This window comes from Lepus europaeus, chromosome 9 (genome assembly GCF_033115175.1).
Source record: "Lepus europaeus isolate LE1 chromosome 9, mLepTim1.pri, whole genome shotgun sequence".
Taxonomy (NCBI): Eukaryota; Metazoa; Chordata; class Mammalia; order Lagomorpha; family Leporidae; genus Lepus; species Lepus europaeus.
In genome coordinates, this window is record NC_084835.1 from 11,453,473 (window position 1) to 11,741,830 (window position 288,358).

General features: G+C 42.6%; 12 protein-coding genes, 1 long non-coding RNA gene and 1 pseudogene across 13 annotated transcripts; 5 read left to right on the plus strand and 9 right to left on the minus strand.

The window, feature by feature from the left end:
• Positions 1-1,288: 1,288 nt before the first annotated feature.
• On the minus strand, positions 1,289-6,035 carry LOC133766190 (vomeronasal type-1 receptor 48-like; annotated as a pseudogene).
• Positions 6,036-45,327: 39,292 nt separating this feature from the next.
• LOC133766191 (vomeronasal type-1 receptor 94-like) lies at positions 45,328-46,143 on the minus strand. The gene has a single exon (XM_062199910.1). The coding sequence runs from the start codon at positions 46,141-46,143 to the stop codon at positions 45,328-45,330; it is 816 nt and encodes a 271-aa protein (XP_062055894.1).
• Positions 46,144-66,104: 19,961 nt separating this feature from the next.
• LOC133766192 (vomeronasal type-1 receptor 90-like) lies at positions 66,105-79,302 on the minus strand. Its single transcript, XM_062199911.1, has 3 exons — positions 79,227-79,302; positions 77,493-77,703; positions 66,105-67,080 (listed from the first exon to the last, which is right to left on the minus strand). Exons 1-3 carry the CDS (start codon positions 79,300-79,302, stop codon positions 66,105-66,107), a joined length of 1,263 nt encoding a protein of 420 aa, XP_062055895.1.
• A 9,610-nt stretch (positions 79,303-88,912) lies between these two features.
• On the minus strand, positions 88,913-89,827 carry LOC133766193 (vomeronasal type-1 receptor 48-like). Its single transcript, XM_062199912.1, has one exon. The coding sequence runs from the start codon at positions 89,825-89,827 to the stop codon at positions 88,913-88,915; it is 915 nt and encodes a 304-aa protein (XP_062055896.1).
• An 11,046-nt stretch (positions 89,828-100,873) lies between these two features.
• On the plus strand, positions 100,874-217,520 carry LOC133766425 (uncharacterized). Its single transcript, XR_009866706.1, has 3 exons — positions 100,874-100,986; positions 212,794-212,967; positions 217,374-217,520. It is a non-coding gene; the product is annotated as an uncharacterized LOC133766425 (long non-coding RNA).
• LOC133766398 (vomeronasal type-1 receptor 90-like) lies at positions 101,179-111,156 on the minus strand. The gene is made up of 3 exons (XM_062200048.1): positions 111,073-111,156; positions 106,586-107,506; positions 101,179-101,346 (listed from the first exon to the last, which is right to left on the minus strand). The coding sequence occupies exons 1-3, from the start codon at positions 111,154-111,156 to the stop codon at positions 101,179-101,181; spliced, it is 1,173 nt and encodes a 390-aa protein (XP_062056032.1).
• LOC133766663 (vomeronasal type-1 receptor 90-like) lies at positions 132,133-133,083 on the minus strand. The gene has a single exon (XM_062200322.1). It carries the CDS (start codon positions 133,081-133,083, stop codon positions 132,133-132,135), a length of 951 nt encoding a protein of 316 aa, XP_062056306.1.
• LOC133766664 (vomeronasal type-1 receptor 90-like) lies at positions 156,772-157,722 on the minus strand. The gene has a single exon (XM_062200323.1). The coding sequence runs from the start codon at positions 157,720-157,722 to the stop codon at positions 156,772-156,774; it is 951 nt and encodes a 316-aa protein (XP_062056307.1).
• LOC133766665 (vomeronasal type-1 receptor 90-like) lies at positions 157,861-185,126 on the minus strand. Its single transcript, XM_062200325.1, has 4 exons — positions 184,202-185,126; positions 160,653-160,754; positions 160,433-160,566; positions 157,861-157,974 (listed from the first exon to the last, which is right to left on the minus strand). Exons 1-4 carry the CDS (start codon positions 185,124-185,126, stop codon positions 157,861-157,863), a joined length of 1,275 nt encoding a protein of 424 aa, XP_062056309.1.
• LOC133766666 (vomeronasal type-1 receptor 90-like) lies at positions 185,265-197,013 on the minus strand. Its single transcript, XM_062200326.1, has 6 exons — positions 196,089-197,013; positions 192,179-192,237; positions 190,984-191,135; positions 188,050-188,150; positions 187,830-187,963; positions 185,265-185,378 (listed from the first exon to the last, which is right to left on the minus strand). The coding sequence occupies exons 1-6, from the start codon at positions 197,011-197,013 to the stop codon at positions 185,265-185,267; spliced, it is 1,485 nt and encodes a 494-aa protein (XP_062056310.1).
• A 92-nt stretch (positions 217,521-217,612) lies between the features above and the next one.
• LOC133766194 (vomeronasal type-1 receptor 90-like) lies at positions 217,613-218,560 on the plus strand. Its single transcript, XM_062199913.1, has one exon. It carries the CDS (start codon positions 217,613-217,615, stop codon positions 218,558-218,560), a length of 948 nt encoding a protein of 315 aa, XP_062055897.1.
• Positions 218,561-241,619: 23,059 nt separating this feature from the next.
• On the plus strand, positions 241,620-242,552 carry LOC133766195 (vomeronasal type-1 receptor 90-like). The gene has a single exon (XM_062199914.1). It carries the CDS (start codon positions 241,620-241,622, stop codon positions 242,550-242,552), a length of 933 nt encoding a protein of 310 aa, XP_062055898.1.
• Positions 242,553-260,869: 18,317 nt separating this feature from the next.
• LOC133766196 (vomeronasal type-1 receptor 90-like) lies at positions 260,870-267,720 on the plus strand. Its single transcript, XM_062199915.1, has 2 exons — positions 260,870-261,794; positions 267,500-267,720. Exons 1-2 carry the CDS (start codon positions 260,870-260,872, stop codon positions 267,718-267,720), a joined length of 1,146 nt encoding a protein of 381 aa, XP_062055899.1.
• Positions 267,721-285,212: 17,492 nt separating this feature from the next.
• LOC133766198 (vomeronasal type-1 receptor 90-like) lies at positions 285,213-286,130 on the plus strand. Its single transcript, XM_062199916.1, has one exon. The coding sequence runs from the start codon at positions 285,213-285,215 to the stop codon at positions 286,128-286,130; it is 918 nt and encodes a 305-aa protein (XP_062055900.1).
• Positions 286,131-288,358: the final 2,228 nt, after the last annotated feature.

The window sequence follows — 288,358 nt, forward strand, 5'->3', positions numbered from 1 at the left end:
GTGAGATCCCAGTGGAAAGAACGGGGCCATCAAAGAAGGAGGTGCCTTTCTCCGAAGGGAGGAGAGAACTTCTACTTTGACTATGACCCTATCGGAATAAGATCAAAGTCAGCGAACTCTAAATGCTTCCATAGCCCTGGCAACTCATGACTAGAGCCTAGGGAGATTACTGACGCCATGAACAGGAGTGTCAAATTGTTATGTCAGCAACAGGAGTCACTGTGTACTTACACCCCATGTGGGATCTGCCCCTAATGTGTTGTCTAATGTGAAGTGATGCTATAACTAGTACTGAAACAGTATTTTTATACTTTGTGTTTCTGTGTGGGTACAAATTGATGAGGTCTTTACTAATTATATACTGAATTGATCTTCTGTATATAAAGAGAATTGGAAATGAAAAAAAAAACCTGGTGTTAAATTGGAAATGGCATAGAAAATTAATTTAAAAAAATATTATGTAGGATCTCTGTCTTTAATGTGCTGTACATTGTTATTTAATGCTATAACTAGTACTCCAATGGTAGTTTTTTCACTTTATGTTGCTATATGGGGCAAACTGTTGAAATCTTTACCTAATATATACTAAACTGATCTTCTGTACATAAAGAGAATTTAAAATGAATCATGATGTGAATGGAAGGGGAGAGGGAGCGGGAAAGGGGAGGGTTGCGGGCAGGAGGGAAGTTATAGGAGGGGGGAAGGCATTATAACCCATAAGCTGTACTTTGGAAATTTATATTCATTAAATAAAAGTTTAATAAATGAAAAAAAAACAAGTACACAGTCCTATTATCTATTATGACTTTGCCATGCGCATGCATTAAAGTAAATAAATCCAAGGAAAAAGTATAACTCCATATTATACTTTATCCGACAGCTTGTACTGGCTGCTGTAATAATTTTTTTTTATTTGACAGATAGAGTTAGACAGTGAGAGAGAGAGAGAGACAGAGAGAAAGGTCTTCCTTCCATTGGTTCACCCCCAAATGGCTGCTATGGCCGGAGCTACACCTATCCGAAGTCAGGAGCCAGGTGCCTCACCCCGCTTTCCCATGTGGGCGCCCAAGCACTTGGGCCATCCTCCACTGCCTTCCCGATCCACAGCAGAGAGAGAAGAGCAACTGGGACCAGAAACCGATGCCCATAAGGGATGCCAGTGCCATAGGCGGAGGATTAACCAAGTGAGCCACAGCGCTGGGCCCAATAAAACATTTTGAAGCCAGGGCAGTGGCTCATTTAGAGAACTTATCTGTCACTGAAGAATTAAACATTTACCCTCCTCCCCCTAGATGGATTTCAAGAAGGTAATTATTCGTTTTTCAGTACAGAGGAACACGAAAGGACTGATTGCAGCGTAGCTGTGGGCCACAATAATATGGAGACAGTAAAGAATTGGGTCATCCATCATTCAACGTGACTCTTGAGGCAGAGAAAATGCAGTCCAAAATGGACATGACCATGAAGAAGCTCATGAGTAGCAGAACGGTCTGGGTGGCCCTTTGCTCAGGTGAAGTTCTTGGAGAAAGCTTAGTGCCATGCAGGTACTGGGACTTCCTCCTGTGCCTGCACAGGAGCATCACCATGTATCCACTGGAGAGGGCCATGAGCCCTATAAAGAAGACATCTCTCAAGGTCACCAATGTGGAAAATGTTTGTGTTAGGAAATAGCTCATGGGCCAAACAGAGCAGGATTCAGTGACATACATTAGACCGTGTGAGGTCCTATTGGGAGTGGCAATGATGGTGATAATGAGGTGACTGCTAATGGACATATAGAAGATGCATAAGACAAGAAGGGACACAAGCTGTGATGTAAGGGTGTCTGCTTGAACTTTGCCAGCTAAGAGCTCCTGGGGCTAAGGGTGATGGCCTGGAGGACACTCAGCAGGCAGGTGGTGCACAGGGAGAGACCCCGCAGCACCCGGTAGGAGTAGTTAACTGCTTTACATGTGACATCATCCCAGAAACCCCGCGATCCAAACATGTCCACAGCCTTGCCCGACACAATTAGCAGAGTCAGTAGGTGGATGAGGGCCAAGAGACCAATCATTACAATGTCAGTGGGCTTGGGTCTGTGCTGGAGGAAAAATGTGAGGACGTGGAAGAAAAGAAGGAAGGCATTGGCCAAGACCCCAATGGCAATTTCAGTGTAATAGGTGAATCCTATGTCACTGCTTTGGTACTCTTTGGAATTTTTATTCATGTTATAGGTGGAAAAGGTGGTTATTTTTCTAAGGAGCAAAAGAAGAATTTTTCATCACAAATGTTAGTATATTCATCTGTTTCCCTTCAACACTCTTGTCATCCACAAAATATGGGGGTGAACCACAACGCGTCTTCCCCCCCTTGAAATGCAGTTCACCTTGAAATTACCCCCCACCCCTCGAGGCCACCTCTGCTTTCTTATGGTTTGATCATTTGTATCATTGCTGGCGGCCAAAGCATATAAGCTTTGCTCTACGCTACACATTCCCATGGGGCCAGGTGTTGGAGTAGCTGTTAAGGTAATACTTGGGATCCTGCATCCCATATCACAATGCCTAGGTTTGAACTCTACTCTGCCATCCACCATTCTAAAACTCATCATCTCCCTGGGAGGTAGTAAGTGATGGATCACATGCCTCGGTCACAGCCACTGATATCAGAGAACCAGATTGAGTCCCTGATTTCTAGAAATGTCCTGGATCATTCCAGCCTTTGCAGGCATTTTGACAAGGAGTCAGTGAATGAGGGAGTACATGCTCGCTTCCCTAACCCACTGTTCCACCTTTCAAGGAAAGCATCATTTTTAAAACTGCCATATAGCGTGTGAATTTCCTCATGGCAGCTTCATTGTTAAATTTTTCAGGAGCACAAACAATTGTTTTATTTCATCTGCATCATCTTGATAAAGTATCAGGAACAAAATTAGAGTTCTACAGTGTTTGCTACAATGGGGGGAAGAAGGCTGCATAAAAATATAAACAGTATGCACATACATAGAGTCTCAGCAACTTAGACCTGCACAGAGCTAGTTTATTTCTATGCTATTTTATTCTTGTTCATTTATTGCCATACCTTGTATTCTATGTAATGTATCCATGGAGCAAATGTTGTTCAGAGTGCACTCTGAACTCTGCCTGCTGGGATTTATGGCCCTGGGCTGCCCTTGCCTACAAGTGTGACCTTCAGCAGTCTGTGAGGCTGAGATCTGGTCATGTCATCCACCCAATACCCTCAGTCTTTGGAGTGACTTGGATCTTTGCACTACCACGTGTGAAAAAAGATGAAGTGTACCTACCAAATGTGGAAGCGGATCTGGAATGTAATGAAATCCTAGAGATGTTTATCTCAGAGACATTTCTTGTTATGCAGGTCCTCATAAATGTGACCTAGGGGCTTCCTGCAGTTCTTCATTGATTGATCAACTCTGCCTCTGCCTAGAAGAGAGAAAATAAAATACAAGAAAAGCAGAATATTTTCACAATATTTGGTTAGAGAATTCTGGTGTAATTTTAATTCTTTTCTCTGAATTCCCCAAGATAGCAACACTTCTAACCTAGTTGTTATGATTTTGTCAGAAGCACTGAGCAGAGTTCAGTTATCAAGTCTTAGGAAGATCTCATTATTACTCATGCATGGAGAGTATGAGTAGTCATAGGAGCACAACTGGGCTAGTGTCAGGGTCATTCTATTTTAACAGATGCCATTAAACTAGAAGTACAATTGCCAGAGCTGCAGCTATCTGGCAACTGGGGGTATATCCAAAGACATGAAAATGTTACATCAAAGAGATACCTGCACCCCCATGTTTGTTGTAGCACACGTTACAATCTCCAATACATAGAATCTATTAAGATGTCTGTTATCAGATGAATGGACAAATAAAGGGTAGTATATGCACACAATGAAATATCTTCAACAGAAAACAACAAATCCTGTCAAAACGCTTGAACTGGAGGACATTGTGTGAAGTGAGTTAAGCCCGGTGCAGAAAGATGAACACCCTCATACGTGGAAGCAGAATGGCTTAATCTCAACACAGAATCGTGATGCCTGGAGGCTGGAGGGGTGGAGGAAACAGAGGGAGTTTGGAGACGAGGTGCCAAGTCAGAGTCAGGAGGAAGGAGTAAGCCCCTGGTGTCACACAGCAGACTGGGCTGCTGTAGCTCACTGTGCCCTGCTGCATATGTCCTGAGCAAATAGAAGGAGATGCTCCACGGTTCAATCAGAACATAATGTCAGATCTTGGGCAAACACCTGTCACCATGACTGGACCCATCAGTGCTTTGAGAAGTCATCTGTAGCCCAAATAGGTACAATTACTCATAAATTCTTACAATAAAAATATTTAAGTTAAAACATAGTAGATAGTCAAAAAGAAAAATGTTTAACACAAACAAACATCTGTTCCCAAACTTTATGGGTCATATATGATCCCTAGCAAATTGCCCTAAACAGAATTCTTCTCTCCTGTGTATTACAGATGGGATATGCCTAGTTTTGTACACTTATCTCCTCTGATAAAATATAAACTGATACTGCTTTAAAAGAATAATTTTAAGTAGATGAACATTAGCAGTTCATAAATAATAATTTACAACAATTCTGAAATTACCTTTCTGTGAAATACAGCTTTTATTTAATTCAGTTTAATTAGGGCTTTAAGACTTGCACACAAAGTGAGCTAAATCTCACTGGGTAGCTAGCTCTAAACATCTGGGAATCAAGGGTGTTTGACTCTAATTCCAGTTTGCTTAAGACAGAGCAGTGCCACAGATGTCAGTGTTTTAGGAGGAGCAGGAGTGTACCCAGCCCAGAGTGCAAAATAATGTTTAGGAAATTAGAGCTACACTGGATCAGTTTAAGAGCACAGAAACCTTCCTCTGCCTATGGTGAAAATCTACACAAGGACCCGAGGATGTGAATCTCCTTCTGCAGGGTGTGGAGCACGGACAGTGACACAGTTGATGGCATCACAAGCGACAACTGTGCTTTGCTCCATGCGGTTCCAGGACAGACATGGAAAACACTTCTCAACCATGGTGCCCACATAATGGACTACACACCCTCTAGCAGTGAAACACACATCAAATACAAGTGGAACAGATAAATATATAAATATCAAGATGGTTTGGAGTCATTTCAGCCCTGATGCATCACTCTTGTGAATAGGAATCATTCAAATAGAAAAAAATACCCCAAAGCCATGCTCTTGGCGAGTTCTCTCCTCATCACACACACAGGTGAACAGCACAGCGGGGTGTAAGAGATGAGGGCATGGGACAGGAGCTCTCTGCCATCAGCAGGGTAATCTAGGAGATTCTCCCCACACATGGCTCCTGGGATGTTGGTGTGGAGACAGAACCTGGCTTGTGTAACCAGTCCACACAAAAAAATTGCATTTTCCACATTGGAGAAGACAGGAGGCCCTGAGAGAGTCGTGACTTCAGTGACAAGTGACATAAATCACAGGGAGAACCACGTGGAGCTCCTGAGATACACTGGGGTAGAAGAGGGTAAAGCAAAGTGACCAGATTCCAAAAATGAAATGTACATGGAGAAAGAAACATCACAAAGCCCTGAGCCCTCATTGTTAGAGCTGGCAGTGAAGTTAGGGCAGCGTCACATTAAAGTTAGTGCACTGAACTCTCCATACATGGAGCAAGGTTGCAGTCATCTTAGACACCATGACTCCCCATGTGTACCCGACAGTGGACAATCCTGTGAGCCCCGGATCATCCAATTGGCCCCGACTAATGACCGATGCCTAGGTCAGTGCATCCAAGGCCATGGACAACAGAGACAGGAGGGGAAACCCCTCAGCAGAGCCCAGCACGATCTAGGGTGCTGTGACCTTGTGAGTGGACAGACACAGGATGAGGGAAAGGGCTGAGAGCCCACCTGCTATCTTAGCAGCAGCCTGAGCACCACGGATGGAGACGCTGTGACACAGTGTGATGTCTGTCCAGCACTGGTCAGTACCTGCCCTACCTCACGTGCATGAACTGGCACACTGCAGTCATCATTCCCACAGAGCTCAGCTCCACCATCGTGACACTGTGTCCTCGCTGTGGGCACCTTCTATGTCACAGTGAAATTGGACAAGAGGGGACTGGGAGCTGAGATGGTCATGCAATGTGCATGTGTGTTAGGGATTGGGAAACAGCACAAGCTGCTCACCCTCACAGAGGAGTTCCAGCTGGGACACTCTGAGGAGCCCTGGGGGAAGCAGCTGTCACAGCCAGGAAGGCGACATCATCTCCACGCAGAGCTCAGTGCTGTGTGCAGAGAGACTGTGCATACAGGAGCCAGGGACCTGAGGAAGAAACACCTAGATAATCTTTGGGCAAATGAAAGGCAGCTATTACTGTAATAACTAGAGGTGAGAATTTACCGTGGTTTTTGTAGCTGCAATGCTTGTGTAGCACAGCTCAGAGTTGATGCTTGTAGGCAGAATATTGACAGCACCCATGTTTTTAAGTCAATCTTGAGAGAAATCAGGAGAAGGGAAAGGGTTTGAAAGTGGAGCTCAGCGCAGAGGCTGCCCGGTGCTTATCAGACCCCAGGCCCTGTAGCCGCCGTGCTCCGTGCTGCACCTAAGATGGCATGAGAGCCCCGAGGGGCTTTCTGGCTGGACAGCAGTGGCTCTCCCTCATCTGCACTTTCTCTTCGTCTTCATGACAAGAACAGGACTCTGGGTCACGTTTCCTGTTCATGGGAAGTGCGTAAAAAGATGTCACTTGGGAACAATCTGAAACCAAGACCTGGGCATGATTGGGTTCAAGTCCCCTGCACGTTTGTGCTCACAGAATGACTTCAGTCTGGTCCATAGCTAAAGGATTGGGGGGGGGGCGCTGTGAAAACCAGACTGCAGAGAGAGACTGATGGATGCCGATCCCGCTCCTCTGCAGCTCTTTGCAATTGCACTCCTCAGTGTTTTGTGCTGAGTTGTGGAAGCTTCCATCACCGTCCCTGGCTTTTAGTGTTGGCTGGAAATGCAGCGAATCAGCACTGCTGCAGGGTTTCCTCACTCACAATTTCTGTGATTACAACTGGACAAAGAAAGTTTCCTGACAGGCCAGCACCGCAGCTCACTAGGCTAATCCTCCGCCTGCAGTGCTGGCACCCCGGGTTCTAGTCCTGGCTGGGGCACTGGATTCTGTCCTGGTTGCTTCTCTTCCAGTCCAGCTCTCTGCTGTGGCCCAGGAGTGCAGTGGAGAATGGCCCAGGTCCTTGGACCCTGCACCCACATGGGAGACCAGGAGGAGGTTCCTGGCTCCTGGCTTCAGATTGGCGTAGCAGCCACTTGGTGGGTGAACCAACGGAAAAAGGAAGACCTTTCTCTCTGTCTCTCTCTCTCTCTCTCACTGTCTAATTCTGCCTGTCCAAAAAAAAAATTCCTGACAAACTGCTGTATTTCTCAAAGGGACATGAAGCTATGCTCATTTTCCCCTCAGGATACAAAAGCTGTTTTTTAATCCTCAAAAACTGCCCCATCACATAGAAGTACAGTTACACTTGATTCATGAAGTTGAGGAAGGCACAACTGATTATATAGTAAATAAAAACAGTTGTTAACATTTCCTAGTTCTGCACTCAGGAGTTGGTGCCTAAGTAACACTTCAGTTTAAACTCATAAGAAAAAGTAAATTGGAGCATGAGTATGATACAGCAAGCCTTCAAAAATCATTTTAGTGACACAAACAAATAGAATTGTAAAACCATTTTATGTGAAAAATAATGTAAGTTCCTGGAAATTAAAGGACTGAATGACCTGAGAAGCAAACGTCCCACTGTGTCAGATAGAGACCCTCCTCTGAACTGAGCAGGGAGAGTGAGGCTCATGGCCCCTCTGGAGCTCCTACAACCCTAGCACTTCCCAGTTCCCCTACCGGTCCCTATACGGAGGCCCCACCACCCCTGGCTCCCACGTGTGTAGTAAAGAGCCACTCACCAGGCAGATGTGTGCAGGGGACTCTGTGCACCTGAGAGGAACCTGCAGTTTTAAAGGAAGGAGGTCTGAGCTCATCTCTCTGCAGGCTGTCATTTTAGTGTCTGCCCAGAGGTGACAGATCCCGGTGGGGAGCTCAGAGCATGGAGTCCGCAGTGGAAAACATCACCTGTGTCCTCACGTCCTTTATTCCCTGCTGCACAAGAGGAGTCTGGGGAGAGCTGAGCTCCAAACTCCTTAGTCCGTGACACTGCCATGTGAGGTCAGAAGATGACACCCTGTAGAGGACATCGAGTTCTTTCCTCGTGATCCTGAGAGCAGCTTGGTCCCCAGCCACACTGCACTGCAGCACCCTGGTCTCCTGCCAGCCCCTGGTGACACCAAGGTCCTCACCCCACAGTGTGTGATGGGCACCCTCTCCCCCAGGGCCGCCCTCACCTTGTGCACCTGGCTCCTGGCTGTTACTGGCCCTGTACTCTCATATCCCATGCTGTCCGCTTCAAGGTTCAATCTGTGTCTCAAATGTGTGTTTAATTAAAATAAAATGATGAAAAGATTATTTTATAAAGAAATGGAAATATAAAGGGAACTAATGAGAGCTCTAGAATTAAAAACTGTAATGGATCCAAAATGTGGAGTTTGGGATTGATGGCCTGTGGAGCACAGGACGCCAGAGCAGAAAGCTTGGGGACCTGCAGCTCCTTCTCCCTTCTGCTCTCTCCTTTGGAGGCAAGACCCCGGCAGAGCCCACCCTCAAGGGGGAGGGTGTTATGCGCCCCCTCCTGGTGGGGTTCTGTCTGCACACGTTATTTTTTTTTTTTTTTTTGGTTTTGATGGATTTTTCAATTTATTTTTTCTTTTCAACTTTTATTTAATAAATATAAACTTCCAAAGTACAACTTTTGAATTATAGCCGCTTTTCCCCCCATAACCTCCCTCCCACCCACAACCATCCCATCTCCCACTCCCTCTCCCATCCCATTCTTCATCACAATTCATTTTCAATTATCTTTATATACAGAAGATCAACTCAGTATATACTAAGTAAAGATTTCAAAAGACTGCACCCACACAGACACACAAAGTATAGAGTACTGTTGGAGTAGTAGTTTTACCATTAATTCTTATAGTACAACACATTAAAGGACAGAGGTCCTACATGGGGAACAGGTGCACAGTGACTCCCATTGTTGATCTAACAGTTGACACTCTTATTTAGGATGTCAGTAATCACCCGAGGCTCCTGTCATGAGCTGCCAAGGCTATGGAAGCCTCTTGAGTTCACCAACTCCAATCTTGTTTAGACAATGTCATAGTCAAAGTGGAAGTTCTCTCCTCCCATCAGAGAAAGGTACCTCCTTCTTTGATGGCCCATTCTTTCCACTCGGATCTCACTCACAGAGATCTTTCATTTAGGTCATTTTATTTTATTTTATTTTATTTTGCCACAGTGTCTTGGCTTTCCATGCTTGCTAAACTCTCGTGGGATTTTTATCCAGATCTGAATGCCTTATGGACTGATTCTGAGGCCAGAGTGCTTTTTAGAGTTTTTGCAATTCTATGAGTCTGCTGTGTATCCTGCTTCCCATGTTGGATCATTCTCTCCCTTTTTTATTCTATCAATTATTTGCAGACACTGGCTCTATTTATGTAATCCCTTTGACACTTAATACTTTTTGATCAATTATGAACTTAAACTGATCACTGTAAAAGTAAGATGAAATTGGTACATGCCACCTTGATGGGATTGAATTGGAATCCCCTGGCATGTTTCTAACTCTACTGTTTGGCGCAAGTCCGAGTGAGCATGTGCCAAAATGTACATCTCCTCCCACTCTTATTCCCACTCTTATATTTAACAGGGATCACTTTTCAGTTAAATTTAAACACCTAAGAATATTTGTGTGTTAATTACAGAGTTCAACCAATGGTATTAAGTAGAACAAGAAAATACTGAAAAGAATAAAATAGTAAGTTTTTCCTCAACTGTCAGGACAAGGGCTAATCAAGACATTGTTTTTCATAGTGTCAGTTTCATTTCTACAGGTTTCCTTTTAGGTGCTCAGTTAGTTGTCACATTTCTTGGAGAACATATGATATTTGTCCCTTTGGGACTGGCTTATTTCACTCAGCATGATGTTTTTCAGATTCTTCCATTTTGTTGCAAATGACCAGATTTCACTTTTTTTACTGCTGTATAGTATTCTATAGAGTACATATCCCATAATTTCTTTATCCAGTATACTGTTAATGGGCATTTAGGTTGATTCCATATCTTAGCTATTGTGAATTGAGCTGAAATAAACATTGAGATTCAGACAGCATTTTTGTTTGTCAATTCGATTTCCTTTGGGTTAACTCCAAGGAGTGGGATGGCTGGGTTGTATGGTAGGGTTATATTCAAGTTTCTGAGGAATCTCCAGACTGACTTCCATAGTGGCTTTCTCAGTCTGCATTCCCACCAACAGTGGGTTAGTGTCCCTTTTCCCCACATCCTTGCCAGCATCTGTTGTTGGTGGATTTCTGAATGTGAGCCATTATACCGGGGTGAGGTGAAACCTCATTGTGGTTTTGATTTGCATTTCCCTGATTGCTAGTGATCCTGGACACTTTTTCATGTGCCTGTTGGCCATTTGGATTTCCTCTTTTGAAAAATGTCTATTAAGGTCCTTGGACCATCTCTTAAGTGGGTTGTTTGTTTTGTTGTTGTGGAGCTTCTTGATCTCTTTGTAGATTCTGGTTATCAACCCTTTATCGGTTGCATAGTTTGCAGATATTTTTTCTGATTCTGATGGTTTCCTCTTCACTTTCCTGTTCCTTTTGAAGTACAGAAACTTCTCAATTTGATGTAATCCCAATTGTTAATTTTGGCTTTGTCTGCCTGTGCCTCCGGGGCCATTTCCAAGAAGTCTTTGCCTGGTCCTATAACTCCGATGTTCTCTAATAATTTGATGGTGTCGGGTCATAGATTTAAGTCTTTAATCCATGTTGAGTGGATTTTTATGCAAGGTGTTTTGTAGGGGTCCTGCTTCATGCTTCTGCATGTGGATATCCAGTTTTCCTAGCACCATTTGTTGAATAGACTGTCCTTGCTCCAGGAACTGGTAGTGTATTCTTTAAGTGTAGGATGAAAAGTTCTGTAGATATCTGTTAGATGCATTTGGACTATAGTGTTGATTAAGTCTGCTATTTCCTTTTTTTTTATTTTTATTTTTTATTAAACTTTTATTTAATGAATATAAATTTCCAAAGTATAGCTTATGGGTTACAATGGCTTCTCCCCTCCCACAACCTCCCTCCCGCCCGCAACCCTCCCCCCTCCCGCTCCCTTTCCCCTTCCATTCATGTAAAGATTCATTTTCAATTCTCTCTGTACACAGAAGATCAATTTAGTATATATCAGGTAAAGATTTCAACATTTTGCCCATATAGCAATATCAAGTGAAAAAACTACCATTGGATTACTAATTATAGCATTAAATAGCAATGTACAGCACATTAAAGACAGAGATCCTACATAATTTTTTTTCAAAATAATTAATTTTCTATGCCATTTCCATTTTAACACCAGGTTGTTTTTTTTTTTTCATTTCCAATTCTCTTTATATACAGAAGATCACTTCAGTATATAATTAGCAAAGACCTCATCAGTCTGCGCCCACACAGAAACGCAAAGTATAAAAATACTGTTTCAGTACCAGTCATAGCATCACTTGGCTTTAGACGACACATTAGGGACAGATCCCGCATGGGGTGTAAGTACACAGTGACTCCTGTTGTTGACTCAACAATTTGACACTCCTGTTCATGGCGTCAGCAATCTCCCTAGGCTCCAGTCATGAGCTGCCAGGGCTATGGAAGCCTTTAGAGTTCGCTGACTTTGGTCTTATTCTGATAGGGTCATAGTCAAAGTGGAGGTTCTCTCCTCCCTTCGGAGAAGGGCACCTCCTTCCTTGATGGCCCCGTTCTTTCCACTGGGATCTCACTCACAGAGATCCTTCATTTAGGTCTTTCTTTTCTTTCCATGATATCTTGGCTTTCCATGCCTGCTACACTCTCATGGGCTCTTCAGCCAGATCCGAATGCCCCGAGGGCTGATTCTGAGGCCGGAGTGTTGTTTAGGACATCTGCCATCCTATGAGTCTGCCGTGCATCCCACCTCCCATGTTGGATCTTTCTCTCCCTCTTTGATTCTATCAGTTAGTATCAGCAGACACTTGTCCTGTTTGTGTGATCTCTTTGACTCTTAGACCTATCAGAGCTATCAATTGTGAGCTGAAATTGATCACTTGGACTAGTGCGATGGCATTGGTACATGCCATCTTGATGGAATTGTATTGTAATCCCCTGCACATTTCTAACTCCACCATTTGCGGCCAGTCCGATTGAGCATGTTCCAAATTGTTCATCTCCTCCCTCTCTTTTTCCACTCTTAGATTTAACAGGGATCACTTTTCAGTTAAAATTTAAACACCTGAGAATAATTGTGTGTTAATTACTGAGTTCAACCAATAGTACTAGAACAACAACAACAACAACAAATACTAAAAAGGATAAAGTATTACATTGTACATCTAAAGTCAGGACAGGAGCTGATCAGTTCATTGTTGCTTATAGTGTCCATTTCACCTAACAGGTTTCCTCTTTGGTGCTCAGTTGTCATCGATCAGGGAAAACAAATGATATTTTTCTCTTTGGGACTGGCTTAATTCACTCAGCATGATGTTTTCCAGATTGCTCCATCTTGTTGCAAATGACTGGGTTTCATTGTTCCTTACTGCTGTATAGTATTCTATGGAGTACATGTCCCATAATTTCTTTATCCAGTCTACTGTTGATGGGCATTTGGGTTGGTTCCAGGTCTTAGCTATTGTGAATTGAGCTGCAATAAACATTAATGTGCAGATGGCTTTTTTATTTGTCAAATTAAATTCCTTTGGGTAAATTCCAAGGAGTGGGATGGCTGGGTTGTATGGTAGGGTTATGTTCAGGTTTCTGAGGAATCTCCAGACAGACTTCCATAGTGGCTTAACCAGTTTGCATTCCCACCAACAGTGGGTTAGTGTCCCTTTTTCCCCACATCCTCTCCAGCATCTGTTGTTGGTAGATTTCTGAATGTGAGCTATTCTCACCGGGGTGAGATGGAACCTCATTGTGGTTTTGATTTGCATTTCTCTGATTGCTAGTGATCTTGAACATTTTTTCATGTGTCTGTTGGCCATTTGGATTTCCTCTTTCAAAAAATGTCTATTGAGGTCCTTGGCCCATCTCTTAAGTGGGTTGTTTGTTTTGTTGTTGTGAATTTTCTTGATTTCTTTGTAGATTCTGGTTATCAATCCTTTATCTGTAGTATAGTTTGCGAATATTTTTTCCCATTCTGTTGGTTGCCTCTTCACTTTCCTGACTGTTTCTTTTGAAGTACAGAAACTTCTCAATTTGATGCAATCCCAAATGTTAATTTTGGTTTTGACTGCCTGTGCTGTTGGAGTATTTTCCAGGAAGTCTTTGCCTGTGCCTATATCTTGCAGGGTTTCTCCAATGCTCTCTAGTAATTTGATGGTTTCGGGTCGTAGATTTAAGTCTTTAATCCATGTTGAGTGAATTTTTGTGTAAGGTGATAGGTATGGGTCTTGCTTCAAGCTTCTGCACGTGGAAATCCAATTTTCCCAGCACCATTTATTGAATAGACTGTCCTTATTCCAGGGATTAGATTTGGATCTTTGGTCAAATATAAGTTGGCTGTAGATGTTTGGATTGATTTCTGGTGTTTCTATTCTGTTCCATTGGTCTATCCATCTGTTTCTGTACCAGTACCATGCTGTTTTGATAACAACTGCCCTGTAGTATGTCCTAAAATCAGGTATTGTGATGCCTCCGGCTTCGTTTTTGTTGTACAAGATTGCGTTGGCTATTCGAGGTCTTCTGTGTCTCCATATGAATTTCAGCATCATTTTTTCTAGATCTGAGAAGAAGGTCTTCGGGATCTTGATGGGTATTGCATTGAATGTATAAATTGCTTTTGGGAGGATAGACATTTTGAAGATATTGATTCTTCCAATCCATGAGCATGGAAGATTTCTCCATTTTTTGGTATCCTCTTCTATTTCTTTCTGTAAGGTTTTGTAGTTTTCATTGTAGAGATCTTTAACATCCTTGGTTAAGTTTATTCCAAGGTATTTGATTGTTTTTGTAGCTATTGTGAATGGGATTGACCTTAGAAGTTCTTCCTCAGCCGTGGCATTGCCTGTGTATACAAAGGCTGTTGATTTTTGTGGATTGATTTTATATCCTGCTACTTTGCCAAACTCTTCGATGAGTTCCAGCAGTCTCTTAGTAGAGTTCTTTGGGTCCCCTAAATAAAGAATCATATCATCTGCAAAGAGGGATAGTTTGAGTTCGTCCTTCCCGATTTGTATCCCTTTAATTTCTTTTTCTTGCCTAATAGCTCTGGCCAAAACTTCCAGAACTATATTGAATAGCAGTGGTGAGAGAGGGCATCCCTGTCTGGTACCAGATTTCAGTGGAAATGCTTCCAACTTTTCCCCATTCAATAGGATGTTGGCCGTGGGTTTTTCATATATTGCTTTGATTGTATTAAGGAATGTTCCTTCCATACCCAGTTTGCTTAGAGTTTTCATCATGAAAGAGTGTTGTATTTTATCAAATGCTTTCTCTGCGTCTATTGAGAGAATCATATGGTTTTTCTTCTGCCGTCTGTTAATGTAGTGTATTACGTTGATTGTTTTGTGAATGTTGAACCATCCCTGCATACCAGGGATAAATCCCACTTGGACTGGGTGGATGATCTTTCTGATGTGTTGTTGCATTCTATTGGCCAGAACTTTATTGAGTATTTTTGCATCTATGTTCATCAGGGATATTGGTCTGTAATTCTCTTTCAATGTTGCGTCTCTTTCTGGCTTAGGAATTAAGGTGATGCTGGCTTCATAGAAAGAATTTGGGAGGATTCCCTCTTTTTCGATTGCTCTGAATAGTTTGAGAAGAATTGGAGTTAGTTCTTCTCTAAATGTCTGGTAGAACTCAGCAGTGAATCCATCTGGCCCTGGGCTTTTCTTTGTTGGGAGGGCCTTTATTACTGTTTCAATTTCTGTGTCAGTTATTGGTCTGTTTAGGTTTTCTATGTCTTCCTGGCTCAATTTAGGGAGGTTGTATGTGTCTAAGAATCTGTCCATTTCTGCTAGATTTCCCTGTTTGCTGGCATACAAGTCCTTGTAGTAATTTCTGATGATTCTTTTTATTTCTGTGGCGTCTGTTGTTACGTTTCCCATTTCATCTCTGATCCTATTGATTTGGGTCTTTTCTCTTCTTTTTTTAGTTAGTTGGGCCAATGGGGTGTCAATTTTGTTTATTTTTTCAAAAAACCAGCTCCTCGTTTGGCTGATTTTTTGTAATGTTTTTTTGGATTCAATCCTGTTGATTTCTTCTCTGATTTTAATTATTTCTCTTCTCCTACTGGGTTTGGGTTTGGTTTGCTGCAGATTTTCTAGATCCTTGAGATGACTTGAAAGCTCATCTATTTGGTGCCTTTCCAATTTCTTGATGTAGGCACCTATTGATATAAACTTTCCTCTTAACACTGCTTTTGTTGTATCCCATAGGTTTTGGTATGTTGTGCTGTTATCCTCATTTACTTCCAGAAAATTTTTGATTTCTCTTTTAATTTCTTCTATGACCCGTTGTTCATTCAGGAGCATGTTGTTCAATCTCCATGTGTTTACACGTGCTCTAGGGATTCCTGAGTTGCCAATTTCCAATTTCATTCCTTTGTGGTCTGAGAAGCTGCATGGTATGATTCTAATTCTTTTGAATTTGCTGAGACTTGCTTTATGGCCTAGTATGTGGTCAATCCTAGAGAGGGTTCCATGTACTGCTGAGAAGAATGTGAAGTCCTTAGATGTAGGATGAAATGTTCTGTAGATGTCTGTTAGATCCATTTGGGCTATAGTGTCATTTAAATCTACTGTCTCCTTGTTGATCTTCTGTCCTGTTGATCTGTCTATCTCTGAGAGTGGAGTATTGAAGTCCCCCAGTACTATTGTATTGGGGTCTAAGTCTCCCTTTAAGTCCCTTAACAAGTCTTTTAAATAAGCTGGTGCCCTGTAATTAGGTGCATATACGTTGATAATCGTTATATCTTCCTGTTGAATGGATCCCTTAATCATTATATAGTGCCCCTCTTTGTCTCTCCTAACAGTTTTTGTGGTAAAGTTTATGTTGTCCGATATTAAGATGGCTACGCCCGCTCTCTTTTCATTTCTGTTGGCGTGGTAATCTTTTTCCAGCCTTTCACTCTCAGCTTGTATGGATCATTGTTGGATAGATGGGTTTCTTGTAAGCAGCAAAAGGATGGGTTTTGTTCCTTAATCCAATCAGCCAATCGGTGTCTTTTAACTGGACAGTTCAAGCCATTAACATTCAATGTGACTATTGAGAAGGAGTAACTTTGCCCTGCCATTTGCCAAAGATATTTTCTAATATCTGGTTTGAGATTCCTGTGATCTTTTGCTGTGAGGTTTCCTTCCTTTACCTTCTTTCATATTGGTGACCGTGTTTCTGTGTTTCTGTATGTAACACATCTTTAAGCATCTTTTGCAGGGCTGGACGAGTGGCGACAAATTCTTTCAATTTCTGTTTGCTGTGAAAGGTCTTAATTTCACCTTCATTCACAAATGAGAGCTTTGCAGGATATAATATTCTGGGCTGGCAGTTTTTCTCTCTTAGTACCTGGGCTATATCTCGCCATTCTCTCCTGGCTTGTAGGGTTTCTGATGAGAAATCAGCTGTAAGTCTAATTGGAGATCCTCTGAGAGTAATCTGGCGTTTCTCTCTTGCACATTTTAGGATCTTTTCTTTGTGTTTCACTGTGGTGAGTTTGATTACGACGTGTCGTGGTGAGGATCTCTTTTGATCATGTTTATTAGGGGTTCTCTGAGCTTCCTGTACTAGGATGTCTCTGTCCTTCTCCAAACTTGGGAAATTTTCTGCTAGTATCTCACTAAAAAGGCCTTCTAATAATTTCTCCCTTTCCATGCCTTCAGGAACTCCTAGAACCCGAATGTTGGGTTTTTTAATAGTATCCTGTAGATTCCTGACAGTATTTTTTAGATTTCTGATTTCTTCTTCTTTTCTTTGATTTGACTGTTTCCTTTCCTGTTCTCTGTCTTCTAATTCCGATATTCTCTCTTCTGCTTCATCCATTCTGTTTTTAAGGCTCTCTAATGTGTTTGCCATTTGATCTATTGAGTTCTTCATTTCATTGAGGTTTTTTTTCATTATCGCAGTTTCCTGTTCCACTAGTTGTTTCATTTCATTTTGATTCCTCCTTAATATTTCATTTTCACGGGAGATATTTTCTATCTTGTCCATTAAGGATTTCTGTAGTTCAAGAATTTGTTTTTGAGAACTTCTTAATGTTCTTATGAATTTTTTGAAATCTGCTTCTTGCATTTGCTCTATCTCTTCATCTTCATAATCTTGCATTGGCGTGTCTTGTTCACTTGGGGGCGTCATAGTGCCTTCCTTGTTCTTGGTACCTCCGCTTCTATGTTTCTTGCTTGGCATGTTAGAGATAATTTGTGGTGTTTTTGTTTTTGTTTTTTTTTTCTCTCGTTATACTATGCCTCTAAGTGAGCTGTCTGTTTTGTTGGAGCCTTAGGGGCTGTGATGGGTGTGGCCAGAGAGCTATGCTTGTTTCTTGAGGTTTAAGGCTGTGTAAAGAGCGACTCTCCAAGATTATTTGCTCCTTGCTGGGACGCTCTCTCTCTTTTTTTTTTTGACTCAGTTGGGAGTGGAGTTGAGGGTAGTTGAAATCTGGCCTCTGTGAGTATTCGTTTGATCTACCCCTAGGACCATACACAGAGTTTATGCAGCCCTCAATGTGTTCTCCAGTTTCGCTAAAGATACTGAGTTTGGCTGAGCTTTACATATGTAAAGTCGCGGTGCTCTTTGTTTTGCTTGGTGAGTGAAGGGAGAGGCCTCTGTTCCCCCTTCCCCCAATGTCTCGGACTTCTCAGGTCTTTGTCTTTCTTACCCTCCTCCGTTCCCGCTTGGCAAGTTAGAGATAATTTGTGGTGTTTTTGTTTTTGTTTTTTTTCTCTCGTTATACTATGCCTCTAAGTGAGCTGTCTGTTTTGTTGGAGCCTTAGGGGCTGTGATGGGTGTGGCCAGAGAGCTATGCTTGTTTCTTGAGGTTTAAGGCTGTGTAAAGAGCGACTCTCCCAGATTATTTGCTCCTTGCTGGGACGCTCTCTCTCTCTCTCTCTCGTTTTTTTTTGACTCAGTTGGGAGTGGAGTTGAGGGTAGTTGAAATCTAGCCTCTGTGAGTATTCGTTTGATCTACCCCTGGGACCATACACAGAGTTTATGCAGCCCTCAATGTGTTCTCCAGTTTCGCTAAAGATACTGAGTTTGGCTGAGCTTTACATATGTAAAGTCGCGGTGCTCTTTGTTTTGCTTGGTGAGTGAAGGGAGAGGCCTCTGTTCCCCCTCCCCCCAATGTCTCGGACTTCTCAGGTCTTTGTCTTTCTTACCCTCCTCCGTTCCCGCGCTGGCGAGATTCTGTGGCTCTGGCTCGCCGCTCGGCTCGTCTCGGTTGGTTTTCCACGCGGTGGGTTCCCTGTAAGTCCTCTGTGTCTCCTCCACAAGGTCCGGAAGCGATTCCTCTGCAGTTTTTTTCTTGAGTCTTTTCCTGAGGCTACAGTAATTCCACTTTTATGAAAGTTTATTTTCCCAAACTAAGGCACACGTCCTCACTATCCGCCATCTTGGCTCCGCCCCGCTATTTCCTTTTTGATCTTCTTTCTGGTTGATCTGTCTATTGCTGAAAGTGGAGTACTGAAGTCCCCTGATACTATTGTATTGGAGTCTAAGTCTCCCTTTAAGTTCCTTAACATATATTTTAAATATATGTTAATATACATATATATTATATATATAAATATAAATTAGGTGCACATACATTTATAATAGTTACATCTTGTTGAATTGATCTCTTAATCATTATATAGTGCCCCTCTTTTTCTCTCCTAACAGTTTTTGTGTTAAAGTTTATTTTGTCTGTTATTAAGATGACTATGCCAGCTGTTTTTGGTTTCAGTTGACATGGAATATCTTTTTCCAACCTTTCTCTTTCAGTCTGCACCCATCTTTGCTGGAAAGATGTGTTTCTTGTAAGCAGCAAATAGATGGGTTTTGTTCCTTAATCCATTCAGCCAATCTATGTCTTTTACTGGAGAGCTGAGGCCATTAACATTCAATGTGACTATTGATAGGTAGTGACTTAGCCCTGCCATTTTACCAAAGATATTTCTTTTTTTTTTCTTTTTTAAATTTATTTATTTTTATTTTTATTTTGACAGGCAGAGTGGACAGTGAGATAGAGACAGAGAGAAAGGTCTTCCTTTTGCTGTTGGTTCACCCTCCAGGGCTGCCGCGGTAGCGCGCTGCGGCCGGCGCACCGTGCTGATCCGATGGCAGGAGCCAGGTGCTTCTCCTGGTCTCCCATGGGGTGCAGGGCCCAAGGACTTGGGCCATCCTCCACTGCACTCCCTGGCCACAGCAGAGAGCTGGCCTGGAAGGGGGGCAACTGGGACAGGATTGGTGCCCCGACCGGGACTAGAACCCGGTGTGCTGGCGCGGAGGATTAGCCTAGTGAGCCACGTCGCCGGCTCAAAGATATTTCTTTTTTAAAAATGTTTTTTATTTAGTAAATATAAATTTCCAAAGTATAGTTATGGATTACAATGGCTTCCCCCCCATAATTTCCCTCCAACTCACACCCCCCCATCTCCCACTCCCTCTCCCATTCCATTCACATCGATTCATTTTCAATTATCTTTATATACAGAAGATCGATTTAGCATATATTAAGTAAAGATTTCATCATTTTGCACCCACACAGAAACACAAAGTGTAAAATACTGTTTCAGTACTAGTTATAGCATTACTTCACATTGGACAATACATTAAGGACAGATCCCACCTGAGATCCTGGCTGTTACTGGTCCTGTTAATTCTAGCATCTCATGCTCTATGCTCAAAGTTCAACCGTTGGCTCTAATTTTAAATGCCTATTTAATAAAAATAAAATAGAAGATTATTTTCATAAAAATGTAAATGCCATGGGAACCAAATGAAAGTACAAGAACTAAAGACGTCACGGGTTCAATGTCTGAAGTTTGGACATGGTGGCCTGTGGAGTTCAGGACGCCAGAGCAGAAAGCTTATAGGAACTGCAGCTCCTCCTTCTCCCTTGTGTTCTGTCCTTTGGAAACAAGACCCCGGCAGAGCCCACCCTCAAGGGGGAGCGTGTTATGCACCCCCTCTGGCAGGGGCTCTGACTGCACACCTTATTTTGAATCCTTCTGTTTGATGTTTCCTTCTCCCTAACTTATATGTGTGTAGTCTTTTTCTTGTTATGTCAGTGTGTGCTCATATATTCACCTTACTACATCTTCACCTTTATGGTCACACAGTTCCAGCTTTGGCTGTCATGAAGTCTTTCAGCTGAGTTCCTGGGCCACTGTTACACATCCATATTTTTTGTTTTGATATCACTTTGTTTCTAATGTAAGATGTCCAGGCTCCTGTTTTGTTTACCTTGTTAGTCTAAGTCAGCTATTTCTCCAACGAGTTCCATAGTGATTAGCAGGGTTTACATAACTTGTGTGGCTTGAGTAATATAAAAACTGCAAGTCCTTATTCAAGCAGAGAACAAGTGCCATTGTTGTTCTAAAACACAAGATGCTGAGTTACAGTGGTGCTTTTTATTTGCTTTTTTGAAGGTTTTTAGTGAGTGAATACAAGTTTTCATATGTACAGCTTTTAGGGATATAGTGTTTATTCCCCCTGTTCCCTTTCTCCCATCCCCATTCCCATCCCACCTCCCACTCCCTCTCCCATTCCATTTTCCATTAAGGTTCATTTTAATTGACTTTTTATAAGAATACCTACTCTACACTAAGAAGAAATTTCAACTATTTGTACCCACACAGACACACAAAGTATAAAGTACTGTTTGAAAACAAGTTTTACAGTTAATTCTCATAGTACAACTTATTAAGGACAGAGGTCCTACATGGGAGCAAGTGCACAGTGACTCCTATTGTTTATTTAACAACTGACACTCTTATTTATGATATCAATGATAACCCGAGGCTCTTGACATGAGTTGCCATGGCTATGGGAGCCTTTTGAGTTCACAGACTCTGTTGGTTTTTAGAATGGGCCGTATACAAAGTAGGAGTTCTCTCTTCTCTTCAGAGAAAAGTACATCTTTCTTTGATGACCCCTTCTCTCCACTGGGGTCGCCCTCACGGAGATCCTTTCTGCAGAACCATTTTTTGCCACTAAGTCTTGGCTTTCCATGCCTGAAATGCTCTCATGGTGTTTTCAGTCAGGCCTTAGCAGCTGATTCTGGGGTCAGAGTGCTGTTTAGGTTGTTTCTCATTCTGTGATTCTGCTGTCTGGACTGCTTCCCGTGTTAGAACTTTCTTTCCTTTGTAATTCTATCTATTGTTATTACCAGGCACTGGGTCTAATATATGATTAATCCCATACTTAATATGATCACTTTATCACATAAGATGGGATTAGTGCCACCTGCTATTAGGATTTGGAGTCCCATGGCAAGTTTTTAGCTTCACTCTTATGGGAAGTCTAGGAATGTGTGCTGATCTGTACAGCTCCACCCTTTCTCATTGAGCTCTTATTTTTAACTGGAATCTATTTTCAGTTGACTTAATACATCTATATCAATTCTGTGTTAGGTAAGAAGTTAAACCAATGGTATTAAGTAGAGAAGAAAAAAGAATAAAAAATTAAATAAAAACTGTTCCTTGACAGTCAAGACAAGGGCTGTTCAAGTGATTTCTTCTCATAGTGTCTGTTTCACTTCTACAGGTTTCCTTTTAGGTGTTCTGTTAGTTGTCACAGATCAGGGAGAACATATGGTTTTTGTCCCTTTGGGACGGGCTTATTTCACTAAGTATGATATTTTCCAGATTCATCCATTTAGCTGTAAATGATCGCATTTAGTTTTTTTAAATGCTGAGTAGTAGTTAATAGAGTACACATCCTATAGTTTCTTTTGCCAGTCATCTGTTGATGGGCATTTATGTTGAGTCCATGTCTTGGCTATTGTGAATTGAGCTGCAATAAACATGGAGGTGCAGATGACACTTTTATTTGCTAATTTCATTTCCTTTGGCTAAATTCTGTGGAGTACGATGGCTGAGTCTGATGGAAGGGCTATATTCAGATTTCTGAGGTATCTCCAAACTGTCTTACATAGTGGCTTTCCCAGTTTGCGTTCCCACCAACAGTGGAATAGGGTACCTTTTCCCCAAGATCCTCGCCAGCATTTGATGTTTATTTATTTCTGCATGAAAGCCATTCTAACTGGGGTGAGGTGAAACCTCATTGTGGTTTTGATTTGCATCTCCCTGATGGCTAGTGATCCTAAGCTTTCTGTCATGTGTCTATAGGCCATTTGGATTTCTTTTTTTGAGAAATGTCTATTTAAGTCCTTTGCCCACTTCTTGACTGGGTTGTTTGTATTGTAGAGTTTTTTTTTATCACTTTATATATTCTTGTTTTTAATTCTTTGTCAGTTACATGGTTTGTAAGTGATTTCTCCCATTCTGTTGGTTGCGTCTTTACTTTCCTGACTGTTTCTTTTGCTGTATAGAAGCTTCTCAATTTGATGTAATCCCATTTGTTAATCTTGGTTTTTATTGCCTGGGCCTGAGGGGTCTTTTCCAGGAACTCTATGCCTAGGCTGATGTCTTTCAGCGTTTCCCCAATGCTCTCTAGTAAATTGATGGAATTCAGTTTTAGATTAAATCTTTAATCCTGTAGATTAAATCTTTAATCAATTTTGAATGGATTTTTGTGTACGGTGTAAGGTAGGGGTCTTACTTCATATTTCTGCACATGGAAATCCAGTTTTCCCAGCACTATATGTTGAGGAGATTGTCCTTGCTCCAGGGAATGGTTTTAGCTTCTTGGTCGGATATAAGTTGGATGTAATTCATTAGTTTGATTCCTCGTGTTTCTATTCTGTTCCATTGGTCTATCCATCTGTTTTTGTACCAATACTAAGATGTTTTGATTATACCTTTTTGTAGTATGTCTTGAAGTCTGGTATTTTTTTTTTGACAGAGTTTGTGAGAGAGTGAGAGACACACACACACAAAGAAAGGTCTTCCTTTTTCCGTTGGTTTACCCCCAAAGTGGCTGCTGCGGGCAGCACGTTGTGGGTGGTGCGCTGGGCTGATTCGAAGCCAGGAGCCAGGTGCTTCCTCCTGGTCTCTCATGCGGGTGCAGGGACCAAACACTTGGGCCATCCTCCACTGCACTCCTGGGCCACAGCAGAGAGCTGGACTGGAAGAGGAGCAACCGGGACAGAACTGGCGCACCAACCAGGACTAGAACTTGGGGTGCCAGTGCCACAGGTGGAGAATTAGCCTAGTAAGCCGCGGCGCTGGACTTGAAGTCTGATATTGTTTACCTGCAGCTTTGTTTTTGTGTATAAGATTGCTTAACCATCTGAGGCCTCTTGTGTTTCCAAATGAATTTCAGCATTATTTTTTTCTAGATTTGAGAAGAATGTCTTTGGTATTTTGCTTGTTATTGCATTGAATCTGTAAATCATTTTCTGAAGAATGGACATTTTCTGATCTTGATTCTTCTGATACAGGAACATGGAAGTTTTTACCATTTTTAAAATTCTTCTTGTATTTCCTCCTTTAGAGTTTTGTAATTCTTGTGGACATCTTGACCTCCTTGGTTAAATTTATTCCAAGGTATTTACTTTTTGGGTAGCTATTGTGAATGGGATTGATCTTAGAAGTTCTTTCTCAGCCATGGAATTGTCTGTGTATACAAAGATTGTTGTTTTTGTGTGTTGATTTTATATCTTGCAATTTTACCAAACTCTTTATTGAAGTCCAGTAGTCTCCTAGTGGAGTCTTTTAGTTCCCATATATATACATACAATCATATCATCTGCAAATAAGGATAATTTACTTCATCCTTACCAATCTGAATCCTTATTATTTTCTTTCTCTTGCCTAATGGCTCTGGCTAAACTTCCAGGACTATATTGAATAGCAGTGGAGAGTGGGCATCTTTGTCTGGTTCCTGATCTCAGTGGGAATACTTCCAGTTTTTCCCTATTTACTAGGATGCTGGCCATGGGTTTGTTGTGAATTGCCTGATTATGTTGAGGAATGTCCCTTCTAGACCGAATTTGCTAAGAGTTTTCATCATGAAAGGGTGTTGTATTTTATCAAATGCTTTCTCTATTGACATAATCATGGTTTTTGTTCTTCAATTTGTTAACGTGATGTATCACATTAATTGATTTGTGAATGTTGAACCATGCTTGCCTACCAGGGATAAATTCCACTTGGTCTGGGTGAATGATCTTCCTGATGTGTTGTTGAATTTGATTGGCCAGGGTTTTGTTGAGGATTTTCTCATCAGTGTTCATCAAGGAAACTGGTCTGTAGTTTTCTTTCTCTGTTGCATCTTTTCCAGATTCAGGGATTAAGGTGATGCTGGCTTCATAGAAGGAATTTGGGAGGATTCAATCCCTTTCAATTGTTTTAAATAGCTTGAGAAGAACTAGAGTTAGTTCCTCTTTAAAAGTCTGGTCAATTCAGCAGTGAAACCTTCTGGTCCTGAGCTTTTCTTTGTTGGGAGGGTCTTTCTTACTGACTCAATTTTTGTTTCAGTTATAGGTCTATTTAGGTTTTCCATGTCTTTGTGGCTCAGTTTAGTTAGGTTCCATGTGTCCAGGAATCCATCCATTTCGTCTAGGTTTCCCAGTTGGGAAACAGCCCTTTGTAGTAATTTCTGATGATTCTTTTCATTTCTGTGGTGTCTGTTGTTATAATTTCTTTTTCATCTCTAATTTTATTGATTGATGTATTCTTTCTCCTTTTTTGGTTAGTTGGGCCAATGGTGTGTCAATTTTGTTTATTTTTTTCAGAAAACCAGCTCTTCATTTTGCTGACATTTTGCATTTTTTGGTTTCAATTTTGTTGATTTCTTCTCTAATTTTCATTATTGCCTTCCTTCTACTGGTTTTGTATAGTTTGCAGTTTTTTTTCTAGGTCCTTGAGGTGCATAGATAGTTCATTTATTTGGTGTCTTTCCAGTTTCTTGATGTAGGCACTAACTGCTATATCCTTTCCTCTTAAAGCTGCTTTTGCTGTGTCCTTCAAATTTTGGTATGTTGTACTGTTATCTTCATATGTTTCCAGAAATTTTTTGATTTCTCTTTTGACTTCTTCCATTATCCACTGTTCATTCATGAGCATGTTGTTCAGTCTCCATCTGTTTGAGTATTTTCTAGGGATTCCTGATTTGTTGATTTCCATCTTCATTGCATTGTGGTCTTAGAAGATGCATGGTATAGCTTTGATTTTTTGAATTTGCTGAAACTTGCTCTATGGCCTAGTATTGCTCAGTCCTAGAGAAAGCTCCATGCACTGCTGAGAAGAATGTGTATTCTGCCCTTGTAGGATGAAACGTTCTGTAACTATCTAATAGTTCTATTTAGTCTGTGGTGTCAGTTAATCTGATGTTTGCTTATTGATTTTCTGTTTTGTTGTTCTGTCTATTGCTGAGTGTAGGATATTGAAGTCCCTCATCTCTATTGTATTTGGATCTATATCTCCCTCTAAATCCTTTAACATTTCTTTTAAATAGCCAGTCATACTGTGTTTGGGTCCATATACATTTATAATGGGCACATCTTCCTGTTGAATTGATATTTGATCTTTATATAGTGTCCTTCTTTGTCTCTCTTGATTTTTTTTTGGACGGGCACAGTTAGACAGTGAAAGAGAGGGATAGAGAGAAAGGTCTTCCTTCCGTTGGTTCACCCCCCAAATGGCCACTACAGCTGGCATGCTGCACTGATCCGAAGCCAGGAGCCAGGTGCTTCTCCTGGTCTCCCATGTGGGTGCAGGGCCGAAGCACTTGGGCCATCCTCCACTGCACTCCCAGGCCACCGCAGAGAGCTAGACTGGAAGAGGAGCAACCGGGACAGAACTGGTACCCCAATAGGGACAGGAACCTGGAGTGCTGGTGCCGCAGGCGGAGGATTAGCCTAGTGAGTCACAGTGCCGGCCATCTCTTTTTTGGTTTCTGTTGGCATGGATTTTCTTTTTCTATCCTTTCACTTTGCATCTGTGATCATATTTTTTTTTTGGTAAGATGTGTTTCTTGTGGCAGCAAATAGATGGATTTTCTTTTTTAATCATTCAGCCTGTCTGTGTCTTTTAACTGGGGAGTCTAGACCATTTACATTCAGTGTTACTACTGTTAAGTACTGACTTTGCCCTGCCATGTTTCTGTAAATAATCCTGTTTATGTATTTGGATTTCATTTATTCTTCTGCTGGGTGGTTATCTACTTTTCCAATGATATTCCTGTCTCTGTGTTTGTGTATAGTACGTGTTTGAGCATGTTTCCTAGGGCTGGGTGAGTTTTACAAATTCTTTGAATTTTTCTTTGCTGTGGAAGATCCTTATTTCTCCTTCATTCATAAATGAGAGTTTTGCAGGGTACAGTAATCTGGGTAGATGGTTTTTATCTCTTAGGATTTGGGGTATGTCTCTCCATTCTCTCCTTGCCTGTAGGTTTTGTTTTGTGAATTCTGGGGTGAGTTTAATCGAGTTTGCTCTGAATGTGATGTGGCGTTTCTCTTGTGCACATTTTAGGATCTTTTCTTTATGTGTTACTGAGGAGAGCTTTGCCACTATGTGTCTAGGTGAGGATCTGTTCTGGTCCTGTCTGTTGGGAGTTCTGTGTAATTAATGAACTTCTACGTCAGTTTCTCCAGAAGGGGGGATTCTTTGCTCTTATTTCATTAAGAAGGCATTCTAATCCTTTTCTGTTTTGATGCCTTCTGGAATTCTAGGATCCATATGCTGTATCGTTTGATAGAATCTTGCGGATCTCCAACCATGTTTTTCAATTTCCTGATTTCTTCTTGTGTTTGTTCTGACTGTGTTTTTTTCCAGAAATTTGTCTTCTAGGTCTGATATTCTTCTTCTGTCTCATTTCTTCTATTTTTTTAGACTATCCATTGTATTTTCTATTTGCTGTATTGAATTCTTCATGTCTAGAATTTCGTTCTCTTCAACATCTCAATTTCTTGAGAACCTTTCATTTAGATTGTGAATGGTTCCCAATTGCTTCTAAGCAATCTGATGATTAATTTTCTGAATTCTGTTGCTGGAATACCTTCAATCCCTTGTTCTTCTGCTTCCATTATTGAAGAGCTGATGTCATGTTGCATTCTGGGGCTAATGCTATCTTCCTTGGTCTTATTAAAAATATTACCCTTGTTTTTCAGCATTTCCAATTCCTTTTATCTTTAATAATATGTATCTTCGTGCTTGTGGCGGTATTTCCCACTGCTATGAGCTGCTATGTGTCTGTGCTTTGCCAGTGGAAATACTTAGCCCCACCCCCTGAAAGTCCTGCTCCCTTTTGGATGGTGATGGGGGAAGATAGGAGAGCCCTGGTGCACTAAGCCCCACCCAGTTGGGCCAGGCTCTGGTGTGTGAAAGGAGTTGTCTGACCCATCTACTGACAATATGTCCTTTTCCTACTGTGTGTTTGTGGTATAATTCTCAAGAACCAGTTGCTTTGAAAACATGGATTCATGGGCTGGCACCTCTGCTCACTAGGCTAATCCTCCGCCTGCGGCGCCAGTACTCCAGGTTCTAGTTCTGGTTGGGGTGCCGGTTCTGTCCCAGTTGCTCCTCTTCCAGTACAGCTCTCTGCTGTGGCCCGGGAGGGCAGTGGAGGATGGCCCAAGTGCTTCAGTCCTGCACCTGCATGAGAGACCAGAAGGAAGCACCTGGCTCCTGGCTTTGGATTGGCACAGTGTGCCAGTGGCAGCAGCCATTTGTGGGGTGAACCAACAATAGGAAGTCCTCTCTGTCTCTCTCTCTCTCACTGTCTAACTCTGCCTGTCAAAAAAAAAAAAAAAAAAGAAAGAAAGAAAAAAAGAAACATGGATTCATTTCTGAGGAGCTATTTTGTTGCATTTTTCTGTTTCTATTTTTATCCCAGTGCCATTCTTTTTTGGTTAGCTCTACAGTCTACCTTTATTTTTTTCCAGGGAAACCTTGCATTTAATGAGTAAAAATGTCATAAGTACAACTTTAAAAATATAGAAATTCTTCCCACCATATCTGCTCCTGCACCTCCACTTCCACCTCACCTCCTCATCCCTCTATCATTTCCAGTCCAATTCCCCATTTACTTTTTTTTTTTTAACTTTTTTTTTTTTTAGTAAATATAAATTTCCAAAGTACGGCTTATGGATTACAATGGACTCATACTGTTCCACGAGTATGGACGTCTCCTGTCAGGCTAGATATATCCCCCGGGGGCCATCTTGGATTGTTGGAAACGCTGAGTCACTAAATGCGGAAGTGCAGCAAACTCGAGCAAAGGCTTAGAGGCCTTGTCAAGCGAAGGCTTAGCAACTTTGTTTCGTTTTCAATTGGAACCCCCGGCATTCTTTCTTTACAGTTTTGTAATTCTCATCTTAAAGAACTGTAACGTACTTGGTTAAGTTTATTCCAAGGTATTTGGTTGTTTTTTGGCTATTGTGAATGGGATTGACCTTAGAAGTTCTTCCTCAGCCATGGCATTGCCTGTGTATACAAAGGCTGTTGATTTTTGTGCATTGATTTTATATCCTGCTACTTTGCCAAACTCTTCGATGAGTTCCAGCAGTCTCTTAGTAGAGTTCTTTGGGTCCCCTAAATAAAGAATCATATCATCTGCAAAGAGGGATAGTTTGAGTTCTTCCTTCCCAATTTGTATCCCTTTAATTTCTTTTTCTTGCCTAATAGCTCTGGCTAAAACTTCCAGAACTATATTGAATAGCAGTGGTGAGAGTGGGCATCCCTGTCTGGTACCAGATCTCAGCGGAAATGCTACCAACTTTTCCCCATTCAATAGGATGTTGGCCATGGGTTTTTCATAAATTGCTTTGATTGTATTGAGGAATGTTCCATCTATACCCAGTTTGCTTAGGGTTTTCATCATGAAAGGGTGTTGAATTTTATCGAATGCTTTCTCTGCATTTATTGAGAGAGTCATATGGTTTTTCTTCTGCCGTCTGTTAATGTAGTGTATTACGTTGATTGTTTTGCGAATGTTGAAGCATCCCTACATACCAGGGATAAACCCCACTTGGTGTGGGTGCATGATCTTTCTGATGTGTTGTTGTATTCTATTGGTGAGAATTTTATTGAGGATTTTTGCATCTATGTTCATCAGGGATATTGGTCTGTAATTCTCTTTCAATGCTGCATCTGTCTTTGGCTTAAGGATCAAAATGATACTGGCTTCATAGAAAGAATTTGGGAGGATTCTCTCTTTTTTGATTGTTCTGAATAGTTTGAGAAGAATTGGAGTTAGTTCTTCTTTAAATGTCTGGTAGAATTCAGTAGTGAATCCATCTGGTCCTGGGCTTTTTTTGTTGGGAGGGCCTTTATTACTGTTTCAATTTCTGTTTCAGTTATGGGTCTGTTTATGTTTTCTATGTCCTCCTGGTTGAATTTAGGTAGGTTGCATGTGTCCAGGTATCTATCCATTTCTGATAGTTTTCCCAGTTTTTTGGCATACAGCTCTTTGTAGTAATTTCTGATGATTCTTTTTATTTCTGTGGTGTCTGTTGTTACGTTTCCTTTTTCATCTCTAATTATATTGATTTGGATCTTCTCTCTCCCTTTTTTGGGTAGTTGGGCCAGTGGTGTGTCAATTTTGTTTATTTTTTCAGATGTGGCCAGAAAGGACTGTTCAGTTCTTCAGGGTTAAGGGTGTGCCTAAGGTGACACACCCTCGTTTGGTGTGGAAAATCTTCTTGCTCTCTTTTTTTAAATCATAAGGGAAGTAATTCCACTCAACAGAGCTCTTCTCCTTGATGGAAATCAGTGCTTGAGCACTAGCCCCAGTGGGTATAATATTCATCTGCTTTATCCCAAGGACTACACAAAGGATCTGTGCAGTCCTCAGGGTAAGTTCAGATTCTCCTGCCGTGTCTCTCACTGGGAAGCCAGGGCCACCTGAGCTAGTGGCGTCTCTTACCAAGACTGCTCAACATCTGAGCCACACCATGAGTTCTCCCATTCACCCTCAGTTTTTTTTCTTTTTTTCCTCACAGTCCCGGTTCAGAAGCTACACACATTAACTGTTCTTAGTGTCCTGTTAGTACTCCCCACCAGAGTCTGGTTTCTCCACTCGGCAGATTGCCATGCATAGACACGAGCTGGCACAGGTTAATGTGTTTTTGCTGCTGATGTCAAGGTGTGCCATATGTATTGGATTTAGAAATATTCTCTCCTTTTCCATAGGTTAACTCTTTACTCTGAAGATGGATTATTTACCATACACAGTTTTTTATTTTGACATAATCAGTCCCTTAGTGTATTTTTGTTTTGTGATTTTTCTGTAATATCCAAGAAGTTATTGGCCATTATAATCAGCATCATGAGGCTTTCCATCTATGTTTTCTTCTAGAAGTTTAAGATGTAAACCTCCAGTCCATTCATAGTTGATTTTTCATTGTAGTCCATTTTAAGTGTCTAATTTCCTTATTTTGCTTGTGAATATCCCATTCCCAGCACCACCTGTTTACGAGACTATCCTTTCTCCTCTGTTGTATGTTTCTGGTCCTGTGGCCTTCGTTGTGTTGGTTTATATCTGGGGCCCCTGTTTTGTTCCCATTCTGCCTGGACTGTGGTGCTTTAATTACTGTATCTGTGTGGCATTTTAAAATTTATTCATTTATTTTAAAATATGTATTTGTTTTTACTTTTAATAAGAATTCATATAATTCTGAGACACAGGTCTCAGAATATAATGATAGTCTCATCCTCTATCTCCTTCTCTCCCTCCCACCCTACCTCCCTCTCCATTTCTTTTTTCTTTATTTATAATTTTAAGATAACATGTTTTAAATTTACATCATAACTTAAGTGCTTAATGCTCCACTACATAGAATGTAAAAGCAAGAAGACCTTCTTTATTGGGTATATAGGGAAGTGGTAATAATAATTAAAACTGTGCTAATATGACATTCTTAACCGTTGGTTTCACAAAGCCATACCGGGAGGATTGACAAAGCTGTATTTGTAGAAATGCTGATGCACATAGGCTTTTCTTCCTTTTCAGAATGATTTTCTTTTCAAATTTTAGCTTCCTCTTGTAAGAGAGAACATGTGGTATTTCCATTTTTGTGTCTGGCTTATTTCACTCAGTATGTCTTCCAGTTGCATCCATTTTGTTTTATGTGGTGATTTAATTCTTTTTAAGAGCTGAGTGGTATTCCATTATACATATAAATCACATTTTCTTTATCCATTCATCTCATGGTGGACAGTTTGGCTACTGTGACCCAATGCTGTTATTAACACGATAGGGCAGGTATCTCTTTGATACAGTATGTTCTAGTCTTGCAGGTGTATACCCAGAAGTGGGATTGTTGTATCAGTAGAAAAGGCTTTCTAGTTTTCTAAGCACTCTCTGTTTTTGTTTTTCAGGGTGGCTAATTTAGATTCCCATCAACAGTGTATAAGTGTTCCCCTTTGTCCACATCCTTGTCAGCATTTGTTATTCTCTTTGAATTTTAGTCATTCTGACATGGGTGAGGTAATACCTCATTGCTGTCTGGTTTACATTCCCTGATAGCTCATGATGGTGAGCATTTTTCTCATATATTTCTTGTCCATTTGTATTTCTTTTTTTTTTGAATACCGTATTTAGGTCCTTTTCCATTTCTTAACTGGATTGGATGTGTTTTGCTGTTGAGTGTTTTAAGTTATTTATATCAGTTACTTATATATAAGTTATTATATCAATCTTTTGTTATAAATGATTAAAAACTAAATATAATGAATTTAATTTAAAAGGGAGAGATAACTCGAAGGAGAGGGGGATGAGGAGGGAGATGGCAAAATATGGGGAGGGAGAGAGAGGGAGAGGAAGAGAGAAGGAGGGAGGGAGAGAGGAACGGATGTAGAGAGAGAGAGTGGAAGGGAAAGAGAGAGGGAGGGAGAGAGGTAGGAAGAAGGAGATAAGAAAGAGAGAGATACTCTGTTCCATCCACTTGTTCACTCCAGCTGGGGCTGAACCAGATAAAATCCAGGATCCTGGAAATGAATCCGGATTTCTAACACATGTTGCAGGGACACAAATAATTGAGCCATTGCCTGCTGTTTCCAGAGTGTGCGTTAGTAGGAAGCTGGGTTTGGGAGCAGAGTTGGGACTTGAACCCAGATAGTCTATTATGGAATGTGGCATTGTGGCATCTTAGCTACTGTCCCCAATGTGTGCTCCATATAGCAGATTTTGATGTAAGTAAGTGTAACGCTTTCTAATTTTTTTATAGGATTGTATTGGCGTCTCAAGATCTTCTAGGTTTCTGTATAATTTTAGGATTTTTTATTGTATCTATGAATACGCCATTGAGATTTTTATAGGGATTGCTTTTAATCTGTTGATTCACTTTATTGGACATTACCTAACTCCTCCATTACAACATGGCACCTGGTGGTTGTTTGAGGGGTGTGTTTGCAGCTGCTGCAATTAAGCCACATAAGATCGGACCACCTGCAGCGATAGGTCTGCTTTAGTTCTGGACATGTGGACAGTGCATGATCTTTATACTTTTCTTAAGATGCCTCTGTACGTGGTCCACCCACGCCTTCCTGACCTTTTTGCTGATTTGCTCCCCTACCGTGCAACGTGTCTTTTGTAAGCCTTATAAGCCTGTACACTTCCTCAATAAAACAGTTCCTGCTTCGACAGGACTCATGGGTGCTTGCTGTGTTCTTGACCTGTCGACCTTACCTTTCCCTTTCGCCTAGTCGAGGAGTGCTTGTACTGATCCTTGCTGGTCAGGGCCAGCCTCAGGCTTAAGACCCCAACATCACTGAGGTAGTATTCACATATTTTTGTAAAGATTTATTTATTTTTATTTGAAAGTCAGTGTTACACAGAGAGTGGAGAGGCAGAGAGAGAGAGAGAGAGAGAGAGAGAGAGAGTTCTTCCACCTGATAGTTCACTCCCTTATTGACCGCAATGGCAGGAGCTCTGCTGATCCGAACCCAGGATCCAGGAGCTTCTTCCAGGCTCTAGGGTTCTGTAAATGCTGTTCCATAATGTTTCATGTGAAAAGCTGTGCATGGATTTGAGTCATTTTGGCACCAAAATAACCTTGCAATTCCATTTCCCATGAAGTTCTGATAAATTCCATTATTTTATCACCTATGTTAAAGCACACTTGTGATTTTATATTTTGATTTGTTTTTCTAGTAAAAATGAATATTATGTCTCCATAACTTTCAGAGCATGAATTTCTATCAAGGTTAGCTAATTTTCAATGGATGATTCAATATTTAAATTCTGTGTCCCCCTTCATACAAAGTGCTTCATCCAGGATGTTATGAGACTGGAGATACTTAATGCAATGTAGAAAGTGTGAGTAGCACAGAGTGGTGTTTATCCACACCAAATAGTTGGATAAATTCCTCAGAATAGTAAACTTTAAACAAAATATACACATTTAGGAAACAAACTTTAAATTATTATTTGTCACAAAATTGATACATTGTCCCAAGATTTATTTCTCTCTCTCTCAATACACACACACACACACTAATATATATTGTTATTTTATTATTTTAATAATATTATTTTTATTGTTTTTTTTTTGGACAAGCAGAGTTAGTGAGAGAGAGAGAGAGACAGAGACAAAGGTCTTCCTTCCGTTGGTTCACCCCCACAAAATGGCCACTTCGGCTGGCATGCTGTGCCGATTCGAAGCCAGGATCCAGGTGCTTCCTCCTGGTCTCCCATGCAGGTGCAGGACCCAAGCACTTGGGCCATCCTCCACTGCCTTCTCGGGCTACAGCAGAGAGCTGGACTGGAAGAGGAGCAACCAGGACAGAATCCGGTGCCCTAACTGGGACTAGAACCCGGGGTGCTGGTGCCGTAGGGAGAGCATTAGCCTAGTGAGCTGTGGCGCTGGCCTATTATTTTATTTTTAAAATAATACTATTATTTATTAATATCATAAATGTATATGTGAGCATATGAAATAAAGAGAGCAAGAGTGAGAGAGAATGATTCTTCTGTTCGCTGGCTCACTGTCTCAATGCCTGCAGAAGCCACTGCTAGACAAGGTCAGATCCAACAGCTAGGAACTACTTCCAGGCATCCAACTTGGATGGAGAGACCCAGTTACTGGAACCCTTACCTACCATATCCGAGGGTGCAATTTAGCCAGATGTTGGAATCAGGAGCGGAGTAAGACACCAAACCAGGCACTCAGGTACAGAGCGCTAGAGCGCTAACCACTACACCAGATGCCTAGCCCCAGTTGCTGTTGTAGATAAGATAAGGGTGCAGTTTACTCTGTGTAAATATTCTCTTCTCCAGCAAATTTGGTGAAGAGACTTCTTCCCATACCGTGTGTCCTGGGCACTCTTGTCAAACTCACTGTCAGTGTACGTGTGAGGTGATCTCCTGGCTCTCCTTTTCCATTGCTGTCCGTGTTTGCTGCTGTTTCCCTGCCATACGTGTGCATATGCCTGTACATTTCAGGTTTCCATTTGCACACAATCCAGTTTTTCCATCCTCTCACCTTTTTCTTAAGTGCATCTTTAAGTCTGAAGTGAGGCTCTCCTAGGCAGCCTTTTAACCATTCCATCACCTTATATTGTTTGGTTAGGTGGTTATATCCATTCATGTTTTACTTAGTGATAGAAGAAGAGTTAAAATGGCTATTGCTTTCTGTTTTAAAATTTTTGCTCCATTTTCCTTCTATTAGAGTATTTCTTTCTGATGTATCTTTGCCATCATATGCTTTGATTCACTGATGTCTCTCTTTCATGTTTTATCTATGAGTATTTTCATTGTGATGTTCATGAAGCCTGCAGAATCTGGTTATGTTAGGTAGGAAGTCAGATATGAGCTTAAGTGTGTGTGACATAAAGGCCTAAAGAGAAGATGTCTATGTCCAGCATATGCATCTGCATCTCAAAGTCATGCCGAAGCCCGGTGTTCGCACCCTGCCCTGCCCCCTCCTACCCGATAACCTGCCAGGTCAGGGTCCTCTCCCCTTCTGCCCAATAACCTGCCAGGTGGGGGTCCTCACCCCTTCTGCCCGATAACCTTCCAGGTGCAGCCCAGTATCTGCACTTCAAACGCCCTCCCTGCTCTTCCTTAACACGGCCCGGCCCCAGCCAGACTTCCCCCTGTCTGATAACTGCTGGGAGAAAAATCAGATAGAAGTTTTTCTATTTACATCCAGAAAGCTCTTTGTTCCAAGAGGAGCAGAGGTGGGGAAGCAAGACCCATCTCCTTAAAAACCCCCGACCTCAACAGGACTGTGCGCTCAGCCCTGTGCCTCTCTGCTGAGCTGCCCCCCTTACCTGGTCAGGTGTAATCTCTCTACTCAACCATGTAACCTTGCTCCTTCCCCCTCCTCCCCTGAGTCAGAGCTACTGGGAACTCTCTCAGGTCCTGTCTTGAGGGGTGCCCATCCGTTCTTACAGATGTTCCTTCCCTAATAAACCTTGCTATTTTACCTCCCACTACTCTCTGTCTCATGCCTGAATTCTTTCTTGAGTGAAGACAGGAACCCTGCCATTCACCGGTAACAGTTATAACCATTTACTTCAGCTGACGGTAGCAACTTGAGTCACAGTCTGCACTTTGGGTTCTCCCTCATCTACCCTGTGCTATGGATGTCACAATTTTTGTATTCTGTGTCTTTATTTATTTATTTATTTATTTATTTTGACAGGCAGAGTGGACAGTGAGAGAGAGACAGAGAGAAAGGTCTTCCTTTTGCCGTTGGTTCACCCTCCAATGGCCGCCGTGGCTGGCATACTGTGGCCGGCGCACTGCGCTGGTCGAAGGCAGGAGCCAGGTGCTTCTCCTGGTCTCCCATGCGGGTGCAGGGCCCAAGCACTTGGGCCATCCTCCACTGCACTCCCGGGCCATAGCAGAGAGCTGGCCTGGAAGAGGGGCAACCGGGACAGAATCTGGCGCCCCGACCGGGACTAGAACCCGGTGTACCAGTGCCACTAGGCGGAGGATTAGCTTGTTGAGCCATGGCACCGGCCTGTATGCTGTGTCTTTAACAAATGTTTGTAGTTATTACATTGTCATTTATCTTTCATAGAGGATTGAAAGTGATTTGCATGTCACACAGTAGTGCAGTGCCTACTATTTCTTTGTGTTTAGCTTTGCTCCTGTCCTGTGAGTTTAGACACGTCATATGGAAGGGTTTCTGTACTGATTCACTGGTCTGTTTATGGAGCTAAGTATGAATCCCTGTGGAGGTCTCTTTCCACAATGCAGCACCACAGGGATCACTCAAGACCCCCCTTCTTGTCTGTCTGTGTATCTTCCCTTTCCAGAAGTGAGCAGCCTGGCACTCATCCGCTGCCTGCTACCTCCCTGTCTGTTCAACTCTAGAGTCAGTTTTAGAATTGTAAGCCATTCTTCTTCAAGAAACAAATAATGTATAAATCCATGTTGCATATAATGTGAATTTTTACATGCTTTTTGACTACTCCTCATATGCATATATTGGAATATTTTTGAACCAAAACATACATACCTTTCGATTTTTTAGATTTATTTTATTTGAAAGGCAGCGTTACAGAGATGCAGAGGCAGAAAGAGGAAGAGTGAGACCCTCCATACATTAGTTCACTCCCCAAATAGCCATGATAGCTGGAACTGAGAAGATCTGAAGCCAAGTGCTGGAGCCTCTTCTAGTTCTCCCATGCAGGTGCAGGTTCCCAAGGAACGGGGTCAGTTTCTACTGCTTTCCCAGGCCATAGTAGAGAGATGGATCAGGAGTGGAGCAGCTGAGACTTGATCTGGTGTTCATATGAGATGCCATCACTGCACACAGTGGTTTTACCCACTATGCCAGAGCACCAGACACTGAATTCAAATTTAATGAAGCTTTTTCTAGTACCCTTGTATTCCTAGGTGATAGAATACATGTAATTTTGGTTTTGTAACTGTTCTCTGGATTGGTTTTTGAAACACTGAATTTTAGATGATATTAGCTAGGAAGAAGTAAACTTCTTGTATGATTTTATAGATTTTTTTTCTTTTTCTAACTTAGAGATAATATACATCTGCAATGTTCATCTTATGAATTGTTTCTGGTCCTAGATAATTTTCCATGTATTGACTTATTACCTAAATTCTGTGTTTAACCTCATATTCAACATTTTTTCTGGAAAGTTCCAAGCTGGAACTGCCCAAGGCAATGCTGAATGTCTCCAGTGACAACATAGAATGGTTCATATATGAATCCACACTGCGAAAGTCTCTACAATCTTTGGGGAGACTTCAAGTATGATTTACACCAGTGGAATATAATTTTCAAATTATTATTGGTATGTTTACCAAAATATTTAATAATTGTTGAAGAATGGCAATTTGATACTTTTAAAATCTTGTCACTTTATGTTTCTGAGAAAAAATTTCATCATTGACTAGAACATAACTGCAAACATCTTTATTATGGTAAAAAACTCATAATATAAAAATTGCTCCTTTAACCTTATTTAACTGCACAATCCAGTGGCACTAAGTACATCCCACTGTTGTACAACCACACCCACCACCCATTTCCTGAATGTTTTCTTCTTCCTCCATTGAATTCTGTGTCCATTAAACAAGAACTGCACTTTCCTCCCCTCCATCAGCCTCTGACCACCTTCTGAGAGGAGATTCTTAGAATACCTGTTCTTTGGTGGCTAAATGATTTCACTTAGCATAATATATTCAAGGTTCATGACAGAATTCCCTTCTTCTTTGGGACCACAAGCTAATTCATCTAATTCATCGTTTGTGCAGCCCACACTTTCTTTATACACTCATGCGGTTGTTGGTTTGTTGCAGTTGATTTCTCCACAATGATGCAGTGGGTTTGTTTCTGAGAGGAGGAGCGTGGTGGGAGCAAGAGGCACAGAGTCACCAGACAGACCCCTGGAGTCAGGTGAAAGCAGGCCTGAGGCAAGCAGCCTGCAGACTCGTTTATTTCAGTTAGTACAACAGCTTATATAGCCAAGACCAGCCAATCCGGTCAAGGGGCGGTCCATACCCCAACCAGTCACAGCCTGTTGCCAGGCAGGCTCCATTGCCAGGTGGGATTCAAAGCCATCCAATCACAGCCTGTTGCCAGGCAGGCTCCGTTGCCTGGTGGGTTTCAAAGCCATTCCTGAGTAACTGATGCTCGCTTGCCAGTGGCCACCTTGGCATGGCCTTCTCATCTCACCACATTTCCCCCTTTTCGTTTAGTTTTGAGCAACGGGAGGCATGATTCTTGGCCATATCATTGTTGACCCCATTTCCATGTGGTCTCCGTATGCAGCTGTGCCTGTCTTAGGTTGTCCCCCAGGGGATCTTACCCGTCATTGACTAACCAGCGCTCAAATTGAGAGACCACAGGATTGCTTGCTCAGATAGGAGTAGGAATGAGGAACAATGGTAATCAGGAATGGCATGATCGCACATAGGCTATGGGCCGTTTGAGTGGCTGACCAGAGATAGTGGGGTATAAAACAGTAATGGATGTGGCTATGGGCAGTTTCTCAGGGTAGGATGATAGGGCAGGTGCGTCTGCTAACAAGGCAGACTCTCAGTCTTGTTCAGCTGGTTCTGGTTGGCTGTCAGTTGCAGGCTTGATGTTTCTGGCTGGTACCCAAATGGGCTGTCCCACATTCTCTGGAAAGACACAAGCATATCCTTGACCTTTGGTTAGCAGAGGCTGTGGTCCTTTCCATTCTCCTGTTGGGGGGTCTTTCCACCTAACCCTAGGGGCTGGAGTCTGAGATGGAAAGGATCCCCAGTGTTTATAAGCTGGACTGATCCCTTGGGAATCAAAAGTAAGAAAATTGATAGTGAAAAGGACTTCAGTCAAAGCAAGCTGTGGGTCTGAGGGCATATGATTTTTTTTGTCTTTGTAAGAGATCTTATTCGTCCTATGAGTTCTTTCAATGATTGCCTGTCCCTGTGGGTTGTATGGGATACCTGTGCCAGACTGTACATTCCAAGATTTCAGGAAAGAATTAAATTCCTGTGATGTATATGCTGGCCCGTTATCAGCCTTTATGGTCCAGGGGACACCAAGGACCAGCATGGCTGATTTAATCGCCTTCATCACATCACTAGCCTTTTCTCCGGATTGGGCTATTGCAAATACAGCCTTTGAATAAGTATCTACCACCACATGGACAAGCTTAAGTTTACCAAAGGAGTTAATGTGGGTGATGTCCACTTGCCATAGCTTATTAGGAGCAAGGCCTCTCAGGTTCACTCCTGCTTGTTGCAGTGGGCCTAACAGGGTGAGGGGTCCACAATTCTTGCAAGAGTGCACTAGGTGTTTACATTGGCTCATTGTTAGCTCCTGGAAAAGCAATTTTATGTTGCTTTTTTTTTTGACAGGCAGAGTGGACAGTGAGAGAAAGACAGAGAGAAAGGTCTTCCTTTTGCCGTTGGTTCACCCTCCAATGGCCGCCGCAGTAGGCACGCTGCGGCCAGCACACCACGCTGATCCAAAGCTAGGAGCTTATCCTGGTCTCCCATGGGGTGCAGGGCCCAAGGATTTGGGCCATCCTCCACTGCATTCCCTGGCCACAGCAGAGAGCTGGCCTGGAAGAGGGGCAACCGGGACAGGATCGGTGCCCCGACCGGGACTAGAACCCGGTGTGCTGGTGCCACAAGGCGGAGGATTAGCCTAGTGAGCTGTGGCGCTGGCCTTATGTTGCTTTCTGACATATGAAATTTTTGCTGTTAAAATATGGGCTTGTGAACTCTAAAGGCTTCCATAGCCCTGGCAACTCATGACTAGAGCCTAGGGAGATTACTGACACCATGAACAGGAGTGTCAAATTGTTAAGTCAGCAACAGAAGTCACTGTGTACTTACATCCCATGTGGGATCTGTCCTTAATGTGTTGTCTAATGTGCAGTGATGCTATAACTAGTACTGAAACAGTATTTTTACACTTTGTGTTTCTGCGTGGGTACAAACGGATGAGATCTTTACTAATTATATACTGAATCGATCTTCTGTATATAAAGATAATTGGAAATGAAAAAAAACAACCTGGTGTTAAATTGGAAATGGCATAGAAAATTAATTAATTTTTTAAAAAAATATTATGTAGGATCTCTGTCTTTAATGTGCTGTACACTCTTATTTAATGCTGTAACTAGTACTCCAACAGTACTTTTTTTCACTTTGTGTTGCTATATGGGGGCAAACTGTTGAAATCTTTACCTAATATATACTAAACTGATCTTCTGTATATAAAGAGAATTGAAAATGAATCATGATGTGATTGGAAGGGGAGAGGGAGCGGGAAAGGGGAGGGTTGTGGGTGGGAGGGAAGTTTTGGGAGGGGGAAGCCATTGTAACCCATAAGCTGTACTTTGGAAATTTATATTCATTAAATAAAAGTTTAATTAAAAAAATGGGCTTGTTCTAAGTGTCCAATGGAAGCTGTGTTGCAGGAGATAAGACGATCAACCTTTCTGTTGCCTTGGGAAATAAAGCCAGGTAACCCAGTATGTGCTCTTACGTGTGATATATACCATGGGTATTTTCTGTTCTCAGCTCTTTAAGTGTTGTGAACATCTGGTCAGTTGGCTTATTGATCGGGTTAAATACTGCAAAAGGGATCATCTTTGCTACCTGTACTGAGTATTTGCTGTCCGAAAATATATTTACTGGTCCATCTTGGCTAAGGAGTAGAACCTTGACTATTGCTCTTATTTCTCCCAACTGTACTGATCCCCTGTGGAGTTCTACATGGATCTTATCTTTGTCTGTTAAAGATTTGATAGCTATTCCGAACAGTGACTTGTTGACATCCATAAACGCACATGGTGCCATGGGTATAGATTGATTAGCAGGGAAAGCATGTTTTGGATAGTCTATTTCTAAGGTTTGTAGTGTCTGGAGTAGCCTATCTGCTGGCAGGTGATTGTCAACCTGTCCTAGGAAATTTATCATTAAAGTTTGAAAGAGCGTGCTATTTTGCATCAATGTCAACCACTATGTCTGGCTCTGTGTTAAATATCTTATTGGTATAATATCTTAATTTAAGTCCCATCATAAGGATGGCATCTACTTTGTTTACTATTTTACGCCAATTGCTCCAGGCTATGTGCACCCAAAAAAGTGGTCCGTGTTGTTGCCAAATAACTCCTAAGGGGACCTTGAGGGTAGATATGGTTATGGCAAATAGAGGCACCTGAGAGTCATATCGAAAGGTTTTTAAATTTGATAATTGGGTGTTAATCTTTTCTATAGTGGATTTGGCTGCTGGTGTCAATGTGATTTTTGAGGAAGGGCTGTTTCCCTTAGTCAGTAAATCCTATAGCAGTCTAAGTTCTGCAGGTGTTAAGGGGAAGAAAGGGCTTCAGCCAATTGATTTGGCTACATAGTTGCTGAAGTTCATTGAGTATTTATGCTTGACTTTTAGGTTTGGGCCCATTGGAGATATATGGGAGATTTCATAACCCAGGAATTGGAAGGGAAGAAAATGTTGTACCTTTCTGTGGCAATAGACAAACACAGGAATTGTAAATTTCTCACTGTCCCACTTAGACAGGCATTCAGAGTTGCTGCATTCTTGTGAGCAAGTAAGATATCATCCACATAATGTATGACCAAGCACTGATCTTTAAGTGTGCTGGTTGCATGAGAAAGGTATCTTTGGCAAATGGCTGGGCTATTTTTCATGCCTTGTGGGAGTACTGTCCACTGGAATCTTTTTGCAGGGAGCTGGAAATTGGGCTCCCATTTTGTAAAGGCAAAGTAAGCCTTATCCTGCTCCGCAATGGGAATGGAAAAGAAGCAATCTTTGATATCAATGGTAACTATGTGGTATCTGTTAGAAATGGTCCCTGGATGGGGAATGCCAGCCTGGAATGTTTCCATTTTTTTTAATATTTTTGTTAATAGCTCTCAAATCCTGTAGAAGCCTATATTTTCCCTGTTTCTTTGGTATCACAAAAATGGGCGTGTTATGAGGGCTAGTGGAGGGTTCTATGTGCCTCTTTTCCAATTGTTCCTGTACCAATTCTTTAAGGATGCTAAGTTTGGGTTGTATTATTGGCCACTGCTCTACTCAGATGTTTCCTGTTTTTTTCCCATTCAATGGGGATTGGGGTTGGCTTTTGCATGAGGTGAGCAGTGGCCCCTAGAATTGGAGGTGAATCTTACTTGTAGGTTCTCCATTAAAGCTGTTGGCTTGTGGAGATTTGTGATCTGTAGTAAGGACCGCTTGCATTTGTGAGAGCACATCTCTCCCCCATAAGGTCATGGAAACCTCAGCAATTAGTGGAAAGATGGTTCCTGTATCTCCATTGTTATCTCACCAAGTTACGGGCGTGATGACTTGATCAGCCAATTTTAATCCTCCAACACCTTGGAGGTGAGGTCCAGGTGCTGTCTTCCAATGTTGCATTTTTCTTGCGTCCCTACTTTTAAGACAGTAACATCTGCTCCCATATCAATTAAACCCACAAAGGCGATGTCATCTAAATATAGGGTCAATTTCGGCCTCAGATTGAAGATGGGCATCGACCAGTTAATGGTGGTGGGACTCCCTCTTACGTGCTGGGCTGAGGGCCGCCCTCCTGGGAGTTTAAAGGCTTGGTCTTGCAGTCTTTTGCCCAATGAAAGCCTTTTTTACATCTGGGATACAGCGTTTTGGGTTTGCCCCGTCTTTCAGCATTTGGGCAGTTTCGCTGTAGGTGTCCTATTTCCTGGCATCCCCAACAAACTGGAGGGTCATTAGGGTTCTTTGTGTTCAATTTGTTAATGACTGCAGTTAGGGCCTGTATGGGTGTATCAGCAGGGTTTACCTCCTTTGTGGCTACTATTCATTTAGAAATGTCTTCATTACGGACTGGGGTGATTGCTGCTTTTGCCTCTTGGGTAGCACCTTCCCAAGCTAATTGTTTGACCAAATTGTTTTGATCGGGGCCAGGCAATAATCTTTTCTCTACTGCCTCCAAGACTCTGGCAAGGAAATTGGGGAACCATTCGCCTGGGCCTTGAACTGGATTTCTAAAGAGCTGACTATAATTAGGATTTATATTTTTTAAGACTTTAATTGCCAAATCTCTGACCTGATCAAAATAGGCAACTACTCCAATGCGGGCCTGTTCTTGAGGATATATGTAGGTGCCATGGCTTGTAAGCATATCAAAGGTTACTGCTATTCCATAGGCAGCATTATTCCTTGCCACAGTTTCAGCCTCTTCCTGATAGGAGGCTTTCCACTGTAAAGACTGTGGTCTTGACAAACATGCTTTGAGCAGTGCAACCCAGTCAAAATGAGTTTGAAGGTTTGCTGTCCATTGTTTAAGCACTTGTTCAAAGTAGGAAGAGTCAGGACCTGACTCTTGAGAAGCCTTTTTTAGCATAGTAAGGTCATTTATGGGTGTTGGATTCCAGGGCCTGAATTCTGCATCTGCTCCTACATTAACAGCAAATGTGCAGGTGGGATGGGGTCCAGCTGCTGCCCTAAGAGCATGGGGTGTCCGAGTACTGCCACAAATGTGGGGATCCTCACTGGGTGTGGATGGGATGACCTTGCATGAGTTATTGTCTAGAGGTCCTCTAAGTTCATCCCACGGGTATGTGGGGGGTGGCTGACTAGGCATTGCTACCTTGTTTGCTACCTTGTTTGCTACCTTATATGCTACATTGTCATTTTCACTGTTGCAGTTCTCTCTCTCTAACTCATCAACTGTTGTCTGTGAGACAGATGCCTGGAGTGACAGGCTTTTATCACTGACAGATTCACTATATTTGGTAATCGGTGTGTGCTTCTGAGAGGGGGGTATCTTTCCCATGTCTGAGCGCTTAAGAGAAGCATGGCATGCCAACTCTAGCCAAAGGAAAGACACGCACAGCACTGCTGCCTTAACAAAGCAAATTCCTAGCACCTCAGCTGTGGATGGCATTTTGCAGGAGGTTTCCCTACGTTAGACAAACAGATAGTGGTGTATCAGATTGTACGTATGTCCTGTGCTTAGTGGGGGACTTCCTTGACTCGTTAGGTCAAGGCCGTATGCCCACACGGTGTCTCCGGAGCGTCACCTCTCTCAAGTGAGGGAAGATGACTTGGTTCCAAATTCTGGGATGATCAGTCCCTGATGTGAATTCGCTGGGTGAACCGAAAGTAAAAGGAGGAGCCGAGAAGCGACGTACACTTCTGGGCGGTGTGTGCCTAACCTGGGGTCACTTAGACCGAGGACAAGGACAAGGAAAGGGGAGTAGGAGGGGGTTCTGTGCTCACCCTCACAGAACCGAACAGCACACAAAACACCGAGGGGCTTTCTTGCCAAAATCCAGGGGGGACCTCACCGAGTCCGATATGCTGTCTCTTTCTCAGTCACATTGGCGTGCCAGATGTTGCCGTTGATTTCTCCACAATGTTGTAGTGGATTCATTTCTGAGAGGAGGAGCGTGATGGGGACAAGAGGCGCGGAGTCACCACACAGACCCCGAGAAAGCAGGCTTGAGGCGAGCAGCCCGCAGACTCGTTTATTTCAGTTGGTATAATAGCTTATATAGCCAAGACCAGCCAGTCTGGTTAAGGGGCGGTCTATGCCCCAACCAATCACAGCTTGTTGCCAGGCAGTTTTCAAAGCCATCCAATCACAGCCTGTTGCCAGCAGGCTCCATTTGCCAGGTGGGTTTCAAATTCATCCAATCACTGCCAGTTGCCAGGTGGGTTTCAAAGCCATTCCAGAGTAACTGACGCTCGCTTGCCAGTGGCCACCTTGGCATGGCCTTCTCATTCCATCACATTGGGTTGCTTCTGCTTTTTGACTGTTGTAATAATGCTCTTATGGGTTTTTGTGTGGAAATTACTGTGTGAGTTCCTGTAGTCAATACTTTTTGGCATTTGTAGGAGTAGAGTAGCTGGATCATAGGAAATTTATGGTAAAGTCTGATTGCATACATAGTTAGGCAATGTGCAGATCACTGTGGATTTGTTAGAAAGAGCTTTGATCTCATGAATCAGTACTTTCTGGATCATACGAGGCAGTGGCAAATGGGATCTATCTCACACTTCATCTTGAAGAGCCACTCACTCATAAAGCACATTTGTATCAGCTCATACCAATACACTGTCTCATTATGTATTATGATTTTGCCATGTATGCATGAAAGTAAATAAACCCAAGGATATGTCATAAATCCATATAATACTTTACCCAGACAGCATATACTGGCTACTGCAATAAAAATGTGGCAACCAGTGCAATAGCTCATTTAGAGAACTGCTTTTCATTGAATAATTTAACATCTATTGTTCTCCCCCTAATGGATTTCACGAAGGTAATTATACGCTTTTCATTACAGAGGAACACGCAAGGACTGACTGTGGCATAGTTGTTGGACACAATAATATGAATACAGTAAATAATTGGGTTACCTTTGAACATGAGTCTTGAAGCAGAGAAAATGCAGTCCAGAAAGGATATGACCATGAAAAAGCTCATGAGCACCAGAATGGTCTGGGTGGCCCTTTGCTCAGGGGAGGCTCTTGGAGAAAGGCTGGTGCCACGTAGCTGCTGGGACTTCCTCCTGTGCCTGAACAGTAGGATCACCATGTATCCACTTGAGAGGGCCATGATCCCTATTTGAACGACTTCTCTCAAGATTGCCAATGTGGAAAATGTTTGCATTAGGAAATAGCTCATGGGCAAAACAGAGCAGGATTTCATGGCATACATTAGACCGTGTGAGGTCCCATTGGGAGTGGCCGTGATGGAGATGATGAGGTGACTGCTGATGGACATAGAGAAGAAGCACAGGACAAGCAGGGAGCACAGGATGCGTTGTGAAAATGCCTGCTTGTACTTGGCCAACCAGGAGCTCCTGGGGCTGAGGGTGATGGCCTGGAGGACACAGAGCAGGCAGGACGTGTACAGGGAGAGGGCCCGCAGCACCCGGTAGGAGAAGAAGACAGCTTTACATGTGATGTCATCCCAGGAACCCTGAGATCCAAACATGTCCATAGCCTGGCTCACCACAATCATCAGCATCACTAAGTGGATGAGGGCCAAGAGACCAATCGTCATGTCGACGGGCTTGGGTCTGTGCTGGAGAAAGTAATTGAGGACGTGGAAGAGAAGAAGGAAGGCATTGGCCAAGACCCCAATGGAAATTTCAGTGTAATAAATGAATCTCATCTCATTGCTTTCATAAATTTTATTATATTTATTCATATTATTTTTGGAAAAAGCTTATAGTGTCTGAGGAGAAAAAGAAGAAGAATATTTCATCAAATTTATTAGCATGTTTATCTGTTTCCTCCAATAATCTTGTCATCCTCAAAATATGGAGATCAACCCCATGCATCTTTCTGCTCTTTAAACTGAAGTCCACCTCACAGCCACACACCTGCCCCCAGGCCACCTCTCCTTTCTTAGGCTTAGATTATGTGTGTCATCACTTGGCTCCAAAGTGTGTAAGCTGTGCTCTTCATGAAATATTACCATAGGGCCATGTGTATGGAGCGGCTGTTAAGTCAATACTTGGGATGCCTGCACCCCATATCACAGTGCCGAGGTTTGAGCTCCACTCTCTATTCCTCCTTCCTAGAAATGTGCTCCCTAGGAGGGTTAAGCGATGGCTCACATGGCTGGGTCACCTCCACCCATGTCAGAGATGCAGAATGAGCCCCTGATTCCTACCATGTCCTGGCTTGCTCCCGGCCACTGTGGACAAGTGAATGCAGGAGTACAAGCTCTCTTCCCTACCACAGCCACTCTGCCTCTCATACAAACAAAATCATTTTTTTTAAAAAGCCAAATATAATGTAAATATCCTTATTATAGCTTTTTCGGGAGAATAAGCAATGTCTGATTTGATTTGATCTGCATCATCTTGATAGAGTGTCAGGAACAAAGTAGAGTTCCACAACATTTGTTGAAATGGAATGAAAAAGACTGCGTAAAAATAACCATAACACATACATAGAGAGTCTCACCAGCTTAGAATGCAAAGAATTGGTTAATTTACAGGATTTTTTTGGTGTATTTATGCCGTACCATGTATTCCTATCTAATGTATCCATGGAGCACAGTTGTTCAGAGTGCACTCTGGCGTCTGCCTGCTGGGTTCATGTCCCTGGGCTGCCCTTCCCTCAAGTGTGACCTTCAGCCATCTGCGAGGCTGAGATTGCTCAGGTCCTCCACCGAGTATGCTCAGTCTGAGGTGTGCCCTGGATCTTTGTGCTACCTCGTGTGAAGAAAGATGAAGTGTACGTACTAAACGTGGAAGTGGATCTGGAACGCAATGACATCCTAGAGATGCTTATCTCAGAAATGTTTCTTGTTATGCAGGTCCTCATAAATGTGATCTAGGGGCTTCCTGCAGTTCTTTAATGAATGATCAACTCTGTCTCTGCCTAGAAGAGAGAAGACAAAATAGAAGAATAGCAGAATATTTTAACAATATTGGTTAGAGAACTGTGATGCAATTTTGAGTCTTTTCTCTGAATCCCCAAGATAGAGACACTTCTTAACAAGTTGTTGTTATCTTGTCAAAGCCCTGAGCAGAGTCCAGTTATCAACTCTTAGGACGATCTTCTCATCATTACTCACACATGTAGAAATTGGGTATTGAATGGGACCCCGGCTGGAGCAGTTGCAGAGTTGTTGCATTTTAAGAGAGTCCATTAAAACTAGAAATACAACTTCCATATGCTCCAGCTTTCTGGCAACTGGTGGTAAATCTAAGAGACACGAAAACATTCTATTAGAGTTACTTAACCCCCATGTGTGTTGTAGCACTGGTCACAATGTCCAACAGATGGAATCTTTCAAGATGTGCGTTATCAAATGAATGGATAAACAAAATGTAGTATACTCACACAATGATATACTTTCGACAGAAAACAACGAAATAATGTTAATTTAAAAAATGCATGGAACTGGAAGACATCGTGTTAAGTGACATAAAGCCTGGTAGAGAATGAAGGACACCCTTTATGGGTCATGTATGATCCCTAGCAAATTGCTGTCAATGGAATTCTTCTCTTTACAGATGGCATATGCCCAGATTTTGTACTTATCTAATATGAGTAAAATATAAACAAATAACATTTTAAAAGTATAATTTTAAATAGATGCACATTAGTAGTTCATAAACTTTTTCAATGGCCCTGTGGGGCAGCACCATGGTGCACTAGGTTAACCCTCTGCATGCGGTGCCAGCATCGCATATGGGCACCGGTTCTGTCCGGTTGCTCTTCTTACAGTCCAGTTCTCTGCTGTGTCCTGGGGAGGCAGTGCAGGATGGACCCTGCACCTGCATGGGAGACTGGAAGGAAGAACCTGACTCCTGGCTTCAGAAAAGCATAGCTCTGGCTGTTGCATCCATCTGGGGAGTGAACCTGCGGAAGGAAGACATTTCTGTCTCCCTCTCTAGCTGTAACTCTCTTAAATTAAATAAATAGAAATCATTAAAAACGGCCCTGAAATTACATTTCTGTGAAATATAGCTTTAACATAATTCAGTTTAATTAGACCTTTATGACTTGTGCACATAGTGAGCTCAATCTCACTGGGGCGCTTGCTCTAAACATCTGGGGATCAAGAGTGTTTGACTCTAATTCCAGTGTTGCTTAAGACAGAGAGAGCAGTGCCACAGTCGTCAGTGTTTCAGGAGGAGCAGGAGTGTACACAGCCCAGCAGTGTGAAGGAATAGGTAGAAACACAGCTTCAGGGAGTCCTTGGTTAAGACCACTGATGCTCTTTGCTGATGGTGAAAGTCCACAGCAGGACAAGAGAAAATGGAACTCCTTCTGCCGGTGTGGAGCAGGGACAGTGGCACAGTTGATGGCATCACAAGTGACAGCTGTGCCTTCCTCCAGGAGTGCCGGCACAGACGTGGAAAACGTTTCTCACCAGAGTGTCCACATGATGGACCACACACTCTCTACCAGCGAACCCCACGTCTAATACATATGGCTGAACTGTATGTAAATGTTATGTGGGGATTGTAGTAATAACAACACTGAAACATCATTATGGTGAATAGGAACCTTCAAAAAATAGCTAATTTCAGTGCTCATAGTGAGTCCTCTCCCAGCTCTGCCTCATCACATGCACACCTGAACAGCTCTAGGGAATCAGGACACAGGACAGCGTTCTCTGCCACCAGCAGGGTAATCTAGGATACACCCCCCCAGCATGGCTCCTAGGGATGTTGGTGCAGAGACAGGACCTGGGTGGAGATGCTGGGACGTGGTGTGATGCCTGTCCATCACACGTCAGTACTGCACAGCCTCCCATGCATGGAGTGGCAGCCTTCAGTGTGTGCTTCCCACAGAGCTCCAGTCCACCATCAATACTGGTGTTCCTCACTACGGTCACCTCCTGTGTGTTACAGTGAGACTGGCCGAGAGGGGACAGGGAGGTGAGACTGGCCATGCTCCGTGCAGGGGGGTGTGGGACTGGGTGGCAGCACAGCCCACTGTCTCTCACAGGGCATTTCCAACTGGGAAACTCTGAGGAGCCCTGGGGGGAGTGGCTGGCAGAGCCAGGAGGATGACCTCATCCCCACATAGTCCTCGGTGCTGTCTACAGAGAGGCTGGGAAATGCAGGAGCCCTGGGATGTGAGGAAAACACATGGAGGACACTTGGGCAGGAAAGGCAGCTATTTAAAATAAATGGAGGTGAGAATTAACCACTGTTCTTGTGGCTGAAAGGGTTGTGCAGCACAGCTCAGGGTTGGCACATATAGGCAGAATATTTACAATGCTCATATTATTAATCTATCTGGAGAAAGGTTAGGCAAAGGAAAGGATCATGTGAAAGTGCAGAGAAAGCACCCAAGAGCTCAGCACAGACGCTGTGCTGTCCTTACCAGAACCAGAGCCCTGCAGCCGCCTGCACCTGCTACACCTGAGATGGAGCGAGAACCCTGAGCACCTTTCTGGCTGGACAGCAGTGGCTCTCCTTCATCTGCACTCACCCTCTGTCTGTGTGACAAGAGTAGGACACGGGATCAGGTTTTCCCCATCATGGGCAGTGCATGAAAAGCTGTCCTTTGGGAGAAATCTGAAACCTAAGCCAAGCGCTGGGCAGGATCAGGTTCAAGTCCCCAGCATGTTTGTGCTTTTGGATGAATCAGTCTCCTCCATTGGTAAAGAATTGGGAGGGGCTGTAAAACCAGACCGCAGAGGGAGACTGATGGACGCGGATCCCAAATCCTCTGCAGCTCTGTGAATTTGCCCAGTTTTGTGCTTTGAGCTGAGAGGTGGAAGCATCCATCACCTTCCCTTGCTTTTAATATTTTCTGGAATTGCAGTGCCTCGTCCATCACTGTCCTCACACTGGGAGAGCACAGGCTGCAGGTTGTCATCCTGCACTCATTCAATCTGTAATTAGAACTGGACAAAAAGCTTTCCTGACAAGATACTGGTGTATATCTCACAGGGACGTGAGGGTACACTCACTCCCTCCTCAGGATTCAAAAGTTGCTTTTTAATCATCAGAAACTGCAGCAATCACTTAGGAATAAGAGTTCCACTTGATTCTTGAAGTTGAGAAGGGCACACCTGATTACATTAAATAAAAACAGTTGTGAACACCAGTTCCCAGTTCACGTGTGTGAGCCTTAGTTACACTTCCGTTTAAGCTGACCAGGTGCATAGTATGTAGCATGAGTACTGCTACAGCAAGTGCAAAAAAGTGATCGTAGTAAGAAACATGAACAGATACCTAAAACTAACTATGTTCTGTGAAAAATAATTTATTTGTAGGTACCTGGACATCCAAGGGCTGAATGACCTGAGAAGCAGACATCCCAAGTGCATTGCACAGGGACTCTCCTCTAGGCCGAATAGAGATGATGGCCCCAATAAAGTTCCCACACCCCTCACCACTGCCCAATTCCCCCATCAGTCCCTGTTCAGAGGCCCCACCACCCCTGGTTTGAACATGTGCAATAAAGAGCCACTCACCAGGCAGACGTGTGCAGGGGACTCTGCACCTGAGAGGAACATGTAGTTTTAAGGGAAGGACGTCTGAGCTCATCTCTCTGCAGGTTGTCATTTTCGCATCTGCCCAGAGGTGACAGATCCCGGTAGGGAGCTGAGAACATGGAGTCCCCAGTGGAACACGTCACCCGTGTCCTCATGTCCTTTATTCCCTGCTGCACAAGAGGAGTCTGGGGAGAGCTGAGCTCAGAACTTCTTCTGAGTCCTGACAACGGGAGTGTGAGGGTCAGAAGGGGCCAACCCTGTAGATGACATCAGGTTCTCCCTTGTGATCCTGAGAGCAGCTTAGTCCCTACCCCCTCCACACTGCAGCACCCTGGCCTTCTGTGAGACCACAGTGGCACCGAGGTCCTCTGTACCCATTGTGTGATGGGCACCCTGTCCCCAGGACCACCCTCACCTTGTACACCTGGCTCCTGGCCATTTTTGGGCCTTTAATTCTAGTATTCTAGTTTCACAGGCTCTCTGCTTCAAAATTAAAACTGTGACTCTAATTTTGAACATATATTTAATTTAATACAGTTGACAGACTGCTATTTTCATAAAGAAATGGAAATGCAAAGGGAACTGAATTAACGTTCAAGAACTGAACACTATAACAGGTCCAAAATCTGAAACTTGGGATGGTGGTCCTAAGAGGACAGGACAACAGAAAGGTTCGAGCACCTGCAGTTTCTATTTTTCCTTTCTGCTCTCTGCTTTGGAAGTAACACCCAGGTCTGGCCCACACTCAAGGGGGAAGCTGTTAAATGCCCCCTCCTTACTGGGGCTCTGTCTGCATGCATGATTTTGTCTTCTTCCCCCTAACTTATTTGTGTGCAAACTTTTCTTCTTCTTGTTACATCTTATGTGCGCATATATTCACCTTACCATGTCATTACCTTTATTGCTCCGATGGTTTCCTGCCTTGGCTGTCGTGAGTTCTTTCACCTACATTCCTGGGCCATTGTCAGACATCCATATATTTTGTCCGGAGATCACTTTCTTCCTAATGGAAGACGTCCAGGCTCCTGTTTCGTTTACCTTGTTAGTCTGAGTCCGCTGTTTCTCCAGCCAGTCAGGTTTCTTTTCCATGGTGATTAGCAGCGTTTGCATCCTTTGTGGTGCTTGAGTAAAATGAAAAGCTACCGTCCTTATTCCAGCAGAGAGCAAGTGGAATTGGTGTTTAAAACATTAGGTGCTGACTTGCAATGGTGCCTTTTATTTGCTCTTTAATGCTATTTTGGATAATGAAATATTAATCTTTATTAACATGAATTTTCACATGTATCATGTCAATTTTAAATAAAATGTAAGAACATTGAGCTTGGATGTGGAATCCACAATTTACACAGATCATAGTTTGTGTTCTGCACTGAATATGGATTTTATTCATGCCAGGACAGTGAAGGTGCTGCAAAAATAAAAAACAATTCAATTGTGTCTACTATACCTTGATACACAGGCACACCACCAGCAACCCCTGCCCTTGGCTTATTGATGGCAACAAAGACTGAAAGTAAATTTTAAATGATAGATTGTCCTGTCATTCCCTTTCCTTCCATGTCATTGGCATAAGAGTTTGGGTCATGTGGTGATGGAACAGGTGTTAGAAAGAAAGGGGTAGGGTTCCTTGGTCTCAGGCGTTTCTTAGGCTGTGTTGCCTTCCTTCTGCACTTGAACCAGGTTCTGGTGTGAGCCAACAGCGTGAGCTCCCTGGCTATGATCACCTGCTACCCTCCTCACTTTCTTCAACATAAGATTTACGTTGTATCTTTTTAAAAATGATTTTTGTATTTATTTGAAAGGCAGTTTTATGCAGAGAGGCAGAAAGTGCACTGAATCACTCCCTAGAGGGCAGCAAAGGCCGGAGCTGCGCTGATCTGAAGCCAGGAGCCAGGAGCTTCCTCTGGGATTCCTTCATGGGAACAGAGGCCCAAATTATTGGGCCATCTTCTACTGCTTTTCCAGTCGTACCAGTCATCTGGATCATAAATGGAGCAGCCTAGACTCGAATCGGCGCCCATATGGGATGATGGTACTGCATGCAAAGGCTTTACCTGCTACGCCAGAGTGCCAGCACCTTAGGCTGTGTCGTTAGACCTCTGATCCACTTTGAGTTGATTTTTGAATTGGAGGAGAGGTAGTTGTTGAATTTCCATCTTCATATGGGCATCCAGGTGTTTCAGTCTCATACTGACAAGATGTCCTTTCCTGATAGTGATTATGGCATCTTTGTCAAGAATCAGTTGTGTAGATGCATGGATGTATTTATGGGGTTCTGCTCTGTCCCATTGTTCTGTTTCTGTTTTTATGTCAGTAGCATTCTGTTTTGGGTACTATAGCTCTGTAGTCTATCTTTAAATTGTGAATTGTGTTCGAACTTACCCCAAATGGTAAAGTTAGAAATGTACCAGGGGATTCCAATTCAATCCCATCAAGGTGGCATGTACCAATGCCATCTCACTAGTCAAAGTGATCAGTTTCAGTTCATAATTGATCATAATGATAGGATTAATAGTCAAAGGGATCACATAAACAAGGCTAGTGCCTGCTAATACAAACTGATAGAATTAAAAAGGAGAGAAAAATCCAACATGAGAAGCGGGATACACAACAGACTCATAGAATGGCAGATGTCCTAAGCAGCACTCTGGCCTCAGAATCAACCTTTAAGGCATATGGATCTGGCTAAAAAGCTGAGAGTATTTCAGGCATGGAAAGCCAAGATACTGTGGCAAAAAAAATAAGATGACCTAAATTAAAGATCTCTGTGAGTGAGATTCCAATGGAAAGAATGGGCCATCAAAGAAGAAGGTACTTTTCTTTGAAGGGAGGAAAGAACTTCTGCTTTGACTATTACCTTGTCTAAATAAGGTTGGAGTTTGGGAACTCAAAAAGTTCATGGCAGGAGCCTTGGGTGATTACTGACGTCATAAATAAGAGTGTCAATTGTTAAATCAACAACAGGAGTCACTATGTACTCACTCCCCATATAGGATCTCTGTCCTTAAGGTGTTGTACTATGTGAATTAATGGTGTAACTGGTACTCAAATAGCACTGTATACTTTGTGTTTCTGTGTGGGTGCAAACTGTTGAAATCTTTATTTAGCATATACTAAATTGATCTTCTGTATATAAAGATAATTGAAAATGAATCTTAATGTGAATGGGATGGGAGAGGGGTGGGAGATGGGATGGTTGCTGGTGGGAGGGAGGTTATAGGGGAAAAAGTCTTTATAACTCAAAACTTGTAATTTGGAAATTTATATTTATTAAATAAAAGTTAAAAAAATTGTGAATTGTGATGCCTTTAGCTTTGTTCTTTTTGCTAAAGATTGCTTTGTTTAGTTGGGGACTTTTGCCCTATATAATGATATTTTTGATTTTTCTTTCACTAAGCATAACAATTTCCATTTGCAACCATTTTGTCGCAAAAGATATGATTTCATTATTTTTATGGCTGAGTAGTATTCCATAGTGTATATGTACCACATTTTCTTTATTCAGTTGTCGGCTGATGGGCATTTGGGTTTATTCCAAATCTTAACTTTTGTGAATTGCAGTGAAAAAACATGGGAATACAAATAAGTCTTTCACTTATGTCAGTTCATTTGGGTAAATTCCCAGGAATGGGATTGGCAGGGTCGTCCCCTTTTGCTTTCAGCAATGACTCATTGCTTATTCAGGAGCATGTTTTTCTTTTCCCAGCTATGTGTGTAATTCCTATGGTTTCTCTTTGGTTGACTTCTAGCTTTATGTCACTGTGGTAAGAAAAATTACATATAATTTCACAGTGTTTAAATTTTTCCAGACTTGTTTTGTGGCCAAGTATATGGTGTCTTTACTTAAAGAGTGCTCCATATGGGGTAAAAAGAATGTTTCTTCTGCAGCTTTTGAAGGAAACGTGCTGTGAACATCTGTTCAGGACTTTTCATCTACTCTGTAGTTGAACTCTGATGTGCTTTGTTGTTGTTGTTTTTGTCTGGGTGATTTGTCATTCATGACCCTGGATACTGAATTCTTTCCCCTTGCTCTCTTTGGTTCACTTGTGCATGCAATGTTTTTTCAAACCTTTCAATTTCAGTCCATTTTAGGTCTTTACTGATCAAGTTCATGACATGTTTTCAGGATCTTTAGGTCTTGTATTTTGTATTCATTAAGTCACTCTTTACATTTTAATTTGATGATTTAGCCCATTTTCATTAAGGTTATGAGTGATAAATTATGACTTAGAACTGTCATTTAAAATAACTGCTTCTGTTTCTTTTTAATTTCCTTTATTGTTTTGCTAATGGATTTTACACTTTCTTTTGTTGTTAATTTAGATTGATTTAATTATTTGCAAGGAAGAGTTTCAGAAAGGCTTAGGCAGAGGCAGAGAGAGAGAGAGAGGGAGAGAGAGAGAGAGAGGGAGAGGGAGGGAGGGAGGGAGGGAGAGAGAGAGAGAGAGAGAGAGAGACTGTCCATCTGCTGGCTCACTCCCCAGATGTCTGACACAGCTGGAGCTAGGCTGATCCGAAGCCAGGATCTAGAAGCTTCATCCAGATCACCCATGTATGTGGAGGTGCCCAAGCACTGGGCCATCTTCTGCTGCTTTCCAAAGCCATGGCAGAGAGCTGGATCCAAAGTAGCACAGCTGGGTCTTGAACTGGCACCATATGGGATGCTGGCACTACAGGTGTTGTCTTCACCTGCTATGGCACTGCACCATATTTTACACTTTCACGTGATTTCCTGGGGGTGATTGTCTTTCTTCTGCCCTTTTATGCAGAACGTCCTTAACAATCTTTTCTAGGGCAGGCCTTGTGGTGAAGAAATCCTTCCATTTGTGCTTGTCTTGGAAAGGTCTTGGTTCTCCTTTGCTTCTGTAAGATAGATTTTCTGGGTACAGCGTTTTTACTTGGCAGGTGTTTTTCGCACCTTGGGATGTATCACTCTATTCCCTCCTGTCCTGGATTGTTTCTGTTGAAATCTCTTCTGTGGGTCTCTTCTGTGGCAGTTCCTTAAAAGTGACACAGTCCTTTGGTTTACAGATTTTCGAATTCTTTGAGTTGTTTTTTTTTTTTAATTTTTATTTACTGTGGCTATTCCCCCCCCATAACTTCCCTCCCACCCGCAACCATCCCATCTCCTGCTTCCTCTCCCATTCCATTCACATCAAGATTCATTTTCAATTATTTTGAGAGTTTGTTTGAATATATGACATGGGGATGTTCTTCTCTGTCCCTCTGATGTGGGGTCTTTTGAGCCTCCTGTTCTTGGAGGTTCATGTCTCTCACCCGATTAGAGGGTTGTTCAGTTGTTGTTTCACTGAGTATGTTTTCTGTGCCTTTATTCCTCTCTCCCCTTAGCAATTTCCGAAATTCTAGTTATTTGTTCATTTCACGGTTTTCCAAGGGTCTTTGAAGCATTTTTCTGAATTCTTTATTTTTTCTGTTGTCATCTGATATTTGAAAAGATCTGTCTTCAAGCTCAGATCTCTTGATCTAGTCTGCTGTGGAAGCTTTAAACTTATTTTTTATTTGATGTAATGAGATTCAGATTTCCATGATTTTTGTTTGGTTCTTGATCGAATTCTTTTGCTCAATTTGTCCTTTATATCATGCATTGTTTGCCCAGTTTCATTAACCTTTGTGCTCTTGTCTCCTTGAGTATCCTTCCATCATGGTTATAAACTCCTTATCATAGGATTCCTTATCACAGGATTCCTTATCATAGGATTCTTCATCTCATTTACATTGCAATCTTAGGTTAAAGCATTCTTGTATCATTGGACTCTTTTGCTAAAGATTCTTGTGTCCTTTTGGAATTCTCACTTTGCCTTGCTTTTTTCACACCTTTGTGTCACTATGTATTTATGCATCTGGTGAGTCTTCAATCAGTACATCAGTTGTCTTTATAACTTTTGAGGGGTGGCTTTCATGGTGAAAAAAATTTTTGAAGATGTATCTTCAGGTGTCCATTTGGTTGGCTACTTTGGCTTTAGTTCTCATTGGATGCTATAGTGTAGCCTCCTGATTCCTTTTCTCACTGCAACTGTATTTGTAGAGGCAGGTAAGTGGGGGTACTCCTGAGCCTCAAAGTGGCTCAGATGCTGCACAGTCTCCCAGCTTCTCCATGAGAGACTGGAGTCACAAGAGTGAAGGTGGTGGTTGACAGCATGCTGGGAGGTAGTTCAGGCCAAAGTTGTGAGTGCCCTGGCTGGGAGTCCTGGTGTGCATGGGCTGTGGTAGTGGCCTGGGTGGTAGAGGGATGGGTTCTAAGCCTGAAGGGGCAAGTACCATAATTTTAGGGTATTGGAGTCAAGATCCTGGGCTGTTCTTCACCCCTTTCCTTGCAGCACCAAGACTGCATGGGCTAGCGTGCTGGGTCGTTGTTGCCCTGCTGGGTCTAGTGGGTTCCTCCTGCTGCAGTCCCTTTGGTTGGTGTGGTTCAAGTCTGTGGGGACTCAGGAATGAGAGGGTGCAAGGTTTCTGCCTCCTGGGGCAGCATCACTTCTTACAGTGACTCTGTTCTCGGCATGGTGGCCCCCACCACAGCCTGTGCTCCGGGAATTGTGTGGGAGACACTGAGATCCTTCCCTTAGGGAAACCTACCATGAGTTCTCCAGGTTCCTCGGGGATGCTATTTGGGATGTCCCTGCCTTCTTCCTGTAGCTGGGATTGCCAGAGGAAGCATCCACACAGGTGAGCTCTGCTGAGCCCTCCTGTTCACAATTTCCCCTATGCTGTGGATCCTCCAGACCAAGGATGGTGGCTTCCAGGTGACTTTGTTCCTACCTTTATGCTGTCATCCAGGTCTCTGTGTGGTCAGGGTTCCCACAGGGCCTCTTTTGAGTTCCCATGTTTTACTTCATGCATTCACCTTGAAGGGAGGTTTTCTTATTCTTTTTTCTTCTCTGTGAAGGAAGAGGTACACACTGGTCTCCTCTGTCTGACCATCTCTTGATTAAGGGTTTTTAGGTGCACATGCCATATTGCCAACTATAAGCACACTACTTTAAAGCTAATCTAGAACTCATCCGTCTTGTATACCTGAGGTGTCCTCCCAGATGAATATTCGTGCCCTCACTCCCCAACCCAAGCTGCTGATACCCAACATGCTGCTCTCTTCCTCTGACTTTGACTATTCCAGCTCCCTCTTGTAGGAGGAATCATGCAGTGTGAGTCCTTCCATGCCTGCCAGATTCTGCCTGGCATAATTTCTTCCAAATCGATCCATGTTCTCACAAGGGGCAGAATTTTCTCTTTTTTTGGAGAGAATCATTAATAAGCCATATTTTCTCTAGCTAATCATCTGGTGAAACAGAGAATATGAGCTTTAAGCTTATCTAATTTAATTAGGTTATATATTAGGGAAACCTACCATGAGACCTCCAGGTGCCTCTGGGATGCTATTGTGATGTTCTGCATTCTTCCTGTAGCTGGGATTGCCAGCAAAAGGCATCCAGGCAGACGGATTATATATTAGATTATATATATATATGTATGTATATATATATATATATATACACACACACGCACATATATATAGCTATGATTGGCTTATGGCTCATAGGTCATGAGTACTGTATTGGAAAACACAGTCCTGGCTTGTTTCAATTGAATGCATATATCCATTTTGGAGGTATTAAAAATCAATTTTTTTTGGTAGGCTCCTTGTTACCAAGCAGTTCAATTTTGTCTTGTATAAGGCTGGGATAATGATAGCATTCACTTGTTAAGTTAACAAGTTATGTATTTCTGTATTGTGGATAGTATGACTACTGTTTAATGAGCGTGAAAGTGCTAATTCTTCTAGAATTCCTAATGGAAATTAATTGAAATCTATACTTAGAAGGGACATTGGTGGATAGAGCAGGTATGTGGTGGAATGAGAAGGTCATGCCAAGATGGCCACTGACAACAGAAACTGCCTGGCAACAGGCCGTGATTGGATGGCTTCGGAAACCACATGACAACAGAGCCTGACTGACAACAGGCTGTGATTCGATGGTTTCAGAAACTGCCTGGCAACAGAGCCTGACTGGCAACAGACTGTGATTGGATGACTTTGGATACTGCCTGGCAACAGGCTGTGATTGGTTAGGGCATAGACCGCCCCTTGACTGGATTGGCTGCCTTGGCTATATAAGCAGCTGTAGAACTGAAATAAACGAGTCTGCAGGCTGCTTGCCTCAGGCCTGCTTTCACCGGACTCCCGGGGTTTGTGTGGTGATTCCGCACCTCTTGCCCCCACCACACTCTTCCTCTCAGACATGAATCCACCTCAATACAGGTAGATATTGATTTTTAAGTAAATTCTTTACTAGCTTCCATATTATATAAAAGGCACCATTTTATTATTTGTATATTATGGAAAATGCACCACCAACAGTGTATAAAGATTTTAATTTTGGCCGGCGCCTCGGCTCACTAGGCTAATCCTCCACCTGCGGCGCCGGCATTCTGTCCCGGTTGCCCCCTTCCAGGCCAGCTCTCTGCTGTGGCCCGGGAGTGCTTGGGCCCTGCACCCCATGGGAGACCAGGAGGAAGCACCTGGCTCCTGGCTTCGGATGGGTGCAGCGCACCAGCCGCAGCATGCCAGCCGTAGTGGCCATTTGGAGGGTGAACCAACGGAAAAGGAAGACCTTTCTCTCTGTGTGTCTCTCTCTCACTAACTCTGCCTGTCAAAAGAAAAGATTGTAATTTCTCCACATCTTTACTAAGAGTGGTTATCTTGTGGTTTTGTTTCCTTGATCAAAGCCATGCAAATAGGTGTGAAGTGATGTGTCATTATGGTTTTGATTTGCCTTTCATTACAGATTAGGTGATGTAGAGCGTCTTGTCCTGTGCTGTTGGTTCTTTAGATGTCTTCTATGGGGAAAATGTTCTCATCGCTTTGACCTTCGAAGTCAGGTTATTTGTTTTTGCTGCTGAAGTAAAGGTGTGCTGTGTTTTGGATATTAACTCAGTGGTGACTTAGAAAAATTTTCTCCCTTTCCATAGGTTCTCTCTTTACTCTGTACATGGATTATTTGTCAAACAAAGTTTTTAGTTTGAGGTAATCAATCCCATTATTGTATTTTTGTTTGTGGCCTATTATTTTGTTATAATATCTAAGACAATATTGGCTGTTATGACCAATGGTATGAGAATTTTCCTCTATGTATTCTTGTAGGAGTTTAATATATTCAGACCTGCGGTTTAAATCTCCAAACCTTTGAGTTAATTTTTATGTATAGTCTATTATAAGGGCCTAATTTCATTATTTTGCTTGTGAATATCCAGTTCCCAGCACCGTTTGTTTAAGAAGCTATCCATTCAACTCTATATATTCCTGCTACCAGGATCAAAGATCTGTTGTCCTGCTTCTTGTTGGTTTATAGGTTGGGTCCAGTTTTTTTTCCAATGATGTTCACATTTGCTATTATGTCAGGACTGTAGTGTTGTAATTACTCTAGCTTTGTAACATTTTAAAATTTATTAATTTATTTCTAAAGATTTTTTAAAGTGTTAACAGCTTCAATATAGTTCTTAGATGCACTTCTCAGAATAAAATGATAATCCCTCCCTTACTCTCCACTTTGCCCTCCCACCCTACCTCCCTCTCCCTTTCTTTTTTCATTCTTTTTTAGGTTTTAGGTAACATACTTTTAATTTATACTATAGCCAAAATCTTAATGATCTACTAAATAGAAAGTATAGCAAGTAAAAGCAAAAATACCTTAGTTTAACTGGAATATAGGAAAGGTCTATAAACAATAATTGAATGGAAAGATGGCCATTCTCCCATTTAATTTTAAAGTTTAGTGATCACAGATAATTAAAATTACAGTAATATACCATTCTTAACCATTGGTTTCACAAAGATGTAGCACAAAGTATATTTGCGGCAATACTGTCACACACACAGGCGTATATTCCTTTTTTGAATTTTTGACTTTAGTTTACAATTACAAGGGAGAACATGTGATATTTCTCTTTTTCTTTCTGTGTCTGGCTTATTTCACTCAACCTGATCTTCTCCAGTTGCATGCCTTTTTTTTTTTGCAAGTGGTAGGATTTCATTCTTTTTAATATCTGAATAATACTCCATTGTGTTTATGGTGTTTATGTACCACATTTTTTGTATTTTTTATTAAACTTTTATTTAATGAATATAAGTTTCCAAAGTACAGCTTATGGGTTACAATGGCTTCCCCCTCCCAAAACTTCCCTCCGAGCCACAACCCTCCCCTTTCCCTCTCCCTCTCCCCTTCCAATCACATCATGATTCATTTTCAATTCTCTTTATATACAGAAGATCAGTTTAGTATATATTAGGTAATGATTTTAACAGTTTACCCCCACATAGCAACACAAAGTGAAAAAAAATACTGTTGGAGTACTAGTTATAGCATTAAATAAGAGTGTACAGCACATTAAAGACAGAGATCCTACATAATATTTTTTTTAAAATTAATTTTCTATGCCATTTCCAATTTAACACCAGGTTTTTTTTTTATTTCCAATTATCTTTATATACAGAAAATCGATTCAGTATATAATTAGTAAAGATCTTATCAGTTTGTACTCACACAGAAACACAAAGTGTAAAAATACTGTTTCAGTACTAGTTAGTTATAGCATCACTTCACATTGGACAACACATTAAGGACAGATCCCACATGGGATGTTAGTACACAGTGACTCCTGTTGCTGATTTAACAATTTGACACTCCTGTTCATGGCGTCAGTAATCTCCCTAGGCTCTAGTCATGAGTTGCCAGGGCTATGGAAGCCTTTAGAGTTCGCTGACTTTGATCTTATTCCGATAGGGTCATAGTCAAAGTGGAAGTTCTCTCCTCCCTTTGGAGAAAGGTACCTCCTTCTTTGATGGCCCCGTTCTTTCCACTGGGATCTCACTCACAGAGATCTTACATTTAGATCTTCTTTTTTTTCTTTTCCATGGTATCTTGGCTTTCCATGCCTTCAATACTCTCATGGGCTCTTCAGCCAGATCCGAATGCCTTAAGGGCTGATTCTGAGGCCAGAGTGTTGTTTAGGACATCTGCCATTCTATGAGTCTGCTGTGTATCCCACTTCCCATGTTGGATCTTTCTCTCCCTTTTTGATTCTATCAGTTAGTATTAGCAGACACTTGTCTTGTTTGTGTGATCCCTATGATTCTTTGACCTATCAGAGCCATCGAATGTGAACTGAAATTGATCACTTGGACTAGTGAGATGGTATTGGTACATGCCACCTTGATGGGATTGTATTGTAATCCCCTGGCACATTTCTAAGTCCATCATTTGGGGCAAGTCCGATTGAGCATGTCCCAAATTGTTATGTACCACATTTTCTTTATCCATTCATCTAATGACGGTAGACACCTTGGTTCATTCTCTATTTTGGCTGTTGTGACCAGTGATGCTTATACATGGTGGTGCATGTATCCCTCTGGTAAAACTTGCTCATGTCTTTCAGTTATATCTCATAAGTGAGATTGCTGTATCATATGGTAAGTCTATTTCTAGTTTTCTATGAAATCTCTGTACTGTTTTCCAAAGTGGCTAATTTAGATTCCTACCAACAGTGTATAAGTATTACCCATTTCTCTACATTATTGCTAGCATCTGTTGCTCTGTCTTTTGGATTTTAGCCATCCTGACAGGGGTGAGATGATGTCTCATTGTGGTTTTGATTTACATTTCCCTGATGGCTAGTGATGTTGAGTTTTTTTTTTTTCATTTATTTATTGGCCATTTGTATTTCTTCTTTTGAGAATTGTTTATTTAGGTCATTTGCACAGTTTTTAATTGGATTAGTTATTTTTTGTTGTTGAATTTTTAAAGTTGCTGATATTTTCTGAATATTAATCCTTTGTTAGACAGATTTTTTGAAAAAGTAAAATGAAGTTCATTTTAAATTTTATTTTAAAGGGAGCAAGAACAGGAGTGGGAGTGAGTGTGTGAGGGTGGGACAGAGGGAGAAGGAGATCAAGAGAGAGAGAGAGAGTGACTGACTCTTCCATACACTTGCTCACTCTTCAGATGCCTATGGTTTTCCATATGGGTTGCAGGGACACAATCACTTGAGCCATTACCTGCTGCCTCCCAGACTGGGCATTAGTAGGAAGCTGGAATCTGAAGCAGAGTTGGGACTTGAACTCAAAAAGTTCAATATGGAATGTGGCATTTTGTGGCGTCTTAACCACCACATCCAATGCTTGCTCCCTATAACATATTTTGAAGTAAGTGAGTGTAATGCGGTCAACTTTTTTTTTTTAGAAGTGTGCGTTGGCTTCTCAGCATCTTCTAGGGTTCTATATAGGTTTTAGGATTATTTTTATGTTTCTATAAAATGCCATTGATATCTTTATAGGGATTGCATTGCATCTGTTGATTAATTTCAGAAGTATTCACATTTTAACAATATCAAGTTTTCCAATTGAAGTATATGGAATGACTTTCATTTATGTGTGTCTGCTTTCATTTCTTCCTTTAGTGTAGTATGCTTTTCAGAGTCAACATCTTTCCTCTCCCTGGTTAAATGTCCTCCTATTTATTTAATTTAATTTAATACTATTATAAGGGAGATTATTTCAGTCATTAGGGGAGAGGGAGCAGGAAAGGGGAGGGTTGCGGGTGGGAGGGAAGTTATGGGAGGGGGGAAGCCATTGTAACCCATAAGCTGTACTTTGGAAATTTATATTCATTAAATAAAAGTTTAATAAATGAAAAAAAAAGAAAAAAAAGAAATGAATTAGGTTTGATTTTTACACTGCAGCTTTCTAGAATTCTTAGTCTGCTTCTGCAATCATGTTGTCTGCAAACAGCCAGTTTTGCTTATTGCTTCCAGGTTTATGCCTTTCATTTATTTTTTCATAATTTCTCAGGCAAGGACCTCCAGTACCATGTAGAAGGATGATGGTGGTATCCTTGCCTTGTTCTAGATGGTAGCTCTGATAGTCCTCCTGCCTTGTTGTGTGACTGCCGTCCTGTAGGCTAGAATGCTGAAGGCAGCTCCTCTGCTCTCATCCTTTCCCGAGGAAGGATGTGCTGTGCTCTCTGCCTTTTCCCAATCTTCTTGGGTGCTGCAGTGTGCATCAGGTGGCCAATCTCTTTGACTCTTTTCTTTGCTTCTGCAAACTACTGGGATCCCATATGTGCTTTCATAATTTCTTATGGTAAGACCTATTCATTGGTTTCAATAATGTTTGGCACCAAAATAAGCTAGCAATTTCATTTTCTCTTGAAGTTTTGCAAGTGCCATTGTATCATCACATATTTAAAAGTATGCCTGTGAAAAACTTTGTTTTTATTACTTTTTCCAAGAAGAAAGAATTTTATATCTCCATATTTTTCAGAACGTGAATTGATATCAAGGCTAGGTAATTTTCATATATGATTCAGTACTTAAATTCTGTTTTCCCCCTCATGTAAAGCACTTCATTTAGGAAGGTAGGATACCAGAGCTTACTAAGGGATTGCAGAAATCTGTGAAATTATGAGCAGTACAGAGTAGTACTTATCCACACTGAAAACTTTGATAATTTCTTCAGGTAAATTAGATTACAAATAAGATGTGCACCTTTAGGGAACGAACTTCAAATTATTATTCTTACAAATTTGCTACCATGTCCTAAAATTGATGCCATTCTCTGCCCCCACCCTTTCTCTCCTCACTCCTTCTCTTCTTATACCCACACACTACACACACAACACAAACACACACACACAACTATTAAGTGTTAATTTAACAGTTTAATGTTGAAGGAGAAAGGAATGCCAAATAACAAGATTTGATATCCGCACATTGGCTACAGGTATTGAATTATCACACTGTGCGTCAACAACATGTACCTTTAAAATAAAACTAACCTAAATCATTGAAAATATTATGTTCTGATGCTTTTCAAATCTGGTGACTTGGCTTCTCTAACTTCAGAGAGTATGTATTCACAATTGGCTGGTCAGTGATTGGAAACTTCTTATTATAGTCAAAGGTTACCCTGTAAACCATTTTAAGTGTACAATAATGCAGTGGCATAAGTCCACTTGCATTGCTGTGCACCCATCACCACCATCCATCTCCAGAACTTTTCTTCATCCCAGACGGAAATTCTTTGTCCATTTCCCTATTCCCTCAGCATCTAGACTGCCATTCTATTCTCTGTCTCTATGGATTTGTCTGCTCTGAGTTTCACTTCCCATCACTAGATTCACAGAATATTTGTTCTCTGTAACTGACAGTCTAGTTGTTATGAAATAGTTCATGACTTTTGTGCTGAACCACGTACCAGAGGGAGTGCTGTCCCTTTTTAAGGCTGAATAATACTCTGTCCAGGCCATATTGGTGTGCACTCAGGTGGTCATGGACCTTGAGTTGTTTCTGCCTTTGAGTATTTAGATCCTGGTATGATGAGCCTTGCCGTACAAACAGCTGTGTTTCTGTATTCAATTCTTTTTGGCAGAATTGCAGGATAAAATGGTGATTGATGGTGACAGACATTTCTTAGGCTAAATTCAGAATGCTGAGGCTTATTAAAAAGTGCTATGAGCAATCACTTATCGGAGGTAGTGTGGGCTCGCCCAAGAGAGACCCTCCTCACAGGCACCCTCGAAGAGCTTGAGTGGAAATATAAAGTCCTTCTGTTTACTAAGAAAGGCATATGGTTCAATTATATCTAAAATATGTGACATCCACATATATCAAAGGAAACAGGTTACTGAGAAAGTATAGCTCCATGTTTTCATTCAACCGAGAGAGCATCTGCTATGTACCATGATTAACCTTTTTGAAGCCAGTATATTGGGACAATTTTTAAACTTACTTTTTAAACATTAAAATTCAACAGCAATTTTGAGGTACTGCAAGAATTTCCATATTCCCACCCAGCATCCCCATTGCTAACAAGTTATATTAGTATATTTGTTAAAATATATAATATGTTCTGTTTAAAATTGACATGTAATGTTTATCCATAATTTGGAGGTATAATGTGATGTTTCAGTTCAGGTGTACACTGAGTAATGGTCAACACAGGGAATTAGTATCTCTATCACCATAAAGTTGAAAAAAAATTATCCAACGCTGAATAATTTAATCCTTGTTTTCTTCCCCTGTATGGATTTAAAAAAGTCTATTATACGTTTTTCAGTGCTGATTAGCAGCAAAGGACTGATTGTGGCAAAGCCGTTGGCCACCATCATCTGGACACAGCGAAACACCGGGTCATTGTTCCACATCACTCTTGAGGAGGAGACAGTGCATTCCAACAAGTACATGAACACAAACACGCTCATGAGCAGTAGAATGGTGCGGGTGGCCCTTTGTTCTGGGGAGGCTCTTGGAGAGAGGCTGGTGCTGTGAAGGTGCTGGGACCGCCTCTTGTGCCTGCACAGGAGGATCACCATGTACCCACTTGAGAGGGCCATGAGCCCTAAGAGGGAGGCATCTCGGAAGATGCCCAGGATGGAAAATAACTGCCAGACATAGTAACCCATGGGCACAATAGTGCAGGATTCACTGAGAAATAGAAGACTGCCTGAGCTCACATTGGAGAAATGAACAGCAGAGTAGGAGTAGTGAGCACTAAAGAACATAGAGAAGACCCATAGGGATAGGAGGGAGCACAGCTGCTGATGTGGGGCTAGGTATAGTTTGAACTTTGCCAAACAGGAGCTCCTGGGGCTGAGGGTGATGGCCTGGCTGATACTGAGCAGGCAGGTGGTGCACAGGGAGAGGATTCGCATCAACCGGTATATGTAAATAAATGATTGACATGTGATGTCATCCCAGAAACCTCGAGACACAAACATGTCTGTAGCCATGAACCCCATGATTAGCAGCATCGTTAGGTGAACTGGGGCCAAGAGACCAATGGGCAGGTCTGTGGACTTGGGTCTGTGCTTGTAAAAGAACTGAAAGAGGTAGAAAAGAAGGAGGAAAGCATTTGCTGACATCCCAACACTGACTTCAGAGAAGAAGATGTATCTGATATTTATAACACTGGAAAGTTTGTTATTTTTATTCATCTTAGGACGAATAGAGCAGTATCTGGGGAGAAAAGCAAGAAAAACTCAGTATCACAAATATAACCACTGTTACCAAATCAGCCAACAATACCTCTATCATCAAAACACATGGTCACTCCCAATGCATCCTTGTTTCCCCTTGAATACTCCTGTCCATGTCACACCTCCATAAGCTGTCCCCTCTCTCCCCTATCCCATTTCACCCAATCATGGATGGATTACGTCTGCTGTGGCTGGTCTCCTATGAGACCTGTGCTTTCTGGTACATGAAAAGCTGCCAAATATCATAGAGAATATTTCCTCATTGCATAGTTTTCAGTTGTTCATGACAATCAATAGCAATGGGTGTTTTGGATTTGTTGTACGTCATCTTGATTAAGTGTTGGGTTCAATCTTGGTGAGTTCAAATGAAGAGAATTGCATACATGTGCAAATAAGATCCTCACAGGAAAAGCTTCTTAGTGGGTGAGACATACAGAGCTGCACTATTTCAAAGTGATCTTTTTTTTATATTGCTTTTTTAAATTAAACTTTTATTTAATGAATATAAATTTCCAAAGTACAGCTTATGGGTTACAATGGCTTCCCCCTCCCAAAACTTCCCTCCCACCCACAACCCTCCCATTTCCCGCTCCCTTTCCCCTTCCAATCACATCATGATTCATTTTCAATTCTCTTTATATACAAAAGATCAGTTTAGTATATATTAGGTAACAATTTCAACAGTTTACCCCCATATAGCAACACAAAGTGAAAAAAAAATACTGTTGGAGTACTAGTTATAGCATTAAATGAGAGTGTACAGCACATTAAAGACAGAGATCCTACATAATATTTTTTTAAAAATAATTAATTTTCTATGCCATTTCCAATTTAACACCAGGTTTTTTTTTATTTCCAATTATCTTTATATACAGAAGATCAATCCAGTATATAATTAGTAAAGATCTCATCAGTTTGTACCCACGCAGAAACACAAAGTGTAAAAATACTGTTTCAGTACTAGTTATAGCATCACTGCACATTAGACAACACATTAAGGACAGATCCCACATGGGATGTAAGTACACAGTGACTCCTGTTGCTGACTTAACAATTTGACACTCCTGTTCATGGCGTCAGTAATCTCCCTAGGCTCTAGTCATGAGTTGCCAGGGCTATGGGAGCCTTTAGAGTTCGCTGACTTTGATCTTACTCCGATAGGGTCATAGTCAAAGTGGAAGTTCTCTCCTCCCTTTGGAGAAAGGTACCTCCTTCTTTGATGGCCCCGTTCTTTCCACTGGGATCTCACTCACAGAGATCTTTCATTTAGGTCTTCTTTTATTTTCTTTTCCATGGTATCTTGGCTTTCCATGCCTACTATACTCTCATGGGCTCTTCAGCCAGATCCGAATGCCTTAAGGGCTGATTCTGAGGCCAGAGTGTTGTTTAGGACATCTGCCATTCTATGAGTCTGCTGTGTATCCCACTTCCCATGTTGGATCATTCTCTCCCTTTTTGATTCTATCAGTTAGTATTAGCAGACACTTGTCTTGTTTGTGTGATCCCTTTGATTCTTAGACCCATCAGAGCCATCGAATGTGAACTGAAATTGATCACTTGGACTAGTGAGATGGCATTGGTACATGCCACCTTGATGGGATTGTATTGTAATCCCCTGGCATGTTTCTAACTCCACCATTTGCGGCAAGTCCTATTGAGCATGTCCCATATTGTACATCTCCTCATTCTCTTTTTCCCACTCTTATATTTAACAGGGATCACTTTTCAGTTAAAATTTAAACACCTAAGAATAATTGTGTGTTAATTACAGAGTTCAAATAATAGTACTAGAACAACAACAACAACAACAAATACTAAAAAGGACAAAGTATTACATTGTACATCTAGAGTCAGAACAAGAGCTGATCAGGTCATTGTTTCTTATAGTGTCCATTTCACTTCCACAGGTTTCCCCTTTGGTGCTCAGTTGTCCCCGATCAGGGAAAACAAATGATATTTGTCTCTTTGGGACTGGCTTAATTCACTCAGCATGATGTTTTCCAGATTGCTGCATCTTGTTGTGAATGACCGGGTTTTGTTGTTTCTTACTGCTGTATAGTATTCTATGGAGTACATGTCCCATAATTTCTTTATCCAGTCTACTGTTGATGGGTATTTGGGTTGGTTCCAGGTCTTAGCTATTGTGAATTGAGCTGCAATAAACGTTAATGTGCAGATGGCTTTTTTATTAGCCAAATTAATTTCCTTCGGGTAAATTCCAAGGAGTGGGATGGCTGGGTTGTATGGTCGGGTTATGTTCAGGTTTCTGAGGAATCTCCAGACTGACTTCCATAGTGGCTTAACCAGTTTGCATTCCCACCCACAGTGGGTTAGTGTCCCTTTTTCCCCACATCCTCGCCAGCATCTATTGTTGGTATATTTCTGAATGTGAGCCATTCTCACCGGGGTGAGGTGAAACCTCACTGTGGTTTTGATTTGCATTTCTCTGATTGCTAGTGATCTTGAACATTTTTTTTTAACTTTTATTTAATGAATATAAATTTCCAGTGTACAGCTTATGGATTACAATGGCTTCCCCCTCCCATAACTTCCCTCCCACCCACAACCCTCCCCTCTCCCGCTCCCTCTCCCCTTCCATTCACATCAAGATTCATTTTCAATTCTCTTTATATACAGAAGATCAGTTTAGTACAAAGATTTCAACAGTTTGCACCCACATAGAAACACAAAGTGAAACATACTGTTTGAGTACTAGTTATAGCATTAAATCACAATGTACAGCACATTAAGGACAGAGATCCCACATGAGGAGCAAGTGCACAGTGGCTCTTGTTGTTGACCCAACAAATTGACACTCTAGTTTATGGCGCCAGTAACCACCCTAGGCTGTCGTCATGAGTTGCCAAGGCTATGGACGCCTTCCAAGTTTGCCGACTCTGATCATATTTAGACAAGGTCATAAAAGACAGAGTGAGGATAGTAACCAATGATCCTAAGAGTGGTATTTACCAGGTTCGAACAATTATACAGCATTAAGTGGGGAAGAGGACCATCAGTACACACAGGTTGGAAGTAGAGCCATTGGTGGTAGAGTAGAGGTTATGATTACAAAGGAATGAGGCCCAAGTGTGCTAGACAGGGTCTAGAACAAAGGACAGAGTCATTATTAGATGTGCTAAGAAAGGTGCTGTCTAAGCTACAATTAAGTTTTCTGATTGAGAGGCAAATAGAACCTGATAGAAGGGGCTTGATAATAATCTGGTGGGCTTTAGGCCTTGTAAGTTAAGAGGCCCAGACCTATCTATCTCTTCACATGGGGTATATCCTAAGGGAGGTGTGAACCTCCTAGGGGAAGGCACTCTGTTGACTTTCATTACTTGGCTGGCCTGGGAGGAGAGCTGGCCAGGTCAAGGCAGGTGGCATCTCTAACAAGAAATTTACAGTTCTGCCTGCAGTGTTGCTGACCCTACTTGACCATCCCCTCAGCTGCAGTGGTCACTTTGGAAGCTGGGCTGAGTGAAGGGCTTTTCAGCTTGGAGCCAATAAGATCTGTGGCTCTGACCTGGGCATCCTTCGACTCCAGGGCAGGTCCATTTCCAGTGATCCAACTCTTGGCAGAACTGCCAGGGCTCTTCACAAGCTGACTTCTGCTGAAGCCCAGGCTTACCACATTGAAAGCCACTGCAGTGGACTGGCCTGTTGGGTCTCCTTGAGGGCAGATCACTGTACAGATCAGCCATTAATAGGCCTGCCACCCATTGCTTCTGATGCCTAGCTTTCTTTTCCTCCTGGTTTGTGTTAAAGCAGACCAGAGGATGCAAGTCAAGGGAGTGCCCGTGTCCCATCTTTTTGAGAGCGGCAAGATGGCAGAATAGGAAGGGAGCACATTGATAGTTCGTCAAGACACACAGGTTAATAAAAGTGGAGATACTGCAGGGTCAAGGAAGAGTAGGGGAAAAAACAGCAGAGGAAACTCTTCTGGAACTAGTGATTCACAGTGGACCTGCGTGGAGAGCGTGGAAGCCCAAGTTCGGGACACCAGCAGCAGACTCAACGCACCAGCGCTGGAACGCGAGGTGAGCCGAACCTCAATAGCCTGAGACACCAGCGGGCAAGCGGAAAGAGGAGGCTAGAGGAAACGAGGCTTGAAACTCCGTGGGGAAAAGTTCACCAGGCTAACTAGAAGAGAGAGAGGAAAAAAAAAAAAGTGACCGATACGGACACGAGTTTCTCTCTCTCCGCTCACCCCTCAAAGGCAACCAAGACAAAGAGCAGGCGCCATTTTGGACCTACGTCATAAGCAGGGCGACCTCAGGTCTGCACTGGCCCTGAGCCTAGCAGAAAAACCTGACTCTGGGGGGAGGGGTGAAATAACAGGAGATTAGTGTCTAACTTGGCAACCCAGTGGGAGACTGCAGGAGAATTGGAGCCCACACTGAGGGCAGCAGAGATTCCCTGTGTGGTCCTTGGGAAAGAGCTTCCAATCTCTGGCTCCTGTGGGTATATCATTCGCCTGCTAACTACCTCCAATTACGTTCAGCTGTGCGGAATTACTTCCCTTTTGAATAAAATAAAAAAAAAAAAGAAAGAGAGATTTACCACACCTAACCTGGGAGTGTCATCTTTGACACACCCTCAACCCTGAGGAACCAAACACAGCTCTCAGGCCACACTCATCTCAAGCCTCTAAGGCTCCACCGAAAGCAGACAGTCCACTTAATATAGAGCCATAGTGTAACAAGAAAAAACACCACAGTGAAGAAACCAAATATCTCCAACATGCCAAACAACAAACGCAAAAACCAAGCTAACAAGAACAAGGAAGACACTATGATGCCCCCAAATGAAAAAGACACCCCAACTCAAGATTATGAAGATGATGAGATCGAAGAAATGCAAGAAGCAGATCTCAAAAAATTGATAAGACCATTAAGAAGTTCTCAAAAACAAATTCTTGAACTACAGAAATCCTTACTGGACAAGATAGAAAATCTCTCTCGTGAAAATGAAATATTAAGGAGGAATCAAAATGAAATGAAACAACTAGTAGAACATGAAACTGTGATAGTGACAAAAAACCACAATGAAATGAAGAATTCAATAGATCAAATGACAAACATATTAGAGAGCCTTAAAAAGAGAATGGGCGAAGCTGAACATTTTTTTCATGTGTCTGTTGGCCATTTGGATTTCCTCTTTCGAAAAATGCCTGTTGAGGTCCTTGGCCCATCTCTTAAGTGGATTGTTTGTTCTGTTGTTGTGGATTTTCTTGATTTCTTTGTAGATTCTGGTTATCAACCCTTTATCTGTAGTATAGTTTGCAAATCATTTTTCCCATTCTGTCGGTTGCCTCTTCACTTTCCTCACTGTTTCTTTTGCAGTGCAGAAACTTCTCAATTTGATGGAATCCCAAATGTTAATTTTGGTTTTGATTGCCTGTGCTCCTGGGGTCTTTTCCAAGAAGTCTTCGCCTGTACCTATATCTTGCAGGGTTTCTCCAATGCTCTCTAATAATTTGATGGTTTCGGGTCATAGATTTAAGTCTTTTATCCATGTTGAGTGAATTTTTGTGTAAGGTGAAATGTATGGGTCTTGCTTCAAGCTTCTGCATGTGGAAATCCAATTTTCCCAGCACCATTTATTGAATAGGCTGTCCTTATTGCAGGGATTAGTTTTGGATCTTTGATCAAATATAAGTTGGCTGTAGATGTTTGGGTTGATTTCTGGTGTTTCTATTCTGTTCCATTGGTCTATCCATCTGTTTCTGTACCAGTACCATGCTGTTTTGATAACAACTGCCCTGCAGTATGCCCTGAAATCTGGTATTGTGATGCCTCCAGCTTTGTTTTTGTTGTACAAGATTGCGTTGGCTATTCGAGGTCTTCTGTGTCTCCATATGAATTTCAGCATCATTTTTTCCAGATCTGAGAAGAAGGTCTTTGGTATCTTGATTGGTATTGCATTGAATGTATAAATTGCTTTTGGGAGAATAGACATTTTGATGATATTGATTGTTCCAATCCACGAGCATGGAAGATTTCTCCATTTTTTGGTATCCTCTTCTATTTCTTTCTGTAAGGTTTGTAGTTTTCATCGTAGAGATCTTTAACGTCCTTGGTTAAGTTTATTCCAAGGTATTTGATTGTTTTTGTAGCTATTGTGAATGGGATTGATCTTAGAAATTCTTCCTCAGCCGTGGCATTGCCTGTGTCTACAAAGGCTGTTGATTTTTGTGGATGATTTTATATCCTGCTACTTTGCCAAACTCTTCGATGAGTTCCAGTAGTCTCTTAGTAGAGTTCTTTGGGTCCCCTAAATAAAGAATCATCTCATCTGCAAAGAGGGATAGTTTGAGTTCTTCCTTCCCAATTTGTATCCCTTTAATTTCTTTTTCTTGCCTAATAGCTCTGGCTAAAACTTCCAGAACTATATTGAAGAGGAGTGGTGAGAGTGGGCATCCCTGTCTGGTACTAAATCTCAGTGGAAATGCTTCTAACTTTTCCCCATTCAATAGGATGTTGGCCGTGGGTTTTTCATATATTGCTTTGATTGTATTGAGGAATGTTCCTTCCATACCCAGTTTGCTTAGAGTTTTCATCATGAAAGGGTGTTGTATTTTATCAGATGCTTTCTCTGCGTCTATTGAGAGAATCATATGGCTTTTCTTCTGCCGTCTGTTAATGTAGTGTATTACGTTGATTGTTTTGTGAATGTTGAACCATCCCTGCATACCAGGGATAAATCCCACTTGGTCTGGGTGGATGATCTTTCTGATGTGTTGTTGCATTCTATTGGCCAGAATTTTATTGAGTATTTATGCATCTATGTTCACCAGGGATATTGGTCTGTAATTCTCTTTCAGTGCTGCTTCTTTTTGTGGCTTAGGAATTAAGGTGATGCTGGCTTCATAGAAAGAATTTGGGAGGATTCCCTCTTTTTCGATTGTTCTGAATAGTTTGAGAAGAATTGGAGTTAGTTCTTCTCTAAATGTCTGGTAGAACTCAGCAGTGAATCCATCTGGTCCTGGGCCTTTCTTTGTTGGGAGGGCCTTTATTACTGTTTCAATTTCTGTGTCAGGTATGGGTCTGTTTAGGTTTTCTATGTCTTCCTGGCTCAATTTAGGTAGGTTGTATGTGTCCAAGAATCTGTCCATTTCTGATAGATTTCCCCGTTTGCTGGCATACAAGTCCTTGTAGTAATTTCTGATGATTCTTTTTATTTCTGTGGTGTCTGTTGTTACATTTCCCTTTTCATCTCTGATCCTATTGATTTGGGTCTTTTCTCTTCTTTTTTTAGTTAGTTGGGCCAATGGGGTGTCAATTCTGTTTACTTTTTCAAAAAACCAGCTCCTCATTTGGCTGATTTTTTGTAATTTTTTTTATTCAATCCTGTTGATTTCTTCTTTGATTTTAATTATTTCTCTTCTCCTACTAGGTTTGGGTTTGGTTTGCTGCAGCTTTTCTAGATCCTTGAGATGACTTGAAAGCTCATCTATTTGGTGCCTCTCCAATTTCTTGATGTAGGCACCTATTGATATAAATTTTCCTCTTAACACTGCTTTTGTTGTATCCCATAGGTTTTGGTATGTTGTGCTGTTATCCTCATTTACTTCCAGAAAATTCTTGATTTCTCTTTTAATTTCTTCTATGACCCATTGTTCATTCAGGAGCATGTTGTTCAATCTCCATGTGTTTGCACGTGCTCGGTGGATTCCTGAGTTGCCAATTTCCAATTTCATTCCTTTGTGGTCTGAGAAGCTGCATGGTATGATTCTAATTCTCTTGAATTTGCTGAGACTTGCTTTATGGCCTAGTATGTGGTCAATCCTAGAGAAGGTTCCATGTACTGCTGAGAAGAATGTAAAGTCCTTATGTGTAGGATGAAATGTTCTGTAGATATCTGTTAGATCCATTTGGGCTATAGTGTCATTTAAATCTGCTGTCTCCTTGTTGGTCTTCTGTCCTGATGATCTGTCTATCTCTGAGAGTGGAGTATTGAAGTCCCCCAATACTATTGTATTGGGGTCTAAGTCTCCCTTTAAGTCCCTTAACAAGTCTTTTAAATAAGCTGGTGCCCTGTAATTAGGTGCATATACATTGATAATCGTTATATCTTCCTGTTGAATGGATCCCTTACTCATTAAATAGTGCCCCTCTTTGTCTCTCCTGACAGTTTTTGTGGTAAAGTTTATGTTGTCCGATATTAAGATGGCTACGCCCGCTCTTTTTTCATTTCTGTTGGCATAGTATATCTTTTTCTAGCCTTTCACTTTCAGTCTGTATGCATCATTGTTGGAAAGATGAGTTTCTTGTAAGCAGCAAAAAGATGGGTTTTGTTCCTTAACCCAATCAGCCAATCGGTGTCTTTTAACTGGACAGTTCAAGCCATTAACATTCAATGTGACTATTGAGAAGGAGTAACTTTGCCCTGTCATTTGCCAATATTTTTTCTAATATATGGTTTGAGATTCCTGTGATCTTTTGCTGTGAGGTTTCCTTCCTTTATCTTCTTTCATATTGGTGACCATGTTTCTGTGTTTCTGTGTGTAACACATCTTTAAGCATCTTTTGCAGGGCTGGACGAGTGGCGACAAATTCTTTTAGTTTCTGTTTGCTGTGAAAGGTCTTTATTTCACCTTCATTCACAAATGAGAGCTTTGCAGGATATAATATTCTGGGCTGGCAGTTTTTCTCTCTTAATACCTGGGGTATATCTCGCCATTCTCTCCTAGCTTGTAGGGTTTCTGATGAGAAGTCAGCTGTGAGTCTAATTGGAGATCCTCTGAGAGTAATCTGGCGTTTCTCTCTTGCACATTTTAGGATCTTTTCTTTGTGTTTCACTGTGGTGAGTTTGATTACGACGTGTCATGGTGAGGATCTCTTTTGAGCATGTTTATTAGGGGTTCTACTAGCTTCCTGTACTAGGATGTCTCTGTCCTTCTCCAAACCTGGGAAATTTTCTGCTAGTATCTCACTAAAAAGGCCTTCTAATCCTTTCTCCCTCCCCATGCCTTCAGGAACTCCTAGAACCCAAATGTTGGGTTTTTTAATAGTATCCTGTAGATTCCTGACAGTATTTTTTAGATTTCTGATTTCTTCTTCTTTACTTTGATTTGACTGTTTCCTTTCCTGTTCTCTGTCTTCTAAGTCTGATATTCTCTCTTCTGCTTCACCCATTCTGTTTTTAAGGCTCTCTAATGCGTTTGTCATTTGATCTATTGAGTTCTTCATTTCATTGTGGTTTTTTGTCACTATCACAGTTTCATGTTCTACTAGTTGTTTCATTTCATTTTGATTCCTGCTTAATATTTCATTTTCGTGAGAGAGATTTTCTATCTTGTCCATTAAGGATTTCTGTAGTTCAAGAATTTGTTTTTGAGAACTTCTTAATGTTCTTATTAATTTTTTGTGATCCGCTTCTTGCATTTCCTCTATCTCTTCATCTTCATAATCTTGGATTGGGGTGTGTTGTTCACTTGGGGGCATCATAGTGTCTTCCTTGTTCTTGTTACCTCGGTTTCTACGTTTGTTGTTTGGCATTTGGAGATAATTTATGTTTTTTTTTTTTTTGCTGTGGTGTTTTTTTTCTCGTTATACTATGCCTCTAAGTGGGCTGTCTGCTTTGTTGGATCCTTAGGGGCTGTGATGAGTGTGGCCAGAGAGCTATGCTTGATTCTTGAGGTTTAAGGCTGTGCAAAGAGCGACTCTCCCAGATTGTTCACTCCCTTGTTCCTTGCTGGATCGCTCTCTCTCTCTCTCTCTCTTTTTTTTTTTTTGACTCAGTTGGGAGTGGAATTGAGGGTAGTTGAAATCTGGCCTCTGTGAGTATTCCTTTGATCTACCCCTGGGACCACACAAAGAGTTTATGCAGCCCTCAATGTGTTCTCCAGTTTCACCAAAGTAACTGAGTTTGGCTGCACTTTACATATGGAAAATGGCGGTACTCTTTGTTTTGCTCGGTGAGTGAAGGGAGAGGCTTCTGTTTTTCCCCCCACAATGTCTCAGGTTTCTGAGGTCTTTGTCTTACCTCCTGTTGGTTCCCGCGGTGGCGAGAGTCTGCGGCTCGTCTCCCGTGGTTGGGTTTCCACACGGCGGGCTCCCTGTAGGTCCTCTGTGTCACATCCACTAGATCCAGAAGCGTTTCCTCTGCAGTTTTTTTTCTTGAGTCTTTTCCTGAGGCTACAGTAATTCCACTTTTATGAAATTTGATTTTCCCAAACTACGGCGCACGTCCTCACTATCTGCCTTCTTGGCTCAGAGTGATCTGTAGTCCAGGGTGTTTACTGCCAGACCAAATGCTCCTAATCTTCCAACAGACCAAACGTTGAAATTTGTGGGCTTTGCCCTAGATGTCTTAAATTTATGTCTCTGATCTGCCATGTGCAACCAGTATGACTTTTACTTATTACAGAGCTCAGCTCTGTGCACTCACCTCTGAACTCTGGACAGTAATGTTGCCTGGATGCTAGAGATTCCTGTGTGAATAAAGATAGAGCGTATGTACCAAACACAGAAGTAGTTCTGGCGCATGATGGTCTCGATAGAAATGGTTGATGATGTTTTTATTGTTATGATGTTCTTCACACGTGTGACTTGGAAAACCCTATGCAGTTTTCTCACTAATTTGTCAGCTCTGTTCCTGCCTAAAAGAGAGAAGAGATAAAAACTCACTGTAACAGTTAAAGATTTTAGCAGTCTCTGTCCAGAGAACTCTGGGTATTTTTGGTCTTTCCTGTAACTTCCCCTACACAGCTGTACATCTTGCATATTTTAAAAATCATCCTACAAGTTTGAAAAGCCCATGAATCAGAGTCCAGTTATTAAATATTAGAAGGAACATACTCTTATTTATTTTCTAATCATGCATATGAATCAAGGTGCTAAAGAGATACATGATTAATTTTAGTTCAAGGCTAAGTGTCCACCCAACCCTGTGGGATAGGTCTCTGTAGGAGTCCAAGCTTTCATCTCTCTTTCATGTAAGCAATAATATTTCTCTAAATTCAAGAGACCAAAGGTAAAATTTTTGTTAGACTAGAAAATTTGATGATGGCCAACTGGTGAACAGTTCTTGTAGAATACACACACTGACTTTAAAGCAACCTCTAAACACAAGTTTTGTAACATTTTGATGAGCTTCAGTGATTATGTAGAAAAACTGTCATCTAATGATCAAGGGCATAAGGCTCAATTTTTTCACATCTATAGTCTATATGTATGCTACAAAGGGAAAGTGTTGTGCTGGCTAGATGGCACAGTAGGTTTATCCTTCACCTGCCACACCAGCATCCTATTTGGCACTGGTTCTAGTCCCAGATGCTCCTCTTCAAATCCAGCTCTCTGCTGTTGCCTGGGAAAGCAGTGGAAGATGGCCCAAGTGCTTGGGCCCCTGCACCCACATGGGAGACCAGGAAGAAGCACCTGGCTCCTGACTTCGGAATGGTGCAGCTCCGGCCATTGTGGCCATCTGGGGAGTGAACCAACAGAAGGAAGACCTTTCTCTATGTCTCTCCCTCTCACTGCCTATAACTCTACCTCTCAAATAAATACATAAAATCTGAAAAAAGGGAAAGTGAAATGTTCAAGATTCATGAATATTGAATATCATTTAGGTGCAGTTTCTTGGTTAAAATATTTGAAAACATGGACTTCCTATAATGAACGTTCTGTAGCAGCAATAGGGAAAGTTAACCTTTTTCTAAAGTACGGATGAGAAAAGATGACACAGATTTCTCCATTTATGTGTTCATCATGTTGTAGTTTATGCTCATGATGAGCCCAAGAAGAAGCACAGGAGAATAGAAACCCAAATGTCCAATAACATTAACACCACTTCTAAAATTACCTTTCATGTTATTTTTGAAGTGAGGCTTGCTGTAATTTAGTTTACTTCATTTTAAAAATCTGACCTTGCAAACACACAGCACTGTGAAATTCTTGTAGTTGCACACTAAACACTAAGGTATTTGCCTGCCTTGTTTTCAGTGTTGCTAAGGAGTCTGCTGTTACAAGAATGAATGTTTCTGCCAATGGAGAAGTGTAGAGACGCCAGTCATTGACAATAATAATCAGGAAGTCATGGCTCCGGAAGATCATTTCTTGAAATGTGTAAGAAAATATGACTTTTATGAATGTGAAATTTCACAGTGGGAGCCAAAAATATTACTCTCCTCCCCCAGGGTGTGGATGGAGGAATTGGCACCAGGTGATGCAATCACAAGTGGCATTTCACCTTCTTCCATGCAGCCCCAGGAGAGGCACAGGACATGTTTCTCTAGTCACCAGCAGTGTTCTCATGTCGGATCATGCACAACTCAGTGAACCAGTCACGTAAAATATATCCCTCTTAAATGTTTGTGAATACTATGAGATGTCATTATTATATATAATACTTAATATACAATTGAGGTCTAATATGTCATTTTAAGACACAGGATACTGGTGACTATGAGCCCTTCAGATTAAAAAGCAAAGCCTGTAGCACATCTTGTCCCAGCTGTGCCTTGTCACACACACACACACACATCTGACCAGCACAGCACAGCCCAGGAGACCAGGGGACAGGAGGGAGCTCTCTGCCCTCGGCAGGGTGAGGCCATTCCGGTTGCCGGTGCTGAGGCTGCCCTTGTCTGTGCCAGAGAAGCATCACCGAAGTCACACCGAACACTCAGCAGGAAACCGGCAGCCCAGGAGACGTGGCATCCTGTGTCTCATAACAGGCAGTAAGGAACTCTGCAATGACTCACATTGGAGAGGGCGCCTTGGCTAAAAGAAAGGAAAGGCCAAGTGGACAGATTAGGTGGAAATAAGCATCCATGGAGTAAGAGATCTAAAGAAATATCTGAGCACTGATTTGTTAGAGCTGACGGTGAAGGTTGTGGCTCCTAGGGAGAAAGATGACAGTTCAGACTCCCTGTAACTTGTACATCACGGAGACAATCATTTAGACATAGCCTTACCCACTGTTGTCCAGAAAACAGATGATGCTGTGATGCATGGCAACATCCAGTGGGCCCCTACTAGTGACCAGTGCTTGGCCAGTGCACCTGAGGCCATGTCAGGTGAGGAGTGGAGGGGCAACAGGAGGAGGAAACCTCTCAGTGTGTGGACAGGTAGAGGGATGAGGGAAGGGCTGGAGGTCTAGCCTGATTCTCTTCTTCTTCCTGAGTATAATCATACACACCCCCTGGCATAGAGATGATGTGTGAATAACACGAGTGCCCAGCTCTTAGCAGTACGTGCTCAGACTAACATATGTGAGGAATACTCTTCAGGTTGTCCTATCACCATAGCTGAACTTCACTATGTCTGTCATCACTTTCCTATGTTAGAAAAGAGGGATTCAGGGGTGAGCCTGGCATGCTACGTGCATGTGGGGTGGAGACTCAGGTTAAACAGCACCAGCTGCTCTCTGTACCACACACCAGTTCCAGCTGGGAAACTGTGAAGAGCCCTGGGGGAGCGGCAGGCACAGCCGGGAAGGAGACGTCATCTCCATGCAGAGGTCGGTGCTGTGTGCAGAGAGGCTGGGAAATACAGGAGCCTGTGGGTGTGAGGAGGAAACACCCAGAGGACATTTAGGCAAACAAATGGCAGCTTTTTGTAAAAAGTAGGGGTGAGAATGAACAGCTATCACTGTGAAGTCCAAGGATTGTGGAGTACAGATCAGGGTTCACACTTGCAGCTATAACAGTGAGATAATCAGAGTTTTAAAAATATATCTTGAGGCCGGTGCCATGGCTCACTTGGTTAATCCTCTGCCTGCAGCACTGGCATCCAATATGGGCACCGGGTTCTAGTCCTGGTTGTTCCTCTTCCAGTCCAGCTCTCTGCTGTGGCCCAGAAGGCAGTGGAGGATGGCCCAAGTGCTTGGGCCCCTGCACCCACATGGGAGACCAGGAGGAAGCACCTGGCTTCTGGCTTCGGATCAGTTCAGCATGCCAGCCATAGTGGCCATTTGGGGGGTGAACCAATGGAAGGAAGACCTTTCTCTCTCTCTCTCTCTCTCTCTCTCTCTCTCTCTCTCTCTCTCTCTAACTCTGCCTGTCAAATACATAAAAAAACAAAAAAAGATAAAAATATATCTTAAGGATTGGCAGAGGGGGCAGGCAGGAGGTGCAGGGAGTTAAGCTGCCCAGGGACCCCCATGTCAGGTTTGTGTCCTCACTGCCCCACATCCCATCCAGCTCCCTCCTGATGTGCCTGGGAAGGCAGCAGAAGATGCCCAAGTGCTTGCACTTCTGCCACCCATGTGGGAGACCCAGATGGAGCTCCGTACTCCTGGATGGGACCTGCACCAGCCTGGGCTGTTGTAGCTGTTGGAGAAGTGAATCAGTGGGGGGAAGTTCTCCCTCTCTCTTTTTAACTCTGCCTTTCATATAATTAATAAGTCAGTTTTTTTTTTAAAAGAAAGAAAGGTCAGGAGAAGTGTTAGGATCCTTTGAAAGTAAAGGGCAAGGAGCCCAAGGAGCTTCGTTGGCGCTCACTGTCCTTACCAGGAAAGGCAGTCTTGCAGCAGACCCTGCTCCCTGGGCCACCAGGGATGGATGAGGTCACATGAGCTTTCCTTCATCACCGTCGTTTCTGTGTCTGAGTGACAGGGCACAGGTTGACATTCACCTGTTCATGTGAGTTCATGAAAAGAGCATGCTTCAAAAATCCTGAAACATAGCACAGGAATCAGCACAGAGCAGGTTTCCCGTGGCCTGCATGTGTGGTCCAGGCATGTTCCTGACTAACGAATGGGCAGGGGGTTTTAATACATGGGTAATGCGTGGGGAAGAGAGGAACAAACACGGGTCTTCCTGCTCTCTAGTTCTTAGAGATTTTGGTTCCAGGGTTTTGGAGTCAGCAGGGGAAACCAGCAGCTTCTCCATTTAAAAAATATTTGTTGTCATGGAATCTTCACCATCCCTGTCCTCTTTTTTTTTGGCAGGCAGAGTGGACAGTGAGAGAGAGAGAGAAAGAGAGGAAGGTCTTCCTTTTTCTGTTGGTTCACCCCCCAATGGCCGCTGTGGCCGGTGCACCGCACTGATCCAAAGCCAGGAGCCAGGTGCTTTTCCTGGTCTCCCATGCGGGTGCAGGGCCCAAGTACTTGGGCCATCGTCTACTGTACTCCTAGGCCACAGCAGAGAGCTGGACAGGAAGAGGAGCGACTGGGACAGAATCCGGTGCCCTGACCGAGTCTAGAATCCAGTGTGCCAGTGCCGCAGGCAGAGGCTTAGCCTATTGAGCTGTGGTGCCGGCCTCCCTGTCCTCTTACTTGCAATTTTTGAACTAGCAGAGCACAGGCTGCAGGACGGCACCATAATTTGTCATCTGTGAAATTTGAACTGGGACAAGAAAGCTTTCACAAGAAAGCACGTGGAAGTACTTCCCAGGAGGTGAGGTTACATGCTGTGAGATGATGTTTGCAACAAAGAAACTCATTTACTTCTCACGAATCTAAACTCATTTTTTTTTTGACAGGCAGAGTGGACAGTGAGAGAGAGAGAGACAGAGAGAAAGGTCTTCCTTTGCTGTTGGTTCACCCTCCAATGGCTGCCGCGGCCGGCGCGCTGCGGCCGGCGCACCACGCTGATCCAAAGCCAGGAGCCAGGTGCTTCTCCTGGTCTCCCATGGGGTGCAGGGCCCAAGCACTTGGGCCATCCTCCACTGCACTTGCAGGCCACAGCAGAGAGCTGGCCTGGAAGAGGGGCAACCGGGACAGAATCCGGCGCCCTGACCGGGACTAGCATCCAGAGTGCCGGTGCCGCAAGGTGGAGGATTAGCCAATTGAGCTGCGGCGCCGGCCTAAAATCATTTTTAAATGCACTACCTATATACATCCCTTATAAAAGTAATAGTCATATTTTATTTATGAAAAGCAGAGTATTTTAATAAGACCTGAATTTAAGCTGTATATTTAAAAAAGTAAGAAAGTAAAACTTAAAACTTCCTTGAGAATAAGGAATGATTTAGTTTAAATCACTAGGTAACATAATAATACATAAGGCTACAGCTTGTCAATTAAGATGATTTATTCAGGAAAACTGAGACCAAAATTGTGCATTTGACCCTAAAGGAAATGTATGCTTTTATGTATTTTGTAGTCTAGAGAGCAAGCACGCTAGGCAACTTCCCCCCTGCATTACACAGAGACCCTCTTCTGAGTCAAGCAGAGTGGTGGTGCTGATGTCTGCACACCCCTCACCCACGACCTCATGTCCCCCAGTTCCTGCCTAGAAGCCCCCTGCCCCTGGCTCCCCACGTGTGTAGTAAAGAGCCACTCACCAGGCAGACGTGTGCAGGGGACTCTGTGCACCTGAGAGGAACCTGCAGTTTTAAGGGAAGGACGTCTGAGCTCATCTCTCTGCAGGCTGTCATTTTAGTGTCTGCCCAGAGGTGACAGATCCCGGTGGGCAGCTCAGAACCTGGAGTCCCCAGTGGAACACGTCACCTGTGTCCTCACATCCTTTATTCCCTCCTGCACAAGAGAAGTCTGGGGAGAGCTGAGCTCCGAACTCCTTAGTCCCTAACACAGCAGTGTGAGGGTTAGAAGGGGCCCACCCTGTAGATGACATCGAGTTCTTTCCTTGTGATCCTGACAGCAGCTTAGTCCCCACCACTCCGCACTGTGCAGTGCCCCTGCCCTGGGCTGAGAGACCCGTGGTGCCCTCTGAGGGCTCCTGGAGGCTCTGAGATCCTCGCCCTCCAGTGTGAGGAGCACCCTCCTCCAAGTCCACTCTTACCTGGTAGCTGGAGGTCTATCAGTCTTGTGTTCCATGACTTCTCAGCTTTCAGTGTTTCAAAATGTCAGTCAATTGCAAAAATGATATTAAAAAGAAAAGCAGTTCTCAGTGGTAAACTGGAGGCTGAGCTGGGGTTAGGAGTTGAGGAGATCCCAGACTGACTGAACATGGATGCAGCTGAGACTCATCCTGAGCTGTGCTCAACTCCGTGGAGTGGGAGCAGAGCAGGCCCTGTCTGAGAAATAAGATAAAGTTCTGCTCAGTCCCCAGTGCACTTTTTGCTAAATTATATGAAGCGTTAGGAGACCGGGGACAAAAGGGGACCATGTGTCCTATATTCAAAAGTCAGTACACTCATTTCATGTAGATGCACTGATGCTCCGTGGAGTTGGAAGACCCCACTTTACAACGTATTCCCAATGAAAATAGGTAGAATGGATGAGTCATTTGCAGAGGAAAAATGGAAATACAAGAACTAACAATTATAACAGGTGTAATCTGAAGCTTGGGGTCAGTGGCCAGGGGAGGACTGGATGACACAGCAGAGAGCATCAGGGAGTGCAGTCCTTCTCCCCCATCTGTTTGCTCCTCTAAAGCAAGGCCCAGTGCAGCCCTGGAGGGGGAGGGCTTTAGGGGGGATCTGTCTGCACACATTATTTTGAATCTGTCTGTAAGATGTTTCTCTTCTAATTTATTTATACATGAATCACTTGTTTATATCAGTATGTGGTCATATATTTTATGCGTTGAGTTATAGTCTAATACTGTTATGAATTTTTCTTTTTTCAATGTAATATTTATTATTTTTGAGCTAACTTATTTGTAACTTAATTGTAGTCAAAGGTTGAATGCTTCAGGAAATAGAGTTCGACAGACAGTAAAAGGACTATAGTCCAGCATAAAAATAGACAAAGGCTTTATACAGTAATCAGTAAAAAGATGTTCAACCTCATTCATGTAATTTTTTTAATTAAACTTTTATTTAATGAATATAAATTTCCAAAGTACAGCTTATGGGTTACAATGGCTTCCCCCTCCCAAAACTTCCTTCCCACCCACAACCCTCCCCTTTCCCGCTCCCTCTCCCCTTCCAATCACATCGCGATTCATTTTCAATTCTCTTTATATACAGAAGATCAGTTTAGTATATATTAGGTAAAGATTTCAACAGTTTGCCCCCATATAGCAACATCATTCATGTAAATTTTAAATTAGTGACATAATCATTAAACCATAGCAGTATATAATTCCTACCAAGTTGTTGGACAGAATTTAAAGCTTGAAAATACACTGTTTGCAGCAGACGTGATACACATGGGCGTTTGTTTCTTTTTTAGTTTAGCTCCAACATATGAGGGTGAACATGCGATACTTGCCTTTCTGTGTTCAGCTTATTTTACTCAGCCGGATGTCTTCTGGTTCCAATCATTCTGTTGCAAGTAATAGAAATTCATTCTTTTTGAATTGCTGAATAACATTACACACAGAGAGACACAACTGCAGGCTTACAATTTTTGGATGAAACATTTCTTGTTTCTTAGGTCTGTTTCTTAGGTCTGTTTTTTTTTTTTTTTTGACAGGCAGAGTGGACAGTGAGAGAGAGACAGAGAGAAAGGTCTTCCTTTTGCCGTTGGCTCACCCTCCAATGGCCGCCGCGGTAGCGCGCTGCGGCCGGCGCACCGCGCTGTTCCGATGGCAGGAGCCAGGTGCTTCTCCTGGTTTCCCCTGGGGTGCAGAGCCCAAACACTTGGGCCATCCTCCACTGCACTCCCTGGCCACAGCAGAGAGCTGGCCTGGAAGAGGGGCAACCGGGACAGGATCGATGCCCCGACCGGGACTAGAACCCGGTGTGCCGGCGCCGCAAGGCGGAGGATTAGCCTGTTGAGCCACGGCACCGGCTGGTCTGTTGTTTTTGTTTTGTAAACATTGAAGTCCACTCTTTCAATACCAAATTCCATGTCATGACAAATCCATATACTCGTGTATCCATCACTCAGGTGTAACACAGAATAGTTCCCCTCCACCACATAACTCCCCTGGGTGCATCATCTTTGTCTTCAACCACCGCCCACTCCACCAACCCTGAAAACTATTGATCTCTTCTCTCCCTGTTTTGTTTCATTTTTGAAAACCTCATACAAGTGGATATTAAAATAGAGATCATTTGCAGCCTGACTTCTTCAGAACACAAGACACTTAACATTCATTCATGTTGCTGAGCTGATCAGTAACTTACCTCTCTCTTCTGCTGAGTAGTACTTTGTTTTGTGAAAGCATCATATTTGCTTATCCAGCCCTTAGCTCAAATAGATCTCGAGTGATCCAAAGTCTAGGATTATAAATAGAGCTGCTATAAACACTTGCATACATTATAGGAATAGGCATAGGCATAGCTTTTCAAACAGTTTGAGTTAAAACTAGAAATGCACTTGCATCTGGCAGATAGTATGGTTAAGTCTATGCTGAGGAAAGAGGTGACCACACTGTTTCCCATAAAGACTGTGTGAACTGACTCCTCACTCATCACCAGTAAGAATTCCTGCACCCTGAACACTTGGCAGCATTGTGGCTTTTATTTCACAGCCCAAGTGATATATGATTAAAGCATGTTTTCTGTGCTTATTTGTCAGAAATGTATCTAATTTTTATCAAGTATCTGTTTATGTCTGTTATACATTTCTCAACTGGATTGTTTTCTTCCAGGTGATAGAATACAAAGAGTGTATTTAAGATTTATTTATTTGATAAGTCAGAGTTGAGAGAGAGAGAGAGACAGAGAGAGAGAGAGACAGAGAGAGAGAGATTCTTTCATATTCTGATTCACTCCCCAGATGACCTCAGTGGTCAGGCCAGGCTGAAGCCAGGAGCCAGGGGCTTCCTCTGGGTCTCTCATATAGGTAGCATGGGTGCAAACACTTGGGCCATCTTCCACTGGTTTTTCCAAGCCATTAGCAGGGAATTGGATCAGAAGTGGAATAGCCAGGACAGGAACCAATGCCCATACAGGATGTTGGCATGACAGGCAGTGGCTTTATCTGCTACACCACAATGCTGGCCCTGAGGGTGTTTGGTTTTATAACATTTCCCTGAATTTCTCTTTTAAAATGTTGAATTGCCTAATACCTACATAGTCACACAAATCATATATATTTATATATACACATCTCTAGTATCTACTATTTTCTATTCCCCTTTCTTATTTTTTTAAAAAAATCTGTATATATGCAATGCATGAAATTTGTTCACCTATACAAATAGAAAATTGAAAAAAAGGAGAAAATGAGTTCTTGAACAAATAAAAAACTAATAAAAAGAATATCAGGCCTCCATAATTTTCATGCTATGAATTGTTTAAAGAGATAGGTATTTTCTGTGTGTAGTTTCCTATTTAGATTCTGTCTTTGGGCCTCATATAAATAATTTCAACTAAAGGTTTATGACACTGGAGCTGCCTCAGGTAATGCTAAAAGTCTCTTGAAGGCTGAGAAACACACTGTAGCATTTAGCTGATTCAGTCCCAACAGCTCCTCTTCTTTCATTGAGGAAATTGAGAATAAAATCTGAACACTTAGGAAGTAATCCTCAAATCACTGTTTCGCACACATGTGCTGTAACATTCTCGAAGTCTTTGAAAATTACATGTTCACACTTTTACACCCTTGACAGTACTCTTCTTTATAAATTCATGAATAATATTTTTCATGGTTGGCAAGAAGGTACTTGGTAATGTTTTATTGTAAATATGTACAACAAAATTCGACCATTTTAACCATTTTTAAATGTACAGTTCAGTGGCCTTAAGTTCATTCCCACCTCCATGGAGATTCACCTGCACCATCTCCGGAACTTGTTCCTCCTGTATCCATTAAACCATGCCCTCTTCCCTCATCCTCTGCACTGCCTCTCTAGGTTCTGTCTCTGTAAATCAGGTTACTCTAAATTCCACACTGTATTAGTAGATTCATAGAATATTTGTTCTTTTGTTATGGACTTATTTCACTTAGCATAATCTTAGGGAAATTCATCTAATAGCACCGTGTAGCAGAGTTTCTTCCCTGGTTAGAGCTGAATAGTACTCCATTGTATGCACAGCACCTCATTTTGTTTCAATATTCATATGGTTATGGACGTGGGCTTGTTATCACTGTAAAAAGGTTTATTTATTATTTATTGTTTTTATTTATTTATTTTTTATTTTTTGACGGGCAGAGTGGACAGTGAGAGAGAGACAAAGAGAAAGGTCTTCCTTTGCTGTTGGTTCACCCTCCAATGGCTGCCGTGGTAGGCACGCTGCGGCCTATTTATTATTTATTTGAATGACAGAATTACATAGGAGGTAGCAGAAAGAGACAGGGAGGGAGAGAGAGAGAGAGAGAATGAGAGAGAATGAGAATCTTCCAACTGTTGAACCACTCTCCAAATGGCCTGACAGCCATGGTTGGGCCAGGCCAAAGCCAGAGGCAGGAGTGCCAGCTGAGTCTCCCACATGGGTGACAGGAAACCACGCACCTGGATCATCATCCACTGCCCTCTGAGTGTGTGAGCAGGAAGCTGGATCGGAAGCACACACAGGGGCCTCTGATATGGGCTGTGGGCAGTTTAACCTGCTACTCTGTGGTGTCCACTTCTTTTGACTGTTATAAATCAGGCTTCCATGGGTTTTGGTATATAGGTAACTGAGTCCCTACATTCAGTACTTTTAAGAATATACATAGGATTAGAATTGCTGGAATATATAGTAATTTATGGTAATAAATAGTTATATAGCTGGTTAGGTGAAATACAGATCACCAAGAATATTGAGTTATTAAAAGTGCTGCAAATGTTCATGTACCTCTAAGGCTGTGAGCTACCCCAAGCCATGACAAGCAAGATCCACTTCACCAGTCTCCCTTAAGGAGCTACTCAGAAATATTAGGTATGTCAGAGAGGCACGTGGCTCAATTACCTATTACCCATTGGCCGTGCACATCTATCAAAGTAAGTGGGCTGAATGAGAAAAGGTTAGCTTCCTAATGTCATTGAATCCAGAAAGCACATGCTGTATCCTCCGATTAACGGTTTTGAAACCAATGTGTTGGTGCATCTTTAGAGAATTTATCCATCACTGAATAACCACACATTAACCCAGCACGTATTTCAGAAAGGTAATTACTCGTTTTTCGGTGCTGATGAACACCAGTGGGCTGACTGTAGCATAGCCATTGGTCACCAGCATGTGGACACAATGGAGAGTTGGGTCATTGTTCCATATCGCTCTTGAGGAGGAGACAATGTAGTCCAAAATAGACATGAATGTGAAGAAGCACAGGAGCAGGAGAATGGTGCAGGTGGCCCTTTGCTCTGGGGCAGCTCTTGTAGAAATCCTGGTGCTGTGAAGGTGTTGGGACTGCCTCTTGTGCCTGCACAGGAGAGTCACCATGTACCCACTTGAGACAGCCATGAGCCCTGTCACAAAGACTTCTCGGAAGGTCGCCAGCATGGAGAACATCTGCCTAAAGAAATAACTCATGGGCCTAATGGAGCAGAATTCAGTGGCATAGATTAGACTGTCTGAGGTCAGATTGGGAGTGGCAATGGTGGTGATGATGAGGGGACTGCTAATGAAGATGTAGACAATCCACAGGAAGAGGAGAGAACACAGGCTGTGATGGGAGGGCATCTGCTTGAACTTTGCCAGACAGGAGCTCCTGGGGCTGAGGGTGATGGCCTGGAGGACACTCAGCAGGCAGGTGGTGCACAGGGAGAGACCCCGCAGGATTCGGTACAAGTAGAAAACCGATTTACACATGACGTCATTCCAGAAACCCCGAGACCCGAAAATGTCTGTGACGAGGAAGCCCATGATTAGCAGCATCACCAGGTGGATGAGGGCCAAGAGACCAATGGTCAGGTCCAAGGGCTTGGGCCTGTGCTGGAGGAAAAACGTGAGGATGTGGAAGAGAAGAAGCATGGTGTTGGCGGAGACTCCAATGACGACTTCAGAGAAAAGGGTGTATCTTATGTCACTGGCGTGGTGCTGTTTGTTTTTATTCATCTTGTAGGGAAAAGAGTAATACAGTAAATATCTGAGGAAAACAGCAAGAAAAATTATTTGTCACAAATATTAGTACCTTCACGAATCTCAACTAACACTGCTGTCATTATTAAAACATATGGATCAATCCCAATACTTCCTGTTCTCCCTTCATTAGTCCAGTCCACCTCAGACCTTCCTGGAGCCACCCCTACCATCTCCTTCATCCCTCCACATCCCAGCCATGGCTGGGTCATGGGTACCGTGGCCAGGCTCCCACAGAAACACACACTTTCCTGTGCATTAAAAACGGCAACATGTTCCAGGTAGCATTGCTTCATTTTAACCTCATTTTTGAGTTTTCTAGGTGGAATGGGCAATGTCGTATTTGGATTTTATTTTCCTAATCCCGATTAAAAGATAAATTCATAATAAGCATTCCCTATTTAGATTTTGGTGAATTTAAAATCGATTGCATTAAAGTGGAAATCAGACTTTTCAAAAACAGTCTTGGTGGATTATAAACAAAGTTATCTCAGTTCTATCTTTAAACTGGTAATTTATCACCAAAATAAATATTTTAAAAAATATTAGCAGATCAGCTGATGGTGTCTGTGGACTCTGAAGTCAGACTGGTTGGATTTATGTCTGTGATCCACCATTTACCACCTGTCTGAGCCTGAGCATATAGCAAGGCTTAGCTCCAATGATCTCAGCTATACAATATTCACAATCACACTATCTAGCTCATGGAGACATCACATGTGAAATACAGATGAGGCATACGTACCAAACATGGGAGTGTTTCTAGCATGCACAGGCTCTGTGTAAACAGTGGCTATTGTTTTTGTCATGTAGTTCTTCACACATGTGACTTGGGAAGTCTAACAACTCTTTCAGTAATTGTTAAGCCGTGCCCCTTCCTAAAAGAGGAGAAAAAATTACCCAAAGAGCAGAGTCCTTAGCAGTCTCAGTGTAGACACTCGGCTGAGACTGCCTATCTGCTCTGTGCACCCCCTCTGCCCCCTCCACACACTCAGCTGTGCATCTTACCTGTTTCGATCACCCTGCAGGGTTAATGAGCTCAGATGCACAGAGTCTGGTGATCAGACTTTAGCAGGAACACATTCCAATGTCTTTTTCTAATAAGGTGGAGTCAGGGTGGTAATTAGAACCACAATTAAAATCAATTCAATCTCATTCCAATTTAAGGTTTTAATTGAAGGACACTGTCAGAAAATTAAAAAAAAAACCTTTAAGATTGAGCTCCATGAGATTCCCAAGGTTTCATAACCCCTTCAAATAAGCAAAGATGTTTTCTAGACTCAAGAGGTCCAGGAGTAAAAATTACACTGGAAAATGAGATGATGACATATGGTGACTATTTCCTCTGGAATATGTGTACAAGATTTTATTGAACCCCATAAATAGAAGTTTTATAACATTGCAAAATGTTTCCAAGCATATATTTAAAAATTATCATTTGATAGTAGGGTATGTGGCACAATTATGTCATGGCTCCTTGGACCATGTGGGTCTATCATGTAAGGCACGAAAGGGAGGCAGAAATGGTGATTTCCTGAACACAAGATGCCATAAAACCCTTCAGAGCTCAGGTGGCTACTTTGTTAAAGATTGACAAGTGTGGATTTTTTAAGGTGAAAATGAACAGCATGAGAAAAAGTTAACGTTTTTCCAAGGTAATGATCAGGTGGGTGGCAGGATTTGTTGAGCACGTTTCAGATTGCCTCCATGGTCCTTCCAGGAAGACTGATGGTAAAATATTAATCCAAGGCCCACCGCCTTCAAGCTTCATGGATCTCTGGCAATCATCGTGGTGATACTCTGTGATGTCTTTGTACTGCATTTTTGTGTGTATGTTTTATGCAAGGTGAAAAATATCATGCTAATCTTTAAATGAAACTGCCATGCTGTTTGCCAGAATGGCTGTAGAACTTCACATTTCCACCAGCACCATGTGAGCATTCCACTTCCTCTCCAACACGTGGCCTTGTCAGTATTGTTTTTAAAGTCATGGATAGGCATTTGATGCAGTTGGTAAGAGACCACTTGGAATGCCTACATCCCAGGTCAGAGGGCCTGGGTTTGAGTCCCAGCCCTGCTTCTGATTCTAGCCCACTGCCAATGCACACCCTGGGAGGCAGCAGGTGAAGGCTATGTAGTTGGATCCTTGCCACCCTTGTGGGAAACCCATCTGGCGAGTTCTGAGCTCCTGGCTTTGGCTTGGCCCAGCCTCCTCCATTGTGGGCATTTGGGTAATGAACCAGTAAATGGAAGATTGCTCTCTGTGTCTGCTCTCTGCCTTTCAAATCAATAAAAACTTAAACACTCGTTTTAAAATAATAACTTGAAATAGATTCACATTATCATTTAATAACTAATATTCAGGATAGTTCTAAAATTACCTTCAGTCATTTCATTTTTGTGAAATAGAGGCCTTGTGTGAGTTAAGTTTAACTGATTCTTGAAGCCTGAACCTGGCAAACACACAGCGTGGTAAAACCCTCCCAGTAGTGTGTTTTAATCATCTGTGAATCAAGGCTGCTTGTATTATGTTCAGTGTCAAGTAGGAAGCTACAGTGCTGCAGATGTAAGTGGTTTAGGTAAAGCTGCAGTGTACCAGTGTCATGAATTTGTAATAATATTCATAAAATCATTGCTTGGGTGAACTATTACTTTGAAAACACTGGAAACTGTTATTTTTTTTTAGTGGTGAGATGCCACAGTAGAAGTAGGGAAAATTATCTTGATATCCAGAATATGGATTAAGGATGGTGACAATTTTATTAATCACAAAGAGCAACTTACCTTTCCTCCAGGTATTGACAAGAGACACAAAATAGTTCTCCAGTCTTCTGTGTCCAAAGATTGGATCACACAAGACAGCACCAGAGAAACCCCTCGGATACACGTTGCTTAATTCTACTAAAATAGCATCCAACATGTAAGCATTGTAAGGGTATATCACTCTTTCTGTGCTAATAGATCATTTCTACTAGAGACCACTCTGCTGAACATGAACCCTTTAAACAAATGAACTGAAACAATGCTCGTAGCAGGTCCTCTCCCAGCTGCTGCTTGTCACACGCACATCTGACCAGCTCAGTGCAGTCTAGGAGATCAGAGGACAGGGCAGGGGCTCTCATCCATCAGCAGGGTGAGCAAGGAGAGCCTCCTCAAATAAGGTTCCCAGGTGTGCTGAGCCTGAGAGGGTCCTTGAGTCCTACAGTGCCACACACCAAAGCCACATCATGCACTGTGGAGAGTTAGGTGCCCTCAAGGGACTTGGGATTGTGTACCTATGACAAAAATCCCACAAAGACTTCTGAAACAGGCCGTGTGCAGAAGCCACCTTGGGGAAGGGAAGGGAGAGTCCAAGTTGACAGATTAGAAAAAGAAAGACACAGGGAGAAACGATTTTCAAAGAAATGGAATATTCACTCCTGAGAGCTGAAAGTGAGGGGTGGGTGGTCTTAGAGGGAAGAGGATGCAGTTAAGACTCTTGTGTCCCCAGAGTCAATCACTCCAGAACTTCTGTGTTCTGAAATCACCCTCATCATGGGCTGTCTTGGGACATGTGAGATCATACAATGAGCCCCAAAGCAGGGACCAATGTCCAGGTCAATGCACACCAACCGGGGGTCAGGAGAGTAGTGGAGGGTGCAACTGGAGGAGGAAGCCCCTCAGCAGACCCCAGGGCAGGCCCAGGTGCCTGTGGCCTTGTGGATATATGGGAACAGGGTGATGGAAGGTAGGGAGGACGCCTCTGCTATCTGCATCCCGTGTGTAAGCATTCACAGTCAGGGTTGAGACGATGCGTAAATAACATGATTTCTGCCCAGTGCTAAGCAGTACCCGTGCAGCCTAACGTCCATGAAAGGGCATAGTTTGGCTTGTCATCCAAGACCTCAACCTGGCCATCATGAGATCCCAAGCCTCACTCTCATCACCTTCCGTATGTTAAGGAATAGATGGACGAGAGGGGACTGGCTGGTAGGTGAGAGTGAGCAGGCTTCGTGCACATGGATGTGGGGCTGAGGTTAAACAGCAGCAGCCGACTTGTGGCACAGCTCCAGCTGGGAAGCTGAAGAGCCTGGGCGGGCACAGCCAGGAAGGCAACATCATCTCCACACAGACGTCAGGGCTGTGTGCAGAGATGCTGTGAAATACAGCAGCCAAGGACGTGAGGATGGAACAGGTGGAGAACCTGTGAGCAAACGAATGGCAGCTAACTCTGAAAACTGTAGGGGTGGGAATTGGCCATTGATTCAAAATTGAACAGATTGTGAAGCACAGCTCAGTGTTCACTCTGGTGGACAGAATATTCACAATACCCCCACTTGAAATCTGTCTTGTGAGAAGTCGGGAAAAGAGGACCTGGATTAAGGTAGAGGGACAGGACCCCCGCGGAGCTTTGTCTCAGACGCTGTGCTGTCCTTACCTGGAAAGGAGATTCCTGTGGGAGACCCCACTCCCTGGGTCGCCCGAGATGGAACAAGGTCACGTGTGGCTTTCTGGCTGAACAGCCTCGTCTTTCCTTCATCACCCTACTCTCCGTGTCTGAGTGACAAGAGGAAGACGCAGGTTAACATGCAGGAAAATATGTCACTTGGTAAAAATCTGGAAACTCAGCCAGATGCAGGCAGGGTGAGGTTCAACTCACATGCATGTTCCCTCTCACAGAATAAGTTCAGTCTCTTTGACTGCTAAGGATGTGGGAAAAGGCATTTTAAAAAAATAGGTTAATTTTAAATGATTAGTACATAGAGAAAAGATGAATAAGCAGAAATAATCACTCGCTGCACCTGTTGGAAATTAGACTGCTTGGTTTCTGAAGCTTGGGAGGGGAAATTGTCAGCCTCTCCCCTTATTTTTTTTAATAGCAACGTCATTGCAGCTTCCTGTGCTTGTCCTCTCATTGGAGACCTGCAAGCTGACACAGCACTTGCTTACAAGCTGGCACTATTCCTTTGTAATTTCTAGAACTAAACCTGAGACTACAAAGGCTTTCAGGGGAACTGCTCGTAGATAACCCCGTAATGCAAGATCACACTCCAAAAATGATATTTTGAACAAATCAACACATTTTTCTTAAGAATATGAAATTACATTTTAATTACTATAGGAGTTTAACTTACTATTGAAGTTACATAAGTCAGTAATAGTTCCATTAAACTTATGAGAAGAGAGAGGCAAAGTGAAGTATATGTACTAAGAAGCTAAACTTAAAACATCTGTTCCCTGACAGTATTTGTATGAATAACCAATATTTTGGATGCAAATCTGTACATAACATAGTAATATGCAACTTGAGTATCAACAGCAAGTTAATGAAAGTCATTTTGATGAGAACAAAGTTAAAATCTAATATCACTTTCTTTGAAAATTTTGATGAATTTGCACTCTTAATTAAAGGACTAAATGAGAAGCAAACCTCCCCATTGCATTACAGAGGGATCTCCTCTGCTCAGAGCAGGGCAGGTGGGGCTGATATCTCCTCTGAAGCTCCCACACCCCTCACCATGTCCCAGTTTCCCCCCACAGTCCCCTGCACAGAAGCCCCATCTGCCCCCGACCCCCAATGGTGGGCACAAAGCCACTTACCAGGCAGACGTGTGTAGGGATTCTGTGTGCCCGAGAAGAAGCTGCAGTGTTTTAAAGAAAGGACGTCTGAGCTCATCCCTCTGCAGGCTGTCACATTAGCATCTACGGAGGTGACAGATCCCACTGGGGAGCACAGAACACGGAGTCCCCGGTGGAACACGTCACCCGTCTCTTCATTGTCCTTGATTTCCTCCTGCGTAACTACAACCTGGGGAGAGCCTGCTCACAACTTTCCTGTGCGTGAGCTCTCTGATGTGTTGTTGAGTTTGATTTGCTAGTGTTCTGTTGGGTCCTTGCCTCTGTGCTCATTAGCATGTTGGTCTGTAGTTTCCTTTTGTTGTCCTTGTTGTTGTGTCCCTGTCTGGTTTCAGAATCAAAAGTGAGTTTGGTAGGGTTCCACCCCATTCACTATAATGGGATAGTTCGAGAAGAACTGAGGTTGCTTTTATAATTTATTGGTATATAGTTTTTCATAATAGCTTCCAATAATCCTTTGTATTTCTGTGGCCATTTGAATTTCTGATTTTAAAAACTGACCATTTCTTAGCTGGATGGGTTGCTCTGTGTTGTTGTTGCTGACTTTTTTGTTCCTGATATCTTCTGCATATTAACCCTTTGTCAGATTATAGCTTGCTGATATTTCTCCATCTTTTTGGATGTCTCTTCACTCTTGATTCCTTTGCTGGGCAGAAGCTTCTGAGTTTGATATAATCTCACTTGTGTAGCTTTTCTCTCATTGTCTGCATTTTTGGCGGTCCTAACTCACTCCTCACCCTCCAACATGCCTATACCAATGTGTTGAAGGATTTCTCCATATGTTTTATTCTAGAAGCTTTAGAGTTACAGGTCTTAAATTTAGGTTTTGATCATCATGAGTTGTATATGGTGTGGTAGGGTTCTAGTTTAATTCCTCTACATAAATATGGATAAATACACACACACACACATATCCAGTTTTTCCATTACCATTTATTGAAAAGTCTATCTTTTCTCCAATGTATGTACTTGGCAACTTTGTTTAAAATTGGTTAGCTGTATGTATGTGCATTCCTGTCTAGGTTCTCTATTCTGTTTATCTATGTGATGGCTTTTTGCCTGTGACCTGATGTTTTAATGAGCGTAGCTTGGAATATGCTTTGAGATCAGGTACTGTGATGCCTCCAACTAGGTGTGTTCCCCTCCACCACCAGGATTGCTGTGGCTATTCTGGCTCTTCTGTGTTCCATGTGAATTTTAGGGTGCTTTTATGTAAAGATGTCATTGATATTTTGATATAGATTGCATTGAAACTGTAGATTGCTTTAGATAATATGGACATTTTAAAAGTATCAGTTCTTCCAATCCATGGACAAAGAATACCTTGCCTTTTGTGTGTGTCTTTGATGATTTATTTTATCAGCATTTAATGATTTCCATGATAGATATCTTCCATTTCTTTGGCTAATTATATTTCTAGGTTTCTAATGTTTTTAGCTACTGTAAATTAGATTTATTCCATTCCCTTTCAGTAAGATCATTATTGGTGTTGTAAAAGTGCTATTTTTGTATGTTGATATTGTATCTGACTTTACAGGATTGGCTATCAGTTCTAGCAGATTTTTTTTGAAGATTTGTTTCATTATTCGAAAGAGTTATGCGGAAAACGGAGAGGCAGAGTGGGAGAGAGAGAGAGGGGTCTTCCATCCGATGGTTCACTCCCCTATTGCCTGCAATGGCTGGAGCTGTGCTGATCCCAAGCCAGGAACCAGGAGCTTCTTCTGGGTCTCCCATGTGGGTGCAAGGGCCCAAGGCCTTGGGCCATCTTCTACTGCTTTCCTAGGCAATAGCCGAGAGCTGTAAAAGAAGTGGAGCTGCCGGGACTCAAACTGGTGCCCATATGGTATGCCAGCACTGCAGGCGGTAGCTTTACCCACACCACCATAGCACCAGCACCTCTAAACAGCTTTCTGATGGAGTGTTTAGGTTTTCCCATGTATATAATCATGCCATCTTCAAACACACGTATTTTTACCTCCTCTTTTTCAATTTTGATGGCATTTGTTCTTTTTGTATTCCCTAGATGCTCTTGCTAATATTTCAAATAATGTTTTGAGTAAGAGTGGTGAAAGAGGGCATTCTTGTCTTGTTCCAGATGTGAAGATATATGCTTTCAGCTTTTCTCCACTCAGTATGATATGGGCTGTGGAATTGTTTTTTGTATCCTTTTTAAGTTGGAGGTATGTTCCTTATATACCTAATTTGTTGAGACCTTCTATCATGAAAGGATACTGAATCTTATCAGGTGCTTTTCTGCATCCATTGAGATAATCATTTGGTTTTTGTTCTTCATTCTGTTGATGTGATTTATTATACTTAATTTGTTAGAATGTTGACATAAAGCCAAGTTGAATATGATGTAGATCTTTTTCACATAGCAGTAAATTGGGTTTTCTAGTACTTTGTTAATAATGTAAGCACCTCTGCTCATCCTTCCATCTAAATAACGATTTAAAAGTTCACGGAAAATGAAGTTAAAGGATGAAATCATTCTGCTGAAAAACATTTTGAAATCCACGCATATGAGAATAGTTGAAAAATTTCATGAAGATATATCTTATGAAAAATCTATGCAATGATTTCAAACATGTTTTTCAAAAAACACCTTTCAATTCCTTTTTCCATGAATTTAAAGAAATTTCCCTTGTGTGCTATGTTCCCTTCCAGAATTCAGTGTTGGAATCAATTTTACAGAATTACAGGGAGTGAGAGTGGGGGAAAGGATGGTTTTCAGTGAGTAATTGAGATACTTTTAAAGTAAGATTTATTTATTTGAGAGGAAGAGTTACAGAGAAAAAGAGAGACAGATAGAGAGGTGTTCCATCCAGTGGTTCACTCCGTAAATGGCTGTACCAGTCCAAATCCAGGAGCCAGGAGCTTCTTCCAGGTCTCCCACATGGGTGCAGGGCCCCAAGCACTTGGTCCATCTTCTACTGCTTTTCCAGGCCACTAGCAGGGAGCTGCATTGGAAGAGGAGCAGCTGGGATTCAAACCAGTGTCCATAGGGGATGCTGGCACTGCAGGTGGAGGCTTAGCCCACTGCGCCACATTGCCAGCCCCTGAGATTTTTTTTTTACCTCTGGTATCTCCTCTACTCTCTGAGTTATTTTAATGTCTATAAAATGGCATTGTCATGGCTTCCTCTAGAAACAATCAATTTCTAGGCTGTGACTGTCTACAGGAAGCACACAGGGATGTCTGTGCCCCGTGTGCTGCATGTCCACACACAAATATCTGATCCCCACAGGGCATCACCCCCAGCCTCCAAGCCACCGTGGAAGTGTCCTGCATCTTCCTTCTCACCTTTCACACCTATGTATGAATGGTTTATTGGAGTCTGGCTCACCTGTTAGCTTTGAGCTGTCTGATGCAGTGTTTGGGTCCATTTTGCACAAATTCTTGCTTGGAATCCTTGCTCAGTAGCTGCCATGTGTCCAGGGTTGAAGGACATTTTTGGATGACCAATGCATGAAACATTATGAAATACCAAAAATGGCATACCTAGGAGGAGTAGGGAAGAAACACAGGGGAGCAGTTCAAGTCAGAGAACAGAACATTTGCTAAAGACAGGACAGTTTGATCATCAGTAGGGAAAATATGACAACAAATTGAAACACTGTTCTTAAATCTAAGAGTTCATAAAGATACAAAGAACCCTCACAGATGACTTTAGATGCTGCCAGGAAAGAAATGAGATGCTGTAACTGAAATCCAGGACTGCACAGGATGTGTAGACACACTCTTAACACACAGGAGCTGTTCATCAGCACAGACGTGGCACAGTGGGCTAAGCCACCCCTCGAGATGCCCACATCCCCCAGCTCACTGAGGGCCCTCATTTTCCCACTCTGAAACTTGTTGTTACCGCTGGTGCTGCTCCTCTGGAGAACAACAGGGCTTCATTCCGCTAGGTTTCTCTGGAGCACCTTGCTTTTTCCTCTTCATCTTGCTGTGGACTCATGGCCGGATGGCTGCCAGGTGAGCCTGAAGAACCGAGTTCTGGTGGCGGAGGCCCAGCTCCTGTCCTGCAGCCCAGCAGCCTCCTGTGTGCCCTATGGCAACCGTGCCGGGAAGTTTAGTACAGATCAAATCTCCCTTCTCCTGTCTGTTCAGATGTTGTATCTCTCCTTGGAGTCAGAACTGGTCGTTTTTGTGTTTCTAGGAATGTGTCAATTTTACACGGGTTGTCTGATTGGTTGGCTTGTACCTGTCCCAGTGGCCCCTACTTACAGTTCTGTAGATTGGGTGGTGTGGTGTTCACATGCACCTGTCCCCAGTGGCCCTACTTACAGTTCTGTAGACTGGGTGGTGTAGTGTTCACATGCACCTGTCCCCAGTCGCCCCTACGTACAGTTCTGTAGACTGGGTGGTGAGGTCCTTAGCCTCATTTCCTGTGCAGTTGTCTGCACCTTCTCTTGCTGCAGGCATTTCAGGTCAAAGCCTGTCAATTTTGCTGATGGCCCCTAGGAATCCAGCTTAGTTTTGGGTACCTCCTCTGTCTCCCTCTCTCGCTTCGTCTGGTTCTACTCTGCTCTGTTTCTTCTTTCCTTCGCTTAGATTTGGGTTTGGTTTTCCTCTTTCTCAAACTCCTTAAGGTGTAAAGTTAGTTTATTGGCTTGTGAGTCTTTTTCCTTTCACTGCTGGCTTTCACAGCTGTAAGTCATCGAATTGATCCTTTTGTTTTAGGCACTGGCATCCCTTGTTTCTAGAGACATTTTTGAAAACCTAAAATCCACTTTGTGGAGTACCTAAAGTAATCTGCAGGAGTGACATTGACACTTCGAGGTGCGAGGATTTTTAACAGTCCTCGTCTGAGTTGTTGAGGAACAGTGGTTTTTGTTGTTGTTGTTTTGTTTTCCTTCGTACTATTTCTTGAGCCCTTTACTTAGTGTAGAGTTAATGTTATGAGTATGAAGCTAACTGAAAATACATCTTTGTAAATAAAAATTAAGAATGGGAACAGGAGAGGGAGAAGGAAGAAGGGTGGGAGGGAGGGTAGGGTGGGAAGAATCTGTGTTCCCTAATCTATTGGTATGAAATACATGAAATTTGTATACCTTACATAAAATTTAAGGAAAAAGACACCACGCCTGCTTATTTTTTTCTAAGTAAAGCTGTGGTTGTTACTGTGGTATTTACGCAGGTAGGCTCCAGATGCGGTTAGGAAGGGCTATCAGTTCCGGGCGGGCTCAGGTGGGCGCTCTCGCCGTCGCCCCCCACGGCACAGGTGAGCGAGCCTGGGCGCAGAGCGCAGCGCCGAGGTAATTTAAAGGCCTGAAGCCCTGGGAGCCCAGGTGCTGGGGCGGGCGCGGGGCTCTGCTGCGCTGCGGGCGGACTCTGCGCGCACGGCGAGGCCCCGCAGGGTGAACTCTCTCCGCACCTGCCCCGCGCCCTGGCTGCGCCAAGCCGCCCCGAGGAGACTGCGACCTTCCGGAGCGCGGTGTCCCGGCCTCCGCGGGACGGCCTGGGAGACGGCGAGGACTGGTGCGGTGTGCGCGGCTCCCGGCGGAGGTGCCCGGGTAGGTGGCGAGGACCCTGCGGGCCGGCGGGCCGGGCGGTGGCGGGGTGCGGCCATCTCCGGGGCCCTGGTGGCTGCGGGCTCTCCGTGGTGCGGCGGCTCCGGGCGCCTCCCGCCTGCAGCCTGGGCTCCGCGCCACGCGCGGGCAGCGAGCGGGGACCCCGGCTCCCGCGGCCCGGGTCGGCCTGGGGGCTCAGCTCTGGGGTCGCGGCTCTGGGGCAGGGACGCAGCCTGGCGACACGGATTGCGCGGTCTTGGCTGTGCCGCGTCTGGACCAGGCCGAGGTGGTGACTTTGTGTGGCTCTGGAGGCGCGGGAGGCGCGGAGCGAGGTCGGTGGGCTCTGCCGCCGGCGTCACTGGGCTTTGGGGCGCAGTTGGCCGGGGGTCTCGCTACTTTTCAATGGTCGCACAGTGAGGGGATGGTCGCTTCTGAAATTCGCTTTTTCTTTTTTTTTTAACAAGCACGCTTTAAAATTCCATTTATTTGAGAGGGAGACAGGAGGGGGAGGAGTTGAAGGAGCCACCATCCCCTGGCCGGCTCCCGCAATGCTCCAGGAGACCTGGGTGTGGGGCAGCCGGGGCCTGGGAACGCAGTCCAGGTCTCCCCGGTGAGTCGCTTGAGCCATCACAGCTGCCCCCAGGTCTGCGTGGGCGGGAAGCTTGGAGTCAGCAGTCCAGGCTGCCCTCCGGAGTGGGACACCGTGTTAACCACCAGGCTGAGCCCCTGCTCCTCGGCTCCCAAGTTCCCATGGCAGGTCTGTAACTCGGTAAACTGGGGAGAGTTACCTAACTGAGACCTTTGCCCGCTGCGGTTGCATTTCGGGATATTTAGGAATTGGTTCCCAGTAGGACAAAACCTTTGATTGCTAGATTCCCAGCCAATGCAACTGACTTCTCCAGGTGAAAGGGCTTCGTTCAGACAGGTGCGTCTCATGGGGTGTGCTCTTGTGGCTGGGTTACTAGTTACAGCTCCCTTTAGCCTTCAAAATGCCTAAGATACGTTTTGGTATTACAGAACCGCATTTCAAGCAAAGAGCTTTTTTTCTGTTACTGTGGTTTTAATCGTCTTTGGTTGTGCTATTGTAATCACTATAGCTTTGCAGTATATTTGAAGCCACATACTGTGCTATCTCTTTGTTCTGTTTGATTGTTTTGACTGTTGGGTCTTTCATGTGTCAGTGGTGTTTCTGGTTCTCTGGAACGTGTCCTTGGTAGTTTGATGGAGATTGCATTGTGTGTGCATGTCAGTTTATAGAAAGGGGACTTGTAAATGGTACTTACTCTTCCAGTCCCTGCACATGGGAAGTCGTTCTATTTCTTCATGTCCTCTGCAATGCCTGTCACTAGTGATTCATAGCTGTAATTGTAGAGATCTACAGTACATTCGTTTTACAGTAAATTTGTTGAAAATGACTATCTTTTTAAAAGATTTATTAATTTGAAAGCAAAGTTAAAGAGAGGGAGAGACAGGAAAAGAGAGCTCTTCCATCTGCTGGTTCACTCTCCAGATGGCCACAACAGCCAGGGCTGGAGCAGGCTGAAGCCAGGAACCGGGAGCTTCATCTGGATTTCCCAGATAGGTAGCAGTGGCCCAAGCACCAGGACCGTGTTTCAATGCATTCCCAGGGACATTAGAAGGGAGCTGGGGAGGAAGTGAAAGTAGCTGGGATTTGCGCCAGTGCCCATACATGATGCCAGCATCACAGGTGGAGGTGGCGTTATTGCTACACCTTAACGTGGGCCCCTTAATTATATTTTAATGACTATCATGATATCTGCTCTATCACTTCTCAGCCTTTTGTCTAAGATCAACTGTAGCATCTGCTCTATGGTGATGTCTTCTCCCTAGTTCTGACTGGTGATCCATTCCTTTCTCCTATGTATTGATTCTAAGAAGGATTTTATTTTCATCCTTGTAAAAATGATTGGCTTAATTTCTCTGTCAGTTTCTGAAAGAAGCAGCTCAGATAACCATCTGGGGACTGCTCTTTGTTGGAATACCATTTGATAGTATCTATTTTCCTCTATGCAGTGCTTAGGCATCACACAAATTGTGACATAGGTTTGCCATTTTGGGTCATTTATACAATTTCTATGATTTCCCTTGGGATTGTTAGATTGCTGTGTTTTTTAGAAATGCAAAGATTCATTCACAAATGTTTGAGGTTTCTCAGGATTCTTTTAGTTACTGATAGCTATTTGATTACCTTGTAGTTAAAGAATCTCACTCGTGTTAGACTTTGAGACTTAGAGATGGCTGCAGGACCAGAAAATGGTCTATTATCACAACTACACATCTCATCATAGCTTAAGTGTCACAGTTTTAAGTGAGCAATATCAATACATTGGCACCTGCTGCAGCAGCTCTATGTGTCAGATCACAACAGTGACTATGGGGCTAAAATTTCCTTAAAAGTAAACAAATTGAGCATTTTACTGGTTGCCTCCTACTTGTTGCCAAAGATCAAAGAGGTCATTTTCTATCTGATGAGAATATTGAGTGATGAGACAGTGGTGCAGTGGTAGCTGTGATAATGAAAACCCAGGTGTGCTTTTTCTTGTAGCTAAAGCAGGTCAGTGAGTGCTGGACCTCAAGGTGTTCATGCATCATCTCAACTGGAATTTCACTCACGCTGCAGATCGGGGAACAGCTGTGCCCTTGCCTCCTTCCTTTGTATTTGTGCTCTGTCACTCACAGGGCCACAAGCACCGGCACTGGGTCCTGTGACTGGGTCCACAGTCAATTCCCCAGTGTTTCCTATGCCCCTTTCTTGTCCTTCTATCCTGCATATGTCCTCAGATCACATCTCCATCTTAAATTCACATGTGTTTAGTCACTTAAAGTTTGTGACTCAGTACAAGCTCCAGTTAGTCATCTGATTTGCATTGGATGCTTGGGTTTACTCAATAGTTGTTGTAGGGTTAAGTTACCTGTTATTTACATGTCAACATATAACAACATAAGTAGTTTAACAGAAGAAAACCTGAACTCCATAAATATCTGTGAACCTGGCGAGCACATCTTGTAGACAATCATTAATCATTTTGAAGTCAAAGTATTTACTCATCTAAAGAAATGATAATTATTAATGAACAATTTTTAATATTTAAGGTATCCAGATTTCATGCAATTTCCATGTACAGATTCAAGAACATAATGATAATTTCCACCCTATCCTCTCTCCCACCTCCCCTTCTACCCTTCTTCGCTCTCCCTCTCCTATTCTCATTCTTAATTTTTACAAATACCTACTTTACGTTAACTCTATACTTTTAAGTCAACAATACACTTAATAAAGATTACAACAAGTAGTATGAAGAAAAAAACCACTGTTCCTCAAATTCGAGACAAGGGCTATGAAAAATTATTCAATCTCCAAGTGTAAATTTCACTCTTATAGATGACATTTTAGGTACTGTATTGGTTATTCCAGATCAGGGAAATCATAAGGTATTTGCCTTTTTGGCAATGGATTATTTTACTAAGAATCATGGTTTCCAGGTGCAACCATTTTGTTGCAAATGACAGGATTTCATGTTTGTTTTTTTTTTTTTACTGCTGTGTAGTATTTCATAGTGTGTATGTATCAATTTCTTTATCCAGTCTTCAGTTGATAGACATCTGGGTTAATTCCATATCTTGGCTCTTGTGAGTTGAGCTGCAGTTAACATAGGGGTGCAGAGAACTCTTTTAAATATGCCGATTTATTTTCATTTGGTTAAATTTCCAGGGGTGCAATGGTTGAGTCATTCAACATTGGCTGTGCCAGTTTACATTCTCACCAGCAGTGGATTAGGCCACCTTTCCCACCACATCCTTGCCAGCATTTGTTGTTTGTTGATGTCTGTATGACAGGCATTTTAAATGGGGTGAAGTGAAATCTCGTTGTGCTTGCATTTCCCTGACGGATAGTGATCCTGACCATTTTTCATGTGTCTTTTGGCCATTTGAGTTTTGCCTCTTGAAAAATGCCTATTTATACCTTTACCCATTTCATGGCTGGATTGTTATATTGTTGAAGATAAGTTTCCTGAGCTCTTCATAGATTCTGGATATTAATCCTTTTTCAATTGCCTCGTTTGTAAATATTTTCCCCCATTCTCTTAGTTGATTATTCATTTTGCTAAGTGTTTCCTTTGCCGTGTAGAAGCTTCTTAGTTTGATGAAATCTCATTTGTTAATTTTGACTTTGGCTCTGCCTCTGTGGTCTTTTCCAATAAGTCTTTACCTATGCCAATGTCTTGAAGAGCTTCTCCAGTGTTCTCTAGTAATTTGTTAGTAGAGGTTGTGGATTTATGTCTTTGATTCACTTTGATTGAACTTTTGTGTAAGGTAGAGGTCCTGCCTCATATTTCTGCATGTGGAAATCCAGTTTTTCCAGCACAATTTGTTGAAGAAATTGTCCTTGCTCTCAGGAGTGATTATAGCTCCTTGTTTGAATATAAGTTGGTTGTAGATGCTTGGATTGATACCTGGCATTTCTGTTCTGTTCAAATTGTTCTAGCCATCTGTTTTTGTAACCAGTACAAGGCTGCTTGAATTATATCTTCCTTGCAGGAAGTTTCGAAATTTGGTATTGTGATGCCTCGAGCTTTGTTTTTGTTGTATAAGATTGCCTTAGCTATCCAGGGTCTCTTGTATTTTCATATGAATTTTACCATTGGTTTTTCTAGATCTAAGAAGAATGTCATTGGTATTGTGATTGGGATTACATTAAATCTGTAAATTTCTTTCGGCAGTATGCAAACTTTAATCATACTGTTTCCTTGGTGCTTTGAGCCCTCGACTCTGGAGCTTGTAATACATTGAGAGGCTGGACACACCTCAGAGTCATAGATGGGTGCTGAGCGCCTGTCAATCCTCCAGCCAGACTCAACATCAGTGGGGAATGTGGATTTTTTTTCACTCTGGTAAAATCCCTCGATCACATGCATGCAGAATACTGGCACAACTCTGCTTGTTTCACAATCATGTTGGGCATTTAAAGAGTTTTTGCAGTTGGAACTAACATTGCAATGGCTGCCTCTCCCCATCTGTTGCCGGGTGTGTGCACAGGAGCTGCTCTGATTGCCTGTGCTGACAAGATGGCCACTGTCCCTAGAGCAGCTGCTACCTACTTAGGTCCAAAATGGCATGCACCCTCTGGCAGCCATGGATGGACGCTGTTGTTAGGGTAATGGGAAGAGAGAGATGTGCCCCTATTCTTCTCTGCTGGTTGAGTAAAAACCTGTTCCCCTCAGGGTTGTGGACTGGACTCAGTGGAGTCCGCTGTGTCACTCCAGCTGTCACTACAGTGCCCTGGGCTCCTGCAGTCTGATCTCTTCTTGATCTCCAGAGCTGGTGCTTTCTGCAGCTCAGGGCTGTTGGGTTCGTTTGTTTTGTCCGTGCTCGTTGCGGTGCCTGTACAGCCTCCACACAGATCCACAGCATCACTCTTCCTTCCACAGAATCTACACTGTCGTTGTTCCTCCAACTATCCCATGAGAACGCACAGTCTCCACTTTTTAAAAAAACATTTTCTCCTAGCCTAGAAAAGACTGCCCTGTCCCTATTCCACTTTTTTGGGGAATCAGGCATTAATGAAAAGTTAAACACTTACCCTCCTTTCCAACATGGGTTTGAAAAACTGGATCATTCGCTTTTCACTACTGATGAACAACAAAGGTCCAATGGTGGCATAGCCATTGCCCACCAACATCTGGATGCACAGGCGCACTGGGTTGCTGTTCCACCACATCCCTGAAAAGGAGTACACAATGCAGTCCATCAAGTACAGGAGCACAAAGACGCTCATGAGCAGCAGGATGGTGCGGGTGGCCCTATGCTCTGGGGAGGCTCTTCGAGAAAGGCTGGTGCTGTGAAGGTGCTGGCACTGCCTCTTGTGCCTGCACAGGAACTTCACCATGTACCCACTTGAGACGGCCATGAGCCCTATTAAGGAGGCATCCCGGAAGATCCCCAACATAGAAAATGTGTGCCTGGGTATGTGGCTCAATGGCCAAAGAGAGCAGGATTGAGTGACAAACATAAGACTGTGGGATGTATCATTCGGAGTAGCAACAGTTGAGATCAAGAAACGAGCACGACTGGACAAATTGAAGAGCCATAGGAGGAGAAATCCACACACGTTGTGCTGTGAGGATGTGTGCTTGAATTTTGCTAAACAGGAGCTCCTGGGGCTGAGAGTGATGGCCTGGAGGACGCTCAGCAGGCAGGTGGTGCTCAGGGAGAGGCCCCGCATCACCTGGTGCGAGTAGATGACAACTTTACACGTGATGTCGTCCCATAAGTCGTGAGACTCAAAAACATCTGCGACTATAACCCCTACGGTGATCAGCATCACCAGGTGGATGAGGGCCAGGTGCCCAATGGTCAGGTCAGTGGGCCTTGGCCTGTGCTTGAGAAACCAAAGGACATGGAAGAGAAGAAGGAAGGCGTTGGCTGTGATCCCAATGCTGACTTCCAAGAAAAAGGCATTCCTGACAGCAATGAGATTGGAAAGTATACTTTTTTTAATCATCTTTTTTGGGGGAAGAGAGAAGATGTAGTAAATGTCTGAGGATAAAATAAGAAATGTTGTTTATTGGAAACACTATATAATTGATCATTCTCAACCACAAGTTGTATGGATCATCCCCAGTGTACACTTGTTGCCTTAGCCCCAGTCATGCTTTCCTGGAGCCACTCTGTTCCCAGCTGCACACTTGGCATTCATGATTGTACACTATGTTCCACTGAAATTGTCATTATTAGAGATTGTGTGCAGGGTATTAGATAAATATATGAACAGACATAGTGCCTAGGGAACAAGTGTCTCCATGGAAACTGCAGCCATTGGTGTTCCTGAGAGGTTTTTCTCAAGAGCTCACCTTGAGAGAGGCTGTCACGCCTACTTTGCCAGCTCTGTCCCTGCCTATAGGAGCAGTGGGGCATGAACACCACAGTAGCAGGCACTGAACAACCTCTGCATGGTCGCTTCCCTTTCCAGCACTGGCTTGTGGAAACCACAGTGGATATGTTTATAGTCAAGTAGACAGATGAATTCTTCCTACAGAAAGGATGATGGGATACTTCCTCTGCCTGTGGTTCTGCACAGGGGCCTGAGCGTTGGTCTTCCCCAGGGCTGTAAGTTCATGTGAATAAAGTGATAATTTTATGCAAAAGAACTTGGTTCTGACCAAAAATGGATTCTGTTCTAATACAGTATTACTATTAACTTTGTTTCAAACCTTATAAACATGAGGCATATCATATTGCTTAAATTGCCATTAAATTTCACATCTGGAAATCTAGAATGTCAGGCTGAATTGCATCTACAGCATGTTAGAGTATTGTGGTAATATAATTTGTGTTGCTAATTAGCAGCTCAACTGGTTAGGCACCATTTAAAAATTCAGAGACTGTGTGGAAACTTGGTCTAAACTTTGAAGATTTACAATTTCCTACAGTGGAAACTGAATGGTAGCATTTTTAAAACTAATGATTCTTTCTCAAAGAATGGATCAAGTGAATGACATAGTCTTCTCCATTCATACTTTGAGCAAGATAAGGTTTGATCCTGTGATATGCTCAGGAGGAAAGAGGAAAATATGTCTTGCTATTCACCCGTTTGCATTTCATGGGTCCTGTGCTGCCATTAACCTCTGAACAGTCTTCTCTGTCTCTCCGGTACTTAAAATAAAATTACCCTATTTGGTGTGCATCTGTTTGACCTACCTTAGGTGAAATAAACTGATAGTACTTAAAATACTAGCAGATAATAGATTCAATAATATTTTAATGTAACACTTTACGAGATAACGATAATGTGGCTGGCACTGTGGCATAGTAGGTTAAGCCTCTGCTTGCAGCACCAGCATCCCATATAGACACCGGTTCAAGTCCCTGCTGTTCCACTTCTGATCTAGCTCTCTGCTAGGTCATTTGGGTAGTGAGCCAGAGAAAGGAAGATCTATCTTGCTGTCTCTCCCTGTCTCTGTCTGTAATTCTGCCTCAAAAAAAAAACTTTTAAAAGATTGCAATAAAATTAAAATTGTAAACTTGTTTTCCTATGAATGTGAGGATTTCTTTTAGGTTATTGAAATATGTGAACATCAAAAACAATTGAAACATGATTTTGTTTAAAAAATCGAACTCCATGTATATGAAGTCCTCAAAATTTTCATTAATGTGCATATTACGAAAAACCTATGCATAATTATCAAAATGTTTTGCTTTGCAAACCCTAACTTGTAATTCCATGTCACCTGAACTTTTTGAAGTTCCCTTGTGCAGGCTTTGCTTCAATTCAGATTTTAAAATATAATTGAACATTTTAAGTACAAGTACAGATATCTCCATTTTTATTTTCATGCAAGTATTACAAGAGAAAGAATATAAATATAACTAATGCTTGTTTGTGTATTTTAACAAAAAACTTTGTAAGATGTTAACATTTCATAAAATAAGGTTATAGAAATGATCTTAGCAAGTTTGCCCCAGCTGTGCCTGCTCACATAGAGTCCTGAGTAGAATACAGGATAATACAGAACTCTTGGTATCAGGAGGATGAGCCAGGAGACTCTCCTTCAGTACAGCTCCTAGGAGCGACAATGCTAAGACAGCACCTGCTCGCCTGATGCACCAAGCCCCAAAATCGTATTTTCCCCATTTGAGCAAACAAACTTCTCAGACTTGAGGTTTTGAATATAGTGATATGAATAACAGGAAAATCTTCTTTTTCTGCCAGGCAGAGTTAGAGAGTTGTAGACAGAGAGACCGACTGAGAGAAAGGTCTTCCTTCCATTGGTTCACTCACTTAATGGCCGCTACAGCCATCGCTGCGCTGATCTGAAGTTAGGAGCCAGGTACTTCCTCCTGGTCTCCCATGCGGGTGCAGGGCCCAAGGACTTGGGCCATCCTCCACTGCCCTCCCAGGACACAGCAGAGAGCTGGACTGGTAGAGGAGCAACCAGAACTAGTACCAGGCACCCCAACCAAGACTAGAACCCGGGGTGCCGGCGCCGCAGGCAGAGGATTAGCCTAGTGAGCCACAGCGCCGGCCAGTAACAGGCAAATCTTATGAAAGAAAGTTTTGAAAGAGTTCTCACTTGGACAGATCACACCATAGGGGAGAAAGGAAAGGCCAAGTGGGCAGGTAGGAGAATAAAAAATAGAATAAGAAACATCCATGAGAAATGAGTATTTCATTGGAAACTCAGCGTGAGGAGTTCATAGAACTGATCCTGAAGGCTGATTTCCTTGAGGAGCAAATTAACACTGTGAAGACTCCCTATGCCATCTTGACCAAAGATGCAATCACGTGTGACATTGTGCATTTACCCAATGGTACATATGTGGGCAGTCCAGCTATGTGGCACCATCAGCTGGGCCAGAACCAGTGGACTGGAGAAGGAAAACCCTCAGCAGGCCCCAGGACAAGCTTTGTACTTACAACCTGGGGGTAAACAAACAGGGTGAGGGAACTAAGAGGGCTGTATCTGCTCTGTCACCTGGAGCATAAGCATCGTCATGCATCTCTGTTAGGACTGACATGGTGGATAAATACTAGGGTTTATGTCCTGCATGTTGTTAAGATGTCTTGGTTACATGAGAGCATACTTTGGTCATTACCATCCAGGTCATTTTCTCCATCATTGTCAACATAGATGCTAACCAGTGGGTGACAGTGACCGTACGTAGTGCATGGCTGTTAGTGACTGTGGGTGTACTGAACAGCACTTTGTTTTAGTGACAGCTTCAGCTGGAGAAGGAGGAAGAGATCTATGGAGAAACAGCTGACATTAGTAAGCACAGGCAAAGTTGGCACTGCCGGAATTCCAGCAGATCAAAGAAAAACCTTGAGAAATAGTTAGGTAAATGAATGGCAGCTCTTCCCAATGGAGCTCTGGGTGGGTTTATATATTGGCCATGCAAGGTGAAATAATTGTAAACTTCAAGGCACTTGCTTACCCTTGAGTATTTATGGCACCATTATTTTTATGTGCAATCTGACCAAATCAGGAGCAGAGTAATTATTATATTTCAAAGCATAGGAAAAGTCAGAGTGTTTCATCACTCAAGAAATCCAGTGTCACAGTTACCAACCTGACAGTCCACTGAGAGCCGGATTCCTTGATCAGCAGAGGAAGAGGGAAGAGCAGCCTGATGTGCTGTCAGCACAGACGTCATTGTCATTCCTGATCACAGCGTATTCTTCCGTATTTTCCTAGGAAGAGATTATTTCACACTAGGAGATGCATGGTAGATAGGTACAGGCTCATTGTATCTTCCATATTCAGTACATAAAACTGAGGAGAAGAAAGCACAAGTCCAAGCATGGACATCAGAGTATAAGAAATGTATTGCAAACTTCCTCCTGGCTCCAGGGGTCTGAAATATTTCGAACCAATGAAACACAGAAGGGCTCTGTTTTAGATGACTCTAAAGATTTCAGAGAGATGACTCTTCTGAAATTTTAAGATAGGAAGGGTAAAATCCCATCACCATCTCTTCATTTTCCTTTTCAGTATAATTTCAGCCTCATTTCCCCATTCTCTAGTTTGGAGTTTGCTCACTGTCTGAGAACTGACTTCATCAGCTTGAAAATTGTGAAATGGAAGCCTAGACAAGATATGACTTCTTGAGGAAAAGCTGATAGACATTGTGTAGGCAGGGGAGGGTTCCTTACTGCATTGTTAGAGCAAAGATCCAAAATCCTTCTAAAGGTTGAAGTCATTTTTAAAAGTAAACTTTAAAAGGTCGTCTAACATGACAGTAATATGTATGAAGATGAACGCATAAAGCTGATGACATTGAATGAAAACGTAAGACTTCAACTCTTCCTCCCCCAGATAAATATGTTTATGAATGAGTGCAGTTTCAGTCTAATGTTAGTGGAAAATCTATGCTTTCAAAGTTGACATACCTAGCAAATCAGAGTCTTTTTACTCAAGTGAATGGGAAACTAAAGTTGATTAGTGTACTGTTTTAGTTTGATAACCCAAAAAGTCCATTTTTTAATATAAAAGACCAAATATCCTGAGAAGGCTGTCTCCTTGTTGTGTTACACAGAGAACACTCCTGAGCTCTGGAGGACTGTTAGAGCCCATGTCTCTTCTGAGGCTGCCACAAACCTCCGTGTAGTCTTCATTTGTTCCTGCCTAGCAACCCCCCTGCCCTGATTGCCCATCTCTGTGATAAAGAGCCACTTACCCAGGAGGACGGTTGGGGGACTCCATACACCTGAGAGGAACCTGCAGGGTTTTAAGGAAAAGACTCCATGTGCTCATCTCTCTGAGGATCATCATTCTGGTGACAGCACGAAGCTGAACATGGAGTCCCCAGTGGAACACGTCACCTGTTCTGTTTTCCTTTATTAACTGCTGGATAATAGCAATCTTGGGAGAGCTGTGCTCAAAACTTTCCTCTGAGTTCCCTGACACTTTTGTGAGGTCCAAAGGGCCCCGCCCTATAGACAACACCACGTCCACCCATTTTCATCCTGAGAAGACCTGATTGCAAACCCACTCCACAGTCTGCAGTGCCTCTGCTCTATGCCGAGAGACCATGATTCCCAGAGTCTGAGGGTCTTCTTGCTGCAGCGTGAGGGTTGGTGGTCCCGACATCCACACACACATACACAGCTCCTGGTATGCAAGTAGCATTGGTTGTATATCCCACAATGTCCGAACTTAGTTTCAAGTTTCAAACTCTTTCAGATTAACCAAGAAATAAAAATCTCTGATGGCCGTGGCCTTTAGGGCCCATTTCATTATTTTCACTCTTGAGTGATCCCTGCAGTGTCCCTGTGTTTGATACAAATCCTTAGCCCCAACCTGGTGATGGTCCAGACCCTTCAGGAGATGGAGCTCACACCTCTGCGCACGACAGGAACCTGTGCCCTCTGCGGCTGATGCACTGAGAAATCCATGCCCTCGGCCTCAGGGCAAGAAAAATGAGGCCTGAGTGATGATGGGGCAGTGTGGTGGGAGCCGGGATCTCCTGGCTTTGGAGGAACCCAGGCTCCTCTAATTGTTCTCCTGAAGCAGAGATGTCACACAATTTGATCTGGAGCAATTCTCTGTTCATTTTATAAAATTATTTGGGAAGCAAACCACTTAGATGAGAAAAGGTTCTGTCTTTGAAGTATTTCAATGAGAAGAAATTAAAATTCCCAGGAAAACACATACATACCCAGCTTGACTACCAAACAGACCTGTAAAACTGTGGGTTGAATACAAATGCTATGGACACTCCACGCATCCATCCATAGCCTGGGCTCACTGAAGCTGTGATTGAGTGTTCCATGACCCAGGGAGAAGAGGGGAGACAGAGAGCTCCCATCCATTGGTTCACTCCCCAAATGGATGCAAAGGCTTGGACTGAGCCAAGCTGAATCTAAGAGCCCAGTGCATTAGCAGGGAGCTAGATCAGAAGTGGAGCAACCGGTCTTGAACCAGCGCCCGTGTGGGATGGCGGATTTGCAGATGCAGCCTAACTCGTTACGCCAAGTGCCAGCCCACAAACACATTTTCTTTATCCTTTAATCATTGAAGGGACACTTCCATATTGTGGCTGTTGTGAAGACCGCTGTAATAAACACAGTAGTCTAGTTGTGTCTTCCCCAGAGTGGCTTCATTTCCCTTGCATGTATGACTATCTGTGGACTTGCTGGGGCGTATGGTAGTTCAAGTTTTTGGAGGGACCTCCTTACTACTTTTGACAGTGGCTGAACAAATTTACTTCCCCCATCAGTATGTGGTGGTTTCCTTTCCCACATCCATGCCGGCACTAGTTGCCATTTTACTTTTTAAACCAGCGGTGTAGCAGGAGTGAGGCGCTGTCTCACTGTGGTTTTGATTTACTTTTCCCAGTTGAAGAGGAACGAGCAACATTTCCATGAACCTGGAAACACGTATGTCCTGCTTTGAAAGATTTTTCTAGAGATACTGTCCTTTTAAAAATTAGGTTGTTTTGCTACTGTATTTCAGACACTATGGTTATCAGCTCCATGTTATGTGTTTACCTTGGGGATCTTTTCTCCCATTCCGTAGGTTGTCTCTTTCCTCTTTTGAGTGTTTCCTTTGTGGTCTGAAATCTGTTTAGTTTGATGAAATATTAGTGTCTAGTTTTCTTTTGTTTCTCATTCCTCTAGGGTCTGATAGTTTTGGCTGAAATCCATGCATTGTTTTTTCATAATGTAAATTACTGTGAACTTTCTGAACACCCCTTCTAAAACTGTTTGAAGCATCCCAGTACACATTTTTTGAACGTGTTTTCCATTCCCCTGAGTATACACCTGGGAGTGGAAACATTGGGTCGTATGTTATACTTCACTGTTGGACATTTTGGGAAACTCTTGGACTGTTTTACAGGGCAGCTGCATTTGGAATCCTCATCAACCATATCAAAGATCCAATTTGCTAAACTTCTTAACTGCATATATCTCTTCCATATTTTCTTGTAGTGTCAGGAATTGTAAACAGGCCTACCTTGTTCTTTTCATGTACAATTTTCTCATGCTCAAGGCTATTGAGCATTTTTATGCGATTACTGTCCCTTTTGTGTTTATTTTTTGTATATTTTTTCCCAAAGAAACCTTTTACTTAAGGAATACAAAATTCATTCATTCCATAAGTACGACTTTAGAAATAGTGACTCTTCCCATCATACCCACCCTACCACCTACACTCCAACCCATCCTCCTCCCTCGGCCATTCCCAGTCCCATTCTCCACTAAGGTCCATTTTCAGTTAACGTTATACACAGAAGACAGCTCTAGGCCAGGTAAAGCATTCAGCAGCTTGCATGAGGAATAAAAAACTGTTCAATGGTCAAGACAAGGGCTGTGCAACTTCATTGCATCTTGTAATTTATTTCACTATTCTTTTCTTTTTGAGAAACTTAGTTCACTTTAAAAAAGCATTGAAGAATGATAAATTTTTGTGAACACTTCATGGGGCTGGCACTGTTGCGCACTGGGCTCTACCTCTATCAGTATCTCTGTCTTTCAAGTATATCAAATCTTTAAAAAAGAAGTAAGTATGTAGGAATGTATACAGAACTATATCGCTTTACAGTTACAAACTTCATAAATTACAGCTTTGGGAACATGGTGATTCTTCCCACCAAGCCCGCCCTCCCACTCACCTATACTCCCAGCCCTCTTCCTCCTCCCTCTCTTTTTACTGAGATGTATTTTCAATTGACTTTATACATACATGTTTAACTCTATATTAGGAGTTTAGGGGCCAGAAGTGTGGTGTATTGGGTAAAGCCATGGGTAGGAGTGCCAGCATCCCATATGGGTGCCAGTTCAATTCCCAGCTGGTCCACTAACAATCCAACTCTCTGCTATGGCCTGGGAAATTGGCGGATGATGGCCCAAGTCCGTGGGCCCCTGCACCCACGTGGGAGACTGGTCCCTGGCTTCAGATCTGTGCAGTTCCAGCCATTGCAGTCAGTTGGGGAGTGAACCAGTATATAGAAGACCTCTTTCTACCTCTCCTTCTCCTCCTTTGGCTTTGTTTTTCTTATATAAGATTGTTTTATGATTAATAAAATAAATCTTTAAATAAAGTTAAACAAATAGTATGAGGAAAAAAAAAACCGTGTTCCTCAAAAGTCAAGGCAAGGGCTGTTCCAGTCATTGCTTCTCAAAGTGTCCTTTTGTCTTCTACAGGTTTCCTTTTAGTCACTCTATTAGTTACCACAGGTCGGGGAGAAAGTATGGTATTTGTCTCTTTGGCGCTGACTTATTTTACTAAGTAGGTAATTTTCCAGATTCATTTTGTTGCACAGGAAAAGAGTGCATTTTTTAGTACTATGTAGTATTCTGTGGTGTACCTATCCCATAATTTCTTTATCCATCTTCAGTTGATGGGCATTTAGGTTGATTCCATATTTTGGCTATAGTGATTTAGCTGCAATAGTCATGGGAGTACAGGTAACACTTCAATATGCTGATTTCACTCCCCTTGGGGAAATTGCCAGGAGTGGGATGGCAGGGCCATATGGTAGGTCCATATTCAGATTTCTGAGTTACCTACAGGCTGTCTTCCACAGTGTCTGCACCAGGTTACATTGCCAGCAACAGTGGAGTAGGGTACAGTTTCCTCACATCCTCGCCAGCATTTGCCATTTGTTGATTTCTGTATGAGAGCCGTTCTAACTGGGGTGAGGTGAAACCTCATTGTGGTTTTGTGTCACATTTCTGTTATGGCTAGAGATCCTCAGCATATTTTAATGTGTTTGTTGGCCATTTGGATTTCCTCTTGTGAAAAATGTCTGTTTAAGTCCTTTGCCCATCTCTTAACTGGGATGTTTGTTTTGTTGCTGTTGAGTTACTTTATCTCTTGATATAATCTAGTTATTAATCCTTTAGCAGTGGCATATTTGCAAATAATTTCTCCCATTCTGTCAGTTGCCTCTTCACTTTCTTGAATGCTTGTTTTGCAGTACAGAAGCTTCTCAATCTGATGTTATGCCATTTGTTAATTTTGGCTTTTATTGCTTGTGTGTGCCTTTGGGGACTTCTCAAAGGACTCTTTGTGCCAGAGTTTTGCAGGGTTTCCCCAATGTTCTCTTAATAATTTGATGCTATCAAGATGTAGATGCTTTTTGAGTGGATTATTGTGTAAAGTGTAAGGTAGGGTGTCTTGTTTCATATTTGTGCCTGTGCAAATCTAGTTTTCCCAGCACTATTTGTTAAAGAGACTTTCCTTGCTCCAGGGATTGATTTTAGCTCCATTGTCAAAAACAAGTTGGTTGTAGATGCCTGGATTGATTTTGGGTGTTTGTTTTCTGTTCCATTGGTCTATCCATCTGTTTTTGTACCGGTACCGGGCTGTTTTGATTATAACTGCCTTGTAGTATGTCTTGAAATTGGTATTGTGATGCGTCTGGCTTTGTTTTTATTGTATAAGAATGCTTTAGCTATTCAGGGTCTCCTGTGTTTCCATATGTATTTCAGCTTCATTTTTTTCTATATCTGAGCTGAATATCCTTGGTATTTTGATATTGTATTGAACTGGTAAAAAATATTGTCAGGATCTACAGGATACTATTTAAAAAACTCAACATTTGGGTTCTAGGAGTTCCTGAAGGCATGGGGAGAGAGAAAGGATTAGGAGGCCTTTTTAGTGAGATACTAGCAGAAAATTTCCCAGGTTTGGAGAAGGACAGAGACATCCTAGTACAGGAAGCTCATAGAACCCCTAATAAACATGACCAAAGGAGATCCTCATCACGACACGTCGTAATCAAACTCACCACGGTGAAACATAAAGAAAAGATCCTAAAATGTGCAAGAGAGAAACGCCAGATCACTCTGAGGATCTCCAATTAGACTCACAGCAGACTTCTCATCAGAAACCCTACAAGCTAGAAGGGAATGGCGAGATATAGCCCAGGTACTAAGAGAGAAGAACTGCCAGCCCAGAATATTATATCCTGCAAAGCTCTCATTTGTGAATGAAGGTGAAATAAAGACCTTTCACAGCAAACAGAAATTGAAAGAATTTGTCGCTACTCATCCAGCCCTGCAAAAGATGCTTAAAGATGTGTTACACACAGAAACACAGAAACACGGTCACCAATATGAAAGAAGGTAAAGGAATGAAACCTCACAGGAATCTCAAAGCATATATTAGAAAGTATCTTTGGCAAATGGCAGGGCAAAGTTACTCCTTATCAATAGTCACATTGAATGTTAATGGCCTGAACGATCCAGTTAAAAGACACTGATTGGCTGATTGGGTTAAGGAACAAAACCCATCTTTTTGCTGCTTACAAGAAACTCATCTTTCCAACAATGATGCATGTAGACTGAAAGTGAAAGGCTGGAAAAAGATATACCATGCCAACAGAAATGAAAAAAGAGCGGGTGTAGCCATCTTAATATCAGAAAACATAAACTTTACCACAAAAACTGTTAGGAGAGACAAAGAGGGGCACTATATAATGATTAAGGGATCCATTCAACAGGAAGATATAACGATTATCAATGTATATGCACCTAATTACAGGGCACCGGTTTATCTAAAAGACTTGTTAAGGGACTTAAAGGGAGACTTAGATACCAATATAATAGTTCTGGGGGACTTCAATACTTCACTCTCAGAGATAGACAGATCATCAGGACAGAAGATCAACAAGGAGACAGTAGATTTAAACAACACTATAGCCCAAATGGATCTAACAGATATCTACAGAACTTTTCATCCTACATCTAAGGACTTTACATTCTTCTCAGCAGTACATGGAACCTTCTCTAGGATTGACCACATACTAGGCCATAAAGCAAGTCTCAGCAAATTCAAGAGAATTAGAATCATACCATGCAGCTTCTCAGACCACAAAGGAATGAAATTGGAAATTAGCAACTCAGGAATCCCTAGAGCACGTGCAAACACATGGAGATTGAACAACATGCTCCTGAATGAACAATGGGTCATAGAAGAAATTAAAAGAGAAATCAAAAATTTTCTGGAAGTAAATGAGGATAACAGCACAACATACCAAAACCTATGGGATACAGCAAAAGCAGTGTAAGAGGAAAATTTATATCAATAGGTACCTCCGTCAAGAAATTGGAAAGACACCAAATAGATGAGCTTTCAAGTCATCTCAAGGATCTAGAAAATCTGCAGCAAACCAAACCCAAACCCAGTAGAAGAAGAGAAATAATTAAAATCAAAGAAGAAATCAACAGGATTGAATAAAAAAATTACAAAAAATCAGCCAAACGAGGAGCTGTTTTTTTGAAAAAGTAAACAAAATTGACACCCCATTGGCCCAACTAACTAAAAAAAGAAAAGACCCAAATCAATAGGATCAGAGATGAAAATGGAAACGTAACAACAGACACCAAGAAATTGAAACAGTAATAAAGGCCCTCCCAACAACGAAAAGTGCAGGACCAGATGGATTGACTGCTGAATTCTACCAAACATTTAAAGAAGAACTAACTCCATTTCTTCTCAAACTATTCAAAACAATCGAAAAAGAGGGAATCCTCTGAAATTCTTTCTATGAAGCCAGCATCACCTTAATTCCTAAGCCGGAAAAAGATGCAGCATTGAAAGAGAATTACAGACCAATATCCCTGATGAACATAGATGCAAAAATCCTCAATAAAATAATCCATTGTCCATCTCTAAATGTTTTTGTTTCTGAGTTGTAGGATTTTCTTATATGCAACATATCTCTAATAATGATCTCTTCTGAAACATGAATTGTAAACACTCTTCCCATCAAATGGATTCCCTTTCCACTCTCATAGTTCCTTTTGTTGTATAAATAGTTTTAATTTTATACAATTCCTGCTGCAGTTTTCTTTTGTTGCCTTTAAATCATTAGTATTATATAAAATAATTTACTACCAACCCCATTGTCATTGTTTCTCCCCTTTTTTCTTAACATTTTAAATTCAAAATTAAAATCTGATATCATAACAAAAAAAAATTCTGGCCAATAGAATGCAACAACACATCAGAAAGATCATCCACCCAGACCAAGTGGGGTTTATCCCTGTTATGCTGGGATGGTTCAACGTTCGCAAAACAATCAACGTGATACACTACATTAACAGACTGCAGAAGAAAAACCATATGATTCTCTCAATAGACGCAGAGAAAGCATTTGATAAAATACAACACCCTTTCATGATGAAAACTCTAAGCAAACTGGGTGTGGAAGGAACATTCCTCAATACAATAAGGCAATATATGAAAAACCCACATCCAACATCCTATTGAATGGGGAAAAGTTGGAAGCATTTCCACTGAGATCTGATACCAGACAGGGATGCCCACTCTCACCACTGATATTCAATATAGTTCTGGAAGATTTAGCCAGAGCTATTAGGCAAGAAAAAGAAATTAAAGAAATACAAATTGGGAAGGACGAACTCAAACTATCCCTCTTTGCAGATGACATGATTCTTTATTTAGGGGACCCAAAGAACTCTACTAAGAGACTATTGGAACTCCTAGAAGAGTTTGGCAAAGTAGCAGGATATAAAATCAGTGCACACAAATCAACAGCTTTTGTATACACAGGCAATGTCACGGCTGAGGAAGAACTTCTAAGATCAATCCCATTCACAATAGCTACAAAAACAATCAAATACCTTGGAAGAAACTTAACCAAGGACGTTAAAGATCTCTATGATGAAAACTACAAAACATTAAAGAAACAGAAGAGGATACCAAAAAATGGAGAAATCTTCCATGTTCATGGACTGGAAGAATTAATATCTTCAAAATGTCTATTCTCCCAAAAGCAATTTATACATTCAATGCAACACCAACCAAGATACCAAAGACACTCTTCTCAGACCTGGAAAAAATGATGCTGAAATTCATATGGAGACACAGAAGACCTCGAATAGCCAACGCAATCTTGTACAACAAAAACGAAGCCGGAGGCATCACAATACCAGATTTCAGGACATACTACAGGGCAGTTGTTAACAAAACAGAATGGTACTGGTACAGAAGCAGATGGATAGACCAATGGAACAGAATAGAAACACCAGAAATCAATCCAAACATCTATAGCCAACTTATATTTGATCAAAGATCCAAAAACAATCCCTGGAGTAAGCACAGTCTATTCAATAAATGGTGCTGGGAAAATTGGATTTCCACGTGCAGAAGCATGAAGCAAGACCCCTACCTTTCACCTTACACAAAAATTCACTCAACATGGATTAAAGACTTAAACCTACGACCCGAAACCATCAAATTATTAGAGAGCATTGGAGAAACCTTGCAAGATATAGGTACTGGCAAAGACTTCTTGGAAAAGACCCCAGGAGCACAGGCAGTCAAAACCAAAATTAACATTTGGGATTGCATCAAATTGAGAAGTTTCTGTACTTCAAAAGAAACAGGAAAGTGAAGAGGCAACTGACAGAATGGGAAAAAATATTTGCAAACTATGCTACTGATAAAGGGTTGATAACCAGAATCTACAAAGAAATCAAGAAAATCCACAACAACAAAACAAACAATCCACTTAAGAGATGGGCCAAGGACCTCAACAGGCATTTTTCAAAAGAGGAAATCCAAATGGCCAACAGACACATGAAAAAATATTCAAGATCACTAGCAATCAGAGAAATGCAAATCAAAACCACAATGAGGTTTCACCTCACCCTGGTGAGAATGGCTCACATTCAGAAATCTACCAACAATAGATGCTGGAGAGGATGTGGGGAAAAAGGGACACTAACCCACTGTGGGTGGGAATGCAAACTGGTTAAGCCACTATGGAAGTCAGTCTGGAGATTCCTCAGAAACCTGAACATAACCCTACCATACAACCCAGCCATCCCACTCCTTGGAATTTACCCAAGGAAATTAATTTGGCAAACAAAAAAGCCATCTGCACATTAATGTTTATGGCAGCTCAACTCACAATAGCTAAGACCTGGAACCAACCCAAATGCCCATCAACAGTAGACTGGATAAAGAAATTATGGGACATGTACTCTATAGAATACTATGCAGCAGTCAAAAACAATGAAACCTGGTCATCTGCAACAAGATGGAGGAATCTGGAAAACATCATGCTGAGTGAATTAAGCCAGTCAGAAAGAGACAAATATCATTTGTTTTCCCTAATCGGTGACAACTAACTGAGCACCAAAGGGGAAACCTGTGGAAGTGAAATGGACACTATAAGAAACAGTGACCTGTTCAGCTCTTGTCCTGACTCTAGATGTACAATGTAATACTTTATCCTTTTTAGTATTTGTTGTTGTTGTTGTTATTGTTCTAGTACTAGTGGTTGAACTCTGTAATTAACAAACAATTATTCTTAGGTGTTTAAATTTTAACTGAAAAGTGATCCCTGTTAAATATAAGAGTGGGAATACGAGAGGGAGGAGATGTGCAATTGGGGACATGCTCAATCGGACTTGCCCCAAATGGTGGAGTTAGAAACGTGCCAGGGGATTCCAATACAATCCCATCAAGGTGGCATGTACCAATGCCATCTCACTAGTCCAAGTGATCAATTTCTGTTCACAACTGATGACTCTTATAGGTCTAAGAGTCAAGGGATCACACAAACAAGACAAGTGTCTGCTAATACTAACTGATAGAATCAAAAAGGAGAGAACGATCCAACATGGGAAGCGGGATACACAGCAGATTCATAGAATGGCAGATGTCCTAAATAGCACTCTGGCCTCAGAATCAGCCCTTAAGGCATTCGGATCTGGCTGAAGAGCCCATGAGAGTATTGTAGGCATGGAAAGGCAAGACACTCTGGAAAAAAAAAAGAAGACCTAAATGAAAGATCTCTGTGAGTGAGATCCCAGTGGAAAGAACGGGGCCATCAAAGATGGAGGTACCTTTCTCTGAATTGAGGAGAGAAGTTCGACTTTGACTATGATCCTGTCGGAATAAGATCAAAGTCTGCGAACTCTAAAGTCTTCCATAGCCTCGGCAACTCATGACTAGAGCCTAGGGAGATTACTGACGCCATAAACAAGAGTGTTAAATTGTTAAATCAACAACAGGAGTCACTGTGTACTTTCATCTCATGTGGGATCTGTCCGTAATGTGTTGTCCAATGTGAAGTGAAGCTATAACTAGTACTGAAACAGTATTTTTTACACTTTATGTTTCTGTGTGGGTGCAAACTGATGAAATCTTTACTTAGTATATACTGAATTGATCTTCTGTATATAAAGAGAATTGAAAATGAATCTTGATGTGAATGGAAGGGGAGAGGGAGCGGGAATAGGGAGGGTTGCGAGTGGGAGGTAAGTTATTGGGGGGGGGAATCATTGTAATCCATAAGCTGTACTTTGGAAACTTATATTCATTAAATAAAAGTTAAAAAAAATTAAAAAATTATAAAAAAATTTATTCCAAGGCATTTGATTTTCTTACAGCTATTGTGAATGGGATTAACCTTAGTAGTTCTTTCTCAGCCTTGGCATTCTTTGTGTATACAAAGGCTTTGATTTTTTTGTGGAATGGCTTTATATCCTGCTACTTTACCAAACTCTTCTGTGAGTTCCAATAGTCTCTTAGTGGAGTATTTTGGATCTCCTTTATATAGAATCATGTCATCTGTAAATAAGGATATTTGACTTCCTCCTCCCCCATCTGTAATCCTTGATTTCTTTTTTCTTGCCTAATGGCTCTGGCTAAGACTCCGAGGACTATCTTGACTAGCATTGGTTAGAGTGGCATCCTTGTCTGGCTCTGGATCTCAGTGGGAATGCTTCTAACTTTTCCCCATTCAGGAGGACCCTGGCCATGAGTTTTTCATAGATTGCCTTGATTGTGTTGAAAGAAATTCATTATGATCCAAAATTTCTTGGCATCATTAACGATTGTTGTATTTTAGTAGGGCTTTCTCTGCCTCTATTGAGATAATCATATAGATTTTGTCTTTCAGTTTGTTAATGTGATGTATCACGTTGATTTATGAATGTTGAGCCATCCCTCCATACTAGGGATAAATCTGACTCGGTCTGGCTGAATGATATTTCTGATGTGTTGTTGGATTCGATTGACAAGAATTTTGTTTGAGGAGTTTTGCATCTGTGTTGATCAGGGAAATTTGTCTGGAGTTCTCTTTCTCAGTTGCATCTTTTTCAGGTTTAAGAATTTGGATGAAGGTGGCTTTGTAGAGAGAATTTGGGAGGATTCCCTTCCTTTTAGTTGTTTTGAATAGTTGAGGAGAATTGGAATTCGGTCTTGTATGTCTGGTAGAATTCAGCAGTGAAGTCATGTGGTCCTGGGCTTTTATTTGTTGGGATGGTCATTATTACTGCTTAAATTTCTGTCTTGGCTATGGGTCTGTTTAGGTTTTCTATATCTTCATGCATTAATATGATAGGTTGTATGTGTCTAGGAATCTGTCAGTTTCTTCTAGGTTTTCTAGTTTGTTGGCCTACAGCTCTTTGTAGTAATTTCTGATGATTCTTTTTATGTCTGTATTGTCTGTTGTTAATTTTACTGTTTCATCTCTAATGTTAATAATTTTATTTTTCTCTCTCCTTTTATTGGTTACTTGGGCTAACGGTGCATCAATTTTGTTTACTTTTTTGAAAAACTAGCTTTTTTATTTTGCTGATCTTTTGCATTGTTTTTTGGATTCAGTTTTGTTGTTTTCTTTAATTATTTTCTCCTAGTTTTGGGTTTGGCTTTCTATTTTTCTATATCCTTGAGATGCATCGATTGTTCATTTGGTGCCTTTCTAATTTCTTGATGTAGGCACCGATCACTAAAATCTTTTCTCTGAACGTGGCTTTTGCTCTATCCCTTAAGTTTTGAAATGTTATATTGACATCTTCATTTGTTTATAGGAATTTTTTTATTTCCCTTTTGATTTCTTCAGTGAGTAACTGCTCATTGTGGAATATACTTTGCAGTGTCCTTGTATTTTTATATGTTCTGGAGATTGCTGAGTTGTTAACTTCCACCTTCATTGCATTGTGGTCCAAGAAAGTGCATGGTATAATTTTGAGTCTTTTAATTTGCTGAGACTTGCTTTATGGCCTAGCATGTAGTCAATCCTAGAGAAAGTTACATGCACTGGTGAGTAAAATGTGTATTCTTTGGCTGTAGGATGGAAAGTTCTGTAGACATCGGTTAGGCCCATTTGGTCTTAGTGTCAATTAACTGTGCTGTTTCCTTGCTGATTTTCTGTCTGGGTGAACTGTCTATTGCTGAAATTGGGATGTCGAAGTCCCCCACTATTATTATATTTGAGTCCATGTATCCCTTTAAATTCCCTATTATTCCTTTGTTTCACACTTGGGCCATCTTCTATTGCTATCCCAAGCCACATCAGAGAGCTGGACTGGAAGAGGAGCAACTGGGACTAGAACTGGCATCCATATGGGATGGCAGCATGAAAGATGAAGGATTAACCTAGTGCGCCACAGTGCCGGCCCCTTGATTTCTCTTTAAGATCAATTTCATGGAAGAAATTTTCCTGCATGTCTTGTAAAGATTTCAGTAGTTAGTGCATTTGTTTCTGATTACTTCTGCGTACTCTTATGATGAATTTTTGAATTCCATTTCTTGCCTGTCTTCATGGTCTTCATCTTCAAATTCTAGTATTGAAGTGTTGTGTTCTTCTGGGGAGTCATTTTTTTCCTTATTCTTGTTTCTTGAATTGGTATGTGTGTTGTTTGGCATGTGTGGAGATACTCTTTTTTTGTACTATGGCTCTGTAGATAAGTGGAATGTCTGCTTTCAGTGAATATCTAGAGGATAAAAGTAGATGTAGCCAGGAAGCTCCATTCAGTTCCCCAGAGCTAAGGGTGTGCCTAAGGTGAGAAACCTAGGTTTGGTGTGGCAACTCTTTTTTTTTTTAAATCAAAGTGAACTTTATTCTGCTGAGTTGAGCTCCTCTCCTCAAAGGAGATGAGTGCCTGAGTGCTAACCCTAGTGGATAAAATATTCATCTGCACTGTCCCAAGAACCACACAAAGGATCTGCAGTCTTCAGTGTAAGTTCAGATTCCCCAGCAATGTCTTCCACAAGGTAACCAGGAAGCCCCGAGCACGTGGAGTCTCCCACGGTGACTGCCCAAAATCCCAGCCACACTGAGTCCTCCCTTACACCCTCAGTTTTTTTTTCACAGTCAGGTACAGAAGTCTCACACACTTGTAAGCTCCCAGACCCTCTTGGTCTCCATTAGGCTGGTTGCTGGGCACAGATACAAGCTGGTGCAGCTCTTAGGTATGTCCAAAATGGTGTCAGCAATATCAGCCTATTACAGGATACCATTTTAAAGTGATGGGGGAGAGAGAAACGTGTCCATCCTGTCTTTTTTTTCTCCTCTAGTTTGGTAGGTACACTATCCCCTGTCGGTCTCCAAGCCGGGTTCCCTTTAGGCTCTTCCTGCAGCTTTTTTGCCAGTGGCTTGGGCTGCTGTGGTCTGGTCTCACCACACTTTATAACACTGCTGTGTAGGCTCTCAGCTGCTGGAGTCCCGAGTTACGGACATCCTACCCATAAGTCCACAGTGTCCCTCTATTTTGTAGGAGTTTCATTGGCCATTTTCTCCCAATTTTTCCATTAGACTATACTTTGTCTACTTTTTAAAAACTATTTTCTCCTGGGCTAGAGCACTAAGCTCCCTCTCTACTCCACCCTGTAGGATGTCCAACTTTTCACCATTGATTCTGGGGCCTTCCTTGTAGGGTAGGGGAGGGAGGCATAGTAGCTTCCCTTCTTGGATTCAAACCATCACTCAAGCCCCAGTGAGTTCCCCACGGTTGAGTAAATTTCGCAAGGTGACTGTGGAATTCTCTCTCAGCCAGAGCTTTGAGTGGCAGAGTGCACAGCAGTTTCTTCCTACATTGATTTGAGAGATGGCAACTGCTAGAGGGCTACTTGCTGCACCAAATGCCAGACCACAGGGGCATTGTTGTGTTCTCTCCTTGTTGTCCCAGAGTGTTCATTGTTTTATCACTTATCCACTGGAACTTTCCATCAGTTAGACCTCTGTAATTACCTTACAGTGATTATAATGATACCTCCTATGTAGTGATGCCCCCTTTCTGGTCATGACAGGTGATCTACGTCTTCTGTTTTTGTTAAATATCATGGGAATTTCAACTTATTTAAGATTTCCGTAAGTTGCTCTTTTTATTTTTTGAAGGTAGGAACTCAAATAGTTGGGGACTACAGTTTGTTATTCCATTAACAGTATACATTTCCCTCTAGGCAGTGCTGGAGATTCATAACATACACTGTGATATGTGTGTTTCCATTGTCATTGGCTACTTGAGGACTCCCCAGTATTCTATCAAAGCTGCGGTGGACTGTGGACGGGGGCAAATGGGGGACTGGACCTCATCTGAGGAGGGTGTGTTCTGCACTCAGAGGAGGTAGGGGTTGTCAGGGGATAGCTTCGAAATCTGCAAAACCATCAAGGTTCCAGGAGTAGAATCTGGATTGATATCTCAAACCACCTGACCCTTGTAATGAAGGATACTTGTTGGGCTAAGGTTATAGGGTCACCGTTACTTTTGGGCATAGATGGGTTTATGAAGCTACAGTGTTTCTTAATACTGTGATGGAGTATCTGTGGGAACCCAAGGATGGATACTTGGATGGAGTTCAGTGCTCTGGAGTGCAATGGGTCCCAACAATGACTTTCTCAATATGACATCACACTGCTGCAGCCTGCACTCTGGGGATATGGCTGTGCTAGAAGCTATTAATTAATGCAACTACAATGCCCTAGAGGGGCTTCTTGGAAGTGGAGGAGACTTGTTTCAGCTCACAGTTTGCAGGTTCTCAATCCAAGCTTGGGCAGCCCCTTTGGATCAAGCAATTGTTGAGGCCTTCCCAATCTGTATGAATTCTGTTTGTTGTCCTTGTAAAAAATACCTTAAGACTTGTAGTATAATGTGGAAGAGAAGTAGCAAGAGTGAACATCATTGTCTTGCCTATATTCATGATCTCACAGGGAAATCTTTCAGTGTTTTAAAGCCCTATGTTAGCTTTGGTATATAAATATATCTCCCTTGTCAGATGAGTTAGTTACCTTCTATTCATAATTTGTTGAGTGTTGTTATAAAGATTTATTTATTTATTTGAAAGTCAGAGTTACACAGAGAGAGGAGAAGCAGAGAGAAAGAGAGAGAGAGAGGTCTTCCATCCTATGGTTCACTCTCCAACTGGCCACAATTGCTGGAGCAGCACTGATCTGAGGCCAGGAGCCTCTTCCAGGTCTCCCCCACAGGTTCAGGGGAACAAGGACTTGGATCATCTTCCAGTGCTTTCCCAGGCCATAGCAGGGAGCTGGATTGCAAATGGAGCAGCCAGGCCTCGAACCGGTGCCCATATGGGATGCCAGCGCTTCAGGCCAGGGCATTAACCCTCTGCACCACAGCGCCAGCCCCTGTTGAGTGTTTTTAAATACAAAGTGTGCTGCATTTGTCAGAGACTTTTTCTAAATCACTTGAGGTAAACATGTGTGTTTTTGGTTTTTTGCTATGAGATATTATGTCAGTTGATTGTTGCATGTAGAACCGTCTTTGCATTACTCTGATAAATGCCACTTGGTCATGGTGTATTTCCCTTTGAACATGCTGCTGCTGCATTTGATTTGCTAGGAAATCAGTGACAATTTTTTCACCTCTGGTTTTTCTCTAGAAATGTGTGTGTCAGCTTTTGGAATCAGGAACTTCTGTTTCATAGAATCAGCTGGAAAGTTTTCCTTCTCCTTATTTGAAGCTTTTTTGGAAAATGTATGAAGAAGTGTAGCCATCACTCCCTGCTAATGGCCTGGGAAAGCAGTGGAAGATAGCACAAGTGCTTGAGCTCCTGTAGCCATATGGGAGACCTGGAGGAAGCCTCTGGCTCTGGATCAGCTCAACTCCAACAGTTGCAGCCATCTGGGAAATGAACCAGTGGATGGAAGACCTCTGTTTCTCCATCTCTCTCACTCTCTCTCTCAAATAAAGAAATCTTTAAAAAAGAGCAAAACTTTATTATTTGCCAAGAGTCTTCCTATTCCCTCCTCCCATTTCTTTTAAACACGTGAAATAAGAATAAATTGTATTGTATATGGTATGATTCAGTAAAGCACTATTGATAACTGTATACCGAATGATACAATAACCACACCATTTATGGGCCCTATATATATTAACTATCAGAAATAATAGAATGCACATGATACTTGCCTTTTGGGGTCTGACTTACTTCACTTAGCATCACGATGTCCAGTGGAAACATTTTGTTGCAAATGTTAGTCTTCCATTCATTTTTCTAGCTGAGTAATGTTCCATCTGGGGTGTGTGTGTATGTGTGTGTGTGTGTCTTTATCCAGTCCTTAATTGAGGGACATTTAGGCTGATTTCATAGCTTAGCTATTGTGAACTGAGCTGCTATAAACATGGGAGTGCCAGTCACTTTTTCGTATGCTGATTACATTTTTTAGGTATATTCCCAGGAGTGGGTACTGGGTCATATGGCAGATGTACGTTTAGTATTCTGAGTAATCATCATGGTGCCTGCCATAAAGGTTGTACCAGTTTGTAACCTACAGAGTATCAGGGTACCTTTTCTTGCCCATTCTCATCGGCATTTCTTCAATTTTATTTTAGGTGATAGTCCTTCCAACTGGGGTGAGGGGATACTACATTGTAGTTTAATTTGTGTTTCCTTGATGGCTACTGATCTTGAGCATTTCTAATGTATCTGTTGCCCATTTGCATTTCATCTTGTGAAAAAATGCCTATATATATGCTTTATGTCCCCCCCCCCCCCGCTTCTTAACTGGATTCTTTTGTTTATCTTGAGTTTCTTGAGCTTCTTTATATTCCGGATATTAATCCTTCTTTGGATGCATACTCTGCAAATGTTTTCTCTATGGTTTCTGTTGCCTCTTTGTCAGTTGCGTCCTCTGCTGTGTGGAAGCTTCTTAGCTTAGGTAATCCTATTTGTCTCTGTGTGTTTATTGCTTGGGATTCTGGGGTCTTATTAAAAAAAAACTCGATGTATGGCCATGTATTGTAGCATTTCCTCTATGTTTTTCTCCAGCATTTTTAGGGTTTCAAGTCTTAAGTTTAGAACCTTGATCAACTGTGAGTTGATTTTCGTGTAGGATGTGAGGTGGTAGGAGTCTTGTTTTAAACTTCTGTATTGGGGCTTGGCACTGTAGAACAGTAGGTTAATCCTCTGCCTTCGGTGTGGCATCCCATATGGGTACCAGATCTCATCCCACTACTCCTCTTCCCATCCAGCTCTCTGCTATGGCCTGGGAAAGCAGTGGAAGATGGCCCAGGTGCTTGGGCCTCTGCACTCGCATAGGAGACCTGGAGGAAGCTCTTGGCTTCCCTATAAGTGCAGTTCTGGCCATTGCAGCCATGTGGGGAGTGAAACAGTAGAAGGAAGATCTTTTTCTGTCTCTCCCTCTTACTGACTATAACTCTGACTCTCAAATAAATAAAATCTTAAAAAAATAAACTTCTGTATCTAGAAATCCAATTTTCCTAGCACCATTTGTTGAGGTGACTTCTTTCTCCAGGGAATGATCTTGTTTTTCTTGGTTTTTGTTTTAAACATTTATTTATTTATTTGAAAGGCAAAGTTACAGAGAGGCAGAGGCAGAGAGAGAGAACTTCCATCTGCTGGTTCACTCCCCAGATGGCTGCAACAGTTAGAGCTGAGCCAATCTGAAGCTAGGAGATTCTTCCTGGTCTCCCATATGGGTGCAGGGCCCCAAGTACTTGTGCCATCTTCTGCTTTTCCAGGACATTGTAGAGAGCTGGATCGGAAGTGGAACAGCTGGGATTCGAACTGGCAAACATATGGGGAGCATATATGCTATGCCAGCACTGCAGGTGGCAGCTTTACCTGTAAGGCCAAAGTGCTGGCCTCCAAGGAATGGTTTTAGGCCATTCAGGTAAGATTAGTGGAGGTATCTATTATTTTCTATCTGCCTACATGTCTATGTTTGTGCCAATACCAGACTATTTTGAATCTAACGGCCCTGTACTATGTCTTGAAATCTGCTATTGTGATGCCTCCGGCTGTTCTTGTTGCTTAGGATTGTTTTAGCCATTGGGGGTCTTTTATGTTTCCATATGAATTTCCATATGCATTTAGAATTGTATTTTCTTATTTTTTTTTGACAGGCAGAGTGGACAGTGAGGGAGAGAGACAGGGAGAAAGGTCTTCCTTTTGCTGTTGTTTCACCCTCCAATGGCTGCCGCGGCTGGCACGCTGTGGCCAGCGCACCACAGTGATCTGAAGCCAGGAGCCAGGTGCTTCTCCTGGTCTCCCATGCGGGTGCAGGGCCCAAGCACTTGGGCCATCCTCCACTGCACTCCCGGGCCACAGCAGAGAGCTGGCCTGGAAGAGGGGCAACTGGGACAAAATCCGGCGCCCCAACCGGGACTAGAACCCGGTGTGCCGGCGCCGCAAGGTGGAGGATTAGCCTATTGAGCTGCGGCGCTGGCAAATTGTATTTTCTTGTTATTCCATTTTTTGGAATGACTAAGACTTGAATATTTGATTGTTTGATGGTATCTCAGAGATGCCAAACACCGTTCTCAGTCTTTCTGATAGTTTGTTTTTGTTGTTGTTGTTGTTGTTTTGTTTTTTTTTTTTTTCGGTCTGATATTTCAGAATACTGATCTAGAGCCAGTATCCTTTTGTTCTGTTTCACCAGGTCTGTTGTTAAGACTTTACACTGTATTTTCTGTTTGAATTATTGGGTACTTCACTTTTGTCATTATTTAATACCTGTATCCTTTTCAGAATTTCTTTAAATTTTATTTATTTGAGGTAAACAGATTCCATTTATACAGATATCTGAGCATACTGCTGCTTCCCACTCTACCCGCCCTCCTGCCATGCTCACACCCTCCCTTCTCCTTCCTTTCTTACTTTTCTTTGCATTTTTTACAGTGAGACTTTCAGTTTATTTGATGATCACCAGCTTATCCTCTACTAAATAAAGAACCGAGGAAGCCATAAGTACTCAAACCACTGTTCCTCAAGGATGTAGACCACAGCTGTAACAATAATCAAATCTCAGTATGTCAATGTTGCTCGTGTACATCACATTTTTTCCATACACAGACTAGTCAGGTGCACAGGAACCAAGCTGTCACCCATGTTCCTCTCAGCTCTGTGGCCTATACCCAGAACCCCACAGTCATAGGGTGTAGGGATCCAGTCTCTCATGAAGGTTCCCTGTTCCCAGCCCTGGTGGCCTCCAGCAGTGGTGGAACTGCCTGCTATTCCACGAGTCAGGACCGAGCTCAGCTATAGCTCTGCTTCAGCAAATAGTTTGTCAGTTTGCTGAGGGAGGGGAGGGCATCCACATGACTTCCTTTCACAGAGCTAAGTAGTCAGCCAGACTACCACAGGCTCCCCAGGCCAGCCCTGCATCCCTGCATCCAGTGAGGAACTTCCATTCTCCTCACTGCTCCATGGATTCTCTGTCCATTCTCCACTGCCAACGTCCCCTGTCCCCTGAGAATGCCGTCCTTCCTTTGTTTTTCTGGAATTTTTCTGTGGATAAGGTCAATGTGGCTTCCCCATATTCCACCATCCTGGAGCTCCCTATTTCATACATTTCAATAAACCCAGAGAACACATTCTATAGGAGATCATTAAACACTTTGAAGTCACTGTATTTGCTCGCGAAGAGACATGTCATTTATTCCTGAACAAGTAGACACTTACTTTCCTTCTCCCACATGGATTTGAAAAGCTTGATCATTCGATTTTCAGTACTGATGAGCACCAGAGGTCCAATGGTGGCATAGCCGTTGCCCACTAAGATCTGAAGGCAGAGGTGAACTGGGTCAATTTTCCACCACATCCCTAAGAATGAGAACACGACACAGTCCAACAAGTACAGGAGCACAAAGATGCTCATGAGCAGCAGGATGGTGCGGGTGGCCCTGTACTCTGGGGAGGCTCTTGGAGACAGGTTGGTGCTGTGAAGGTGCTGGAACTGTCTCTTGTGCCTGCACAGGAGAGTCACCATGTACCCACTTGAGACGGCCATGAGCCCTGTAAGGGAGACATCCCGGAAGATCCCCAACATAGAGAATGTGAGTCTGAACACCTGACTCAGGGGCAAGAGAGAGCAGGATTTAGTGACAGACATAAGATTGTGGGATGTACGATTTTTGGTGGCAACAGTGGAGATTAGGAGACGAGCGCTGATGGACAAATTGAAGACCCATAGCAAGAGAAACCCACACATGTTGTAATAAGAGGGTGAGTGTTTGAACTTCGCCAACCAGGAGCTCCTGGGGCTGAGGGTGATGGCCTGGAGGACACTCAGCAGGCAGGTGGTGCCCAAGGAGAGGCCCCGCATCACCTGGTGCAAGTAGATGACAGCTTTACATGTGATGTCGTCCCATAACTCCTGAGTCTCAATAATGTCTGTGGCTATGACCCCCACAGTGATCAGCATCAGCAGGTGGATGAGGGCCAGGTGCCCAATGGCCAAGTCTGTGGGCCTGGGCCTGTGCTTGAGAAAGAACCAGAGGACGTGGAAGAGAAGAAGCAAGGCGTTGGCTGTGATCCCAATGCTGACTTCAGAGAAAAAGGCATTTCTTATGGCAGTAAAGTTAAAAAGTCTTTTGTTTTCACTCATCTTTTTGGGGAGTGGAGAGAAAGCATTTAGAGAATGAGGAAAAAGTAAGAAAAATTATCACAAATAGAAATACCTTTATGATTATGAAGGAAAAGTGCCCCCTTGTGGATCAATGCGGCTCAGTATCAATGCAGCTTTTCTGCCTGGGTTACTGCAGCCCCTCTCACCCTCTCCAGGTAGCCGCTCTGTTTCCCGCTGCACACCTCCCAGTTGTGGTTGGGTACTGCATCCCACTGCTCAGCTCCCGCGGGACCTGACAGTAAAACTGCCATTACGTGAAAGGTGCTTGCAGAGTGTTACCTTATTTTTCCTTTTTCAAAGTCAGGGGCAAAGAGTTTCCCCTTGAATCTGCAAATCCTGATACAATTACTGTTACATAGTAAGAGTGCTCTAATTTTTGGTGATTTCTAATGAGCGCTTGAGGGAAGCAGAAATCTGACCCCACATGCAATAATTACCAGTGGTATATCCATGTGTCCACTTAGTTTTATCTCACTGCTATGATATTTATTTTTGTTTATTTCCAGATAAACACTCTTAATCCACGAGAGACCAAATGTTGGTTAGTATAGATTCTGGATTTGAATCTCTGAGTTTTGCTAAATGTGTGACCTTCAAGTGTCACTGAACACATGAGCCCAAGTCATCTCATCAGTAACTACAGTGAGCGTGTCACTTACTAGAGATGCTGTGTGTGCAGGATGTTAGCTAAACGTGTGAACAAGCACAGTGCCTGGAGAACAGTGGTCTCTGTGGAAACTGCAGCCATTGCTGTCCCAGTGAGGTTTTCCTCATGAGCTCACCTTGAGAGAGTGCCGTCCTCTCCTAACTTTCCAGCCCTGTCCCTGCCTAGAGGAGCAGGGGGCCGTGAGCATCACAGTGGCAGGTGCTGAACGCCCTCTGTTCCACGGTTCCTTCTCTGTGATCCTGGCTTGTGGAAACCGCAGTGAATATGTTCACAGTCTAAGCAGACGGATGATTGCTTTCTATGGAGATGATGATGGGACACTTCTTCTGCCTGCAACAAGAAGGTGGTTCTAGAAGGTTCTGCACAGGGGCCTGAGCCTTCCTGTCTAATGCACGCCAGGGAGTGCCTGGGACCAAGTGTGAAGTGTATGCTTGAGAACTTGGTTCTGACCTAGAATGGATTCCTCCCCTGTGCAGTGTTCCCATACACTTTACTTCCAATCTTATAAATATGAGGCACATCATAGTGGTCTACAGGTTGCAAATTTTCCAGTTTTCTACAATGGAAATTCTGTAGTAGCATTTTGAACAGTCATCCATTTTTTTTCTCAGAAAATTGATAAAATAAATGACATAATCTCTGTACATTCAGCAAGATAAGGTTTGATTCTGTGATATGACAGGAGAAGCAGGAAAATGTGTCTCGCTATTCTCCTCTCTCTGTGTGTTCAGGGTCCTGTGCTGCCATCCAATGAACAGAACAGTCTTCCCTGTCTTCCCTGTATTAACATGAGTCTCCCCTGTGTATTGTCTGTTTTACCTGATAGGCAAAATCTACTGACAGTGCTTTGAATAATAACCTCTACTAGTATAATAATATTTTAATGTGACACTTTAAAGGATTGCAATGAAATTAAAATTATAAATTTCTGTTTTTCAGTTACTTGAAACATTTAAGGATTCCTCTTGTAAATTGAAATATATAAACATGGAAAAGCAACTGAAATTGAAATATATGAACATGGAAAAACAACTGAAACATGATTTTCTTACAAAGTTGAATTCCTTGTATATGGAAGGCCTTTAAGCTTTTAACTGAAATGCTTATTAGGAAAAAAACTATGCAAAGATTTCAAAATGTTTTGTTCTGCCAAAATACACCTGTCTTTTAATTCAAATATTACCTGAATTCTTTGAAGCTCCCATTGCAGGCTTTGCTTTAGTTCATATCTTAAAATAAAATTGAACCTCATAAGGACGAATCCATAACAGTATAAAACTGATTTGCTAGCTTCTCTCATCATTGGTAAGTGGTGATTCAGGGGCCCAATACGTTCAATGTTTCTCAGGAGTTTTTCTAAAAACAGAAGTGCATATGGTTCCACAAAGTTGGGATCATCTTAGGAAATCATATTTTAGGTGGACCATTCTCCAAAACTGTTGGAAAAGTTTTACTTTTCCTTTAGAGGTATTCTCTCAGAAGGAGCTGAAAAGCTTTTCCTCTTTTCTCAGAATTACAATACAGTAAAAGGACAATTGTGGATACATTCAGGGCCACCCACTGATAGTGTCTCCGTGAGGATGAGGAGGAGCGGCTGAAGACACAGTCCACTCACGCAGCTGCTTCCACACTGTGCTGAGTGCACACTGCACATATCCTGAGATTTCCCCATCGTGTTGCACAGAGAACTCTCCTGAGCTGTGGAGGACTGTTGCAGCCCCGTATCGTCTGAGGCTGCCACAAACCTCACTGTAGTCACAATTTGTCCCCCATCACACCCTACCTAGAGATCCACCTGCCCTGACTGCCCATCTGTGGAATTAAGAGGCACTTACCCAGGACGACAGCTGGGAGGATCCATGCACCTGACAGGAACCTGCAGGCTTTTAAGGAAGGTCGTCCTGAGCTCATCTCTCTGTGGATTGTCATTGTGGTGCCTGGGGAAAGGGGACAGATCCCGCTGGGGAGCACAGAACACAGAGTCCCCAGTGGAACCTGTCACCTGTCTCTGCAAGTTTCTCTATTCCCTTCTGCATAGCAATCTGGGGAGAGCTGAGCTCCAAACTTTGCTGTGAGTTCCCTGACACTTGTGTGAGGTCAGAACGGGCCCAGCCCTCTTGACAACACCAAGTTCTCCCAGTTTGATCTGAGAGCACCTTAGTCCTGACCAGTTCCACACTGTGCAGTGCCCCTGCCATGGACTCAGAGACCCCTGGTTGCCTCCATGAGTTCTCTTGGGCTGAGGGTCCTCTCCTTACAGCACGAGGGGCAGCCAGGGCCTGGCATCCAGTCACACACACTGAACTTCATATGCAAGTGGCATTAGTTGTATATTCCATGAAGTCTGATCTTAGTTTGAATTTTCAAGCTCTCTCTCAAACTAAATAGGAATAAAAACCTCTCTTACATCTATGGGTGAGGGCAGCCAGCTCCACTTGTAACCCATTTCATCATTTTCATTCTCCAGTGACCCTTGCTGTGTCCCCACGTGTGATACAAACACAGCCCCTGCCTGGTGATGGTGCAGACCCTTCAGGAGATGGAGCTCACAGCTCTGCACACGGCAGGGACCTGTGCACTCTGTGGCTGATGCACTGAGACATCCATGCCCTCAGCTCCCAGGGCAAGGAAAATGAGGGCTGAGTGATGATGGAGCAGTGTGTGTGGGGGGAGCCTGGATCTCCTGGCATTAGAGGAGCCCCAGGCTTCAGATCTGCCTGTCCTCCCAACATAGAGGTGTCAAACAGTTTGGAGCACTTCTGTATTGCTTCATTTGATTAAACTCATTTGGAAGAGAACCACTTAGAGTAGAAAAGTTTCTGTCCAACAGTTCAATGACATAAAAGTAAAATGCCTAGGGAACACTGTTGCTCATCCAGTTTGTCCATCAAGCAGAGCAGTGAGACCGTGGGTTTAATACAAATGCTATGGGCAACGTGTGTCCATCAGTAGCCTGGGTTCACTCCAGCTGTGCTAAGTGTGACCCACCACCCAGTTCTGCCCTGACTTTCCCTGATCAGGGCCGTGGCTCACTGGATCTGTGGCTGCTGATCCAACAGACTCAGTAGCCCTGGAACACATGTAGGGCGGGGCCCCCTGTGCCAAGCATGAAGTCTGGTGCTCCCTGTGCTCATGTCCCTGTCTCAGCAGCTGGCTCAGCTGGCTGTTACTCAAGCATCTACCTGCCAGCAACAATTATGAGAAACCTAATCTTGCTTATTTTCCAAAGTTTGAACAGGCTTTTTTCCTCTGTCACTGTATGCTTTTAATTTTAAGTGTATTTACACCTTTATCTGTATGACATACATGGCTGGTAACATTCCTCATTGTAAGACTTTCGTGAGGCAAGCAGATGTGAGACCACCAGGGCACCTGTGGGCTTAAAATATGCTCCAGAGCTGGGCACCTGAGAGGACGCCAGAACTGCACCTGCTCGACTTCTCATGGTTTTTGGGCAGTTGGGTGATTTTTTATTTATTTATTTTTATTTTTTGACAGGCAGAGTGGACAGTGAGAGAGACAGAGAGAAAGGTCTTCCTTTGAGTTGGTTCACCCTCCAATGGCCGCCGAGGCTGGGGCATCACGCTGATCTGAAGCCAGGAGCCAGGTGCTTCTCCTGGTCTCCCATGCGGGTGCAGGGCCCAAGCACTTGGGCCATCCTCCACTGCCTTCCCGGGCCACAGCAGAGAGCTGGCCTGTAATAGGAGCAACTGGGACAGAATCTGGTGCCCCGACCTGGACTAGAACCCGGTGTGCCAGCACAGCAAGGCAGAGGATTAGCCTATTGAGCTGCGGTGCCCGCCTAGTTGGATGATTTTTTAAAAAATATATGTTTTATTTATTTGAAAGGAAGGGATACCAATAAAGATCTCCCATCTCATGGATCATTCCCCAAATGCTTGTGACAGCTGAGGCTTAGTGGTGCAGAAACTAGAACCTGGAACTCAATCCATGTCTCCTGCAAGGGTAGCAGGGGATGGAATTGTGTGAGCTGCCACCCACTGCCTCTCAGCAGGAAGCTAGAATTGCAAACTGAATGAGAACACAAACCCTGAAGTTCTGACATGGGGCCTCTATGATTTGGTGGAATGCCTGTGTATTACAGTTGTTATTGAGATGTGTGTGACAAATCCCAACTGACATCTTTACCAAACACCTGTCCCATTTTTTAAAAATGCTATGTATTTATGGGGTAGCAAGTGATATTTTAATAGTTCGGTAATGTGTATGTTGTTGAAGTTAGGGTATGCTTTCCTAAAACACTAAAAATTTCTTTATGGTGAAAACCACCTATCTATATAAAAGCACATAGTATATTGTTGTCTGTTGTCAGTCTGCTGTGCAGAACAGCACATGGGCTTAGTCCTGTGTAATAGTGATCAGTACCCGTTCATCATCTCTTCCCCCTCGTCCCTTTCTCCCCAGCCTCTTGTTGCCACCGTTATATTTCAGTTGTGTTTAGATATATTATTTCTGGATTACAGATAGAGGTAAAGTCATACGGAAATTATCTTTTTGTGCTGGCTCATTTCCTTTAACATAGTAACCTCTAGGTCCATCCATGTTGTTGTGGTAAAACTTTAGCTTTATATTGCTGGATAGCATTCCATTACATGCAAATAGATTCTTAGTTATTTTAAAAGATTTGTTGTTTATTTGAAAGGCAGAGTTACAGGAGGAAGGGGGAGAGAGAGAGAGTAAAGAAATGGAGATTTGTTCCATTTGTGGGTTCACTGCCCAATGGCCACAATGGCTGGGGCTATGGGAGGCTGAATTTCGAATACCCAGAGCTTCTTCCAGGTTCCCACGTGGGTGCAGAGACACACATAATGTCTTGGTCCTGCCATTTTCTCATAAAGGTTCCTGTTGTTCGTTTTGGATCTTTGCTTTTTAACTAGGATGTGTTCTGTCTTCACGTTCCTTAACGACGTGTTTGCCTGTTTCTCTTTCTCTGTGTAGTACAACCTTCCATGTCATTTATAAGGCCTTTCAGGCAGTGATTTCAAATTTCATGTTTCTTAAGTTTTTTTCACCTTTCATTTTAAATAAGGGTGATGCATATGCAACACAGGGTTGACAGTTTTTTTTCCCCATGGGCCTTGGACTATATTTTTTTCATTCTTCGTTTGTAGCTCGGGTTTCTGATGAAAAATCTGTCAAATGGAAATGAGGTATTGGCGTCCTGCCATTTCTCTCTGGCTCAGTTTCTGATTTTTTTGTTTTATTTTTGTAATTTTGGGTATAATATGTTGTGATGAAGATCTCTCCTGGTCATGCCTATTGATATTTCGTGTATATTCTGTTCTGGACGTTGATAACTTTCTTCAAATTGGGGGAATTATCTGAATATATATCTGATATTATCTCACTGAATAATTTTTCTAAGCTATTCTGTACATCTTTTTCATCAGGAATTCCTAAGACACGTAAATATTGTTGTTTGGTTTACATAGATCCCAAATGTTGTTTTCCATTGAAATTCTTTTCTATTTTTGTCATACTGTTTCAACGAATTTGTCTTCTGGCTAGGAAATTGTTTGTTCCGCCTGAATGTGTTAAGGCATTGCACTTTGTTTTTATCTGACATATTGAATTCTTCATTTGTAATATTTCCTTTTGATTTTCCTTTACTATCGCTAGTGCCCTACAGATTGCCCCATCCGTGTCATGTACACACTTCCTTCTTCCCTGTAACCGAGTGTTTATGTTTTTGTGCAACCTTAAGACTCATTGTTTTGAATTCCTTGACAGCCATTTACTCAATCTCGTCCTCTTCACAGTCTAGTACCAATTTAACATTGTGTACTTTCGGGGAGTCATACTGTCGTCCTGGGTCAACTTGTGTTGTATTTCAGCATTTATTTTCACACATCTAGGGAATCACTTGTTGGTGTCTGCTCTGAAGGTTTTGTTCTTGGAAGCGCCCCTCTAGGATGTGGGGGAATGCCTGTGGATTACAGCTGTAATTGAGAAGTGTGCGTTGTGCTAATCCAGGGACCTCTGGCCTGCACTTATGGGAGGAGCAAGTCCAGAGTGACAACCACCTTGGGCACGGTAGCTCTCCACTTCCTGTTGTGATGTGGCAGAGGGTTGACTGTGCTGCTGGCTTTTTCACAGTTCTTTTCTGCGCCGCGGTGAACAAACAGATCCATGGCCAAGACTGAGCTCCTAGTGCCTGTGCACTGCACCCACTCAGGTGTTCAACCTGACAGCATTCATGTGCTCTGTAGTGCGAGCGATGAGCCCTCTGTGAGGTCCCTCCCTAGCACTCACGGAGTCTGGAGCTTCTGGACCCAGACCTGGCAAGTGCCCATAAACAGCCGTACGACGTGCCCTTCCCAGTTTTGTTGCTGAGAACTTGCGCAGTCACAGAATTCCCCGCAGTCACAGAGGCAGGACTCCCATAATAGCAGGGTGCATGGCATTCATCCCCTCCCCTGTAACTTCCCCCATCCTCAGAGCAAGCCTCTGGCTGACAGAGATTGGCTGTAGGTCCGACTCAGCAAGTTGAACCTGGTGCTTTGGTGGAGGGAGGGGAAGGAGGCAATGTGACCTCTCTTCCCACAGCTAAGTGAATCTCCCAACCCCTGCCACAGTATTTCTCGGCTGGACTCAATGTCGGTGGGGACCATGTAGTTCCCCCTCAGATAAATCAGCAGGGCCACGGGGGCTGCTGCAGCCTCCACTCGCCTTGCTCTGGGAAAATGGCATTTCCATGCTAGTGCCATGAGCTTTGGTGGGCGGGAAGGAGGGAAACTATGTGGCCTTCCTTCATGGAGCTACGTGGATGCCCGGGCTGCCGCCAGCTCTCGTGGCCGGATTCCCAGTCCACAGGGACTGCAGAGCTCTCCCTCCTCCAAAATCCTCAGTGACGTGTGGGCTTCTGCAGCCTCCTCTCAGCTCACTGGGGGAAGGTGGCATTTGCCCACTGGCCACGGTAGTCGCTGGAGGTGTACTGCAATACTGTCCTTGTTGCTCCATAGATGATTCATTCCATTCTGCTAGTTTTCCCCTGAAAATTTCTCTGCTACTGGCCTGTGCTGGCCTCTTTGATGGTACCTTCCTGTGGGTAAAAATCAGTGTGTCTTCTCCCTTTTCAGCCATCTGGGATGTCCTGTATACCTTCATTAGAGAAATAGCACCCTAACCACAATATGAGGGGCATAGGAGGTGGGCATTTGGTAAGTTACTACATCATTAGGGTAGAAGAATCATGAGTGGGATTAGTGCTCTATAAAGGGACCCTCGAGAGCTCTCTCAGCCCTTCTGCCATAAGACATGGTGAGAAGCTGGCTGTACATGGAGTCGGCACTAAGTCTCATGATGCCTTGATCTTGGACTTGCCAGTATCCAGGAATGTGAGTAATAAACATTTGTAAGCCAGGAAGTCCATGGGGTTATGTTACAGCAGTAAGTATAGACTAAGAAGAGATTCTTCTCCAAGTTTTGAAGCTTGGCTACTATCTTTTCCTTGATTTATAAGCGCTATTTCTACGTCTGGGAAATAAGTCTATCATCAGACTTATGGTTTTCAAATGGCTTCAACCATATCTTGGGTTGTCTTTTTACTTTTTTGGTAATGTATTTTAAAGCACAAAGTTTTTCATTTTCATGAATTACATATCATCTATGTTTTCTCAATCACTTTCATTTTGTGTTCCTTTTAAGAGGCTCTAAGCGCAAGTCATGTAGATTCACATTGTTATTTTCATAAATATTTTAATATATTTGTAATCTTATGATGTGCTTTGAATTCATTTTGTGCATTAAATGAATGTCCTGCTCTCTCAGCAACATTTGTTTAAAAGACTGTTTTTTCCAAATTAATTAAATGGCACATTTGTTGAAAATTGTCAACTATTTTATAATGATTACAGTGACATCACTATAGTGATACCCCCTCCTTAGTCCTGATTGATGATTGGTGCCTTTCTTCTGTTTTGAATCTAAATGGGGTTTTGTCCTTGTTAGATTTGCTTAACTGGCCCTTTTTTCTGAAGGTGGACACTCAGATAGCAGTCTGGGACTACTATTTGGTGTAATACCATGAATATTACACATTTGCTTCTAGCAGTGTTTGAACCCCATCACCCAATTGTGGTATCTGTGTTTCCATTTTCTTTCACTTACATTCTTTTGTGATTACCCTGGGATTCATTGATTCATGGATTTAGAATTCGCTCGATTCTTTCACAAATGTATGGGGATTTCCCAGTGTTGGACCAAAGTTAAGGTAGGCTGTAGAAGGGATCAGCTATGGGGATGGCCCGGGTCTGAGGAGGAGGCAGGGACTGCAGGGTGACCCCCAGATCTGAAGAGGACAACACCCCAGTTTCTCCAGTTCTAGAAGAATCTGTCTTGCTATCGCAAACCACCCATCACAAGTCATCAGTGACACTGCTTAGGCTAAGCTGATGGGGTCACCGTCACTTCCGGATCTAGTTGGGCTTCTGAATCTCCCACTGTGATGGAGTATCAGTAGGATGTCTAGGATGGTCCTGTGCATGGGATGCTGGGATCGTGGGTGGGCTGGGTCCCAGTGGTTTCCTCTTCTCATTGTAACAACCCACTGCTGCAGCCTGTGCCCTGGAGGGTGGCTGTGTTAGCAGCTCTCCGTTTCTACAATTACAGTACCTGCCAGGGGCTCCTTGGAAGAGCAGAGGATTTACTTGAGCTCATAGTTTGTAGGTCCCCAGTCCAGGATTGGGCAACCCCACTGGTTCAGATATCTGGCCTGGCCTTTCCAGTTTGGATGAATTTCGTTTGTTTTTCTCGCATGAGTATCCTAGTACAATTTGGAGTAGAAGCAAGAGTGAGCATTTTTGTCTGGTTTGTATTCATGATCTTACAGGGAACTCTTTCAGCCTTTTACAAGTACAGTGTTAACCTTTTTCCCCCATGCATGTCGCTTATCAGAGGAGAGCATTCCCTTCTATTCTGATTTTGTTCAGTTATTCTTAACAGGAAATGTGCTACATTTATCTAAGAAACTTTCTGAATCTTTTCAGGTAACGGTCTAGTTTTATCCAGTCTATTCTGTGAGATATTACTTTAGTTGATTTTTGCCTGTAGAACCATTTTTCATTACTGAGATTATCCCACTTGGTCATGGTGTCTTTTTGTTTTATCACACTGCTGCATTGATTTGCTAGTAATCTGTTGAAAGTTGTTGCATTTGTGGGTTTTCTCTAGAAATACTTACATCAACGTTTGGAATCAGTGATTTCCCAGTCTCAAAAACTGAGTTGGAAACTATCCCTTCCTTGTATTTCAAACTGTTTGTGAAGGTTACAAAAGATTGGTGCCATGGTTGTCCATTTGTGTCTCCCAAAGGTTGACTGTTGGAATCCTGGTTCCCAGTGTGTGGATGTTAAGATGCAGTTGGACTTTTAAGTACTGGGATCTTGTGGGAGGTCATGAGGTCATTGGGGGCACTGCCCTTGGCGGGATCTCTCTAAATGAGTGACTTGTTCCCTGGAGTCCAGTTACAATGAAAGCACAGGACCAGCTCCCAGGTTGCTGTGGCTCCCTTCTCACCAGGTGGTCTCTGCTCTTGCTTGAACTCCTAGCACTGTGATGAACTGCTACCATCCTGCAGTAGCTACTATCCTGCTGTAGCTACCATCCTGCAGTAGCTCTTCCCCTGAGGCGAGCTGATGCCGGTGCCAGGCCCTTGAACCTCCACCCATGAATTAAATAATCCTGAATTTTTATAAATCATTCATCCTTAGGTATTTTGTTACCAGGATGGAAAATAGGCTTTTATACTTGGCATAGCTATAAATTCTTTAAACTCTTGAAACAATCAGTCAATGAATTCACCTGGTTCTGGATTTTTTTTTATTAAACTTTTATTTAATGAATATAAATTTCCAAAGTACAGCTTATGAGTTACAATGGCTTCCCCCTCCCAAAACTTCCCTTCCACCCACAACCCTCCCCTTTCCCGCTCCCTCTCCCCTTCCAATCACATCATGATTCATTTTCAATTCTCTTTATATACAGAAGATCAGTTTAGTATACATTAGGTAACAATTTCAACAGTTTGCCCCCATATAGCAACACAAAGTGAAAAAAAATACTGTTGGAGTACTAGTTATAGCATTAAATAACAGTGTGCAGCACATTAAAGACAGAGATCCTACATAATATTTTTTTAAAAAATTAATTAATTTTCTATGCCATTTCCAATTTAACACCAGGGTTTTTTTTCATTTCCAATTATCTTTATATACAGAAGATCGATCCAGTATATAATTAGTAAAGATCTCATCAGTTTGTACCCACGCAGAAACACAAAGTGTAAAAATACTGTTTCAGTACTAGTTGTAGCATCACTGCACATTAACAACACATTAAGGACAGATCCCACATGGGATGTAAGTACACAGTGACTCCTGTTGCTGACTTAACAATTTGACACTCCTGTTCATGGCGTCAGTAATCTCCCTAGGCTCTAGTCATGAGTTGCCAGGGCTATGGGAGCCTTTAGAGTTCACCGACTTTGATCTTATTCTGACAGGGTCATAGTCAAAGTGGAAGTTCTCTCCTCCCTTCAGAGAAAGGTACCTCCTTCTTCGATGGCCCCGTTCTTTCCACTGGGATCTCACTCACAGAGATCTTTCATTTAGGTCTTCTTCTTTTTTTTCTTTTCCATGGTATCTTGGCTTTCCATGCCAACAATACTCTCATGGGCTCTTCAGCCATATCCGAATGCCTTAAGGGCTGATTCTGAGGCCAGAGTGTTGTTTAGGACATCTGCCATTCTATGAGTCTGCTGTGTATCCCACTTCCCATGTTGGATCTTTCTCTCCCTTTTTGATTCTATCAGTTAGTATTAGCAGACACTTGTCTTGTTTGTGTGATCCCTTTGACTCTTAGACCTATTGGAGCCATCGAATGTGAACGGAAATTGATCACTTGGCCTAGTGAGATGGTATTGGTACATGCCACCTTGATGAGATTGTATTGGAATCCCCTGGCACATTTCTAACTCCATCATTTGGGGCAAGTCTGATTGTGCATGTCCCAAATTGTACATCTCCTCCCTCTCTTTTTCCACTCTGAAATTTAACAGGGATCAGTTTTCAGTTAAAATTTAAACACCTAAGAATAATTGTGTGTTAATTACAGAGTTCAACCACTAGTACTAGAACAGCAACAACAACAACAACAACAACAAATACTAAAAAGGATAAAGTATTACATTGTACATCTAGAGTCAGGACAAGAGCTGATCAGGTTATTGTTTCTTATAGTGTCCATTTCACTTCAACAGGTTTCCCCTTTGGTGCTCAGTTGTCACCGATCAGGGAAAACAAATGATATTTGTCTCTTTGGGACTGGCTTAATTCACTCAGCATGATTTCCAGATTGCTCCATCTTGTTGCAAATGACTGGGTTTCATTGTTTCTTACTGCTGTGTAGTATTCTATGGAGTACATGTCCCATAATTTCTTTATCCAGTCTACTGTTGATGGGCATTTGGGTTGGCTCCAGGTCTTAGCTATTGTGAATTGAGCTGCAATAAACATTAATGTGCAGATGGCTTTTTTATTAGCCAAATTAATTTCCTTTGGGTACATTCCAAGGAGTGGGATGGCTGGGTTGTATGGTAGGATTATGTTCAGGTTTCTGAGGAATCTCCAGACTGACTTCCATAGTGGCTTAACCAGTTTGCATTCCCACCAACATGGGTTAGTGTCCCTTTTTCCCCACATCCTCTCCAGCATCTATTGTGGGTAGATTTCTGAATGTGAGCCATTCTCACCGGGGTGAGGTGAAACCTCATTGTGGTTTTGATTTGCATTTCTCTGATTGCTAGTGACCTTGAACATTTTTTCATGTGTCTGTTGGCCATTTGGATTTCCTCTTTCGAAAAATGTCTATTGAGGTCCTTGGTCCATCTCTTACGTGGGTTGTTTGTTTTGTTGTTGTGGAGTTTCTTGATTTCTTTGTAGATTCTGGTTATCAACCCTTTATCTGTAGTATAGTTTGCAAATATTTTTTCCCATTCTGTCGGTTGCCTCTTCACTTTCCTGCCTGTTTCTTTTGCAGTACAGAAACTTCTCAATTTGATGCAATCCCAAATGTTAATTTTGGTTTTGACTGCCTGTGCTCCTGGGGTATTTTCCAAGAAGTCTTTGCCTGTACCTAATCTTGCAGGGTTTCTCCAATGCTCTCAAATAATTTGATGGTTTCGGGTTGTAGGTTTAAGTCTTTAATCCATGTTGGCTGAATTTTTGTGTAAGGTGAAAGGTAGGGATCTTGCTTCAAGCTTCTGCATGTGGAAATCCAATTTTCCCAGCACCATTTATTGAATAGACTGTCCTTATTCCAGGGGTCTAAGTCTCCCTTTAAGTCCCCTAACAAGTCTTTTAAATAAGCTGGTGCCCTGTAATTAGGTGCATATACATTGATAATCGTTATATCTTCCTGTTGAATGGATCCCTAACTCATTAAATAGTGCCCCTCTTTGTCACTCCTAACAGTTTTTGTGGTAAAGTTTATGTTGTCCGATATTAAGATGGCTACGCCCGCTCATTTTTCATTTCTGTTGGCATGGTATATATTTTTCCAGCCTTTCACTTTCAGTCTGTATGCATCATTGTTGGAAAGATGAGTTTCTTGCAAGCAGCAAAAAGATGGGTTTTGTTCCTTAACCCAATCCGTCAATCGGTGTCTTTTAACTGGACAGTTCAAGCCATTAACATTCAATGTGACTATTGAGAAGCAGTAACTTTGCCCTGTCATTTGCCAAAGATTTTTTCTAATATATGGTTTGAGACTCCTGTTATCTTTTGCTGTGAGTTTCCCTTCCTTTATCTTCTTTCATATTGGTGACCTTGTTTCTGTGTTTCTGTATGTAACACATCTTTAAGCATCTTTTGCAGGGCTGGACGAGTGGCGACAAATCTTTCAATTTCTGTTTGCTGTGAAAGGTCTTTCTTTCACCTTCATTCACAAATGAGAGCTTTGCAGGATATAATATTCTGGGCTGGCAGTTTTTCTCTCTTAGTACCTGGGCTATATCTCACCATTCTCTCCTAGCTTGTAGGGTTTCTGATGAGAAGTCTGCTGTGAGTCTAATTGGAGATCCTCTGAGAGTAATCTGGCGTTTCTCTCTTGCACATTTTAGGATCTTTTCTTTGTGTTTCACTGTGGTGAGTTTGATTACGATGTGTCGTGGTGAGGATCTCTTTTGTTCATGTTTATTAGGGGTTCTATGAGCTTCCTGTACTAGGATGTCTCTGTCCTTCTCCAAACCTGGGAAATTTTCTGCTAGTATCTCACTAAAAAGGCCTTCTGATCCTTTCTCCCTCTCCATGCCTTCAGGAACTCCTAGAACCCGAATGTTGGGTTTTTTAATAGTATCCTGTAGATTCCTGACAGTATTTTTTAGATTTCTGATTTCTTCTTCTTTTCTTTGACTTGACTGTTTCCTTTCCTGTTCTCTGTCTTCTAATTCCGATATTCTCTCTTCTGCTTCACCCATTCTGTTTTTAAGGCTCTCTAATGTGTTTGTCATTTGATCTATTGAGTTCTTCATTTCATTGTGGTTTTTTTTCACTATCACAGTTTCTTGTTCTACTAGTTGTTTCATTTCATTTTGATTCCTCCTTAATATTTCATCTTCACGAGACAGGTTTTCTATCTTGTCCATTAAGGATTTCTGTAGTTCAAGAATTTCTTTTTGAGAACTTCTTAATGTTCTTATCAATTTTTTGAGATCCACTTCTTTCATTTCCTCTATCTCTTCATCTTCATAATCTTGGTTGGGGTGTCTTGTTCATTTAGGGGCATCATAGTGTCTTCCTTGCTCTTGTTACCTCAGCTTTTATGTTTGTTGTTTGGCATGTTTTGTTTTTTTTTTTTTTTTGCTGTGATGTTTTTTTTTCTCGTTATACTATGCCTCTAAGTGGGCTGTCTGCTTTGTTGGATCCTTACGGGCTGTGATGGGTGTGGCCAGAGAGCTATGCTTGATTCATCAGGTTTAAGGCTGTGCAAAGAGCGACTCTCACAGATTGTTCACTCCCTTGCTCCTTGCTGGATCGCTCTCTCTCTCTCTCTTTTTTTTTTTTTTTTACTCGGGAGTGGAATTGAGGGTAGTTGAAATCTGGCCTCTGTGAGTATTCCTTTGATCTACCCCTGGGACCACACAAAGAGTTTATGCAGCCCTCAATGTGTTCTCAAGTTTCGCCAAAGTTACTGAGTTTGGCTGTGCTTTACATATGTAAAATGGTGGTGCTCTTTGTTTTGCTAGGTGAGTGAAGGGAGAGGCCTCTGTTCCCCCCCCCCAATGTCTCGGGTTTCTGAGGTGTTTGTCTTACCTCCCATTGGTTCCCGCGCTGGCGAGAGTCTGCGGCTCGTTTCCCATGGTTGTGTTTCCACGCATGGGCTCCCTATACGTCCTCTGTGTCACATCCACTAGATCCGGAAGCGTTTCCATTCTCATCATTTTCACAATCTAGTATTGAAGTGTTGTGTTCTTTTCGGGGCATCATTTTTCCTTAGCTTGTTTCTTGAATTTGTACGTTTGTTGTTTAGCATTTGTGGAGATACTCATGAGCTGTGGTGGCTTTCACCTTTGTACTATGGCTCTGTAGATAAGTGAAATGTCTGCTTTCAGTGACTATCTAGAGGCTTGTAGTGGATGTGGCCAGGGAGCTCTATATATTTTTCCAAGGTCAAGGATGTGCATAAGGTGACAAACCCAGGTTTGGCATGGTAAATCTTCTTTTTCTTTTTTGTTTAATCAGAAGGGAAATTTATTCTGCTGAGTTGAACTGCTCTCCTCAAATGAGATGAGAGCCTGAGTGCTAACTCTAGTGGGTATAATATTCATCTGTACTGTCCTAAGGAGTAAAAGGATCTGAAGTCTTCAGTATAAGTTCAGATTCCCCAGCAGTGTTTCCCACCAGGTAACCAGGAAGCCCCGAGCATGTGGAGTCTCCCATGGTGACTGCCCAAAATCCTAGCCACACTGAGAGTCCTCCACTTGGACTGTGGAAAGGGGCAACTGTGGGGTGGCTCTCGTGTGAGGAGGGTGCATTCTGCACTCAGAGGAGGTAGGGGTTGTCAGGGGATAGCTCCGAAATCTACAAACCCATCGAGGTTCCAGGAGTAGAATCTGGATTGATATCTCAAACCACCTGACCCATGCAGTGAAGGATGCTTGTTGGGCTCAGGTTATGGGGTCACCATTACTTCTGGGCATAGTTGGGTTTGTGAAGCTACAGCTTTCTTAATACTGTGATGGAGTATCTGTGGGAACCCAAGGATGGATACTTGGATGGAGTTCAGTGCTCTGGAGTGCAATGGGTCCCAACAATGACTTTCTCAGTGACATCACACTGCTGCAGCCTGCACTCTGGGGATATGGGTGTGCTAGAAGCTACCAATTAATGCAACTACAGTGGCCAGGAGGGGCTTCTTAGAAGTGGAGGAGACTTGTTTGAGCCCATAGTTTGGAGGTTCTCAGTCCAAGCCTGGGTAGCCCCATTGGATCAGGCAACTGGTGAGGCCCTCCCAGTCTGTATGAATTCTGCTTGTTGTAAAAAATATCTTAAGATTTTTAGTAAAATGTGGAAGAGAAGTAGTAAGAGTGAACATCATTGTCTTGCTTGTATTCATGATCTCACACGGAAATCTTTTAGTCTTTTCAAGCCCGATGTTAGTGGTGGGTGTTTTTTAAATATATATGTCCCATGTCATATGTGTTTAGTTCCTTTCTATTAATAATTTGTTGTGTGTTTTTAAATACAAACTGTGTTGGATTTGTAAAAGACCTTTTCTGAATCTTTTGAGGTAATCATGAGTGTGTTTATTCTTCTACTGTGAGGTGTTACCTCAGTTGATTGTTGCATGTAGAACCGTCTTTGCATTACTGTGATCAATGCCACTTGGTCATGGTGTATTTCCCTTTGAACATGCTGCTGCTGCATTTGATTTGCTAGGATATAGGTGACAATGTTTGCATCTCTGGTTTGTCTCTAGAAATGTGTGTATCATCTTTTGGAATATACCAGTCTGATAGAATCAGCTTGAAACTATGCCTTTTCCTTACATGAAGCTTTTTTGGAAAATGTATGAAGAAGTGGAGCCATCCTTTGGATGATGCTGTTCTGTGTTCCCCAAAGGTTGATGTGTGGCAAGCTCAGTCCCCTGTTTGTAGATGTTGTGATAGGACTTCCAAGAGGAAGGGGGACCTCCAAGGGGGAGGTCACTGTGGCTGCTGACCTTGGAATGGTCTCTTTAAAGACAGTGGTTGTCTTGACAGTGAGTGGTGATGAAAACACAGGAGGACCCTCAGGTCTCTGTGGCTTCCTGTCTTAGCACTTTGTCTTCCTCTCAGTTAAACCCCCCTGGGTGCCATTGACCACTAGGCCCTCACCCATGCTGAGCTGCTTTTGGTGCCGAGCCCTTGAACCTGCAAACCCATGAGCTAAACAATCATGTTTTCTTTATATAAATCGTCCAGCCTTAGGTATTTTGTTTGAGTGATGGAAAACGGACCAATATGCATACAATTGGTGTAAATACCTTTTCTTAACGTTTGGTAGAATTGATGCATGAAATCTTGTGGTTCTGGATTTTCTTGTTGTGTATTCTGGATGACTCGTACATCTTTTTACTGGTTATACGTCTAGTCGGACCTTCTGTTCTACTCACAGTTTTCTTGGGGTGTGAGAGACACAGATAGAGTGTACATACTTAAAGCATACGAATGATAAGGATCAGCATTTATGGCCCAGGTGACGATAACGACTGTCACCTCCACAGTTTTCCCTGTGGCCCTGTACTATCCTTTACCCTACATCTCCTTAGTCCCTATGTGCATCCCAATCACTGTGTTTTGTGTCCTGAAGTTTGAATCTCTGTACAAGTTCCAGTTATTATGTATGTGATTTAAATTGGACCCTTTGGTTTGCCCAATTGTTGTGGTAGGTTAAGTGATCTGTTGTTTGCTTGTCAACATGTACCAAAGTAAACAGGCTTAACAAAAATAAACTTCACATATATATTTTATTGAAATACAATCTACATCACAAGAAATGCATAGAGGAACATATAAATGAATTTGTGTGTGCGTGTGAAAACACTTGCATCAGCACCAACTTAAGAACAACACACTAGGGGTCGCTGCTGTGGTGTGGTAGGTTAAGCCACTACCTGCATTGCCAGCGTCCCATATGGGTGCTGGTTTGAATCCTGGCTATTCCCAACTCCCTGATAATGGCCTGGGAAACCAGTGGGAGATAGCTCCAGTACTTGAGCTCCTGCAGCCCTATGGGAGACCTGGAAGAAGCATGTGGCTCTGGATCAGCTCAGCTCCAACTGTTGTAACCAATTGGGAAATGAACCAGTGCGTGAAAGACCTCTCTTTCTCTCCATCTCCCTCTCTCTCTTTCCCTCTCTCTCTCCCCCTCTCTTTCCTTCTCTCTCCCTGTCTCCCTCTCTATCCCTCTGTCTCCCTCTGACTCTCCCTCTCGCTCCCTCTCTCCCTCCCTTTCTCTTTCTCCCTCGCCCCCTCTCTCCCTCTCTATCCCTCTCTCTCTCCCTATCTCTCTCTCCCTATCTCTCTCTCTCCCTCTCTCTCTCTCCCTATCTCTCTCTCTCACCCCCTCTCTCTCTCCCTCTCTCTATGTCCCTCTCCCTCTCTGTCTCTCTCTGCCTCTCCCTTCATCTCTCCCTCTTTCCTTCCCCCCTCTCTCCCTCTCTCTCTTCCTCTCTCCCTCTCTCTCTCCCCCTCTCTCCCCCATCTCTCTCCCTGTCTCCCTCTCTCTCTCCCTCTCTCCCTCCCTCTCTCTCCTTCCCTCTCTCCCTCTCTCACTCCCTCTCTCCGTCCTTCTCTCTCCTTCCCTCTCTCCTTCCCTCTCTCCCTCCCTCTCTCTCCCTCTCTCCCTCGATCCCTCCCTCTCTCCCTCTCTCTATTCCTCTCTCCCTATCTCTCTTCTTCTCTCCCTCTGTCTCCCTCTCTCTCTCCACCTCTCTCTCCCTCCTTTTCTCTGTCTCCCTCTCTCACTCCCTCTCTCTTCCTCTCTCTCCCTTTCTATTTCACTCCCTCCCTCCCTCCCTCTTTCTCTCCCTCTCCTGCTGTCCCCCTCTCTCCCTCCCCTCTCTATCTCCCTCTCTCCCTCCCTCCCTCCCTCTCGCTTTCCTTCTCCCGTTGTCCCCCTCTCTCCTCTCCCTCTATCTCTCCCTCCCTCTCTCCCTCTCCCTCCCTCTCTTCCTCCTTCTCTCACTCTCCCTCCCTCCCTCTTTCCCTCCCCTCTCTCCCTCTCTCTCTCCCTCTCCCACTTTGTCTATCTCTCCCTCTATCTCTCCCTCTCCCTCTCTCTCCCACTCTGTCTCTCCCTCTCTCTCACCCCTCTCTCCCTCTCTCTCTCCCTATCACACTCTGTCTTTCCCTCTCCCACTCTATCTTTACCTCTCTCTCTCCCTCTTTCTCTCTCCTTCTCTCTGTCTCTCCCTCTGTCTCCCACTCTATCACTCCGTCTCTCTCCCTCCCTCTCCCTCCCTCCCTCTCCCTCTGTCTCTCCCTCTCTTTCACCCTCTACCTCTCTCTTTCCCTCTCTCTCTCTCTTTCTCCCTATTTCCCTCCCTCTCCCTCTCCCTCTCTTTCTCTCTCTCCCAAATAAAGATATCTTTAAAAAAGAGCAAAGCCAATTGGACTTACTCCAAATGGTAGAATTAGAAACGTGCCAGGGGATTCCAATTCAATCCCATCAAGGTGCCATGTACCAATGCCATCTCACTAGTCAAAGTGATCAATTTCAGTTCATAATCGATCACAATGATAGGATTCAGAGTCAAAGGGATCACATAAACAAGACTAGTGTCTGCTAATACTATATGAGAGAATTAAAAAGGAGAGAACAATCCAACATGGGAAGCAGGATACACAGCAGACTCACAGAATGGCAGATGTCCTAAACAGCACTCTGGCCTCAGAATCAGCCCTTCAGGCATTCGGATCTGGCTAAAAAGCCCATGAGAGTATTTCAGGCATGGAAAGCCAAGATGCTGTGGTAAAGAAAAGAGCTGAATGAAAGATCTCTGTGAAATCCCAGTGGAAGAAATGGGCCATCAAAGAAGGAGGTACCTTTCTCTGAAGGGAGGAGAGAACTTCCACTTTGACTATGGCCTTGTCTAAATAAGATCAGAGTTGGTGAACTCCAGAGGCTTCCATAGCCTTGGCAGCTCATGACAAGAGCCTCGGGTGATTACTGACGTCATACATAAGAGTGTCAATTGTTAAATCAACAACAGGAGCCACTATGCACTTACTCCCCATGTAGGATCTCTGTCCTTAATGTGTTGTACTATGTGAATTAATGGCATAACTAGTACTCAAATAGTACTTTTTACTTTGTGTTTCTGTGTGGGTGCAAACTGTTGAAATCTTTACTTAGTACATACTAAATTGATCTTCTTCTGTGTATAAAGGTAATTCAAAATGAATCTTGATGTGAATGGAATGGGAGAGGGAGTGGGAGATGGGATGGTTGTGGGTGGATGGGACATTATGGGGGGAAAAGCCACTATAATGCAAAAGTTGTACTTTGGTATTTAAATTTATTAAATAAAAGTTTAAAAAGTACAAAAAAGAGCAAAACTTTATTATTATACCAAGAGTCCTACTATTCACCCTTTCCATCCATTTCTTTTAAACACGTGGAATAAGAGTATATTGTAATGTATATGGTATGATTCAGTAAAGCACTATTTATAACTATATACCAAGTGATATGATATCTACACTGTTTATGGGCCCTATGCATATTAACTGTCAGAAATAATAGAATGCATGTGATATTTGTCTTTTGGGGTCTGACTTATTTCTCTAAGCATCACTATGTCCAGTAGAATACATTTTGTTGCAAATGTTAGTCTTCCATTCATTTTCCTAGCTGACTAATGTTCCATCTTGTGTGTGTGTGTGTGTATGTGTATCACATTTTCTTTATCCAGTCATTAGTTGGCAGATATCTAGGCTGATTTCGTATCATGGCTATTGTGAACTGAGCTGCTATAAACATGGGACTGGCAATCACTTTTTCATATTCTGACTTGTTTTTTTAAATATATTCCCAGGAGTGGGACCGCTGGGTCATATGGCAGATGTACGTTTAGTTTTTGAGTAATCTTCATGGTGCCTGCCACAAAGATTGTACCAGTTTGTAACCTACAGAGTATCAGGGTACCTATTCCTCCCCATTCTCGCTAGTATTTGTATTTTTTTTAGATGGTAGTCATTCTAACTGGAGTGATTTAATTTGCATTTCCTTCATGGCTCCTGATCCTGAGCATTTCTCATATCTGTTTCCCATTTGCATTTCATCTTGTGAGAAAAATGCCTATAAATATCCTTTGATCCTGCTCCCTTTCTTAACTAGATTGTTTGGTTCATGTCAATTTTCCTTCGCTTCTTATGTATTCTGGCTGTTCATCCAGCAAATGTTTTCTCTATTCTGTCTGTTGCCTCTTTGTCAATTGCTTCCTCTGCTGTGTGGAAGCTTCTTCGCTTAGGTATTCCTGTTTGTCTCTTTGTGTCTTCAGTGCTTGGGCTAGCTGGGATTTTATTAAACAAATCTCGGCCTATGGCCATGTCTTGTAGAGTTTCCCCTATGTTTTCCTCCAGCATTTTCAGGGTTTCAAGTCTTAGATCTGAACCTTGATCAATTGTGAGTTGATTTTCATGTAGGATGTGAGGTAGGAGTCTTGTTTTAAACTTCTGTGTGGGGGCCCAGCACTGTAGTGCAGTAAGTTAATCATCTGCCATCAGTGCCGGCATCCCATATGGGCACTGGATCTCATACCGCTACTCCTTATCTGACTTTCTGCTATGGCCTGGGAAAACAGTGGAAGATGGCCCAGTGCTTGGGCCCCTGCACTCATGTAGGAGACATGGAGGAAGCTCCTGGCTTCCTTATCAGTGCAGCTCTGCCCATTGCAGCCATGTGGGGAGAGCCAGTGGGAGGAAGACCTTTCTTTCTCTCCCTCTGTCTATAATTCTGCCTCTCAAATAGATAAAATGTTTAACAAAAATGAACTTCTGTATGTAGAAATCCAATTTTCCTAGCACTGTTCACACTGTTTGTTTAGAGGACTGTCCTTTCTCCAGGGAATGTTTTCTATTTTTTTCCTCTGGTTTTTGTTTTAAAGCTTTATATGTTTATTTGAAAGGCAGAGCTACAGAGAGGCGGAGACAGACAGAGAGGCCTTCCATCTGCTGGTTCACTCCCCAGATGGCCAAAGTGACCAGAGTTGAGCCATCCAAAGCCAGGAGCTTCTTCCTGGTCTCCCACATCTGTAGAGGTGCCCAAGCACTTGGGCCATCTTCTGCTTTCCCAGGCCATTGTGGAGAGCTGGTTTGGAAGTGGAGCAGCCAGGACTTGAACTGGCACACATATGGGACGCATAGATGCTATGCCGGCACTGCAGGTGGCAGCTTTACCCGTTAGACCACAGTGCCGGCCTCCAAGGAATGGTGTTAGGTCATTCAGTTCAACAATTAGTGGAGGTATCTATTCTGTTCTATTTGTCTACATATCTCTTTTTTCACCAGTACCAGACTATTTTGACTCTAATGGCCCTGTACTAGGTCTTGAAATCTGCTGTTGTGCTGCCTCTAGCTGTTCTTGTTGCTTAGGGTTTTTTCAGCTGTTTGGGGGCTTTGGTGTTTCCGTATGAATTGTAGAATTGTATTTTCTTGTTCCATTTTTGGAAACTGCTAAGACATGCATATTTGATTGTTTGATGGTATCTGATGGATGCCAAACACTGTTCTCAGTCCTAATAGTTCCTTCTTGTTTATTTTTCTCTGATATTTCAGAATACTGATCTAGATCCAGTATTCTTTATTCTGTTGCCCCAGGTCACTTGTTAGGACTTTCTACTGTATTGCTATTTGAATTATTGGATACTTCACTTTGGTCATTATTTAATATCTGTGTCCTTTTCATTATTTCTTTAAATTTTTAATTATTTGAGGAAAACAGATTCCAGTTATACAGATATCTGCGCATACTGCTGCTTCCCACTCTACCATCCTTCCTGCCATGCTCACATCCTCCCTTCTCCTTCCTTTCTTATTTTCTTTGAATTTTTACAGTGATACACTTTCAGTTTATTTTCTGATCACCAGCTTATCCCTCTACTATTTACAGAACCAAGGAAGTAGTAAGTACTCAAACCACTGTTCCTCAAGGATGTAGACCACAGCTGTAACAATAACAAAATCTCAGTATGTCAGTGTTGCTCGTGTACATCACATTTTTTCCATACACAGACTAGTCAGGTGCACAGGAACCAAGCTGTAGCTCTCAGCTCCGTGGCCTATACCCAGAACCCCACAGTCACAGGGTGTAGGGTTCCAGTCTCCGCCATGAAGGTTCCCTGTCCCCAGCCTAGTGGCCTCCAGCAGTGGTGGAACTGCCTGCTATTTCCCGAATGTGGACTGAGCTCAGCTATAGCTCTACTTAAGCAAATAGTTTGTGTCAGTTTGCTGGGATAGGGGAGAAGGTCCACATGGCCTCCTTTCATAGGGCTAAGTAGTGACCCGGCCTAAAATGGGCTCCCCAGGCCAGACCTGCATCCAGTGAGGAACTTCCACATGTTTCCCAAAGCTGCCAATGCAGGGACCAGGGAAGCCTCCCCTCACCCTGCCCTGTGAAGACAGCAAGCCTCACCATGCACCACTGGCAGATAGGCAGGAGTGGCTGGCAGCCATGTGTTTGCCACTCTCCTCACTGCTCCATGGATTCTCTGTTTGTTCTGTCCATTCTGCACTGCAAACGTCCCCAGTCAGTCCCCTGAGAATGCTGTCCTGTTTTTTCTGGAACTTTTCTGTGGATAAGGCCAACGTGGCTTCCCTCTGTTCCACCATTTTGAATCTCCTTATTTTCACACGTTTCCGTGAACCCAGAGAACACATTCTATAGGAGATCATTAAACACTTTGAAGTCACTGTATTTGCTCGCGAAGAGACATGTCATTTATTCCTGAACAAGTAGACACTTACTTTCCTTCTCCCGCATGGATTTGAAAAGCTTGATCATTCGATTTTCAGTACTGATGAGCACCAGAGGTCCAATGGTGGCATAGCCGTTGCCCACCAACATCTGGAGACAGAGATGAACCGGGTCAATTTTCCACCACATCCCTGAGAATGAGAACACAATGCAGTCCAACAAGTACAGGAGCACAAAGATGCTCATGAGCAGCAGGATGGTGCAGGTGGCCCTGTGCTCTGGGGAGGCTGTTTGAGAGAGGTTGGTGCTGTGAAGGTGCTGGGACTGCCTCTTGTGCCTGCACAGGAGAGTCACCATGTACCCACTTGAGACGGCCATGAGCCCAATAAGGGAGACATCCCGGAAGATAGCAGTTGCAAAAAAAGTATACCAGGGTAAGTAGCTCAGGGGCCTAAGAGAGCAAGACTTGGTGACAAACATAAGACTGTTGGATGTCTGATTTTTGGTGGCAATAGTGGAGATTAAGAAACGAGCGCTGATGGACAAATTGAAGACCCATAGGAAGAGAAACCCACACATGATGTGATGTGAGGCTGTGCGCTTGACCTTTGCCAAACAGGAGCTCCTGGGGCTGAGGGTGATGGCCTGGAGGACACTCAGCAGGCAGGTCGTGCCCAGGGAGAGGCCCCGCATCACCTGGTGCAAGTAGATGACAGCTTTACATGTGATGTCATCCCATAACTCCTGAGTCTCAATAATGTCTGTGGCTATGACCCCCACAGTGATCAGCATCAGCAGGTGGATGAGGGCCAGGTGCCCAATGGCCAGGTCTGTGGGCCTGGGCCTGTGCTGGAGAAAGAACCAGAGGACGTGGAAGAGAAGAAGGAAGGCGTTGGCTGTGATCCCAATGCTGACTTCAGAGTAAAAGGCATTTCTTATGGCAATAAAATGAAAAGCTATATTCTTTTTAGTCATCTTTTTATGGGAAGAGAGAAAAAGCATTTAGTGAATGAGGAAAAAGTAAGAAAAGTTATCGCGAATAAGAATACCTTTATGATTCTCAACCACAGTACCCCCTTGTGGATACATGTGGATCCCTCCCAGTGCACGCTCTTACCCCGGGTTACTGCAGCCCCTCTCACCCTCTCCAGGTAGCCGCTCTGTTTCTGCTGCACACCTGCCAGTTGTGGTTGGATACTGCATCCCACTGCTCAGCTCCCGCAGGACCTGACAGTAAAATTGCCATTATGTGAAAGGTGCTTGCAGAGTGTTACCCTCTTTTTACTTTTTCAGTGTTGAGGGCAATGAGTTTCCCCTTGAATCTTGAAATCCTGATAAAATTCTGATTACATAATAAGAGTACTAGAATTCTTGGTGATTTCTAATCAGCACTTTAGGAAAGCAGAAATCCGACTGCCCATGTAATAATAATCAATGGTATATCCATGTGTGCACTTAGTTTTATCTCACTGCTATGATATTTATTTTTGTTTAATTCCAGATAAACACTCTTAATACATGAGAGACCACGGTTGGTTAGTATAGATTCCGAATTTAAATGTCTGATCTGAGTTTTGCTAAATGTGTGACCTTCAAGTGTCAGTGAACACATGAGCCCAAGTCATCTCATCAGTAACTACAGTGAGCGTGTCACTTAACTAGAGATGCTTTGTGTGTAGGTGTTAGGTAAACGTGTGAACAAGCACAGTGGCTGGAGGACAGTGGTCTCTGTGGAAACTGCAGCCATTGCTGTCCCTGTGAGGTTTTCCTCATGAGCTCACCTTGAGAGAGTGCCGTCCTCTCCTAACTTTCCAGCCCTGTCCCTGCCTAGAGGAGCAGGGGGCTGTGATCATCACAGTAGCAGGTGCTGAACGCCCTCGGTTCCACCTTTCTTCTCTCTGAGTCCCTGGTTTGTGGAAAGCGCAGTGACTATGTTCATAGTCTAAGCAGATGGAGATACTGATGGGGCACTTCCTCTGCCTGCAACAGGAAGGTGGTTCTAGAAGGTGGTTCTAAAAGGCTCTTCACAGAGGCCTGAGCCTTCCTGTCTTCCACATGCCAGGGAGAGCCTGGGATCCAAGTGTTGAGTGTATGCTGGAGAACTTGGTTATGAGCTACTATGGATGTCTCCCCTGTGCAGTGTTCCCATACACTTTGCTTCCAATCCTAGAAGTTTGAGGCATATCATAGCATTTAAAAACCTCAGTAACATTAACATCTGTATCATCTGAAAATCAGAGTGTCAGGCTGAATTGCATCCACAGCAAATTACAGTGTTGTAATCTACCATCTGTGTTGCTATGGAGCAGCGGAAGGGTTTAAGCAAAATTGGTGTTTAGCATCTAAGAATTCCAGAGCATGTGGGAATTCGGTCTAAACCTTGGAAAATGTGCAGTTTTCTACAATGGAAACTGCATAGTAGTATGTAGAATATTTAACCATTTTTTCCTCAAAGAAATGATCAAGTAAATGACATGATCTTCTCCATACTTGTAGCAAGATAAGCTTTAATGCTATGATATGCTCGGGGAAAAACAGGAAAATATGTATCTCGCTGTTCTCCTCTCTCTGCGTGTTAAGGGTCCTGTGCTGCCATCAAGCAAACAGAACAGCCATCCCTTTCTGTCCTGTGTTAATATGAAACTCCCCTGTGTACTGTGTATCTGTTACACCGGATACCCCAAATCTTTTATGACTTTTATTAGATTAATATTTTAATGTGACACTTTAAAAGATTGCAATGAAATTAAAATTGTAAATTTCTTTTTGGTTATTTGAAGCATTTGAGAATTTCTGTTAATTGAAATATATGAACATTAAAAAACAGTTGAAACATGATTTTCTTGAAACATTGAATTCCTTGTCTATGGAAGGTTTTTAAACTGTTAATTGTAATGCTGGGGCCGGCGCCACGGCTGACTTGGTTAATCTTCTGCTTGCAATGCCGGTATCCCATATGGGCAGCGGGTTCTAGTCCTGGTTGCACCTCTTCCAGTCCAGCTCTCTTTTGTGGCTCGGGAGGGAAGTGGAGGATGACCCAAGTGCTTGGGCTACTGCATCCGCATGGGAGACCAGGAGGAAGCACCTGGCTCCTAGCTTTGGATCGGCACAACGCTATCCATAGCAACCATTTGGGGAGTGAACTAATGGAAAGAAGACCTCTCTCTCTCTCTCTCTCTCTCTCTCTCTCTCTCTCTTACTCTCTAACTCTGTCAAATAAAAAATAGAAAAATAAAAATACACTTGTCTTTTAATTCAAATATTATCTGAACTCTTTGAAGCTCCCTTTTGCAGGCTTTGCTTTGTTTCATATCTTAAATGTAGTTGAACCTCACAAGGACGAGTCCATCACAGTATAAAACTGACTTGCCAGCTTCTGTCAGCATTGGTAATTCTGACTCAGGGCTACGTCCGTGCAGTGTTTCTCAGGAGTTTTTCTAAGAAAGGCAGGACGTACAGTGCTGCAGAGTTGGGGTCATATGAGGGAATCATTTCAGGTGAATCATTCCCCAAAACCTTTGGAAAAGTTTTATTTTGGCTTTAGAGGAAAAGGAGCTGAAAAGCTTTTCCTCTTTTCTCAGAATTACAATAAAGTAAAAGGACAATTTTGGGTGCATCCAGGGCCACCTGCTGATAGTGTCTCCGTGAGGATCAGGAGGAGCGGCTGAAGACACAGTCCACTCACACAGCTGCTTCCACACTGTGCTGAGTGCACACTGCACATATCCTGAGATTTCCCCATCGTGTTGCACAGAGAACTCTCCTGAGCTGTGGAGGACTGTTGCAGCCCTGTCTCTTCTGAGGCTGCCACAAACCTCCCTGTAGTCACAATTTGTCCCCCATCACACCCTGCCTAGAGACCCACCTGCCCTGACTGCCCATCTGTGGAATAAAGAGCCACTTACCTAGGATGACAGCTGGGAGGATCCATGCACCTGAGAGGAACCTGCAGGCTTTTAAGGAAGGTCGTCCTGAGCTCATCTCTCTGTGGATTGTCATTGTGGTGCCTGGGGAAAGGGGACAGATCCCGCTGGGGAGCACAGAACACAGAGTCCCCAGTGGAACCTGTCACCTGTCTCTGCAAGTTCCTCTATTCCCTCCTGCATAGCAATCTGGGGAGAGCTGAGCTCCAAACTTTGCTGTGAGTTCCCTGACACTTGTGTGAGGTCAGAACGGGCCCAGCCCTGTCGACAACACCAAGTTCTCCCAGTTTGTTCTGAGAGCACCTTAGTCCTGACCAGTTCCACACTGTGCATTGCCCCTGCCATGGACTCAGAGACCCCTGGTTGCCTCCATGAGTTCTCTGGGGCTGAGGGTCCTCTCCTTACAGCACGAGGGGCAGCCAGGGCCTGGCATCCAGTCACACACACTGAACTTCATATGCAAGTGGCATTAGTTGTATATTCCATGATGTCTGATCTTAGTTTGAATTTTCAAGCTCTCTCAGACTAAATAGGAATAAAAACCTCTCTTACATCTATGGGTGAGGGCAGCCAGCTCCACTTGTTAACCCATTTCATCATTTTCATTCTCCAGTGACCCTTGCTGTGTCCCCACGTGTGATACAAACACAGCCCCTGCCTGGTGATGGCCCAGACCTTTTAGGAGATGGAGCTCACAGCTCTGCACAAGGCCGGGACCTGTGCACTCTGTGGCTGATGCACTGAGACATCCATGCCCTCAGCTCCCAGGGCAAGGAAAATGAGGGCTGAGTGATGATGGAGCAGTGTGGTGGGGGAAGCCAGGATCTCCTGGCATTGGAGGAGCCCCAGGCTTCAGATCTGCCTGTCCTCCCAACATAGAGGTGTCAAACAGTTTGGAGCAGTTCTGTGTTGCTTCATTTCATTAAACTCATTTGGAAGAGAACCACTTAGAGTAGAAAAGTTTCTGTCCAACAGTTCAATGACATAAAAGTAACATGCCTAGGGAACACTGTTGCTCATCCAGTTTGTCCATCAAGCAGAGCAGTGAGACCATGGGTTTAATACAAATGCTATGGGCAACGTGTGTCCATCAGTAGCCTGGGTTCACTCCAGCTGTGCTAAGTGTGACCCACCACCCAGTTCTGCCCTGACTCCCTGATCAGGGCCGTGGCTCATTGGATCTGTGGCTGCTGATCCAACAGACTCAGTAGCCCTGGAACGCATGTAGGGCGGGGACCCCTGTGCCAAGCATGAAGTCTGGTGCTCCCTGTGCTCATGCCCCTGTCTCAGCAGCTGGCTCAGCTGGCTGTTACTCAAGCATCTACCTGCCAGCAACAATTATGAGAAACCTAATCTTGCTTATTTTCCAAAGTTTGAACAGGCTTTTTTCCTCTGTCACTGTATGCTTTTATTTTTAAGTGTATTTACACCTTTATCTGTATGACATACATGGCTGGTAACATTCCTCATTGTAAGACTTTCATGAGGCAAGCAGATGTGAGACCACCAGGGCACCTGTGGGCTTAAAATATGCTCCAGAGCTGGGCACCTGAGAGGACACCAGAACTGCACCTGCTCGACTTCTCATGGTTTTTGGGCAGTTGGGTGATTTTTTATTTATTTATTTTTATTTTTTGACAGGCAGAGTGGATAGAGAGAGAGACAGAGAGAAAGGTCTTCCTTTGAGTTGGTTCACCCTCCAATGGCCGGCGCATCACGCTGATCTGAAGCCAGGAGCCAGGAGCCAGGTGCTTCTCCTGGTCTCCCATAAGGTGCAGGGCCCAAGCACTTGGGCCATCCTCCACTGCACTCTGGCCACAGCAGAGAGCTGGCCTGTAATAGGAACAACTGGGACAGAATCTGGCGCCCTGACCTGGACTAGAACCCGGTGTGCCAGCGCCGCAAGGCAGAGGATTAGCCTATTGAGCTGCGGTGCCCGCCTAGTTGGATGATTTTTTTAAAAAAAATATGTTTTATTTATTTGAAAGGCAGGGATACCAGTAAAGATCTCCCATCTCATGGATCATTCCCCAAATGCTTGTGACAGCTGAGGCTCAGTGGTGCAGCAACTAGAACCTGGAACTCAATCCATGTCTCCTGCAAGGGTAGCAGGGGATGGAATTGTGGGAGCTGCCACCCACTGCCTCTCAGCAGGAAGCTAGAATTGCAAACTGAATGAGAACACAAACCCTGAAGTGCTGACATGGGGCCTCTATGATTTGGTGGCATGCCTGTGGAGTAAAGTTGTAATTGAGATGTGTGTGACAAATCCCAACTGACATCTTTACCAAACACCTGTCCCATTTTTTAAAAATGCTATGTATTTATGGGGTAGCAAGTGATATTTTAATAGTTCGGTAATGTGTATGTTGTTGAAGTTAGGGTATGCTTTCCTAAAACACTAAAAATTTCTTTATGGTGAAAACCACCTATCTATATAAAAGCACATAGTATATTGTTGTCTGTTGTCAGTCTGCTGTGCACAACAGCACATGGGCTGAGTCCTGGGTAACAGTGATCAGTACCCGTTCATCATCTCTTCCCCCTCGTCCCTTTCTCCCCAGCCTCTTGTTGCCACCGTTATATTTCAGTTGTGTTTAGATATATTATTTCTGGATTACAGATAGAGGTAAAGTCATACGGAAATTATCTTTTTGTGCTGGCTCATTTCCTTTAACATAGTAACCTCTAGGTCCATCATATTGTTGTGGTAAAACTTTAGCTTTATATTGCTGGATAGCATTCCATTACATGCAAATAGATTCTTAGTTATTTTAAAAGATTTGTTGTTTATTTGAAAGGCAGAGTTACAGGAGGAAGGGGGAGAGAGAGAGAAAGAAATGGAGATTTGTTCCATTTGTGGGTTCACTGCCCAATGGCCACAATGGCTGGGGCTATGGGAGGCTGAATTTCGAATACCCAGAGCTTCTTCCAGGTTCCCACGTGGTTGCAGAGGCACACATAATGTCTTGGTCCTGCCATTTTCCCATAAAGGTTCCTGTTGTTCGTTTTGGATCTTTGCTTTTTAACTAGGATGTGTTCTGTCTTCACGTTCCTTAACGATGTGTTTGCCTGTTTCTCTGTGTAGTACAACCTTCCATGTCATTGATAAGGCCTTTCAGGTGGTGATTTCAGATTTCATGTTTCATAAGTTTTTTTTCACCTTTCATTTTAAATGAGGGTGATGCATATGCAACACAGGGTTGACAGTTTTTTTTCCCGTAGGGCTTGGACTATATTTTTTTCATTCTTCGTTTGTAGCTCGGGTTTCTGATGAAAAATCTGTCAAATGGAAATGAGGTATTGGCGTCCTGCCATTTCTCTCTGGCACAGTTTCTGATATTTTTTGTTTTACTTTTGTAATTTTGGGTATAATATGTTGTGATGAAGATCTCTCCTGGTCATGCCTATTGATATTTCATGTATATTCTGTTCTGGAAGTTGATAACTTTCTTCAAATTGGGGGAATTATCTGAATATATATCTGATATTATCTCACTGAATAATTTTTCTAAGCCATTCTGTACATCTTTTTCATCAGGAATTCCTAAGACACGTAAATATTGTTGTTTGGTTTACATAGATCCCAAATGTTGTTTTCCATTGAAATTCTTTTCTATTTTTGTCATACTGTTTCAACGCATTTGTCTTCTGGCTAGGAAATTGTTTGTTCCGCCTGAATGTGTTAAGGCATTGCACTTTGTTTTTATCTGACATATTGAATTCCTCATTTGTAATATTTCCTTTTGATTTTCCTTTACTATCGCTAGTGCCCTACAGATTGCCCCATCCGTGTAATGTACACACTTCCTTCTTCCTGTAACCGAGTGTTTATGTTTTTGTGCAACCTTAAGACTCATTGTTTTGAATTCCTTGACAGCCATTTACTCAATCTCGTCCTCTTCACAGTCTAGTACCGATTTAACATTGTGTACTTTCGGGGAGTCATACTGTCGTCCTGGGTCAACTTGTGTTGTATTTCAGCATTTACTTTCACACATCTAGGGCATCACTTGTTGGTGTCTGCTCTGAAGGTTTTGTTCTTGGAAGCGCCCCTCTAGGATTGGGGGAATGCCTGAGGATTACAGCTGTAATTGAGATGTGTGTGTTGTGCTAATCCAGGGACCTCTGGCCTGCACTTATGGGAGGAGCAAGTCCAGAGTGACAACCACCTTGGGCACGGTAGCTCTCCACTGCCTGTTGTGATGTGGCGGGGGGTTGACCATGCTCACTGGCTTTTTCACAGCTCTCTTCTGCGCCGTGGTGAACAAACAGATCCACGGCCAGGACTGAGCTCCTAGTGCCTGTGCACTGCACCCACTCAGGTGTTCAACCTGACAGCATTCATGTGCTCTGTAGTGCGAGCGATGAGCCCTCTGTAGGTCCCTCCCTAGCACTCAGAGTCTGGAGCTTCTGGACCCAGACCTGGCAAGTGCACATAAACAGCCGTACGACGTGCCCTTCCCAGTTTTGTTGCTGAGAACTTGCAGTCACAGAATTCCCCGCAGTCACAGAGGCAGGACCCCCATAATCGCGGGGTGCATGGCATTCATCCCCTCCCCTGCAACTTCCCCCATCCCCAGAGCAAGCCTCTGGCTGACAGAGATTGCTGTAGCTCCAACTCAGCAAGTTGAACCTGGTGCTTTGGTGGAGGGAGGGGAAGGAGGCAGTGTGACCTCTCTTCCCACAGCTAAGTGAATCTCCCAACCCCTGCCACAGTATTTCTCGGCAGGACTCAATGTCGGTGGGGACCATGTAGTTCCCCCTCAGATAAATCAGCAGGGCCACGGGGGCTGCTGCAGCCTCCACTCGCCTTGCTCTGGGAAAATGGCATTTCCATACTGGTGCCATGAGCTTTGGTGGGAGGAAAGGAGGGAAGCTACGTGGCCTTCCTTCATGGAGCTACGTGGATGCCCGGGCTGCCGCCAGCTCTCATGGCCGGATTCCCAGTCCACAGGGACTGCAGAGCTCGCCCTCCTCCAAAATCCTCAGTGACGTGTGGGCTTCTGCAGCCTCCTCTCAGCTCACTGGGGGAAGGTGGCATTTGCCCACTGGCCACGGTAGTCGCTGTGGTGTACTGCTACACTGTCCTTGTTGCTCCATAGGTGATCCATTCCATTCTGCAAGTTTTCCCCTGAAAATGTCTCTGCTACTGGCCTGCGCTGGCCTCTTTGATGGTACCTTCCTGTGGGTAAAAATCAGGGTGTCTTCTCCGTTTTCAGCCATCTGGGATGTCCTCTGTATACCTTCATTAGAGAAATAGCACACTAACCACAATATGAGGGGCATAGGAGGTGGACATTTGGTAAGTTACTACATCATTAGGGTAGAAGAATCATGAGTGGGATTAGTGCTCTATAAAGGGACCCTGGAGAACTCAGCCCTTCTGCTATAAGACATGGTGAGAAGCTGGCTGTACATGGAGTCGGCACTAAGTCTCATGATGCCTTGATCTTGGACTTGCCAGTATCCAGGAATGTGAGTAATAAACGTTTGTAAGCCAGGAAGTCCATGGGGTTATGTTACAGCAGTAAGTATAGACTAAGAAGAGATTCTTCTCCAAGTTTTGAAGCTTGGCTGCTATCTTTTCCTTGATTTATAAGCGCTATTTCTACATCTGGGAAATAAGTCTATCATCAGACTTATGGTTTGCAAATGGCTTCAACCGTAACTTGGGTTGTCTTTTTACTTTTTTGGTAATGTATTTTAAAGCACAAAGTTTTTCATTTTCATGAATTACATATCATCTATGTTTTCTCAATCACTTTCATTTTGTGTTCCTTTTAAGAGGCTCTAAGTGCAAGTCATGTAGATTTACATTGTTATTTTCCTAAATATTTTAAGATATTTGTAATCTTATGATGCACTTTGAGTTCATTTTGTGCATTAAATGGATGTCCTGCTCTCTCAGCAACATTTGTTTAAAAGACTGTTTTTTCCAAATTGATTAAATGGCACATTTGTTGAAAATTGTCAACTATTTTATAATGATTACAGTGACATCACTATAGTGATACCCCCTCCTTAGTCCTGATTGATGATTGGTGCCTTTCTTCTGTTTTGAATCTAAATGGGGTTTTGTCCTTGTTAGATTTGCTTAACTGGCTCTTTTTTCTGAAGGTGGACACTCAGATAGCAGTCTGGGACTACTATTTGGTGTAATACCATGAATATTACACATTTGCTTCTAGCAGTGTTTGAACCCCATCACCCAATTGTGGTATCTGTGTTTCCATTTTCTTTCACTTACATTCTTTTGTGATTACCCTGGGATTCATTGATTCATGGATTTAGAATTCGCTCGATTCTTTCACAAATGTATGGGGATTTCCCAGTGTTGGACCAAAGTTAAGGTAGGCTGTAGAAGGGATCAACTATGGGGATGGCCCGGGTCTGAGGAGGAGGCAGGGACTGCAGGGTGACCCCCAGATCTGAAGAGGCCATCACCCCAGTTTTTCCAGTTCTAGAAGAATCTGTCTTGCTATCGCAAACCACCCATCACAAGTCATCAGTGACACTGCTTAGGCTAAGCTGATGGGGTCAACATCACTTCCAGATCTAGTTGGGCTTCTGAATCTCCCACCGTGATGGAGTATCAGTAGGATGTCTAGGACGGTCCTGTGCATGGGATCGTGGGTGGGCTGGGTCTCAGTGGTTTCCTCTTCTCATTGTAACAACCCACTGCTGCAGCCTGTGCCCTGGAGGGTGGCTGTGTTAGCAGCTCTCCGTTTCTACAATTACAGTACCTGCCAGGGGCTCCTTGGAAGAGCAGGGAATTTACTTGAGCTCATAGTTTGTAGGTCCGCAGTCCAGGATTGGGCAACCCCACTGGTTCAGATATCTGGCCTGGCCTTTCCAGTTTGGATGAATTTCGTTTGTTTTTCTCGCATGAGTAGGCTAGTACAATTTGGAGTAGAAGCAAGAGTGAGCATTTTTGTCTGGTTTGTGTTCATGATCATACAGGGAAATCTTTCAGCCTTTTATAAGTACAGTGTTAACCTTTTTCCCCTATGCATGTCACTTATCAGAGGAGAGCATTCCCTTCTATTCTGATTTTGTTGAATTATTCTTAAGAGGAAATGTGCTACATTTATCTAAGAACCTTTCTGAATCTTTTCAGGTAACGGTCTAGTTTTATCCAGTCTATTCTGTGAGATATTACTTTAGTTGATTTTTGCCTGTAGAACCATTTTTGCATTACTGAGATTATCCCACTTGGTCATGGTGTCTTTTTGTTTTATCACACTGCTGCATTGATTTGCTAGTAATCTGTTGAAAGTTGTTGCATTTGTGGGTTTTCTCTAGAAACACTTACATCAGCGTTTGGAATCAGTGACTTCCCAGTCTCAAAAACTGAGTTGGAAACTATCCCTTCCTTGTATTTCAAACTGTTTGTGAAGGTTACAAAAGATTGGTGCCATGGTTGTCCATTTGTGTCTCCCAAAGGTTGACTGTTGGAATCCTGGTTCCCAGTGTGTGGATGTTAAGATGCAGTTGGACTTTTAAGTACTGGGATCTTGTGGGAGGTCATGAGGTCATTGGGGGCACTGCCCTTGGCGGGATCTCTCTAAATGAGTGACTTGTTCCCTGGAGTCCAGTTACAGTGAAAGCACAGGACCAGCTCCCAGGTTGCTGTGGCTCCCTTCTCACCAGGTGGTCTCTCCTCTTGCTTGAACTCCTAGCACTGTGATGAACTGCTACCATCCTGCAGTAGCTACTATCCTGCTGTAGCTACCATCCTGCAGTAGCTCTTCCCCTGAGGTGAGCAGATGCAGGTGCCAGGCCCTTGAACCTCCACCCATGAATTAAATAATCCTGAATTTGTATAAATCATTCATCCTTAAGTATTTTGTTACCAGGATGGAAAACAGGCTTTTATGCTTGGCATAGCTATAAATTCTTTAAACTCTTGAAACAATCAGTCAATGAATTCACCTGGTTTGGGATTTTTTTATTAAACTTTTATTTAATGAATATAAATTTCCAAAGTATAGCTTATGGGTTACAATGGCTTCCCCCTCCCAAATCTTCCCTCCCACCCACAACCCTCCCCTTTCCCGCTCCCTCTCCCCTTCCAATCACATCATGATTCATTTTCAACTCTCTTTATATACAGAAGATCAGTTTAGTATATATTAGGTAACAATTTCAACAGTTTGCCCCCATATAGCAACACAAAGTGAAAAAAAATACTGTTGGAGTACTAGTTATAGCATTAAATAACAGTGTACAGCACATTAAAGACAGAGATCCTACATATTTTTTTAAAAAAATTACTTAAATTTCTAAGCCATTTCCAATTTAACACCAGAGTTTTTTTTTTCATTTCCAATTATCTTTATATACAGAAGATCGACTCAGTATATAATTAGTAAAGATCTCATCAGTTTGTACCCACGCAGAAACACAAAGTGTAAAAATACTGTTTCAGTACTAGTCACAGCATCACTGCACATTAGACAACACATCAAGGACAGATCTCACATGGGATGTAAGTACACAATGACTTCTGTTGCTGACTTAACAATTTGACACTCCTGTTCATGGCGTCAGTAATCTCCCTAGGCTCTAGTCATGAGTTGCCAGGGCTATGGGAGCCTTTAGAGTTCGCTGACTTCGATCTTATTCCGATAGGGTCACAGTCAAAGTGGAAGTTCTCTCCTCCCTTCAGAGAAAGGTACCTCCTTCTTTAATGGCCCCGTTCTTTCCACTGGGATCTCACTCACAGAGATCTTTCATTTAGGTCTTCTTCTTTTTTTCTTTTCCATGGTATCTTGGCTTTCCATGCCTACAATACTCTCATGGGCTCTTCAGCCAGATCTGAATGCCTTAAGGGCTGATTCTGAGGCCAGAGTGTTGTTTAGGACGTCTGCCATTCTATGAGTCTGCTAAGTATCCCACTTCCCATGTTGGACCCTTCTCTCCAGTTTTTGATTCTATCAGTTAGTATTAGCAGACACTTGTCTTATTTGTGTGATCCCTTTGACTCTTAGACCTATCAGAGCCATCGAATGTGAACTGAAATTGATCACTTGGACTAGTGAGATGGCATTGGTACATGCCACCTTGATGGGATTGTATTGGAATCCCCTGGCACGTTTCTAACTCCATCATTTGGGGCAAGTCTGATTGAGCATGTCCCAAATTATACATCTCCTCCCTCTCTTTTTTCACTCTTAAATTTAACAGGGATCACTTTTCAGTTAAAATTTAAACACCTAAGAATAATTGTGTGTTAATTACAGAGTTCAACCACTAGTACTAGAACAACAACAACAACAACAAATACTAAAAAGAATAAAGTATTACATTGTACATCTAGAGTCAGGACAAGAGCTGATCAGGTCACTGTTTCTTATAGTGTCCATTTCACTTCAACAGGTTTCCCCTTTGGTGCTCGGTTGTTGCTGATCAGGGAAAACAAATGATATTTGTCTCTTTGGGACTGTCTTAATTCACTCAGCATGATGTTTTCCAGATTCCTCCACCTTGTTGCAAATGACTGGGTTTCATTGTTTGTTACTGCTGTATAGTATTCTATGGAGTACATGTCCCATAATTTCTTTATCCAGTCTACTGTTGATGGGCATTTGGGTTGGTTTCAGGTCTTAGCTATTGTGAGTTGAGCTGCAATAAACATTAATGTGCAGATGCCTTTTTTATTAGCCAAATTAATTTCCTTCGGGTAAATTCCAAGGAGTGGGATGGCTGGGTTGTATGGTAGGGTTATGTTCAGGTTTCTGAGGAATCTCCAGACTGACTTCCATAGTGGCTTAACCAGTTTGCATTCCCACCCACAGTGGGTTAGTGTCCCTTTTTCCCCACATCCTCTCCAGCATCTATTGTTGGTAGATTTCTGGATGTGAGCCATTCTCACTGGGGTGAGGTGAAACCTCACTGTGGTTTTGATTTGCATTTCTCTGATTGCTAGTGACCTAGAACATTTTTTCATGTGTCTGTTGGCCATTTGGATTTCCTCTTTCCAAAAATGTCTATTGAGGTCCTTGGCCCATCTCTTAAGTGGGTTGTTTGTTCTGTTGTTGTGGATTTTCTTGATTTCTTTGTAGATTCTGGTTATCAACCCTTTATCTGTAGTATAGTTTGCAAATCTTTTTTCCCATTCTGTAGGTTGCCTCTTCACTTTCCTGACTTTCTTTTGAAGTGCAGAAACTTCACAATTTGATGCAATCCCCAATGTTAATTTTGGTTTTGACTGCCTGTGCTCCTGGGGTCTTTTCCAAGAAGTCTTTGTCTGTGCCTATATCTTGCAGGGTTTCTCCAATGCTCTCTAATAATTTGATGGTTTCGGGTCGTAGGTTTAAGTCTTTAATCCATGTTGAGTGAATTTTTGTGAAAGGTGAAAGGTAGGGATCTTGCTTCAAGCTTCTGCATGTGGAAATCCAATTTTCCCAGCACCATTTATTGAATAGACTGTCCTTATTCCAGGGATTAGTTTTGATCTTTGATCAAATATAAGTTGACTGTAGATGTTTGCATTGATTTCTGGTGTTTCTATTCTGTTCCATTGGTCTATCCATCTGTTTCTGTACCAGTACCATGCTGTTTTGATAACAACTGCCCTGAAGTATGTCCTGAAATCTGGTATTGTGATGCCTCTGGCTTTGTTTTTGTTGTACAAGATTGCTTTGGCTATTCGAGGTCTTTTGTGTCTCCATATGAATTTCAGCATCATTTTTTCCAGATCTGAGAAGAAGGTCTTCGGGATCTTGATGGGTATTGCATTGAATGTATAAATTGCTTTTGGGAGAATAGACATTTTGATGATATTGATTCTTCCAATCCACGAGCATGGAAGATTTCTCCATTTTTTGGTATCCTCTTCTATTTCTTTCTTTAAGGTTTTGTAGTTTTCATCATAGAGATCTTTAACGTCCTTGGTTAAGTTTATTCCAAGGTATTTGTTTTTGTAGCTATTGTGAATGGGATTGATTTTAGAAGTTCTTCCTCAGCCGTGGCATTGCCTGTGTATACAAAGGCTGTTGATTTTTGTGGATTGATTTTATATCCTGCTACTTTGCCAAACTCTTCGATGAGTTCCAGCAGTCTCTTAGTAGAGTTCTTTGAGTCCCCTAAATAAAGAATCATGTCATCTGCAAAGAGGGATAGTTTGAATTCTTCCTTCCCGATTTGTATCCCTTTAATTTCTTTTTCTTGCCTAATAGCTCTGGCTAAATCTTCCAGAACTATATTGAATAGCAGTGGTGAGAGTGGGCATCCCTGTCTGGTACCAGATCTCAGCGGAAATGCTTCCAACTTTTCCCCATTCAATAGGATGTTGGCCATGGGTTTTTCATAAATTGCTTTGATTGTATTGAGGAATGTTCCTTCCACACCCAGTTTGCTTAGAGTTTTCATCATGAAAGGGTGTTGTATTTTATCAAATGCTTTCTCTGCGTCTATTGAGAGAATCATATGGTTTTTCTTCTGCCGTCTGTTAATGTAGTGTATTACGTTGATTGTTTTGCGAACGTTGAACCATCCTTGCATACCGGGGATGAATCCCACTTGGTCTGGGTGGATGATCTTTCTGATGTGTTGTTGCATTCTATTGGCCAGAATTTTATTGAGGATTTTTGCATCTATGTTCACCAGGGATATTGGTCTGTAATTCTCTTTCAGTGCTGCATCTTTTACTGGCTTAGGAATTAAGGTGATGCTGGCTTCATAGAAAGAATTTGGGAGGATTCCCTCTTTTTCGATTGTTTTGAATAGTTTGAGAATAATTGGAGTTAGTTCTTCTCTAAATGTCTGGTAGAACTCAGCAGTGAATCCATCTGGTCCTGGGCTTTTCTTTGTTGGGAGGGCCTTTATTACTGTTTCAATTTCTGTGTCAGTTATGGGTCTGTTTAGGTTTTCTGTGTCTTCCTGGCTCAATTTAGGTAGGTTGTATGTGTCCAAGAATCTGTCCATTTCTGATAGATTTCCCTGTTTGCTGGCATACAAGTCGTTGTAGTAATTTCTGATGATTCTTTTTATTTCTGTGGTGTCTGTTGTTACGTTTCCCATTTCATCTCTGATCCTATTGATTTGGGTCTTTTCTCTTCTTTTTTTAGTTAGTTGGGCCAATGGGGTGTCAATTTTGTTTATTTTTTCAAAAAAAACCAGCTCCTTGTTTGGCTGATTTCTTGTAATTTTTTTTTTTTGGATTCAATCCCGTTGATTTCTTTTTTTGATTTTAATTATTTCTCTTCTCCTACTGGGTTTGGGTTTGGTTTGCTGCAGATTTTCTAGATCCTTGAGGTGACTTGAAAGCTCATCTATTTGGTGCCTTTCCAATTTCTTGATGTAGGCACCTATTGATATAAACTTTCCTCTTAACACTGCTTTTGTTGTATCCCATAGGTTTTGGTATGTTGTGCTGTTATCCTCATTTACTTCCAGAAATTTTTTGATTTCTCTTTTAATTTCTTCTATGACCCATTGTTCATTCAGGAGCATGTTGTTCAATCTCCATGTGTTTGCACGTGCTCTAGGGACTCCCGAGTTGCTAATTTCCAACTTCATTCCTTTATGGTCTGAGAAGCTGCATGGTATGATTCTAATTCTTTTGAATTTGCTGAGACTTGCTTTATGGCCTAGTATGTGGTCAATCCTAGAGAAGGTTCCATGTACTGCTGAGAAGAATGTAAAGTCCTTAGATGTAGGATGAAATGTTCTGTAGATATCTGTTAGATCCATTTGGGCTATAGTTTAAATCTGCTGTCTCCTTGTTGATCTTCTGTCCTGTTGATCTGTCTATCTCTGAGAGTGTATGTAAAATGGCACCTGCTCTTTGTTTTGCTCGTGAGTGAAGAGAGAGGTTTCTGCCTTTCCCCCCCAATGTCTTGGGTTTCTGATGTCTTTGTCTTACCTTCCCTTTGTTCCCGTGCTGGTGAGATTCTGCGGCTCAGCTCCCGCGGTTGCGCTTCCACGCGGTGGGCTCCCTGTAGGTCCTCTGTGTCACATCCACTAGATCCGGAAGCGTTTCCTCTGCAGTTTTTTTCTTGAGTCTTTTCCTGAGGCGTGCCTCCAGCGCTCAGCCATGCCGTACTCGCCTGCAACCCTAGAGCCCGGCGGGAGCAGTATTTTTCAATTTTTAATTTCTCCTTCCTGCGTTTGAACTGACTGTATTATTTCTGGAAGTTTGTCTTCGAATGCTGATATTCGGTCTTCTATTTCATCTGTTCGATTTCTGAGGGATTCCACAGTGTTTTTTATATGGTCAATTGAGTTTTTCATTTCCAGTATTTCATTCTGGCTTCTCTTTAGGATCTCTATTCCTTGGGCTTGTTTTTTGTTCAGCTCTCCACACTGTTTCTCATTCTTTCTAAGTAATCTGATTATTAATTTTCTGAATTCTTTTTTTTATTATTATTATTTTTTGACAGGCAGAGTGGAAAGTGAGAGAGAGAGAGACAGAGAGAAAGGTCTTCCTTGGCCGTTGGTTCACCCTCCAATGGCCGCCGCGGTAGGCGCGCTGCGGCCAGCGAACCGCACTGATCCGATGGCAGGAGCCAGGTGCCTATCCTGGTCTCCCATGGGGTGCAGGACCCAAGCACTTGAGCCATCCTCCACTGCACTCCCTGGCCACAGCAGAGAGCTGGCCTGGAAGACGGGCAGCCGGGACAGATCCGGCGCCCTGACCGGGACTAGAACCCGGTGTGCCAGCGCCGCAAGGCGGAGGATTAGCCTAGTGAGCCGCGGCGCCGGCAATTTTCTGAATTCTTTTTCTGGTATGGTTTCAAATTCTTCTTCTTCAGCCTCTGTTATGTTGTGGTTGGTTTAGCCTGCTCCATTGGCGAGTTTATATGTTCTTCTATATTCTTACTGTGGGTTTTGTTTTGTTTTTTGGCATTCCGTCTGGGTGGTTTGTCAGGTTGATTTCCCTCTGCTATGGGCTGCTGTGAATCTGTACAAATATCCAGTGTAAGCAGGCTGCTCTGCCTTCTAGAGTTTACTTATTTTTTACTAATTTATTTATTTATTTTGTAACTTGAGTGGGCTGGTGTCAGGGCTTTGAGGTGCCAATCTCTGCCCCTTGGGGGCTGGTTTCCTTGTTCCTATATTCGGCCTTACGTGTCTGTTCCTGGGATTCCTTGGTCAGCCACTCTTTCCTACTGCACCTCCTGGGTGCGGAGTGTCAAGTAGCTCCAGACCACCTTTGGACTCCGCCCCTGCTGCTTCCTCCTTTGAGCAGAGGCCAGCCTCCTTTAAGCCCGAATGTAAACAAACAAGATGGCTGCACTCTGCCCATGCAGCTCTGATTGTGGGTTGGCGGCTCCTAAGGATCCTGGATCCTTTGTCCTCCTGGATCCTGCCCTCTTCCCGCAGGTGCTATTCCATTTTTTTTCAGGTAACTTGAGTAGACTGGTGTCAGGGCTTTGAGCTGCCCTCCCTCGCTGCCCGACCCTGCACAAGCAGTGTCCTGTTGCTCCACTCCACCTTTGGGCTCTGCCCCTGAAGGTTAGTGTGGAGGAAGATGCAGTTCTCCTTTAAGGCCGAATGTAAACAAACAAGATGGCTGCTTCCCACCTGCTGCAGCTCCAACTTGGGGGAGGGATCCTGGATTGTTTAGTCCCTCAATTAGACCCCCTGAATCTCACACTCTTTCCACAGGTGCTACTCACTCTGTTCCGTTTTCTATTTCCTCCCCCACTCAGTCGTGCGTGCCCCAGTGTCTGTCCCAGGGTGGGTTGGGCAGGGGCGGCGGTGGCTGTTACAGCAGTGCTGGGCCAGCGCCCTGTCTCACCTCGGCTTCCAGTGCTGGTGTGTACACACTCCTGCTGGTGTCCTGCTCTTCAGGCGTCCGCGTCCTCCTCGCAGGTCCACCCTGTCTGCCCAGTTTCGGAAGAGCTTCCCTTTCCCCAAAACTTAAATTGTCACCCCTCTTTGACTTCCCTTCCTGGACCATCGGTGTGCTCCCTCCCTATTCCTCCATATGGAACCTCTGTGTATTCTTATGATGAATTTTTGAATTCACTTTCTTGCCTTTCTTCATTCTCATCATTTTCACAACCTAGTATTGAAGTATTGTGTTCTTTTCGGGGCATCATTTTTTCCTTAGCTTGTTTCTTGAATTGTACGTTTGTTGTTTGGCATTTGTGGAGATACTCATGAGCTGTGGTGGCTTTCACCTTTGTACTATGGCTCTGTAGATAAGTGAAATGTCTGCTTTCAGTGACTATCTAGAGGCTTGTAGTGGATGTGACCAGGGAGCTCTATACAGTTTCCCAAGGTCAAGGGTGTGCATAAGGTGAAAAACCCAGGTTTGGCATGGTAAATCTTCTTTTTCTTTTTTGTTGAATCAGAAGGGAAATTTATTCTGCTGAGTTGAGCTGCTCTCCTCAAATGAGATGAGAGCCTGTGTGCTCACTCTAGTGGGTATAATATTCATCTGTACTGTCCTAAGGACTAAAGGGATCTGCAGTCTTCAGTGTAAGTTCAGATTCCCCAGCAGTGTCTCCCACCAGGTAACCAGGAAGCCCCGAGCATGTGGAGTCTCCCACGGTGACAGCCCAAAATCCTAGCCACACTGAGAGTCCTCCACTTGGACTGTGGAAGGGTGCAACTGTGGGGTGGCTCTCGTGTGAGGAGGGTCCATTCTGCACTCAGAGGAGGTAGGGGTTGTCAGGGGATAGCTCCGAAATCTACAAACCCATCGAGGTTCCAGGAGTAGAATCTGGATTGATATCTCAAACCACCTGACCCATGCAGTGAAGGATGCTTGTTGGGCTAAGGTTATGGGGTCTCTGTTACTTCTGGGCATAGTTGGGTTTGTGAAGCTACAGCTTTCTTAATACTGTGATGGAGTATCTGTGGGAACCCAAGGATGGATACTTGGATGGAGTTCAGTGCTCTGGAGTGCAATGGGTCCCAACAATGACTTTCTCAATGTGACATCACACTGCTGCAGCCTGCACTCTGGGGATATGGGTGTGCTAGAAGCTACCAATTAATGCAACTAGAGTGGCCTGGAGGGGCGTCTTAGAAGTGGAGGAGACTTGTTTGAGCCCATAGTTTGGAGGTTCTCAGTCCAAGCCTGGGTAGCCCCATTGGATCAGGCAACTGGTGAGGCCTTCCCAGTCTGTATGAATTCTGTTTGTTGTCCTTGTAAAAAATATCTTCAGATTTTTAGTAAAATGTGGAAGAGAAGTGGCAAGAGTGAACATCATTGTCTTGCTTGTATTCATGATCTCACACAGAAATCTTTTAGTCTTTTCAAGCCCGATGTTAGTGGTGGGTGTTTTTTAAATATATATGTCCCATGTCATATGTGTTTAGTTCCTTTCTATTAATAATTTGTTGTGTGTTTTTAAATACAAACTGTGTTGGATTTGTAAAAGACCTTTTCTGAATCTTTTGAGGTAATCATGAGTGTGTTTATTCTTCTACTGTGAGGTGTTACCTCAGTTGATTGTTGCATGTAGAACCGTCTTTGCATTACTGTGATCAATGCCACTTGGTCATGGTGTATTTCCCTTTGAACATGCTGCTGCTGCATTTGATTTGCTAGGATATAGGTGACAATGTTTGCATCTCTGGTTTGTCTCTAGAAATGTGTGTATCATCTTTTGGAATATACCAGTCTGATAGAATCAGCTTGAAACTATGCCTTTTCCTTACATGAAGCTTTTTTGGAAAATGTATGAAGAAGTGGAGCCATCCTTTGGATGATGCTGTTCTGTGTTCCCCAAAGGTTGATGTGTGGCAAGCTCAGTCCCCTGTTTGTAGATGTTGTGATAGGACTTCCAAGAGGAAGGGGGACCTCCAAAGGGGAGGTCACTGTGGCTGCTGACCTTGGAATGGTCTCTTTAAAGACAGTGGTTGTCTTGACAGTGAGTGGTGATGAAAACACAGGAGGACCCTCAGGTCTCTGTGGCTTCCTGTCTTAGCACTTTGTCTTCCTCTCAGTTAAACCCCCCTGGGTGCCATTGACCACTAGGCCCTCACCCATGCTGAGCTGCTTTTGGGGCCGTGCCCTTGAACCTGCAAGCCCATGAGCTAAACAATCATGTTTTCTTTATATAAACCGTCCAGCCTTAGGTATTTTGTTTGAGTGATGGAAAACGGACCAATATGCATACAATTGGTGTAAATACCTTTTCTTAACGTTTGGTAGAATTGATGCATGAAATCTTGTGGTTCTGGATTTTCTTATTGTGTATTCTGGATGACGCGTACATCTTTTTACTGGTTATACGTCTAGTCGGACCTTCTGTTCTACTCGCAGTTTTCTTGGGGTGTGAGTGACACAGATAGAGTGTACATACTTAAAGCATACGAATGATAAGGATCAGCATTTATGGCCCAGGTGACGATAACCACGGTCACCTCCACAGTTTTCCCTGTGGCCCTGTACTATCCTTTACCCTACATCTCCTTAGTCCCTATGTGCATCCCAATCACTGTGTTTTGTGTCCTGAAGTTTGAAACTCTGTACAAGTTCCAGTTATTATGTATGTGATTTAAATTGGACCCTTTGGTTTGCCCAATTGTTGTGGTAGGTTAAGTGATCTGTTGTTTGCTTGTCAACATGTACCAAAGTAAACAGGCTTAACAAAAATAAACTTCACATATATATTTTATTGAAATACAATCTACATCACAAGAAATGCATAGAGGAACATATAAATAAATTTGTGTCTGTGTGTGTGTGTGTGTGAGATCACACTTACATCAGCACCAACATAAGAACAACACGCTAGGGGACGCCGCTGTGGTGTGGTAGGTTAAGCCACTACCTGCATTGCCAGCGTCCCATATGGGTGCTGGTTTGAATCCTGGCTATTCCCAACTCCCTGATAATGGCCTGGGAAACCAGTGGAAGATAGCTCCAGTACTTGAGCTCCTGCAGCCCTATGGGAGACCTGGAAGAAGCATGTGGCTCTGGATCAGCTCAGCTCCAACTGTTGTAACCAATTGGGAAATGAACCAGTGCGTGAAAGACCTCTCTTTCTCTCCATCTCCCTCTCTCTCTTTCCCTCTCTCTCTCCCCCTCTCTTTCCTTCTCTCTCCCTGTCTCCCTCTCTATCCCTCTGTCTCCCTCTGTCTCTCCCTCTCGCTCCCTCTCTCCCTCCCTTTCTCTTTCTCCCTCGCCCCCTCTATCCCTCTCTCTCTCTCCCTTATCTCTCTCTCTCTCCCTCTCTCTCTCTCACCCTCTCTCTCTCCCTCTATGTCCCTCTCCCTCTCTGTCTCTCTCTGCCTCTCCCTTCATCTCTCCATCTTTCCTTCCCCCCTCTCTCCCTCTCTCTCTTCCTCTCTCCCTCTCCCCCTCTCCCCCTCTCTCCCCCATCTCTGTCCCTGTCTCCCTCTCTCTCTCCCTCCCTCTCTCTCCTTCCCTCTCTCCCTCTCTCATTCCCTCTCTCTCCCTTCTCTCTCCCTGGATCCCTCCCTCTCTCCCTCTCTCTATTCCTCTCTCCCTATCTCTCTTCTTTTCTCCCTCTGTCTCCCTCTCTCTCTCCACCTCTCTCTCCCTCCACCTCTCTCTCCCTCCTTCTCTCTGTCTCCCTCTCTCCCTCCCTCTCTCTTCCTCTCTCTCCCTCTCTATTTCACTCCCTCCCTCCCTCCCTCCCTCCCTCTTGCTCTCCCTCTCCCGCTGTCCCCCTCTCTCCTCTCCCTCTATCTCTCCCTCCCTCTCTCCCTCTCCCTCCCTCTCTTCCTCCTTCTCTCACTCTCGCTCCCTCTCTCTCCCTCTCCTCCCTCCCTCTCCTCCCTCCCTCTCTCCCTCCCCTCTCTCCCTCTCTCCCTCTCTCCCTCCCCTCTCTCCCTCTCTCTCTCCCTCTCCCACTTTGTCTATCTCTCCCTCTATCTCTCCCTCTCCGTCTCTCTCTCTCCCTCTCTCTCCCACTCTGTCTCTCCCTCTCTCTCACCCCTCTCTCCCTCTCTCTCTCCCTATCACACTCTGTCTTTCCCTCTCCCACTTTCTTTACCTCTCTCTCTCCCTCTTTCTCCTTCTCTCTGTCTCTCCCTCTGTCTCCCACTCTATCACCCCGTCTCTCTCCCTCTCTCTCCCTCCCTCCCTCTCCCTCTACCTCTGTCTATCCCTCTCTTTCACCCTCTACCTCTCTCTTTCCCTCTCTCTCTCTCTCTTTCTCCCTCTTTCCCACCCTCTCCCTCTCCCTCTCTTTCTCTCTCTCCCAAATAAAGATATCTTTAAAAAAAGAGCAAAGCCAATTGGACTTACTCCAAATGGTAGAGTTAGAAACGTGCCAGGGGATTCCAATTCAATCCCATCAAGGTGCCATGTACCAATGCCATCTCACTAGTCAAAGTGATCAATTTCAGTTCATAATTGATCACAATGATAGGATTCAGAGTCAAAGGGATCACATAAACAAGACTAGTGTCTGCTAATACTATCTGAGAGAATTAAAAAGGAGAGAACAAGCCAACATGGGAAGCAGGATACACAGCAGACTCACAGAATGGCAGATGTCCTGTACAGCACTCTGGCCTCAGAATCAGCCCTTCAGGCATTCGGATCTGGCTAAAAAGCCCATGAGAGTATTTCAGGCATGGAAAGCCAAGACGCTGTGGTAAAGAAAAGAGCTGAATGAAAGATCTCTGTGAAATCCCAGTGGAAGAAATGGGCCATCAAAGAAGGAGGTACCTTTCTCTGAAGGGAGGAGAGAACTTCCACTTTGACTATGGCCTTGTCTAAATAAGATCGGAGTTGGTGAACTCCAGAGGCTTCCATAGACTTGGCAGCTCATGACAAGAGCCTCGGGTGATTACTGACGTCATAAATAAGAGTGTCAATTGTTAAATCAACAACAGGAGCCACTATGCACTTACTCCCCATGTAGGATCTCTGTCCTTAATGTGTTGTACTATGTGAATTAATGGCATAACTAGTACTCAAATAGTACTTTTTACTTTGTGTTTCTGTGTGGGTGCAAACTGTTGAAATCTTTACTTTGTATACACTAAATTGATCTTCTTCTGTGCATAAAGGTAATTCAAAATGAATCTTGATGTGAATGGAATGGGAGAGGCAGTGGGAGATGGGATGGTTGTGGGTAGACGGGACATTATGGGGGGAAAAGCCACTATAATGCAAAAGTTGTACTTTGGTATTTAAATTTATTAAATAAAAGTTTAAAAAGTACAAAAAAGAGCAAAACTTTATTATTATACCAAGAGTCCTACTATTCCCCCTTTCCATTTCTTTTAAACACGTGGAATAAGAGTATATTGTAATGTATATGGTATGATTCAGTAAAGCACTATTTATAACTATATACCAAGTGATATGATATCCACACTGTTTATGGGCCCTATGCATATTAACTGTCAGAAATAATAGAATGCATGTGATATTTGTCTTTTGGGGTCTGACTTATTTCTCTAAGCATCACTCTGTCCAGTAGAATACATTTTGTTGCAAATGTTAGTCTTCCATTCATTTTCCTAGCTGACTAATGTTCCATCTTGTGTGTGTGTGTGTGTATGTGTATCACATTTTCTTTATCCAGTCATTAGTTGACAGATATCTAGGCTGATTTCGTATCATGGCTATTGTGAACTGAGCTGCTATAAACATGGGACTGGCAATCACTTTTTCATATTCTGACTTGTTTTTTTAAATATATTCCCAGGAGTGGGACCGCTGGGTCATATGGCAGATGTACGTTTAGTTTTTGAGTAATCTTCATGGTGCCTGTCACAAAGATTGTACCAGTTTGTAACCTACAGAGTATCAGGGTACCTATTCCTCCCCATTCTCGCTAGTATTTGTATTTTTTTTAGATGGTAGTCATTCTAACTGGAGTGATTTAATTTGCATTTCCTTCATGGCTCCTGATCCTGAGCATTTCTCATATCTGTTTCCCATTTGCATTTCATCTTGTGAGAAAAATGCCTATAAATATCCTTTGATCCTGCTTCCTTTCTTAACTAGATTGTTTGGTTCATGTCGATTTTCCTTCGCTTCTTATGTATTCTGGCTGTTCATCCAGCAAATGTTTTCTCTATTCTGTCTGTTGCCTCTTTGTCAATTGCTTCCTCTGCTGTGTGGAAGCTTCTTCGCTTAGGTAATCCTGTTTGTCTCTTTGTGTCTTCAGTGCTTGGGCTAGCTGGGATTTTATTAAACAAATCTCAGCCTATGGCCATGTCTTGTAGAGTTTCCCCTATGGTTTCCTCCAGCATTTTCAGGGTTTCAAGTCTTAGATTTGAAATTTGATCAATTGTGAGTTGATTTTCGTGTAGGATGTGAGGTAGGAGTCTTGTTTTAAACTTCTGTGTGGGGGCCCGGCACTGTAGTGCAGTAAGTTAATCATCTGCCATCGGTGCCAGCATCCCATATGGGCACTGGATCTCGTACTGCTACTCCTTATCTGACTCTCTTCTATGGCCTGGGAAAACAGTGGAAGATGGCCCAGTGCTTGGGCCCTTGCACTCATGTAGGAGACACGGAGTAAGCTCCTGGCTTCCTTATCAGTGCAGCTCTGCCCATTGCAGCCATGTGGGGAGAGAACCAGTGGGAGGAAGACCTTTCTCTCTGTCTCTCCCTCTGTCTATAATTCTGCCTCTCAAATAGATAAAATGTTTAACAAAAATGAACTTCTGTATGTAGAAACCCAATTTTCCTAGCACTGTTCACACTGTTTGTTTAGAGCACTGTCCTTTCTCCAGGGAATGTTTTCTATTTTTTTCCTCTGGTTTTTGTTTCAAAGCTTTATATGTTTATTTGAAAGGCAGAGCTACAGAGAGGCCGAGACAGACAGAGAGGCCTTCCATCTGCTGGTTCACTCCCCAGATGGCCAAAATGACCAGAGCTGAGCCATCCAAAGCCAGGAGCTTCTTCCAGGTCTCCCACATGGGTAGAGGTGCCCAAGCACTTGGGCCAATTCTGCTTTCCCAGGCCATTGTGGAGAGCTGGTTTGGAAGTGGAGCAGCCAGGACTTGAACTGGCACACATATGGGGCGCATAGATGCTATGCCGGCACTGCAGGTGGCAGCTTTACCCGTTAGACCACACTGCCGGCCTCCAAGGAATGGTTTTAGGTCATTCAGTTCAAAAATTAGTGGAGGTATCTATTCTGTTCTATTTGTCTACATGTCTATTTTTTCACCAGTACCAGACTATTTTGACTCTAATGGCCCTGTACTAGGTCTTGAAATCTGCTGTTGTGATGCCTCTAGCTGTTCTTGTTGCTTAGGGTTTTTTCAGCTGTTTGGGGGCTTTGGTGTTTCCGTATGAATTGTAGAATTGTATTTTCTTGTTCCATTTTTGGAAACTGCTAAGACATGCATATTTGATTGTTTGATGGTATCTGATGGATGCCAAACACTGTTCTCAGTCCTAATAGTTCCTTCTTGTTTATTTTTCTCTGATATTTCAGAATACTGATCTAGATCCAGTATTCTTTATTCTGTTGCCCCAGGTCACTTGTTAGGACTTTCTACTGTATTGCTATTTGAATTATTGGATACTTCACTTTGGTCATTATTTAATATCTGTGTCCTTTTCATTATTTCTTTAAATTTTTAATTATTTGAGGTAAACAGATTCCAGTTATACAGATATCTGCGCATACTGCTGCTTCCCACTCTACCATCCTTCCTGCCATGCTCACATCCTACCTTCTCCTTCCTTTCTTATTTTCTTTGAATTTTTACAGTGATACACTTTCAGTTTATTTTCTGATCACCAGCTTATCCCTCTACTACTTACAGAACCAAGGAAGTAGTAAGTACTCAAACCACTGTTCCTCAAGGATGTAGACCACAGCTGTAACAATAACAAAATCTCAGTATGTCAGTGTTGCTCGTGTACATCACATTTTTTCCATACACAGACTAGTCAGGTGCACAGGAACCAAGCTGTAGCTCTCAGCTCCGTGGCCCATATCCAGAACCCCACAGTCACAAGGTCTGTGGTTCCAGTCTCCGCCATGAAGGTTCCCTGTCCCCAGCCTGGTGGCCTCCAGCAGTGGTGGAACTGCCTGCTATTTCCCGAATGTGGACTGAGCTCAGCTATAGCTCTACTTAAGCAAATAGTTTGTGTCAGTTTGCTGGGATAGGGGAGAAGGTCCACATGGCCTCCTTTCATAGGGCTAAGTAGTGACCCGGACTAAAATGGGCTCCCCAGGCCAGACCTGCATCCAGTGAGGAACTTCCACATGTTTCCCAAAGCTGCCAATGCAGGGACCAGGGAAGCCTCCCCTCACCCTGCCCTGTGAAGATAGCAAGCCTCACCATGCACCACTGGCAGATAGGCAGGAGTGGCTGGCAGCCATGTGTTTGCCACTCTCCTCACTGCTCCATGGATTCTCTGTTTGTTCTGTCCATTCTGCACTGCAAACGTCCCCAGTCAGTCCCCTGAGAATGCTGTCCTGTTTTTTCTGGAACTTTTCTGTGGATAAGGCTAACGTGGCTTCCCTCTGTTCCACCATTTTGAATCTCCTTATTTTCACACGTTTCGGTGAACCCAGAGAACACATTCTATAGGAGATCATTAAACACTTTGAAGTCACTGTATTTGCTCGCGAAGAGACATGTCATTTATTCCTGAACAAGTAGACACTTACTTTCCTTCTCCCACATGGATTTGAAAAGCTTGATCATTCGATTTTCAGTACTGATGAGCACCAGAGGTCCAATGGTGGCATAGCCGTTGCCCACCAACATCAGGAGACAGAGGTGAACCGGGTCGATTTTCCACCACATCCCTGAGAATGAGAACATGACGCAGTCCAACAAGTACAGGAGCACAAAGATGCTCATGAGCAGCAGGATGGTGCGGGTGGCCTTGTGCTCTGGGGAGGCTCTTGGAGAGAGGTTGGTGCTGTGAAGGTGCTGGGACTGCCTCTTGTGCCTACACAGGAGAGTCACCATGTACCCACTTGAGATGGCCATGAGTTCTATAAGGGAGACATCCCTGAAGATAGCAGTTGCAAAAAAAGTATACCTGGGTAAGTAGCTCAGGGGCCTAAGAGAGCAAGACTTGGTGACAAACATAAGACTGTTAGACGTACGATTTGTGGTGGCAATAGTGGAGATTAAGAAACGAGCGCTGATGGACAAATTGAAGACCCATAGCAAGAGAAACCCACACATGATGTGATGTGATGCTGTGCGCTTGACCTTTGCCAACCAGGAGCTCCTGGGGCTGAGGGTGATGGCCTGGAGGACGCTCAGCAGGCTGGTGGTGCCCAGGGAGAGGCCCCGCATCACCTGGTGCAAGTAGATGACAGCTTTACATGTGATGTCGTCCCATAACTCCTGAGTCTCAATAATGTCTGTGGCTATGACCCCCACAGTGATCAGCATCAGCAGGTGGATGAGGGCCAGGTGCCCAATGGCCAGGTCTGTGGGCCTGGGCCTGTGCTGGAGAAAGAACCAGAGGACGTGGAAGAGAAGAAGGAAGGCGTTGGCTGTGATCCCAATGCTGACTTCAGAGTAAAAGGCATTTCTTATGGCAATAAAATGAAAAGCTATATTCTTTTTAGTCATCTTTTTATGGGAAGAGAGAAAAAGCATTTAGTGAATGAGGAAAAAGTAAGAAAAGTTATCGCGAATAAGAATACCTTTATGATTCTCAACCACAGTACCCCCTTGTGGATCCATGTGGATCAATCCCAGTGCATGCTCTTACCCCGGGTTACTGCAGCCCCTCTCACCCTCTCCAGGTAGCCGCTCTGTTTCTGCTGCACACCTGCCAGTTGTGGTTGGATACTGCATCCCACTGCTCAGCTCCCGCAGGACCTGACAGTAAAATTGCCATTATGTGAAAGGTGCCTGCAGAGTGTTACCCTCTTTTTACTTTTTCAGTGTTGAGGGCAATGAGTTTCCCCTTGAATCTGCAAATCCTGATAAAATTCTGATTACATAATAAGAGTACTAGAATTTTTGGTGATTTCTAATCAGCACTTTAGGAAAGCAGAAATCCGACTGCCCATGTAATAATAATCAATGGTATATCCATGTGTGCACTTAGTTTTATCTCACTGCTATGATATTTATTTTTGTTTATTTTCATATAAACACTCTTAATACATGAGAGAGCAAAGGTTGGTTAGTATAGATTCCGAATTTAAATGTCTGATCTGAGTTTTGCTAAATGTGTGACCTTCAAGTGTCAGTGAACACATGAGCCCAAGTCATCTCATCAGTAACTACAGTGAGCGTGTCACTTACTAGAGATGCTGTGTGTGTAGGTGTTAGGTAAACGTGTGAACAAGCACAGTGCCTGTGGAACAGTGGTCTCTGTGGAAACTGCAGCCATTGCTGTCCCAGTGAGGTTTTCCTCATGAGCTCACCTTGAGAGAGTGCCGTCCTCTCCTTACTTTCCAGCCCTGTCCCTGCCTAGAGGAGCAGGGGGCCGTGAGCATCACAGTAGCAGGTGCTGAACGCCCTCTGTTCCACGGTTCCTTCTCTGTGTTCCTGGCTTGTGGAAACCGCAGTGACTATGTTCATAGTCTAAGCAGATGGAGATACTGATGGGGCACTTCCTCTGCCTGCAACAGGAAGGTGGTTCTAGAAGGTGGTTCTAAAAGGCTCTTCACAGAGGCCTGAGCCTTCCTGTCTTCCACATGCCAGGGAGAGCCTGGGATCCAAGTGTTGAGTGTATGCTGGAGAACTTGGTTATGAGCTACTATGGATGTCTCCCCTGTGCAGTGTTCCCATACACTTTGCTTCCAATCCTAGAAGTTTGAGGCATATCATAGCATTTAAAAACCCTAGTAATATTGACATCTGTATCATCTGAAAATCAGAGTGTCAGGCTGAATTGCATCCACAGCAAATTACAGTGTTGTAATCTACCATCTGTGTTGCTAAGGAGCAGCGGAAGGGTTTAAGCAAAATTTGTGTTTAGCATCTAAGAATTCCAGAGCATGTGGGAATTTGGTCTAAACCTTGGAAAATGTGCAGTTTTCTACAATGGAAACTGCATAGTAGTATGTAGAATATTTAACCATTTTTTCCTCAAAGAAATGATCAAGTAAATGACATGATCTTCTCCATACTTGTAGCAAGATAAGCTTTAATCCTATGATATGCTCGGGGAAAAACAGGAAAATATGTGTCTCGCTATTCTCCTCTCTCTGCGTGTTAAGGGTCCTGTGCTGCCATCAAGCAAACAGAACAGCCATCCCTTTCTGTCCTGTGTTAATATGAAACTCCCCTGTGTACTGTGTATCTGTTACACCGGATACCCCAAATCTGACAGTGTTTTAATTTATGACCTTTATTAGATTAATATTTTAATGTGACACTTTAAAAGATTGCAATGAAATTAAAATTGTAAATTTCTTTTTGGTTATTTGAAGCATTTGAGGATTTCTGTTAATTGAAATATATGAACATCAAAAAACAATTGAAACATGATTTTCTTGAAACATTGAATTCCTTGTCTATGGAAGGTTTTTAAACTGTTAATTGTAATGCTGGGGCCGGCGCCATGGCTGACTTGGTTAATCTTCTGCCTGCAGTGCCGGTATCCCATATGGGCACCGGGTTCTACTCCCGGTTGCTCCTCTTCCAGTCCAGCTCTCTGCTGTGGCCTGGGAGGGAATTGGAGGGTGACCCAAGTGCTTGGGCAACTGCATCCGCATGGGAGACCACCAGGAGGAAGCACCTGGCTCCTAGCTTTGGATCGGCACAACGCTATCCATAGCAACCATTTGGGGAGTGAACTAATGGAAAGAAGACCTCTCTCTCTCTCTCTCTCTCTCTCTCTCTGTCAAATAAAAAATAGAAAAATAAAAATACACTTGTCTTTTAATTCAAATATTATCTGAACTCTTTGAAGCTCCCTTTTGCAGGCTTTGCTTTGTTTCATATCTTAAATGTAGTTGAACCTCACAAGGACGAGTCCATCACAGTATAAAACTGACTTGCCAGCTTCTGTCAGCATTGGTAATTCTGACTCAGGGCTACGTCCGTGCAGTGTTTCTCAGGAGTTTTTCTAAGAAAGGCAGGACGTACAGTGCCGCAGAGTTGGGGTCATATGAGGGAATCATTTCAGGTGAATCATTCCCCAAAACCTTTGGAAAAGTTTTATTTTTGCTTTAGAGGAAAAGGAGCTGAAAAGCTTTTCCTCTTTTCTCAGAATTACAATAAAGTAAAAGGACAATTTTGGGTGCATCCAGGGCCACCTGCTGATAGTGTCTCCGTGAGGATCAGGAGGAACGGCTGAAGACACAGTCCACTCACACAGCTGCTTCCACACTGTGCTGACTGCACACTGAGAATATCCTGAGATTTCCCCATCGTGTTGCAGAGAGAACTCTCCTGAGCTGTGGAGGACTGTTGCAGCCCTGTCTCTTCTGAGGCTGCCACAAAGCTCCCTGTAGTCACAATTTGTCCCCCATCACACCCTGCCTAGAGACCCACCTGCCCTGACTGCCCATCTGTGGAATAAAGAGGCACTTACCCAGGACGACAGCTGGGAGGATCCATGCACCTGAGAGGAACTGCAGGCTTTTAAGGAAGGTCGTCCTGAGCTCATCTCTTTGTGGATTGTCATTGTGGTGCCTGGGGAAAGGGGACAGATCCCGCTGGGGAGCACAGAACACAGAGTCCCCAGTGGAACCTGTCACCTGTCTCTGCAAGTTCCTCTATTCCCTCCTGCATAGCAATCTGGGGAGAGCTGAGCTCCAAACTTTGCTGTGAGTTCCCTGACACTTGTGTGAGGTCAAAACGGGCCCAGCCCTGTCGACAACACCAAGTTCTCCCAGTTTGTTCTGAGAGCACCTTAGTCCTGACCAGTTCCACACTGTGCAGTGCCCCTGCCATGGACTTAGAGACCCCTGGTGGCCTCCATGAGTTCTCTGGGGCTGAGGGTCCTCTCCTTACAGCACGAGGGGCAGCCAGGGCCTGGCATCCAGTCACACACACTGAACTTCATATGCAAGTGGCATTAGTTGTATATTCCATGATGTCTGATCTTAGTTTGAATTTTCAAGCTCTCTCAGACTAAATAGGAATAAAAACCTCTCTTACATCTATGGGTGAGGGCAGCCAACTCCACTTGTAACCCATTTCATCATTTTCATTCTCCAGTGACCCTTGCTGTGTCCCCACGTGTGATACAAACACAGCCCCTGCCTGGTGATGGTCCAGACCCTTCAGGAGATGAAGCTCACAGCTCTGCACAAGGCCGGGACCTGTGCACTCTGTGGCTGATGCACTGAGACATCCATGCCCTCAGCTCCCAGGGCAAGGAAAATGAGGGCTGAGTGATGATGGAGCAGTGTGGGGGGAGCCGGGATCTCCTGGCATTGGAGGAGCCCCAGGCTTCAGATCTGCCTGTCCTCCCAACATAGAGGTGTCAGACAGTTTGGAGCAGTTCTGTATTGCTTCATTTTATTAAACTCATTTGGAAGAGAACCACTTAGAGTAGAAAAGTTTCTGTCCAACAGTTCAATGACATAAAAGTAAAATGCCTAGGAAACACTATTGCTCATCCAGTTTGTCCATCAAGCAGAGCAGTGAGACCATGGGTTTAATACAAATGCTATGGGCAACGTGTGTCCATCAGTAGCCTGGGTTCACTCCAGCTGTGCTAAGTGTGACCCACCACCCAGTTCTGCCCTGACTTTCCCTGATCAGGGCCGTGGCTCATTGGATCTGTGGCTGCTGATCCAACAGACTCAGTAGCCCTGGAACCCACGTAGGGCGGGGACCCCTGTGCCAAGCATGAAGTCTGGTGCTCCCTGTGCTCATGCCCCTGTCTCAGCAGCTGGCTCAGCTGGCTGTTACTCAAGCATCTACCTGCAGCAACAATTAGGAGAAACCTAATCTTGCTTATTTTCCAAAGTTTGAACAGGCTTTTTTCCTCTGTCACTGTATGCTTTTATTTTTAAGTGTATTTACACCTTTATCTGTATGACATACATGGCTGGTAACATTCCTCATTGTAAGACTTTCATGAGGCAAGCAGATGTGAGACCACCAGGGCACCTGTGGGCTTAAAATATGCTCCAGAGCTGGGCACCTGAGAGGACACCAGAACTGCACCTGCTCGACTTCTCATGGTTTTTGGGCAGTTGGATGATTTATTTGTTTGTTTATTTATTTATTTTTATTTTTTGACAGGCAGAGTGGACAGTGAGAGAGACAGACAGAGAGAAAGGTCTTCCTTTTGCCATTGGTTCACCCTTCAATGGCTGCCGCGGCTGGCGCGCAGCGGCCGGCACACTGCGCTGATCCATTGGCAGGAGCCAGGTGCTTATCCTGGTCTCCTATGCGGGTGCAGGGCCCAAGCACTTGGGCCATCCTCCACTGCACTCTCTGGCTACAGCAGAGAGCTGGCCTGGAAGAGGGGAACCGGGACAGAATGCGCCGCCCCGACCAGGACTAGAACCCAGTGTGCCGGCGCTACAAGGCGGAGGATTAGCCTATTGAGCCGTGGCACCGGCCAACATTTACTTTAAACAGTTGGATGCTATTTAAACATCTACTATAGTTACATTTTTCTTTGAATTTCTGACTTAACTGTTATGTTTTGACCTCTGTGTCTCTTACTGGTTTTGTCTTAAAGTCTATTTTGTCTGATACTTAGATACTCGTGCTAGTTTCTTATTCCATTTGCATGAAATGCCCTTCTTCATCCTTTCATTTTCAGTGTGTGCATACGTTTGTTAGGGAGAAGTTTCTTAGAGGCAGCAAAAAGATGGATTTTGTTTATTCATCCATTTACCCAGTATGCATCTTTTAGTAGGATGTAGTCCATTTGTATTTTAGGTTATTAATGCTAAGCAATGTCTTGGTCCTGCCATTAACCCCATAAATATTCATGTTGTTTGTTTTGGATCTTCTTTGCTCTTTGAATACGAGGTATTCTGCCTTCATATTCTTCCCTGATGTTATTATGCGTTTCTGTTCCTATGTGTAGTACAACCTTATGTGTCATTTGTAAGGTGGTCAGATTCTTTGAATTTTCATTCTTTACAAGTTTCTTTCTTTCCCTTTGTTTGTATCAGAGCTTCACTGGGTGATGGTGCATTACTCTGGGTTGACAGTTGTTTTCCTTGTAGGACTTGGCCTATATATATTTTTTTTGACAGGCAGAGTGGACAGTGAGAGAGAAAGACAGAGAGAAAGGTCTTCCTTTGCTGTTGGTTCACCCTCCAGTGGCCGCCACGGCCAGCGCGATGTGGCCAGCGTACCACGCTGATCCAAAGGCAGGAGCCAGGTGCTTCTCCTGGTCTCCCATGTGGTGCAGGGCCCGGTTTATGCCCTAACCAATCAGTGCCTGTTGCCAGGTAGGCTCCATTGCCTAGTAGGTTCTGAAGCCGTTCCTGAGTAACTGCCAATTGGTTGCCAGTGACCATCTTGCCGTGGCCTTCTCATTCCACCACAATACCTGAAATATTTATCATGGCTACGGACATCGTGAAGCATTTCTCCTGTGTTTTCCTTTAGCAATTTGATGATTTTGGGTCGTTGGTTTAGATGCTTGATCCACTCTGAGTTGATTTTTGTGTAGGGTGTAAGGTACATACCTTGTTTAGTCTTCTGCATGGGGAAATACAGTTTTCTGTTGTTGAAGGGACTCTAATCTTCAGGGAATTTCTTTAGCTTGTTTGCCAGAGACTAGTTGGTTGTAAAGGCATGCATTAATTTCTGGGATTTATATTGTGCGCCATTGGTAAATAGGTCTATTTTAGTGCAGGTGTTATGCCCAGATAAGTAGATCCCCAAGAAGCTTTCAGCGATCTTAAATCAAGGCAACATTTTTAAACAAGGTAACACATCAAATTTCAGCATTAATTACTTTTTAAGTGATGTTGAACTATTTTTATATGGACAATCTATGAAAACACGTTAGCAAATTCAAGTGTTTTTTCTATAGAACATAAGGTGTTGAGAGTACCCAAGTTTACATTTAGACACATTTATCTCATTTGTCTTTACCCAATTTAAATTAGCAGTTACACCTAAATTACTTAAGATGCTGATATTATATCTCTCTGAATTTAATTAAAATTAAAATTGTATCTATATAAAACAAGTGCTAATTACCTATTACTGTTTCCTTGAGTACTGACCACCCAGAAATTTGTTAAAACAAATTGCAAAATAAGTTCAGCAAGTTACAAAGCAATATCTTCTGGCTTGCTCGAGATAAAACAGAAGAGCCATCAGAAGGGTGGGATATCCAATTTGTGATAAGACAGGGAAAGTAGACTTTGGTCCAGACCTGGTTCTAAGACAAAGGTCAAATTCTGAGATAAGTTAAAGGGGAGGAGAGTTACCTAATCCATGCCAGTCTCTAAGGCCAAATTGAATTTTGCGCCAGTCTTGTGCACCGCCGATTTGAGACCTGCCAACAGAGCCTGGCAATAGACATGGAGTCTGTCCTCACTTTGTGCCGTGGGGCTCCGGCATAAGAGGCAGAGAAACCATGGTATCTGGCTGGGGTGTGACTCCCCTGCAGCTCTGAGTAGACTGGGCCAGCCCCTGGGGGAGCTCCTCCCATTGTCCCACTGCCTCCTCTCATCGTGGTGAAACATTTCCTGTAGGAGGAAAATAAGGTACAGGAAAAATTTCAGACTCACCCGTTTCCCCTGTGAAGAACGGGTAGTTTCTGTTCTTCTCTCGGTTTTACAGGGAACACCTGTGAGGGGGCAGATTGGGTTAGAAATGGAAGATAGAAGAGATTCGACCCAGGGGAGGGGGTCGGTCAGTTCGAGGCTGAAAAACCAAATCTTTAGCTCTGGAAATACCACCCAGGTTAAAAGTTCCTTCCCTGGGCCAGCCCACATTAAAAGTGGGCCTTTTTGAGGAACAGAAATTAACCCAAATGCAGTTGTCCTTTTTAACATTTACATTGTTCCAACATGCCAGAGGCTGTTCACCTTGTAGACCTGCTGTGGATATGGATACGGCCTGGCGAGAGATTTACACCCTTTCCTGGATTTTCAAGGGTCAGCGAGAGCTCACCAAATGCTACCAGAACAGCAATGTTTTCCAATGCATGGCCCCCTCTCTCGGGGCAAACCCATTCCAGGGCGCCCTGCCCTTAACAAAGAAAAGAGAACTGTCCCCAGGGCTCCCTCCTGCTTCCCTGTGCTTCATTGAATTTCTTCTCTTTGAATTCAGAGCACTGGGCAGAAATCACATTGCGTCAACACCTGCCACAGTCCCTCACGAGGCTTTGTTTTAATTTAACAGCCAGATTCCTCTGGTCCACGCCAGTTCTAAGTCAGCTGTTAGGCACCGGCCAAGGTGAGGCACCATGGAATTGTGGCCCCGGGGGCACACCCGGCGCGGGGAGAGTGCTTGCCCACGCAGCACCGTGGCACCAGGGCGCCTCCATGTACATGCACACGTGCAATGCCTGCTGGGCTCCCTGAGGGCGGCTGCGACCCTCACTGCAGCTGGGCCCAGCTCACGTCCAGAGTTGCCGCTGCCGGCCCCCCAGGTGCCCGGGGGCCCGGTCCCCCGTCTGGAGGCCCACTGGATCCTCCCAGCGTGCATGCACATGGACCCAGCTGGGGGAGGGTGCCCCAGGCATGGGGGGCGATGGTATCTTGTTCAGCTGTGGCGCATGCCCAGCGCCCTGCCCCACTTCACGCCCCAGCCTTACCAACCCTGCCCTTAGAGCCAATCCTTATCCTGAAGTTACAGATCCGGCTTGCTGACTTCCCTTACTTTCATTGTTATCATGAGCCACCTTTTTGACATTTTTCCAATGTTCAAGAGTTTGATCCATGGAGAGGATGGAGTTGCCCCCATGCTCTGTCCAGTTAAGTCAGTCGTCAACAGAAATAACACAAAACAAACACCACTTAACAAAAAGACGATCAAACTCGGGGCCTGCACAGAATTTCTGCGGACAGATTCAGATGGGCTTATTACAGAAGGTCTTGATTGCTCCGAGGAAAGAGGCTAAAGGAGACCAAAGACCATACAGATGGGACGAGAACTCTGCAGCAGTCCCTCTTCATCCCCTGGTACAGATGGGACCTTCCCAGGTCCCAGACAGGAGCATCTTGAGTTCAGAATCCCCACCAGAATTACAGATGGGACCTTCCCAGGTCCCAGATGGGAGCATCTTGAGTTCAGAATCCCCACCAGAATTACAGATGGGACCTTCCCAGGTCCCAGATGCAAGGATTTCAAGACCGGGATTCTCACCCAGGTGAGGAATTGGGATGTCTCCCATTTCCTCTGGGGTGTGCCCTGCGAGCGTGTCCGCTCGGGTAGTGACCCTCCACAGATTCAGAATACAGATGGAATGGTGGCCGATGCTACAGATTCAGAGTTAGACACAGTTAAACAATGAACTCACCCAGCCGACTGGTATAAGCCTTCGGGGTCAAGGCTGCTAGGGGCTTCTGAGGATCCCAGATGAGCCCCCAAGATGTTATGCCCAGATAAGTAGATCCCCAAGAAGCTATCAGCACCCAATCACACCGAAATGCAAAAGCAAGGTTTTTATTAAAAAGGTACAAGCCGCGACAGGGACCTCATCCAACCAACGGGCACAGCGGAGGAAGGAGGAAAGGCCCAGGTCTTTGTTCAGGGACGTTTTTAAAGGGAAGATACGTCAGCAAGGGCTTAGGGTGCAGGGCCTTTTGTGATTGGGCAGGGCAGGGGGGAGGTCTCTGTTTGGCTGGGATTCAGGGAGTTACCTCATTTGGTGATCTCTACTGAGCTGCCCTTGGTCTGCTGAGCTAGCTGTCCTTGGTAAGCTTTGATATCTCTGGAATGCCTGAATGCCTGCTTTTACAAGGACTCGGGTCTGCTATGGGAAACGAAGGCTGCTTTTTTATTGTTTCAGAATAGAGTCACTTTGGCTCTTCAGTGACTTTGGCTCTTCACAAGTAGCAGTCCATTTTGATTATAGTAGCTGTGCAGTAAATCTGGAATCTAGTGATGTTCTGTCTCTAGTTTTGTCTTCATTGTTTAATCGCTTTGGCTGTCTGTCGTCTTTAGTGTTTCCATGTGAATTTCAGGATTGCCTTTTCTAGCACTCTGAAGCAGGTCCTTGGAATTTTTATTGGTGTCACACTGAATCTGTAAATGGCTTTGGGCAGTGTGGACACTTTTATTATATTAATTCTTCAATTCCATGAATTGGGAATATTTTCCAAATTTTTAGAACTGCTATGATTGGTGTATTTAGTCGTTTGAAGGTACCAATAGCTCTGGTCTGATTGAAATAACTATTTTTTTTAAAAAAAATGATATATTTATTTGGAAGGCAGAGTTACAGAGAAGCTGAGGCAGAGAGAGGGGACTTAGATCCACTGGTTCACTCTCAAAATGACTGCAACAGCTGGAGGTGAGCCGATCTGAACCCTGGAGCCCGGAGCTCCTTCCAGGTCTCCCATGTAGATGCGTGGGCCCAAGGACTTGGGTGATCTTCCACTGCTTTCTCAGGAACATTAACAGGGAGTTGGATCAGAAGTGCAGCAGCCAGGACTCAAACTGGTGTCCAATTTGAGTTTTACGCGCTATGCCACAGCAGCAGCCCCTGATTAAAATATTTCAAAAGATCTGTTCCCATAATCAGATATTCTATCTTCAGCCTCACTGGTCTGTTCAGGATTTCCACTGCATTTTTAATTTGACCTATTGACTGCTTCTTTCCAGTGTTTCTGTTTTTAATAACTCTCTCTCTGCAGAATATCTCACACATACCATGTACTGATCCCGTTAGGCCATTTAACTGTTGTCGAGTAACCTTAGAGCCTTTCTTCTGAATTGTTTTTTCAGGTCATTTAGTCAATCTCCCCTCCTTCACACTCCAATATTAATGTGTTACTGTGTACTTCTAGGGGCATTTATTACCTTCTGTGTACATGTTTTTGGTTTTCATATTGATTTTTGCATATCAGAGACATTTCTTGTTAATACCCTCTTGAGGGAAAGTTTTAGTTTTATTACCTGGGAATGTGCAAGTGTACTTTGTGGAGTGCCTAAGGCTTATACCTGAGTCCCAGGGATGCATGCTGGGTGGGCAAGGGAGCTAAGGCCATATTTTGTGTGTGGACTGAGAATCTAGTGTGATACCCAACTGGGGCATGGTGGAGCACCTCTGGCTACACTGGACTTGAAGCTGGTGGGGACTGTGGAATTCTTCATTCAAAGTGGGCAAGGCCACAGGTTCCTTGTACTTTGTACTGTGAAGGTGGTGCTCCCATATGAGTGGCACCCACGTAAATGCCAGAGCAGCTGGAAATAGTTTTTCCTCAATCCTCATCGTTCCATGTAGTCCATTCTCCACTAAAATTTTCTCAGTCAATCCCCGAAGAATGTGGTTGAATTCTTTTTTTTTGTTTGTTTCTTTCTGTGCTTAGGCCAGTGTGGCTTTGCACTATTGAGCCATCTTGAAGCTCCCTTAACTCCATATATTTCATTGAACCCAGAGAGCATTTCCTGCAGGCACTCATGAATAAATTTAAAGTCCAAATATTTTCTCAACTAAAGACATTTATTGATGAACAATTAAACATTTACCCTCCTTCTCCCACATGGATTTGAAAAGCTTGATCCTCCGTCTTTCACTACTTATTAATACGAAGGGACAAATTGTAGCATAGCCATTGCCCAGCAACATCTGGACACACAGGCGACCCGGGTCATTTTTCCACCAGATTCCTGAAAAGGAAGATACCATGCAGTCCAACAAGTATAGGAGAACAAAGATGCTCATGAGCAGCAGGATGGTGCGGGTGGCCCTGTGCTCTGGGGAGGCTCTTGCAGAAAGGCTGGTGCTGTGAAGGTGCTGGGACTGCCTCTTGTGCCTGCACAGGAGAGTCACCATGTACCCACTTGAGAGGGCCATGAGCCCTACAAGGGAGACATCCCTGACGATCCCCAAGATGTGAAATGTGTGCCTCAGTACATGGCTCAGGGTCCAAAGAGAACAAGATTTAGTGACAAACATAAGACTGTTGGATGTCTGATTTTTGGTGGCAACAGTAGAGATTAAGAGATGAGCACTGATGGACAAATTGAAGACCCATAGGAAGAGAAACCCACACATGTTGTGATGTGAGGCTGTGCGCTTGAACTTTGCCAAACACGAGCTCCTGGGGCTGAGGGTAATGGCCTGGAGGACACTCAGCAGGCAGGTGGTGCCCAGGGAGAGGCCCCGCATCACCTGGTATGAGTAGATGGCAGCTTTACATGTGATGTCGTCCCATAATTCCCGAGCCTCAAAAATATCTGCAGCTATGAACCCGATGGTGGTCAGCATCTCCAGGTGGATGAGGGTCAAGTGCCCAGTTGTCAGGTCGGTGGGCCTGGGCCTGTGCTTGAGAAAGAACCAGAGGACGTGGAAGAGAAGAAGGAAGGCATTGGCTGTGATCCCAATGCAGACTTCAAAGTAAAAGCCATTTCTTACAGCAATAAAACTTAAAAGTATATTGTTTTTACCCATCTTTTTTGGGCAGTGATAGAAAAGTTCATTTAGTAAAGGTTTGAGGAAAAAGAAGAAAAATCATTTATTGCAAATATTATGTCTTTTATCTGTCACCACAACTCCTACCTGTATGCACATATGTGGATCAATGTGACTGTACCCCCTTTTTACCTGTAAGTAATGAAGTTCACCTCACACGCTCCTTAAAGCTTCTCTGTTTCTAGTTATATATTGGCAGTTATATTTGGATAATAGATTGTAGTACAGGGCTCACCCAGGACCTAGAGGATAAAATTGCCATTATATGAAAATTGCTTCCTGATTTTGTATTAGTTTTGACTTTTCATAGTCAAGGGCAATGGGTTGTTTCCCTTTGGATCTGCAAATCCTAATGAACTTGAGGGCTCAGAGTAAGAGTGCTATTAATTTTGGTAAATTCACATTAGAATTTTAGGGAAGAAAAAATTATATCCCCAGATGTAGTAGGTGTCAAGGGTATATAAAATGTGCATATTTTTTTTGGCCGGCGCCATGCCTCACTAGGCTAATCCTCCACCTGCGGCGCCGGCACCCTGGGTTCTAGTTCTGGTTGGGGTGCTGGGTACTAGTCCTGGTTGCGCCTCTTCCAGTCTAGCCCTCGGCTGTGGCCTGGGAGTGCAGTGGAGGATGGCCCAAGTGCTTGGGTCCCTGCACCCGCATGGGAGACCTGAAGGAAGCACCTGGCTCCTGGCTTTGCATCAGTGCAGTGTGGGCCGTGGTGGCCATTAGGGGAGTAAACCAACGGAAGGAAGACCTTTCTCTCTGTCTCTCTCTCTCACTAACTCTGCCTGTCAAAAAAAGTGCATATTTTCTTATGTCAGTACTATGTTTACTTAGGTTTATTTTTTTTTCAAAATAAATTATCTTTAATTTTATTTAAAGAATACCAACTTCATGCATTTTATATGTGTAGATTGAGGAACATAGTGATTTTTCCCTCCTTATCCCCCCTCCTGCCCACACTCCCATCTTTCTTCCCCCTCCCTCTCATATTCCCATTCTTATATTTTACAAGGATCTATTTTCTATTATCTTTATATTCATTAGATTAACCCTACACTAAGTAAACAGTTTTACAAATAGTATGAAGAAAAAAAATGCTGTTTCTCAGCAGTCAAAACATTTTCTGTTTAAAATCATCATATATTAGTGTCAAATTCTCTCCTATAAATTGCCTTTTGGGTACCCTGTTAGTTACCACAGATCAGACAGAACATTGTATTTCCCTTTCTGGGGCTGGCTTATTTCACTAAGTTTAATGGTTTCCAGATGTGTCAGTTTTTCTCAGCCCAATACCATCAGATTATTATCAGATTATTAGAGAACATTGAGGACACCCTACAAGACATTGGCATTGGCAAAGACTGCTTGAAAAAGACCCCAGAAGCAAAAGTAAACAAAGCCAGAATTGACAAATGGGATTATGTCCAAATAAGAAACATTGGCACCGCAGAAGAAACATTCAGAAAGTAAAGAGGCAGCTGACAGAATGGAAGAAAATATTTCCAAACTATGCAACTGATAAGGGATTGATATCTATAATCTATAAAGAGCTCAAGAAACTCAACAACAACAAAATAAACAATCCAGTTAAGAAACTGCAAAAGACTTGAACAGGCATTTTTGAAAAATATTCTTAACACATAAAAGATAAAATGGTGATTAGTATAGACTCAAACCTTAAATCTACAATCTGACATTTACAAAAGGTGTGATATTCTGCTGTTACTTAACACGTAAGCCCCAGTTTTCTCATCTGTAACTATAGATAAGCATGTTACTAGAGATTTGTGTGTGAGGGCATTCTGAGTATGCAGGGGTATGAACAGGTGTAGGGCCTGGGGAACAATGGTCTCTGCAGAGACTGCAGCCACTGCTGTCCCCGTGAGGTCCTCCTCCTGAGCTCACCTTGAGAGAGCGCCGTCCTCTCCTAATGTGGCAGCTCCGACCCTGCTGGAGGAGCAGAGGAAGTGAGCACCACTGTAGCAGGCGCTGAACACCCTCTGTTCCAGGGTTCTTTCTCTCTGTGTTCCTGCCTTGTGGAAACCACAGTGAATATGTTCACAGTCTAAGTAAACAGATGATTGCTTTCTACAGATGATCCCCTCTTGGCTGCCACTGCCAACAAGGTGGTTATCCACAGTGACCTGAGTCTTCCCATCTCAGCCACGTCAGGAAGTGCACGTGAATTAAGTGATAAGTTCATGATGGAGAATGGTTATGACGTAGTTGTTGGATGCGTTCCCATGCAACAAAGTTAGTTATTTAAAATCCTATTAATATGAGGCATATACTATTGAATAAAATCCCAGTAATAAATGTTCACATGTTGATAATAAAATCAAGATTGTAAGCTGAATTTCATTCACAGATAATTAGAGATTTGTGGTTCTATAATAAGATGTGCTAAGGAGAAGCTGGACTGTTTAAGAGCATATAGTAGGACACATAATTCTGAGATACTACTCTCCCCAAATTTGGAGATGGGAGGGATAGGGTCCTATCACCATCTCTTCCTTTTCTCTCTTTCCAGTGTAACTTCAGCCTCAGTTCCCCGTCTTCTGGTTTGGAATTTCCTCATTGCCTAAGAGCTGACACCACTGATGTGAAATTGAAGCCGGACCACAAAGTATTCACGGGGAGACTCTGCTAGACATTGTGCAGGAAGGGGAGGGTTACCATTTCACAGCATTCTTCTGGACATAGATATTCTTCTAAAGGATTTAGGTGTTTTAAAAAGTATCATAAGATGATAGTTCTGTTTTAGGAAGATGAAAGTAAATAGCTGGTAACACTGAATGAAACTTGTCCAGTCCCAGGTTAACGTGTGCTTATGAGAGCGGTTTTAGTCTTAATTGGAAAACGAGTGGTGTGACATGATACACCACGCAAATGATAGTAATTTTATCCAAAGAAATGAATGGGAGAGAAAAAGTGTTTTATATGAAACAATGGACTAAATTTGTGAGTTACCAAATTAAAATAGCAAATATGCTGATAAGACCGTTTCCCATTGTGTTGCACAGAGAACACCCCTGAGCTGTGGAGGACCATTGGAGCCCACCTCTCTTCTGAGGCTGCCACAAACCTCACTGTAGTCTCAATTTTCTCCCTGCCTAGGAACCCACCGTGCCTGATTCCCCATCTGTGCAATAAAGAGCTACTTACCCAGCAGGAAGGTGGGGATTCCATGCACTGCGAGAAACTTGCAGAATTTTAAAGAAAAGACTCCCTGAGCTCATCTCTCTGTATTGTCATTTTGGTGTCTGTGGAAAGGTGAAGAAGTCCCCTTGGGGAGCAGAGAACACGGAGTCCCCAGTGGAACTTGTCACCTGTTCATTTTCCTTCATTCTCTCTTGGGTAATAGCAACCTGGGGAGAGCTGTGCTCAAAACTTAGTTTTGAGTTCCCTGACACTTGTGTATGGGTCAGAAAAGGCCTGCCTGGGTAAACAACACCAAGTTCTTCAACTTTTTATAACATGATAGTCAAATTCCACTCCACACTGTGCAGTGCTTCTGCTGTGGGCTGAGAGATCCCTGGTGCCCCCATGAGTTTCCCAGGCTGGGGTGGGGGTTCTCTTCCTACACTGTGAGCAGCACCAGCATATCTGTATCTATTCACACACACAACACCTGGTTTCTTAGTGGCATTAGTCATATATTCCATGACGCTTAAGCGCTTAGTTTCAGTTTTCAAGCTCTTTCAAAGATCATGTAAGATAGAAAAAGTTGTCTTATGGCCGTGGGTGAAGGTAGTTAGCATCCTTTGGAGCCCATTGCATTATTTTCATTCTCTAGTGGACCCTTGCTTGCCCCACGTGTGATAAATACTCAGCCCTGCCAGCTGATGGTCCAAACATTTCAGGAGATGGAGCTCACACCTCTGCACAAGGCAGGAACCTATGCCCTCTGTGGCTGATGCACTGAGACATCCATGCCCTCAGGCCTCCACAGCAAGGAATATGAGGCCTGAGTGATGATGGAGCAGTGTGGGGGGAGCCAGGATCTCCTGGCATTGAAGGAGTCCCAGGCTTCAGATCTGACTCTGCTACCAAAGTAGAGTTGTCAGCCATGGGCATCTGGAGCAACTCTGTGTTCATTTTATGAAATTCCTCAGGAAGGGAACTACTTAGGGGATGGAAGTTTGTCTATTCAGCAGTTCAATGAGATAAAAGTAAAATGCCCAGGAAACACTGCTCACCCAGCATGTCCACCATGCAGAGCAGTGAGACCATGGGTTTAATACAAGTGCTATGGACATACAACAATGTCCATCAGTAGCCTGGGCTCACTCAGGCTGAGGCATGATCCACCACCCAGTTCTTCCCTGGCTTTCCCTGATCAGGGACATGGATCATTGGATTCGTGGCTGCTGGTTTGGCAGACTCAGTGGCTCTGGGGCCCATGTTGGGTAGTGACCCCTGTGCCAAGAGTGAAGTTGTGTTCTCCCTCTGCTCATCCAGCTGACCCAGCAGCCAGCTGAGTGGACTTTTACTCAAGCAGCTACCTGCCAGCAATAATGATGATAAATCTGGTTTTGCTTGTTTTTCAAAGGTTGGACAGGTATTCTTTCTATGCTTTTACTTTTAAAGCTTAAATGGCTTTATCCCTTACTATGGTATCCATGGCTGATAGGAGATTCCTCATTGCAAGACTTTTGGAGCAGATATCATATGGAAATCATCTTCTTGTGCTTAGCTAATTGCATTTTTTAAAAGATTTCATTTATTTATTTATTTGACAGGTAGAATTACAAACAGTGAGAGACACAGAGAAAGGTCTTCCTTCCATTGTTTCACTCCCCAAATGGCTGCAATGGCCAGAGCTATGCCAATCCGAAACCAGGAGCCAGGTGCTTCTTCTTGGTCTCCCTTGCGGGTGCAGGGGCCCAAGTACTTGGGCCATCCTCCACTGCCTTCCCAGGCCACAGCAGAGAGCTGAACTGGAAGAGGAGCAACCGGGACTAGAACCTGGCACCCATATGTGATGCCAGCGCTGCAAGCAGAGGATTAACCTAGTGTGCCACTGTGCCAGCCCCTTAAATTATTCTTTTTTTATCGTTTATTTAATGAATATATATTTCCAAAGTACAGCTTATGGATTACAATGGCTTCCCCCGCCCATAACTTCCCTCCCACCTGCAACCCTCCCCTTTCCCACTCACTCTCCCCTTCCATTCACATCAAGATTCATTTTCAATTCTCTTTATATACAGAAGATCAGTTTAGTATATAAAAAGATTTCAACAGTTTGCCCTCACATAGCAACACAAAGTGAAAAAATACTGTTGGAGTACTAGTTATAGAATCAAATAACAGTGTATAGCACACTAAGGACAGAAATCCTACATGATATATTTTTTAAAAAATTGATTAATTTTCTATGTAATTTCCAATTTAACACCAAGTTTTTTTTTCATTTTCAATTATCTTTATATACAGAAGATCGCTTTAGTATATACTAAGTAAAGATTTCATCAGTTTGCACCCACACAGAAACTCAAAGTGTAAAAATACTGTTTGAGTACTAGCTTTATCATTACTTCACATTGGACAACCCATTAAGGACAGAACCCACATGGGATGTAAGTACACAATGACTCTTGATGTTGATTTAACAATTTAACACTCTTGTTTATGGTGTCAGTAATCTCCGTAGGCTCTAGTCATGGGTTGCCGAGGCTATGGAAGCCTTTAGGGTTCACCGACTTTGATCTTATTCTGACAGGGTCATAGTCAAAGTGGAAATTCTCTCCTCCCTTCAGAGAAAGGTACTTCATCCTTGATGGCCCTGTTTTTCCACTGGGATCACACTCGCTGAGATCCTTCATTTAGGTCGTCGTCGTCATTGTCTTTTTTTTTTCCAGAGTGTCTTGGCTTTGCATGCCTAAAATGCTCTCATAGGCTCTTCAGCCAGATCCAAATGCCTTAAGGGCTGATTCTGAGGCCAGAGTGCTATTTAGGACATCTGCCATTCTATGAGTCTGCTGTGTCTCCCCCTTCCCATGTTGGACCCTTCTCTCCCTTTTTGGTTTTATCAGTTAGTATTAGCAGACACTAGTCTTATTTGTGTGATCACTTTGACTCCTAAATCTATCAGTGTGATCAATTGTGAACTGAAATTGATCACTTGGACTAGTGAGATGCCATTGGTACATGCCATCTTGGTGGGATTATATTGGAATACCCTGGCACGTTTCTAACTCCAACATTTGAGGCAAGTCCGATCGAGTATGTCCCAAATTGTACATCTCTTCCCTCTCTAATTCCCACTCTTATATTAAACAGGGATCACTTTTCAGTTAAGATTTAAACACCTAAGAATAATTGTGTGTTAATTACAGAGTTCAAGCATTAGTACTAGAACAAAAAAATACTAAGATGGATAAAGTATTGCATTGTACATCAACAGTCAGCACAAGATCTGATCAAGTCACTGTTTCTCATAGTGTCCATTTCACTTCCACAGGTTTCCCCTTTGATGCTAGGTTAGTTGTCACCAATCAGGGAAAACAATGATAATTGTCTCTTTGGGACTGGCTTAATTCACTCAGCATGATGTTTTCCAGATTCCTCCATCTTGTTGCAAATGACCAGGTTTCATTGTTTTTGACTGCTGTATAGTTTTCTATAGAGTACATGTCCCATAGTTTCTTTATCCAGTCTACTGTTGATGGGCATTTGGGTTGGTTCCAGGTCTTAGCTATTGTGAATTGAGCTGCAATAAACATTAATGTGCAGATGGCTTTTTATTTGCCAATTTAATTTCCTTTGGGTAATATCCAAGGAGTGGGATGGCTGGGTTGAATGGTAAGGTTATATTCAGGTTTCTGAGGAATCTCCAGACTGACGTCCACAGTGGCTTAACAAGTTTGCATTCCCACCAACAGCAGGTTAGTGTCCCTTTTTCCCCACATCCTCTCCAGCATCTGTTGTTGGTAGATTTCTGAATGTGAGCCATTCTCACCGGGGTGAGGTGAAACCTCATTGTGGTTTTGATTTACATTTCTCTGATGGCTACTGATCTTGAAAATGTTTTCATGTGTCTGTTGGCCATTTGGATTTCCTCTTTTGAAAAATGTCTATTGAGGTCCTTGGCCCATCATTAAGTGGGTTGTTTGTTTTGATGTTGTGGAGTTTCTTGATTTCTTTGTAGATTCTGGTTATCAACCCTTTATCTGTAGTATAGTTTGCAAATATTTTTTTCCCATTCTGTCAGTTGCCTCTTCACTTTCCTGACTGTTTCTTTTGAAGTACAGAAACTTCTCAATATGATGCAATCCCAAATGTTAATTTTGGTTTTGACTGCCTATGCTCCTGGGGTATTTTCCAAGAAGTCTTTGCCAGTACCTGTATCTTGCAGGGTTTTTCCAATGCTCTTTAAAAATTTGATGGTTTCGGGTCATAGATTTAAGTCTTTAATCCATGTTGAATGAATTTTTGTGTAAGGTGAAAGGTAGGGATCTTGCTTCATGATTCTGCGTGTGGAAATCCATTTTTCCCAGCACCATTTATTGAATAGACTGTACTTACTCCAGGGATTGGTTTTGGATCTTTGATCTAATATGAGTTGGCTGTAGATGTTTGGGTTGATTTCTGGTGTTTCTATTCTGTTCCATTGGTCTATCCATCTGTTTCTGTACCAGTACCATGCTGTTTTGATAACAACTGCCCTGAAGTATGTCCTGAAATCAGGTATTGTGATGCCTCTGGCTTTGTTTTTGTTGTACAAGATTGCTTTGGCTATTCAAGGTCTCCTGTGTCTCCATATGAATATCAGTATCATTTTTTCCAAATCTGAGAAGAATGTCTTTGGTATTTTGATTGGTATTGCATTGAATCTGTAAATTGCTTTTGGAAGAATGGACATTGTGATATTGATTCTTCCAATCCATGAGCATGGAAGATTTCTCCATTTTTTGGTATCCTCTTCTATTTCTTTCTTTAAGGTTTTGTAGTTTTCATTGTAGAGATCTTTAACGTCTTTGGTTAAGTTTATTCCAAGGTATTTGATTGTTTTTGTAGCTATTGTGAATGGGATTGATCTTAGAAGTTCTTCCTCAGTCATGGCATTGCCTGTGTATACAAAGGCTGTTGAATTTTGTGCATTGATTTTATATCCTGCTACTTTGCCAAACTCTTCGATGAGTTCCAGTATTCTCTTAGTAGAGTTCTTTGGGTCCCCTAAATAAAGAATCATATCATCTGCAAAGAGGGATAGTTTGAGTTCTTCCTTCCCAATTTGTATCCCTTTAATTTCTTTTTCTTGCCTAATAGCTCTGGCTAACACTTCCAGAACTATATTGAATAGCAGTGGTGAGAGTGGGCATCCCTGTCTGGTACCAGATCTCAGCGGAAATGCTTCCAACTTTTCCCCATTCAATAGGATGTTGGCCGTGGGTTTTTCATATATTTCTTTGATTGTATTGAGGAATGTACCTTCCACACCCAGTTTGCTTAGAGTTTCCATCATGAAAGGGTGTTGTATTTTATCAAATGCTTTCTCTGCATCTATTGAGAGAATCATATGGTTTTTCTTCTGCCGTCTGTTAATGTAGTGTATTACGTTGATTGTTTTGCGAACGTTGAACCATCCTTGCATACCGGGGATGAATCCCACTTGGTCTGGGTGGATGATCTTTCTGATGTGTTGTTGCATTCTATTGGCCAGAATTTTATTGAGGATTTTTGCATCTATGTTCATCAGGGATATTGGTCTGTAATTCTCTTTCAATGCTGCATCTTTTACTGGCTTAGGAATTAAGGTGATGCTGGCTTCATAGAAAGAATTTGGGAGGATTCCCTCTTTTTCGATTGGTTTGAATAGTTTGAGAAGAATTGGAGTTAGTTCTTCTCTAAATGTCTGGTAGAACTCAGCAGTGAATCCATGTGGTCCTGGGCTTTTCTTGTTGGGAGGGCCTTTATTACTGTTTCAATTTCTGTGTCAGTTTGGGTCTGTTTAGGTTTTCTATGTCTTCCTGGCTCAATTTAGGTAGGTTGTATGTGTCCAAGAATCTGTCCATTTCTGATAGATTTCCCTGTTTGCTGGCATACAAGTCCTTGTAGTAATTTCTGATGATTCTTTTTATTTCTGTGGTGTCTGTTGTTACGTTTCCATTTTCATCTCTGATCCTATTGATTTGTGTCTTTTCTTTTTTTAGTTAGTTGGGCCAATGGGGTGTCAATTTTGTTTATTTTTTTCAAAAAAACAGCTCCTCGTTTGGCTGATTTTTTGTAATGTTTTTTTTTTTGATTCAATCCTGTTGATTTCTTCTTTGATTTTAATTACTTCTCTTCTCCTACTGGGTTTGGGTTTGGTTTGCTGCAGATTTTCTAGATCCTTGAGATGAATTGAAAGCTCATCTATTTGGTGCCTTTCCAATTTCTTGATGTAGGCACTTATTGATATAAACTTTCCTCTTAATACTGTTTTTGTTGTATCCCATAGGTTTTGGTATGTTGTGCTTTTATCCTCATTTACTTCCAGAAATTTTTTGATTCTCTTTTAATTACTTCTATGACCCATTGTTCATTCAGGAGCATGTTGTTCAATCTCCATGTGTTTGCACGTGCTCTAGGGATTCCCGAGTTGCTAATTTCCAACTTCATTCCTTTATGGTCTGAGAAGCTGCATGGTATGATTCTAATTCTTTTGAATTTGCTGAGACTTGCTTTATGGCCTAGTATGTGGTCAATCCTAAAGAGGGTTCCATGTACTGCTGAGAAGAATGTAAATGTTTTATGTGTAGGATGAAAAGTTCTGTAGATATCTGTTAGGTCCATTTGGGCTATAGTGTCATTTAAATCTACTGTCTCCTTGTTGAGCTTCTGTCCTGTTGATCTGTCTATCTCTGAGAGTGGAGTATTGAAGTCCCCCAGTACTATTGTATTGGTATCTAAGTCTCCCTTTAAGTCCCTTAACAAGTCTTTTAAATAAGCTGGTGCCCTGTAATTAGGTGCATATCCATTGATAATCGTTATATCTTCCTGTTGAATGGATCCCTTAATCATTAAATAGTGCCCCTCTTTGTCTCTCCTAACAGTTTTTGTGGTAAAGTTTATGTTGTCCGATATTAAGATGGCTACACCTGATCTTTTTTCATTTCTGCTGCCATGGTATACATTTTTCCAGCCTTTCACTTTCATTCTGTGTGCATCATTGTTGGAAAGATGAGTTTCTTTTAAGCAGCAAAAAGATGGGTTTTGTTCCTTAACCCAATCAGCCAATCGGTGTCTTTTAACTGGATTGTTCAGGCCTAAGTAGTAACTTTGCCATATCATTTTTTGGTTTCCTGTGATCTTTTGCTGTGAGGTTTCCTTCCTTTACCTTCTTTCATATTGGTGACCGTGTTTCTGTGTTTCTGCATTTATCACATCTTTAAGCATCTTTTGCAGGGCTGGACGAGTGGCAACAAATTCTTTCAATTTCTGTTTGCTGTGAAGGGTCTTTATTTCACCTTCATTCACAAATGAGAGCTTTGCAGGATATAATATTCTGGGCTGGCAGTTTTTCTCTCTTAGTACCTGGGCTATATCTCGCCATTCCCTCCTCGCTTGTACGGTTTCTGATGAGAAGTCAGCTGTGAGTCTAATTGGGGATCCTCTAAGAGTGGTCTGAGGTTTCTTTCTTGCACATTTTAAGATCTTTTCTTTATGTTTCACTGTGGTGAGTTTAATTACAATGTGTCATGGTGAGGATCTCTTTTGGTCATGTTTACTAGGGGTTCTATGAGCTTCCTGTGCTAAGAGATGTCTCTGTCCTTCTCCAAACCTGGGAAATTTTCTGCTAGTATCTCACTAAAAAGGCCTTCTAATCCTTTCTCCCTCTCCATGCCTTCAGGAACTCCTAGGACCCGAATGTTTTTTTTTTAATAGTATCCTCTAGATTTCCGACAATATTTTTTAGATTTCTAATTTCCTCTTCTTTTCTTTGGTTTGCCTGTTTCCTTTCCTATTCTCTGTCTTCTAAATGTGATATTCTCTCTTCTGCTTCACCCATTCTGTTTTTAAGGCTCTCTAATGTGTTTGTCATTTGATCTATTGAATTCTTCATTTCATTTTTGTTTCTTGTCACTATCACAGTTTCTTGTTCTACTAGTTGTTTCATTTCATTTTGATTCCTCCTTAATATTTCATTTTCGTGAGAGAGATTTTCTATCTTGCCCATCAAGGATTTCTGTAGTTCAAGAATTTGTTTTTGAGAGCTTCTTAATGATCTTACCAATTTTTTGAGATCCACTTCTTGCATTTCTTCTATCTCATCATCTTCAAATCTTGAATTGGGGTGTCTTTTTTATTTGGGGGCATCATAGTGTCTTCCTTGCTCTTGTTACCTTGGTTTCTACATTTGTTTGGCATCTTGGAGGTGTTCTTTGTTTCCTTCGCTGTGGTGTTTTATCTCATTATACTATGGCTCTATAGTATGTGGACTGCCTGCTTTTGATGGATCCTTAGAGGCTTTGCTGGATGTGGCCAAAGAGCTCTGTTTTGTTCTTCAGGGTTAAGAGTGCACCCAAATTGACTCACCCAGATTGTTCTCTGGCTTGCTCTCTTGCTCTCTCTCTCTCTTTTTTTTTTAGACTCAGTTGGGAAGAAATTCCACACAGCTCACCGGGTTGCCTAGGTTATGGAGTTTGTTTTACATATGTAAAATGGTGCCTGCTCTTTGTAAGGTGAGTGGCCAGAGAGGCTAGTGACCCTGCAGGTTCCCCCTATTTATTTGCTTTTTTTCTTTCTCTCCTCCAGTCAGCCTGGTGCACTTTCCCCCCGTGTGACTTCAGACCACGCTCTAACCTTCCCGGCCAATGTCTGGGGTTACCTCTCCTTCCAGCGCCGGGGCTCAAATTCTGCGGCTTTGCTTCTTTCGCTGGGCTGGCTGGGTTCCCCGCTCCTGCGGCTCCTCTCTCGCGGCTCCAGTCCCGCAGCATGGCTTGGCACGGCAGTGGGCCACCTTGCTCTCCCTGTAGTCTTCTGTATCATATCCACTAGATCCGGAAGAGTTTCCTCTGCAGTTTTTTTTTTCTGAGTCTCTTCCTGAGGCTACAGTAACTCCACTTTTGTTAAATTATCTTTTCCCGGACTGCTGGTGTGCGCTCTCACTCTTCCGCCATCTTGGCTCCACCCCCAGCTAATTGCATTTAACATAATGACTTCCAGTTTCATCCATTTTGTTGTAAATAGTAAAATTTTAGAACTTTAAATTTTTTAAACGATTTATTTAATTATTTGAGAGGCAGAGTTAGAGATAGAGAGATCTTCCATCTTCTGGTTCACTCCCTAAATGGCCACAATGGCCAGAGCTGGGGTGATCGAATCCAGGAACCAATAGCTTCTTCCAGGTGCATGGGGTGAAGTACTTGGGTCATTTTCTGCTGCTTTTCCAGGCCATTAACAGGATGTTAGATTGGAAGTGGAGCAGTCGGAACTTGAACTAGAGCCCATATAGGATTCCACTGCCACAGGTGGAGGCTTAAGCTACCATGACACAATGCCAGGCGCAATTTCAGCTCTAAATGACTAAATTACATCCCACTGTATAAAAATATATTTTATGTATCCATTCATCAGGTGAGCAGTTAGGTTTTTGCATACCTTGGGTGCTGTAAAGATTGCTGTAATAAACACAGTGCTAGATGTCTTCCACAGACTGATTTCATTTCCTTTGGATATATACCCTATTTTGGAATTGATGGATCATATGGTAGTTTAGTTTTAGTTTTAGAGGGACTTACATACCATTTTCCACAAATGCTGAACAAATTGACATTCCCAGCAGTGGGATCTTTGATGACCTGTTCTTTCCACTGAGATCTCACTTGCTAAGATCTTTCAAATAGTGTTTGTTTGTTTTTTGCCACAGTGTCTTGGCTTTCCATGCCAAAATTACTCTCATGGGCTTTTTAGCTGGATCCGAATGCCTTAAGGGCTGATTCTGAGGCCAGAGTGCTGTTTAGGACATCTGCCATTCTATGAGTCTGCTGTGTCTCCGGCTTCCCACGTTGGATCGTTCTCTCCCTTTTTGATTCTATCAGTTAGTGTTTTCAGACACTAGTCTTGTCTGTGTGACCCCTTTGACTCTTAGACCTATCAGTATTTCAGTTGTGAACTGAAATTGATCACTTGGACTAGTGAGATGGCATTGGTACATGCCACCTTGATGGGATTGAATTGGAATCCCCTGGCAAGTTTCTAACTCTACCATTTGGGGTAAGTACGATTGAGCATGTCCCAAATTGTACATCTCCTCCCTCTCTTATTCCTCTTATTCCCACTTTGGGATGGGATGTGATCCAGTAGATGGCAGATCTTTCTCTGCCTGTCTTTAAAATATGATACAAATTTTAAAAAATGTGCAGACCACCCTGAAGGCTATGAGTGAGTTGAGCCAGAGAGTTTCTGGTGTTCTCAGGAATCCTATATGGAATGTGTTTTCAATCTACAGGTGCCCTCTGCTATTTCTTCTGCTCCATCAAAATATTTCACTGAGGAATCTGATATCAACCCTGTCTACTGTAGTAAGATTTTTTTTGACAGGCAGAGTTAACACGAGACAGAGAGAAAGGTCTTCCTTCCGTTTGTTCACCCCCCAAATGGCCACCACAGCCAGCGCACTGCACCAATCTGAAGCCAGGAGCCAGGCGCCTTCTCCTGGTCTCCCATGCGGGTGCAGGGCCCAAGCACTTGGGCCATCCTCCACTGCCCTCCCAGGCCACAGCAGAGAGCTGGACTGGAAGAGGAACAACCGGGACTAGAACCCAGAGTGCTGGTGCCACAGGCGGAGGATGAGCCTAGTGAGCCGCGGTGCCGGCCTACTATAGTAAGATTTTAAGATATTTAAACTTTTCCTCTTTTTCATAAAAGTCCAGAGTGAAAGAAAAAAAATCTGTCCAGGCTTTTCATAGTGATTGCTTGCAGGTGGCTGCTTGATGTGCAGAAGGAAGACAGAATTGGCTGTGTGGCAAGAGGGGTCACCATGATACATGGGTTCTCCAGGATGCTCAGTCCAGCTGCTTGGCAGCCACACCTCCAGGGTACCAGATGCCAGAGCAGAGCTGAGTGGTAGATCACAGCCTCACAACGGTGTGAGCCAAGGCCACTCAGCACAGTATGAAACCCGCAGTCTCACTTCTCTGCTTGGTGGATAAGCTGGGTGAGAAAGAGTTTCCTGGGCATTTTACTTTTATCTCATTGAACTGCTGGACAGAAACTTTGCTCCTGTAAGTGGTTCACTTCCTGAGGAATTTCATAAAATGAACACAGCGTCGCTCCAGCTCCCCATGGCTGACATCTTTACCCTGAGAGCTCAATCAGGTCTGAAGCCTGGGGTTCCTGCAATGCCAGGAGACCCTGTCCCCCCACCACACACACACTGCTCCATCATCACTCAGGCCTCATTTTCCTTGCTCTGAGGGCTGAGGGCATGGATTTCTCAGTCCATCAACCACACAGTGCACAGGTGTCTGCCGTGTGCTCAGGTGTGAGCTTCATCTCCTGAAGTGTCTGGACCATCAGCAGGCAGGGGCTGTGTATTTGTGTCATACGTTCGGGACACAGAAGAGATCTCAAGAAGAAAAATGATGAAAAGGGCGCCAAAGGAAGTTGGCCACCTTCAACCATGGCCATAAAATAGATTTTTGTAACTCGTTTAATCTTAGAGCTTAATCTTGACATTAAGAGCTTGGACACCATGGCGTAAATGACTAACATCACAGAAAAACACAGGTGCTGTGGTATGAATGGATGTCAGGACCAGACTGTACCTCATACTGTATGGAGGGGACCCTCAGCCTCCTAGAACCTGTGGAGGACACCAGAGGTCTCAGCCCAGGGCAGGGGCACTGCACAGTGAGGGGTGGGCTGGGTTAAGGTGTTCTCAGGACAAGGTGAGAGAATTCAGGGTTGTCTACAGAGCTGGTCCTTTCTGATCCTCACACCTGTGTCAGGAAACTCAGAGGAAAGTTTGGAGCACAGATCTCTCCAGTGCTACTGTGCAGGAGGGAATAAAGGAAAATGTAGACAGGTGACGTGTTCCACTGGGGAAATCCACGTTCTGTGCCTCCGAGCTGGATTTCATCACCTTTCTCCATTCTCAAAATAACAACACTGAGAGATGAGCTCAGCGAGTCTTTTCCTTAAAACGCTGCAGGTTGCTCTCAGGTGCATGGAATCCCCCAGCTGTTGTCCTGGGTGAGTGACTGTTTCACTGATGAGGAACCAAGCCAGATGAGTTCCTAGGCTGGGGATGAAGGGTAAAAACTGGCAACAGGGAGGTTTGTAGAAGCCTCAGAAGAGACTCCAGCAGTCCTCCAGGCTCAGCAGTGTTCTGTGTAACACAGTGGGGACACTGTCTTCTCATGATATTTGGTCTTTTACTTTGGCAACTCCCCACATCAGTCCAGTTTTTTAGAAAACATTCAGTTTTTTATTTTCCATTCATATATGCTTTGTAGTCAGCTCTGAAAGCACACATTCTCATTGCTGTAGACTACAACAGTGCTCATTCATAACCACATTTTTACCTGGAAGGCACCAGTTTTAATTCTGAGTTTCACTCAACATTATTAGTGTTGCTTCTTTCACCTTCAGAAAAGTGTTAAAACTATGAATTTAAAGTGCCTTTGATAGTTTCTTTTTTAAGAAACAATGTAACCCTTTAGAAGGAAATGGGATCTTTGTTCAAAACAGTGCCATGGGCAGTTAACCCTCTCCTTCCTACACAATGTCTGCCAGTATTTACTCTTAAAGATCTTTCTTCTTCAGCTTTCATGTGCACAGATTTCAAGTTCCAGGAGGAAACTCTTAGCTTTGAGAATACTCCAAACTAGAGTCTGGGGAAATGAGGCTGAATCTACACTGAAATAAGGAAAATGCAAAGACATCGATGGAGCTCTCTCCTCCCTATTTCCAGTTGGCCGAAGGACAATCTCAGAACAGGTATATGGCTCCAGATTTGTTAAAAAATCTCTCCCTGTCTCATTGATAACCAATTCTTAAGGAATTTTGAATGAACAAATTTTACATAGGTTAATTTGTGTGCTTGAGTTTTATGCTCCCCCTCCCCAAAAAAAAAAAACCAAATGCACTGATGATGCAAGGCAGGTTGTACAGGTTTAGTGCTGTCACGCACTCATTGGCACAGACAGAGCTGGAATGACATTTCTTGCTAGTACGATGCCATGATGGTGGTGTGCTGAGTGACAGTGACATCTGTCCCACAGGACGCTGGGCTGCTCTGGGCTGCTGCTCAGGGAAGCCGACGCGGCACTGTCTGCCACTGTCTGTGACTCAGCTGGCTGTGTCGCTGTGACGAAGGCCCTTGCTTTGGAGTGATGAGTTATTGGTAATAATATTACTATTAAGTCACTAATTGCAACATTAAGTTACTACTAACAACTAAAATACTTCAGATTTTTCTGACTACACATAAAAATATTGGTGCCATCAACAGCCAAGTGTAAGCAGGCACCCTGAGCTTTATTGCATAATCCCTTCACCCTGCATTGCCAATATGAATTCTCACCCAGATTTTTTGACAAACAGCTCCCACTCATTTACCAAAATGTTTCTCAAGCTTTTCCTTCACTCTGCTAGAATCCATGTATTGTACAACATCTCTGTTTATGCCACTAACATCAGTTTGTGTGCTCTGTCCACTGCTTCTGCACAGTTTTCAACAAAATTTTCCAGCTAGAACCATACAACTTAGAAGGTGTTTCTCAGTACACTTGTACTTCTTGATATGCATCCATTGTGTATTATCAGTGGCACCTACAGAATTGATATGTTTGTTGGCCGACAGTCACGTTGACCTATGTGGAACAAACCAAGGGTTGCTCTTTGACATATCTAAGCACATCACCATGTGCTGACATACATCCTAGCATTTACACGTTGTGTCAGTCCTAAGAGCTTGATTATGCTCATACCACACACAATGAACAGACATGTCCTCCTTGTCTTCCTTTTTTTTCCACCCTGTATCTTTCCATTCCGAAGACTATACATGGGGCTAGCATTGTGGTGTATGGGGTTAAAACACTGCCTGCAACACTGGCATCCCTTATGGTTGCTGGTTCAAATCCAGGCTGCTCCACTTCTGATCTAGCTCCCTGCTAATGAAATGGGTCAAGCAGTGGAAGATTGCCAAGTGTTTGGGCTCCTGCCACTCAAGGGGGAGACATTAAAGAAGCTCATAGCTTCAGCCTGGTCAGCCTCAGCCATTTTGGCCATCAAGGGACTTACAAACACATGGAAGATCAGTCTCTTTCTGTATAATTTGCACTTTTAAATAAGTAATTTTTTAAAAAGCCACACACTTGTACTGAGATCTGCTGAGGTTTTTCCTTCTGTTACCCCTACACTTCCCTCTTGACCACGGTGTTTTCCATAATCTCTGGCCCACTTGATGGGGCCATGTAGCACAGGCCTGGCTGTGAGTTGGGTCCATGCAGCGCACAGCTGTCTGAAGTGAGTGCTGTTGATCAGGTGGTAGAAGGAGTCTTCACAGTGTTCATTTGTTCCTGGATGCTGAATTCTCTGACACTTCTTAGTCTGTGTTCTCTCATTCTCCTAACCTTCCCACTCAGCTCTTCCTGATACCACCTGTCTAGATGAGACCTCTTTAAGAACTTCCAAATTATAACCCCCACAGTGTCTGTCATTGTATTCAGAGTCTCTCTGAGGGCTGTCTGCTTTCTCCAGTGTGGAGAAGGTAACTTGGGGGCTTGGTCCATCAGCAGAGCCAGGTGCCATCTTGCACTGTCAGTCCTCGGAGCTGTATCTGAGGAGGGTCTCCTGGCTCCTCCTGCTGTCTTATGATCTCCTAGTCCATGCTGTGCTTGTCAGGAGTGAGTGTGAGGAGCATGGCTGGGGTGGACTCGCTATGACAACTGCTTCCAGAATGCTTTTTCTAAGAAAATATCAGCCAGAAAGAGCTAACGTATTAGCTTTCTATTCCCTTCCTTACAGTATGTGAATATAAATATAAAATGTACGTATTTGGCAGGCGTGTTTTCCTGGTAACACTGGTGTGTGCTCAGCACAGTGTGGAGACCGCTGGGAGGTGGGCTCAGCTCTCAGCCCCTGGTCATTCTCAGGAGCCACTGTGAGTGGGTACCCCTGCATGTTTCTGACTGGGTCCATTTCCTTAATAACCATTATGTGAAGAGAGGGAAAAATTTCTAGCTCCATCTGGAGAATTTGCCCTATTGTAAAAATAAGACTTCTCCAGTGGTTCTTAAGAAATTTCTGATATGATACCAGTTCATGCAGTGTACATCCTACCTTTCTTACATGATCCCCGATAAACTGCATAAATGAAGTCTCATTTTGCAACTTGCTATGGTGAGACATGCTATTTGATCAGTTTTATAATATCATGCACTTGCATTTCTAAGGTTCAATTGTATTTTAAAATCTGAATGAAAGCAAAGCCTGCACAAGGGCAATATAAAAAATTCATGAGCAAAACTGAGTTAAAATGTTAGTTTATTTTGGCACAAAATATCTTGAAATCTGTGCATAGTTTTTTTCATACTATGCATTCTAAGGAAAAAAATTAAAGACCCTTTATACACATGGAGTGTGTAGCTTTTTATAAAGTATCTTTCAATTACATTTTTGAAGATCTCATGTATTTCAAATAACATAATTTTAATTTTTACCTCAGCGTTTTAAAGTGTTAGTATGTTACTATATATCTATTAAATTTGTAACACTGTTAGTACACATTTTCTAATTAGGTAAAATAGATCCACAGTAAATAGGTGTGTACAATTTTAAGTAGAAGAAAGTTCAGGGCTGTGTGCTTAATGATTTGCAGAGACACGTGGATGATAATGTGACAAATATTTTCCCCCGGAGCTCAGACAGGAGCCATGCAGCAAAAGCAGCCCAAGGATTTGAGCCATCTTGTATTGCTTTCCCAGGCCCTAGCAGAGAGCTTGATCAGGCAGTGGCCACAGCGGCCATTGGAGGGTGAACCAACAGTAAAGGAAGACCTTGCTCCCTGTCTCTCTCTCTCACTGTCCACTCTGCCTGTCAAAAAAAAAAAGAAAGCTTGATCAGAAGTGGAGATGCAGGGACTCAAACCAGCACCCGTATGGGATGCCAGCACTACAGCCTGGGGCTTTAACCCACTGTGACACAGCACCCGCCCCTAGTCACTGTATTCTTAAATGCTACACAGTAATGGGGCTTAAAAAATTCAATTTCTTAGCTACTCATATTATAGAACTATAATGTTCCAATTTTCTGTGGATGAAATGCAGCCTGACACTCTCAATTTTTCAAATGATAAATCCGTGAAAGTGTATTGCTGGAAGTATTGTTACAATATTAAATGCCACATATATATAAAGTTTGAATTATAGTAAATAACTGTATTACACAGGGGAAGGATCATACCTATAGGTCATACCACTTAGGTCATAAGCACTTCCAACTGTGGGGCAGACAGGAAGACTTGGCCCCCATGGAGAACCACCTTGGTGAAGAGGTATACCATCATTTCTGTAGGAAGGAATCACCTGTCCACTTAGACCGTGAACATAGTCATTGTGGCTTCTGCATTCCAGTGTTGGAGAGGGAAGGAACCGTGGAACAGAGGGGGTTCAGCGCCTGCGACTGTGGTGCTCACTTCCCCTGCTCCTCCAGCAGGGTCAGAGCTGCCACATTAGGAGAGGACGGCTCTCTCTCAAGGTGAGCTCAGGAGCAGAACCTCACGGGGACAGCAGTGGCTGCGGTTTCTGCACAGACCATTGTTCCCCAGGCCCTACGCTTGTTCATACAATTATCCAATACCCTTGCACACACAGAATCTCTAAGTGACACTTATCTATAGTTACAAATAATGGAGTCTCAGACTTCCTGGCTAACCAGCATTGGGTTTTTTATGTATTAAGAATATCTCTGGGGCTGATGCTGTAGCACAGTGGGTTAAAGCCCTGGCTAATCATCTTCTGATTTGCCTCTCTGCTAATGTGTCTTGGAAACCAGTGGAGGATGATCCAAGTCCTTGGGCCCCTGCACTCAAGTGGAAGAGCTGGAAGAAGCTCTTGGCTTAGCTCCAGCCATTGCGGCCATTTGGAGACTGATCCAGCAGTGGAGGCTCTCTAACTCTTTGAAATAAAACAACCTTAACAGTGGTATAAGAAATAAATACACATTGATATATCCTGGACCCCTGCATATGGGGGTGTAATTTCTTCTTGCTTAAAATTCCCATTTGAATTCATCATTTTGCAAATCTCAAGGGAAATAAATCATTTGCCCACCTCTGAAAAGCTAAAAATAACAAAAATCCAAAAACAATTTTTAATAATGGCAATTTTATTCTCTAGGTCCTGAGTGAAGCCTGCAATGGAATTTATTATCCATTATAATTGACAAGTATGTAACTAGAAACAGTGGCCTCCAGGAGAGTGCTCACAGGTGAAAACTGGTGCAATGGGGTTGATCGAGATACCTTCATGAAGGTAGGAGTTGTAGTGGAGACCAATTAAGTTCATAATATTTGCAGTAAGTCATTTTAAAATTTTTCCTCAGACATATACTAAATGTTCTTTTTTCCCCAAAAAAGATGAGTAAAAACAATGTACTTTTAAGCTTTATTGCTATAAGAAATGGCTTTTACTCTGAAGTCAGCATTGGGATCACAGCCAACACCTTCCATCTACTTTTCCACGTCCTCTGGTTCTTTCTCAAGCACAGGCCCAGGCCCACCGATCTGGCCATTGGGCACTTGACCCTCATCCACCTGGTGATGCTGATCACCGTAGGGGTCATAGCCGCAGACATTTTTGAGTCTCAGGAGTTATGGGACGACATCACGTGTAAAGCTGTCATCTACTCATACCAGGTGATGCGGGGTCTCTCCCTGGGCACCACCTGCCTGCTGAGCGTCCTCCAGGCCATCACCCTCAGCCCCAGGAGCTCCTGTTTGGCAAAGTTCAAGCAGACAACCTCACAGCACAACATGTGTGGTTTTGTCTTCCTATGGGTCTTCAATCTGTCCATCAACGCTCATTTCTTAATCTCCACTGTTGCCACCACAAATCGTACATCCAGCAGTCTTATGTTTGTCACTAAATCCTGCTCTCTTTGGCCCCAGAGGTACTTACCCAGACTCACATTTCACATCTTGGGGATCTTCAGGGATGTCTCCCTTACAGGGCTCATGGCCCTCTCAAGTGGGTACATGGTGACTCTCCTGTGCAGGCACAAGAGGCAGTCCCAGCACCTTCACCGCACCAGCCTCTCTCCACGAGCCTCCCCAGAGCACAGGGCCACCCGCACCATCCTGCTGCTCATGAGCATCTTTGTGCTCCTGTACTTGATGGACTGCATGGTGGCTTCCTTCTCAGGCATGTGGTGGAAGAGTGACCCAGTGCGCCTGTGCGTCCACATGTTGGTGGGCAATGGCTATGCCACAATTTGTCCTTTGGTACTAATCAGTAGTGAAAAACGAATGATCACGTTTTTCAAATTTATGTGGCATAAGGAGAGTAAGTGTTCAATTGGTTGTTAAATAACATGTCTCTTTGAGAAAATACGATTGAGAAGGGGAGATTGAATGGCCTGAAAAAAGAATTCAAAGCAAGGTTTTAAGGTTACTCAACAATACAGTTAAATGACATGAGAAATTATGGAAAGTGATAAACAGCAATTTTGGAAATGAAGTATTCAATAGGTCAAATTAAAGGTAGAGTACAAACTTTCACCAGTGTTCTGTTAGACTGAAGATAGAATATCTGACCTAGAAGGCAGGTGTTTGAAATATTTCAATAAGATCAGAAACAAGGGGTAAGAAGAAAAAAATTAGCAAGCCTGAGCAGTGGTCCAGATCTATGGGAGACCATCAGTTCATGGAGTTGCATTAATATCATAAAAATGTCCACGCTGCCCAAAGCAACTTACAGGATTAATGTGATACCAAGCCAAAATACCAGCAATTTTTTCACAGAAGTAGAAAAAACAATTATGAAATTCATACAGAATCATGAATGATCACAGATAGCCAATGTCATCTTACACCATGAAAACAAAGCTACACAATACCAGATTTCCAGATGTGCTATACAGTTACTGTTAGCAAAATGGCCTGCTACTGGCATTAGCATAGGCCTATTGAGGAATGGAACACAATACACACCTCAGATCAATCCATGCATCTAAAACCAACTAATCTTTAACAAAGGAAATCTGCTTTTTCCAAGATACAACTTTTGCTTGTTTAACAAATCATGTGGAAATAGAATTTTCTTACATTAAGAAATATAAAGAAGGCCCCTACCTTACAGCCTTTACAGAAACCAACTCACAGTGGATCAAGGATCTAAAATTAAGATCCGATCATCAAACTGCTAGAGGAAAACATAGGAGAAATGCTGCATGCAATTGTCCAAGGCAAGTACTAAATGGGAAAACTCTAGAATTCTGGGAAACAAAATAAAAAAGATACTAAAATAATTTACATCAAGGTCAGAACCTTTTGCACGGCAGCACAAAAAATGAAAGCGAATGAGCACCTACTGAATAGGTAAAATAGTTACAAACTATGACTCTTAGAAAGGATTAATAAGAAATTCAGTGACCCAAACCTTCGAGCTAAGAAATGGGCAAAGGATATTTACAAATCACCAACAGAAACATGAAAATAACTTCAGAATCTTGAGCCAGCATGAAATGCACACTAAATTCACAATGAGGTGCTATACTCTAAAAATTCAAATTCATAAATTTCCAGTGCTGCTATAATGTGAAAAACCAGGTACCCTAGTATTCTGTTGGTGGGATGTAAACAAGTAGAAGCATTGAGGATGGCACTACCGAGACTCCTCAGAAAACTACAAATATATCCAAGAATTGACCTAGCAATGCTACTCCTGTGAAAAATCAGCATATGAAAATTTGTATGCACTCCCATGTTTATAACAGCTCAATTCACCATAGCTAAGATATGGAATGAACTCAGATGTCCTTCAACAATGTCTGGATAAAGAAAATATTTACATGTATATGTATATATATATAATGCGTGTATATTACTCAACCACAAAAAGAATGAAATCCCAACCTATGTAACAAAGTGGATCCAAAAGGGGATCATTAGCTAAGGGAAATAACCCAGTTCCAAACAGAAATACTACGTTTTCTCTTTATATTTGGTAGTTTAAAAAAAATCTGTCACGTCACTTGGTACAGCAATACTTAGTGCTTCATTGAATGCTCCACTGAATCATACCATGTAAGGGAAAATATGGTCTGTCTTCACAAACTAACAAACAAACGGAGAGGAGGGAACAGTGAGGACTCTTGGGATACCACTCATGCTTTGTTCTTACCACATGTTGGTATGCATGTGATCACATAACAAATTTTATCTAAACATTCATGTGCATTTCTGGGCATGTGTACTGTATTGTAAATAAAGTCTAGAACATCCACTTGACAAGTAACTAATGCATAAGTTAACCCTATCACAACCATTGGGCAAACCCAAGAGTTCAATTCAAATCACACATACAGTACCTGCAGCTTATACCAGATTTCAAACTTCAGGAGACAAAACAAAATGAGAGGTTGAAAAAGGACAATAAGTAGAATAATACTATTGGTTGAACTCTGTAATATACAATTATTCTTAGGTGTTTTATATTTAACAGGGATCACTTTTCAGTTAAATTTAGAGTGGGAATAAGAGAGGGAGGAGATGTACAATTTGGGACATGCTCAATCAGACTTGCCCCAAATGGGAGAGTTAGAAACTTGCCAGGGGATTCCAATTCAATCCCATCAAGGTGGCATGTACCAATGCCATCTCACTAGTCCAAGTGATCAATTTCTGTTCACAGTTGATCATACTGATAGGTCTAAGAGTCTAAAGGATCACATAGAATTAAAAAACTGCAGAGAATGATCCAACATGGGAAGCAGGATACACAGCAGACTCATAGAATGGCAGATGTCCTAAACAACACTCTGGCCTCAGAATCAGCCCTTAAGGCATTCGAATGCAGTACCAGTATTTTACACTTTGTGTTTCTGTGTGGGTGCAAACTGTTGACAGCTTTACTGTATATACAGAAGATCAGTTTAGTATATATTAAGAGAATTGAAAATGAATCTTGATGTGAATGGAAGGGGAGAGGGAGCAGGAAAGGGGAGGGTTGTGGGGGGGGATTATAAGGGGGGAGGAAAGCCATTGTAACCCATCAGCTGTACTTTGGAAACTTATATTCATTAACTAAGTTAAAAGAGAAAAAGGACAATAAATGGACAAAGTGAAAGTGATTGTGGTTACTGTGCCTCCTGTAATATATGTGTGTTTTAAATATGTACACACACCTCAAGAAAACTGTTACTACAACAGAAAATCAGAATAGACATGTAACTACAAAAGAGATGCACTTAGTCATCCAAAACTTACCAAAAACAAAATCCATAACCAGGTCAATTCACTGCTCCTATATACTGGGGCCAGAGCTGTGGCGCACTTGGTTACTCCTGCGGCACCGGCATCCCATGTGGGCACTGGTTCTAGTCTTGGTTGCTCCTCTTTCAGTCCAGCTCTCTGCTATGGCCTGGGTGCTTGGGCCCCTGCACTCACATGGGAGACCAGGAAGAGGCTCCAGAATCCTGATCGCTGCAGCTCTGGCCATTGTGGCCACTTGGAGAGTGAACCAACAGAAGAAAGACCTTTCTCTCTCTTTTACTGTAACTCTACTTGTCAAATAAATAAAATCTTTAAAAAAGGATTTATAGCATTGTTATGCATAAAGGGATGTTTTCCAGCATGATAACAAAATACCTAAGGATGAATGATTTATAAAAAGTCATACTTCTTTAATCCATGGTTAGAGGTTCAAAGGCCTGGCACCACGGAGGATGACATCACAATGGTAGGTGTTAAAGCAAGAGGTATAGACCACCTGGTGAGAAGGAAGCCACATGGACCTGGGAGCTGGTCCTGTGCTTTCATCATAACTCCAGGGAACAAGTCACTCATTTAGAGAGTTAACTCTACGGGGAATGCCCACAATGACCCCATATCCTCCCATAGGATCTCATTCTTAAAAGTCCAGCTGCACCTTAACATCCTAACTCTGGGAACCAAGATTCTAACACATCAGCATTGTGGGGACACACATGGGCAAAATCCAAAGCATGGCACCAGTCTTTGAAAACTTTCAGCTTTTTGGGGAAACATGTATAAGGGATACTTTCCTGCTCATTCTATGAGACTGCAAACAGAAAAAAAATATTGACGGGGCAGCACTGTAGCAGAGCAGGTAAAGCCGCCGCCCGCAGGGCTGGCATCCCATATGGGCACCAGTTCAAGTCCTGGCTGCTCCACTTCTGAAGATCTCTGCTGTGGCCTGGTAAAAGAGTATAAGAGGGGCCCAAGGACCCCTGCAGCCACATAGGAAACCCAGAAAAAGCTCCTGGCTCCAGAATGGCACTGCTTCAGCTGTTGTGGCCACCTGGGAAGCGAGCCAGTGGATAAAAGCCCACTCACTCACTCTGGCTCCTCCTCTCTGTAACTCTGCCTTTCAAATAAGTAAACTTTTTTGTTTTCTAAAGAGTATTTACAATCTGGAAATTGATTCTTACAGGCAAACAAAACACACCTCTAAATAGACACAAGACTGATGAGATCCCTGAAGATCTCTTTACTCCCAGTAATTTTTTTTTTGGACAGGCAGAGTTAGAGAGACAGAGGGAAAGGTCTTCCTTCTGTTGGTTCATCCCCCAAATGGCCGCTATGGCTGGCGCTGTGTCGATCTGAAGCCAGGTACTTCTCCTGGTCTCCCATGGGGTGCAGGACCCAAGGACTTGGGCCATCCTCCACTGCCCTCCCGGGCCACAGCAGAGAGCTGGACTGGAAGAGGAGCAACCGGAACAGAACCGGCACCCCAACCAGCACTAGAACTCCAGGGTGCCGGCACCGCAGGCAGAGGATTAGCCTAGTGAGCCGCGGCACCAGCCATTCCCAGTAATTTTCAAGCTCTGCTGGAGCTGGATAAATGCTGGAGAAGAGCTCCCGAGGATACACTCTGGAGCACAGCCATTACTACATCATCCTGCTGGAAGGTGCGGCAGGCTGATGCTGGAGATCTGTGAGGGCTGCATTCTTGAGCAAACACCCACGGAAGGGAGGCACTCTCACTTCTTGTCCATTATCGCTGACAATGTAGTAGACACAGCAGGGGAAGAGGACCTGCCGGTGTTGTTGAGCTCTGTTGAATCTCATAACCTGAGAGAGGAAGCTGTGGGCTTCCTGCCTTACGAAGCTGATACAGAAATTTTGGCGGTGAAATTTCACACTATAATAACTGAAAAGTGTGGACTAGAGTAGGACTAAAGATAGAATATGGCCATAGCCAGGCTTACATTGTGTCCAGTGTATTTTCTTCCAGAATAAAGGTTGTTGCTTCCAGACCTTTAAAGAAATATCCCCAAGCTGTCTACACACTCTGCTCTTCCTATGCCTTTAATATGTGGTTGGCAAAATCAGTATCTGTTATGGGAGTACCTGTTGCATTGGGAACCACGGAGGAAGTTGGTTCTTTCCTCCATCGATCACCGCAACAGCTTCCAGAACTTGACAGTGTAATTTCCATTCTTTTCCAGAACAGTGAAGAAAGAAGCAAAGAACGGAAAGAAATTTGGCTGTGTATTCTTCCTCTGTTGAAGCTTTAGAATGAACACTATAAAAATTGATGAAAGTAGGGCTGGCACTGTGGCATAGCAGGGAAGGCAGCTGCCTGCAGTGCCGGCATCCCGTCTGGGAGCCAATTCGAGTTCTGGCTGCTCCTCTTCCAATGCAGCTCTCTGGTATGGCCTGGGAAAGCAGTGGAAAATAGCCCAAAGTCATTGGGGCCCTGCATCCACATGGAGATGTGGAAGAAACTCCTGGCTTCAGTTCAGCCCAGCTTTGGCCATTGCAGCCATCTGGGGTGTCATTCATTCAATGGAAGATATGTATCTGTGTGTGTCTCTAACTTTGCCTTTCAAATAAATAAGTCAATTAAAAAAATGGATGAATACATTAATGTGTTAATATTAAACTCTACACAACTAATTCATAGCCTCCTACAGATAATTCAGAACTCGTTGAAAATACTTGAGAATTTAAAAATACTTAAGATACTTGTATTTGATGTAGGGAGGCCATTTAATGAATATCTGTGCCTATAGGCTTCCCATTGAATATGCTAGCCATTGATAATCTCCCTAATTAAATGCTCCTGTTAAACTGCCATGCTGGGACAACCTCTTCATTCTAGAAGGTAGCACTGGAAGTGCTACAGTCCACTTCTTTGTTTCGGGTAGTGACACCCTGGAATTGTTTAAGTCATTTTTAGACATAACATTTATTATCACTGTGGATCCAACTGTCAGGTTAGAATTAGCAATGTTTTGGAGAAGTAAATTTTGGAGGATGTGTGAGAAGGAACAGATTTTATGAATGATGCAGTGAAAACTCATGATCCAGTCTGAAATGGATAATTACCAGAGAGTAGTTACTGATTTCACTGTAAATTTTGGCTTGATCAAATGAAGCTTAAAGGAGTAAGTTCACAGTGGAAGAAGCTGCCATTGCCATTCTACATCTTTCTAGGAGGTTTATGTTGAACAAGGCAGTGTCAGGCCATGGATACTGAAAATTGACTTACCTGTTTTCTTCTGTCTTCTTCTGTGAGTCTACTGCCTTGTCTTGATTTATAAACGAAACCTGGAAAACCTACAAAAGGAAGTGTTTTGTGATTTATCTAGAAATAATACAGAAAATGTTGCTGATATTTCTGGTGAATAAAATCGATTTTGTATAGTTTATATTTGAATCTAAATAAAATGTAAAGTCTGTTTACATAAAAAAAGTACTGAGATTCAGACGCACTAGACCTAGAAGTGACTGTGACCCCATCATCTTAGCACAAGCAGTGTCATTCATGACTTGGCCAGCTGCTTTGGGATAGCAAGACAAATTCTTCTCCTAGGACTGAAGAAAGTGGGGTTTGGCTTTCCCCCTATGATCCCTACCTCCTCCTCAGACTAGGGCCACTCCTACAGTTGTTCCCTTCTACAGCCCACCTCAACTTTGGTGGAACACTGGAAAATCCTCATGTATTTTTGAATGAATCGAAGCAATTCTAAATTTTTGAGTCAAGGAATAACAAAGGAAATTTAAAAAATTTCTAAGTCAGGACCAGCACTGTGGCATAGTGGGTAAAGCCACTGCCTAAACTGCCAGCATCCCATATGGTCACCGGTTCGAGACCTGGCTGTTCCACTTCCAATCCAGCTAACTCCTGCCTGTGAAAGCAGTAGAAGATGGCCTAAATCCTTGCGCCCCTGCACCCACATAGGAGACCCAGAAGAAGCTCCTGGTTCCAGACTGGCACAGCTCTGGCCCTTGTGGCCAATTGTAGAGTGAACCAGTGGAAAAGAGCTCTCTAACTTTGACTTTCAAATAAATAAATCTTAAAAAAAATTTTTCTAAGAAATTGGAAATGCAGATACCACTATTTGGGTGGTGGAGTTCAAACACTGCTAGGTGGACATGTATAATATTATTGGTATTACACCAAAGATTAGTCCTAGAAAGTTACCTGAATTTCCACCTTCAGAAAAAAGCAAATTAAGCAAGTCTTAAAAATTCTTAAAATTCTAGTTAGACTCAAAGAAGAAGAAAGTCACAGATCCTCAATCAGGACAAGAGAGGAGACATCACTAGAATCATTAAAAGATACTTAAGTGGTACATATGTTGGAAAGTCTTAACTTGGAAAAAAAAATCTTTAGCACATTTTGCTGAGATAGCAGGGAACACATTTAAAACACTAAATGAACTCAAAATGCATCACACTGTGGGCACTGTGAGCACTATAGTGGGCTAAGCCTCTGCCTGCAGCACCCAGTCCATAAGGGTGCCAGGTGGTGTCCCGGCTGCTCTTCTTACAACACAGCTCTCGCCTATGGCCAGGGGAAGTAGGAGAAGGTGGTCCAAGAGCTTGGACCACAGCACCTGTGTGGAAGACCCAGAAGAAGTTCCAAGCTCCTGGCTTCAGATCAACCCAGTCTGGCCACTGTAGCCAATCGGGGAGCAAACCAGTAGATGGAAGATCACTCTCTCCCTCTCTCTATAGGCAACTTTGCCTATCAAATAAAATAAATTATAAAAAGAGGTGCATCACAAAATTACGAATATTAAAACTAATTATATATCTGGAGGAAAATATTAATATACATTACATGATTTGGCATTAGGCAAACCTTCTTAAAACAAAACACAAAATTTGTAATTGAAAATACACATAAATAGATAACATGGAATTCATGAAAATGAAGAACTTTGTGCTTTATAATGTATTACCAAAAAGTACAAAGACAACCCAAGATATGCTTAAAATTTTTTATACCATAAATCTATAATAAGCTTGTATCCCAGATATACAAAGAGTGCTTATTAATCAAGAAAACAGATAGTATCCAAGCTTTAAAAATTAGTGACTCTCTTCTTATTCTATACTCACTGCTGTAACATAACCCCATAGACTTCCTGGCTTACAAACAGTTATCACTGTATCAAGAGATTTGATGTCGACTCTGTGTACAGCCAGCTTCTCACCATGTGTTATGGCAGAAGGGCTGAGGGAGCTCTCGAGGGTCCCTTTATTAGGGCACTACTCCCATTGCAATTATTCTACCCTAATGATGTAATAACTTACCAAATGCCCACCTCGTATGCCCCTCATGTTGAGGTTAGGGTGCTATTTCTCTAATGAAGGTAGACAGAGGACATCCCAAAAGGCTGCAAAGGAAGAAGACACACTGATTTTACCCACAGGAAGGTACAAACAAAGAGGCCAGCACAGGCCAGTAGGAGAGAAATTTTCAGTGGAAAACTTGCAGAATGAAATGGATCACCTGTGGACAACAAGGACAGTGTACACACTCGCTGCAGTTAGCAGTACCCCACCAGCGACTGACGGGGCAATGGGGAAATGCCACCTTCCCACAGTGAGCTGAGAGGAGGCTACAGAAGCCCATGGGTCACCATCACCAGTGATTTTGCATGAGGGTGAGCTCTGCAGTGCCTGTGGACTGGGAATCTGGCCACGAGAGCTGGCAGCAGCCCGGGCATCCATGTAGCTCCATGAAGGAAGGCCACGTAGTTTCCCTCCTTTCCTCCCACCAAAGCTCATGGCACCAGTAGGGAAACGCCATTTTCCCAGAGCAAGGCGAGTGAAGGTTGCAGCAGCCACTGTGGCCCTGTGGGTTTATCTGAGGGAGAACTACATGGTCCCCACTGACTTTGAGTCCAGCCGAGAAAAACTATGTGGGTGGAATTCACTTAGCTGTGGGGAGGCAAGCCATACTGTCTCCTTCCCCTCTCTCCACCAGAGCACCAGACTCAACTTACTGAGGTGGAGCTACAGCCAATCTGTTTCATGCCAGAGGCCTGCTCTGGGGATGGAGCTACTTACAGAGGAGGGAACGGATGCCATGAACCCTGTGACTGCGGGAAATTTTGTGATACCACACATTCTTGGCCACAAAATGGAGAGGGGCATGTGGTGGTGGCTGGGTTTATGGGCACTTGCCAGGTCTGGTTCCAGAAGCTCCGAACTCCGTAAGTGCTAGAAGTGGATCTCACAGAGGGCTCGTCACTCCCACTACATAGCACATGAATGCTGTGAGGTTGTACACCTGACTGGGTGGGGTGCACAGGCACTGTGAGCCCAGTCCTGGCCGTGAATCTGTTTGTTCACCTCAGCACAAAGAAGCTGTGAAAATGCTAGTGTGTGTGATAATCCCTCCACCTCCTGATGGAAGTCAGAGGAGAGCTACCATGCCCAAGGTGGTTGTCATTCTTGACTTGCTCCACCCGTAAATGCAGGCCAGAGGTCCCTGGATTAGCCCAATGCACACATCTCAATTACCCCTGTAATCCACAGGCATTCCACCACATCACAGAGGTGCACTTCCAAGAACAAAATCTTCAGAGCAAACATCAACAAGAGATTCCCTAGATAGCTAAAAATAACAAAAGTTAAACCAGGAAACCAATGACTCCCCTAAAGTAACACAATGTTAAATCATTATTAGTCTGTGAAGTAGATGGAATTGAGTAATGTCTGTCCAGGAATTCCAAAGAATTATGCTAAGATTGTTCAAAAACACAGTCATTTACATTAAATAAGGAAGTCTGTACACGACAAAGAGGAGAAATTCTGTAGGGCACTAGAGATACTAAAGAAAAAATGAAATATAGAACTGAAGTATTCAATGTGTCAAATGAAGAAAAAATAGAATACCTTAACAACAGATACAGGCAGAATAAAAAATATCCTAGCTAAAAGACAAATGAAATATCTCACTCTGACAATAATCAAGAAAAAATAAACAGAAAACAGTATTTGTGATCTGTGCAATAACATCAAACAATAATATATACATGACAGGAATTCTTGAAGAAACAAAAACTGAACGGCTTAAATTATTTCGTGATATAATATTAGACATTTTCCCCAGTTTGGACAAAGATATGGAGTTTTAGCTGCAGGATGTATACAGAACCTCAGTAGGCATGATCAGACTAGTTTTTTAACACGACCTCACATAGTCAATTTTCCAAAAGTCAAACATGAAGAAAATATTCTAAAAGGTCTAAGAGATAAGGCAGATCATGCTTAAATGATCTCCAATTTTTTGACATTTCTCATGAGAAATCCTAGAGGCTTGCAGAGAATGGAGAAATGTAAGCCAAGTCCTACAAGGAAAACAACTGTCAACCCAGAATAACATACCATCACCCAGTGAAGCTCTCATTTACAATCAAAGAACTTGTAAAAAATGAAAATTCAAAGAATCTGATCACCTGGCGAGCCTTATAAGTGACACATAGGGTTGTACTACACATAGGAACAGAAACATATCACATCATGGAAGAATATGAAGGAAGAACACCTTGTATTAAAAGAGCAAAGAAGATCTAAAACAAGCAACAGGAATATTTATGGGGTAATGGCAGGACCAAGACATTGCTTAGCAATAATAACCTAAAATACAAATGGACTACATCCTACTAAAAGATGCATACTGGGTAAATGGATGAATAAACAAAATCCATCTTTTTGCTGCTTCTAAGAAACTTCTCCCCAACAAACGTATGCACAGACTGAAAATCAAAGTTTGAAGAAAGGTATTTCATGCAAACGGAAATCAAAAATTAGCATGAGTATCTAAATATCAGACAAAATAGACTTTAAGACCAAAACCAGCAAAAGAGATAATGAAGGTCAAAACATAACAATTACGTCATAAGTTCAAAGATGTGACTACAGTAGATGTCTGTGCGCCAAACGCTAGGGCATCCAGCTGCTTAAATGTTAATGGATCTAAAGGCACATGTATAATCCAATATGTAATAATGGGAGACTTCAACACCCCACTTTCATCAATGGACAGATCAATTTTGTCAAAAAATAACAAACCCTCAGCAGAGCTAATCTACACTACAAAACAAATGGGTCTAATTGATGTTTACAGAATATTTCATCCATCAGGCAAAGAATTCACATTCTTTTAAGCAGATTTTTAGCGTAGTTCATGCACCTGGGTGAGCAGGTACAGAGAGGTTCATCATGGCACAGAGAAAGGAGGGTGCAGTGACATTTCCAGTCAGGGTGATCATTTCTCCCCTAATGACTGCAGAGGACATACAGCATGTATAGCATGGGTGTTACGGTGGAAGTATGCCCTGCCCCATGTGCAAATGCTGACCAGCTCTCCCTGGTTCTACCCAGCACACATAACGATTTTTAATGTGCCTAGAGGCACATTCCCAAGGATTTCAGAGGAGATCTCAACCAGTGTTCCTCCAGATGTGTAAAAGTAATCATAGAAAGAAAACACAAACAAGGAAGACAACATGAGTCTTGGAAAGGAACATAATAGTACTTAGTATTAGATTGTGAAGAGGAGGATTGATGAAATTTCAGAAAAGGAATTCAGAAGAACGATGCTAAGGTTAATAAACAGGCAAGCAATTACATGAATTAAAGAATTCTGAGTGACATGGATGAGAAATTCTGCCAGGAAATAGAGTATTAAGGAAATAAAACACAAATATTACATTAATTCAGTATATCCAATAAAAATACAATGGAAAGCATAACCAACACTTAATAAGGCCAGATAAAGATATCAAAACTATAAGAAAAAGTTTTTGAAATATCTAAGAAAAAATTAATAAAACAGCAAAGTGTTTGGGATCTATTGGAAACCAACAAATGACAAAATATACATGTCTTAGGAATTCCTGAAAGAGCAAAATACAGAATGACTTATAAAATATATTCATTTAAAAAAATCATTGGCCGGCACCGTGGCTTAACAGGCTAATCCTCCGCCTTGCTGCACCGGCACACCGGGTTCTAGTCCCGGTTGGGGCGCCGGATTCTATCCCGGTTGCCCCTCTTCCAGGCCAGCTCTCTGCTATGGCCCGGGAAGGCAGTGGAGGATGGCCCAAGTGCTTGGGCCCTGCACCTGCATGGGAGACCAGGAGAAGCACCTGGCTCCTGGCTTCGGATCAGCGAGATGCACCGGCCGCGGCGGCCATTGGAGGGTGAACCAACGGCAAAAGGAAGACCTTTCTCTCTGTCTCTCTCTCTCACTATCCACTCTGCCTGTCAAATATATATATATATATATATATATATTCATTTAAAAAAATCAAAATTTCCCTAATGTGGACAAAGATATGGACATGCAAGTATAGGAAGCACATAGAACTCAAAATATGCATGATCAGAGATCTTCACCAAGACACATTATAATCAAACTTTCAAAAATTAAACACTAAGAAAAGATCCTCAAAAGTGAAAAGGAGAAATAAATACCTGATTACTTGTAAGGGATCTCAAATTAGATTAGCAATAGATTCTTACAGAATCTCAACAGGCTGGGAGAGAATGGAAAGATATAGTCCAAATCCTAAAAGAAAATTGTCAACCAAGCATACTGGACCCAGCAAAGATCTCATTTGTAAATGAAGCTTAAATAAAGAATTTTCAAAACAAAAATAAATTGAAAGCAATTGTCACCACCCAGACACCCTTAGAAATTATATGTAAGGATGTGTTACACACTGAGACAGAAAAAGGTAACCAGTATCATGAAAGAATATGAAGGCATAAAATCTCATAAAAACAGTACAAAGGAGATCCAAAACAAACAAGAGTAACATTGATGGAAAAAGGCAAGATAAAAACATTACTTATCAATAATAACCTTGAATGTAAATAGACTAAACTTTCCAGGTAAAACATACAGGCTGAATGGATTTAAAAGCAAGACACATGTAATTCTGCCTACAAGATACACACTTCATCAACAAAGATACACTCAGACTGAAAGAGAAAGGATGAAAGAAGGTATTCCAGATACTCCATGCAAATGGAAATAAAAAATTACTATGTACCTCAGTATCAGAAAAATAGTAAGAAACTGTTTACAGGTCATTATGTAACAATTTTGGATCAACAATGCATGGAACATTCTCTAGGATAGACCCATACTAGGCCATCAGACAAATCTTAAAAAACAGAACTCATACGATGTGTGTTTTATAACCATAAAGGAATGAAGCTGAAAATTAACAACATAAGAAACTCTAGAAAATTTACAAATACATAGAGACTTGAACACATGCTCCTGAATGAAGAGTAGGTCAAGAAGAAACCAAAAGTGAAATAGGAAAAGTCTTTGAAGCAAATGAAGATGACAATGCAACATATCAAAATTTTGGTGATGCAACAAAAGCAATGTTTAGAGCAAAGTGTATAGCAAAATTTGGAGAACCAACAAAATAAAAATTAAAAAACCATACAAACAATCAATGAAATTAAGAGCTGATTTTCTGATTAATAAATATCACATTGGTATTGGTCTAGAGGAAAACACTGGGAAAACTGCAAGATACTGGAAGAGGCAAGACATCAGAAGCACACGCAGACAAATGGGATTGCATCAAGCTGAGAAGCTTCTGCACTGCAAAGTAAACACTCTACCAACTGAAGAAGCAAATGACAGAATAGGAGAAAATATTTTCAAACTATGCATCCAATAAAGGATACTATCCAGAATATATGAGGCACTCAAGAAACTCAACAGTAAAACAAATAATCCCGTTACGAAGTGGAAAAAGGACATGGATAGGCATTTTTTTTCAAAGGATGAAACACAAATGGCCAACAGACACATGAAAAAAATACTCACGCTCACTATCCATCAGAGAAATGCAAATAAAAATCCCAAAAAGGTTTCACCTCACCCCAGTTACAATGGCTATCATCCATAAAGTACCCTAGTACACTGCTGTTTGGAATGTAAACCAGCTTCCTCAGAAATCTAAAATTTTATCTATCATAGGACATAGCCATCCCACCCATTTCACAAATAAATTAACCACCATAAAAAAGTTACCTGTACCCCCATGTTTATAGTAGTTCAATTCACAAATTGGTAAGATATGGAACAACCTAGATATCTATCAACTGAAGATTTAAAATGTGGTATATATACATGATGGAAAACAACTCAGCCATAAAAATCAATTAAATCCTGTCTTTTGCAAAAAAAATGGATACAAGGATACAACTAGATACCAATATGGCTAGTGAATTAATCAAGATCCAAAAATACATGTCACCTATTTTCTCTGAGTTGTAGTAGCTAACATAGAGAGTACCAAAAAAAATGTGTATGAGTGAAACTGATACATTGGGATCTTTTTAACTATTTACAGCACTTACCTATATTCCTGCTTAATGGTGATCTGTTTTCTACTTGCTGATTTTTTTTGTTTAGTGGAGCATCTACTATGTGATTATAAGGTAAATTAGGAATGTATTTTCACAAAAATTAAAATGGAAAAATTTGAAGGAAGAAAGAAGTGAAGTCTTGTGATACTATTAGAATTGTATCTATGAACTACATGAAATATGTTCTCTTTATATTAATAATTTTTTTATTTTTTTTATTTTTGACAGGCAGAGTGGACAGTGTGAGAGAGACAGAGAGAAAGGTCTTCCTTTGCCGTTGGTTCACCCTCCAATGGCTGCTGCGGTAGGCGCACCGCGCTGATCCGATGGCAGGAGCCAGGTACTTATCCTGGTCTCCCATGGGGTGCAGGGCCCAAGCACTTGGGCCATCCTCCACTGCACTCCCTGGCCACAGCAGAGAGCTGGCCTGGAAGAGGGGCAACCGGGACAGGATCGTTGCCCTGACCGGGACTAGAACCTGGTGTGCCGGCGCCACAGGGCGGAGGATTAGCCTAGTGAGCCGTAGCACCGGCCTATATTAATAATTTTTAAACAACCAGTATACAGTTCAGAAATGGGCAAAGGACATCATGCTAATATGTTATTAGTAGGGGAAGCAGATTAACACCCAAGCTATCTAAAACAGAAAGAGCAAAGCAGAAGGTACCGCAAGAAGTAACCATTAAATAGACAGGTAGACCAGTGGAATAGAATACAGACCCTGGAAATGAAAATATGCATGTACAGTCAACTGATCTTTGACATTCCATACACATGGTGAAAAGACAGTCTCTAATGCATTGGAGTTAGGAAATTGTAGATGCAAATGCAGACAATGTAACTAGACCCTATTCTTTACTATGTGCAAAAAAGCACGAAATGGATCAAAGATCCAATATATGTGCTGACACTGTGACACAGGAGGGATTGCTTCAGGTCATTGTCATGGACCAGGAATTAGTGGCTCAGACTCCAGAGGAATGAGAAGCAAAACTAGACAGTAAGATTTCATGAAACTAAAAGGCTTTCACACTGCAAAGGAAATGCTCAAAAGCATCAAGAGAACCTACACAATGTGAAAAGAGATTTTCAAGGTATACATGCAAGAAGGGGTTGATAATCATAATATTTAAAAAACAATAGTGAAATAGCCAAATAACCCAACTTTGATAAAGGCAGTATCTCTAAATGGTTATTTTTCAAATCAGAGCACATGAGTTGCCAGGCTCATGGAAATGCTGCACGTTACTCATCAGCTGGGAAATGTAAATCAAAACCACAGTGAGACAGCACCTCACTCCTGCTGCACTGGCTGCTATCAAAATGACAAATGATAACAAGCGCTGGATGTGGGGAGAGGGGAACCACTGCCTATGGTCAATACCACTGTGAATGTAGTTTGTTCAGCCACTGTGGGAAACAGTATGCAGGTCCCTCTAAAAGCCGGAACTACCCTAGGACCCAGAATTCCACGGATGGTCATATATGCAAGAGAAATGAAGTCAGTCTGTTGAAGAGACATCTGCACTATTGTGTTTATTACAGCCATCTTCATGACAGCCAAGATAGGGAAACAATTTAAGTGTCCATCAAGAAATGAATGGATCAAGAAAGTGCATTTATGGGGCCAGCGCTATGGCACAATGGGTTAAACCTCCACAGAGGTGCTGGTTTCAGACATGACTTCTCCACTTCCAATTCTGTTCCCTGATAATGTGCCTGGGAAAACAGCACAAGATGGCCCAAGGGCATGGGCCCCTGCACACATGTGGGAGAGCTGACACTAGCTCCAAGCTACTGGATTCACCCTGGCTTAGCCCCTGCCATGACGGCTATTAGTGGAGTGAACCAGGAGATGGACAATATCTGTTTCTCTTTCTTTATCTCCCCCCAACACTTCCTCGTCCTCCTCCTCTTTAACTCTGCCTTTCAAATAAATGAAAATTGTATCTTAAATATTTTAAAACTGTATTTGTATGTAATAGAATGTTATTCAGCAATATAAAGCTAAAATTCCATTATTTATAACAAAATGGATGGAATTGTAGGTTACTATGTTAAATGAAATAAACCAAGCATAAAAAGGCAATTTCCATTATTTCACCTGTATCTGTAATAGTTGATCCCTTCCCAGTTGAAATATAATGATGGCAACAAGAGACTGGGTAGGATGGGGTTTGGGGTCAGAGCTGCCAAACTGGTATTATATATTGATAGGGCTAAGCACATATGCTATTCTATGGCACAACAGAGTGACAACAGATTGCAATAGTATACTATATATGTAGAAAGATACATAGATACAGATTTTACATGTTTTCACCATGAAGAAAAGATACATGTTTTAGGAATGCATATCCTGAATGTAATACTATGCAACTATATATATATATATATATATATATATATATATATATATTCAGTTATCACATGGTACCCCATAGATAGGGTTATTTTTCAGTGGGACAAGTGTTCCATGCAGCAGTAAAGACGTCAGTTGTGATGTCCACATCCCACGTCGGAAGGTCAGGGTTTGAGTTCTCATTCCATTTCCAACGCTAGCTTCCTGCTGAGAGGTACCAGGTGGCAGCTCATGCAGTTTGATCCTGCTACCCTTGCAGGAGACATGGATTGCGTTCCAGGTTCTGGCTTTGGTGCCGCCAAGCCTCAGCTGTTACAAGCATTTGGGCAATGATATAGACAATGGGAGATATCTGCTTTTCAAATTGTAATTTTAAAAAATCATCCAGGCTGCCCAAAGCCTGTAAGAAATTGACCAAGTGCATTTCTGGTGCTCTCTCGGGTGCCCATCTCTGGAGCTTATGTTAAGCCCACAGGTGCCCTGGTGGTCTCACCCATAGTCTTGCAATGAGGAATCTCACAGCAGCCATGTATGCCATAATAAGGTATAAGGCCATTTAAGCTTTAAAAATAAAGGCATAAAGTGACAGAAAAATAACCTGTCCAATCTTTGGGGGAAAAAAAGCAAAACTAGATTTCTCAGTTTTATTGCTGGCAGGTAGCTGCTAAGTAAAAGCCCAGTCAGCTGCTGAGTCAGCTGGATGTGCAGAAGGAGAACTGTACTTCCCTGCTTGGCAAGGGGTCACCGCCCCACATGCCCCACTCAGAGGCACTGAGTCTGTCAGCCACAGAACCAATGAGCCATGTCCCTGATCAAGGAAAACCAGGGCAGAACAGGGTGGTGGATCATGCCTATCACAGCTGGAGTGAGCCCAGGCTACTGCCGGACACATGTTTTCATACCACTTGTATTAAACCCACAGTCTCACTGCTCTGCTTGGTGGACACACTGGGTGACTAACAGTGTTTCCTGGGCATTTTGTCTAATTGAACTACTGAATAGACAAACTCTATCCTGTAAGTGGTTCCCTTCTTGACGAATTCCATAAAATGGTCAGGGAGTCACTCCAGATCCCCGTGGCTGACATCTCTACTTTGGGATCACAATCATATCTGAAGCCTGGGGTTCCTGCAATGCCAGGGAATCCTGCCTCCCCCCACTGCTCCATCATCACCCAGTCCCCATTTTCCTTGCCCATGGAGGGCTGAGGGCATGGGTTTCTCAGTGCATCAGCCACAGTGTGCACAGGTTCCTGCCTTGTGCAGATGTGTGAGCTTCACCTCCTGAAGGTTCTGCACCATCACCAGGGGCTGTGTATTTGTATCACATGTGTGGCCACAGGAGGGAGCTCTAGAGGATGAAAATGATGAAATGGGATCCAAGGAAAGCTGCCTACCTTAACTCATGGCCATAAAAGATTTTTATTTCTCATTAGTCTGAGCAACAGCCTGAAACCTGAAACTAAGAGCTTGGACATACAGATTACACAACTAATGCCGCATGGAAACCGGGTGCTGTGTGTATGAGTGCATGTCAGGACCAGGCTGCCCCACCACTGTAGGCAGAGAACCCTCAGCCTCCCGGAACTCACAGAGGGCACCAGGGGTCTGTCAGCCCAGGGCAGGGTCACTGCACAGTGTAGATTTAGTTGGGAATAAGGTGCTCTCAGGACCAAGATCACAAAATGTGATATTGTTTACCTGGCCAGGACTCCTGTGACTCTCACCTCTGTCAGGTAACTCAGAGGAAAAGTTTGAGCACAGCTCTCCCCAGATTGCTATTATCCAAGAGAGAATGAAGGAAAGTGCAGAGACATGCGATGGCTTCCACTGGGGACTCCGTGATCTGTGCTCCCCAGCGGAACCTGTCACTTTTCTCCAAACACCACAATGACAATCCACAGAGAGGTGAGATCAGGATGTCTTTTCCTTAAAGCTCTGCAGGTTGCTCTCAGGTGCGTGGAATCCCCCAGCCTTCAGCCTGGGTAAGTGGCTCTTTATTCCATGGATGGGCAATCAGGGTGGGTGAGTTCCTAGGCTGGGAGTTAAAGGGGACAAATCTGGGTTACAGTGAGATTTGTAGCAGCCCCAGAAGAGACATGGGCTGCAGCTGTCCTCCACAGCTAAGGAGTGGTCTCCGTTGTGACACAACGGGGAAATTGTCTTCTTAGGATATTTGGCCTTTTAATTTGGCAACTCCCAAAATTAGTCCATTTATATAAAGCACTCATTTTTTTTGTTTCCAATTCATATCTCTGGATTTGATAATTGTCATTTGCTTATTAACCAACTCTCAAAGCATACATTTTCTGATTGCTGCAGACTAAAACGGTGCTCACTCATAACCACACTTTTACCTGGAAGGAACCAGCTTTAATTCTGAGTTTCATTCGAAATTATTAGTGTTGCTTTTTTTTAAAAAAAGATTTATTTATTTATTTCAAAGTCAAAGTTACACAGAGGGAGAAGGAGAGGGAGAAGAAGAGATATAGAGAGTGAGATGGAGAGGGAGAGGTCTTCCATCTGCTGGCCCACTCCCCAGTTGGCTGCAATGGCTAGAGTTGTGCCTATCCAAAGTCAGGAGCCAGGAGCTTTCTCCGGGTTTCCCACATGGGTGCAGAGGCCCAACGACTTGGGCCATCTTCCACTGCTTTCCCGGGCCATAGCAGAGAGCTGGATCAGAAATAGAATAGCCCGGACACCAACTGGAGCCCATATGGGATGCCAGCACTGCAGGAGGCAGCAGTGCTGGCCCCAAGCCTTGGTTCATTGATCTCCATAAAAATGTTAGAACTATGATTTTCAAGTGCCTTTTACAGTTTCCTTTTAAATAAATTATGTAACCCTTTAGAAGGAAATGAGGATCTTTGTTTAAAACTATCCACCTGCAGTTAACCCTCTCTTTCCTATACAATGTCTACCAGTATTGCTCTTAAAGATCTTTATTCTTCTGCCTTCACGTGCACAGATTTCAAGTTCATGGAGTCAGCTCTTGGGCAGTGAAGAAATTCCAAACTAGAAGATGTGGAAATGAAGCTGAAATTACACGGAGAGGCCGGCGCATTGGCACAGCAGGTTAAAACCCAGCTTGCAGCACCAGCATTCCCTTATGTTGCAGCCATCTGGCGAGTGAACCATCGGATGGAACACCTCTCTACCTCCACCTCTCTGTAGCTCTGCCTTTCAAATGAAAAAATAAATCTTTAATTAAAAAGTCCACAAGCTTCAATTGAGATCTTCTGAGAGTTTTCATCCTGTTACTGCTACACTTCCATCCTGACCACCGATGGGTGCACTGACCCCAGCATTTTTCACAATTTCTGGCCCACTTGATGGTGCCATGTAGCACTGGACTGTCTCTGAGTTGGGTCCATGCAGAACACAGCTGTCTGAAGTGAGTGGTAAGAGGAGTCTTCACGGTGTTCATTTGTTGCTGGATGAACTCAGCCCTACCATCAGATCTAAGAGCTCCTGGAGGTCAGTGCTCAAGGAAATGTGGATTCCTATTAGACACTTCTTTTCATTTTTAAAGATTTATTTGTTTTACTGAAAAGGCAGAGTTACAGAGAGGGAGAGGTCTTCCATCTGCTAGGTCACTCCCCACATTGCCACAACAGTCAGAGCTCAGCTGATCCGAAGCAAGGAGCCAGGAGTTTCTTCCAGGTCTCCTACACAGGTACGGGGCCCAGGAATTTGGGCCATCTTCTACTTCTTTCCCAGGCCATAGGAGCTGTATCTGAGAGGGTCTCCTGGCTCCTCCTGCTGTCTTATGATCTCCTAGTCCATGCTGTGCTTGTCAGGAGTGTGAGGAGCATGGCTGGGGAGCACTCGTTATGACCATCGTTTCCAGAATACATTTCTAATAAAATATCAGCCAGAAAGAGCTAACATATTAGCTTTCTATTCCCTTCTTTATAACATGTGAATATAAATATAAAACGTACGTATTTGTCATGTGTGTTCCCCTGGTAGCCGTGGTGTGTGCTCAGCACAGTGTGGAGACCACTGGGAAAGTGGACTGAGATCTAAGCCACTGGTCATTCTCGGGAGCAACTATGACTGGGACCATTAATTTAATAACCATTATGAGAAAAGAGGGAAAAATTTCTAGCTCCTTCTGGAGGCTTTCCCCTACTGCATACGTAAGACTCTGCCAGTGGTTTTGAAGAAGGCTGCACCTCAACTGGGATTTCTGATATGAAACCAAGTTCATGGCATTGTACGTCCTGCCTTTCTTACGTGATTCCCTGAGAAACTGCATATAGCAGTCACACTTGCAATTTACCTATGATAAGACATGCTATTTCATCAGTTTTATCATATCATGTACTTGTATTTCTAAGTTTCAATTTTATTTTAAAATCTGAATGGAATCAAGGCTTGCACAAAGCAATTTTAAGAAGTTCATGAAAAAGTTTGTGTTACAAGATAAGTTTAGTTTGGCCCAAAACACCTTGAAATCTGTACACAATTTTTTCACATGATGCATTCTCATGATAAAATTAAAGGCCCTTCAAGCACACAGAGTGCAAAGTTTTTTGTTTTTTGCTTTTTGCAAAATGAGTATCTTTCAATTTTATTTTTTAAGTTGTCACGTATTTCAAATAACATAAAAACAAGCTGAGAATTTTAATTTTTATCTTAGACTTTAAAAGCACTATGATAAAATGTTACCTATCAAATGTTATTACTTTAAAACACTATCGGTATATATTTTCTATCGGGTAAAATGGATACACATAAATAGATGTGTGTCATTTTAGAAGAATGACATACAAGATGAATCAGAGCTGTGCGCTTACTGACAGCACAGGAGCCATGAAATGCAAGGATGGGTGAGTGATGAAAAACTTTCTCTCATTTTCTCCTGGGCAAATCACAGGACAAACCTTAACTTGATAAATCTATGAGTAGAGCAAATTATGTCATTTATTTGAGCAATACTTTCAAAAACGTTAACTTTTAAAAATGCTAGCTATGGAACTTTTACTTCAGAAAACTGGAAGTTTTCCAAGATTTAGACCAAGTTCCCACAAAGTCCCTGTATTATTAAAGGCTTTATCCATTCAACTCTTAACTGCTTACATTGTAGAAACACAATATTCTAATTTCTGTGGAGGAAATTCATCCTGGCAATCTCAATTCTCAAATGATAAATACATGAAAATGTATTACTGGAATTATTGTTACAATATTAAATGCCTCATATTTGTAAGGTTTGAATTACAGTAAATAACCATATTACACAGGGAAGCATCTCACAAGTAGGTCATAGCAAGTTTTCCAGCATAAACTTAATACTTAGGTCACATGAACTTTGAGTTGTGGGGAAGACAGGAAGGCTCAGACCCCACAGAGAACACAGTTTTGTTGGAGGCAGAAGAGGTGTCCCATCATCACTTCTGCAGAAAGCAATCATTTACATACTTGACTATGAACATATTCACTGTGGTTTCCACAAGCCAGAAACAGAGGGTAAAGGAACCATGCAACAGAGGGTGTTCAGCACCTGCCACTGGTGCTCACTTCCCCCTGCTCCTCTAGGCAGGGACGGAGCTGGCAAGTTAAGAGGACGGCACTCTCTCAAGGTGAGCACATGAGAAAAACCTCACAGGGACAGAGTGGCTGCAGTTTTCGCAGAGACCATTGTTCCCCAGGTGCTATGCCTGTTCGTACATTTACCTAATACCCTTGCACACACAGCATCTGCACCAAGTGATACGCTTACCTGTAGTTACAGATGAGGTAATTGGGGCTCATGTGTTAGGTGAGAGCTGATGGTCACAACTTAAAATGTCAGATTTTAGATTGAAATGCACAAGCTACACTAACCACCACTTGGTCTCCTATTTATTAGGAATAATTCTATGGAAATAAATGAACCAAAATAAATAAACATGAAAAACATGTACACTTATACACCCTTGAGACCTACTGCATCTAGGGGTCTAACTTCTCTTTCCTAAAATTCTCATTTAAGTTCATCAAAAATAATAGCACTCTTACTATGTGTCCTGAAATTGATTACAATTTTGCAGATACAAAAGGAAATAACTCATTGACCTGACTCTGAAAAGCTAAAACTAAAATAAAAATGAGCAAACATTTTTAATAATTGCAATTTTATTCTCCAGGTCCTGTCTGAGCCCTTTAATGGAATATACTACCTAATTATAACTGACCAGTGTGTAACTAGAAACACAGTGGCTTCCAGAATAGTGTGAAGTGAACTTCAATGTGCACAGGTGAAAAATGGTGCAACGGAGTCGATCCAGATATTCTCATGAAGGAGCAAGCTGTGGAGGAGCCTGATAAGTTGGCAATATTTGCAATAAATAATTTTTCTTAACTTTTCCTCAGATGTATACTAAATGCTTTTTCTCTTCTCAAAAAGATGAGTAACAAGAATACACTTTTAAGTTTTATTGCTATAAGAAATGGCTTTTACTCTGAAGTCAGCATTGGGATCACAGCCAACACGTTCCTTCTTCTCTTCCACGTCCTCTGGTTCTTTCTCCAGCACAGGCCCAGGCCCACCGACCTGGCCATTGGGCACCTGGCCCTCATCCACCTGCTGATGCTGATCACTGTGGGGGTCATAGCCACAGACATTTTTGAGTCTCAGGAGTTATGGGACGACATCACCTGTAAAGCTGTCATCTACTTGTACCAGGTGATGCGGGGCCTCTCCCTGGGCACCACCTGCCTGCTGTGCGTCCTCCAGGCCATCACCCTCAGCCCCAGGAGCTCCTGTTTGGCAAAGTTCAAACACACAACCTCATATCACAACATGTGTGGGTTTCTCTTCCTATGGGTCTTCAATTTGTCCATCAGCGCTCGTCTCTTAATCTCCACTGTTGCCACCAAAAATATTACATCCCACAGTCTTATGTCTGTCACTAAATCCTGCTCTCTTTGGCCCCAGAGATACTTACCCAAGCACACATTTTCCACAATAGCGATCTTCAGGGATGTCTCCCTTCTAGGGCTTATGTCCCTCTCAAGTGGGTACATGGTGATCCTCCTGTGCAGGCACAAGAGGCAGTCCCAGCACCTTCACAGCAGCGGCCTCTCTCCAAGAGCCTCCCCAGAGCACAGGGCCACCTGCACCATCCTGCTGCTCATGAGCATCTTTGTGTTTCTATACTTCTTGGACTGCATTGTGTTTTCATTCTCAGGGTTGTGGTGGAAGAGTGACCCAGTTCGCCTGTGTGTCCAACTGTTGGTGGGCAATGGCTATGCAATGATTGGTCCTTTGGTACTGATAAATGCTGAAAAACGAATGATCAAGTTTTTCAAATCCATGTGGGAGAAGGAGAATAGGTGATTAATTGTTTATTAAAATATAACCTGTCTCTCTTTGAGCAAATATTATGAAGAAAGAGAGATTGACTAAATGATTTTGAAAAAGAATTCAAAGAAAGACTGTAAGGTTACTCAACAACACAAGCAGTTAAATGACAAAAGGCAATCAGCACATTGCATGGATGAGGAATTATGGAAAGGCATAGTGTCAAAGAAATACTGGAAAGGAAACATTTAATATATCAAATGAAAAAATACCTTGCAAATCTTAGCAATAGACTAGTGAGACTAAAGACAAAATATCTGAACTTTAAAACAGGTCTTTTGAAATATTTAAATCAGACCAGGAAAAAAGGGCAAGAAGAAAAGAATTAGAGAAACTGCTAACAGTATTCCAGGTCTATGGGATACCATCAAATGAAAAAATACAGAGGTCATGGGAGTTCTGATAAAATGGAAAAATCTTCCCAGTTCTTGGAGTTGATGAATTAATACCATAAAAATGCCCACATTGCCCAAAGAAACTTACAGGTTCAGTGCGATCCCAATAAAAATTCCATGGACTTCTTCATAGAACTATAAAATGCAATCTGAACTTCATATGAAAAAGACCACAAATAGTCAAAGTGATCTTAATCAATGAAAAGTAAGCTGGAGGCATCACAATACCAGATTGCCAGATATACTATATGGCTACTGTAATCAAAATGGACTGCTACTGGCACAAAAGCAGACATATTGACCAATGGGGCAGAATACAACCCCCCAAAATTAATCCATGCATCTACCACTAACTAATTGTTGACAAACAAGCTAATGTCATTCCCTGGAGAAAGCAGAGTCCCTTCAACAAACAGTGTAGGAAAACTGCATTCCCACATGCAGAAGAATAAACAAGGCCCACACCTTACCCCCACTACAAAATCAATGCACAATGAATCAAGTATTTACCTTTAAGAACTGAAGCCATCCAATTGTTAAGCAAAAACATAGGAGGTATGTTTCATGAAACTGGCTAAGGCAAGCTTTTCATGGATAATACCCCAGAAGCTCGGACAATAAAATAAAAAAAACATAACATCAGAATTGCATCAAGCTAAGAAGCTTTGGCACAGCAAAGGAAAAATTAACAAACTGAATAGGCAACCAACAGCATGGGACAAAATATTTGAAAACTATGAATCTGATAAAACATTAATATCCAGAATAAAGAGATAGAGAGACTCAAGTGCACCAAACAATCTTAGTTAAGAAGTGGGCAGATTAAGTTCACAGACATTTTTCAAAGGGTGAAATACACAGGGCCAGCAGAAACAATCCCTCAGGGGAATACGCATTAAAATCACAATGAAGTGCTACCTCACCCCACTTAGAATGGCTATCATCAAAAAATTCACAAATGACAAAGCTGTTAAGGATGTAAAGAACAGGTATTGTAATACATTGTTGGTTGGAAGTAAACAGGTAGAAGCATGAACAAAGGCCTTACAGAGATTCCTCAGAAACTACAAATACATCTGACTTATGACCCAGCCATCCTGGGAATATGCCCAAAGGAAATTAAATCAGAATATGAAAATTTATTTGTACTCCCATATTTATAGCAGCTCAATTCACAATAGCTAATATACAGAATGAACCTAAACGTCCCTCAATCTTGACTAGATAAAGAACATGCATGATGAAATATACATGATGAAAAATACATAAAATACACATGAAATATACATGATGAAATATTACTCAACCACAAAAAGGAATGAAACCCTGATATAAGTAACGAAGTAGATTCAACAGGCGATCATTATACTAAGTGAAATAACCCAGTACCCAAGTACAAATATCACGTCTTATATGTAGTAAACTGTAGAATAAAAAAAAATCTATGTGTCACATCACTTGGTATATATAGTTACACATAGTGCTTCACTGAATCAGACCATGTAAGTGAAAATATGTTCATATTTCACAAGTTAACCAAAAAAATTGACAGGAGGGAAATAGTCAATACCCTTGGGATACCAGTCATTCTTTGTTCTTTTCACATATTGGTATCAATGTGATAAGATGACAAAAAACTCACTATCTATACATTTGTGTGTGTGTTTCCTGCCATGTGTACTGTATTGTAATTAAGATCTAAAACATACATATTGATAAGTAACTAATGCATAAATTAACCCAACAAGTACCAAGCAAACCCAAGGGCTCAGTTCAAATCACACACATAGTACCTGCAGCTTGTACGAAGTTTTAAACTTCAGGAGACAAAACACAGGTGAGAGATTGCATTAAGACATGAAGATGAAGGAGATACATCAGAAAGGACACAAAAGTCACAGGGGACACTGTGAAAGTGATTGTGGTTACTGTGCCTCCTGGATACATGTGCTTCAAATATGTACACTTTATTTTCTGTCATTCATACCTCCAGAAAACTGTTAGTACAACAGTAAGTCAGAATAGACATGTAACTACCGAGGACATGCGCTGAGTCATCCAAAATTTACAAAAACATAATCTAGAACCAGATGAATTCACTGATTGATTCTATCAGGATTATAAAGATCTATACCAATGGTTTGCATAAAGGTCTGTTTTCCATCACTGTAACAAAATACGTATGGCTGAATGATTTATAAAATTACAGGATCATTTAATTCATGATTTGGAGGTTCAAGGGCCTGGCACCACCATCAGCTTACCTCAGAAGGGGACCTAATGGAGGATGATATCACAGTGGTAGGAGTTCAAGCAAGAGGCATAGACCATCTGGTTAGAGAACACGCCACAGAGACCTGGGAGCTGGTCCTGTGCTTCCATCATAACTCAACACCAGGGAACATATCACTCATTTAGAGACATCCCTCCAAGGGCAGTGCCCCCAATGACCCCATGACCTCCCACAAGATCCCAATACTTAAAAGTCCAAGCGTATCTTATTATCTACACACTAAGAACCATGATTCCAACAATCAACATTGTGGGGACACACATGGGCAACATCCAAATCATTGCACCAATCTCTCATAGTTTCACAAAATGCTTGAAGTACAAGGAGGGGACAGTTGCCAGCTCATTCTGTAAGACTGGTAAGTCACTGATTCCAAAAGCTGATATAAGTATTTCTAGAGAAAATTCATAGATGCAACAATTTTCAACAACTCACTAGCCAATCAAAAGCAGCAGTGTATTAAAAGAAAAAGACTCCATGGCCAAATGGGATTTATCTCAGTAATATGAAGCTGGTTCTACATGCAAAATACAACTGAGTATGAGTAGAATGAATAAAACCACATGGTTATCTGAAGGGATTCAGAAATGTTCTTGGACAAATGCAGTACATTTCATATTAAGAATAATTCAATAAAAACAGAATAGAAGGGAATGCACTCATCAGAAAAGCCACATTTATGAAAAAAAAAAAACAGTTAACATGGTACTTGTGAAACACTGGAAGACTCCCTTGTAAGATAATGAACAAAAAAGATAAAAATGCTCATTCTTGCTGCTTCTACTCCACATTGTTCATTAATCCTATACAGGATATTTACACAAGAAAAAGAAAGTTCTTCCAAATTGGAAAGGCCACACCAGATGTCAGAACCATGGCAGTAGTCCAACCTTGGACTAGGAACCTTCAAACAATGAGCTGAAATAAATCCCCACCCAAAAAGCCCCTCTCATGTATGTTAGTTGTAGAAATGAAAAGCTGAGCTACAGACACAAGATGGAGGAATAAGAGAGCTTGCTGCTCTAGTCTAGGGGAAGATCGTTAGAAAAAAGTGAAGAGAGTGCAGTCTCAGAGAAAAGCTAGGGAGAAAACAGAGGAAACTCCATGCAAATTGGAAGTACAATGTAGCTCTACGTGGAGAGTGAGGACCTGTACAATTCAGGACCCCAGCAGCAGAGAGCCTCAGAACCATTTTTGGAGAGTGAGGTGAGATCAGACTGCAGCATCCCAAGACACTGGTGATAAAGCTGTGGGAAGAGCCTTGCATGAGCCTGGCTTGGAACCCTGTTGGGGACAACATACCTGCCAACCTAGAGGGGAAAAAAAGGCGAGCACATTTCTCTCTCCACAACCACCTGGCACCAGTGTCCCGCAATTGACTGCGAGAGGCTGGGTCCCATTTTGGACCTAAGTAATGGCTGCTCCATCTTTTGTCTGTGCACCCAGCAACCAGTTGAGAGGAAATGCCTGAGTCTAGTTGGGAGAATGGATGGGGGTTGGACACTCCTGACTGTGGGAGTCTTGTGTGCTGGAACTGTGGCTGCATTAAAGGGCACAGGGACTGTCTTAGTTAATGGGCAGTCACTGTGGGTGGCTCCATATGCTCAGGGCTTCCTCATTCCCTGGTGAGGGTCACTAATAAGGGATCCAGGCTCACACTGAGGATGGCACAGGTCCTCTGTGTGGTTCTTGTGGCAGCATGGATGAATAATGCACCCATTGGGACAAATGTTCAGGTACTGGTCTCCTTAAAGGAGAAGAAGTCATCATGCCCAACTTGGGTGTCAGCTTGGACACTCCCCTCACCCTAGAGCACTGAACAGTGTTCCCTGGCCACACCCAGCACACGCCTCTGGGTATTCACTGTAAGAACAGACACTTCACTAAGACACAGAGGTCTAGTCCTAAAATAAAAGCCATCACAGAGAGAAAAAAACTCACAGGTATCCCAATAAATGCCTAAAAGTAAGCACAGAAATTCAAGAAACAAGAATAAGACAACAAGTTGCCCTCAAAGGAACACAACACTTCAATACTAGAATGTGAAGATGAAGAGATTGAAGAAATTCCAGAAGTGGAATTCAATAAATTGACTGTAGGATTGCTTATAAGAAATCATAAGTAAATGCATGAAAAAATCCATATATAACATAAATAAAAAATTTTCCTATGAGATTTAGACTTGAAAGGAAAATCAAAATGATAGATTAGAAATGAAGAATTCAATAGATTTGAATAAACAAAGCAGTAGAAAGCCTTAACATCAGACTCTGTGAGCAGAAGAAAGAAAATCCCAGGTAGAAGACAAATCTCTGGGAAATTTACAGTAAGACCAAAACAAAAAGAAAATAGAAAACTAAAAAACACTGTTGGACATTTATTGGATAGTATCAAACAAACCCAACATATGTGTCTTAGGATTTCCTAAAGGTGTGGATGAGAGTGGATTAGAAAGCTTTTTAGTGAAATACTTACAGAAAACATACTTAATTTGGACAAAGAAAGGGATGACCAAGTACAGGAAGCACATAGAACTCCTAACAGAAATGACAGGAAAGATTTCCACCACAACACATTGTAGGTCAACTCTCCACAGTAAAACGTAAATAAAAGATTCTGAATGTGCACGAAAGAATGCCAGATTACATTCAGAAGATCTCCAATTAGACCCACCTCATCAAAAACTCTATAGGATATAAAAAAAATGGCAAGATATATTCCAAGTCCTAAAAGAAAAAAAAAACTGTCAGCTCAGGATACTATACCCTACAAAGCTATCATTTACGAATGAAGGTGAAATAAACACTTGCCATAACAAAGAGAAATTTAAAGAATTTGTCATCACTCATCCAGCCTACAAAATATGCTTAAAGAAGTGCTACACACAGAAACATGAAAAGATAATCATCACTATGAAAGAAGATGAAGGCAGAACAATCTCCCAATAAAAGTACAAAGGAAATCCAAAGTAAACAACAGGAATATTTATGGAAAAATGGCAGGGCCAAATCCTTACTTTTCAATAGTCACATTGAATGTAAATGGACTTACCCCTCCAGTTCAAATATACAGACTGAATGGATTAAAAAACAAGACCCATCTATTTGCTGCCTACAAAAACAAATCTCACCATGAAAGATACAGGTAGACTGAAAGTGAAAGGATGGAAAAAAATATTCCATGCTAAGGGAAACCAAAAAAGAGTTGATGCAGCCATCCTAATAGCAGACAAACTAGACATTCACACAAAATTGTTATAATGACGGGCACTATGTAATGATTAAGGGATCAATTCAACAGAAAGATGTGACTATAATAAACATATATGCATCTAATTGCAGGGTACCTAGGTATTTAAAAGCAATGTTAATCAATCTAAAGAGAGACATAGACTCAGATACAACAGTAATGGGGGACTTCACTTTCAGCAGTCAACTGAACAACCAGAAAGAAAATCAGAAAGGAAATGAGAGTTAATTGACATTACAGACCAAATGGACCTAATGTATATCTATAGAACCTTTCATCCTACTGTTGTACAGTAACATTCATCTCACAAGTGTATTGAACATTGTTTAAGACCACAGACAAGGCAGTAACCAAGTCTCTGAACATTGAAAAAAATAGGAATCATACCATGCATCTTCTCTGACCACAAGAAATGAAGCTGGAAATAAACAACTCAAGAATATCTAGAACACATTCAAACACATGGATACTGAACAACATGCTCATGAATGAACAGTGGGTCACAGAATAAATCAAAAAAATCTGGAAATAAAGATTACTATAAACATATGAAAACTTATGGGATACAGCAAAAGCAGTGTTAAAAAATGTTTATAGCTGTTGGTGCCTACATCAATTAACTGGAATGGCACCAAATAAATGAGCTATCAATGCATCTCAAGGACCTGGAATAACAACAGAAAACAAATCTCAGAGGTATTAGGTGAAAAGAAATAATTTAGAGAAGTAATAAACAAAATTGAGAGAAAACCCAATACAACGCATCAGCAAAATGAAGATACGTTTTTTGAAAAAAAAAATTGACACACCACTGGCCCAACTAACCAGAAACAAGAGGAAGAACACACAAATACAATTAGAGATGAAAAGGGGAATGCAACAAACTCTATAGAAACAAAAAGAATCATCAGAAAAACCTACAAAGAGCTGTATGCCAGCAAATCGGGAAACATGGAAGAAAGAGATTCCTGGACACATACAAAGCACCTCAATTAATCCATGAAGGCAAAAAAGCCTAAATAGACCCATAACCAAAATAGAAATTGAATCAGTAACAACAAAGCAAAGCCCAGGCCTGGACAGCTTGACTGAATTCTACCAGCCATTTAAAGAAGAGTTCATTCCAATTCTTCTCAAGTTATTCAAAATAATTGAAAGGGATGGACTCCTCTCAAACTCTATGAATCCTGCATCACCTTAATTCCTAAACCTGAAAAATATAAAACAGGGAGAGATACAGACCAATTTCTGTGATGAACATGGATGTAAAAATCCTCAACAAAATACTAACGAACAGAATCCAACAACAAATCAGAAAGATCATCCAACAATGCCAAATGGGGTTTCTCTCTGGTATGCAAGGATGGTTCAACATTCCCAGGTCAATGTGATATGTCACATTAACAAACTACAGAATAAAAACCATTTGATTATCTCAGTAGATGTAGAGAAAGGATCTGATAAAATACAACATCCTTTCATGATGAAAAATTTAGGCAAACTGGGTATAGAAGGAACATCTCTCACATATTCAAGGCAATTTATGACAAAACCATGGCCAGCATCCTATTCAATGAGGAGAAGCTGGAAGAAATTCCACTAAGATCTGGAACCAGACAAGGATGCCCACACTCACCACTGCTATTAAGTATATACCTTTGTTTCAACTGTTGAGGAACAGGTCTTTTTTTCCAACTATTAGTTGAACTCCTAACTTGGTATAGAGCTAATCTGTATAAAGTTAGTTGAAAATAAATCTTAGTAAAAAAATAAGAATGGGAATAGAAGAGAAAGGAGGAAAAAGGGTAAGTGTGTGAGTGGGAGGGCAACTAGGGTGGGAAGAACACCTATGTTCCTAAAGTTGTATTTGTGAAATGCATGAAATTTATATACCTTAAAGAAAAGGTTTCTGGGAAAAATAGAAATGAAAACTTGCTAATACACCCCATTCTCCAGAGCAGAGTCTGCAGCAGTGTGGAGTTATCTTGAGATGAGGGAAACCGAGACCCAACCCAGCCAAAAACACAGCATCCCATGCCCACAACCATCACAGAGATCCCACAGATATTCCATCACCCTAGCAAGAATTACTGGTGATTCAAAAACCAAACTAGATCCAGAAGTAACACTGATCCCACCACCTTAGTCCAAGCAGTGTCATTCATGACTTGTGACAGGTGGTTTGGGATAGCAACACAGGTTCTACTCCTAGACCCCAAGAAACTGGGTTCATGGCCTCTGTAGATTTGGGGCTATCCCCCTGCAGTACCTATGTCCTCCTCAGACTACAACCAGTCCCAAGGTTTATCCCTTCTACAGCCCACCTCAACTCTGGTGGACCACTGAGAAATTCTCATTCATTTGTGGATCAATCAAGACAATTCTAAATTCCTGAGTCAAGGAATCACAAGGCAAATTACAAAATTTTCTAAGTGAATGAAAATGGAAGCAGATACCACAATTTGGGTGATGAGGTTCAAACACTGCTAAAGGGAAATGTATAATGTTAATGGTGTTATATCAAACAGGAGTCCCAGTTATCTGCGTTTCCACCTTCAGGAAAAAAGCCAATTAAGCAAATATTTTTTTTTGACAGGCAGAGTGGATAGTGAGAGAGAGAGACAGAGAGGAAGGTCTTCCTTTTTGCTGTTGGTTCACCCTCCAATGGCCGCTGCAGCTGGCGCATCTCGCTGATCCGAAGCCAGGAGCCAGGTGCTTCTCCTGGTCTCCCATGCGGGTGCAGGGCCCAAGGACTTGGGCCATCCTCCACTGCCTTCCCGGGCCATAGCAGACAGCTGGCCTGGAAGAGGGGCAACTGGGATAGAATCCGGCGCCCCAACCGGGATTAGAACCTGGTGTGCCGGCGCCGCAAGGTGGAGGATTAGCCTGTTAAGCCACGGCGCCGGCCCAATTAAGCAAATCTTAAAAGGACAAAATTCTATTTGGATTCAGAAAAGAAACCCACAAATCATCAATCAGTAGTAGAAAGAGGACATCACTATAGAGATGCCACTGTAATCATTGTTAGATATTTAAGAATTTAACAAATGTACCACTTATTTTACAAAAAAAGTGTTTTAAACAAATTTTGCTGAGAGCAGGATATTTAATATACAAAATGAATTCAACATCCATCACAAAATTACAAAAATGATAAAACCAAAAATATCTATCTAGAGGCAAATGGCAATATAAACCTACATGACTTGGGGTTAGACAAAGATTCCTAAACAGAATGTAAAATACATAAAATACATAATTGAGAAAAAACATAAATAGATAAAATGGACTTCATCAAAATGAAAAACTTTGTGCTTTAAAATACATTACCAAAAAAGCCAAAACTAACCCAAGGTATGGTTGGAAAAATTTACATACCATAAGTCTGATAACAGACTTATTTCTAAGAAGAGTGCTTATAAATCATGAAAAAAAACTAATCTCCAACACTTAAACAATCTTTTCCTAATCTAAAATCCCTGCTGTAACATAACCCCATAGACTTGGTGGCTTACAAACATTTATTACTCATATTCCTGGATACTGCCAAGTCCAAGATCAAGGTGTCAGGAAATTTAGTGTTGGTTCCATGTACAGCCAACTCCTCACCATGTCTTATCACAGAAGGGCTGAGGGAACTCTCAAGGGTTCTTATTAGGGTATTACTCAAATTGACAACTGGTCTACCCTAATGATGTAATAACACACCAAATGTCCACTTTGTACCTCCATCAAATTTTGGTTAGGATATTTCTCTAATGAAGATATGCAGAGGACATCCAACATGGCTGAAAAAGGAGAAGACACACTGATACCAGCAAAGAAACCAATACATTCCCATAAACCAGTAGGAGAGAAATTTTCAGTAGAAAACTTGCAGAACGGAATGGATCACCTATGGAGCAATAAGGACACTGTACAAACAGGCTGCAGTTAGCAGTACACCACCAGCGACTCCCATGGCCAGGGGGAAAATGCCTCGTTCCCATAATGAGATGAGTGGAGGCTGTGGAAGCCCATGGGTTACTGGTGATTTTGGATGAAGGAGAGCTCTGCAGTCCCTGTGGACTGTGAATCTGGCCAGGAGATCTGGCAGCAGCCCGGGCATCCACTTAGTTCCATGAAGGAACACCATGTTGTTTTCCTCCCTCCAAAGCTCATGGCACCAATAGGGAAACGTCATTTTCCCAGAGCAAGCTGAGTGGAGGCTGCAGCAACCTTTGTGCCCCTGGCAATTTTTATCTGAGGGAGAACTTCATCATCCCCACAGACTTTCAGCCAGGCAAAATATATGATGGGAGGAGAGGAATTCACTTAGTTATGGGAAGGGAGGCCTCATTACCTCCTTCTCCTTATTCCACCAAGCACCAGACTCAACTTGCTCAGGTGGAGCTATAGCCAATCTCTGCCATGCTAGAGGCTCTCCCTAGCAACAAGTCAGCTTGTAGGGGTGGGAATGGATACTGTGCACCCTCTTATTACAGCTCCTGCATCCTGGGACTGCAGGAATTCTGAGACACTGTGAGCTCTAGGACACAAACCTGAGAGGGGCACAGAGTGCAGCCGGGTTTACGGGCACTTGTAAGGTCTGGTTTCAGAAGCTCAGGACTCCTTGAATGAAGGGGAGGAACTTGCAGGGGGCTCACTGCTCACACTACAGAGCACATACATGCTATGTGAGGTTGTAAACCTGCATGGGTGTGGTGCACAGGCACTGTGAGGCCAGTCTCAGCAGTGAATCAGTCTGCTCACTGTGGCACAGAGAAGCGCTGAGGCTTGAAAATGCCAGCCAGTACGATATTTCTGTCCACCTCCTGACGACAGTCAGAGATCTACCATGACCAAGTTGGTTGTCACTCTGGGCTCTATCCACCCATAAATGCAGGCCAGAGCTCCCTGGCCCAATCCCAACACACATGTCTCAATTACCACTATAAGACACAGGCATTCTAACCAAATCATAGAGGCACATTTCCCAAAATAAAACTTGCAGAGGAGGTGTAACAAATGATTCCCTAGATGCATAAAAATAAATGCAGAATTACAACAAAACTTGAACAAGGAAGGTATGGCCAAAAGTAACACAATGTTAAAACAATATTAGATTGTGAAGACATGGACATTGAGTAAATGCCTGTCAAGGAATTCCAAAGAATGGTTCTAAGATTGCTCAAAAACACAGAAAATCACTTACATGAAATAAGGAAACGTGCACAAGACACACATGAGAAATTCTGTATGAAAACAGAGATATTAAGGAAAAATCAAAATGAAATATTAGAAAAGAATTCAACATGTCAAATAAAAATGAAGCAGAATGTCTTAGACTCAGGCAGAAGAAAGAATATCTCAAATAGAAGACAAATCCCTTGAAAAGTATGACAGGTATAGAAAAAATTTAGAAACAAATCAATATTCAGGATATTTGTTATACCATCAAACAAGAAACTCTATGTGTCTAAGGAATTCCTAGTGAAAAATAAAAACAAAATGGCTTAGAAAAACTATTCAGTGAAGTAGTACCAGACATTTCTCCCAATTTGAGAAAGATAAGGACTTCCAGCTACAGGGTGTACACAGAACCTCAACTGGCATGATCCGAACAGATCTTTACCCTCCAATGGCCGCCACAGCTGGCACAGCAGCCGGTGCACCACGCTGATCCAAAGGCAGGAGCCAGGTGCTGGTTGCTCCTCTTCCGGTCTAGCTCTCTGCTGTGACCCGGGAGTGCAGTGGAGGATGGCCCAAGTGCTTGGGCCCTGTACCCCATAGGAGACCAGGAGAAGCACCTGGCTCCTGCCTTCCAATCAGCGCAGTGTGCCGGCCGCAGCAGCCATTGGAGGGTGAACCAACAGCAAAGGAAAACCTTTCTCTCTGTCTCTCTCACTGTCCACTCAGTCAAAAAAAAAAAAAAAAAAAAGAACAAGTCTTCAACATGACACATTCTAGTCAAACTTCCAGAAGTCAAACATGAAAAAATATCCCAAAGTGTGCAACAAAAGTGTGTCAGGAAGCCTTTGAATGAGCTCCAATTATTTGACAGATTTGACAAATTTCTCATCAGAAGCCTCCAGGCTAGCAGAGAATAAAGAACTAGAGTCCAAGTCCTACAAGAAAAAAACACCTAACGACACAGAATAGCATACCTGACTCCCAGAGAAGCTCTCATTTAAAATCAAAGGAAAACAAAGAAATTCCAAAACATGAAATTTGAAATCACTCTCTGGCCAGTCTTAAAAATGACACATAACGTTGTACTACACACAAAAACAGAAAAAGATAATCACATCATGAAATAATGTGGACTTCTAGTAAAAGAGCAAAGATGATTCAAAACAAAAAATAGACATATTTATGAACAAAGGTCAGGAACAAGCCATTACTTAACAATAATAACCTTAGACTCAGAAGGACTAAATTCTTCAATTAAAAGATACAGACTGGCCAAAGTGAACAAATAAACAAAACCCATCTATCTGCTGCCTCCAAGAAACACATCTCCCCAACAAAGATACACACAGACTGAAAATGAAAGGGTCGAGAAAGATATTTCTTGTAAATGGAAACAAAAAATTAGCCTGAGTATCTAAGTATCAAACAAAATAGATTTTAAGACCAAAACCAGTAAGAGTCAAAAGAGGACAATATGTCACACTTAAGTCATAAACTCAAAGAAAGCTGTAACTATAGTACATGTCTGTACATCCAACTAGGGCAACCAGTTGTTTAAAATAAAGTATCTAAGAGGAGACATATAATACAATAATTAATAATGAGGGACTTCACCCCAGTTTAATCAATGGATCAACTAGACAAACTATGCATCTGATAAAGGATTATCCAGAATATATGGGGCACTGAAGAAACTCAACAACAATAAAACAAAGAATCCAGTAGAGCAAAGGGCACAGGGCATGACTAGACATTACTTCAAAGGATGAAACACAAATGGTCAACAGACACATGAAAAAAATGCTCAGGCTCACTCTCCATCAGAGAAATGCAAATAAAAATTGCAATTAGGTATCATCTCAGCCCAGTTACAATAGGTATCATCGGAAAACTACCCTAGTAAACTGTTTGGAATGTAAATTGGCGTCCTTGGGAATCTAAAAATTGTTCCATCATAGGACACAGCCATTCTACTCATTTACCAAAAGAAATTAATTTACCATAAGAAACAGTTACCTGTACCCTCATGTTTATGGCAGCTCAATTCACAAATCAGTATGGTATGGAATCAACCTAGATGTCCATCAACTCATGACTAAAAAATATGGTGTATATACATGATGGAATACTACTCAGCCATACAAAAGGATGAAATGTTTTCTTCTGCAAGAAAACAGATGCAACTGGATACCAAATGTCTAGTGAATTAATCAGGATCCAAACACGGTGTCAGTTTTTTCTGGTTTGTGGTAGCTCACATATAGAGTACCAAAAAAAGTGTATGAGTTAAACTGATATCTTAGGATTTTATAACTGTTTATAGCACTTATCTATATTCCTGTTGAACAGTGGTTGATTTTTTACTTTTGGATCTTGTTTAGTGGAGCACCAAGCATGTTATTATAAAGTAAATTAAGAGTATGTTGGTGGCTGGCACTATAGCGTAGTGGGTAAAGCCGCCACCTGTAGGACCAGCATCCATATGGGCAGTGGTTTGAGGCCTGACTGCTCTACTTCTGATCGAGCTCTCTGCTATGGCCTGGGAAAGTGGTAGAGGGTGGCCCAAGTTCTTGGGCCCCTGCACCTTGTGTGGGAGACCCTGAGGAAGCTCCTGCTTCTGGCTTTTGATAGGCACAGCTCAGGTCATTGTGGTCATCAGGGGAGTGAACCAGTGGATGGGAGACCCCACTCCCCTCTCTCTGCAAATCTGCCTTTCAAATAATATTTTTAAAAAAGAATGTTATTACAAAAATTAAAAAATTGTAGAGGAGGGAATTATCATTATACTATCAGAACTGTATCTATGAACTACATGAAATCTGATCTCTTTATAATTTTATTTTTTATATTAATAAAACAATATTAAACCATAGAGCTAAAAATGGGCAAAGAATATGATTCCAATATCTTACTAATAGGGGAAGCTAGTTGTGATGTGTGTGTCAACTCTTTACAATTTTTGTGTTGTAAGTTTAAAACTATTCTGAAATAAAATATTTTTAAAACAGTAGAACCATAATTGTCTCCAAAAAAGATATACAAAAGGCCAGTAATCTCATAAAAATGCTCAACAGCTTTTAACATGAGAAAATGTAAAAAAAAAAATTAAATGCCTGTTCACAATTCCTAGGATGACAATATGACATGGAAGATGTAACTTTTGTTAAGGAGGTGAGCCAATTGGATCTTTGATATGGTCAGAAATCAAAATGGATTTCATGTCCACTGAGTCTGTCAGACCAGAGCTACTGACCCCAGGAGCCATGTCCCAGATCAGGGAAAGTCAGAGCAGAACTGGGTGGTGGGTCACACCTATCACAACCCGAGTGAGCTCAGACTACTGATGGACAAATATTGCACCTAGCATTTGTATTAAACCCACAGTCTCACTGCTCTGCTTTGTGGACAAGCTGGGTGAGCAACGGAGTTTCCTGGGCATTTTACTTTTATCTCACTGAGCTGCAGAATAGACAGACTTCCATCCGGTAAGAGGTTCCCTTGAAGATGAATTTCATAAAATGATCAGAGTTGTTCCAGATGCCCGTGGCTGACGTCTCTACTTTGGGAGCACAATCACATCTGAAGCCTGGGGCTCCTCCAATGCCAGGAGATCCTGGCTCCCCCCACACTGCTCCATCATCACCCAGTCCTTGGAGGGCTCAGGGCATGGATTTCTCTGTGCATCAGCCACAGAGTGCATGGGTCCCGGCCTTGTACACAGGTGTGAGCTCCATCTCCTGAAGGGTCTGGACCATCAGCAGACAGGGGCTGTGTATTTATCACACATGGAAACACAGCAGGGATCATCAGAGTATAAAAATGATGAAATGGACTCCAAAGGCCATGGCCATAAGAAAGATTTTCATTTCTCATTTAATCTGAGATCTTGGAACTTGAAACTAAGATCAGACATCATGGAAAATACTGCTAATACCACTTGCATGCCAGGAGCTTTGTGTGTGAGTGGATGCTGGGGCCAGGCTGCCCCTCACACTGTAGGGAGAGTGCCCTCAGCACCGAGGAACTCAAGGAGGGCACTAGGGGACTCTCAGCACAGAGTAGAGGCAGAGTGTGGAGTAGGTTGGGAATAAGGTGCTCACAGGATCAAGATTAGAACATGGTGCTGCCTACCTGGCCAGGCCCCTTCTGGCCCTAACACAAGTGTCACGGAACTCACAGGAAAGTTTGGAGCTCAGCTCTCCCCAGATACTATTATCCAGGACTTAGTAAAGGAAGATGCACAGAGTTCCACTGGGGACCCCGTGCTCTGAGCTCCCCTGTGGGATCCGTCACCCTTCCCCAGAAACCACAATGACAATCTACAGAGAGATGAGCTCAGAGTCTTTTTCTTAAAACTCTGCGGGTCCCTCTCAGGTGCATGGATCTCCCAAGCTGTCCTCATGGGTGAGTATCTCTTTACTGCACAGATTGGGAATCAGGTGGGTGGGTTCCTAAGCAGGGGGAAATTGGGACTACAGGGAGATCTGTCGCAGCCTCAGAAGAGACATGGGCTCCAACAGTCCTCCACAGCTCAGGAGAGTTCTCTGTGCAACACAATGGGCAAATCTTCTCAGGATATTCGCCGTGTACACTCAGCACAGTGTGGAGGCAGCTGCGTGAGTAGACCGTGTCTTCACCCCTTCTCCTGACTATCACAGACACACTCTCAGTGGGTGGCCCTGGATGCATCCACAATTGTCCTTTTACTGTATTGTAATTCTGAGAAAAGAGGAAAAGCTTTTCAGCTCCTTCTGGGAGATATCTTCTAAAGGAAAAATAAGACTTTTCCAACAGTTTTGGAGAATGATCCACCTAAAATATGATTTCCTAAGATGATTCCAACTTTGTGGCATTTATGTCCTGCCATTTTTACACAAATTCTTGAGAAACATAGGACATATGTAGCCCCTCAACCACCACTTAACAATGATGAGGCAGATCAGTTTGATAATGTCAGGCACTTGTACTTATGAGGTTCAATTATATTTTAAAATATGAAATAAAGCAAAGCCTGTAAATGGCAGCTTAAAAAAGTTCAAGTAACATTTGAATTAAAAGTGTATCCTGGCAGAATAAAACATTTTGAAATCTTGGTGCTTTAAATAAGCACTGTCAGTAGATTTGGGGTATCAGGTGAAACAGTACACAGGGGAATTTCATGTTAATACAGGGCAGACAGGGAAAAATGTTCTGTTCATTGGATGGCAGCACAGGACTCTTAACGTGCAGACAGGTGAACAGCGAGACACATTTTCCTGTTTTTCCCTGAGCATATCACAGGATCAAAACCTTATCTTTTTTTTTTTTTTTTTGGACAGGCAGAGTGGACAGTGAGAGAGAGAGACAAAGAAAAAGGTCTTCCTTTGCCATTGGTTCACCCTCCAATGGCCGCTGTGGCCGGCGCACTGCACTGATCCGAAGCCAGGAGCCAGGTGCTTCTCCTGGTCTCCCATGCGGGTGCAGGGCCCAAGCACTTGGGCCATCCTCCACTGCCCTCCTGGGCCACAGCAGAGAGCTGGACTGAAAGAGGGGCAACCGGGACAGAATCTGGCACCCCGACTGGGACTAGAACCCAGTGTGCCGGCGCCGCAGACAAAGGATTAGCCTATTGAGCCACGGCGCCGGCCTAAAACCTTATCTTTCTAAATGTATGGGGATGATTGTGTCATTTGTTTGATCACCTCTTTGAGAATAAAGGTCCATTGTTCAAAATGCTACCATGGAATTTTCATGGTAGAAAATTGGAAATATTCCAAGGTTTAGACCCAATTCCCCCATGTTCTGGAATTCTTAAATGCAAAACACCAATTTTGTTTAAACCCTTCTGCTGCTCCTTAACAACACAGATGATAGAATACAACACTGTAATTTGCTGTGGAAGCAATTCAGCCTGACATTATGGATTTTCAGGTGATACAGTTGTGAAAATATTACTGTGCTTTTTAAAGACTATGATGTGCCTAATACTTATATGATTGGAAGCAGAGTGGATGGAAGCACTGCACAGGGGAGGCATCCATTCTAGGTCAGAACCAAGTTCTCAAGCATACACATAACGCTGCAGTCCCAGGCACTCCCTGGCATGTGGAAGATAGGAAGGCTCAGGCTCCTGTGCAGAACCTTCTAGAACCACCTTCTAGAACCACCTTCATGTCCCAGGCAGAGGAAGTGCCCCATCAGTATCTCCGTAGAAAGCAATCATCCGTCTGCTTAGACTATGAACATAGTCACTGCGGTTTCCACAAGCCAGGAACACAGAGAAGGAAAGGTGGAACCGAGGGCGTTCAGCACCTGCCACTGTGATGCTCACGGCCCCCTGTTCCTCTAGGCAGGGACAGGGCTGGAAAGTTAGGAGAGGACGGCACTCTCTCAAGGTGAGCTCACGAGGAAAACCTCACAGGGACAGCAATGGCTGCAGTTTCCACAGAGACCACTGTTCCCCAGGCACTGTGCTTGTTCACACGTTTACCTAACACCCTGCACACACAGCATCTCTAGTAAGTGACACGCTCACTGTAGTTACAGATGAGATGACTTGGCCTCATGTGTTCACTGACACTTGAAGGTAACACATTTAGCAAAACTCAGGTCAGAGATTCAAATTCAGAATCTATACTAACCAACCTTTGCTCTCTCATGGATTAAGAGTGTTTATCTGGAAATAAACAAAAGTAACTATCATAGCAGTGAGATAAGACTAACTGACACATGGTTATACTATTGAGACTTACTGTATAGGAGGGCTGATTTGTGCTTTCCTAAAATCCTCATTAGAAATCACCAAGAATTGCAGCACTCTTACTGTGCAGCCAGAACTTCATCAGGATTTTGCAGATTCAAAGGGAAAAACTCATTGCCCTTGACTCTGAAAAAATAAAAATACAGTAAAACTCAGCAAACACCTTTCACATAATGGCAATTTCACTGTCCAGGTCCTGTGGGAGCTGAGCAGTGGGATGCAGGATCCATCCATGACTGCCAGGTCTGCAGGCAGGAACAGTGTCTTCCAGGAGAGGATGAGGGGGCTGCAGTATTCCCAGGTTAGGAGGGTGCACTGGGATTGATCCACAGAGCCTCATGAGTGAGTGGCTATGGCTGAGAGTCATAAAGGTATTAATATTTGTGATAAGTAACTTTTCTTACTTTTTCTTCGTTCACTACATGTTTGTTCGTCCCCCCAAAAGATGAGTGAAGACAATATACTTTCCAGTTTCATTGGTGTCAGAAATGCCTTTTGTTCTGAATTCAGCATTGGGATTGCAGCCAACGCCTTCCTTCTTCTCTTCCACGTCCTCTCACCCTCTCTCCAGCACAGGCCCAGGCCCACAGACCTGGCCGTTGGACACCTGGCCCTCATCCACCTGCTGATGCTGATCACTGTGGGGTTTATAGCTGCTGACATTTTTGAATCTCAGGAATTATGGGATGACATTACATGTAAAGTTGTCATCTACTCATACCAGGTGATGCGAGGTCTCTCTATGTGTACCACCTGCCTGCTGAGCATCCTCCAGGCCGTCACCCTCAGCCCCAGGAGCTCCTGTTTGGCAAAGTTCAAGCACACATCCTCCCGTCACAGAATGTGTGGCTTTGTCCTCCTATGGGCTTTCAATTTGTCCATCAGTGCTCGTTTCTTAGTCACCACTGTTGCTGCCACAAATCATTCATCCCACAATCTTATGTTTGTCACCAAATCCTGCTCGCTTAGGCCCCTGAACTACTTACCAAAGCACACATTTTCCATGTTGGGGATCTTCAGGGATGTCTCCCTTCTAGGACTCATGGCAATCTCAAGTGGGTACATGGTGATATTCCTGTGCAGGCACAAGAGGCAGTCCCAGCACCTTCACAGCACCAGCCTTTCTTCAAGAGCCTCCCCAGAGCACAAGGCCACGAGGACCATCCTGCTGCTCCTGTGTTTCTTTGTGCTCCTGTACTTGCTGGACTGCATTGTTTACTCCTTCTCAGGAATGTTGCAGAAGAGTGACCCAGTGCGTCTGTGTGTCCAGATGTTGGTGGGCAATGGCTATGCCACCATTGGTCCTTTAGTGCTAATCAATAGTGAAAAACGAATAACCAAGTTTTTCAAATCCATATTGGAGAAGCCGAGTAAGTGCTTGATTGTGCATTAATAATTAATGTTGGCTGGTGCCACGGCTCAATAGGCTAATCCTCCGCCTTGTGGCACTGGCACACCGGGTTCTAGTCCCGGTCAGGGCGCCAGATTCTGTCCCGGTTGCCCCTCTTCCAGGTCAGCTCTCTGCTGTGGCCAGGGAGTACAGTGGAGGATGGCCCAAGGGCTTGGGCCCTGCACCCCATAGGAGACCAGGAGAAGCACCTGGCTCCTGCCTTCAGATCAGCGTGCCGGCTGCGGCGGCCATTGGAGGATAAACCAACGGCAAAAGGAAGACCTTTCTCTCTGTCTCTCTCTCTCACTGTCCACTCTGCCTGTCAAAAAAAATAATTAATGTGGCTTTAGATGAGCAAATACTTTGACTGCAAAATGATTCATATTTATCTGTAGGATGTGCTTTCTGGGTTCATTGAAATTTATGGAGTTAAGATTTCTCCTGTTAAGCTATTTACTTTGGCATACATTAATGTGTAAATAATAGGTTACTTAAACATACACCAACTATTGGACAAACCCAAGGCTCCATTTCAAAGCACATGCAAAATAACTGGAGCTTGTGCTGAATTACACACTTTAGGTGACTAAACACAGGTGAGTCTTCAGGATGGACTTGGGGTCTGAGGACATGTGGGGAGAAAGCACAATAAAGGGGCACAGGAAACTCCATGGAGTGGGCTGTGGCTACTGAGTCCCAGAGAGGGTTCTTGTGGCCTTGTGAGTGGACAGAGCACAAGTTAGGAAACAAAAAGGGCACAGCATAAACACCGTGAGGTCCAGCACCTACTGATGTGCTTTAGATACGGGAAAGTGCACACTTGGGTTTTCCTCATCACACACATTGGTTTCACCACTAGGGCCAGCACTGTGGTAGGGCAGGTAAAGCCACTACCAAGTTGCAATGTTGGCATCATATACGGCCGCTGGTCCTCATCCCAATCCAGCTTCCCACTAATGTGTCTGGGAAATCAGCAAAATAAGGGTCAAGTGGTTGGTCCCCTGCCACTCATGTGGGAAACCCCATCGATATCCTGGCTCCTGACTTCAGCATGGTCCCGCCCTTGCTGTTGTAGACATCTTGAGAATGAACCAGCAGATGGAAGAACTCTCTTTTCCTTTCTCTCCCTCTCTGTAACTCTGCTTTCAAATATGTAAATCAATCTTTTGAAAAGCTAGTTAAGAATTTTCAATATGTGTACTGTAAAACTAATGTACTATGAAAGATCTCTACAATTAGAACTGTCATTCACTAATGACAGACACTGAAACAGACACAAAGCAATGGAAAGACTTCCCATGTTCAGGGATTGGAAGAGTATCATTAATATGTCCATATCATACAAAGTGACATACAGATTCAGTACAATCTCCCTGAAATAGCAATAACAGATTTCAGAGAATAAAAAACACTACTAAACTATGAAAGACCCCAAGAGCCAAAGTGAGCCTGAACAAAAAGAACAAAGCAGCAGGAACCACACAACATGGCTTCAAGATGTACCGCAAAGCTGCAGTAATTAAAATGGCACAAAAAAAAAACACAGATCACTAGAACCACAGAGAGACCCTAGAATTAAACATATGCAACTATAGCCAATGGACCTTCAACAAGGATGCTGTAAGATGTTTGGAGAAAGGACAATCTTTTCATTAAGTAGTGTTGGGATTTGTGATCCACATACAAAAGATCTAACTAAACACCATCTCTCACCATGTATAAACATCAGCACAAAAGGGATCTAACATCTCTATTTCAGGCCTGAATGTTTGAAATTACCAGAAGAAAACAGGCAGTGAGCAACCATCTGTTGGCTCAGTCCCCTGAACAACTGGACTTCATCAAACTAAAGACCTGCAAGGCAAAGGAAATAATCTAGGGCAAAGGGACAGCCAACAGGACGGGAGAAGGTATTTTCAAGGTATCCAATGACAATGGACTAATGACCACAATATAGGTAAATGAGACTGAAACTACACTGGAAGGAGTACTCTGAATCTGTCATTCTGCCCTCTGAGTAAAATGAAAAATAATATATTTTTAAAAGATCTATTTATTTGAAGGCAGGGTTACAGCAAGAGAGGGGGAGACAAAGAGACAGGTCTTCCATCTACCAGCTCACTCCCTAGGCTGAAGCCAGATCTCCCACGTGAGTGGCAGAGGCCTAAACACTTGAGCCATCTGCTGATGCTATTTCCAGGCCATTAGCAGGGAGCTGGATCAGAAACAGCAGCCAGAATATGAACTGGTGCCCATATGGAATGCTGGCATAGTAGGCGGAGCCTTTACACACTGCCACAACGCTGGCTCCAAAAATAAATGTTTTAAAGATATTAAACAGTGAAATCAACAAAACTTACAAAAATGCACAAAACATGGCATTAAATAGAGCAAAAAGGACATGTATGAGAGCTTGAACAAGAAGGCTTTGTTCAGAGTCAGCTGAGCATATGCATTTGGCAAGTTAATTTTGCTGCTCCGCCAATGACCACCAAAGCACCACAAAAGTTTTAGAACAAATTCACCAAAAAATGGAATCCACAAATAATGAAGATCAACTGTACTTAACTATATTATAAAGCTGTAGCATTTACCTACCTTATCTACAGAACAGAATATATTGCTAAATCCTGCTGTAGTATTTGAGTAACATTTTAAATATCCACTCTGAAAGCAAATATTTCTTAATTATTGTATAGTAGATAATTTGCTTTTACTCTGTTTCAGCAATATTTCATATCTCTGTTCATTAATACTAAGCACTTTCCATGCACCATGATTTTATCAAGCACAGCCATAAATAAATATACAGTTCTGGCAAAAAAAAAAAAAGAGAGATGGTGATAGGACCCTATCCTTCCCATCTCCAAATTTGGGGAGAGTAGTATCTCAGAATTATGTGTCCTACTATAAGCTCTTTATTCATTAGAAGTCCCTTCCTGTTGTAGTGATTATAAATACTCAGGACATCTTCTGTTAGGAGGAAATTCTACAATGAAATGAATATCATAGACTTCTATGTCTATGTTAGCATTTATGCTTTTCCCCACAGACTTCACAATGAAGATGCACTGTGTCTATATCTGTCATATATTTAGCAGTCTTTCAAATAAATAAAATAAATCTTTAAAAAATACACGAGTTTCCTTTTAAGTCCAGGAAAGAGAGAGAGTAATTAATGGCAGCACAGGACCCATGATGTGCAGAGGCAGGTGGATAATGAGGCAGATATACTGTTTTCTCCTGAGCATATCACAGGATCAAACCTTAATTGCTAAATGTATGAAGTGAGAAGATTTTGTTATTTATGTGATCAATTATCTGAAAAAAGCTTAACTTCTTTTAAAGATTTTATTTATGTATTTGAGAGGTAGAGTTACAGACAGTGAGAGGGAGAGACAGAAGGAATGGTCTTCCTTACATTGGTTCACTCCCCAAATGACCACAATGGCCGGAGCTGCACTGATCCAAAGCCAGGAGCCAGGAGCTTCTTCCTGGTCTCCTATGTGGGTGCAGGAGCCCATGCATTTGGACCATCTTCTACTGCATTCCCAGACCACAGAAGAGAGCTGGATTGGAAGTGGAGCAGCTGGGACTAGAACTGGTGCCCATATGGGATGCCAGCACTGCAGGCTGGGGATTAACTATGGTGCCAGCCCCCAAAAGGTTAACTTTTAAAAATGCCAACATGGAATTTCTACTCCAGAAAGCTGGAAATACAGACCAAGTTCCCACATCATCACTGTATTCTTAAACGATAAACAGCAACAAGGCTTAAACAGTCCAGCTTCTTCTTAGCACATCTTATTATAGAACCACAATTCTCTAATTATCTGTGAATGAAATTCAGCCTATTATCAACATGTGAAAATTTAATGCTGGGATTTTATTCAATAGTATATGCCTCCCAGTAACAGGATTTTAAATAAATAGCTTCTTTGCTTGGGAAGGCATCCAATAACTACATCATAACCATTCTCCATCATGAACTTATCACTTGGGTCATGTGCACTTCCTGACATGGCTAAGACAGGAAGACTCAGGCCCCTGTCGAGAAAAACATTTCTGGCAGTGACGGCCAAGAAGGGATCATCTGTAGAAAGCAATCATCTGTTTACTTAGACTATGAACATATTCACTATGGTTTCCACAAGCCAGGAACAGAGAGAAGGAACCCTGGAACAGAGGGTGTTCAGCGCCTGCTACAGTGGTGCTCACTTCCTCCACTTCCCTGGCAGGGATGGAGCTGCCACATTAGGAGAGCATGGCGCTCTCTCAAGGTGAGCTCAGGAGGAGGACCTCACGGGGACAGCAGTGGCTGCAGCTCCTGCAGAGACCATTGTTTCCCAGGCCCTACACCTGCTCACACATCTACACAATACCCTCACACACGTAGAATCTCTGATAAGTAATGTGCTTACCTATAGTTACAGATGAGAAAACGGGTTTTATGTGTTGAGTAACAGCTGAATGCCACACCTTTAGAGAATGTGAGATTTCATATTTAAATTCTGAATCTATAGTAATTACCATTTTTATGTGTTATGAATTTTTTTTAAAAAATGCCTGTTCAAGTCTTTTGCTATTTTTTAACTGGATAGTTTATTTTGTTGTTGTTGAGTGTTCTGAGAAAATTGTAGATTCTGGATATTAATCTCTTATCAGTTGCATAGTTTGGAAATTGTTTCTTCCATTCCATCAGTTGCCTCTTTACTTTCCTGAATGTTTATTTGCAGTGAAGAAGCTTCTCATTTGGATCCAATCCCATTTGTCAATTTGGCTTTGATTACCTGTGCTTCTGGGGTCTTTGCAAGAAGTCTTTGGCAATGCCAATGTCTTATAGGGTGACCTCTAAGTTCCCTAATAATTTGATTCTAGTTGTTTGATTCTATTTATGTATTTGAGAGGTGGAGCTACAGACAGTGAGAGGGAGAGACAGAGGGAATGGTCTTCCTTCCATAGGTTCACTCCCCAAATGGCCGCAATGGCCGGAGCTGCACTGATCCAAAGCTAGGACCTAGGAGCTTCTTCCTGGTCTCTAAAGTTATCCGGCTGAGAAAAACTGACACAACTGAAAACCATTATACTTAGTGAAATAAGCCAGCCCCCAAAAGACAAGTACATATGTTCTCTCTGATCTGCGGCAACTAATAGAGTACCTAAAGGCAATTTATATGAGTGAAACTGACACTCTGAGATGATTTTAAACAGGACATATTCTGACTGTTGAAGAACAGCATTTTTTTTCTTTATACTATTTGTTAAAATATTTACTTAGTGTAGGGTTAATCCTATGAATATAAATAACTGAAAATAGATCTTTGTAACATGGGAATATGAGTGGGAGGAAGAAGAAAGGTGGGAGCGGGGCAAGAGGGAGCATAACGAAGGAAAAATCACTATGTTCCTAAATCTGCATATATGAAATGCTTGAAGTTTGTATTCCTTAAATAAAATTATAGAATATATATTTAGAAATAAATAAAACTAAGTCAAAATGGGGTGCAATCAGATTGATCCAGATATGTGCATACAGATAGTTGTGGTGACTGATAAAGGTCATAATATTTGCAATAAATAATTTTTCTTCTTTTTCCTCCTCTTTTCTCTTCCCGTAACAATAGATGGGTAAAAACAATATACTTGTAAGTTTTATTGCTGTAAGAAATGGCTTTTACTTTGAAGTCTGCATTGGGATCACAGCCAATGCCCTCCATCTTCTCTTCCACGTCCTCTGGTTCTTTCTCAAGCACAGGCCCAGGCCCACCGACCTGACCACTGGGCACTTGACCCTCATCCACCTGGAGATGCTGACCACCATTGGGTTCATAGCTGCAGATATTTTGAGACTCAGGAATTACGGGACGACATCACGTGTAAAGTTGTCATCTACTCATACCAGGTGATGCGGGGCCTCTCCCTGGGCACCACCTGCCTGCTGAGTGTCTTCCAGGCCTTCACCCTCAGCCCCAGGAGCTCCTGCTTGGCAAAGTTCAAACACACATCCACCCCTCACAGCATGTGTGTGTACTATTCCTGTTGTCTTCAATTTGTCCATCAGTGCTCATCTCTTAATCTCCACTGTTCCCACCAAAAATCATATGTCCAACTGTCCTATGTTTGTCACTAAATCCTATTCTCTTTGGCCCCTGAGCCATGTACCTTGGCACACATTTTACATACTAGGGATTACATACTTCAAGGTTTTCTTCCTTATAGGGCTCATGGCCGTCTCAAGTGGGTACATGGTGACTCTCCTGTGCAGGCACAAGTGGCAGTCCCAGCACCTTCACAGCACCAACCTCTCTCCAGGAGCCTCCCCAGAGCACAGGGCCACCTGCACCATTCTGCTACTCATGAGCATTTTTGTGCTCCTGTACTTGTTGGACTGCACGGTGTCTTCATTCTCAAGCTTCTGGTGGAAAAATGGCCTGGGTCGCCTGTGTGTCCAGATGTTGGTGGGCAACAGCTACGCACAGTTTGTCCCTTTGTATGAATAAGTAGTGAAAAACAAATGCTCAATCTTTTCAAATCCAGGTGGGAGAAGGAGAGTAAATGTTTAATTGTTCATCAATAAGTATCTTTAGCTGAGCAAATATTTAGACTTTAAATTTATTCATGACTGCCTACAGGAAATGCTCTCTGTGTTCAATGAAATATATAGAGTTAAGGGAGTTCCAAGATGGCTCAATAATGCAAAGCTACACTGGCCTAAGCCAAAGGGAAAAAAAGGATTGAACCACATTTTTAGGGTAACGACAGAGAAAAATTTTAGTGGAGAATAGCACAACAGAACAGAGACTGCATGGAACAATGAAGAGAGAGGACAAACTACTTCTAGCTACTCCAGCATATACGTGGGCGCCTCGCAGTTGGGAAGCACCACCTTCACAGTACCAAGTACAGGACCCCGAGCAGTCCCTTTTACTGCCCACTTCGAATGAAGAAGAATTCCACAACCACACCGTCTTCAAGCCCAGTGTAGCCAGAGGTGCTCCACCATGCCCCAATTGGGTATCACACTAGATTCTCAGTCCACACACAAAAGGTGGCCAGAGCTTCCTCACCCACCAGCATGTACTCCCAGGACTCAGGTATAAGCCTTAAGCACTCCACAAAGCCCACTGTCACATTTCCAGGTAATAAAACCTTTGATCAAAAAAACAAAAACTTTTTCTCAGAGGGTAGTTACAAGAAATGTCTCTTATAGGCAACAGTCAATATGAAAACCCAAACTATGAACACAGAAGGTAATAAAAGCCCCTAGAAGTACACAGTAACACAAATATTGGAGTATGAAGGAAGGGCGATTGACCAAATGACTGAAAAAAGGAATTCAGAAGGAAGGCTCTAAGGTTCCTCGCAACAGTTAAATGACACAAGGGAATCAGTACATGGCATGGGTGAGAAATTCTGCAAAGAGATAGAGTTATTAACAAACAGAAACACTGGAAATGAGGTAGTCAATAGGTCAAATTAAAAATGCAGTGGAAACCTTAACAACAGACTGGTGAGGCTGAAGATAGAATATCTGATTATGAGAACAGCTCTTTTGAAATATTTTAAGCAGGGGCCGGCACTATGGCATAGTAGATAAAGCTGTCACCTACAATGTCAGCATCCCATATGGGCACCAGTTTGAGTCCTGGCTACTCCACGTCTGATCCAACTCTCTGCTAATGTGCCTGGGAAAGCAGTGGAAGATCACCCAAGTCCTTGGGCCCCTGCATCCTCATGGGAGACCTGGAAGAAGCTCCAGGCTCCTGGATTCAGACTGGCTCACCTCCAGCTGTTACAGTCAATTTGAGAGTGAACCAGTGAACCAGTGGATCCAAGTCTCCTCTCTCTACCTCAGCTTCTCTGTAACTCTGCTTTCCAAATAATTGTATCAATTTTTTTTTAAAAAAAAAGAGCTATTTCGATCAGACCAGAGTTGTTGGTACCTTCAAATGACCAAATACACAAATCATAAGCATTCTAAAAATTGGAAAATTCTTCCCCCAGTTCCCTGAATTGAAGAATTAATAAAAATGTCCACACTGTCTAAAGCAAGTTACAGAGTCCTTGTGACCCCAATAAAAATTCCAAGGACCTTTTTCACAGAACTAGAAATGGTAATCCTGAAATTCATACGGAAACACAAAGACGACAAGTAGCTAAAGTGACTAAGTAATGATGAGAAAACCGGAGACAGAACAACACCAGATTTCAGATATACTACGCAGATACTGCAACTAAAATGCACTGCTACTGGCACTAAAATAGACATATTTACCAATGGAGCACAATAAACCCCAGAAATTAATACATGCTTTACAACCAACAAGTCTTTGGCAAACAAGCTAAAGTAGTTCCCTCAAGAATAGAGTCCCTTCAACAAATAGTGTAAGAAAACTGTATTTCCATATTTAGAAACATGGCCTGTACCTTACACCCTAGACAAAAATCAACTCAGAGTGGATCAAGGATCTAAACCAAAGACCCAAAACCATCAAACTGCTAAAGGAAAGCACAGGAGAAATGCTACATGACATCGGTAGCCATGATAAATATTTCAGGTGTAAAACCCCAGAAGCACAGGCAATAAAATAAAAAACAGAGAATTACATCAAGCTGACAAGCTGCTTCACAGTGAAGGAAAAAATTAACAAAGTGAAGAGACAAGCAACAGAATGGGAGAAAGTGGTTATAAACTATGACTCTGATAAAGGATTAATATCCACAATAAACAAGGAGCTCAAGAAACTGAAGAGCAACAGTTAGGAAATGGGCAAAGGATACTTGCAGACATTTTCAAAGGACAAAATACAAATGGCCACGAGAAACATGGAAAAATGCTCAGAATTGTGAGCCGTTAGGGGAATGCACACTAACCCACAATTAGGTGTCACCTCACCCAGTTGGAAGGGTTATAATTTATAATTTAATAAATGACAATGCTGGCAAGGATATGGAAAACAAGGTACTGTAATACGCTGTGGGTGGGATGTACACAGGGAGAGGCATGAAGGAAGTACTACCAAGATTCCTCAGAAAGCTACAAATACATATTCCATATGACTCAGCAGTCCTGCTCTGGGGAATATAACTAAAAGAATTTAAATCAGCATATGAAAATTTATCTGCACTCCCATGTCTCTAGCAGGTCATTCCACAATAGCTAAGATATGGAAAAAAACTTAGATGTCCTTGAACTGATTGGATAAAGCATATGCCATATACATATGGTGGAGTATTACTCAACCAGAAGAATAAAATCCTGTCGTATGCAACACAGTAGTTCAACTGCTAAGTGAAATGGCCCAGTAGGGAGCACATAAAAATGTGTATGTGTGTGTGAGAGAGAGGGAGACAGACAGACATCATTTTGTATGTAATTATACATAGTGCTTCACTGAAGCATACCAAGTAAATGAAAATATATTCTTATTTCTCAAGACAACAAAAATGGAGAGCAGGGAACAGTGAGGACCCTTGGGATACAGGTCATTCTTTGTTCTTATTGGGTGTCCCTGTGAGTGTCATCAGATGACCAAAAAACCCTTGTATTTATAAAAATTTATGTGCATTTCTTGCTATATGTACTGTACTGTAATAAGAAGTCTATAATAAATATTTTTGTGAATTATATTTACCTTGTTACACATTGGCAAGTAACTAATGCATAACCTTTCAACAACTACTAGGCAAACCCAAGGGCCCAATTCAATTCACACACATAATAATGGAACTTGTCTATGTTTTAACTTCAGGAGACATAACATAGGTGAGTGATAAGGTATGGACATGAGGATGAAAAAGATGCATGAGAAAGGATAATAAAGTGGTACAAGGAACACTGTGATAGCTAGTGTGGTTCCAGTGTCACCTGGGATATATGTGCTGGTATTTATCATGTGTGTGCTTTGAGTATGTACACTTCATCTTCTGTCACTCACATCCCAAGAAAACAGCTAATACAACAGAAAATTGGCATAGATATGTAACTGGAACGGAGACTCACTTAGTCATCCAAAAATTACAAAAAAGAAAATCCAGAACCAGATGAATTCACTGATTGATTCTATCAAGAGTTTAAAGGATTTATACCAATGGCATGCATAAAAGTCTATTTTCCATCACTATCAGAGAAAATACCTAAGGCTGAGTGATTTATAAAAAAAAATTATAAACCAGGATTATTTACTTCATAGTTTGGAGGTTCAAAGACCTGGCACCAGCATCGGCTCACTTCTGGTGAAGACCTAATGGCAGAGGACATCACAGTGGCAGGAGTACACCCAAGAGGCAGAGACAAACCCATGGTCAGCATCTTGCTGAATGGGAAAAAGTTGGAAGCATTCCCAATAAGATCCAGAACCAGACAACAGTCCTCACTTTCACCACTGCTACTGAATATAGTCCTGGAAGTTTTAGTCAGAGCCAATAGGCCTGGGGCACCGGTGTCCCAAATGGGCACCGGTTCTAGCCCCAGCTTCTCCTCTTCTGATCCAGCTCTCTGCTGTGGTTGGGGTAGCAGTAGAAGATGGCCCAGGTCCGTGGGCCCCTGCACCCACGTGGGAGACCCAAAAGAAGCTCCTGGCTCCTGGTTTTGGATCAGCGCAACTCCAGCTGTTTTGGCCATCTGGGGAGTGAACCTGATGATGGAGGACCTCTTTCTCCATCTCTACCTCTTTCTATAACTCTGTCTTTCAAATAAATAAAATAAATCTAAAAAAATACCCAATAGGCAGGAAAAAGAAATCAAAGGGCTACAAATTGGGAAATCCCTATTTGCACATGGCAGGATTCTATATATAGGGTACCTAAAATACTCCACTAAGAACTACTGGAACTCATAAAAGAGTATGGCTAACATGGCAGGATATAAAATGAACACAAAAATCAACAGCCTTTGTATACACAGACAGTGCCATGGCTGAGAAAGAACTTCTAAGATCAATCCCATCAACAACAGCTGCAAAATGATTAAATACCCTGAAATAAATTTAACCAAGGATGTCAAAGTTCTCTGCAATCAAAATTACAAAATATTAAAGAAATAAATAGAAAAAGACACAAAAATGGAAATATCCCCCATGTCCATGGATTGGAAGAATCAATATCATCACAATACTGGAAGCAATTTACAGATTCAATGCAATTTCAATCAAAATACAATGGACATTCTTCTCAGATCTATAAAAACATGATGCTGAAATTCATATGGAAACACAAAAGATCCTGAATATCTAAGCATTATTACACAACAAAAGCAGAGACTTCATATTTCCATATTATAAGACATACTGCAGGACAGTTATAATCAAAACAGCCTTGCACTGACCAAAACACAGATGAGCAGACCAATGGATTCAAAAAGAAATGCAAGAAATCAACCCATGCATCTACAACCAACTTATTCTTGCCAAACAGCTAAAATCAATCCTTTGGTTAAGGATAGTCTCTTCAACAAATGGTGCTGGAAAACTGGATCTCTGCATGCAGAAGTATGAAGCAAGATCCCTACCTTACACCTCATACAAAAATCTACTCAAAATGGATCAAAGACCTAAATCTATGACCCAACATCATCAAATTGTTAGCAAACACTGGGGAAAATCTGCAAGACATTGGCATAGGCAGACTTCTTGGAAAAGATCCCAGAAACACAGGTCAAAGCCAAAATTTTCAAATGGGATTGTCTCAAATTGACAAGCTTCTGTACTGCAAAGAAACACAGCAAAGTGAAGACACACCAACACAATGGGAGAAAATATTGGCAAACTCTGCAATGGATAAAGGATTAATATCCAGAACCTATAAAGAGCCCAAGAAACACAAAGAGAAAACAAAACAATCTAGTGAAGTGGGCAAAGGACTTGAATAGGCATTTTTTAAAACTTTTATTTAGTAAATATAATTTCCAAAGTACAGTTTATGGATTACAATGGCTTTTCCCCCCATAACTTCCCTCCCACCTGCAACCCTCCCATCTCCCACTGCCTCTCTCATTCCATTTGCATCAAGATTCATTTTAAATTATCTTTATATACAGAAGATCAATTTAGTAGGTTCAAAATTTTCCTATGTTTATCTTGTGTCAATTTTTCTATTTAGTTCTATTTAATTCTTTTTTAGCCATTTCTTTTTTTAAACTTTTATTTAACAAATATAAATTTCCAAAGTACAGCTTATGGATTACAGTGGCTTTTTCCCCCCATAACTTCCCTCCCACCCACAACCCTCCCATCTCCCGCTTCCTCTTCCCTTCCACTCACATCGATTCATTTTCAATTATCTTTATATACAGATCAATTTAGTATAAATTAAGTAAAGATCTCAACAGTTTGCACCCACACAGAAACCAGTTATAGCATTAATTCACATTGTACAACACATTAAGGACAGAGATCCTACATGGGGAGTAATTGCACAGTGACTCCTGTTGTTGATTTAACAATTGACACTCTTGTTTATGGCGTCAGTAATCACCTGAGGCTCTTGTCATGAGTTGCCTAGGCTATGGAATCCTTTTGAGTTCACCAACTCCGATCTTAGACAAGGTCATAGTCAAAGTGGAAGTTCTCTCCTCCCTTCAGAAAAGGTACCTCCTTCTTTGATGGCCCATTCTTTCCACTGGGATCTCACTCGCAGAGATCTTTCATTTAGGTCATTTTTTTTTGCCAGAGCATCTTGGCTTTCCATGCCTAAAATACTCTCATGGGCTCTTCAGCCAGAAGAAGAAGTTCAAATGCCAACAGACACTAGCCATCAGGGAAATGCAAATCAAAATCACAAGAAGACTTCACCTCACCCCAGTTAGAGTGGCTTTCATACAGAAATCAACAAAAAACATATGCTGGCAAGGATTTGAGGGAAAAGATACCTTTGTTCACTGTTGGTGGCAATGCAAACTTCTACAGCCATTGTCAAAGACAGAATGACGATACCTCAAAACTCTGTATATAGACCTACCATATGACCCAGCCATCTCACTCTTGGGAATCCATCAGGGGAAAAGAAATCAGCATATTAAATAATTATCTGTACACCCATGTTTACTGCAGCTCAATTCATAATAGCTAAGATATGGAATCAACCCAGATGGCCATCAACTGAAGAATGAGTAAAGAAATTAGGTTCTGTGTGCACCAAGGAATACTACATAGCAGGAAAAAATGAAATTCTGGTTTTTTTGCAACAAAATAGATGCACCAAGCGACTATTATCTGGTGAAAAAAGCCACTCCCAATAAGACAAACACATATGTTCTACCTGATCTGTGGTAACTCATTGAGTACCTAAATGTAATCTATATACATGATATGGATACTTTGAGATGTGATGATTTGGAACATCCCTTGACTGTTAAGGAAGATTTTTTTTTCCATACTATTTGTTGAACACTTAATGTAGGATTAATCTTATGAATATAAAATTAATTGAAGGTAGATCTTTGCTTAAAATAAGAATGGGGAGGGTGGCACTGTAGTACAGCAGGTAAAGTCACTGCCTACAGTGCTTGGATCCCATATAGGCACTGGCTTGAGACCCAGTGGCTCCACATATGATCAAGCTCTCTGCTATGGCCTGGGAAACCAGGAGAAGATGACCCAAGTCCTTGGGCCCCTGCACCCACATTGGAGACCCGGAAGAAATCCCTGGCTCCTGGCATCAGATCGGCTCAGCTCAGGCCATTGTGACCATTTGGGGAGTGAACCAGTGTGTGCAACATTGATCTCTCTGCCTCTGCCTCTCTATAGCTGCCTTTCAAATAAATAAATAAATATTTTAAAAAATAAGAATGGGAAATGAAGAAGGGGGGGGAAGGAGGCTGGGAAGAATTATGTTTTCTAAATCGGTATACATGAAATACATGAACTCTGTATACCTTAAATACAAAGTTTCTAAGTAAAAACAAAGACTACAATGCGGAGATTAAACATATTTACTATGTCTGATTTTCCAACTCGTGAACATGAAATGCTAAATTTATTTTATCAATGGTTTATAGTTATCAACATACCAAACCTGAATTTACCTTGTTAGATTCACATCTAAATATCTTTGTGTTACATTAGTATTATTTTAAATGTTGATTTCTAGTTGTTCATTGAAGTAATATGATTCATATGTGTGTACACTGGCACTGTATGCTATGATCTTGTCAGATTCGCTTAACAGTTCTACGATTGTTTTCATAGATAACCATATTATTTGTGAATAAAGACAACTTAGCCTTTTTCTTTTCAAAAAATGTTAATATGAAAATGTTAACAAAACATCAACATGAACAATAATCAGATCTCAAAATGTGAATTTTGCTCATGTATATAACATTTTTGTGCTCTGTATATTAGTTACCAACAATCAGGGAAAACTATTTTAATTTTCTTTTTCAGACTATCCTATTTCACTAATCATAATGGTCTCCAGTCACATCCATTTTGTTGTGAAAGACAGGAGTTCATTCTTTACTGTTTACAGTCCTTGTCTATTCTCTTTAGGAACAGTGGTTTTTCTACTTACTACTTCCTCAATTCTTTACTTAGTGGAGGGCTAAGATTGTGGTTATAAAGAAAATGGAAAGAATGTCACTGGAAAATTAAAAAAATTATAAAAGGAGAGAGGAAAGGATCCTTATGCCCTTAAAACTGTATATATGAAATACATGAAATTTGTCCATTTTTGTAAAAATGTTAACATGAACAAAAAATGTTAATAAAAGAAGAAAAATCAAGAACATATTTTTTTCTTGTCCAAGACATACCTTTGTAACTGCCTTGGACAAAAGTCGAGTTGTCCTAGCCAGAGAAATCAGGCAAGCATAAGAAATAAAGACCATCCAAACAGAAAAATAGGGAGTCTAATTTTTTGCAGATTATATTTTATTATACATAGAACACCCTACAGACATAACCGAGAGTGCTACAACTAATAAAAAATGTTGAATGATATAAATTAATAGCTTTGTTTTACATCACTGGCAAAATATCTGAAAAATAAATGAAGAAACCAATGCCATTTCCAATAACTACAAAAAAATCAATTGAACCAAAGAGGTTTAAGATTGTACAATTGGGGCCAGCCATGTGGCACAGTGGGTTAACGCCCTTGCCTGAAGCACTGGCATCCCATGTGGGCACCAGTTTGAGGACTGGCTGCTCCACTTCCAATCCAACTCTCTGCTATGGCCTGGGAAAGCAGTGGAAGACGGCCCAAGTCCTTGGGCTCCTGCAGCCCTGTTGGAGACCTGGAAGAAGCTCCTGGATCCTGGCTTAAACTGGTGCATCTCCAGCCATTGCGGGCAATTGGGGAGTGAACCATCAGATAGAAGGCCTCTCTCTCTCTCTCTGTGCCTCTCCTCTCCCTCTTTAACTGTGACTCTGAAATAATTAAATAAATTTTTAAATGTATTTTTTAAAAGATTTATTTCATTTATTTGAAAGTGCTACAGAGAGAGGTAGAGAGAAAGGGAGAGGTTTCCATTCACTGGTTCACTCCCAGATGGCCACAACGGCCGGAACAGTGCCAATCCAAAGCCAGGAGCTCCCTCCAGGTCTCCCATGGGGGTGCAGGGGCCCAAGGCCTTGGGCCATCTTCTACTACTTTCACAGGCCACAGCAGAGAGCTGGATTGGAAGTAGAGCAGCCAAGACTCTAACTGGTGCCCATATGGCATGCCGGTGCTTCAGGCCAAGGATTAAACTTGCTGTGCCACAGCAACAGCCCCAAATAATTAAATAAATCTTTTAAAAAAAGATTTCTAGAATAAAACTATAAAACCTTGATGAAAGAAGTTGCAGATGACACAAACAATTGGAAAGAATTGGCAGGTTCCTGGCTTGTAAGAATAAGTATCATTAAAATGTCCATACTACACAAAGCAATTTACAGATTCAGCGCAATCCCATTGAAGTATCAATGACATATTTAAGGAAACTAGGAAAAACCACTACTAAATTTGTGCAGAACCATGAAAGACCCCTTAGCCAAAGCAATTTTGAGCAAAAAGAACAAAGCAAGAGAAATCACACTATCTGACTTTAAAAAATATTGCAAAGTTATAGTAATTATAATAAAATGTTGGCACAAAAAACAGACACAGACCTATGGAACAGAGGGGCCAGACTGTGGTGTAGCGTGCTAAGCCTCTATCTGCAGTACCAGCATCCCACATGGACGCTGGTTCATATCCCAGCTACTGCTCTTCAAATCCAGTTATCTGCTGTGGCCTGGGAAAGCAGAAGATGGCCCCAGTGTTTGGGTCTCTGCACCTGCTCAAAATCTGCACCCGCTTAGCCAAAATCTTTTCACTGAGGCATCTGATATCAGCCCTGTCTACCACAGTAAGATTTAAACACGTTTAGGCTTTTGTTGTATTTGAAAAGCACCGAGTGACAGAGAACAAAATCTGTCCAGGTTTCTTCCAGTGATTGCTTGCAGGTGGCTCTCTGCTGGATGTGCAGAGGGAAGACAAGAATTGGCTCCATGGCAAGAGTGGTCACCGTGCCATATGGGTTCTCCTGGCTGCTCAGTACGACTGATTGGAGCCACACATCCAGGTCGCTAGATGCCAGAGCAGAGCTGGGTTGTAGACCCCACCAGTCACAACCGTGTGAGGCCACAGACTGATAGCCTATGCTGGTCCACAGCACGGAATGAAACTCAGTCTCAGTGTTCCACTTGGTGGACATGCTGGGTGAGCAACAGTGTTTCCTAGGCATTTTACTTTCGTCTCATTGAACTGATGAACAGACAGAAACTTTCCTCCTCCAAGTGTTTCCCATCCTGAGAAATTTCATAAAATGAACAAAGTTGCTCCAGATCCCCATGGCTGACACCTCTACCCTATTCTCAATGTTCTTGCCCTGAGGGCTGAAGGCTTGGATTTCTCAGTGCATCAGCCACAGAGTACACAGGTCCCTGCCTTGTGCAGAGGTGTGAGCTCCATCTCCTGAAGGGTCTGCACCATCACCAGGCAGGGACTGAGTATCTGTGTCACATGTGGGGACACAGGAGAGATCTCAAGAAGAAAAATGATGAAAAGGCTCCAAAGGAAGCTGGCTACCTTCACCCACGGCCGGAAGAGAGGGATTTGTGTAACTCACTTAATCTCAGACAGAGCTTAAACTTGAAATTGCAAATTTGGACACCATGGAGTAAATGACTAACGCCACATGAAAACACAGGTACTGGGGCTATGAATGGATGTTGGAACCAGGCTGCCCCTCACACTGTATGGAGGGGACCCTCAGCCTCCTAGAACCCATGGAGGACACCGGAGGTCTCAGCCCAGGGCAGGGGCACTGCACAGTGAGGGGTGGGCTGGGTTAAGAAGTTCTCAGGACAAGGTGAGAGAACTCAGGATTGTCTACAGAGCTGGTCCCTTCTGATCCTCACACCTGTGTCAGGAAACTCAGAGGAAAGTTTGGAGCACAGATCTCCCCAGGGGCTAATGTGCAGGAGGGAATAAAGGAAAATGTAGACAGGTGACGGGTTCCACTGGGGAATCCACGTTCTGTGCCTCCGAGCTGGATTTCATCACCTTTCTCCATACTCAAATTAACACAGAGAGAAAAGCTCAGTGAGTCTTTTCCTTAAAACACTGCAGGTTTCTCTCGGGTGCATGGGATCCCCCAGCTGTTGTCCTGAGTAAGTGGCTCTTTTGTGCATAGATGGGCAATCAGGGTGGGTGAGTTCCTAGCAGGGGCTAAAAAGGGACAAACTGGCTACAGTGAGGTTGTAGCAGCCTCAGAACAGATGTGGGCTCCAACAGTCCTCCAGGCTCAGTAATCTTCTCTGTGTAACACAATGGGGACAATTCCTTCTGACAATATTTGGTCTTTAACTTGGCAACCCCAAAACTAGTCCAGTTTTTCTTAAAAACATTCAAATGTTTTTGTTTCCCATTCATATCTGTGGATTTGGTGACTGTCATTTGTTTGGTAGTCAACTCTGAAAGCACACATTCTCATCGCTGTAGACTACAACAGTGCTCATTCATAACCACACTTTTACCGGGAAGGAACCAGTTTTAATTCTGAGTTTCGCTCAACATTATTAGTGTTGCTTCTTTCACCTTCAGAAAAGTGTTAGAACTATGAATTTAAAGTGCCTTTGACAGTTTCTGTTTTAAGAAACAATGTAAGCCTTGCCAGCATTGAGGCTCAAAAGGCTAATCCTCCGCCTGCGGCGCTGTCACACCGGGTTCTAGTCCCGGTTGGGGCACCAGATTCTGTCCCAGTTGCTCCTCTTCCTGTCCAGCTCTCTGCTGTGGCCTGGGAGAGCAGTGGAGGATGGCCCAAGTCCTTGGGCCCTGCACTCGCATGGGAGACCAGGAGAAGCACCTGGCTCCCAGCTTTGGATCAGCATAGTGTGCCAGCCACAGCGGCCATTGGGGGGTGAATCAATGGAAAAAGGAAGACCTTTCTCTCTGTCTCTCACTGTCCACTCTGCCTGTCAAAAAAAAAGGAAGCAATGTAACCCTTTAGAAGGAAATGGGATCTTTGTTCAAACAGTGCCATGAGCAGTTAACCTTCTCCTTCCTACACAATGTCTGCCAGTATTTACTCCTAAAGATCTTTCTTCCTTTGCCTTCATGTGCACAGATTTCAAAATCATGGAGTCAGTTCCTAGTCTTGAGGATATTCCAAACTGGAGGATATGGAACTGATGCTGAAATACACTGAAAATAAAAAAAATGCAAAGATGGTGATAGAGATCTCTCCTTACAGCCAAATAGTGGAAGGACATGATCTCAAGACAGGTATGTGTCTCCAGATTTATTTTTTTTTAAAAAATCCCTGTTTGAAGTATTACTATTAAGTCATTAATTGCCAATTACCAATAAGTTACTACTAAGTAAAATACTTCAAATTTTTCTGACTACACATAAAAATATTGGTACCATCAACAGCCAAGTGTAAGCAGGCAACCAGAGCTTTACTTTATAATCCCTTCACCTTACATTGTATAAAATTCTCACCCAGATGTTTTACAAACAGCTCCTATTTATTTACCAAAATGTTTCTCAAACTTTTTCTTCACTCTGCTAGCATTCATGTATTGTGCAACATCTGTGTACATGCCACTAACATCAGTGTGTGTGCTCTGTCAGCTGCTTCTGCAGTGTTCTCAACATACATCTCCAGCTAGAACCATACAACATAGGACATGTGGCTCAGGACACTTGTACTTCTTGATACACATTCACTGTGTATTGCCAATATCACCTACTGAACTTATGTTTGTTGGCCAGGACAGTCAAGTTGACCTCTGTGGAACTGACAAACCAATGGGTGCTCTTTTACATATCTAAGCACACCAAGTGCCTGACATTAATGCTAGCATTTACACAGCAGGTCAGTCCAGCAGCTTGATCAGGCTCGTATTGTACCTGACTGAACAGACATGTCCTCCACGTCTTATTTTCACCCTGTATCAGTCCATTCAGGAGACAACACATGGGGTAGCTTTGTGCTGTGCAAGGTTAACCCACTGCCTGCAACACTGGCATCCCTATGGGTGCTGGTTCAAATCTAGGCTGCTCCAGTTCTGATCTAGAGCCCTGCTAATGTAATGGGAAAAGCAGCGAACGATGCCCCCTGTGTTTAGGCCCCTGCCACCCAAGGGGGAGACCTAGAGGAAGCTCCTGGCTTAGGCTTGGCCTACGCAGGCAGTTTTTGAACATCTGAGGAGTGTACCAGCACATATAAGATCTGTCTGTCTCTCCTTCTAACACTGACTTTCAAATAAGTCATTTTTAAAAGGGCCACATGGTTGCACTGAGATGGGCTGAGGGTTTTTCTCCTGTCACCCCTACACTTCCCTCCTGACCACCGATGGCGCACTGACCCCAGCATTTTTCATTATTTCTGGCCCACTTGATGGGGCCATGCAGCACAGGACTGCCTGTGATTTGGGTCCGTGCAGCACACAGCTGTCTGAAGTGACTGCTGTCTTAATCAGGTGGTAGGAGGAGTCTTCTCGGTGTTCATTTGCTCCTGGCTGAACTCAGCCTGCAGCACCAGATCTGAGAGCTCCTGGAGGTCAGTGATCAAGCAGATGCTGATTTCTCGGACACTTCTTAGTCCTGTTCTCTCATTCTCCCAACCTTCCCACTCAGCCCTTCCTTCCTCTCCTGTGACACCAACAGTCCATGTGAGACCTCTCTAAGAACTTCCAAATTGTAACCCTGGTGATCTCTGTCATTGTATTCAGAGTCTCTCTGAGGGCCGTCTGCTTTCTCCAGTGTGGAGAAGGTAACTTGGGGGCTTGGTCCACCAGCAGAGCCAGGTGCCATCTTGCACTGTCAGTCCTCGGAGCTGTATCAGAGGAGGGTCTCCTGGCTCCTCCTGCTGTCTTATGATCTCCTAGTCTGTGCAGTGCTTGTCAGGAGTGTGTGTGAGAGCATGGCTGGGGAGCACTCACTATGACCATTGCTTCCAGAATACTTTTTCTAATAAAATGTCAGCCAGAAGGAGCTAACATATTAGCTTTCTATTCCCTTCCTTACAGTATGTGAATATAAATATAAAATGTACGTATTTGGCAGGCGTGTTTTCCTGGTAACAGTGGTGTGTGCTCAGCACAGTGTGGAGACCGCTGGGAGGTGGGCTCAGCTCTCAGCCCCTGGTCATTCTCAGGAGCCACTGTGAGTGGGTACCCCTGCATGTTTCTGACTGGGTCCATTTCCTTAATAACCATTATGTGAAGAGAGGGAAAATTTCTAGCTCCATCTGGAGAATTTCCCCTATGTAAAAGGTAAGACTTTCCCAGTGTTTTTGAAGAAGGCTGCACCTAAAATAGAATGTCTTGACTTGATAACAAGTTCATGGCACCGTACATCCTGCCTTTCTTACATGATCCCCTGAAAAACTGCATCTTTGGAGTCCCTCACTCCCAACTCACCTATGGTGAGAGATGCTATTTGATTAGCTTTGAGAGAATCATATGGTTTTTCTTCTGCAGTCTGTTAATGTAGTGTATTACGTTGATTGTTTTGCGAATGTTGAACCATCCCTGCATACCAGGGATAAATCCCACTTGGTGTGGGTGGATGATCTTTCTGATGTGTTGTTGCATTCTATTGGCCAGAATTTTATTGAGTATTTTTGCATCTATGTTCATCAGGGATATTGGTCTGTAATTCTCTTTCAATGCTGCATCTTTCTATGATGGTGGCTTCATAGAAAGAATTTGGGAGGATTCCCTCTTTTTCGATTGCTCTGAATAGTTTGAGAAGAATTGGAGTTAGTTCTTCTCTAAATGTCTGGTAGAACTCAGCAGTGAATCCATCTGGCCCTGGGCTTTTCTTTGTTGGGAGGGCCTTTATTAGCTTTGTATTGGGCACTTGTATTTGTAAGGTTCAACTGCATTCTAAAATCTGAATGCACCAAAGCTTCACAAGGGGAATATACAAAGTTCATGTGAAAAATTAATTTAAAAGATAAGTTTATTTTGACTCAAAACATCTTGACATCTTGCATATTTTAATACTATGCATTACAATGAAAAACTTAAAAGAGCCTTCACACACATGGAGTGTGGAGCTTTTTGCTAAATGAGTCCCCATTATATATTTGATGTTCTTAAGTATTTGAAGTAACGTAAGAAACAGAAGATAAGAATCTTAGTTTTTTATCAACATTTTATCATAACACTTTAAAAAGCTATCTATTAATTATTACTATTTTAAAACACTATCAGGATATATTTTCCAGCTACACAGTAGACAATTGTTTGTCACTTTAAGTACAGAAAAGACGCAGAAGGCAGTTCACAGCTGTGTGCTCACTGATAGCACAGGACCCAGGATATGCAGAGACAGGGGAGTCTGAGTGCTCAACCTGTTTACCATTTCTCCAGAGCAAACCACATCATCAAAACACAGCCACATAAATGTATGCATGCATAAAATTCTGTCATTAATTTGACCAACACTTCAAAAAGGTTAAATTTCATACACGCTACTATGGAATTTCTACTTTGGAAAGCTGAAGTTTTCCAAGGTTTAGACCAACTTCCCACATGGTCCCTGGATTCTTAAATGCTACACGGCAATGGGGCTTAACCCGTTCACTTCTTAGCTACTCACAGTACAGAACCCCAACACTCCAATTTTCTGTGGTGAAACCCAGCCTGACATCTTGATTCTCAAATGATACATATGTGAAATGTGTTATTGGAATTATTGTCACGATATTCAATGCTGCATGTTTATAAAGTTTGAGTTACAGTAAATAACTATATTACACAGGGAAGCACCCCCCATGTAGGTCAAACCAAGTTCTCCAGCATAAACTTAACACTTAGATCCACAAGCACTTCCAACCATGGGGAAGACAGAAAGGCTAAAGGCCCCCATGGAGAACCACCTTCTTGGTGGGAGGGGGGTGTCCCATCCTCATTTCTGTGGAAAGCAATCATCCCTCTACTTAGACTGCAAACATAGTCACAGTGGTTTGCACAAGCCAGGAACAGAGAGGGAAGGAACCATGGAACACAGGGTGTTCAGAGTCTGCTACTGTGGAGCTCACTTCCCCTGCTCCTCTAGGCAGGACAGAGCTGGCCAATTATGAGAGGTCAAACTTTCTCAAGGTGAACTCATGAGGACAACCTCACAAGGACAGGCAGAGACCAATGTTCCACAGGCACTACAATTGTTCACAATTTTACCTCATACACTTGTACACATAGAGTCTCAAATAAGTGACATGCTTACCTATAGTTACAAATAAGTGGAGCTCAGATATCTTGATAGCTAAGGTCATAATTTAATGATGTCAGAATTTAAATTTAAATTCTGAGTCTACACTAACCACCATTTGGTCTTACATATTAAGAATATTTTTCTGGAAGTAAACTAAAATAAGTATAGCAGCGGCATAAGAAAAATATACATATCAATATACCCCGACACCTACTGTATTTGTAGGTCTAATTTCTTCTTTCCTAAAATTCTCATTTGAACTTATAAAAAAATAGCACTCTTACTCTGTGTCCTAAAATTCATCAGAATTCCCAGCTCCAAAAAGAAATAACTCATTGTCCTGACTTTAACACAAAAATAATATAAAAATAAGGAAATAATTTTCAACGATGGCAATTTTATACTCCAGGTCCTGTGTCAGCCCTGCAGTGGAAAATATTATCCCATTATAACTGGCAAGTGTGTAACTAGAAACACAGTGGCTTCCAGAATAGTGTGAAGTGGACTACAATATTCACAGGTGAAAAACGGTGCAATGGGGTCAATCCAGACATTTTCATGAAGGTAGGAGTTGTGATAGAGACCAACAAAGGTCTCAGTATTTGCAATAAATAATTTTTCTGAAATTTTATCAGACATAAACTAAGTGCTTTACCTCCCCTCCCCACAAAGGATGAATAAAAACAATATACTTTTAAGTTTGATGGCTGTAAGAAATGGCTTTTACTCTGAAGTCAGCATTGGGATCACAGCCAACACCTTCCTTCTTCTCTTCCACGTCCTCTGGTTCTTTCTCAAGCACAGGCCCAGGCCCACTGACCTGGCCATTGGGCACCTGGCCCTCATCCACCTGGTGATGCTGATCACTGTGGGGGTCATAGCCACAGACATATTTGAGTCTCAGGAGTTATGGGACAACATCACATGTAAAGCTGTCATCTACTTGCACCAGGTGATGCGGGGCCTCTCCCTGGGCACCACCTGCCTGCTGAGCGTCCTCCAGGCCATCACCCTCAGCCCCAGGAGCTCCTGTGTTGCAAAGTTCAAGCACACATCCTCCCAGCACAACATGTGTGGGTTTCTCTTCCTATGGGTCTTCAATTTGTCCATCAGTGTTCATTTCTTCATTTCTACCGTTGCCACAAAAAATCGTACCTCCAACAGTCTTATGTTTGTCACTCAATCCTGCTCTCTTTGGCCCCAGAGCTACTTACCCAGGTACACATTTTCCATGATAGCGATCTTCAGGGATGTCTCCCTTATTGGGCTCATGGCCGTCTCAAGTGGGTACATGGTGACTCTCCTGTGCAGGCACAAGAGGCAGTCCCAGCACCTTCACAGCACCAACCTCTCTCCAGGAGCCTCCCCAGAGCACAGGGCCACCCGCACCATCCTGCTGCTCATGAGCGTCTTTGTGTTCCTGTACTTGATGGACTGCATTGTGCACTCCTTCTCAGGGATGTGGTGGAAAAACGACCCGGTTCACCTCTGTCTCCAGATGTTGGTGGGCAATGGATATGCAGTGATCAGTCCTTTTGTACTAATCAGTAGTGAAAAACGAATTAGCAAGTTTTTCAAATCCATTTGGGAGGAGAGCAAGTGTTTAATTGTCCATCAATAAAAACTTGTTGTCTTTTTTTGAGCAAATACTATGAAGAGGGGAGACAGACTAAAGGCATGAAAAAAGAATTCAAAAGAAAGGCTCTAAGGTTACTTAACATCATAGTTAACTGTCAACAGGGAATCAGCACATGGTATGGATAAGAAAATACTGAAAGTGGTAGTTATTTAAAAAACCAGAAATATTGGAAACGAAGCATTCAATAGGTCAAACTGAAAACATAGTGCAAACCTTTAGAAACAGACTTGTGAGACTGAAGATAGACTATCTGATCTTCAAACAGGTCTTTTGAAATATTTTAGAAAAGGAACAGGGGAATAAGAAAAGAATTAGCAAGCCTGAGCCTGTGGGATACCATCAAATGACCAGATACACAATTTCCAAAATACGGAAAAATTTCCAGTTCATGCAGTTGAATTAATATCATGAAAAAGCAACTTAGAGATTCAGTATGATACCGAACAGAATTCCAGGGAATTTTTTCAGAAAACTAGCAAAAGCAATTCTGAAATTCATATAGAAAAGCAAAAGACCACAAATAGCCAAAGCGATCTTAAAAAACAAAAACAAAGCTGAAGGCGTCACAATGCCAGATTTGCAGAAACATTATACAGCTACTGTTATCAAAACGGACTGCTGTGGGCACTGAAATAGGCCTGCTGACCAATGGAACACAATACAAACCCCAGAGATTAATCCATGCTTCTCCAAAACCAGCTAATCTTTGAGAAACAAGCTAATATTATTCCCTGGAGCAAGCAGAGTTCCTTCGAAATTTCCACGTGAAGAATAACTAAGGCCCCTATCTTACACCCTATACAAAAACCTACTCACAGTGGATCTATAATTAAGTTCTGAAACCATCAAACTGCTAGAGGAAAACACAGGAGAAATGCTCAACAAGGCAAGCACTTCGTGGAAAAGACTCCGTAAGCACAAGCAATAAAATAACAAAGATACTCACAGAATTACACCAAGAAGCTTCTGCACAGCAAAGAAAAAGACAGTGGATGGGCCCCAATAGAATTAGAGAATATAGTGGCAAACTATGAATCTGATAAAGGATTAATATCCAGGATAAATAAGGAGCTGAAAAAACTAAAAAGCAACAAACAATGCCGTTAAGAAATGGGCAGGGCAAGCCTGGCCCTGCAATATAGTGGGTAAAGCCACTGCCTGCAGTGCTGGCATCCCAAATGGTGCCGGTTCTAGTCTTGGCTGCTCCTCTTCTGATCCAGCTCTCTGCTATGGCCTGGGAAAGTAGTAGAAGATGGACCATGTGCTTGGGCTCCTGCACCCTCGTGGAAGACCCGGAAGAAGCTCCTGGCTGCAGATAGGCCCAGCTCTGGCTATTGGGGTCATCTGAGGAATGAACCAACAGATAGAAGATTTCTCTCTCTCTCTGCCTCTGCCAGTCTACAATTCTGCATTTCAAATAAATAAATAAATTGAAAAAAATGGGCAAAGAATAAAGATATTTTCAAAACACAAAGTACAAAGCGCCAGCAGAAACATGAAAGAAGCTCAGAATTATGAGCCATCGATAAATGGACATTAAACTCACAATGAGGGCCACCTCACCCCAGTTAGAATGGGGGTAATCTAAAAACTGATAAAAGCAAATTCCATTGAGGATTCAGAGAACAAGGTACCGTAATACACTATTGGTGGGATGTAAACAGGTAGAATCATGAAGCAAGGCCCTATCAGGATTCCTCAGAAAGCTACAAATACATCTGCCACATGACCCAGAAAACCTGTGAATATGTCTACAGGAAATTAAATCAGCATATGAAAATTTTTTAAAAGATTTATTCATTTATTTGAAAGTCAGAGTTACACAGAGAGAGGAGAAGCAGAGAGAGAGAGAGAGAGAGAGAGAGACAGAGAGAGAGAGAGAGAGGTCTTCCATCCAATGGTTCACTCCCAAATTGTCTGCAACAGCTGCAATTGTGCCCATCTGAAGCCAGGAGCCAGGAGCTTCTTCTGAGTCTCCCACATCCGGGAAGGGGCCCAAGGACTTGGACCAGCTTCTTACTGCTTTGCAGGCCATAGCAGAAAGCAAGATCGGAAGTGGAGCAGCCGGTCTTGAACAGGTATACATGTGGGATGCCGGCATGCAGGCCAGGGTGTTAACCCGCTGCACCATCACATGAAAATTTACCTGCACTCCAATGTTTATAGCAGTTCAATCCGCAGCAGCTAACATATGGAATGAACCTAGATGT

Bases quoted from the DNA above. Each gene is read 5' to 3' on its own strand.
- LOC133766198 (XM_062199916.1), top strand. From the start codon at position 285,213: ATGGCTGTAAGAAATGGCTTTTACTCTGAAGTCAGCATTGGGATCACA.
- LOC133766191 (XM_062199910.1), bottom strand. From the start codon at position 46,143: ATGACGATTGGTCTCTTGGCCCTCATCCACTTAGTGATGCTGATGATT.
- LOC133766664 (XM_062200323.1), bottom strand. From the start codon at position 157,722: ATGACTAAAAAGAATATAGCTTTTCATTTTATTGCCATAAGAAATGCC.
- LOC133766398 (XM_062200048.1), bottom strand. From the start codon at position 111,156: ATGACGTCTGTGCTGACAGCACATCAGGCTGCTCTTCCCTCTTCCTCT. The intron at 107,507-111,072 runs GTTGGTAACTGT...CCCCCAAAAAAG, and splicing joins GGCTCTCAGTGGACTGTCAG to ATGATTAAAAAAAGTATACT. The intron at 101,347-106,585 runs GTAAGTGTTTAA...TGCGCCCCAAAG, and splicing joins AACCCATGTTGGAAAGGAGG to CCCAGTGACGCCGGCGGCAG.
- LOC133766665 (XM_062200325.1), bottom strand. From the start codon at position 185,126: ATGACTAAAAAGAATATAGCTTTTCATTTTATTGCCATAAGAAATGCC. The intron at 160,755-184,201 runs GTAAGTGTCTAC...CCCTTTCCCCAG, and splicing joins ATCCATGTGGGAGAAGGAAA to GCACCACAATGACAATCCAC. The intron at 160,567-160,652 runs GTAAGTGGCTCT...TTGTGACTACAG, and splicing joins CCTCCCAGCTGTCATCCTAG to GGAGGTTTGTGGCAGCCTCA.
- LOC133766194 (XM_062199913.1), top strand. From the start codon at position 217,613: ATGAGTAAAAACAATGTACTTTTAAGCTTTATTGCTATAAGAAATGGC.
- LOC133766192 (XM_062199911.1), bottom strand. From the start codon at position 79,302: ATGGAAGAAGGTGAAATGCCACTTGTGATTGCATCACCTGGTGCCAAT. The intron at 77,704-79,226 runs GTAATATTTTTG...TCTCTCTTTTAG, and splicing joins CCACACCCTGGGGGAGGAGA to GCAGGAACAGAGCTGACAAA. The intron at 67,081-77,492 runs GTGAGTGCACAG...TTTTCTCCCCAG, and splicing joins TTACTGTCCAGAGTTCAGAG to ATACTGCTCTATTCGTCCTA.
- LOC133766195 (XM_062199914.1), top strand. From the start codon at position 241,620: ATGAGTAACAAGAATACACTTTTAAGTTTTATTGCTATAAGAAATGGC.
- LOC133766196 (XM_062199915.1), top strand. From the start codon at position 260,870: ATGAGTGAAGACAATATACTTTCCAGTTTCATTGGTGTCAGAAATGCC. The intron at 261,795-267,499 runs GTAAGTGCTTGA...TTTACTTTGAAG, and splicing joins ATCCATATTGGAGAAGCCGA to TCTGCATTGGGATCACAGCC.
- LOC133766666 (XM_062200326.1), bottom strand. From the start codon at position 197,013: ATGGGTAAAAACAATATACTTTTAAGTTTTATTGCTGTAAGAAATGGC. The intron at 192,238-196,088 runs GTAAATGTTTAA...GCCCCCTCACAG, and splicing joins ATCCATGTGGGAGAAGGAGG to GTGTTCCCTGTAAAACCGAG. The intron at 188,151-190,983 runs GTATTGTGGTGG...CCCTTTCCCCAG, and splicing joins AGCCATGATAAATATTTCAG to GCACCACAATGACAATCCAC.
- LOC133766193 (XM_062199912.1), bottom strand. From the start codon at position 89,827: ATGAATAAAAACAAACAGCACCACGCCAGTGACATAAGATACACCCTT.
- LOC133766663 (XM_062200322.1), bottom strand. From the start codon at position 133,083: ATGAGTGAAAACAAAAGACTTTTTAACTTTACTGCCATAAGAAATGCC.